Genomic DNA, 284,918 nt, shown 5'->3' with positions numbered 1-284,918 from the left:
CAAAAGTGCCATAGTATAGTATGTCGAAAAATGTCAAATTTTGACCCCTCGTAAAAATGGCTGAAAATGACATAGAATAGCTTGTAGAGATGCGTTATAGTATACTATGTGGAAATAAAGGCCAAAAAAGTCCCAAAACGTCAGATTTTAGCATGTCAAAAAATTGCCCAAAGTGCCATAGTATAGCAAGTCGAAAAATGTCAAATTTTGACCCTCGTAAAAATGGCTGAAAATGACATAGAATAGCTTGTAGAGATGCGTTATAGTATACTATGTGGAAATAAAGGCCAAAAAGTCCCAAAACGTCAGATTTTAGCATGTCAAAAATGGCCAAAAGTGCCATAGTATAGTATGTCGAAAATGTCAAATTTTGACCCTCGTAAAAATGGCTGAAAATGACATAGAATAGCTTGTAGAGATGCGTTATAGTATACTATGTGGAAATAAAGGCCAAAAAGTCCCAAAACGTCAGATTTTAGCATGTCAAAAAATGGCCAAAAGTGCCATAGTATAGTATGTCGAAAAATGTCAAATTTTGACCCCTCGTAAAAATGGCTGAAAATGACATAGAATAGCTTGTAGAGATGCGTTATAGTATACTATGTGGAAATAAAGGCCAAAAAAGTCCCAAAACGTCAGATTTTAGCATGTCAAAAAATGGCCAAAAGTGCCATAGTATAGTATGTCGAAAAATGTCAAATTTTGACCCCTCGTAAAAATGGCTGAAAATGACATAGAATAGCTTGTAGAGATGCGTTATAGTATACTATGTGGAAATAAAGGCCAAAAAAGTCCCAAAACGTCAGATTTTAGCATGTCAAAAAAATGGCCAAAAGTGCCATAGTATAGTATGTCGAAAAATGTCAAATTTTGACCCTCGTAAAAATGGCTGAAAATGACATAGAATAGCTTGTAGAGATGCGTTATAGTATACTATGTGGAAATAAAGGCCAAAAAGTCCCAAAACGTCAGATTTTAGCATGTCAAAAAATGGCCAAAAGTGCCATAGTATAGTATGTCGAAAAATGTCAAATTTTGACCCTCGTAAAAATGGCTGAAAATGACATAGAATAGCTTGTAGAGATGCGTTATAGTATACTATGTGGAAATAAAGGCCAAAAAGTCCCAAAACGTCAGATTTTAGCATGTCAAAAAATGGCCAAAAGTGCCATAGTATAGTATGTCGAAAAATGTCAAATTTTGACCCCTCGTAAAAATGGCTGAAAATGACATAGAATAGCTTGTAGAGATGCGTTATAGTATACTATGTGGAAATAAAGGCCAAAAAGTCCCAAAACGTCAGATTTTAGCATGTCAAAAAAATGGCCAAAAGTGCCATAGTATAGTATGTCGAAAATGTCAAATTTTGACCCCTCGTAAAATGGCTGAAAATGACATAGAATAGCTTGTAGAGATGCGTTATAGTATACTATGTGGAAATAAAGGCCAAAAAAGTCCCAAAACGTCAGATTTTAGCATGTCAAAAAATGGCCAAAAGTGCCATAGTATAGTATGTCGAAAAATGTCAAATTTTGACCCTCGTAAAAATGGCTGAAAATGACATAGAATAGCTTGTAGAGATGCGTTATAGTATACTATGTGGAAATAAAGGCCAAAAAGTCCCAAAAGCGTCAGATTTTAGCATGTCAAAAATGGCCAAAAGTGCCATAGTATAGTATGTCGAAAAATGTCAAATTTTGACCCCTCAGAAAATGGCTGAAAATGACATAGAATAGCTTGTAGAGATGCGTTATAGTATACTATGTGGAAATAAAGGCCAAAAAGTCCCAAAACGTCAGATTTTAGCATGTCAAAAAATGGCCAAAAGTGCCATAGTATAGTATGTCGAAAAATGTCAAATTTTGACCCTCGTAAAAATGGCTGAAAATGACATAGAATAGCTTGTAGAGATGCGTTATAGTATACTATGTGGAAATAAAGGCCAAAAAGTCCCAAAACGTCAGATTTTAGCATGTCAAAAAATGGCCAAAAGTGCCATAGTATAGTATGTCGAAAAATGTCAAATTTTGACCCCTCGTAAAAATGGCTGAAAATGACATAGAATAGCTTGTAGAGATGCGTTATAGTATACTATGTGGAAATAAAGGCCAAAAAAGTCCCAAAACGTCAGATTTTAGCATGTCAAAAAATGGCCCAAAGTGCCATAGTATAGTATGTCGAAAAATGTCAAATTTTGACCCCTCGTAAAAATGGCTGAAAATGACATAGAATAGCTTGTAGAGATGCGTTATAGTATACTATGTGGAAATAAAGGCCAAAAAGTCCCAAAACGTCAGATTTTAGCATGTCAAAAAATGGCCAAAAGTGCCATAGTATAGTATGTCGAAAAATGTCAAATTTTGACCCCTCGTAAAATGGCTGAAAATGACATAGAATAGCTTGTAGAGATGCGTTATAGTATACTATGTGGAAATAAAGGCCAAAAAAGTCCCAAAACGTCAGATTTTAGCATGTCAAAAAATGGCCAAAAGTGCCATAGTATAGTATGTCGAAAAATGTCAAATTTTGACCCTCGTAAAAATGGCTGAAAATGACATAGAATAGCTTGTAGAGATGCGTTATAGTATACTATGTGGAAATAAAGGCCAAAAAAGTCCCAAAACGTCAGATTTTAGCATGTCAAAAAATGGCCAAACGCGCCATAGTATAGTATGTCGAAAAATGTCAAATTTTGACCCCTCGTAAAAATGGCTGAAAATGACATAGAATAGCTTGTAGAGATGCGTTATAGTATACTATGTGGAAATAAAGGCCAAAAAAGTCCCAAAACGTCAGATTTTAGCATGTCAAAAAAATGGCCAAAAGTGCCATAGTATAGTATGTCGAAAAATGTCAAATTTTGACCCCTCGTAAAAATGGCTGAAAATGACATAGAATAGCTTGTAGAGATGCGTTATAGTATACTATGTGGAAATAAAGGCCAAAAAGTCCCAAAACGTCAGATTTTAGCATGTCAAAAAAATGGCCAAAAGTGCCATAGTATAGTATGTCGAAAAATGTCAAATTTTGACCCCTCGTAAAAATGGCTGAAAATGACATAGAATAGCTTGTAGAGATGCGTTATAGTATACTATGTGGAAATAAAGGCCACAAAGTCCCAAAACGTCAGATTTTAGCATGTCAAAAAATGGCCAAAAGTGCCATAGTATAGTATGTCGAAAAATGTCAAATTTTGACCCCTCGTAAAAATGGCTGAAAATGACATAGAATAGCTTGTAGAGATGCGTTATAGTATACTATGTGGAAATAAAGGCCAAAAAGTCCCAAAACGTCAGATTTTAGCATGTCAAAAAATGGCCAAAAGTGCCATAGTATAGTATGTCGAAAAATGTCAAATTTTGACCCCTCGTAAAAATGGCTGAAAATGACATAGAATAGCTTGTAGAGATGCGTTATAGTATACTATGTGGAAATAAAGGCCAAAAAGTCCCAAAACGTCAGATTTTAGCATGTCAAAAAATGGCCAAAAGTGCCATAGTATAGTATGTCGAAAAATGTCAAATTTTGACCCTCGTAAAAATGGCTGAAAATGACATAGAATAGCTTGTAGAGATGCGTTATAGTATACTATGTGGAAATAAAGGCCAAAAAAGTCCCAAAACGTCAGATTTTAGCATGTCAAAAAAATGGCCAAAAGTGCCATAGTATAGTATGTCGAAAAATGTCAAATTTTGACCCCTCGTAAAAATGGCTGAAAATGACATAGAATAGCTTGTAGAGATGCGTTATAGTATACTATGTGGAAATAAAGGCCAAAAAGTCCCAAAACGTCAGATTTTAGCATGTCAAAAAATGGCCAAAAGTGCCATAGTATAGTATGTCGAAAAATGTCAAATTTTGACCCTCAAAAAATGGCTGAAAATGACATAGAATAGCTTGTAGAGATGCGTTATAGTATACTATGTGGAAATAAAGGCCAAAAAGTCCCAAAACGTCAGATTTTAGCATGTCAAAAATGGCCAAAAGTGCCATAGTATAGTATGTCGAAAAATGTCAAATTTTGACCCCTCGTAAAATGGCTGAAAATGACATAGAATAGCTTGTAGAGATGCGTTATAGTATACTATGTGGAAATAAAGGCCAAAAAAGTCCCAAAACGTCAGATTTTAGCATGTCAAAAAAATGGCCAAAAGTGCCATAGTATAGTATGTCGAAAAATGTCAAATTTTGACCCCTCGTAAAAATGGCTGAAAATGACATAGAATAGCTTGTAGAGATGCGTTATAGTATACTATGTGGAAATAAAGGCCAAAAAAGTCCCAAAACGTCAGATTTTAGCATGTCAAAAAAATGGCCAAAAGTGCCATAGTATAGTATGTCGAAAAATGTCAAATTTTGACCCCTCGTAAAAATGGCTGAAAATGACATAGAATAGCTTGTAGAGATGCGTTATAGTATACTATGTGGAAATAAAGGCCAAAAAAGTCCCAAAACGATCAGATTTTAGCATGTCAAAAAATGGCCAAAAGTGCCATAGTATAGTATGTCGAAAAATGTCAAATTTTGACCCTCGTAAAAAATGGCTGAAAATGACATAGAATAGCTTGTAGAGATGCGTTATAGTATACTATGTGGAAATAAAGGCCAAAAAAGTCCCAAAACGTCAGATTTTAGCATGTCAAAAAAATGGCCAAAAGTGCCATAGTATAGTATGTCGAAAAATGTCAAATTTTGACCCCTCGTAAAAATGGCTGAAAATGACATAGAATAGCTTGTAGAGATGCGTTATAGTATACTATGTGGAAATAAAGGCCAAAAAAAGTCCCAAAACGTCAGATTTTAGCATGTCAAAAAAATGGCCAAAAGTGCCATAGTATAGTATGTCGAAAAATGTCAAATTTTGACCCCTCGTAAAAATGGCTGAAAATGACATAGAATAGCTTGTAGAGATGCGTTATAGTATACTATGTGGAAATAAAGGCCAAAAAGTCCCAAAACGTCAGATTTTAGCATGTCAAAAAATTGCCAAAAGTGCCATAGTATAGTATGTCGAAAAATGTCAAATTTTGACCCTCGTAAAAATGGCTGAAAATGACATAGAATAGCTTGTAGAGATGCGTTATAGTATACTATGTGGAAATAAAGGCCAAAAAGTCCCAAAACGTCAGATTTTAGCATGTCAAAAAATGGCCAAAAGTGCCATAGTATAGTATGTCGAAAAATGTCAAATTTTGACCCCTCGTAAAAATGGCTGAAAATGACATAGAATAGCTTGTAGAGATGCGTTATAGTATACTATGTGGAAATAAAGGCCAAAAAGTCCCAAAACGTCAGATTTTAGCATGTCAAAAAAATGGCCAAAAGTGCCATAGTATAGTATGTCGAAAAATGTCAAATTTTGACCCCTCGTAAAAATGGCTGAAAATGACATAGAATAGCTTGTAGAGATGCGTTATAGTATACTATGTGGAAATAAAGGCCAAAAAAGTCCCAAAACGTCAGATTTTAGCATGTCAAAAAAATGGCCAAAAGTGCCATAGTATAGTATGTCGAAAAATGTCAAATTTTGACCCTCGTAAAAATGGCTGAAAATGACATAGAATAGCTTGTAGAGATGCGTTATAGTATACTATGTGGAAATAAAGGCCAAAAAGTCCCAAAACGTCAGATTTTAGCATGTCAAAAAATGGCCAAAAGTGCCATAGTATAGTATGTCGAAAAATGTCAAATTTTGACCCCTCGTAAAAATGGCTGAAAATGACATAGAATAGCTTGTAGAGATGCGTTATAGTATACTATGTGGAAATAAAGGCCAAAAAGTCCCAAAACGTCAGATTTTAGCATGTCAAAAATGGCCAAAAGTGCCATAGTATAGTATGTCGAAAAATGTCAAATTTTGACCCCTCGTAAAAATGGCTGAAAATGACATAGAATAGCTTGTAGAGATGCGTTATAGTATACTATGTGGAAATAAAGGCCAAAAAAGTCCCAAAACGTCAGATTTTAGCATGTCAAAAAAATGGCCAAAAGTGCCATAGTATAGTATGTCGAAAAATGTCAAATTTTGACCCCTCGTAAAAATGGCTGAAAATGACATAGAATAGCTTGTAGAGATGCGTTATAGTATACTATGTGGAAATAAAGGCCAAAAAGTCCCAAAACGTCAGATTTTAGCATGTCAAAAAATGGCCAAAAGTGCCATAGTATAGTATGTCGAAAAATGTCAAATTTTGACCCCTCGTAAAAATGGCTGAAAATGACATAGAATAGCTTGTAGAGATGCGTTATAGTATACTATGTGAAATAAAGGCCAAAAAGTCCCAAAACGTCAGATTTTAGCATGTCAAAAAATGGCCAAAAGTGCCATAGTATAGTATGTCGAAAAATGTCAAATTTTGACCCCTCGTAAAATGGCTGAAAATGACATAGAATAGCTTGTAGAGATGCGTTATAGTATACTATGTGGAAATAAAGGCCAAAAAAGTCCCAAAACGTCAGATTTTAGAAGGTCAAAAAATGGCCAAAAGTGCCATAGTATAGTATGTCGAAAAATGTCAAATTTTGACCCCTCGTAAAAATGGCTGAAAATGACATAGAATAGCTTGTAGAGATGCGTTATAGTATACTATGTGGAAATAAAGGCCAAAAAGTCCCAAAACGTCAGATTTTAGCATGTCAAAAAAATGGCCAAAAGTGCCATAGTATAGTATGTCGAAAAATGTCAAATTTTGACCCCTGGTAAAAATGGCTGAAATTGACATAGAATAGCTTGTAGAGATGCGTTATAGTATACTATGTGGAAATAAAGGCCAAAAAGTCCCAAAACGTCAGATTTTAGCATGTCAAAAAATGGCCAAAAGTGCCATAGTATAGTATGTCGAAAAATGTCAAATTTTGACCCTAAATAAAATGGCTGAAAATGACATAGAATAGCTTGTAGAGATGCGTTATAGTATACTATGTGGAAATAAAGGCCAAAAAGTCCCAAAACGTCAGATTTTAGCATGTCAAAAAAATGGCCAAAAGTGCCATAGTATAGTATGTCGAAAAATGTCAAATTTTGACCCCTCGTAAAAATGGCTGAAAATGACATAGAATAGCTTGTAGAGATGCGTTATAGTATACTATGTGGAAATAAAGGCCAAAAAGTCCCAAAACGTCAGATTTTAGCATGTCAAAAAATGGCCAAAAGTGCCATAGTATAGTATGTCGAAAAATGTCAAATTTTGACCCCTCGTAAAATGGCTGAAAATGACATAGAATAGCTTGTAGAGATGCGTTATAGTATACTATGTGGAAATAAAGGCCAAAAAAGTCCCAAAACGTCAGATTTTAGCATGTCAAAAAATGGCCAAAAGTGCCATAGTATAGTATGTCGAAAAATGTCAAATTTTGACCCCTCGTAAAAATGGCTGAAAATGACATAGAATAGCTTGTAGAGATGCGTTATAGTATACTATGTGGAAATAAAGGCCAAAAAGTCCCAAAACGTCAGATTTTAGCATGTCAAAAAATGGCCAAAAGTGCCATAGTATAGTATGTCGAAAAATGTCAAATTTTGACCCCTCGTAAAATGGCTGAAAATGACATAGAATAGCTTGTAGAGATGCGTTATAGTATACTATGTGGAAATAAAGGCCAAAAAAGTCCCAAAACGTCAGATTTTAGCATGTCAAAAAAATGGCCAAAAGTGCCATAGTATAGTATGTCGAAAAATGTCAAATTTTGACCCCTCGTAAAAATGGCTGAAAATGACATAGAATAGCTTGTAGAGATGCGTTATAGTATACTATGTGGAAATAAAGGCCAAAAAAGTCCCAAAACGTCAGATTTTAGCATGTCAAAAAAATGGCCAAAAGTGCCATAGTATAGTATGTCGAAAAATGTCAAATTTTGACCCCTCGTAAAAATGGCTGAAAATGACATAGAATAGCTTGTAGAGATGCGTTATAGTATACTATGTGGAAATAAAGGCCAAAAAAGTCCCAAAACGTCAGATTTTAGCATGTCAAAAATGGCCAAAAGTGCCATAGTATAGTATGTCGAAAAATGTCAAATTTTGACCCCTCGTAAAAATGGCTGAAAATGACATAGAATAGCTTGTAGAGATGCGTTATAGTATACTATGTGGAAAATAAAGGCCAAAAAGTCCCAAAACGTCAGATTTTAGCATGTCAAAAATGGCCAAAAGTGCCATAGTATAGTATGTCGAAAAATGTCAAATTTTGACCCCTCGTAAAAATGGCTGAAAATGACATAGAATAGCTTGTAGAGATGCGTTATAGTATACTATGTGGAAATAAAGGCCAAAAAAGTCCCAAAACGTCAGATTTTAGCATGTCAAAAAAATGGCCAAAAGTGCCATAGTATAGTATGTCGAAAAATGTCAAATTTTGACCCCATCGTAAAAATGGCTGAAAATGACATAGAATAGCTTGTAGAGATGCGTTATAGTATACTATGTGGAAATAAAGGCCAAAAAAGTCCCAAAACGTCAGATTTTAGCATGTCAAAAAAAATGGCCAAAAGTGCCATAGTATAGTATGTCGAAAAATGTCAAATTTTGACCCCTCGTAAAAATGGCTGAAAATGACATAGAATAGCTTGTAGAGATGCGTTATAGTATACTATGTGGAAATAAAGGCCAAAAAAGTCCCAAAACGTCAGATTTTAGCATGTCAAAAAATGGCCAAAAGTGCCATAGTATAGTATGTCGAAAAATGTCAAATTTTGACCCCTCGTAAAAATGGCTGAAAATGACATAGAATAGCTTGTAGAGATGCGTTATAGTATACTATGTGGAAATAAAGGCCAAAAAAGTCCCAAAACGTCAGATTTTAGCATGTCAAAAAAATGGCCAAAAGTGCCATAGTATAGTATGTCGAAAAATGTCAAATTTTGACCCCTCGTAAAAATGGCTGAAAATGACATAGAATAGCTTGTAGAGATGCGTTATAGTATACTATGTGGAAATAAAGGCCAAAAAAGTCCCAAAACGTCAGATTTTAGCATGTCAAAAATGGCCAAAAGTGCCATAGTATAGTATGTCGAAAAATGTCAAATTTTGACCCCTCGTAAAAATGGCTGAAAATGACATAGAATAGCTTGTAGAGATGCGTTATAGTATACTATGTGGAAATAAAGGCCAAAAAAGTCCCAAAACGTCAGATTTTAGCATGTCAAAAAAATGGCCAAAAGTGCCATAGTATAGTATGTCGAAAAATGTCAAATTTTGACCCCTCGTAAAAATGGCTGAAAATGACATAGAATAGCTTGTAGAGATGCGTTATAGTATACTATGTGGAAATAAAGGCCAAAAAGTCCCAAAACGTCAGATTTTAGCATGTCAAAAAATGGCCAAAAGTGCCATAGTATAGTATGTCGAAAAATGTCAAATTTTGACCCTCGTAAAAATGGCTGAAAATGACATAGAATAGCTTGTAGAGATGCGTTATAGTATACTATGTGGAAATAAAGGCCAAAAAAGTCCCAAAACGTCAGATTTTAGCATGTCAAAAAAATGGCCAAAAGTGCCATAGTATAGTATGTCGAAAAATGTCAAATTTTGACCCCTCGTAAAAATGGCTGAAAATGACATAGAATAGCTTGTAGAGATGCGTTATAGTATACTATGTGGAAATAAAGGCCAAAAAGTCCCAAAACGTCAGATTTTAGCATGTCAAAAAATGGCCAAAAGTGCCATAGTATAGTATGTCGAAAAATGTCAAATTTTGACCCCTCGTAAAAATGGCTGAAAATGACATAGAATAGCTTGTAGAGATGCGTTATAGTATACTATGTGGAAATAAAGGCCAAAAAGTCCCAAAACGTCAGATTTTAGCATGTCAAAAATGGCCAAAAGTGCCATAGTATAGTATGTCGAAAAATGTCAAATTTTGACCCCTCGTAAAAATGGCTGAAAATGACATAGAATAGCTTGTAGAGATGCGTTATAGTATACTATGTGGAAATAAAGGCCAAAAAAGTCCCAAAACGTCAGATTTTAGCATGTCAAAAAAATGGCCAAAAGTGCCATAGTATAGTATGTCGAAAAATGTCAAATTTTGACCCCTCGTAAAAATGGCTGAAAATGACATAGAATAGCTTGTAGAGATGCGTTATAGTATACTATGTGGAAATAAAGGCCAAAAAAGTCCCAAAACGTCAGATTTTAGCATGTCAAAAAATGGCCAAAAGTGCCATAGTATAGTATGTCGAAAATGTCAAATTTTGACCCCTCGTAAAAATGGCTGAAAATGACATAGAATAGCTTGTAGAGATGCGTTATAGTATACTATGTGGAAATAAAGGCCAAAAAAGTCCCAAAACGTCAGATTTTAGCATGTCAAAAAATGGCCAAAAGTGCCATAGTATAGTATGTCGAAAAATGTCAAATTTTGACCCTCGTAAAAAATGGCTGAAAATGACATAGAATAGCTTGTAGAGATGCGTTATAGTATACTATGTGGAAATAAAGGCCAAAAAGTCCCAAAACGTCAGATTTTAGCATGTCAAAAATGGCCAAAAGTGCCATAGTATAGTATGTCGAAAAATGTCAAATTTTGACCCCTCGTAAAATGGCTGAAAATGACATAGAATAGCTTGTAGAGATGCGTTATAGTATACTATGTGGAAATAAAGGCCAAAAAGTCCCAAAGCGTCAGATTTTAGCATGTCAAAAAATGGCCAAAAGTGCCATAGTATAGTATGTCGAAAAATGTCAAATTTTGACCCTCGTAAAAATGGCTGAAAATGACATAGAATAGCTTGTAGAGATGCGTTATAGTATACTATGTGGAAATAAAGGCCAAAAAAGTCCCAAAACGTCAGATTTTAGCATGTCAAAAAATGGCCAAAAGTGCCATAGTATAGTATGTCGAAAAATGTCAAATTTTGACCCCTCGTAAAAATGGCTGAAAATGACATAGAATAGCTTGTAGAGATGCGTTATAGTATACTATGTGGAAATAAAGGCCAAAAAGTCCCAAAACGTCAGATTTTAGCATGTCAAAAAATGGCCAAAAGTGCCATAGTATAGTATGTCGAAAAATGTCAAATTTTGACCTCGTAAAATGGCTGAAAATGACATAGAATAGCTTGTAGAGATGCGTTATAGTATACTATGTGGAAATAAAGGCCAAAAAAGTCCCAAAACGTCAGATTTTAGCATGTCAAAAAATGGCCAAAAGTGCCATAGTATAGTATGTCGAAAAATGTCAAATTTTGACCCTCGTAAAAATGGCTGAAAATGACATAGAATAGCTTGTAGAGATGCGTTATAGTATACTATGTGGAAATAAAGGCCAAAAAGTCCCAAAACGTCAGATTTTAGCATGTCAAAAAATGGCCAAAAGTGCCATAGTATAGTATGTCGAAAAATGTCAAATTTTGACCCCTCGTAAAAATGGCTGAAAATGACATAGAATAGCTTGTAGAGATGCGTTATAGTATACTATGTGGAAATAAAGGCCAAAAAGTCCCAAAACGTCAGATTTTAGCATGTCAAAAAATGGCCAGAAGTGCCATAGTATAGTATGTCGAAAAATGTCAAATTTTGACCCCTCGTAAAAATGGCTGAAAATGACATAGAATAGCTTGTAGAGATGCGTTATAGTATACTATGTGGAAATAAAGGCCAAAAAGTCCCAAAACGTCAGATTTTAGCATGTCAAAAAAATGGCCAAAAGTGCCATAGTATAGTATGTCGAAAAATGTCAAATTTTGACCCCTCGTAAAATGGCTGAAAATGACATAGAATAGCTTGTAGAGATGCGTTATAGTATACTATGTGGAAATAAAGGCCAAAAAGTCCCAAAACGTCAGATTTTAGCATGTCAAAAAATGGCCAAAAGTGCCATAGTATAGTATGTCGAAAAATGTCAAATTTTGACCCCTCGTAAAAATGGCTGAAAATGACATAGAATAGCTTGTAGAGATGCGTTATAGTATACTATGTGGAAATAAAGGCCAAAAAGTCCCAAAAGCGTCAGATTTTAGCATGTCAAAAAAATGGCCAAAAGTGCCATAGTATAGTATGTCGAAAAATGTCAAATTTTGACCCTCGTAAAAATGGCTGAAAATGACATAGAATAGCTTGTAGAGATGCGTTATAGTATACTATGTGGAATTAAAGGCCAAAAAAGTCCCAAAACGTCAGATTTTAGCATGTCAAAAATGGCCAAAAGTGCCATAGTATAGTATGTCGAAAAATGTCAAATTTTGACCCCTCGTAAAAATGGCTGAAAATGACATAGAATAGCTTGTAGAGATGCGTTATAGTATACTATGTGGAAATAAAGGACAAAAAGTCCCAAAACGTCAGATTTTAGCATGTCAAAAAATGGCCAAAAGTGCCATAGTATAGTATGTCGAAAAATGTCAAATTTTGACCCCTCGTAAAAATGGCTGAAAATGACATAGAATAGCTTGTAGAGATGCGTTATAGTATACTATGTGGAAATAAAGGCCAAAAAGTCCCAAAACGTCAGATTTTAGCATGTCAAAAAATGGCCAAAAGTGCCATAGTATAGTATGTCGAAAATGTCAAATTTTGACCCCTCGTAAAAATGGCTGAAAATGACATAGAATAGCTTGTAGAGATGCGTTATAGTATACTATGTGGAAATAAAGGCCAAAAAAGTCCCAAAACGTCAGATTTTAGCATGTCAAAAAAATGGCCAAAAGTGCCATAGTATAGTATGTCGAAAAATGTCAAATTTTGACCCCTCGTAAAAATGGCTGAAAATGACATAGAATAGCTTGTAGAGATGCGTTATAGTATACTATGTGGAAATAAAGGCCAAAAAAGTCCCAAAACGTCAGATTTTAGCATGTCAAAAAAATGGCCAAAAGTGCCATAGTATAGTATGTCGAAAAATGTCAAATTTTGACCCCTCGTAAAAATGGCTGAAAATGACATAGAATAGCTTGTAGAGATGCGTTATAGTATACTATGTGGAAATAAAGGCCAAAAAGTCCCAAAACGTCAGATTTTAGCATGTCAAAAAATGGCCAAAAGTGCCATAGTATAGTATGTCGAAAAATGTCAAATTTTGACCCCTCGTAAAAATGGCTGAAAATGACATAGAATAGCTTGTAGAGATGCGTTATAGTATACTATGTGGAAATAAAGGCCAAAAAAGTCCCAAAACGTCAGATTTTAGCATGTCAAAAAAATGGCCAAAAGTGCCATAGTATAGTATGTCGAAAAATGTCAAATTTTGACCCCTCGTAAAAATGGCTGAAAATGACATAGAATAGCTTGTAGAGATGCGTTATAGTATACTATGTGGAAATAAAGGCCAAAAAAGTCCCAAAACGTCAGATTTTAGCATGTCAAAAAAATGGCCAAAAGTGCCATAGTATAGTATGTCGAAAAATGTCAAATTTTGACCCCTCGTAAAAATGGCTGAAAATGACATAGAATAGCTTGTAGAGATGCGTTATAGTATACTATGTGGAAATAAAGGCCAAAAAGTCCCAAAACGTCAGATTTTAGCATGTCAAAAAAATGGCCAAAAGTGCCATAGTATAGTATGTCGAAAAATGTCAAATTTTGACCCCTCGTAAAAATGGCTGAAAATGACATAGAATAGCTTGTAGAGATGCGTTATAGTATACTATGTGAAATAAAGGCCAAAAAGTCCCAAAACGTCAGATTTTAGCATGTCAAAAAATGGCCAAAAGTGCCATAGTATAGTATGTCGAAAAATGTCAAATTTTGACCCCTCGTAAAATGGCTGAAAATGACATAGAATAGCTTGTAGAGATGCGTTATAGTATACTATGTGGAAATAAAGGCCAAAAAGTCCCAAAACGTCAGATTTTAGCATGTCAAAAATGGCCAAAAGTGCCATAGTATAGTATGTCGAAAAATGTCAAATTTTGACCCCTCGTAAAAATGGCTGAAAATGACATAGAATAGCTTGTAGAGATGCGTTATAGTATACTATGTGGAAATAAAGGCCAAAAAGTCCCAAAACGTCAGATTTTAGCATGTCAAAAAAATGGCCAAAAGTGCCATAGTATAGTATGTCGAAAAATGTCAAATTTTGACCCCTCGTAAAAATGGCTGAAAATGACATAGAATAGCTTGTAGAGATGCGTTATAGTATACTATGTGGAAATAAAGGCCAAAAAAGTCCCAAAACGTCAGATTTTAGCATGTCAAAAAATGGCCAAAAGTGCCATAGTATAGTATGTCGAAAATGTCAAATTTTGACCCCTCGTAAAAATGGCTGAAAATGACATAGAATAGCTTGTAGAGATGCGTTATAGTATACTATGTGGAAATAAAGGCCAAAAAGTCCCAAAACGTCAGATTTTAGCATGTCAAAAAATGGCCAAAAGTGCCATAGTATAGTATGTCGAAAAATGTCAAATTTTGACCCTCGTAAAAATGGCTGAAAATGACATAGAATAGCTTGTAGAGATGCGTTATAGTATACTATGTGGAAATAAAGGCCAAAAAGTCCCAAAACGTCAGATTTTAGCATGTCAAAAAATGGCCATAAGTGCCATAGTATAGTATGTGGAAGAACGTCACAGATAGACCCCTCGTAAACATGGCTAAAAATGACATAGAATAGATTGTAGAGATGCGTTATAGTATACTATGTGGAAATAAAGGCCAAAAAGTCCCAAAACGTCAGATTTTAGCATGTCAAAAAATGGCCAAAAGTGCCATAGTATAGTATGTCGAAAAATGTCAAATTTTGACCCCTCGTAAAAATGGCTGAAAATGACATAGAATAGCTTGTAGAGATGCGTTATAGTATACTATGTGGAAATAAAGGCCAAAAAGTCCCAAAACGTCAGATTTTAGCATGTCAAAAAATGGCCAAAAGTGCCATAGTATAGTATGTCGAAAAATGTCATATTCTGATCCCTAGTAAATATGGCTGAAAATAAAATAGAATAGCTTGTAGAGATGCGTTATAGTATACTATGTGGAAATAAAGGCCAAAAAAGTCCCAAAAGCGTCAGATTTTAGCATGTCAAAAAATGGCCAAAAGTGCCATAGTATAGTATGTCGAAAAATGTCAAATTTTGACCCTCGTAAAATGGCTGAAAATGACATAGAATAGCTTGTAGAGATGCGTTATAGTATACTATGTGGAAATAAAGGCCAAAAAGTCCCAAAACGTCAGATTTTAGCATGTCAAAAAATGGCCAAAAGTGCCATAGTATAGTATGTCGAAAAATGTCAAATTTTGACCCTCGTAAAAATGGCTGAAAATGACATAGAATAGCTTGTAGAGATGCGTTATAGTATACTATGTGGAAATAAAGGCCAAAAAGTCCCAAAACGTCAGATTTTAGCATGTCAAAAAATGGCCAAAAGTGCCATAGTATAGTATGTCGAAAAATGTCAAATTTTGACCCCTCGTAAAAATGGCTGAAAATGACATCGAATAGATTGTAGAGATGCGTTATAGTATACTATGTGGAAATAAAGGCCAAAAAGTCCCAAACCGTCAGATTTTAGCATGTCAAAAAAATGGCCAAAAGTGCCATAGTATAGTATGTCGAAAAATGTCAAATTTTGACCCCTCGTAAAAAATGGCTGAAAATGACATAGAATAGCTTGTAGAGATGCGTTATAGTATACTATGTGGAAATAAAGGCCAAAAAGTCCCAAAACGTCAGATTTTAGCATGTCAAAAAATGGCCAAAAGTGCCATAGTATAGTATGTCGAAAAATGTCAAATTTTGACCCCTCGTAAAAATGGCTGAAAATGACATAGAATAGCTTGTAGAGATGCGTTATAGTATACTATGTGGAAATAAAGGCCAAAAGTCCCAAAACGTCAGATTTTAGCATGTCAAAAAAATGGCCAAAAGTGCCATAGTTTAGTATGTCGAAAAATGTCAAATTTTGACTCCTCGTAAAACTGGCTGAAAATGACATAGAATAGCTTGTAGAGATGCGTTATAGTATACTATGTGGAAATAAAGGCCAAAAAGTCCCAAAACGTCAGATTTTAGCATGTCAAAAAATGGCCAAAAGTGCCATAGTATAGTATGTCGAAAAATGTCAAATTTTGACCCTCGTAAAAATGGCTGAAAATGACATAGAATAGCTTGTAGAGATGCGTTATAGTATACTATGTGGAAATAAAGGCCAAAAAGTCCCAAAACGTCAGATTTTAGCATGTCAAAAAATGGCCAAAAGTGCCATAGTATAGTATGTCGAAAAATGTCAAATTTTGACCCCTCGTAAAAATGGCTGAAAATGACATAGAATAGCTTGTAGAGATGCGTTATAGTATACTATGTGGAAATAAAGGCCAAAAAGTCCCAAAACGTCAGATTTTAGCATGTCAAAAAATGGCCAAAAGTGCCATAGTATAGTATGTCGAAAAATGTCAAATTTTGACCCTCGTAAAAATGGCTGAAAATGACATAGAATAGCTTGTAGAGATGCGTTATAGTATACTATGTGGAAATAAAGGCCAAAAAAGTCCCAAAACGTCAGATTTTAGCATGTCAAAAAAATGGCCAAAAGTGCCATAGTATAGTATGTCGAAAAATGTCAAATTTTGACCACTAGTAAAAATGGCTGAAAATGACATAGAATAGCTTGTAGAGATGCGTTATAGTATACTATGTGGAAATAAAGGCAAAAAAATTCCCAAAACGTCAGATGTTAGCATGTGAAAAAATGGCCAAAAGTGCCATAGTATAGTATGTCGAAAATGTCAAATTTTGACCCCTCGTAAAAATGGCTGAAAATGACATAGAATAGCTTGTAGAGATGCGTTATAGTATACTATGTGGAAATAAAGGCCAAAAAGTCCCAAAACGTCAGATTTTAGCATGTCAAAAAATGGCCAAAAGTGCCATAGTATAGTATGTCGAAAAATGTCAAATTTTGACCCCTCAGAAAATGGCTGAAAATGACATAGAATAGCTTGTAGAGATGCGTTATAGTATACTATGTGGAAATAAAGGCCAAAAAGTCCCAAAACGTCAGATTTTAGCATGTCAAAAAATGGCCAAAAGTGCCATAGTATAGTATGTCGAAAAATGTCAAATTTTGACCCCTCGTAAAAATGGCTGAAAATGACATAGAATAGCTTGTAGAGATGCGTTATAGTATACTATGTGGAAATAAAGGCCAAAAAAGTCCCAAAACGTCAGATTTTAGCATGTCAAAAAAATGGCCAAAAGTGCCATAGTATAGTATGTCGAAAAATGTCAAATTTTGACCCCTCGTAAAAATGGCTGAAAATGACATAGAATAGCTTGTAGAGATGCGTTATAGTATACTATGTGGAAATAAAGGCCAAAAAAGTCCCAAAACGTCAGATTTTAGCATGTCAAAAAATGGCCCAAAGTTCCATAGTATAGTATGTCGAAAAATGTCAAATTTTGACCCTCGTAAAAATGGCTGAAAATGACATAGAATAGCTTGTAGAGATGCGTTATAGTATACTATGTGGAAATAAAGGCCAAAAAGTCCCAAAACGTCAGATTTTAGCATGTCAAAAAATGGCCAAAAGTGCCATAGTATAGTATGTCGAAAATGTCAAATTTTGACCCTCGTAAAAATGGCTGAAAATGACATAGAATAGCTTGTAGAGATGCGTTATAGTATACTATGTGGAAATAAAGGCCAAAAAGTCCCAAAACGTCAGATTTTAGCATGTCAAAAAATGGCCAAAAGTGCCATAGTATAGTATGTCGAAAAATGTCAAATTTTGACCCCTCGTAAAATGGCTGAAAATGACATAGAATAGCTTGTAGAGATGCGTTATAGTATACTATGTGGAAATAAAGGCCAAAAAAGTCCCAAAACGTCAGATTTTAGCATGTCAAAAAATGGCCAAAAGTGCCATAGTATAGTATGTCGAAAAATGTCAAATTTTGACCCCTCGTAAAAATGGCTGAAAATGACATAGAATAGCTTGTAGAGATGCGTTATAGTATACTATGTGGAAATAAAGGCCAAAAAAGTCCCAAAACGTCAGATTTTAGCATGTCAAAAAATGGCCAAAAGTGCCATAGTATAGTATGTCGAAAAATGTCAAATTTTGACCCTCGTAAAAATGGCTGAAAATGACATAGAATAGCTTGTAGAGATGCGTTATAGTATACTATGTGGAAATAAAGGCCAAAAAGTCCCAAAACGTCAGATTTTAGCATGTCAAAAAAATGGCCAAAAGTGCCATAGTATAGTATGTCGAAAAATGTCAAATTTTGACCCCTCGTAAAAATGGCTGAAAATGACATAGAATAGCTTGTAGAGATGCGTTATAGTATACTATGTGGAAATAAAGGCCAAAAAGTCCCAAAACGTCAGATTTTAGCATGTCAAAAAATGGCCAAAAGTGCCATAGTATAGTATGTCGAAAAATGTCAAATTTTGACCCTCGTAAAATGGCTGAAAATGACATAGAATAGCTTGTAGAGATGCGTTATAGTATACTATGTGGAAATAAAGGCCAAAAAGTCCCAAAACGTCAGATTTTAGCATGTCAAAAAATGGCCAAAAGAGCCATAGTATAGTATGTCGAAAAATGTCAAATTTTGACCCCTCGTAAAAATGGCTGAAAATGACATAGAATAGCTTGTAGAGATGCGTTATAGTATACTATGTGGAAATAAAGGCCAAAAAGTCCCAAAACGATCAGATTTTAGCATGTCAAAAAATGGCCAAAAGTGCCATAGTATAGTATGTCGAAAAATGTCAAATTTTGACCCCTCGTAAAAATGGCTGAAAATGACATAGAATAGCTTGTAGAGATGCGTTATAGTATACTATGTGGAAATAAAGGCCAAAAAAGTCCCAAAACGTCAGATTTTAGCATGTCAAAAAAATGGCCAAAAGTGCCATAGTATAGTATGTCGAAAAATGTCAAATTTTGACCCCTCGTAAAAATGGCTGAAAATGACATAGAATAGCTTGTAGAGATGCGTTATAGTATACTATGTGGAAATAAAGGCCAAAAAGTCCCAAAACGTCAGATTTTAGCATGTCAAAAAATGGCCAAAAGTGCCATAGTATAGTATGTCGAAAAATGTCAAATTTTGACCCCTCGTAAAATGGCTGAAAATGACATAGAATAGCTTGTAGAGATGCGTTATAGTATACTATGTGGAAATAAAGGCCAAAAAGTCCCAAAACGTCAGATTTTAGCATGTCAAAAAATGGCCAAAAGTGCCATAGTATAGTATGTCGAAAAATGTCAAATTTTGACCCCTCGTAAAAATGGCTGAAAATGACATAGAATAGCTTGTAGAGATCGTTATAGTATACTATGTGGAAATAAAGGCCAAAAAAGTCCCAAAACGTCAGATTTTAGCATGTCAAAAAATGGCCAAAAGTGCCATAGTATAGTATGTCGAAAAATGTCAAATTTTGACCCTCGTAAAAATGGCTGAAAATGACATAGAATAGCTTGTAGAGATGCGTTATAGTATACTATGTGGAAATAAAGGCCAAAAAGTCCCAAAACGTCAGATTTTAGCATGTCAAAAATGGCCAAAAGTGCCATAGTATAGTATGTCGAAAAATGTCAAATTTTGACCCCTCGTAAAAATGGCTGAAAATGACATAGAATAGCTTGTAGAGATGCGTTATAGTATACTATGTGGAAATAAAGGCCAAAAAAGTCCCAAAACGTCAGATTTTAGCATGTCAAAAAATGGCCAAAAGTGCCATAGTATAGTATGTCGAAAAATGTCAAATTTTGACCTCGTAAAAATGGCTGAAAATGACATAGAATAGCTTGTAGAGATGCGTTATAGTATACTATGTGGAAATAAAGGCCAAAAAGTCCCAAAACGTCAGATTTTAGCATGTCAAAAAATGGCCAAAAGTGCCATAGTATAGTATGTCGAAAAATGTCAAATTTTGACCCCTCAGAAAATGGCTGAAAATGACATAGAATAGCTTGTAGAGATGCGTTATAGTATACTATGTGGAAATAAAGGCCAAAAAGTCCCAAAACGCCAGATTTTAGCATGTCAAAAAATGGCCAAAAGTGCCATAGTATAGTATGTCGAAAAATGTCAAATTTTGACCCCTCGTAAAAATGGCTGAAAATGACATAGAATAGCTTGTAGAGATGCGTTATAGTATACTATGTGGAAATAAAGGCCAAAAAGTCCCAAAACGTCAGATTTTAGCATGTCAAAAAATGGCCAAAAGTGCCATAGTATAGTATGTCGAAAATGTCAAATTTTGACCCTCGTAAAATGGCTGAAAATGACATAGAATAGCTTGTAGAGATGCGTTATAGTATACTATGTGGAAATAAAGGCCAAAAAGTCCCAAAACGTCAGATTTTAGCATGTCAAAAATGGCCAAAAGTGCCATAGTATAGTATGTCGAAAAATGTCAAATTTTGACCCTCGTAAAATGGCTGAAAATGACATAGAATAGCTTGTAGAGATGCGTTATAGTATACTATGTGGAAATAAAGGCCAAAAAAGTCCCAAAACGTCAGATTTTAGCATGTCAAAAATGGCCAAAAGTGCCATAGTATAGTATGTCGAAAAATGTCAAATTTTGACCCCTCGTAAAAATGGCTGAAAATGACATAGAATAGCTTGTAGAGATGCGTTATAGTATACTATGTGGAAATAAAGGCCAAAAAGTCCCAAAACGTCAGATTTTAGCATGTCAAAAAATGGCCAAAAGTGCCATAGTATAGTATGTCGAAAAATGTCAAATTTTGACCTCGTAAAAATGGCTGAAAATGACATAGAATAGCTTGTAGAGATGCGTTATAGTATACTATGTGGAAATAAAGGCCAAAAAGTCCCAAAACGTCAGATTTTAGCATGTCAAAAAATGGCCAAAAGTGCCATAGTATAGTATGTCGAAAAATGTCAAATTTTGACCCCTCGTAAAAATGGCTGAAAATGACATAGAATAGCTTGTAGAGATGCGTTATAGTATACTATGTGGAAATAAAGGCCAAAAAAGTCCCAAAACGTCAGATTTAGCATGTCAAAAAATGGCCAAAAGTGCCATAGTATAGTATGTCGAAAAATGTCAAATTTTGACCCCTCGTAAAAATGGCTGAAAATGACATAGAATAGCTTGTAGAGATGCGTTATAGTATACTATGTGGAAATAAAGGCCAAAAAAGTCCCAAAACGTCAGATTTTAGCATGTCAAAAATGGCCAAAAGTGCCATAGTATAGTATGTCGAAAAATGTCAAATTTTGACCCCTCGTAAAAATGGCTGAAAATGACATAGAATAGCTTGTAGAGATGCGTTATAGTATACTATGTGGAAATAAAGGCCAAAAAGTCCCAAAACGTCAGATTTTAGCATGTCAAAAATGGCCAAAAGTGCCATAGTATAGTATGTCGAAAATGTCAAATTTTGACCCCTCGTAAAAATGGCTGAAAATGACATAGAATAGCTTGTAGAGATGCGTTATAGTATACTATGTGGAAATAAAGGCCAAAAAGTCCCAAAACGTCAGATTTTAGCATGTCAAAAAAATGGCCAAAAGTGCCATAGTATAGTATGTCGAAAAATGTCAAATTTTGACCCCTCGTAAAAATGGCTGAAAATGACATAGAATAGCTTGTAGAGATGCGTTATAGTATACAATGTGGAAATAAAGGCCAAAAAGTACCAAAACGTCAGATTTTAGCATGTCAAAAAAATGGCCAAAAGTGCCATAGTATAGTATGTCGAAAAATGTCAAATTTTGACCCCTCGTAAAAATGGCTGAAAATGACATAGAATAGCTTGTAGAGATGCGTTATAGTATACTATGTGGAAATAAAGGCCAAAAAGTCCCAAAACGTCAGATTTTAGCATGTCAAAAAATGGCCAAAAGTGCCATAGTATAGTATGTCGAAAAATGTCAAATTTTGACCCCTCGTAAAATGGCTGAAAATGACATAGAATAGCCTGTAGAGATGCGTTATAGTATACTATGTGGAAATAAAGGCCAAAAAAGTCCCAAAACGTCAGATTTTAGCATGTCAAAAAAATGGCCAAAAGTGCCATAGTATAGTATGTCGAAAAATGTCAAATTTTGACCCTCGTAAAAATGGCTGAAAATGACATAGAATAGCTTGTAGAGATGCGTTATAGTATACTATGTGGAAATAAAGGCCAAAAAGTCCCAAATCGTAAGATTTTAGCATGTCAAAAAAATGGCCAAAAGTGCCATAGTATAGTATGTCGAAAAATGTCAAATTTTGACCCCTCGTAAAAATGGCTGAAAATGACATAGAATAGCTTGTAGAGATGCGTTATAGTATACTATGTGGAAATAAAGGCCAAAAAGTCCCAAAACGTCAGATTTTAGCATGTCAAAAAATGGCCAAAAGTGCCATAGTATAGTATGTCGAAAATGTCAAATTTTGACCCTCGTAAAAATGGCTGAAAATGACATAGAATAGCTTGTAGAGATGCGTTATAGTATACTATGTGGAAATAAAGGCCAAAAAGTCCCAAAACGTCAGATTTTAGCATGTCAAAAAATGGCCAAAAGTGCCATAGTATAGTATGTCGAAAAATGTCAAATTTGACCCCTCGTAAAAATGGCTGAAAATGACATAGAATAGCTTGTAGAGATGCGTTATAGTATACTATGTGGAAATAAAGGCCAAAAAGTCCCAAAACGTCAGATTTTAGCATGTCAAAAAAATGGCCAAAAGTGCCATAGTATAGTATGTCGAAAAATGTCAAATTTTGACCCCTCGTAAAAATGGCTGAAAATGACATAGAATAGCTTGTAGAGATGCGTTATAGTATACTATGTGGAAATAAAGGCCAAAAAGTCCCAAAACGTCAGATTTTAGCATGTCAAAAAAATGGCCAAAAGTGCCATAGTATAGTATGTCGAAAAATGTCAAATTTTGACCCTCGTAAAATGGCTGAAAATGACATAGAATAGCTTGTAGAGATGCGTTATAGTATACTATGTGGAAATAAAGGCCAAAAAGTCCCAAAACGTCAGATTTTAGCATGTCAAAAAAATGGCCAAAAGTGCCATAGTATAGTATGTCGAAAAATGTCAAATTTTGACCCCTCGTAAAAATGGCTGAAAATGACATAGAATAGCTTGTAGAGATGCGTTATAGTATACTATGTGGAAATAAAGGCCAAAAAGTCCCAAAACGTCAGATTTTAGCATGTCAAAAAATGGCCAAAAGTGCCATAGTATAGTATGTCGAAAAATGTCAAATTTTGACCTCGTAAAAATGGCTGAAAATGACATAGAATAGCTTGTAGAGATGCGTTATAGTATACTATGTGGAAATAAAGGCCAAAAAGTCCCAAAACGTCAGATTTTAGCATGTCAAAAAAATGGCCAAAAGTGCCATAGTATAGTATGTCGAAAAATGTCAAATTTTGACCCCTCGTAAAAATGGCTGAAAATGACATAGAATAGCTTGTAGAGATGCGTTATAGTATACTATGTGGAAATAAAGGCCAAAAAGTCCCAAAACGTCAGATTTTAGCATGTCAAAAAATGGCCAAAAAGTGCCATAGTATAGTATGTCGAAAAATGTCAAATTTTGACCCCTCGTAAAAATGGCTGAAAATGACATAGAATAGCTTGTAGAGATGCGTTATAGTATACTATGTGGAAATAAAGGCCAAAAAAGTCCCAAAACGTCAGATTTTAGCATGTCAAAAATGGCCAAAAGTGCCATAGTATAGTATGTCGAAAAATGTCAAATTTTGACCCTCGTAAGACTGGCTGAAAATGACATAGAATAGCTTGTAGAGATGCGTTATAGTATACTATGTGGAAATAAAGGCCAAAAAAGTCCCAAAACGTCAGATTTTAGCATGTCAAAAAATGGCCAAAAGTGCCATAGTATAGTATGTCGAAAAATGTCAAATTTTGACCCTCGTAAAAATGGCTGAAAATGACATAGAATAGCTTGTAGAGATGCGTTATAGTATACTATGTGGAAATAAAAGGCCAAAAAGTCCCAAAACGTCAGATTTTAGCATGTCAAAAATGGCCAAAAGTGCCATAGTATAGTATGTCGAAAAATGTCAAATTTTGACCCTCGTAAAAATGGCTGAAAATGACATAGAATAGCTTGTAGAGATGCGTTATAGTATACTATGTGGAAATAAAGGCCAAAAAGTCCCAAAACGTCAGATTTTAGCATGTCAAAAATGGCCAAAAGTGCCATAGTATAGTATGTCGAAAATGTCAAATTTTGACCCTCGTAAAAATGGCTGAAAATGACATAGAATAGCTTGTAGAGATGCGTTATAGTATACTATGTGGAAATAAAGGCCAAAAAGTCCCAAAACGTCAGATTTTAGCATGTCAAAAAATGGCCAAAAGTGCCATAGTATAGTATGTCGAAAAATGTCAAATTTTGACCCCTCGTAAAAATGGCTGAAAATGACATAGAATAGCTTGTAGAGATGCGTTATAGTATACTATGTGGAAATAAAGGCCAAAAAGTCCCAAAACGTCAGATTTTAGCATGTCAAAAAATGGCCAAAAGTGCCATAGTATAGTATGTCGAAAAATGTCAAATTTTGACCCCTCGTAAAAATGGCTGAAAATGACATAGAATAGCTTGTAGAGATGCGTTATAGTATACTATGTGGAAATAAAGGCCAAAAAGTCCCAAAACGTCAGATTTTAGCATGTCAAAAATGGCCAAAAGTGCCATAGTATAGTATGTCGAAAAATGTCAAATTTTGACCCTCGTAAAAATGGCTGAAAATGACATAGAATAGCTTGTAGAGATGCGTTATAGTATACTATGTGGAAATAAAGGCCAAAAAGTCCCAAAACGTCAGATTTTAGCATGTCAAAAAATGGCCAAAAGTGCCATAGTATAGTATGTCGAAAAATGTCAAATTTTGACCCCTCGTAAAAATGGCTGAAAATGACATAGAATAGCTTGTAGAGATGCGTTATAGTATACTATGTGGAAATAAAGGCCAAAAAAGTCCCAAAACGTCAGATTTTAGCATGTCAAAAATGGCCAAAAGTGCCATAGTATAGCATGTCGAAAATGTCAAATTTTGACCCTCGTAAAAATGGCTGAAAATGACATAGAATAGCTTGTAGAGATGCGTTATAGTATACTATGTGGAAATAAAGGCCAAAAAGTCCCAAAACGTCAGATTTTAGCATGTCAAAAAATGGCCAAAAGTGCCATAGTATAGCATGTCGAAAAATGTCAAATTTTGACCCCTCGTAAAAATGGCTGAAAATGACATAGAATAGCTTGTAGAGATGCGTTATAGTATACTATGTGGAAATAAAGGCCAAAAAGTCCCAAAACGTCAGATTTTAGCATGTCAAAAATGGCCAAAAGTGCCATAGTATAGTATGTCGAAAATGTCAAATTTTGACCCTCGTAAAAATGGCTGAAAATGACATAGAATAGCTTGTAGAGATGCGTTATAGTATACTATGTGGAAATAAAGGCCAAAAAAGTCCCAAAACGTCAGATTTTAGCATGTCAAAAAAATGGCCAAAAGTGCCATAGTATAGCATGTCGAAAAATGTCAAATTTTGACCCCTCGTAAAAATGGCTGAAAATGACATAGAATAGCTTGTAGAGATGCGTTATAGTATACTATGTGGAAATAAAGGCCAAAAAAGTCCCAAAACGTCAGATTTTAGCATGTCAAAAAAATGGCCAAAAGTGCCATAGTATAGCATGTCGAAAAATGTCAAATTTTGACCCCTCGTAAAAATGGCTGAAAATGACATAGAATAGCTTGTAGAGATGCGTTATAGTATACTATGTGGAAATAAAGGCCAAAAAAGTCCCAAAACGTCAGATTTTAGCATGTCAAAAAAAAGGCCCAAAAGTGCCATAGTATAGTATGTCGAAAAATGTCAAATTTTGACCCCTCGTAAAAATGGCTGAAAATGACATAGAATAGCTTGTAGAGATGCGTTATAGTATACTATGTGGAAATAAAGGCCAAAAAAGTCCCAAAACGTCAGATTTTAGCATGTCAAAAAAATGGCCAAAAGTGCCATAGTATAGTATGTCGAAAAATGTCAAATTTTGACCCCTCGTAAAAATGGCTGAAAATGACATAGAATAGCTTGTAGAGATGCGTTATAGTATACTATGTGGAAATAAAGGCCAAAAAAGTCCCAAAACGTCAAAGTCCAAAAAGTTTAGCATGTCAAAAAAATGGCCAAAACACCATGGTATAGTGTGTCGAAAATTGTCAAATAATGACTGGTCATAAAATCTGAAAACGAATTGCTGTTTTTACAACATTTTATGCTATGCCGTGTGTCGGCATGCTCTTTTAGGTGGTTTTCAGCTGTTTTTGGAACATCATATTTTCATGTTTCGCCATACCTTGGTATGGCATTTCTGTTCGGTTTTAGACATGCTATATTTAAGCAATATCACACTCGCGGTTGTGTTGTACTGTATACCATCACAGCTGTGATTATGTTTGGCCCTCAACCTGCGGCCTTGAGCCTTTGACCAAATCACAGCCGTAATGATATACAAGTACAACATCACTCCCTGTCATGTTATAAATGTCAAACATGATATGTCCCAAAAACAGCATGCAAAATGGCGTGCCGAGATGCACCATAGCATAGAATGTTGCAACAACGGCCAAAAACACCATAATATAGCATGTCGAAAAAATTACCAAAAATGCCATACTACATATATACAAGAGATCTACAAGCGTCTTTTATGAGCGACAACAGATTATAATTTTGTTGTTTAATTAATGATTTCTTTGGCTCAGCAGATGCACATAGTTCCGCAACTGCTGGAAGTGACAGCCGTTGCCTAGCAACATATAAACATTTTCCTTCATGCTGCTTGCTAATCTGTGTGTCCCTATCTCACTGCACATCCTTGTAACATCTGTGCCAGCAGGTTTATGAATGGCAGTTTACCAAAACCCATCCGTCACAGCTGTCCCCCTCCTGGGCTGCAGGTAGAGGCCTTTTGCATTAGTTTTGCATCACTTTAGTGAAAATGGGATATGATACATGCATGACTTCTATATCAGCACTCATGGAATGCCTCTCAGCCTCTCAAATTGCTTGGTTTGAACTAACTGTTTCATAATATGATGTTTTTGTTTTTGATCTTTTGCTTTTGCCATAGTGGCAGTATCTAACCAGAGCTGAAAGGACTCCAAACGACAGTGAGTTAGCCTCATTTCTGCTTCACAGCTAAATTATTGCACTGTAATGCTGCAGGCTCTATGTTGTGTTACTGTGATTTTGCTGTGGAGCTAACGTTAGCTTGCTTTCAGTGCTAGGGCTGATTAGCATTGACTTACTGCAGGGTGGTTAAAAACTCCATTGAAGTGACCAAACAGTTTTGTAAGTTTGAGTTTATTTTATTTTATTTTTATCATATTTTAGCATATTATAGTCTTGTTTTAATATCTAACAAACTTTGTAGCAGGATGCAAATATTTGTAAATAATCTTACTTTCTATTTCATTTACTTTTATCGTAGCATAATGCACATATTTTTAAATATATTTTTTATTTAGATGTTTTATTCTCTGCTTATATATCGACTGAGAGCTAACTGTAAAATGTCACAATTTTACCCTGGGGACCAATAAGCATTTATGATTCTATTCCAATTGTATATTTGCTATTTACCCATGTATTCTACCCACCTACCTTGTATTTCAGTCATCTACCAAATAAAACTTGAAAATATGTAAATTGTCATTATTTGTTTTCATAAGCTTCTTCTCAGATATTACTTTTGAGACATTACATCCTAAGTATTGACTGTGAATCTCAAAGCTACAAATGCAGATTATTATACTGTTTAAATTTGCTTCAAAATGTATTGTGATAACATGATATGGTAATGTGCTGTTTGATTTATGCAAGTGGAAACAAGTTTCTTTGTAAAACAAATTTAATAATAGAATAATATAGTTGCATCCATTTTAATATAATTTAGAGATACAAGTTCTGGCTAAAACACAATCTATTTACAGTACAGTACAGCACTCGGAGTATTTACAAGACACATGGGTAAATGTATAAGTATTGTCCGTGAGAATCTGGTGATCAGTAAAGAACTGACTAGCTTCATTCACCTATGACCACTTGTGAAGATCCCATGCTACCATGAAACGTGACGGCACTGCTCGCTGTCCTCCCCTGCATCTGAAGGTTCGGCTACCAACCCCCCTGCAAGGCGCAAGGCTCCCTTCAGCAAAGGCCAAGGTCCTCGGGTGTTGGGTCCGCACAGTGCCCCGGAGCCCTCCTCTCCTTCCCGTCTGCTCGTAGTATCAGTTGCAGGGGTGATTTCTTCAGCGGAGGCCAGTGTCACACTCTCAAAATACCTGTATCAACACAGCAGCATGTCAACAAGCTTGTAAAATGACAAATGTAAATAGGCTAAGCTGCTAGCTTACAGGCCTGCCTGAAGATCATGCTGCCGTATGTTCAGAAACACTGTAACGCTACCGGCATCACACAGACTGCTTATTCTTGAATACACAGGTAAAGTAATGAAGACCACGTCTCTAGCTGAAATATAGTCGTAAACAATTATATTAAAACACGCTGTTTCTGGTTTTATTGCTGGTAATACGGTCTTACCGGCGTGTGCGATATGTCGTCTTCCTTGCTGCACCAGTTGCCATAGTAACGAGCCTGCACGTGTTTGAGGGTCTTCTCTGCAGGGGAAGGGCTGTAGAGGCAGTGTGGAGGCAGATCCACCCTGGCACACAACTGCATCTAGTCACAGAAAATTAAAAAAAAAAACATCAAAAAACATCATAATATAGCAAGTTGAAAAACAACCGAAAACACCATACTATATAGTATAGTATGGCAAAAAAATGTCTGCAGCTGAAAACCACATAGTATAGCACGTCAAGACATGTCATGCCAAAGACATCATACTATGACATTTTTTCATGATTTTGGACGACATGCTGAACTATGACGTTTTTTTTATGATTTTTGAAAAACATACTTTACTATGACATTTTTTCATGAATTTGGACATCATACTATATTATGATGTTTTTTCATGATTTTGGACGACATACTAAACTAGGACGTTTTTTCATGATTTTGGGTAACAAACTACAATATGACGTTTTTTTTTAATGATTTTGACCACAAACTGTACTATGCAGTTTTTTCTTAATGACTTGGGACGTCATACTATACTTTGACATTTTTTTAATGATTTTGGACGACATACTATACTATGACATTTTTTCATGATTTTGGACAATATACTATACTACGACCATTTTTCATGATTTTGGACAATATACCATCCTATGAGATTTTGTCGTGATTTAGGACGTTATACTGTACTATGATGTTTTTTTCATGATTTTGGACGACATACTGTACGATGACATTTTGTCATGATTTTGGACGACATACTATACTATAACGTTTTTTTCATGGCTTTGGACGTCATACTATACTATGACAGTTTCATGATTTTGGACGACATACTATACAATGACATTTTTTCACGATTTTGGACGACATACTGTTCTATGACTGTTTCTCATGATTTTGGACAATATACCATACTATGAGATTTTGTCATGATTTTGGACGACATACTATACTATTACGTTTTTTCCTGATTTTGACCACAAACTGTACTATGCAATTTTTTCATGATTTTGGACGACATACTACACCATGACGTTTTGTCATGATTTTGGAAGAGGTAGTATACTATAATGTTTTTTCATGATTTTGGACGACGTACTATACTATGGAGCTTTTTCATGATCTTGGATGACATTCTCTATGACTTTTTGTCATGATTTTTGACATCAAACTGTACTATGACTTTTTTTTAATGATCTTGGACAACATAGAATACTATGGGTGTTTTTCATGATCTTGGATGACATTCTTTACTATGACTTTTTCATGATTTTAGACGACATACTGTTCTGTGACTGTTTCTCATGATTTTGGACAATATACCATACTACGAGATTTTGTCATGATTTTGGACGACATACTATACTATGACGGTTTCATGATTTTGGACGACATACTAAACTATGACTTTTTTATTATTTAGGATGTCATACTATACTATGACGTTTTCTCATGATTTTGACCACAAACTGTTCTACGCAATTTTTTTAGTGATTTTGGACGTTATACTACACTATGACATTTTTTCATGATTTTGGACGACATACTGTTCTGTGACTGTTTCTCATGATTTTGGACAATATACCATACTACAAGATTTTGTCATGATTTTGGACGACATACTATACTATGACGGTTTCATGATTTTGGACGACATACTAAACTATGACATTTTTTCATGATTTTGGACGACATACTAAACTATGACTTTTTTATTATTTAGGATGTCATACTATACTATGACGTTTTCTCATGATTTTGACCACAAACTGTTCTACGCAATTTTTTTTGTGATTTTGGACGTTATACTACACTATGACATTTTTTCATGATTTTGGACAATATACTATACTATAACGTTTCTTTCATGGCTTTGGAAATTATACCATACTATGAGATTTTGTCATGATTTTGGACGACATACTATACTATGATGTTTTTTCATGATTTTGGACATTAAACTGTACTATGATGTTTTTCATGATTTCGGACAACATACTATACTGTGGAGCTTTTTCATGATCTTGGATAACGTTCTCTACTATGACTTTTTTTTCTCATGATTTTGGACGAAATACTATACTATGACGCTTTGTCATGATTACTTTACTACGAAGTTTCATCATGATTTTGAAAGACATACTATTCTATGACGATTTTTAATGATTTTGGACGACATACTGTGCTGTGACATTTTTTCATGATTTTGGACGTCATACTATACTATGACGTTTTCATGAGTTTCGACGTCAAACTATACAATTACGTTTTCATGATTTTGGACGACATACTATACTGTGACTTCTTTTTGATGATTTTGGACGTCATACTATAATATGATGTTTTTTCATGATTTTGGACGTCATACTATACAATGACGTTTTCATGATTTTGGACGACGTACTATACTGTGACATGATTGCATGAGTTTGGACGACATACTATACTGTGACATATTTTCATGATTTTGGATGACATATTACACTATGATGTTTTTTCATGATTTTGGACGACATACTATACTGTGATGTTTTTTCATTATTTTGGATGACATACTATACTATGGGGCTTTTTCATAATCTTGGGTGATATTCTTTTCTATTTTTTTCATGATTTTGGACAACATACTGTACTTTGATATTTTCTTGTGATTTTGGACAATATACCATACTATGAGATTTTGTCATGATTTTAAACGACGTTTTTTTCATGATTTTAGACAATATAGTAGGTAGTATAGTATGATTTTTTTCTTCATGGTTTTGAACCGCACACTATACTGTCCCTTTTTTTCAAGATTTTGGACAGGATAGTATAATATAACATTTTTTCATGATTTTGGACGACATTCTGTACTATGAATTTTTTCATGAGTTTGGAGGACATACTATACTATGATGTTTTTTTATGATTTTGGACGACATACTATACGATGGAGCTTTTTCATGATCCTGGATGACATTCTATACTGTGACTTTTTTCATGATTTTAGATGACATACTATACTATGATATTTTGTTATGATTTTGGACAAGGTAATACTATGATTTTTTTCATGGTTTACTATACTATGTCATTTTTTTAGGATTTTAGACAAATTCTATACTATGACATTTTTTCATGATTTTGACCATAAACTTTACTCTGCAATTTTTCCATCTTTTTGGATATCATGCTATACTATGACATTTTTTTCATGATTTTGGAGGACATACTATACTATGACGCTTTTTCATGATTTTGAGCACAAACTGTACTGTGCATTTTTTTCATGATTTTGGACGACATACTATACTACGATGTTTTTTTCATGATTTTGGACGACATACTATACAATGACGTTTTGTCATGATTCGGACGATGTAGTAAACTATGACGTTTTTTCATTATTTTGGTTGACATTCTTTTCTATTACGTTTTTTCATGATTTTGGACAACATACTGTGCTTTGACGTTTTCTCGTGATTTTGGACAATATACCATACTCTGAGATTTTGCCATGATTTTGAACGACATACTATACTATGACATTTTTTTTCATGATTTTGGACGTTATACTGTAGTACGATATTTTTTTCATGATTTTGGACGAGGTAGTATACTATGACGTTTTTTCATGATTGTGGAAGACATACTACACTATGGAAGACATACTATACTATGGAGCTTTTTTATGATTTTTTTTAGACGTCATACTATACTATTTAGTTTTTTCATGATTTTGGACAATATACTGTACTGTGACTTTTTTTATGATTTTGGTCATCATACTATACTATGACATTTTTTCATGATTTTGACCACAAACTGTACTATGCAATTTTTTCATGATTTTGGACGACATACTATACTATGGAATTTTTTCATGATTTTTGACGACATACTATACGATGGACGTATAGTCATGGTTTTGGACGTTAAACTGTACTATGATGTTCTTTTTCTGATTTTGGATTACAGTCTATACTGTGACGTTTTTCATTATTTTGGACATTAAACTGTACTATGATGTTTTTTCATGATTTTGGACAACAAACTATACTATGGAGCTATTTCATGATCTTGGATGACATTCTCTACCATGACTTTTTTCATGATTTTGCACAACATACTTTACTTTGAGGTTTTTTCATGATTTTGCAGGACAAAATCATCGTAGTACATATATGACATTTTTTCGTGATTTTGTACCACATTCTATACCATGACTTTTTTTTCATGATTTGGACAACATACTATGACGTTTTTTTCACGGCTTTGGACATTATACTATACTATGATGTCTTTTTCATGATTTTGGACATCATACTATACTATGACATTTTCATGATTTTGGACGACATACCACACTGTGACATTTTTAATGGTTTTTTGACGACATACTACACTGTGACATTTGTTCATGATTTTGGACGACATACTATACTATGACATTTTTTTATGATTTTGGATGATATTCTACATTTATGATGTTTTTCATGATTTTGGACGTCACACTGTACTATGACGTTGTTTCATGATTTTTGACCACATGGTAGGTAGTATACTATGATTTTTTTTTTTTTTTTTGATGGTTTTGAATCACACTCCATACTGTCACGTTTTCTCAGGGTTTGGACTAGATAGTCTAATATGATGTTTTTTCATGATTTTGGACAACATACTAAACCAGACACTTTTGCATGATTTTGGACGACATTCTGTACTATGACATTTTTTCATAATTTTTCATGAAAAAACGCATTTTTCATACTATTCTAAGATGTTTTTATCATGATTTTGCAGAGCATACTTTACTATGATTTTTCTCTCATGATTTTGGGCATCATACTATGATGTTTTTCATGATTTTGCACAACATACTTTACTGTGAAGTTTTTTTCATAATTTTATCGATATACTGTTCTATGACATTTTTTTCATGATTTTGGACAACATGACTTTTTTCATGAATTATTTCTTCTTATAGTATGTCCTACAAAGTCATGAAAAAACATCATAGCATTGTATGACATCACAAATTATAAAACATCATAGAACAGTGTGTTGCCAAAAATCATGAAAAACGTCATAATATAGTATGCTGCATTATATAGTATGTCACCCAAAATATGACATAAAAAAGTCAGCGTATAGTATGTTGTCCAAAATAGCATAAAACGTCATAGTACTAAATAACATAAAAAGTCATAGTTTAGTGAAATATAGCATAAAAAGAAAGTCATATTATAGTATGGCATCCAGATAAGCATAAAAAAAGTCATCCATACAGCAACAAAGTCAGAATATAGTATGTCGCCAAAAAGAAAGAGCTTAAAAGAGCTTAAAAAATGTGGTGTGTTGTATGTTGTCCACAATCGCCCCCTGTATAAAATGTGCAAAATTAAATGGCACAAACCAGGATTTGCAATTGAGTTTCAAAGCTAGGGGAATACGACAAACCAAAAGTAATAACTGAAAAATATGTTTCAACAACATTATAACAGGACATTAAGAAACCTCACAATTCATAGACATAAACGATTTTGAAAGCATAAAAAAATGTTTCATGGCAAATTTGGACCAGAGTCCAAGCTAAAGATTTATGAACTGGACTATACCACAAAATATATAGTAAGCAGACATAGATATTTAGATAGATACATATATACATAGAATTTGAAATTGAACACAAAACACTTTTCTTAAATCAATAAAAAAAATAAGCCATAGTGATGTCTGTGCTAAGTAAGGCACCATTTTAATGGTGTTGGGCAACCCTACAGGCTAGAAATGATGCAACTAACAAATAATATCAAATGTTAAACAACAAAATAGTCATCAAACCATACAAATTTAAGACAATATGAAGAAAATATTGCCGATGAAAAAAATGACTTTTGTAGCTCAAAAATGAAGACATCAGTTTGTCCCCTGGCAGGCAGAGAGGGATCATCTCATACTGTGTGCATGATGAGTTTCATAGTTCTCATTTTTGCTTGTTGCAATTTGAAATGTTACAATTGCCCCCGGTCTCCCCTAATGTTCTTGACAGTGTCTGGGGGGTAGATTTAGCTGTTTTACTATACAATCTTAATGCTTAAGTGATTTATTTTCCTTGGTGAGTAGGTCGGTCTAGTCCTGGCTGTAATCTAAACTGTAACTGTGACTGAAACTCTTTACACAAAACGTCGATGAGGCTGAGTCTGCGACTTTGTGTTCAGTGGATGAGATATTATCGCTCACCTCAGAGCCACAGGGGAGTCTGGAGGGTGAAGGAGAAGATGAATGTGAGGGTTGGCGGGGTCTCTTACTGTTGGAGTTGTTTGTTGTGTCCTGATCCATGATGAAGAGTTTATTGTGGTACTCGTCGATATATTTTTCCAGATGATCCAGCTCGTACGTTTTGTAACTCGGAATGTGATGTTCGATTGAAGAGATGAATCGGGAAAAGACGTGAAGAAAGAAGAAAAGTTTTGACGTTTGAAGAAAGTTTGTTTCCGCGGTCTAACTGGAATTCGCCATCTTGACTCTCGCGCTGTCTCGCGACACTTCGTCAGCAGCCCAGTTTAGCCATACTTTTTTTTTTTTTTTTAAAAAAAGTCATTGTGTAGTACATTGAAAAAATATAATAGTTTAGCATAGCACTCCTAAAAAAAGGTTTAAAAAAAGTCACGGTATAGCATGTTGAAAAAACATGATTTAGATTTAAACCAACTTGTACAGCAGTTGGTAACCCCTCGTAATATTCCCACTAATCCCAGAAGTTAAGAAGTAAATGAAGTAAAGGATACATTAGAAAATCAAAAGGAAAAATTAGAGTGAAAAGGAGCCACTTTTGCTTACTGAAGGTAATTTTTCCATCTTAAATTGTCATCTAAATATTTGTTTCCCATCATACATGCACTTTTTAGAGACACAAAGATAAAATTATTCTGAAGCAACTGTCGGGTGAAAGAGGGGTCCAGATATTGTAGTATAATGCAATTTTATCTCTATATGTTATAAACTTTTGTCAAAACCACATCTGTTTTTTATGTTTTGTTGTGGCTTTTTTGGGGGGGTGGGGGGTCCCTTGCTGATGTATTACAAACAGACAGTAAAACACCAGTTTAGTATGTGTTTTAGGGTTATACAGTTTTACTGTTTTACATTTAGGCCAAGATAACGCACAAAGATGCCATAATTTTATAGCCTGACCTTTTCTTTTCTTCTTTGATGAAGACTGGCTGTTTTGGTGCATTAATTATTTGAATCCACTAGATGGCTGTAAGTCATCATTTAGTGACAGAACATCAGAGGAAGTAAATGTAGTATAACAACGCCAGCATCAGAAGTCACATTGAGGAGTGGATCTAAAATGGCTGGAGACAAAGTGATCGCTGATTTTGTGCTATGTATTAAAAGACGTCAAGTTAAGGATTTTAACATACAGTGGCTTTGAAAATCAATGTTTTGTTCAGTAGGCTACATCTCTTGCAGTCACTGTTGTTATCTTGATGTCATCGCCCTCAGATGTTTATGAGCGGATTTTCCACCCTTCTATTAAAACAGCAGGTCACTTTTTTCGCTATTAATTTATCCCATAATCACAGGTATCCATCGTCGCCCACTGACAGTGCTGGATGAAATTTTTATTGATTCATCACACCGGATTTCCTCTGTGCCTCTCAAATGAAACTATGATTCATTCAGTGTTATGCCATTTGGTCTGGCTTTTGTTTGGAAATTGTTACATTACCCGAAAATGCAGAATTAAGCTAAAAACACTGCTGAACCCGTCCTATTTCCCTTTTCATTTCCATCCATTGTCATCACGGGCCAAGAAACACTCAAAATGTGCACACAGTACTGCTGAGTGTCAAAAATGTAATTGCTCTTCTGTTGTTTTATCTTTGCCATTATCTTACTAAAATACAATCCTACCATCCTGCGGTGCACATAAAGGCCAGCAGTCACTGTGGATTCATATGAGTAATGTCTGTGCATGTTGTTTGTTACTGTGCTACTTGACCACTGCTAGTCATAAAGGTACCCTATACCTAAGATGCCTGCTTTATTTAGTCTGATGACACATACCTGAACCAAAGCCCATCCTGTTTTGCTGCCATAAAAACTTTCCCCGTGCAAACTACAAACAGAGAAAGTGAAACCACGTTTACTGACCTCAATCAGAGGTTAAATGTAAGTGGAATTTTTCAAGAAGTGCATATAATGACAACATATCATAACAATTTGTGAATTTCACCATGAGTTTGACATTTTGTTTTTGACCATATCACCCACATAGTCTTGATTGAAAAGCTAAAAAAAGCACATTTTTTATAAGGTGTAGAATGTGAAAGTACATAAAGTGTCTGAAAAGTCCTCTAGAACTTTACAGGGGCTTAGTTACTCCGTGGTGAGAAATCCTGTTTATGTGGCATTTCTGTTCTGTTTCTTTTTCCACCCAAATATGCAGTAACCCAGATATTTGAATAGAAAAATGTACAGAGAAGAATGTATCCAAAAGCTAGCATTCCTGCTTGAAAGCTTTAATAATTCAGTGCTCAACTGATATTTTGGATTCTTGTTTAATTGTCATAATTGTAACTAAGCCCTGCTTACATCATGCACATTATCCCGCTCGTATGTTATTTTGCAATGTTTAATGGCACTTTGAAAAAAAGAGGAACAAAAACAGCAAAGCAATGACTTTCAGTGCTGGCCAAAAAAACTCTAAAAAAAAAAAAAAAAACAGGATGACATGCAGATCACCACCACACGAGCACACTTCATGAAGTCTCATCATAAACAGGGAACTGAATAATTCAGATTCTTTCAGTGTTCTTTGCCCCTTGTTGTAAGTTCCTCCTTTTTTGTGTGATTTGTGGTGAGTAGGACATGGTCAGCTCCAAGATGTAGATACAATCTGGGCCTTTTGTGTTTGTCTTCAGCAACATACAGGGGGAAGTACCGCCTGGATTTCTCATTGCTCTATAGATACTCAGGGCAGAACAGAGCAGAGTCACACATCAGAACGTCCTCTTCACATGCAAACAGTGAGCTCAGGAAGCACACACACTGCTTCAGTGCACAGCCACAGTCGTCAGCTCTTAACATCAGTCCTCCTGCGTTCCCAAAGCTCAGGCCACTAAGAGCTCTGCCGTCGGATTGACGATGCCACAGCACCACCAGCATTCTCTAATCCATGTCCTCCTGTTGTGGATCACCATCCTTTCCATTGTCCAGGTTGTCTTCATCGTCTTCTTCTTCACAGATGTCCTGGTGAGACTTCTTAGAATATCCAAAAATGTAATGTGTGGACTTTAATGATGAGATACAAACTCAACATTGTACACAGTTTACCACAGCTGCATCACATTTGAATGTCAGTATAACACCTGCACCATGCAGCTGTTTTTCTCATGTGGTTTTGTCAGTAGCACCGCTGGTGAAAAAGACACCCATGCCTGTGGTCTGCAGCTGGTTACAAAGACCCCTGTCATGTCTCCAAAACAGTGACATCTTAGAAATGTTTGTGTTAGTCATAGATGAAACAAAGTAACACTACATATACAAAAATAATGAAGCATAACTAGTATAATATAAAGAAAACGTATAAGCGTTATGGTTGACAACAAGCAAATGTGTTCACTTTTGGTGTTTGGAGTAAATATTTGAAAGGAGAGTGCTTTTAATGGATAACTTTTAAAATGTTGATTTAGTATTGTCTAATTTATTATTATTATTATTATTATTATGAGCATATTTTGTGCTTCTGTTTTCTTCTCCAGTCTCAGAACAGTAGCGCTGTAGCATCAGGGCGCAAAATGCCAATCCAGGCAAACAGTACAACTTTGGTAAGATAACCGCAGCTTCAGAGTTTGTTCCTGTTGACCTCACTGTGTTGTGTTATTCTCACAATTTCACACCTGTTCTTGGTTACTAAGATGCTATTGATACCATTTTTTAAATGGTGTTGCAATATTCTGGACACACAAGTTTTGTAGACCAGGCATTTCTTTCTCAAATGAATTTTCTCGTGAGTTACTTATGACAGTAACCGCTCTCCTCACTTCTTGGAGGAAGCACAGTGACGTCATTACCAGATTCGGGGAAATGCCACTTAACTAAACTTTCCTTTTTCCTTCTGTAGATAGTGTATGATTCTGTTCTCACATTTAAGATGGAGCACCTAGTCCTGTCACCACATCAAAAAGAAAATTTATGTTGCTGCTCTTTGTCACTGTGGGAGCCATGCAGGCACCACACTTGTGTGTGTTAATATTTTGAGATTAATGGATCTCTTCCTCTTTCCACAGCCCCCTTCTGATCGTGGGCATCTCTTGGGCAAAGGCAAAATGCTCAACTTTAAGGTTGGTGGAGGTAAGGCAAATCAAACCAAATAAAGTTTATAGCACATTTAAAAACAACTGCAGTTGACCAAAGTGCCGTACAAATGAAAATAAATATCACACAGATAAATAACATTTAATAGGCATAATAACAACAAGAACAAAAAATAGTAGTAGAAATTACAAAGCAGTATACCAGCCAGTGTACACAAATATAAAACAAAATAAGACTGTTAAGATCAATTACATATGTAAAAAGATTAGAAAGATGTTGTTTTTGAAATTCTATGAGCAACCAAAGGCCTGCATGTATCTACATTTTAAGATTAGTCTTGAAAGTGTCAGTGGTGAGAAAACATTTAATTGAGAGTGGAAGACTATTCCAAAGCTTTGGAGCATCTAAAGGTACCATCTCCCTTACCACCCACCAATTAAAGTATTTCTACATGCAGCTGTGTGACAAAAGCTGCACCATTTACAAGCTGTTGGAAAAAGAGATAATGCACTGGTCAGAGAGAATATATAAATCCAGCAAATAAAATGTCATTGATGCACATTGCTTTGTGTAAAATTGTTGCCCACAACAGGATACTCAGAGTACAGAAAACAAACTCACATTTAACAGCATCTTGTCTGTCGCCCACAGTTGAAAAAAACATTAAATGGATAGCAAAGAACCCAGATCCAGTCCTGATCGCAGAAGAAGAAGGAGGAACAGTTCTAAGAATAAAGAAGGATGGATATTTCTTCGTAAATCTCCAGGTGACACTGGATTCATGTAATGCAAACCGGGGATCACAGCAAAGTGTCCGTCTGATGATAAAGGACAAAGTTGCCCTGAACGGTTGGATCAACACAAACACGTGCAGCACAGGCTTCCTCGGCAAGGTGGAGGAGCTTCCTGCTAGAGCAACCCTGAGGGTTTCCGCCAACCTGACTCACGAAACCATTAAAAAAGCTGAATCTTACCTGGATATCATCTACATTAACAGGCCTTTGATGTAGCTCTGATACAGTGTTGTTACCAAATAGACTTCTGTCTCTGCCTTTGGATCACCAGATCACTTAACTGTCTTCCCGCAGTCAGAGAGGTGACTGAGTCACAGAGAATGCATGAAAGGGCTGGATTCAACATTGAGGAATGTATTTTACCCACAGGCTGGGTAAAAAAAAAAAACTCACCCCTTTAAATTCCAGTCTGCTCAAAAGAAAAATCCACCCTAAAACAGAACTTACATTGATCCATTGTCAAATATTTGGGCCTGTAAAGCAAATATGCTATATAAGAGATTCAGTCTAAGGTTGACACCAGCACTACAAATCTGCTTCTCCACTGTTGTCAGAAAATGAGATAGGATAGGATAAAATAGAATAACAAAACAGAAAGTTTTTTCTCAGATTTGAGATTTGAGGGGTTGAGGGATCATCATAAGGCAATTTTCTGTGATGAACAAGCTCTATTTGGATGCTTTTATGCAACTGTGGCACCGTATTTACTCTATAGAATAAAATACTTTTTTTCTTTCCAGAGTAATTTTTAATTTTGATGTTAATATATTATGTAATATAATATGAAATATATAATTATTAGTATTGAGTAAAAACAGTATACCTTCAACTGCAATCATAAAAAAATGTATTGAATAGACTTGAAAAAATAGTCAGTATTGATTTATTGATTTATTGATTTATGTAACCAGTGGTTGAATGAACTAAGTACATTTATTCAGGTACAAGTATGAACAGAATCACAGATTATTATATGCAGGGCTTTTTATTACTATTGTTAGGCCTAATCTTATTTTTGAAACATATATGTAGACTACATATTTAGATCCTGGGCTATTTGTAAAACAGGGACCGAAGCTTTGTCTACAAAGGCCCAACAGTGCAACTGACACATAGTTATAAGAAAAGTAGTATGAGCTAGAGGGAAATGTTTTCAAATGTATATCAAACTAAGCTTTAAAGTACTAAAGTAAGACACGGAGCACATAGTATTTTTGAGAAAGGTAAGAAAAGCTATATTCTAATTGCTTAAATGGGATCAAGAAGCACATATTTAGTCAGTGAAGCAGGTCTTCAGAGAAAACCAATTTTACTTGATTGTTCTCGTTTCCTTGTTGGAGTTTCTTACATTTAAAATGTGTATTAAACTGCAGGAATGTATCATTCTAAAGGGCCATATTTACTGGCAGCACTGTGTTTTTCTGCACCGCAGCTTCTATTTGATTTATTTCTTTATGTTTTGAACTATATAAATTACACATTTATTTGTATTTATTTATTGTTTGGACCTAAATATGTACCCTATACAGATACTGTATTTAAACACAATATCATTGTCAGATCAGCAAATGAATGTATGTCACTGTGTGACAATGTGTGTCATTGTGTGACATACATACAGTGTATTGTTAGTGAGTCACTGGAATGTATTTACGGTGTTTTCTTCATTAATTACTGTAATTATATAGAAAAGCATGGTTGGTGCATTTCTATTAACTTAATTTTAAAAAGTACTAAAAATGTGGAAGTGATTAATTATTTATTAGTATTATGGAATATTTTGGTCTTTTCTCAATCTGTAATGATTTTGAGAAATGTAATGCAAGTAAAGACCACATTACATACATTAGTATTCATGATATAAATTTAAAATGAAAAGTGAAAATACTTGATCACACATTATGTAACATGAAATCACAACTTGTGGTTTACGCAAAACGTTTCATGTGTTAAGAGAGTTGAAAGAAATATTTGGTTTCGTCAATGATTTTCAGTTGTTTTCAACTGCAACAAGACACCGTATACATTTGTGTGATTATGCTTTTAAAAATGTTTGTTGTAGATTTTTTTTAACACGTCTTTACACCTGACTACATCAACATACTGTAACTGCTGCCTCGAAAAAGTTCTTATTAAAAGCCACATTTTCCTCACATGGTTTATTATTGCTAATGTGTTTAAAAGGCCCAGTATGAAGATAAACAGAGCAAATGAAATTACAAAGAAGACTGTGAGTCATTTTGGAGGTCCTGAATATGAAGTGAAAGTGAGAGGTCACAAGTTAACAGTGGGACCCCGCAAATACTGAGTCACCAATAGTAAGATACAGGGCTACCCTCCATGCTGCATGCTCTCGAAGAATATCCCCTCCAGACTCTGACAGAGAAAAATAAAAAATCTACACAAACATCCAACATCCTATCTATCTATCCTATCTGACCTACATCTCAACAACAGACAGACAAAAAGGTCACTGGAACATGATATTCGTCATCATTGCCAAGACACATAATTTCCAAATTACTGCGGTTTCATTTGAAAACTGTTTTCCAAACCACAGCCAAAGAGTCCTATTAGCTGTTGCCACCACAGCCTTCAATTACCCCGGGGAGAGGTCCAACATGCTGAATTCAAAAGCACATAAGAGACGTATCCAATCACTACCCACTCTGTTTCATTTATTAGAGGTTTCTGCATGGGTTGGTTTGTTCCCACCTTTGCTTTCCACTGCCAGACTGCACTATATGAGCCTCTGTATCTGTTAAAACATGTGCGGCAGCTTCTGTGAAAACCCTCGTTTCTATCATTTCCACCCAAATGTCAAAGTGTGTGTAGTGTCAGACATGTTCTCAATGTACAATCATTTAATAACCTGCTCTGTCAAGCATTTCTCTAGCTGCTAAGAAAAATGTCACACAATATGCTAAAAGAGGGGAACTTCAATTAGAAATTCAAATATGTTTTTTTTTTTCTGTGGGCCAGGAACGTTCAGTCAATATTTGACAACATGAGCTAACCAGAAACCAGAGAAGTAAGCCCCAAAAATTGTGAAGTAATCGAGTTTAAAGTCTAGAGTTGCTCCATAAATTATAAATGGAAGCCTGATTTTATGGTTACACAGCATACTTGTTTTCTCTTTTATACCCCAAATAAGTTTTATTCTGTTATAGAATATGTTCTGAAACAGAAAATGTACCCAAGTAGGAAGTAAGTGATTATTGATGTCAGGCTTACATCAATAATCACATCCAGGTAGCCATCTGACAATCAATAGCGGAGATATGTGAAATTGAAAAACTAATTTATATTTGCTGTTATTTTCAGCTGAATCTGTAACATTTAAAAACCTGGAGGTCCAATCTGATATTTCTGCTTTGTTTATTATTTTTATATATTATATGCTCTAATATAACATCTTTTCCAATTTATTGTCTATGGAGCAGTTCCTGACTTTTTACCCTATTACATCACAAGTTTTAGTTTATGCTTTTGGATTTGGGACAGAGTTTTCATGTTTACTAATATTTTTGGACAGTCTTAAAGTATAGCAATAACATGTATGAATTTTGAAAATGTGCATAGTTTCCCTTTAAGATGTTTTCATTCACTGAGCAGTGAAGTAGACCCTCTGAATGCACTGTTAACAGATAACTTTACTGTCAATACTCCACTGTTCCCCACCTGATCTTAGAGACCAACACAAGGGGACAGCATTTAGCTGTGGACTGTGTGCTGTGACCACCTTTCATTTTTGCTTTATAGAAAATATGTTGCTGTCGGCCTCTCTCGTTGTTCACAGTAGATAAAAAAAATGCCTCTTACTGATAAATAGTGGTTTATTTCCAAAGAAGCGTATGAAATTGTTGACAGTGTCTCACCAGGTTGATGTCTGACAACACAGCCATGCTTTATCAGTGGAACATATCGTCTCATATATGGAAGTGTGAATAACCAGTTTGAAATCAAAGGCAAATATAGATTACTTTCACCCCACACAAATTCTCTGTAAAAGTCATGTCTAGCCAGCAGTTTAATTTGAATTAAACAAGGGCATGAATCCCAACCACAGCTGATACCGCTCGCCCTCGTTTGCTACTACTGTCTCACACACCTCTCAGTGACAGGCCAGCCAGCGCTGGAACATAATGACTCACACATGCATCAGGAAGTGCTCACAAAAGAAGACTGTATAAAACGTCTGAGCTGAGGCCTCGCATAAATGGACAGATAATATCTTTGCTAATGAATTCACAATGTATATGGCCAAAGCTTGAAATATAATAATGCTCAACTCAAAATAATTATAATAATAATAGTAGTAATAACAATAATAGAGTGAGAGCAGCATAAGAAAACATGCTGAAGGGAAAATGAATTTCAGGTTCACTTAAACTATGAAGATAGCTGACTCATAGTCACATAGACATCCCAGTCTCATTAAACATACGCACCCATGACTACTCATGCTTGTTGTATTGATGAATTTGACCAAATTGACAAAGACTAAAACTAGTGGCACCTCCAAGGGGGACTTAGGGGCCATGCCCCCCTGATAGAACTGCTGGCCTCCTCGGTGAAAATAATTTGACACAAACACTACTGGCTAGCGCGTTCATTTTTTAAGATAGGTGTTTTGCTCTCACAAACTGTGTGTTTTCCTACGAAAAGCAGCTGGGAGCAGTCTTGCCAGGATGCAGATTGGGGTGATGGATGGAAATATGGTCTTTCCCCTTTGGACTTTCTCCTTGAGACATGTGTTCAGTACTGTGTAAACTCTGAGTCATTTAAAGGTACATCCTCACTATGTTTCTTTTCCTAAATCTAACCTCAGTTTTTTTTACTTGCCTAGACCAAACCTCTGTAAGTTTAGGTTAATTACCTAATTGTATGCTAAGGACATGATACCATTCTATGAGGATACATTAAGGTGGCGGTAATATGTGAAATTAGTCAGCTGAAGCCGTCCATTTGTCCCAACCATGTTAGCATAGCTTGTCAGAAAGAAGGGTAAGATAAAGCCTCCAAGTTATGCTAAATTTTTGGGGAAGGCTCAACTGACACAGCCATTTTCAAAAGGGTCCCTTGAACTCTCACCTCAAGTTATCTGAATGAAAACAGGTTCTGAGGGTCCTCATGAGTCTCCCCTAAACTTCAGAAGGCTTGTTCCCAATAAATGTTTTGTTCCTTACAATTAATGTACTCAAATTAAAATCTGTATGAAAAAATACAACCAGCCTGCTTAAAGAATAATGAATTGCCTAATTATCATTAATCATCAATAATAATTCCTAAAACTCAGTTGTGTCTATTGGTTTCACACCGCAGGATTTCCAGGAGCCCCATCTGGCCATCCCTACAAAGAATTTCTGTGGGCACCACTGGCTAAAACTTGAGACATTATTTCCCGTTTTTTTTTTGTTTTTTTTTTAATATATTATTGTTTTATTTAAGTTGGTTTTGTAAGTGCACAATATTGTTTGTTTTTTAAGCCTAGTTTTTATTTTTATTTCAGTTAACTAAAATGTTTAATCACACCTAGTTTTAGTTTTTAGCCTACTTTTAGTTAGCTATAATAACTTTGCTACGCACCCATCTGCACCCACATACCTCCCCACACACACACAAACACATACGCAAGAAGTCCACACACAGTACGTTTACACCAGCCACAGCTTTCTCCAGGTCGGGGGTTGGAAAGTGAGTCAGCCAATCTCTGCTCCCCCCCACCACCACCACCACCACCACCACCAGTGGCCCCCACCACCACTTCCTCTCCAGTTTACAAATATACAACTCAGTAAATAATAATACTAATAATAGTAATGATAACAATAATAGAGTGAGAGCAGCATAAGAAAACATGCTGAAGGGAAAATGAATTTCAGGTTCACTTAAACTATGAAGATAGCTGACTCATAGTCACATAGACATCCCAGTCTCAATAAACATACGCACCCATGACTACTCATGCTTGTTGTGTTGGCAAATTTGACCAAATTGACAAAGACTAAAACTAGTGGCACCTCCAAGGGGGACTTAGGGGCCATGCCCCCTCGATACAACTGCTGGCCTCCTCGGCGAAAATAATTTGAGACGAACACTACTGGCTAGCGCGTTCATTTCTTAAGATAGGTGTTTGATATTACGGTGGCAAAGCTGCTCTCACAAACTGTATGTTTTCCTACGAAAAGCAGTTGGGAGCAGTCTTGCGAGGATGCAGATTGGGGTGATGGATGGAAATATGGTCTTTCCCCTTTGGACTTTCTCCTTGAGACATGTGTTCAGTACTGTGTAAACTCTGAGTCATTTAAAGGTACATCCTCACTATGTTTCTTTTCCTCAATCTAACCTCAGTTTTTTTTACTTGCCTAGACCAAACCTCTGTAAGTTTAGGTTAATTACCTAATTGTATGCTAAGGACATGATACCATTCTATGAGGATACATTAAGGTGGCGGTAATATGTGAAATTAGTCAGCTGAAGCCGTCCATTTGTCCCAACCATGTTAGCATAGCTTGTCAGAAAGAAGGGTAAGATAAAGCCTCCAAGTTATGCTAAATTTTTGGGGAAGGCTCAACTGACACAGCCATTTTCAAAAGGGTCCCTTGAACTCTCACCTCAAGTTATCTGAATGAAAACAGGTTCTGAGGGTCCTCATGAGTCTCCCCTAAACTTCAGAAGGCTTGTTCCCAATAAATGTTTTGTTCCTTACAATTGATGTACTCAAATTAAAATCTGTATGAAAAAATACAACCAGCCTGCTTGAAGAATAATGAATTGCCTAATTATCATTAATCATCAATAATAATTCCTAAAACTCAGTTGCGTCTATTGGTTTCACACCGCAGGATTTCCAGGAGCCCCATCTGGCTATCCCTACAAAGAATTTCTGTGGGCACCACTGGCTAAAACTTGAGACATTATTTCCCGTTTTTTTTTTTTTTTTTTTAATATATTATTGTTTTATTTAAGTTAGATTTGTCAGTGCGCAATATTGTTTGTTTTTTAAATCTAGTTTTTATTTTTATTTCAGTCTAAAGTTTTTAGCTTACTTTTAGTTAGCTAAAATAACTTGCTGCGTACACATCTGCACACACACACACAAAGTCCACACACAATACATTTTCACCAGCCACAGCTTTCTCCAGGTCTGGGGTTGGAAAGTGAGTCAGGCAATCTGCTGCTGACACCTCACCCCCCACAACAGCGGCCCCCACCACCACTTCCTCTCCAGTTTACAAATATACAACTCAGTGGGTGTTTTCGAGAGCAGCTTCTTCGAACAGACACGTCTGAAGGGAAAGCGCAACAGTGACAGCATGAGAGACGCAGAAGAGGGGAAAAAAGCCTCAGAGAGTGATGAAGCTGTTTTGTTTGTACAGGGTATGCTTGTCACCATGGTGATGCTTTTAAAACAATCATCTGTATTGTTCCAGTATATATATATACTAAAAGCACAGCACGTACATTCTGGTTAAAGGTGGTTGACATACTGAAAGGTTATGTGTCGCTGCACTATTTAAACAGTACTTTCTATACAGTGCGAGTCATGTGGTTGAACTGTGTGGGTGAAATGGCAGCTACTGAGACCACTTAGCTGAGAAAGCCTCAACTGACGCAGCATTGGGAGGTGACTCCATTGACATGACAGCCTTAGAAAAGGCTTAAAAAACAAAACATACATGACTTTGAAATCGTTATCTGTTTATTTCAATCTTTTGAATATATTATTGTACATAAATACAGTAAAATTAAAGCAATTATATGAATAATTCTGCAAATGAAATAATAAATAAAAAGTGTGCAGTGTGTGTTACAGCACAAAGAAATGTGTACGGTTTTGATGTTTTTTTTATTTAAGCAAAAACATGATGCTGCGTTCACATGAAGCACGTTCAATCTCAAAATGTGCAACGTTTTGCTAAAGTTTATGGTTTAACGTTGTTTCTTTGACACAATGTGATGTGGGCTTTGAGCTACGTCTTATCTCGTTTAATGGGTGTGTCAGAAGTGGTATCCAGTCATTGTGATTTGTGTATAAATAAATGTCTGGTAGAACTGTACTTGCGTACTTGAGCTTTTTGGTTACATTTTGAACTTGCTTTGGCAATATAAACATGTTTCCCCTGCTAATAAATCCCAGAAGAACTGAATTTAATTAAATCCAACCATACTAAAAGGCAGCGCACTTGCATAACACAACAGAGGGTTCAATGCACTATCACCTAAAATAATGTTTTGCTACGTTTTATTGGGGGCAGAATGCAGCCATGGACGGGAGACTGGATAATGTTTTAGTGAACGTGAGCAGGACAGTAAAACAGGTGAGACCAGCAGAGAAGACCAGCAATGGTAATGGTCAATATTGCCACCTAAAGTTAAAATATTTTAACTTTTTGCTGCACTTCAATAATACATTGCTACATCATACAAGCTGAAAAACACGGGCGATCTAGACAATTATGGAACATTACTAGAAAATATTATTATATTATATTACATTATATAAAAATATTTTTATTTTAAAATGTTTCATTTTATCCTTTCTAAACAACCTGATATTTTTATTGCAACACATCATCATGTATGTTTTACTTTACCGTGCTGCTATTCTGTCAGACTGTTTGTTACTTCTGTGCCATCCAGAAAATATTGTCAGTGTGCCGCCTACCTTCTGCCTGATCTCATGTGAGCGCAGCATGACATATACGTTTATACAGAGAGACAATATGAAGATCAGGAAGACTGAACAATTTATCACAGTTATAGAAAATATAAATGTTTAAAAAATACAAGCATGAGCATATAAAAAAATTCCCTGAGAAGAAAAGCTTTGTTACAAAGTGAAAACATACTAATTAAAGAGTTTCACCTCTCAAGAGCCATGAGGTTTTCACACCTGCCTGTATTTCTAGTTAAGGACCTTCTCTTTCTCTACGAAAAGAATCCGTAAGATTCTCTAACCTTCATTTCAACTTTTATTTACTGTTATTCCAAACTTTCGCATTCATGGGGAAATATCAATGTGATATTTATAGCATATAAGCGCCGAAGACGTTCTCAAAGGATTTGTGTTTCACAATGTTTGCGGTTTTGCTCACTTTCACAAAGAGGGCATCATCTTTTGTGAGATGAAACACTCCGCCCAGGTAACTGTTGGATTGCATTTTGCTTGACCTCTCTAAGGTCCTGGACATCAGGAGGGGAATACTTTTTCCAGGGTATCGTTGAGTGTCTCGATTAATAGAGTGATAAAAAAGCCCAGTGTGAGAGAAGGACACTTTGGAATAGATATAGTAATAGCCCTCCTTCTCAATGATAAGACTTTTGTTTTCGTACTTCATTTCATACAGGGGAGGATCTGCAATCTTACTCCATGCCATGATTTCATTTCCATGTTGTACATCATCTCCACCTGAAGGAAAAACAGCAACAACATGACATCTGATTCTTCATTTTATTCATATAATGCATTCATATGATGTTTTCATCATTTAAACAGGGGGTATAAAATGATACATTACAAAGAGCAACAATTTATGTAATTTAATTTCTGCATTTGTAATAAATTGAACACTATAGAGCATTACCGTACCTGTCAGATGTGCAAGCGGTTTGGAAGGAGGATCAAAAAGACTGGGACTTCTGGTTGGAGTAGTAATGACTTGATCTGTGCAAAGACCAGAAATAATGTCACTGATGTGGATTAGGTATCCAAAGTGGTATTAGTCAGGTGTCTAAAAAAGCACTCAGACACACCTGCAATGATCTTAGAAGATGTTTGTGATGTGTCCTGCAATGAAAAGAAAAATGGTTAACATTTTAGTTGTATGTGTAGCCTATATTTATGTTTTTGAGCGTACAAATATTGATGCAGGTGCAATCACCATTGCCTGATATGTAACCAACTAAAAACTATGATCTCAAATGACCCCTTTCTGTTTTTTTTTATCTTTCTGCAGAATAAAGTAGGACATGTCTTTATGGTAATGAGCAAAAGGTAGATCACAATCATGCAACGAAAAATAGACCACTTCCTTTGCTCCACTGTCCCTCGTTTGCTCGGCATGCATGTTACCAAACAGTGTCAAACCGAGAAAGCCTTGTCCCTCTCCTCTTACCTCGTGACTGCTGACTGCTCACAGAGCATCACAGGACAGGAAACTGAGTCACAGCAATATAAAAACACTGACCATCCACCATAATGGAACATCACGTCTGCATGCCCCTGCCATACGGGGACGTCATTGTAGTTCTCCATAATTGGGCTGCTCTTTATCATACTTCTCCATCTCTACTCTCTTCCCCATATAGTGAAATTATTTCAACGTCAGCATTTTTTTTTTTTTTTGTGAGAAAAACAATCATTCATATGACTGGAGTTAATGAGCATTTTGTTTCTATCACGAGGGCTTTTTACGAGACACACCACAACTCCACTGCGTCACTGAGTTCATAGATAATCACAAATGGACGGTGGAATTTTCAACTTCTGTTATGTTTGGCCAATGTATGAAAGCAAAGCAGACAGTTTCCTACACATAGTATGTGACTTTGTTATTTGCATATGTTAAAAAGTTTTATATTTATATATATTATTATATATTTATATTATGCAATTTTGCGTTACAAGGACGATAGTTTTTATATATTTCTATCTTTCTGTCAATATGCGTAAAAAAATAGTTTAAAGTTAAGTATAAATATGTTGAAGAATTTAGAAGAAAATCAGGATATTACTGCTTTCTTTTCTTTCTTCTTTCTTTTCTTCTTTTTTTTCATAATATCATTCAAGATTTTCCCAACTTTGGATCAATAACGAACATCTATCTATCTATCCATCCATTCATCCATCCATCCATCTATCCATCTACCAAGTAATTACATAGGTGTGTAAACATGAGTATAAAGCATAAAGTATAAATATATGACATAATGTTTTTCAATAATTTCCCATCTTTAGGTCAATAAAGTCCATCTGTCTGTCTGTCCGTCTGTCTGTCTGTCCATCAAGTAATTACATAGGTGTGTAAAAATTAGTAGAAATACATTGAAGAATTTAAAGAAAATCAAGATGTTGCAGCTTTCTTATTTTTTCAGGATAGCATTTTACGTTACAAGGTCACTAATTTTTGTGTTTTGCTTTCTTTGTCTGAAGATTTTTCCTTAATATGATGAATATTTTTTCAATTTACATCAAGTATTTTCATTAGTGTGTAAAAATTAGTAAAAGTGTAGTGAAGTATAAATACATTGGCAGATTTTTGCTGCAGAGAAAAGCAGAAGAATTCCTATGATAAATACTTTCAGAAAACTAACTAGTGTTTTAAAGAAAAGTAAAGGTATCTTCAACAAAAAAAACAAAAACAAAAAAAAAACAGTTTTGGGTTCAGGGAAACGGAAAACAAGTAACAGAAAACTGAAAGTGAGAATAAAGTGTTAAAGCTGAAAGCAATCTTTTGAGGTTAGCAAGATTCAGTGGGATTTGAAAAGAAATTCAAGTATCAAAAAAGCAATATGACATAATCACCAGGTTAAAAACTGTAAGGAGGTGGACACTCAGAGCTCATGTTGATACTCACAGATTTCTGATGGTAGAGACTGTAGATGAAGCAGGCTTCTATGGCCATGCCGCACAACGCCAGGCTCACCAGCAAGATCAGCACAGTCTGCGCTGCGCTGGCACGCCGTCGTTGCCCCTGGCTCAGCCTAGGTGGCAGTGGAGGCCGGGTAGCGTGTGTGTCCACCACATACACAGCAGGATATCCACATTCAGACATAACTGCAGAATTCACTCTGTGACTGAAAAACGATTCTGTGTGAAATATCCTCTTGTAGCTGTCAGAGGGTGTTGCTTCAAAGGGGTCACAGAGACAAATGGAGACTTGAGAGACAGAGGGGTGAAAAAAAATGGGTGGGCTCACTTGCGGTTGGTTCAAGTAGAGATGGCTTGTGAGTAGTCAGATATAGAAATCCTGAGATGTATCACCAAAGACCCTTTATTGGCTGGAAATGTGCCTTTCTGTACTCTGTATCTGCAAAACAATACTGAACTTGTTGCAAACTTTTCCAGTGCAGCTGCAGATCATTGCAGTCAATCTGTTAAGAAGCCTTAAGGTAGAATGTGACAATCACTTAGTGGGAGACCAAGCACAATGCTTTTTAACCTCCCCTTCACACCCTTTCACTTCACTGTTGTAACTATGTTGAAATCTGCATTCACACTTCCTCTCTCACATGCATTCTCTTATCCACAGCATTTAAACCTCATGATTTTTTTATGAAAGACAGCGTAGTTAAGAGGAATAAGCTTGTAAAAATAAATAAATAACTTAATACTGAAGTCACCAAGTACGATGAGGTGAATTGGCAAGTTTAGTACATGAATTAATTAACACAAATTAATTGAAAATGCATTTGAGGATGTAAATTCTATATATGTTCTTTTGGATCACACCTAAGTGACATTTTATCCAACGCCTAAAAGAATTGTGACTATGTGTCATAGATGAAGTGAACACGATGAGAAAAAATTGTAGCTAAAGACACAGCTCAGAAGCTATTTTGGTGTCTTAGCACAAGCACAGGCTTTGAAAAAGGTAAGAGTCTGCATGTAACTTTAGTAATGGAGTAATGTATGGCTTTACTATTTCTCATATGGACCAGTGAAAGTGCATGAGGGCACAGGGCCAGATAATCTGAACTGAAAACCTAAGAAGCATGATGTGATGTCAGGAGATGGAAAGCCATCCCAGCAGCAGGAGTGTGCATTGAGAAGGACTGCTCAATTCCTGACCTCTGATCTCTGGCACATTTTCCCTGCAAAAAAAAATACACATATATATTAAACCCTGTCTCTAGTACATCACTAACATGTCCCACAAATATGATCACTTTTTTTCCAACACCAAGTCTGTACCTGAGTCTGTTCCTACACTGAGGGTCCTGTTCTTACGTCTGATGCTACCTGCAGATGCCAAGTCTGTTCCTGCATTGAGAGTCATGGCCAAAATCATGTCTGTGCCCTCGTCCTGTCTGTTTTTGCATCAAGGGTCCCAGTTCAGGGGTCCCACACCAATGCCAAGTCTGTTCTTGAGTCTGTTCCTGCATTGAGTGTCCAGGCTGATGCCAAGTCTGTTCCTAAGTTGGCTCCTGACACCCAGTTGGCGGTCAGGCCAGCTCCTGTCCCTGCTAAACTGCACTGGTCAACAGTTCCTGTGTTGCTGCAGTCTCCTGCTTCCTTGTTGTCATTGGTCTCCTGCTTTGCTGTCCTGTTACTAACATCCTGTTAAGCTGTCAGGTCACTGGTCCCCGGCTCAGCCCTCCTTGGGTCCGATCACAGCTCGGTCATCAGTTGTCGTCTGCCTTGTCTGACCTCATGCCCCCAAACCATTCCCTAATGAGGTCCTGTCTCTTTGGCTTTCATCCAGTAGGGTTCTGTCTCCACTGCCTTTCTCAGTCCCATTTCTGTGTTCTAGTGAGGTCACGTCTCTGTGTTCCACTGGGTTTCCATCTCTGTGGCAATCCTCCAGAGGAGTCCAGTCTCTGGTTTCCAGTGGGGTCCCATCTACATCCTCAGGTGGGGTCGCGTCTCTGTAACTGTCCTCAGTGGAGTCCTGTCTCCATGTTCTGGTAGGGTGCCATCTCTGTGTTCCTGTCAGGTCCTGTCTCTGTGTCCAAGAGAGGTCCTAACTTTGTCACCAACCTCTAGAGCAGGCAGCTGACAATATCGACTTCCAGAGTGGTTCCATCCATCTATCCTGCGTTCTGGTAAACCTCCAGAGTTGCTCCACATGTCTGGTCGTCCTCCAGGTCACCCTCCAGAAATGCTCCACCCTTACCCTCATCAGCCCAGCCCTCAGGCTGTCCACATTATGTCTCTTGCTTTGCCCCCCGTTGAGACCCCAGGCTATGAGCTTGGGGTTTCCTGTTCCGTTTTTCTGTTCCCAGACCCTTTGAAGACATATTTGAGCTTGTATGTTTACAGGAGCTTCTTCATATTTGCTGTATGATCTGTATCAAAAATGTATCTGTTACTCACATGGTTTTAACATACTTATGAAGAAAAATATCATGATTTTCACATTTACAAAATAAGGAATTTAAGAACATGGAAGTTTCTGGAAACACTTGACAATACAGAGACAAAATACAAGCTTACCTAATGCATAACTAATGAATGAGTCATGATAACATTGCCTAAAATGATTCAGGACGGATCAGGAATCCCTGTCCCTCTCCACTGAGAAATTATTAAGTCATTATGACTTTCCATTAGTTATTACTTAATGGATCATGAAATAACAATTACTATTGCAGTTACTTCATGAAACAAATACATGTTGCTGCATACTGTTTCTAGTAATGTTAATATATATGTTAATGTTAATATCATAAAATCGGATTCCTGACACGACAAACAACGATCTGTCATGTGGCAACTGCTGTTGGTTTAAGCAGACCTAAAAAAAAAAAAATACAGTAATTACATTTTTTTTAAAACAAAAAAAATCATGTTTCACCCCATAGCTTGCAAAAACAAAATTTATGGTGACTACTGGGTAATGCAGCAACATGCAGATGCCTGCCATAATTAAATGGAGGAAAAAACTTTGCTTAAAACCATAAAGCATTAACAAACCAATGATTTGATCATTTTAGTGAGCGACAGGAATTAACTATTCTACTTCAACTCAGGCATTAAATCATAAAGAATTAGCATGTGTATTGTACCTAAACAAGTTTTCTGTAAGCTGTTTACCTACCCATATTGAGTTCTTCGTAATACACCCATCATATTAGGGCTGCATGGCCTGCTTTTTGTCTGCATTGACCATAGCACTCCCTACAGAGTGGAAGAGGACATGACAGGCACAACACGTTAGAAGGAATTCACAATGAAGAAGAAAATGCATATTTTTCACAAGTAAAAATCTGTAAAAAGTGCTTAAAAAGTGAATGAAAAATCAAAACCCTCTTACCTTCACTATCTGTACAGGGCTTCACACTCAAGGCATCGTCCTGCATCACAATACTCAGTGTGTAGTGTGTGCTGCACCTTGTCCTCCCCACCTCAGTTTTGCATAAAGCTGCAGTCCAGACTGCAGGGTGCTATTGGTCGACACAGATGGTTGCTCTACTCATTCAGCTTTTATCAAGGAACTATGCTGTGAGGCTGTTTCTTAACTGTGGGAGTATGAGAGTCAGCAACAGATATAGTGTGCTATAAGTGCTTTATTGTGCATGTGTCACATAAAACAAGTTGGTGAAAGTTGGTGAGAGAGGATTACATGGACTGCAAGCGGAAGATGAAGAGTGTGTCTGCAGAGCTCTTTTTGCTGATATGTTTGATTCTGAGTGTAGACTTGACTTTGGGTTTGGGGCCAAGGAAAGACATGGCATTTACATTTTTATTATCTGCTGGAAGCACAGAGTGTTTTTACCAAACTACTTCGAGGAATGACAGCATGGAAGTTGAATACCAGGTAAATATAATTTTCTTTCTGTCTTTGTCTGTCACACTGACAGTGAAATGTTGTGCTTAAAGTTTTGCTTTGTTAAAGTTTGTGAATAATGTCTAACTGAAAAACAAGCAATCAGGCTTTGGACTTTGGTCTTGCATGCAGAGAGATAAGAAAAACACTGCTGCTGTTGTTGAAGACATTTGTCCTGAGATAGGGTGAAGAGGTAAACTTAACTGATTCCTCTGCTTCACACACTGCAAACACACATTGTACTTGACATGCATCCAGCAAAAGCCCAAACATGCTTTTACAGGATGATGACATAATAAATATATAGTCACCATTATTTATTTCAAATGCAAAATACATATTTTAACCAGTTTTGAACTTTTTTTGAACATAGCACAATTCAAATGAAAAAGCACTTGCCATTTTATGGCCGTGACCTTTGCATTGCTTCACACCAAAGTCATCACACTACTGCTGCACCCTCTGGCAGCTGCTGGACTGTTAGTGTGAAGTCACAGCCCTGGCTGCCCTGCTGTGTGGTTTCTGAGCATTAAGTCAAAGAGGAGCCTGGCAGGATAACTGGAACATTTCACACACGGTGCTGCCAGCTTGATTGTGGAGGTCTGCTTTTTCCCAAACCTTTCCCCAACAGACGCACATGTGCCTACAATGGCCTGCGAGGTCGAGGCCTGCTTCATGATGTGGAACTGTACTTTCTAACACATTCTAAAACTATTGCAGTCAAAACCAAAATCTGGAGAAAGACACTGAGTTCCTGCTCAGGCTGTTGATCTGTGCCTGACACAGAGTTCTTCTTTTGCCAAAGGGCAAACAACTGGCAATAATGGGTAGCAAAAGAGAGAATTTTCCTACACAGATACCTAAACTGTCCAGTTATTATCACTGTGGTATGTTATGTGAGACAGGGTAAGCTCATTGTACTATCAGGGCTTCAATTTAAATTTCAGGTAGTAGGGTTAGAGCTCAACCTGCATGCAGGGAGGAAATACGAGAGCGAGTTTTTGGTGGGTGACAACCCTGTCTGTTTCTTTTTCAGGTGATAGCCGGTTCAGGTCTGGATGTCGGCTTTGCCCTCATCTCACCCAGCGGATACCGGCTGGTCTCTGACTTCAGGAGATCTGACGGCATTCACATGTGGGTCACTAAATGCTCTCCAGCAACCACCTGCTTTTAGTGTGATCCATATGATACTATTTGTTTTTACTGTAACTCATTAAATACAAACAAGCGTCAAGGCTGAGTTCATTCCAATAAATACATAAAACGCAAAGAAAGGGGACTTGATTTCACTTTCTCAGCACTTTCACTCCCTTCGGAAACAAAAACAGCAACAGCAAACCTACATTGTTCATATGCATTTTCACCCACAAGTTCTAACCCTAATCCTGCTGTTTTGTTGAGTCATTGTTTCTACTGTTGAGAGCAAATGTCACCTGTTTCAAAACGTTGACTCCTCAGTTTTCTCCTGCAGGGTGCATGCCACAGAGGATGGAGACTACCGGTTGTGTTTTGACAACAGCTTCAGTAAAATCTCTAAAAAGGTGGTATTCTTTGAGGTGACCATTAATAGTCAGAGCAGCACAGGCAGAGGACGAGACGAGTGGTTGGACGTGCCTTCGACAGAGAATATGCTGGAGTACAAACTGGAGGACATCAGGGTACGAGGGAAAAAACAAAGCACTATTGCATGTGTTGCAGCCACAACTCCCCTTCAGACTGCACATGAATAATCTGATGGCATTCTCTTTAATGTTTACGCACACTGCTGCTCTGTTCCTCCTCTTTCAGGTGAAGATGGACTCTATGAACGAGCATCTGGAGAGGAGCCGTCAGCTCTTGACTGTGATGCGGGTCCTTGAGGCAAGAGACCGTTACCTTCTGGAGGACAACCTGTGGCGGGTGTCCTTCTGGTCCTGTCTCAACCTGCTTGTGATGCTCACCGTTGCTGTCATTCAGATCTACACCCTGCGACGCCTCTTTGATGACACCAAGCGGGTCTGCACATAGTCACAACAAAACTCTTTCATTTCACCTTTGGCCAAAGGAACGAAGAACTTGCATGTGCTTACAATTTAAAGTTTGACCCAAAACCCTTGACTAACATGTTTCTTGTGAGCCGAACTTAAAGAAGTTCACACTGTTGGAAAGCTGAAATCATCAAAGACTAGATCAGACCAAAGATTCACAACGAGATGAAACCGTTTTAGGACATTGCAAAGAAAAGCTGCCGCGGTGTGAAGTGGCCTCGATTCAGCCCGGCTGACAGGATCACTTGCGACCCAGCTAGTTAAATCACCATTGGCTGGTTTAGGACGGAAAAGCGCAGACATGATGAACCAACATGAGAGATCTAAAGACGACATAAGCAACTGTGCATCTCCTCACGTTGCCTGTGTCTCAGCGGAAAAGTTGCACATAAAGACACAGTTAAGACTACAACTGAGCGCCAACCATCACATATGATCTGTGGCTGGGTGAGAGAAAATAACTCTCTATACCAGCAGACGGTGGCAGCAAAAAGGAAATAGGAAGACTGTCATGACGCCAGTTAGGCTGTTATCACATTAATAACACAATCTAATGTTAAGGGAAAAAGCTTATTTAATGTGCGCCAGTGAACAATAATACAAACCATCAGGAAATGTTTCTCCTAAAAAGCTCAAGGTTTATTTGTTTATTTGTTTTTTTTAAAAAAAACATCTTAGCTTATATAATACGTTTTTGGGGACCTCACTCCTTGTTGACATTGGCCGTTTGGTTACTTTTCTCAATTCGGTTTTATCTTCTTGTGCACTGAGCTCAGCTGCCAATCAGAGGGACTGCATTCAAAGATGACCCCCACCATCTCCGACGTCGATTCAACATGCTGAATCGGATTAAAAAAGGCAGCCAAGGGCTGATGACAGCCAATGGTGTGGGGCCCACCACAAACACTAGGGCAACTAGGGCCCGATATTGACTTAGTATAACAGGGCCTTACGGCACAACAACCGATCAGCCTGTAGCACAGTCAACTTGTTAAGTCAGATACAAGCAGTCTGCAGACAGTGTGTTCACTTTCTGTGTTCTCTGACAAAAGCGCGCTGTGTCCCTGCTGAGCCCTTTGTCTACGGCCTCATGGTGTGTTTTGTTGGATGGAGGGTCGCTGTTGTTTGCTATGTGTGCTCACACACATATAGTCGACTCATTGACGTGATTAATTGCAGTGTATTTTTCATGAGTACTGAAGCTCAAGCCGTTTTTATTACTACTAGAGCTATACCTGTAGTAAGTATCTCACTATTACTACCCTCATTTATACTTCTAGAGGCTAAAAATTATATTCAGCTACAAAATAAAACGGAAAAGCGGTAAGTTAAAGACAGAAGTACAGAGAGACATTGTTCTGGAGACAATCTCGTCTCATCAAATTAGTGTAAAATGGCAGGTTTTCAGAACTTTGCAGACCAGCCAATTGCAAGTTAGTAAAGAGTGTAGCTGTTGTTGTTTGGGTTTTTTTTGTGTGAATTTGGCAGTACATCCAACTGGCCTCACTACCACAGACCACATGCAGCCACACCAGCCCATGACCTCCAAATCAAGTATCTTCACCTGCAAGATCGATTGAGACCAGCAGCAGATCCTAGCAGCAGCCTAAGAATTTCTGCACAAACTGTCAGAAACCATCTACATGCCCATCACCCTCACCAGGGTCTTGACCTGACGGCAGTATCATGCAGACATTGTTGACATCTTTTGGTAGTGAAATGAACATTCAGTTCATGAGCAGAAGTTCTGGTGGACATTTCTGCAGTCAGCATGCCAATGGGAAGTTCTCACAAACATGGATTTTAACAATTTTTTTTCACCAAAATTCACAGAAATATATCTATTGAGTGCATTAAAAAGTCTTGGAACTTTAACCTAAACCTGTGAAAAATGGTAGCAAAAACAAGAGTGTTGAGTTTAAATATTTGTCCAGTGTAGTTGCAAGTTTTAACTCGTCTTGTTGCAAATGTTTGGTCTGAACTAGGCTTTTGGAGATGTTGAATCCCAGTACTGTAATATGCACACACAGTACCACATACTGTACTGTTCCAAAATAAAATATGCGCGCGCGCGCACACACACACACACACACACACACACACACACACACACACACACACACACACACACACACACACACGATTACTTAGGTCCCTTTTGGGGAAATTGCATAGACTTACATCCATTTCGTGGAGACTTACTCTAACCATAACCACTGACTCAGCCTAGGGAAACGGCTTTTGTCCCCAATTGGACAAGCCGTCCCCAATTAACTGGTCTTTAGACTGATATGTGTCCCTGAAGGTAGCCTTAATCACACATACACACAGATACACACACACATATATACTAAAAGCACTGAAATTTGTTAGTGTCACTGTGGACACTAGAAAACCACAGCTGTTTTCACTGGAATGTTGTTTTATTGAATTTCAAACTACATTTCATACGGATATTTATGACTCCAGACTATGTTTCATCAAACCAATAGCCAAAATAAACCAAAATATTAAAACCCCACCTGAGTGTTTTTTTTTTTTTTTGTGTGTGTTTTTTTTTACCCTAAGCCTCAGGCTGTTTACAAAGACCACACTATTTACTGTTTAAAAAGGCAAGAATTAGCACATTTTAAAAAAGGCAGTCAATCTCCCTGATCAGTTTCTCCATCTGGAGGTTAAATATAAAACAGCAAGGACATGCAGATGGCAAGTTAGTTTAGGCTCAAACTGTTATTTCTTTCCATTATTTGGATAGATAACAGTCATTTGGTTCATGCAGTGGCACTTAGTGGTAAAACATACATAAGGCAACACTTTAATTGCATTTCAATCACTATGAGTTGAAACTTTCTGGGACTGCTCAGCTTCATAATTATTATTTTATGTCATAAAACAAATTTAGTGGTCACACTCCACCACCTTATAGGCATTTTTCTTGACACACACTACTAAAAAAGTTACTATTTAAAAAAGAAAAAAACATTCTCATGTTTGACTGTCTTTATGACTTGGCACTATATCTGGTAATTCATCTGTTATAGAGCTCAGTTATATTGTATCATAATTTACAGTTTTTGCTCAAATAAGTATTTGGCAGTCTTCTAGTAGATTCTGTGGTATAGAGTAGGAGACAGAAAATACCTGCATTGGACTTATGTGTAAGACTTCCTACAGTTACAGCTTAGACCAACTGTGGAAATGGGAACATTTTTTGTGCTCAGAACTATTTTAGACAACGTTCACTATTAACAAAATAATTTAGTTTGATGTCTCAATAACTTATAATTTGGTATGTTTTGCTGTCTTTTTTAGAATTCTTATGTAGTCCTGTAACAGCAGTGACTGAACGTTTCTCCTTCGAGTGAAGTGAAAATAAAAAATGTACTTCTTGTGCGTTCCTATTGTTGTCATGGTATGACGTCATCTCATGTCCACGTCAGGCTGGTCAAGGTCACCACTGGTTTCGACGGGGAGCCGGGCGCCTGTGCAGGAACAATCAGCCAACGTTAATTTCTTAACCTTATCACATGCACTTTGGTATTACAGGATCCAGTCACTGGAACGGCATTTGAAATGAGGCAACCTCTGTTAATAAAAGGGGTTTAGAAAATTCATCCTCCACTCTCATTGGATGATAAAATTAGACACAATAGCCTAGATTTATTAGTTAATGCTGTAGCCCAAAGACAATTACATTTGATCCAACTATTCAAAATAATCCACAGACTTTGTTATGAGCAGTTTCATGTAGAAACCAGTTTCTTTCTACCGTACTACACCCGTCAACCACTTCACCATACAAAAGGAAGCGTGCATCTACTGCTGGCTCAACTAGCACTTCAAAGCTAACATCACAGCTCAGTCAAAGAAGATGCCATTAATGTTTACATCTGGAGCTGTCTTGGGCTACAATAATCATAGTGCAATAGCAATAAGTGAAAAAGCCTACCCAAATCACAGGAGCTGCAATTTTTTGATAAAGGTAAAATGCTTGATATGTAAATGAAGCATTGCGGTGCTACAGAGATATCCTGGCTTACAAATCATATTCCAGACATAAGGGGAACATGCTTTTTAGGGGAAGACTGCTAGCAAAAAATACTATATCATTTTCATGTGTCAAAAAGAAAAGCAGAAATTACCATTCCCACTGAAATGGATACTCAAATCACAATCATATTTGTCAAAATAACCGCAACATTTTTTTTTCTATGTTGTGCAGCCCTTACATTGTTGCAAGCATGAGTTGATGCACGCTTCCTTCTGTGCTGTGATACAGTTGGCAGGTGTACTTCAGTAGAAATAGTTCTCTGCTCACAAGGTATGTGGATCATCTTGACTAACCAGGTCATGATTTCTGGAAAGAGACATTTCTCTAAAGTTTTTTTTTTTTTTTTTAAATGTATTTGTTTATTTATTTAGGTGTTTTGAGCACTTAAGCCAAGTGCCATCACATTAAATTATACTCGAGAGAAGATATCTCTACGGACCATATCTAAAACACTCGGCAACTCACACCAGAACAATCTAGACTGATAAAGAGCTCTACAGGTGGGAGGAATGTGCTTTTGATTTTGGAGGTTATTGCTGGTTATTGCAAAGATTATTGCTGACAGTGTTTTATACTGGAGAGATCTGAGCGACTCTAGCACTAAATTATGAATGTTGTGCCTATAAAAATATTTCCTCACCCTTGGATGTTGTTTTATTGTCTTGCAACAGTAAATTAAAGTAAAGATGCTTTCACCTTGACATTAAAAGTTATTTTCTTGTTATAAGGGTTCCCTCACATATTCATGGACAAAATCTCGAAACTTTTCCATTATTTTTCCAGGAATTAAAATTATCATTTTTTTTCTTTCTCCACTTGCCCGGAAGCTTTTGAAACATTAGAAAACAACTCTGCACAAACAAAATTTCAGCTTGCTGATTTAAATGAAAGGGGAGATGGAACAAGGGGAGAAAATAAAGAAATGAGCGTGAATGTAAACAAAACGTCACACATTGACACGACAGTGCTACCTTACATCGACAGCTACAGAAAATAAATTTTCCGTTACATTACACAGACATTATTCTCTGAGGAATAACGTAACTGTTTCATCACTCACAATTCCATGACTTTTCCACAACTTTCAATGATTTTTTACTAATTCCATGACTTTTCTGGGTTTTTCATGACCCTTGGAACCCTGTGTTAATCAAAAAAAAAAGAAAAAGAAGCCTAATTATTTCTACTTTGATTCAAAGCTGCAGGACACATCATTAAGACTTACAAGATAAGTCATTTTACAGGCAGTGTAAATGTCGATTCATACACAACAGTCGGCTATTGCTATGACAAGGTATTGATTTTTTTGTGTTCTTCACTCAACATCTTGTGAAAAATGCATGTGCTGAGAGTAACGAACAGTGACTACTGTTTGAGCCTCTCTAAAACAGGTAGCCTGCCAGTACAGGGTTGCCATAGGAACATTTGCTGGCTTGTGTCAGTCTGCGCTGCTTTAGATGTAGAGAGGGAGGCAAGTGAGGAGAGGAAAATAAGGAGGGGTGCTACGCTCTCAGAAAGAGTGAGAGAAGAAAGAGAATGTGGACCACACAGGACACAAGGAGACACCAACCACCAGAGCCAGTCCCTTTATTGTACACAACACCTCTTTATTAACTCTCCATCCTAAATCAGTTCATGATGCTTATTCAAATCAATTAATTGCTACAGAGGCACTTGACAAGGGTTTGCAAAAACAAAAAGAAGAGGTTGGTTTCCAACCCCTTCCACCAGATCAAGACAGGGGAGGGAAAGAGGAAGGAGACAGGACACATCCATTAGGAGGAAAGGCAGTGTTGCCACAGCCTAATGTATTACAGGGCATTACAGTTTGGGCTTCTCAAAGGCAGGCTGAAGTGACAGGCACGACAGGATTTCAAAAAGCTTTGGCCAATAAGAAGTTTTATCACATGAACTAACTTTTGTGTACAGGGAGTTTAACTTGAAGGGTCTTCAATCAAAAAGATCCTGGGCTGTTTTATAAGCTTATTTTAATCCTACTGGCACTGTCACTGAAAGCCTGACCTGCAGGGGAAGAAAAAAAGCAAACTCTGTCTCAAGTGTCTGCGGTTTGAGATGGTTTTGAATTTTCTGCTGTTTATTTGTCTCGTCAGGTTGGCTAATTAAGTTTTCACTCTCTGCGCTAGGAACAGAGAAAAGTCTAGACAGGTTCTTTAGACAGAGTGTGCCTCCATACACCACAAATCCCACCACCTGCTCACCACAACTACTGATCAAACCTAAAACAGAAAACATCATAGTTGCCCAGCGTTGCTCCCTGCTTGACCAGTTTTCCCCTAAGATGTTTTTCTTTTAAATGTTCAAATACCCTAAAAGAGCAATCAAAAGATATTATTATCAAATAATCAAAGCTGTGTAGATGATATCCAGCCCCGGGTGCCCTCCCCACACATTTAGACAGCTAATCCCTGTAGCAGACGTCCAGTAGAAGCTGGGGAGCTGAGTTGTACAGAGCTGATACAATTCCAACCAAAAACATCAAAAAGAAATGACAAATGCCCAGGTTATAAATAATGCATCAGGAGATGACCGATCTCTTTTTCCCTACAACCAAGGCTAACCTATGACATTACAGTGTTAGTGCTTCCTTTAATATGACGACTACAGATGGATTTTAAATGTGGCGGGCTTTGATTAGAATATTTTTTATCATCAACCCTGCGATTAAATGAGCTAACTCCCCAGTATAGGCCAGCTATATACAATAGTTTTAATGCGTGGAAGCAGAACTGATAGCAGTAATAAATGTCCTTGACAACTAAGTCCAGAAAGAGATGTGCCAACTCCTAAATGCTTAATACCATCTTTATACTCTGAATCACGTCCTCGTCTATACACCCCGCCGCTTCACTGAGTTTTATCCTCTCTGAGAGGAAGCTGTGCTGTGCGCTCTGCTCTATATGAATCAGGTAATTTAGGAATGAACAAAGTCTACCTGAAGGCTGAGGTCTCACTGGGGTTCATCTGAGACTGAAGGGGATTATAATTCAAGTTGGTAAAAAATTTACAGGAGAGAAAGCATCCGACACAGTGCAGACGGCCTTCAGCCTGTCTCTCTCCATCTCCCGTTTTTTTTTTTTTTTGTGCATAGTGTTCTGCTAACGGACTCCAACATCCCTGTTTTGAGTGGCTTGCTGTAAGGCTACATGGCTAGAAGTGCTTGGATTATAATGGTCAATCTGGCTGACATCTTTTCATCGTGGAAGGATAATTTACAGACGTGGCGCTGAAGCTACTCTCTGAAGTCTCATGCAACTCCGCCTTGTGTCTTTTTGCTTTTTCTGCGATTAGGATTTCATTTTTAAAGCTACATTTATGACGGTCATTAAAAAGGACAAAGTCACTCAAATAAAATAACAAGGGAGAAAAAAAAATAATCGGCACCACCAAATAACAACAATGATAATAAGCTATTGTTTTCAGTATGAAATCAGTTAGGAAATGAAAACCCAGTAAAACATTAACAACAGGTTAAGTGTGTATATTACACTGAGATCTAGACTTGAGAGTCTCGGCCAATCTAAAAAGGTGGCGGGAGGGGAGAGGAAAGCCAGCCTGTTAAAGGTAATAAGTTATTTAATGAGCTGCTGCTGGGAACCTTGTCAGAGGAAATAAACCAGTTACATTAATAAAAAATTTGATGCATCATCTCCGACTGATAGAAGCTAAATACATCTCCCTGATCAGCTGGCTTTTATTTTGTATTACACAATTTCCACAGCAGTGAAATGTAATATTCAAGTGGTTAAGGGCTTTCAGTTGTTCATGTGCACTGATAAAGATGGTATTAGCAGCTTATTACATTGCTTGAAGAGACACTTTTAAATGGCTGGACGATGCACATTATGCACGGCTATCGGTCAGCCCCTCCCCTCGAGCCCCCGCCCCTGGCCTTTCAGTGTGCAGATACACACACCCACACACAAACACACACACTTAAGGTAGGCTTGGCCACAGGTCTAGTCTAGCAGGGAGGGCTCGGCGGGGCGGATAATGGTGGGCCGGTGAGAAGGAGCGCCAGGGGGTCTTCGGCTGCAACAGGGAGAGAAGATACAGAACAAGGGGTGAGATGTGCTCACAAAGAGAAGGTGGAGAAACCAAAACAACCCGACAGAGTGAAAGAGGACAGAGGGAGAGAGGAAAAACTGACAGTGAGAGGAGAATGAATGTCGAGAAATGATATATCTGTTGAGAGTAGGGCTGCCCCTTGAAAGTCGGAGATGTTTAGGTCCCCTGATTTTGCTGCGGAGTAAATGCTCTTGACTCACTCTACTCTTTGCAGCTGCGGACATGCAGGCAGCAGCACAGCTCATAGTATTAGAATACAGTCGCTGGCTTTGGTTGACCTCTAGTGGCAGCAAAAAATGCTGTTGCACATTGGCAATCCGTTGTTAGCGGCATTAGTTAATTTATTATATGATGTGAATTCCGCTGTCACACTGGACGTCCCACAGAGCCTGTTCATTTGTTCAATGTTGGCATTAAACTGCCAAATCTGACAGGACCGACATAATTCTGAGTCGGGTACAGCCCTAGTTGACAGTGACATTGACAAACCACGCCTGTAAATCTTGAAAGGCAGACAATGATGAGATGTTAGTGACATAACATCACAAATACAGTGTGACAAAAATGGCATAATACACACGGGGTATGATTGATCATGTCATTACAGCAAGTCATACCTGGGAACACCTGGTGGGACGCGAGCTGGCCGTGAGGGGATCTGTGGGGGAGCGCTGAAGGGATCCTGGTGGCTGTTGAAAGCGTTGATGGGTGGACCTGGGCGAGATGGGATTGGTGGTGCACCGAAGGCGGGTGATGGGTTGAGCGGAGTTCCAAAGGCAGGGGAGGGGTTCAGGGGTGGTCCTGGTGTTGGGCCCCGTACAGCAGGCGGACGGCTGGGGGCCGGGGCGGCTGCAGGAGGCGGCCTGCGCTGAGGGGTTGGGCTGAGAGGAACGATATGATTATGTTTGGATTTTCCAAAGATTTATTTGCAGGTGCAAACCGACAGAAATACGACAAAAAGAGAGGACACAGTTGTGCAGGTGAGACTGAGAAACCCCTTGTGGCTTTTAAGGAATGCTCAATAAAAGGCAATAAATACAAATGCAGTGTATTTAAGAAACCACCAAAGAAGAATATCTGAAGGCCTAAATTGAAAACCTACCCAATTAACGAATACCCCGAATATTTGGGGTCCTATCCTAGTTTTTAGTTTACAAAAATAATGCTTAATAGATGCTGTATTTTCCAGCCGTTATACCTAAAGCTCGACTAAATGCTAGTTAACCCTCATCTCACCTGGCTTCTTGGATCCAGGTGTCATTTACGGGTGGGGGTACTGGGGTGGAGATGGTGCTGGTGCTGATGTCACCTATAATGTGCAGTGCCTCCTTGAGTGCGTGATACATGCGCAACATTTCGTCTCTACGCTGGGCCTGGTCAGCTGATTCCTCCATGAGGCTGTTCTGGTCCCCAGATGAGTAGAGGTAGGCCAGCAGCTCTGAGTGGATGAAATCCTTTGCCTGAAAGCAAGTTAAGATTATGAAAACAGAGGTTGGAAACTTAGAACAAGAAACACTGAGAATTTTCAAATGTGGTAGAGCAGTAGCCAAAATGTAAATGATCAAAACGTTCATAAAAATGAAAACAAAAATGTGGTTGAAAGAAATTAAAAACTACAGCTATTCAAAGGGGGGGCTATTTAAATTTAAAAGTAGAAAAACTATTTATCGATTGCAGATACATTTGATTTGTAAAGAAAACCTTGGTAAAGAAGCTGCTCAGTGGACAAGTGTTAGTTTTGTGTGTGTGTGTGTGTGTGTGTGAGTGAGTGTAGCTGCTAGATTGCTGGAAGCAATCAAGTGAGCTCACCACAATAATAAAACCTTATAAATGGACAGTGGACAAGTCGCAGTGAGCATGCACCATAAATCCAGTTAATTAGTGTCTTCAAGTTTATGACCTTGTGTGAACATGAAATACATGACCACTGTTGCTACTAAAACGAACAAGAAACTTAACGCTGCTCTGCACAGCTCAACAGTGCGATGACATTTAGACCTAATTAAACAGCACTTTGTCTGATCTTAGCTCACATCTCTGGTGTATCAGGTGCCTTGATTGCTTTTCCGATGAACAGAGAAATGAAGAATGCTACATTTGCTGGATAATGGCAACATCACTGTCAGCACACATTGCTAAACGCATATTAACTCTCTCTATATACATACATACATATATTAGGCCACGCGGAGCCCTGCAGAGCTGGATGCTAACATTAACAGTGTTCAGATAAACATCCAGCTACTGCCAATATTTAGCATAGCACACAGCCTTAAATGTGGGAGGATACACTTACAGCTCAACAGCCTTATTTTCTCTGAATTATCAATATGTGAAATATAGTGCACAGTGTTAATGTAATTATTCTAATGCCCATTTCCATTTCTTATTTGTACCCCTTCACCTTGTTTTCGAGTGCCCCTTTGTCCCTCGTAACAGAACTACGAGAGGGTTGTGGTTGAAATCTTCCCCCAGGAAGCGGGACGATTTAAGACCCTGATAAGTCATTAGTAGTCATCTATGGCATTTGTGTGTGGAGACACAACCATGGCAATAATGCTTTTATTTCAACACTTACCACTGATCGTATGGACAGCATGAACGCGTTTTGTTCAAAACCTAAGTTTCACACTATCAATTGATCAAACCAGTCATCAAATTAAAAAATAATTAAAAAATAAAAAAACAACCTACAGAGCACCAGGCAACTAGCAGTGGGCTAATGTTAGCAACTTGTGCTCCTACCATGCTGGTCTACACTGATATTATAGGAGCGGTGAGTGCAGTAACTTTCTGCTGGATTTAAGTTCAATTTCAGACTAAATATGCTATTAAATATGGGGAATGCAACATGGAAATGTGTTAAAATGCAGGCCTACCATGATAAAATTTGCAATAACAATGCAACACTAGCTTGCTGGCTAGTGAGCTATTGAGACATCAACATAAAACCAGCAATTTTTTATCATTATGCTTGTTATAAAGACATAATACATTGAAATTACAGTAAACTAAGACAGTGTGATTATAATAATAAAAAAAAGTCTTAATCCTTGTTAATGGAGAGATTACATTTGTGGGTTGCTTTTGTTGCTTGTGCGTCTTGCTGCTTGCAACATTTACAGAGTGTACCTCTGAAAAATCCCCATTCTGAAGCCCTAACACTTCACCCCACCCCTCTATCCAAACAAGAATCAGTACAGCCTCCCCCTAGATATAAATGTGCATAACAGAGGGTTTAAGGGCTTAGTGGTAGGCCAAGGGGTGTATTTGGACTGAGCGTTGTTTCTGGATCTGCAGCCACTCTGTTAATGGCTTGTGTCTGCTGCTGAGGACTGTTGGACTCACACTGTTGATCATGAGATGCATGATGGTCTTGGGCACAAGGTCTCTGGTGGATTTGTTGATGATGCCGATGTAGGAATCCACCAGGTTGCGGATGGTTTCCACTTGTCGCTCCAACTGAGGGTCCATAGAGAATGTGTCTGCAGGGGCAGCCTCTTCATTCTCCGTCTAACAACAACACACAAAAATAAAGATTAAGTATAAACACACAGGAAATACATCTCTGTAGCTGCTCTGTGGAAATAGAAATTATGACGGCTGTCCAAAAAGCACACACAGAGACATACAGAGGTGCATGTTTCGATGACAAAATGTGACCAATTCATAGAAAGACAAAGAAGCAACCACAAACCTGGTCCTTCTCCGGATAAACTCCTGCCCTGAGGAAGGACGCTTTCCAGCTGTCCACATCCTCTTGAGAATCACACGCCAGTTCTACTTGGCGAAGATCCTTGTACACGTTCCTGTACAGATAAACAAAAGACAAACACAAGTGTTTGTGAGTTTGTAGGCTTAGCCAGTACACAATACAAATACATTTATTGTAATTGTAAGTGTATAACAACTCTCAGTGAGCTGTAATGAGCTACAAGGACATGTATGCACACAAACACAAAAGGCACATGTGCTTCACACGTTTTCACTAACATCAACCTGACCTCTGTTCTGTGTTGAAGATGGCAAAGATGTGCTTTGTGGACATAAAGCCTTTCTCCACATCTCTGATCTTTAGGTTATCCAGTGGCAGCATATACTTCTTTTCTTTCTCCTAGCAGGAGGCGAACAGAAGAAATGTGTGTTTACGGCAGAACTGAAGCCTGGAATATTCAGCACAAAGAAACTGAGTTCAAAAAGTGAGTAACTGTATATGTTTTGATGACAAGGATGAAAACACCAATGAACAGACATGATGGAATGCACTTCCTCAGTGTGGACCACCGCCAGGCTGGTGAGATGGAGAAATGCATGATGGGGAAGAAGAGGAAGAAGAGGAGGAGCATGAGGGAGTTCTGGGGGGGATGGGGTGCCAGCTTTCGCTGTTGAGCAGAGACATCTGGAAGCATTTACGTCTGCACTAACACAGAGAGCGGCGCAGGCCCAACAGTTACATCACTCGCAGTTCCACACAATCCCCCGCCCCCACCACATACACTCACACACATATACGCACACACACACACACACAGCCAAATACGTAAATGCACGTGCAAAGACAAACAAACACACATAAGCCTGAACAACTTGAACAAACGCACAATTTGGAATTTGGGTATGTGCAAAAACATAATTTCATACAGATATGACCCACCGGCCAAACACTAAACGATACGGGAACACTTATGTGGACAAGCGCCTACAACACATGCACATTTGTACACACAAAATCACCCCCCCTCCGCCCTCCCTCCCCTCCGGCCCCCGTAACCCAGTACGATTTCCTGCAAATTCCAAAGTCAGATCCCGGCTGGAACATTTCAGCCCGCCTGCCACGTCAGTTTGCCTCCACCATCCTCCCTCTCTCATTCTCATTCTTTCTCTTTGCTTTTTCGCAAAGGGCAAGCGACTTTCCCAGTTGGTGTTTGGACGCACTACAGCCACTGGACTGGAGTTCATCTGTAGCAGTGGTCTGTAGTGGTACCTTTTAGAGGTCTTTTTTTTTTTTTTAATTTTTCAGGAAGAACGGATACGACTGAGGCCTTGGGAGGAAGATCAAGCGGTGAGTAAATCAAGTATAATGCTATCTGCACTTACGGCAACTCAGTCTTTAAAAATAAGACTAAAATCAAACCATCAGTGAAACTAGATTTTTCAGTTTGAGATCATGTAAGCTTTTTTCATCAGTGCACATGAAGTTACTCTCCAAGTCCTTGAAAGCAACATTTAATAAGGTCTAATTTAAATAAACTTCAGAGCAGAGTTTGCTGAGTGTGCACATATTGTAATATTTAGCCAAGATGGAATTCAGACCAGCCGTGTCTGGATTTGTTTGCTTGAAAGCAATGTTTTAAAGGGTAGATATTTCATCTTAATCTCTATTGAAAATAACATGTTTAATCAAATAAAAAAACATAAGGGCTTTTCAGCAGTAATGTGTCCTAATATATCAGCCATTTCTCTGTACGTGGCTCTTCTCACGTGTGCAGTTGTTTCACTGTGGTAATGTTTGCTCTCTGTGCCCTCTGTCCTACTGTCCTAGGGTAGCGACCTGCAGCCGCAATGACCTCAGGGTCCTTCCTCCAATCAGAGTCCACCTCACCCCCCCGCCTGCCCAGTGTTCAGACTACCTGTTCATCAGGCTACAGCTGAACAGTAGTCTGCACATTGGTTAGGCTGGGCTGGGACGCTCACACCTCTAGCCATCAAGCTGATGACACCACTTTAGATGGTTTATCCGAGCAGCGCCCAACGCAGTGTCTCCATCTTTGTGCATTCCTGTGGTGCTGTGTCACCCTATCTTAGCAAGCCAGCTATATCTACAGTGTCCAGTGAAATACAGCATGGGAACAAAAACTCTTCTCACCTCCTCATCTTTGTACCAGGACAGGGATTCTGCAGTCAGGACAAACCAGTACTCCTTAGAGCCTCCCTTCATGATACTGATGTTGATGGTTAGCCAGCCTTTTCTGATCACCTGCACAGCAAGGAAAAGATGAGGGAGAGAGGAGGGGGTACCGGGAGGACGGAGGAAAATAGCTTTGTCAATGAGGCTCACGCAGTGGTGACATTAGGACCCCATAAGTGTGACTGACACTAATAAAAAACTTACCTGCTTACCTGCCAGGTCGCTATAAATTTGTCTTTTCCCTTTTTGCCTAAATATTTAACATGTTTCTAACAGGGGTGCACGATGTTTGTTTTGTGAGATTGGCAGAAACATGCGGGCCGAATCCAATATTTCATTTTAAAGCCAATATCTGCAGATGCCAATGAGGTGCCAATTTTATTGTGCATCTCTTGTGTCAAATCTGCACTACAACACAGAGGTATGGATTTAATGTGACACTTTTTAAGTAAACAGCATGGAGTGACCAAAAGAAAGTGACATATACTGTGTGTAGTATGCCAAATAAAAACACAAAAGCATTGGTTGGTTTAGGTAAAAATACTGAAAAGGGATGTAGTTTGTGTTCTTTTTCACTCATTAGAAAATAAAGCCTTAAACCAACAAACAGGACTAGGTGGCGAACAGACAATGACAGCGCTGACACATTAGTCAAAGCTCGACGGTGGTGTATTAGTGTCATTGGGTCAGTAAAATGTACTCGTGGTTCCAAAAAAAAGCAGTGTTAGCTGGGTTAACTGGACTTGCAACTGTTAAAGTAAAAGAAAGGAAGACGTGAGTTTAGATGACAAGGAGGTAAAGGAGGAGAGAAGAATTGCAATGACTAGCTAGCTGGTCTACCAGAGGGGTAGAAATCTAAACAGCAAAGTTAAAATTTTAAGTGGCGATGGAGAGGGAGGAAATACATCAGACTGAGAGGCTGATTTGAGTGATCACTCTGAGGAAATAAGTCATGCATTTTGGAGGAGCCCTCTTAGCTACTATGACTCTTCATTTTTTTCCTCATTGACCCTCATGCATTTCAAGCACAATGGGGAAAATTCTGTGAAAAGTGTGCTCTTGTGCCATCAGAAAAAACTCTGCTTTAGACCTCTCTTCTGCAGTCCCTCTCCATATAGTAGAGGAGTGAGTTATGGGGGGAAAAGGGTTCATTAGTCCAAAAGCGCCAACATAAACACGAGTGAGGAGGCAAATGCATAGAAGCTAAACTTTTAGTTTGCCTTGGCGAGGAAATACCTCCAACTCTTTGGAGACAAGGTTTCAAATCTCCTATATATAGTCAGTTGGAAATGTTATAACCAAGTTGACATTTAGAAAGAGGAAATGATGGGATGTGAGAATGTCCCACAAAATGCTTTTGTTTCTACACTATGCTAGTAAAAGACAACTGTCAAGAATGTTAAATGCTTTTCTGAAAATGTACATTCAGTGTTGCAAGTTGTTAATTAAAGACGTGAGATTAAATCTCAGATTGGAATGAAACATGCCTATTTAAATTTGATTAAACAAGGAACAAATGAGGAATTTTGATTAAATTGTTAGAATACATCCCAAAGCCATAATCAGTCACCAGACAAAATAACATAACTTTGATCAGCTCTGAATACAGAAATAACACTAAGAGACTTCGATTTCTTCGATTTTCTTTCTTTCTAAAAAAATAAAATAATTTTTTAAAAAAATGACTGCAAATGAATGCAAATATATCGTCAAGAAAATCAAACTGTTTAATGGTGTTCCTGATTTGATCACTACCCACTCCCTCCCCATTTAGTCCCCAGTGACATTTAGGATGATTCTCACAAGGCAAACTTTTAATTCACCACGCATGAGGCAGCAGCAGAGGTATAAACACAAAGACATGGGGACTGACGCCATCCGCGGTCAGTGGTGGAAGATTTCCCACTCTGTCTGTGGAACACAGAGCTTTGCAAATTGTGGACGTAAAAATAATTCACATCTTGTTTAAAATATTTGGTGGAGAAAAAAATAAAATGTTAGTAGAAATGTGCAATTAAAGACAATTACTGTCTTATTAAAATGAAACCAAGAATTACTAGGGCTAACCTGCCGTGTGTTACTGTTAAGTCAGTTCCAAATTACTGGCAACTGCGTGCTGATGCTAGAATTGAAATTGATAACAATTCAATCGGTCTAGAGACTCTACCTTCTCCTCGAGGACCTCTCCGAGTCCGCCAAGCTGCAGAGGGGTAGAACAACTCATTATGATGAGGTTTCCACTCCTGTATTTTCAGGACGCAGCTTATCCTGTTATCTCACAGCATTTTCTCTTTTCTACTCTGACCACATTGTCTGACCTGTGTGTGATGGCCTCAGTCCTTCTGCATGGCCTACCCCTGCTGCCCCCCTGGCAGGGTGCGGTTTAAATCTTTGGGGTACTTACCAGAATCTCACCCTGCAGTAACAGGAAGGGGAGGGAAATTAAAGCAAAGGAGGGTGCAGTATAAAATCAAAGCCAAGAGAAATGAGAAAGCAAGCAAGCAAGCAAAGATGAGAGAAAGGAGGAGAGGTAGCATGTGGAGAGTTGGGAGGAGATAATGGAGTAAGGACAGAAGAGAATAAAAGAAAAGGTTGAAATTCAAGAATGACAGGTTTGAAGGGAGCAAAAACAGGAGGGAAGTGGGAGCAATAATTCATGAGACATCCGGAGAAAGACAGTTGGAGAGAGACAGGACAGAGAGATAGAGGGGGAGAGCAAGAGAGTTACGTGCAATTAGAATTACTTCAAGTAAACCACAATCTGGTTATGTCATATTTGTTGCTCAGTTGAAAGGTGCGAGGTCCATGCACATTCTGAATTTCAATACAAAAGATGCTTGTGTGAGTTAATGGGGGAAGGCAACAAAACAACCAACAGAATTCTGTGATTAATTGTTTGCTTCGCTGTAGAGCGACATGCCTGGGTCACATGCAAACAGCAATTAATAATAGCCATGGAAACAAATGCTCATTTCAGGAAAGGGGGGCAAGCGGAGTCTTATTAGGGTTCATTAAGGCAACTCTCCCCTCGCTGAAAGTGCAATCTCTGACGCTGATTAGCAGTAATATCCTAATCATGCTTCAGGATCTTATAAACAAACACTGAACTTCAACAATTTTGGCTAAATATCAGTCTGAATAAAACAGAAAAGGAGAGGTACCAGTTTTACAACATTGTGGAAAAAGGTATCAAAATGAGGATTAGAAAACAATGGGACTGGGTACAGTTAGCAGGTAAATTATGTAAAAGGGAGCTATCATTAAAAGGTTGGATAGGTCAAGGTAGATTAATTGCTATTGGCAAAATCATTGCTGAAGTGAGATATATTTACATGTTGACTAACAGGCTGGTAATGGGACGCATCAGTCAAGGGTGATTAAATCTGGGATTGGTGAAAAGGCCAGAGCTGGGTGATAAAATGTACCTGGTTGGGTATGGCCCTCTTCTTGTTTGCAGCTGTGTTCCTCTGCTGGGCACTGTTTTTTTTACACAAAGACGGGACAGAAAAAGACAATAAATACCGAGGATGGCACACCAAACACAGCCTGTTTAAAATAAACACACTAAATAATAAGGTGTCACACAGTACACTTTTTTAGAAGTGTTGATGCACATCCCTAGTTTGGCAACTTTGAGATAAATGATCCTGCAAGTTAAATCACACTGTAACAAAATTATTATTTTTTCCTTTTATTCAAACATATCAGATTTAAACTCTATTTCAATTCAAGGTTCCTGCACATTTTTACAAATTAATTTTAAAAACTCTTCCATAATATTTTACCTCATTTTCATGACTTTAAGTAGTAAGTAGTTTAATATGGGTAGGCCTATATAGCAACGCAGCCCCTGCATTATTTAACACTTCACAAGTATTTGTAAACTGCTGGCATTTGCGAGCACCGCTTGCTCCTTGGACATTTGAGCCACCAACTTCCTACACATGCAAATAGACCAGACTGGCACATACTGGTATAAAACATCAAGGCTGCACCATTTTTGGGGATAAAAAAAAAACAAATATCAAGTAGCTGTCAATACAATTCTTACATGCTTCTTATCTCAGTGTGAAAGCCTCAGTTAACCCCTACACAACAGCTGTTTTGTTATTTTCCTGTTCCTCTCCTGATAAGACAAACTGTTTCTTACTTATTTCTCTGACAACATTGTAAAAAACAGCAAAAACAATGTTGATTCAAAACTTTGACAAAACGTTGTATCATTTCCAAACTATTTCAGGCCAGGGAAAAAGTTTTACTATTTTCATGACATTTTTTCATTTCTCGTGACAGTGGAAACCCTGATAATTTCAGCTAGCCATCATACATAGAGGGAGAGATGGGATGTGGGGACAAAAATGAAGAAATGTACATGATGGTCAACAAAATGTTGTCACAAATTGGCATGTATTAAAGCTACGTTATGTCAACAGCAGCGAGCCTTAAGACAATAAATTTGCTGTTGTGTTACACTACATGAAAAGTTATCCACGTAAGATTACTACAACAAGTAATTTCAATACACAACAAATTCCATGACTTTTCTAAAACTTTAAAAGGACTTTACTAACTCCATGACTTTCCCAGGTTTTCCATGATGCGAGGAACCCTGATGCATGAAGGGGAAAGTGGCTCGTGGAGAAACTGGGACAACATGGAGAGTCAAACATTCTCTCACACACATACTATACACACAACCCTACATCCTTTCTGTTCGCCCACCTGTTGTTGCCGTACCCTGGGGAGCTACCATCATCCAGCCTTCTGTAGTCAAGACTGAAAGTGACGTCATGAGAACTGTTAAACAGCCCTAGCTGACCTGCCGACACATTACAGCAATCCACTTGCCATGCAGAGTCTAGGCATAAACTCTCACACACACATACACAGGGGCTTGCTTTGTTACTCGGTCAACGGCACGACCCACACAGAGGAGGGGAGCTCCACTCAACTACATGCTACTGTAACAGCTCCACTTGGGACTACGTGAATTTAACCACAAACTGTAAACTGTTTAGAGATACACCACAAAAAAACTGAGTGCTTTGCAGTGTGCAAATAAGTTTCCAGTGCACAACAGCAGCTACAAGCGGATGCAGTAAAACATCAACACTGTTCTTCCCGTTGGTACAGTCAGTGTTCTTTACAGTGACAGTCAAACAGCCTGCAGCAGACAGGAAGTGTATCTGTCAAGCAATCAAGTAAGCCTGATTGACTTTGTTTGGAGGGGGGAGTGATGTTGTTGCATGCAGGGGGGAGAGGTGGGAAACTAATGCGACCTTGATCATCCACCTCCCCCGCAGGGAGACATGCTCAGATGTGGCTGGATCACTAATTGGCATGCTACATCACACACTGATGCACCACAGCTTATAAACAGGGCTAATTATAAGCAACACTTTGAATCAGTCGCATTGAAGTGGTGGTGATTCTGTTAAGTTTATGAAACGGCAGCTGGGTTCCACATGTACTGGTGGCTGGCAGTTGTGAATAACAAGTACATCTCAGACAACGGGCAGCATGTAGTTAATGAGAATCACAATGCCTGTGCTGAGACTACGCTGCAACAAGCTGTAAGTTGGGCTAAAAAGGTGGAGGGAGGAAGGGTACATACTTAGCAAAGCCAATGAAGTCCTCGTGATTGGTGTTGATGTAGGACAGCTCAATGTCAATCAGCAGCAGAACCTTGATTAGAGGCAGAAAATCATGATTAGGATGGAGACGTCTCATTTAAATACCACTTAAAGAAGTCACACATGAAGTGTCACATCTGACACTTCACACTTGAACAAAACAACCCAGAGACAAAGAGATTACATCATATCCGTAACTACACTAATAAAGTCTGCAAGACTGATATTATCAATGCTACAAAATGCAGACGAAGCAGAGTTGTGAATATGATGAATCAAAAGTTTCAGTTTACAACCACTGCATTTCATCTTGCCTCTTCCTGTGTGACAGAACTGCTACGAAAACCTAAAGCTCTCATTAGTCTGTTTTTAATACTCTTAATGTGGTTTTCAAAGCTTCGCTTTCCCGACAAGAATAGAGTTCTGAAAACAACATTTAACAGTTATTGAAAGATAGCAACAGCGTCTCATGAATTTCTTTTCTTGTGGTGTCCTAAAATCTTTAGCGATCTCTAATTTCAGTTTCTGCAAACTGCTGCTCTGTCATATAATCTATGACAGGGTTTTTCTGTGTTGATTTAAATATACTGGTACTAACTGAGAAATCGCTAACACTGTCATTTAAAACTGGAACAAAAAGAATTAACGACACAATGACAGATTTTCCATCATGATACACAATGATGTTTAGCTGCAATATAACTACAACAGTTACACTAAACAAGAAGTTGGAAAATATGTTGCATCTGTGATTGCTTAATATATTTTTTTCTAATGAAGGCAGATAAGAATCTAACCACAAGGGACTTGTTTTTATTTTCACTCATTTAATCAAATAACACCCACAGAAAGATCTGCAGAACTGACACCTAAAAAATAAACTTATGTTCTAGGAAAAATGCTCCCAATGCCAGCAGGTCTTTTTCAAATGCATTCACAGCATTATTTAAGCTTGTTTGGAGGGTCAGTAAAAAAATCTTAAAACATACACACAAACTAAAGCTTAAAATTCCAACAAAGGCTTATAAAATAATCTCTTTCATAGCTTCTAACATTCAATTTGTGCTTAATTTGTGTTCTATGCAACCAACTGCAGCTGGGTTTAAGGGACTGTGAACATAGCATGTTAGCATGTTAAGCAATGGAAGGGCTTTTTGAGTTTTTACTGTTCTCCATTAGACAAATACCGAAGCAAAACATATATGATACCTGGAAGGGTCATATAACACACATGCTTTTTTTGTCCTCATGCTGCAGCTGGTGGATCAGACAAGTGTCCAAACCCATAGGACCATAATAATGCGTACGTCCTCTAAATACAACCGCGAGGAGCATTTCCTACGGAAAACAGCATACTTTGTATGTTTGTTAATGGTAGAGGTTTTAAGCACGGGGGTAAGGTCATGAAATGGTCACAGTTACGCCAAAAGTACATTGTTAAATTTAGGAAAAAAAATGGTTTGGCTTAAAGTATGTTTGTTACTAATATAAAGTATCAAATCTCCCCTGGCATACCTTGTCATACTATGTGTACTATGTGGTGGACTTTCTCGCTCTTTATACCACCGTACATCGCCTGACTTCCTCCCTTGCTCTCGTAATAAAGGTAGTTGCTTAGAAAGGAGCTTAAATTCATCATTTATATATTCATTTTCATTAACTACTTATCTTGTTAAGGGCTGCGGGTTGTAATTTCTGCCTGTAATATAATTTGGAGGACAGTCTTGGAGAATCAGATAATCTGATAACACCAGATGACACAATGCTATCATGAGTTTTTCAGGCACATCCCCCTTTCAGCATTTCTACTTTGGTGGTGTTACTTTGTCCCTCCAGCATCTCAACATAACATTGGAGTGTGGCTACATATGAATTGTAGAGTGCAGTTCTAACTATAATTTTTCTGCAAATGAAAAAGGTAAACATCAAAGGTGGACCTGAGTGCACTTAGTGCCCTTGAGAGCCTCTAGTCTATTCAATCAACATCCTAGCAGCTCACCTGGTCCTTGGTCTTCCCTTCTCTTTCTCTGACGTGGGTGGTTACGATCCTCTCAGTCTCCTCTCTCAGCCTGGGGTAGGAATTTAGCTGAAAGGCAGCACAACACACAACTGCAGTACTGAACAGAGACACACACACACACAAACATGATGCACACACTTCCATGTGAGCTTGAGCTTAATAAGACTTACCAATAAGTATCAGAGAGAAACAGGAGTGAGAAGTGAGAATGAGTAGAGAACAAAGAAAAGGGAAAGAGATAATCAAGTGACATTTCAGTGTCACACATATCCAAACATCCACAAACCAACAGATATATAAAACAGACTCTGTTCTAAAAGGTGAAAAGGTATTTACTATCAGCCAGGGATGACTTCATCAATCAAGAACCAATATAGTATCAGTTTACCATTGCTATAGGGGGACAGTTCATCCCCAAATCAAAAAATATGTTTTTCCCCTGCTTGCTTTTCTATTTGTCAATCAATACATTGTTTTGGTGAGAGAGACAGGTTTGTGGTGCTCAAAGCAGAAAAAAGTGCTAGGTGAGCTAGCAAGAGATTCAGATGTGTCAATTTGCAAGGTGATTCTGTTAGTAGGCGTATTTTGGTAGAAAGAAAAAAGTCCCTACATGAAACTGCTCCAAACAAGTTCTGTGGATTTTTTAAGCAGCCAGATCACAATGTCTGGAAAGATACATTAATGCTGAGTTTTATCAAATTCATCTTTTTGGCGCTTTGAACACCCGGCAACTCACTCCAAAACAACGTAGACCGATAAACAGCACTACAGGCAAGAGGCAAACATGCAATATTGATTTGGGGGTCCCTTTAATCATGCAATTGTTTTTAAAGATTTAACAGAGTTACTTTTTATATTTTAAACAAACAGAGCAATATCCAAATTTGATGACCTGTAAATACATTAAACCTGTCATCTCTAGCTGATGGTGAAGTTGTGATAGAGTTAATATTAGTGAAGACTGGATGAGAAAGGAAAGTACAAGAATGGAGTGAGGCAGATGTAAACCCCAGAGACAGGATGGCTGGTTTACTGTATGTGTGTGTGTTTGTTGAATGATTTCACACTGGCCAGTGCCTTCCTCTGTCCACAAGATGGCAGTGGAGCATTGTTGCTATGGAAACACTCCATTCAAGCCGCAACAGCACCCACAGAGCCCACGGGCTATAAGTATCAACCCCCTCCCTCACATCACTCCCTTTCCATCCGGTTCAGCAGCTAGCAGAATATCAGTCTGCCATGTGGGTCAGCGAGGGAGCACAGCCGTGGCTCTGCTCTGCCCAGACAGACAGAGCGGGGTCTTAGGCAGAGAGACAGAGGGAGACAGCAATGTGGAGGTGGGGAAAAGAAAACTCTTTAATGAGCTGATGCTGAGGTCAAACAGCATGTGGGAGATGGCTGATGGAAATTCTAATTTGTACTTAAAATTTCAGACGTGGTTTGCAAGTCAATGCTCCATCTGCATGGTATGGAGACTTCCAGAGGTGGGAAGAGAGTAGGCATGTCACGATACCAATAATTTAGAAGTCGATACCAGTACCAGTGAAATTCCAGTATTCTTCGGCACACAGTTAGCACACAGTGCTAACAGTGTTACCGAGATTGGGTCGTTAATGTGCAGCATGTTTTTGCTGACATTAGATATCAAACAAAAGCCAGACTGTATTATTTTAAGCTGCTGTGAGATGCAAATTCACCACTTTCAAGCAGAAGGTTTCTCCTCTCTCCTCCTCTGTATCCTGCATGTCGACAACTCCAAGGAGTAAGTCTAGAGCGCTCACTCTGCAGCAAATTCTAGGGACCAAAAGGTCTCCTGAAGTACAATGCATAACATGCTGACTAGCAAAAAACAAAACAAAAAAAAAATCCCCTCGACTTGAAGCAAATTTTAGTCAGCTGCGGGTCTTTGACTAATTTTTGAAATCTCCAACTTTCAAGGGGCAGCTCTAGTAAAAAGTGACAAGTACAGCATTTTATCCAGAGTAAAAACACGGCATTCCCATTGCAAAAAACGAAAAAGGAAATGCTGGCCACAGGACAAAAAACAGTGTTGTTCTTCTGTGCTAGTAGGCATTCTTCTTCCTTTGACATTTCACAGCTGACTAGAACACTTTTTGTCATACATGCTGCCCCGCTAGATCATAGGAATTACATCCCGGGTACCTACAGTACTGGAGAAAAAAAAAAGTACCTTCACTTTTTAAGAATTTCGGCACTGACGTGGTGCCAAGGTATCGGTTCTCGTGACATTCCTAGAGAGAGAGCAGGGATGGGACAATATACACGTTTGATGCAGTGGGCACAGATGGCAGGGGTGGGGATGGGGCTGATTTCACTGGGGTGCCCATTTCACTGGGATGACAGATATATACATGTAGAGAAAGAAAGAATCCCTTCTTTTTTTCATGCTATCATCCCAGTGGGTGTGTCCCTGGTTACCTTGACAGCACACTTCATGACGAGCGCGGTGAGCTCGGACACCACAAGGTCCACACATTTGAGGCTGGGCTCTTTGAGTTTGAGGATCTGCTTTTTGACTATTGCCTCGAAAGCCAGGTCAGGGGTGAAGAGCCCCGTTCTGAAAGGTCATGGGTTCAGATTGCATGTTGTTGTGGTGGGAGAGAGAGAGAGAGAGAGAGAGAGAGAGAGAGAGAGAGAGAGAGAGAGAGAGAGAGAAAGAAAGAGAGAGGCAAAAAATAGGGGAAAAAAAAGAGAGGACAGCCAGAAAAGAGAGGAAACAAAAAGAGAACAAGTCTTTGTTCAGTTAGTTGTTTCTAGTTGTTGACAGAAAGAAATCAAGCTGTGGAGAAGGACAAGCCACAGGTCTTTCACATCCTCTTCCCTGACAAGCCAGTTCCTCTTAAACTAGGTCAATATGGTAGAGATGGACATGCCACCTCCTACTCAAGGCCTAATTAGAGCTTAAGACGACCCCATGTGTTGCTGGCTTTGTGTGCTTAGCTATAAGACCTGCAGCTTGTCCACAAGAGACCAGAGATGCTCAGACAGTCCCTGAAAAATCTCATATCCACGACGACACGTCACCCGTCACAACACTCCACAACACGACAGCGCTGCCTGCACACAGGGCTAATGGGGCTGGGCTAGGCTGAGGGCAAACCACACAGAACGTTTCATTTTTAAAATATGTAACAGATAATTTTCTGGACACTGTAGGAAGCGGTTAGCTTATGTTCTGTGTCAGCGTACCCTCTGCCACACCCATGGCTGCCCCTGCCCTGTGTCTCGGCTGGGTCGGGAGATGCTGGACACCTGCAGTACCTTGTTGGTGCACTGCCTGACTGTGTTGATGAGCTCCTGAATGACCAGATCGATACATTTGAGACAGGGCGTTTTCAGCTTAACGATCTGCTTTTTCACGATGGCCTCAAACGCCAGGTCTGGAGTGAACAGCCCCGTTCTGAGGATGCACAGAGAGACAGAGGCACAGCCGAAGACGGATGGGACAATTAACAGACATGTAAGGCCAACACAACCGATGAATAGACCGATGATTAGGTACACAAAAAGGTGATTGAAGAGATCTGAGGCTCTGGACAAAGAGAAAGAATCAGAAAATGAACACACAGACAGCAACAACACGAAGACGGATGATTAAGCGCCAAAGAAGGAGATGTAAATGTAATAAAGCACAAAAATGAGATATGACAGAGAGGAAATTATCACTGAGGAACACATGACAACATTAGTGCAGTGGATACATGTAACATAAAACCTCATAATAATTGAGTGCCTCAGCAGACAGAAACAGAAAAGGAGTGGGTGGTGTTGCAGTGGGGAGATAAGGGGATTGAAAGAACAGTGAGGGAAAAGTAGGAAATACATTTCACATACAACAGAAACACTTTTTCTTTGAATTGCTACTTTTAGTTTGTGATGGCAAGGCTTGATTATAAAAACCTGAATTATTGTACAATAACAGCTTGAAGGGAGAGAAGTAAAGTAAGTAGAGCAGTATTTGATGTAAAAACAGAGTCCAGCCGTTTATGGTGTTCTGTGGGCGGCTGCTGTGGAAGGTTTTTGGTTTTCGCTTCACTTGCCTGACACCATGGACGTTCTTGATTGCATGACTGATTTCTCGCCTTAGCTCCTTCTCGTCAAACACAATCTGGGAGACAGAAGGGAAGAAGATGCAAATTATATTTTACAAATCTTAAAATATTTTGATTTTTGCAGCAATAATTCACAACATTTAGAGCTGATTGATAAAAGGATAATTATCTGGATGTAATATTCTCAATAGAAATATAACAAAACTGTTTGATAAATATTTAACGCCAGCTGCTAGCCGCCATGAAGTGGAGAAAAAAGAAGACGACAACAACTCCCACTAAGCTAATGGGTATGATAACAAGGGCTGGAAATCACCAGCTTAATTCTGGTAAAATATGCAAGTGGCTGCTAAATTTGCTCCACTCACCAGCCAAAAAAACGACAGTAATCTACTGAGTCTTTGACCATGACTTCTGCCTGAACCATGTCAGAAAGATTTTTATCAAAAATGTATAAATAGACCCACATTTACTTCACAATGTCATTAAAACCTGTTTCTTTTGGATGTTTATTTTGTTGATATTGTAAACTATGTTGCTAAATCCATCACAAAATGTAATCTACAAAAACACTGCTGACCAGAATTAGGATTCCTTTCTCTATCTATTGTTTTTATTATTGACTTATTTTGACTGTAACTGTTTTGAAACTACCTCAGATTTGTGAAACTTCCAGTTGTTTGGCAAAGGTTTATCATATTCTGACAGTAAAAAAACAAGTTAAAACAACTTCAAGGAGCAAAAATCAACCTTTAAACTTGAAAATAATAATGAACTGACATTTACTGTTATAATTATTGATACAGACTGGTGAAACTGTTAACATGGTAACACCAGGGTTCCCACACATTTTTATGAAAAGAATGTAAAACTTTTCAATGACATCCAGAATCCATGATAAAAAAGCTGTTTTTTTCTTGTCCCAATTGCCTGGTGTTTTGTTTTTTTTAACATATTGGATTCAAAATCTATTAAAAACTTCAGCTAGTATGCATACATGAAGGAAGAGCATAAAAAAAATGTATGTGATGGTTATCAAATCGACACATATTAGAGCCATGTTACGTCGTCAGCAACAAAAAAAAAATTTGATGTCATGTTAAGTTATGTTGGAGGTTATCCCTAAAAGATTACTGTGACAACTTTTATTACACACAACAAAATTCCATGACTTTCCCAAAACTTTTTTATCAGTTCCAAGACTTTTCCAGGCCTGGAAATGTTATTGTGAATTTTCATGACCTACAGGTTTTCCATGACTGTGGGATAACACTTTGGGCTACATTGCTCAGCCCTACCAACATATCACTCCTGTTCATGGCACACTTACCTTGACCAGTTCAAAGGGGAAGCGTTCATGGAAGATGCGGTTGATCTTGGCGCCACCTGACAGCTCATTGGTGTCCACCTGGTCCCCAGAGCCCTCGATGCACTTCTCAAAGTCCACACCAAACTGCTGAACCATCCTGATAAGGGACAACCACAAGACATGTGTCCAGTGTTAGTTATCTCCTTGCAACTACAGCTACTGCCTTCCTGGAGATCTACTGCAAAAATTACTGCTCAAAGGAATCTTTTGTACAGCTCTTATCTTGGCAGCCCTTCCCTTTAATCTGAAACAGTGAATGTGAGATGTTTCAGTGCTGTTAACCTCAATACATTAATTTGTTTTAGCTTCATTAGTAGGCTAACTACACAGCAAGCTATGCAAGGCAATTAATATTAATATCTCACCCTATAAGCGCAAAAATTCATACTACTATGCTGGAGAAAGTGCTGGATACATGACCATATGGTCACACACATTCAAAAGCATACATTTTACCAGCATTGCCCTGCACTGTTAAAACTGTTGAGTCATAACTTGCAAATATCTGCTATTAGTGGAGTATCCCTGTGCAGCTGGCATCCAATATGGTTACCACAAGTAGCATTGCCAACTGTCAGTAAAACAAGTTTGCAGCATTGTTGTGAGCAGAAACATTCAGATAAACTCACTGCAACAACGCCTTGGTCTTGCGTGTCGGGTCATCTGGACGGAAGTTCTTGTACTCCTCCACCTCCTTCTCCAGTGAGAGGAGCTGACTCTGCAGCTTACTGCGCAGACCAGGCAGAGTGTCCCTGATGTGGTTGGTCAATTGCTGGAGACAGACAGATGTAATGCTGTTGTTTTAGAGAAACAATGGCATGGCAGTAAGGGAATTATATTTTACAATTTTTAGAAAAAAGTTAATAGCAGACCTGGTTCAGTGTCTTTTGTAGATGTGGTGTGCCCATACGCTCAGCTATATGTCTGTAGGCAGGATGGGACAGAAAGAACTTCCTCTCTGCAGCCAGAGCAGCACGGATGTCCTTCTTCCCATCAATGTCTTTCTGACTGCGGTTCACCACACCAATGTAGCCTGCGACCAGCAACAAAAACAGTCACTCTAGAGTCAAAAATAAATTCTGCAAATGTGTTTTGATGTTAATAATATTCACCTCTACGCAGTGGCAGGAGCTTATTTTCTAGAATGTCCTTTGCATCCGTCCCTTCGTCCATCAAGTCCAGTTTTGTTATAACACCAATGGTGCGCAAACCTGCATGAAATATAAAGCGTAACTTCATCAATACAAACTGATTTATTAAATATTATCTTGTTTCCTTCTACATATCTTATAGGATAATAGAGAAGAGAAGGACTGATACACACAATTATGTCAATAAACGAGATGAAAAGATTTGCCAAATACAGTTAATGGATATCAAAATTTTTCGTTCACCGGCTCTCTGACTTCTGAATTACTACACAGCTACATGCGTACCCTGTGGGTCCACCTCCTTGGCGATCTTCAGAGCATCGGAGTTGGCCAAGTCAGTGTTGGCGGGGGTGACGGCAAGGATCAGACAACTCTCCTTTGTGATGAACTGCAACAGCATGTCCCTGATCTGGTGCTCGATGTCTACGGGCTGGTCTCCAACAGCAACTTTAGTCATTCCAGGAAGGTCGATGAGCGTCAGGTTCAGCACTGATTCACATGTACAGAAGAAATTAAAAAAATAATTAAGTAAATAATCAGGCTTCCTGAGTCCAGAATGTCACTGTATAACAAAACAACCCTTCACATATCTTAACAAAACATCATCAATCATTTAAATAACATGTTTCCATAACCATTCATTTTCTTAAACAGCAGTTTATCTTGTTTAATTTGACACATCACTGACTTGATACTTTATTTAATTTGAAACCAAAGTACGAACAAATGTTTGATTGCTCAAAAGCATTTACAATAAAAGGTCACTGTGTTGAGAAAACACACAGCCTTTTCATAGTGCTGTTAATATGCTTTTACATGCCAAGACAAATACAGACCTGTGTTTTTAACCCATGTGTCAACTTCATTTTCTTCCATTAAATAAAATAAAAACATCAACAAACACCCACACCATCAGCCTCAATCTAACATGTTAATGGGTATATGTGGAGTCAGAGGAAGCCTTCATCTTGTGTACACAACACTTGAGTGGGCAGACATCTACTGCTGTAAAACTAAGTCTAATTTGTTTTCTTTACTTCATAAAAACAAAAATGCCCTCTGAGGTTTTACTTACAAGAGTTACATTTACTGAAAGAAATAAACATGAAAATGTCAAATTTGACAGTGAATTCCCGAGACGGCTCTCATAAGGAGATGAATAGATGTTTTTGGAAGACATTCAGTGATGGGAGTAAAAAACATTACAAAAGTGACTTTTTCTTTTTAATGTTTTACCAAAACCACACTGGTCCAAACCACAACAATCTACTTTTTTCTAAAATCTCACAAGGCTCTCTGGAAAACACATTTTGTAAACAGTGAGAAGCAGAAAACACACTGTGTTTACATTAGGGGTACACAACACTGATAAATCTTTTATCATTGTAAAAGTCATATGACATGCTGTATCTTATGATATATATAATTTTCTTAAGATTCAACTGATAAAATACGTATGGATGAAATCACCAGCTTTTTGGCTTATCGAGTGAATTAAATACCTGACAGATGAAGATACTTCACCATACTGTATTTCATACAATCCAGTTATTATAACCTAACACAGCTAAAGATATTAAAGACTGCCTTTAGCAAAACTCACATACACACGTGTGTACATATGCTACAAGACATATCAGGGATCTTACAGCTTAAGAAAAGTCTGATTTAAGGTCTCTTATGTCACCTGGAATTCAATGTAAGACCAATTTTACAATAACCAAAGTTGAAGGAAAAGAACTAATTTATCAATACACATTGATTCAGAAGATTTGAAACAGTTTCAATGCTCATTCTTCAAAGTACTGATACCATCAATACTACTTAATGCGGTCTCTTTTCTCCAACAGCACGTTGAAGAACACATCTCTGCAGTACCTTCATATCCTCACCTCCTGTCACTCACTCTCTGCAATCACCTCAACAAATTCATTCTCATTTGCTTTTGGTTGCATATGGTCTTTTAAGGCATGGTTTTGTGTTGTTCTTTCCTTGCACTTTATTGCTTTTTGTTATGTGATAATCTCAGAGGCTTTTGAACATCTGTACAACTGCAAGAAGAATGTTGTGTTCATTAATCTAAAATTTTTTAAATTATTGTCAATGTTTACTACAGTCATTCTACTGTTCTTTGCTACCAACCAAGAAAAGAAAACTTGCTGTTGTCATTTTAGCACTTTGTTGTATTTATGTTTTAATAAAAAAAACAAACTGTATTCCCTAAATGTCATTTCTTCCTGTGGTATCAAAAATGGTATTGAATGTCAATATTTTTAAGGTATTATATTCAAGTTAGAAATTCCAGTACTGTGACAACTGACATTAAGGGTTGGGAAACATTTGGCCCAAATGTTAATTGTGACATAACGCATCACTTTTTTCTGGTCATGTTAAAAAGTAAGATTATCTAATTCAAATGCTTAAAAAAATCATTCTAAAGTGGAACACATGAAAAACAAATTACATATTATATTTTCATGTAGGTATCCATTTGGTTTGCCTTGAAAAAACCTTGATTGGATATGGTAACTGTATATGAGTGTTGTTCCTCCATACTGATCTATGTGATATTAATGCGAGAGACATTCTGTAAATCATTTAAAAGATAGATACTACTGACTATTTTGTGATTATATAATACAGTATGAGAAAAAAAACTATTCATAGTATCATACTTTCAATGTGTTAGCATTTTTAAGACATATTTATGCAAATAAAGGCCTTGTTTTTGGTTTAATAAAATCAATGCTTCCTAAAACTTTAAGGCTTTGCAAGAACCCTGCATATAATGAGCGAAATAAGCACTCAACATCATGGCTGAGCATTTCTGCCTTGGAACTACAGAGTACCGACGCCAGCGTTAAAAAAAACATAGATTCATACAGCCAGAGTTTCATGTGTCAAATATTTTAGGAACCAAACCTGTAAACTCACACGGCAGGGTATCCAATATCATTAGTACAATACTACAGTGAAACGAGGGCTATCAGAGGAGAAGCCAGGTGTAGTTACAGATTGATATTTTGGGAGTTAAGTTTCATTTTCACTTCAGCTTCTCAGAGCTGGGCAAGAACAAGGTTTATCCAACATTACCAACACATTCTTAGCTGTAATGTAGTTAGGGCTGCACCTAACAATTTGTCATTGATTAATCTATTGATTATTTTTTCGATTAATTGATTAATCTATTGATTTTATTTCGATTAATCGACTAATCTATCAGCTACAGCTACTCTTTGTTACAGTAACAAACCTCAAATCTAGCAGTCCAACAAAACATCTTACAGTAAAATCAGAGCAATTTGAATAACACTATAACTTTTCTCTAACAGAAATTATGGTAACTAGCACATTCTTTCTGCATCAAAATAGTCCAGCCTTAACTAGGCCTTAAGGCACATCGCTGCCTGCTGATATGAGTGCTGTATTTTCATATTTATAAACACATATTCCAATCTTTTATGAAGTTATACAAGCTCCTGCACAGCTGACAACCCCATCCTGTAAATGTTTCAAAATAAAATGCATTGTGTCAGCAACTGATGGCATCCTGTCCACAAAGACACAGTCAGGGGGCTTTTGTTTTGAAAGGGAAGCAAGGAAGTTGAGGTAAACAAACATCTTTGTATTTCCTTATCTCTGTGGCAGAGTAGACTTTAAACTGCAGTATAAAGTGGTATAGAGTCAACAAATGCGAGCGTCACCCGTAAAAAAACAGCGTGCCACTGTTTCTCTAAATGTGCTGCAGCAGAGACGCAGCAGAGACGCGCCTGACAGGCGCTGCTCGGGAGAGCAGTGTTCGCGCTCTAACTTGACAACACGAGCGCCAAAACAAAAATAACATGATAGGCATTGCTCACGCTCTCATGGCGCGTGCTGTGTGAAATGGTGTGACGCGTCGACGTATTTACGTAATCGATAAAGTTGACGCGTTGCCCCAGCCCTAGATGTAGTCAAGCCTGAGGATAATGTTTCCTTTTAGAGTTTACAAGCAGAGGTTTGTGTGTTTAATCAGAAGAGTTGAAGGTGAGCTGTTACACTTGAGCTGCAGGCAAGCAGCTGATGACCAGGGCTAATTTGCATATTTCTAGACCTTGTATACTAAATCAGACAAAGATGTTGGGTTTCATACAGACTGTTTTATGGCATTAAGGGACTTTTCCATGAATAAAAACATATGAATATGTACTATTGATGAATAGAGGTGAGTTTTTACGGGTCAATCAATGCTCAGAAAGGAACTTTAAAAGGATAGAAATTACAGATAAACAGCATCATGGTGTGTTTTGGCATTTAACAAGCAAATGTACTTTAACACAAAGAGGCACAAGCCTTTACAGTGTGTGTGTGTGTGTGTGTGTGTGTGTGTGTGTGTGTGTTTCACAATAAGACTTGTGTCCATTACCGTGTGGGGAGTACACCCTCAGGTTAATTGGGATGGGAGAGATGCCTTTGTTGGAGCCTGTTATCCTGTCGGTCTCAGCCTCAATTTCCGCCCGCACTTCCTCAAAATCCACAAACTTCTTCCCTTTGCAGTGCAGGAATTCAGCATATTCTATAGACAGGGACAAAGTGACACACAAGGGGAGAGAAAAGGACAAAGAGAAAGACAGAGCATGGAAGAGAAAGAAAAAGAGAATATTAAATTAAAGAGATGAAGGCAGCAAATAGCAGACAGTGAGCTTAGCTTGAGGCACTGTGGCAGAGAGGCCATATGCAGGGCAGCGATGAAAGGTACACTCACCTGCTTTATTGTTGACCAGCTGCAAAATGAGAGGTCTGCGGGTAACAATGCCTGATCCACGAGGAAGAAAGTCCCTGAGGGCGAGAGACAGACAGAAAAAGAAACATAAAAACCAGAATTGGAGGATGAAAAGGAGGGAAATCAAAACAGGCAGGGGGCATGTTGGGTAAAATAAGGATGGCTCAGGACAGACAGAGACAGAGAAACAGAAAGAGAGAAAGGGACAGAAAGAGAAAGGGACAGAAAGAACATTCATTTATTCATTACACCCAATGTCCATTTCCTCACAGCATGGTCTCTGGTTAATTGATGGGCATGGTAAATTGATGGGCAATTTCACGCCTCCAACTTGTCTCACAACAAATCAAATGTGACAAAGTAATTTTCTCTCATCATTAGTGTTTAAGAGATCAATTCATTCACATTAACTCTCGCCGTTATGGGAAAAATCCACCTTAAAATAGAACTCACAGATGTTATATTGACAATAATCTACACTTCAGTTCACTTTTTATTAATGAATTTGAATAAGTCTCTCCTTATGCTGAACTAAACAGACTGTAATTATGTCATCTAACTGCGCAACTCCAAGAGTGAATAATGGAACAACTCCTACGGCACTATGACAGCATCCGGCGACTGGCGACTTTGCCAGGATACAAATACATACTTTGATTGACATTTGGATCATTTCGATGTAACATCTCAAACGAAACGTACAGGACCACACACTCAGAGAACGTCCACATTCAGACGCATCATTTTTTTGTCATGAAATTGGATTTATGTTGATTTTGTCCCAATCATAAAATAACCAGGTGTGCATGATATGATCAGCATGGCATTAATGTTGGCAGATAAAGGCTTTAAAATGAAATATTAGCATCGGCCTGAAATGCCGATAAGACAGGTTGATAACGTGACGCTTCAAGTACAACTTTAAATAGTCTTAATAGGTCAGATTTGCCCTGGTTGTGGCTGTTGTAATGATTGTCTCAGGAAGAACATCATCCAAAAAGTAGGATGAATTTTATACCTTTGTTTGAAAATTTTATGTTAAAAAATAAATATGGTATGATTTACAAGTAACCTAAATTAAGGTAGTTTTCATATTCTGCCCAGTGAATGTGTTAATATCGAAAAACATTGTGTTTTATGTCAGCATCTGTCAGTGGACCGTCACAATAAAGTAGGCATACTATATTAATTTCAAGGAGAAACTTGATGTTCTCTGCGATTACATGGGGAAAAAAAATATGTGCATATGTTGTTATGGGCACTGGCCAAAATGAGTTGGAAATGATCAGCATATTGCATAGCGTCTTCTGTTTCTGTCTAGTAACTTTTTCTGTAATCACATATATAAACGACAATACAACCAATCATACAGGTCAGCTGTTGTCATTACGTTGATTTTGCCTGACCATGAAATGAGGATTTTAGTTGGGCTGTCCCATTCTTTAGCAATTGTTGGCAGTGATGAGGAAATTTTGTTGTTAGCATTGGGAACATGAAATATAAATTATGTTTTAGGGTGGATTTACCCTGTGTGGTTGTGATAACATAATGTGGTGTTCTTTGATTGATGAACTTTTTCCCTGCTGCTAAATTTACTGCCTATTTAAAGGACAGGTGAGGCCCACGTTTTCAGTCGGCTACTATTAGCTTTTATGGCTAATAGGCTTTTAGGCTGTGTCAATACAAGATATATCGCCCATGATAACGGCTTAAACACACTAGCCCCACCCTGAGACTTGACATTGTCTTACTATGTCCACAATCACAACTACGATCTAGCATCACAGAATGTTTAATTGCACAAAGTAATGCATTACTTAAAGCATGAAATGGCAATAAACTACAAAGGGCAAATGTTTTTGGTGCAACACAGTGCATTGTTGAGACACTAACCTGTAGAAAACAATGACAACATTCACACAGTTGGCTTTTTTTGTTTCTCTTAAAGTGACAGTGTAACTAAATCATTTTTAACCACATGATTTAAGTTGCTTAGTCAGCCTTCTGCTTAAGCTCCTCCACCCAGTGTTGAGCACTTCCCTCCCAATTCTGAAGGCCCCTCTCCTGCTCTGCAAACACACTACATCTGGTGGTAATCACCCGCCCCAGTCCTGGAACAATCATAGCAGAGCTGAGCATGTCACTAACCCACATTCTCCTTTTTTTCCCTCCTGCCAGACCTACGCGCCTGAGGGGACTATGGCGGTGCTCAGCCCGCCTGCTGACTTCAGACTGTAAGCAATGTGTCAGCCACAGGACAGGAGGAGAGAGAGGAGCTGTAGTCCTGTGGCTAAACAGTGGGGAACGTTCTGGATGTTCCTTACATCAGCAAAAACCCACAGATCTGTGGTTCAGCACCGGTGCTGTGTCATGCATATAATGTGAAGCATGCAGGCATTTGTTCACACGGCAGACAGTATGGAAAGCGCTGGACGAGGAATGGGAGCAAGGGAGGGAGGGAGATAGAGACAAAGCTACTATAGACTGAGGGAAAGGATATAGTAAACTGACTGGACGTGGAGAGTGGCAGTAAGATGCTACTGAGAGGTCACAGCAAGAATGTGCTAGTGAACTGATGCATCTCTCAGTTACAGGCAACTCTCACTGGATTTCCAGCCGTCTCATTGGCTCAACAAGTGGCCACTGGTCAATGCTTCACAGCAACGAAATAAAGCATCGATAAAGTCAAGAAAACACAAACAAAGAGATTGTTTGTTAAAAAAGGCTCTTCTGAGAAGACATTACTTAAGTGCAGAATTAAACCAGTCAGTCTTCATAGACAGAATTGGATAAACAGCAGTGGCATATTGAAAAGAAGCAAGAGGCTCCATTATTAATGCGCTGTAAATGATAGACGAGGCCGAGCAGATTGTGTATCATTTCATGCATTATGGATGGCCAAGCAAAGAGCATCAGTCTGTGAGCCTCCCTGTACCACAAGAGAAAGCAAAAGAGAGAGTAGGGCAAGGGAGAGATCGGGAGAGCCAACTCCCCTCCCCCTGCCTGCCTGCCCCGATAGCCTCTGCTTCTTACAAACTGGCAGAGCAACTATGAGCAGCCATAGCCCACAGATGATCCTCTTTTTCCTCCAGTCTACAGAGGCCTGGCAGGGCTTGTTTTCAAACATGGAAACCGGTGTGTGAAACTCTGAGGTCATACTACACTCTCACGGGAGAATGAATTACACAAAAATGTGTTTGTGGTGTAGTGGGACTTATCCCATGGGCCTCTGGTACGGCGACGAACATATAATTATGGCTGCCCGCATTCTCGTGCCACAGTCTGTCACTGTGGGTACCAAGGAGCATCACAAATCCTTTTCAAGCACTACAAAAATCCAACTGCTTAGTGGAAAATCCCTTCACTCTCTGCCACTTGGCTGTCTGTTCTTCCCTCGGAGGGATGTCCACAAGCACCTAAACTGTTGGACATTTCTGTTTAAATTCCTTCATATATCTAGATCAATTATCCTGCTATAAATAGAGACATAGCAATGCATGGAGTAAAGGAAACAGGTTTTTTAATGAGAGACAGTAAATCGTGTTGTATGTGAACATGCAATAAAGGCATTCAAATTCAAATTTAACACTATACTAATCAAATAGCTTTTATTGATGCTAACATAATCAATTTTGGCACAGAATTAGAGAAAAGCTGCCACAATTCATTTTTATAGGGGCCAAAAACAGTTTTAATAAAGACCTTGTACATCTTTAAGAAAATTGTTCTAAAACTTTAAAACCCTCTGGTTGTTAAGTAATCTATTTGCCAAAGATCTGATAACAACCTCCACCCAGGCCAGCTTGCTGAGCTAGATATGACGTCTTTACTGGGACAATGACATCACAACAGCCAAAAAAGGAGATGCAGTACTGGTAATTAACTTAGAGTTCATTATTATCCAATAAAATGCATTAAACGGTAGATAAGCAAAAAAAAATACACTGAAAAGTAAATGTAATTCAGCATAAATGAGCAAGTACACTTACTGTATACAGTAACTGAGCCATAGGTCTAAGCCATGCTATTGAAACTGCATGTACAATACCAGGGCCATCTCACTGACATAGAAAGGCTAATTTCCTTGGACCTCATTCCAGAAAAAATATATGGTAGTTGACTGTGAGAGACAAGTCCTTATTTTGTCCTGTTGAATCATGCCATTAATTACACACATTTGTTAATGTAAAAGATAATTTTGCAAGTCAAGATAGTTACAGTTTGTTGTAAAACTGTAACTGAGTATAGGACTGTGAAAAGTTATTTTAAAGACTACACAAGTTGCATAGGTGACACCGTAACTTTCTCTCTCGCTGAAGCTACGTTGCCTGGGGGTTTTGTGATGGGACGTACTCACCCGAGTAACAGGTTTTGCTCATTCTTTCTCTTCCCAGATGATACCAAAAAAAAAAAAAACAAAGTTGCTGGAAAAAAGATGAGATAAGACAGGGTTTCCCACACACTCAGATTAAAAAAATCTGCTGCCCAAACTCCTTTCTTTGGAGCTGGATTGTTCATTTGGAGCGCTTTTGGAGTATCTAACAATCTATCTATCCATCTATCTAGTTCAGTTATTCATTGCACCTCTCTTAGCACAGAGCGTACTTTGGACACAGACAGAGCAGCAGAATGTCACTCACAAATGGACAGTCACAAAATAAAAAAGCGTTTGCTGACCCAAATGTGTGTACTTTATTGCACATATTTAACAGGATAAAAAAAATAGTCTTGTCTCACTGTAGACTACCGTTACACTTTTTTGAAATACGGTCCCATGGGGTACGCTAGAAAGGGCAGGATTTCACCTAGACCTGAACAGAAGGCAACCGTTATCATTGTTACATGTTATACCTGCACCTATCATGAGAAAGGTGTATTAGGTCTGAAAAGCTATGGCCATAATGCATGACTTATTTTATTTCATAAAATGTACTTAAAGTATGTTCAGTGAGTCAGTAAAACACAAGATCGCTCATTAGGTTGCCTTGATGCAAATTTAAACAAGGTAACAACATACACACAATACAAACCACAGGGCAAAAACACTAACAAGCACATGAGGCTCTTGAGCCAACATGATTTGATTAGTTTCTGCCTCGCAAAGTATGCAGACCAGCCAGCCAATGTGTTCTGGTCTCCCCCTAACAAACCCGGGGGGGAAAAGAGGCCCAAATCACATCAGCAAGATGGGTTACAAAACACAGGGAGCAACTTCACTCCCACCTGACCTGTCTGGGCTGAGCATCAAGACTACGACACAACTGAGAGACAGTAACAATGCAGGAAATATGGTCTAACTCCAATTTCTTCTTCTTCATTAGGACATGAAATCAGCATTAAGTTCAGGGAGGAGACAGAAAAAAGAGCATTTATGTTCCACATCTGAATCATACTGGTCTGAAATTTGTCCTGTAACAGCACTACCTGACCATTTTTATGATCGCTGGTTCCGCAGAAAGGGTAAGAGGGATTATTTTCATGCCTGGGGACACAGGAAGAACCCAGCCTTTCACACACACAACATGCACCTCACCAAAGAAAAAGACCTGAGTCACTGGGGACACCATGGAGCAATCATTAGTGACAGTAACAGCAGGTCATTGCTCATGGTTAGTCTGTTAACACAACAGAGAATTTGCAAGTCAATTAACCCACAACACTTAACACTTGTAGTTTTGTGCAGCAGATGAGAGAACATGGTACTGGTGTTAGGTATTGGCTGCTCCTGAGCTCAAACAAGCTCTTAGATCAACAATGAGTCACCTCTACATTAACGCGCCTGTTGCTATAGCAATATGCAGCACCTCCCAAGTGCTTCCAGGTTGAAGTAAGACTCGACCTTGTAGTTATGAGTTTGACTTCTACTGTTCCAGCTTGTCCACTCTCGAGCTCACCTGCACAGCAGCAACAGGCATACACAGTATAGCTGTTGCACTTTTTATCATTTGGAGAAAAGGTTGGTAAACACTACAAAAGGATGAGCATGTACAAGTGTGCATGCCAACCATATCTGCAAAGTACTTGTGTAACTCACACATGGGTGTATGTTAGCCCTGTCAACAGGAAGAAAGTGGAGGGCCTGCACACACAGGCAGTAAAATTGATGTCACGATGAAATGTTTCATGTTAATTACAGCTGATATGTGTCAAGTGCTCTCACAGTGCAAAGTCCCACTCATCTGAATTAATGTGCACTGAGTGGTAGTCTAATCTGTTTGCGTGTTCTTGCCTGAGAGCAGTTACGACATGCTCTCGCCCATGTGTTTATAACCAAAGGCCTGTCTGCATGCTATCTTAACAGCCAATGTGCTTCCTCTTCTCTGCCGGCTGGTCTGTGTGTGTGTTTGTGTGTGACTGCAATCTGTGCGTGTGGGTTGGGTTACACATGCACGCACTGAGTGTCTCTCAATGGGGTGAAAACCTGCTAAACAAGCTGCTTTAGAGCGAGCTTGTTTTGTTTCTTTATCTGCAGGGCGATCTCACTCACTGCTGATGAGGACAACAGGACCAGCCTGTTGGGGGGCACTGAAGCTCAACCTTCACACCGCAGAGACGTCAAGTGTATTTCCTTAATTTCTAAGGTTTTACCAAAAACAGTAACAAAAGAGGAAGATAGTAAGAGAAGTTGTGTCTGCTGCAGATGTGTACTTGTGTTGTTTGACAGAATTTTGACAAAAGGTTGTGCGCAGTGAGGTCAAAAGCTGTGCTTTATCAAACATTCACTGGTTATAAATTCAGCTGCAGAAATCCACATCCCTGAGGAATGGAGGTGGCTCACTGTGCCTCCATTGATCTTCCCAATAACATATTTGTACTTCCACACAAGAATTAACATAGCAATTTAACAACAAACTGTCATAATAAAACTCCAATCAACCGCTGTGAGCTACACACTTAGTCAAATTTACTGGAAAATGCAAATCGTAAAAGACTTTCTGGGTGTGGTATGGACTTAAAAATATGACCACAGTAAAGACTTCCCATTCAAAACAAAGGCTAAAGATACAGCTGGCAAAGCAATGTCTGCACTGTGATTTAATGTAAATGTGGTGCTACACGGCCCACTTTACATGCACAAACATAAATTTATGTAATTTTCATAAGGTTTAACTTTGTCATTTTCAAATTGTTAGGGTATTAAGAGGGAACAAAGTACAAAATTCATTAACTGACAGCTCTAGAGGGCATATACTGTAATGTATAAAAGCCTTGGGCCAAATCCAAACACACACACACACACACATTATATATATATAAAGATATATAGACAGATAGAGAGAGAGAGAGAGAGAGAGACCCAACATACACAATGCATCAAAACACAAAAAAAGTCTAAACAAAAGGGCTTTTTCAGACTAAAGTCAATATTCAGGGTGAAACTTAGAATCATACAACCATAATAAAAGGCAGTTAAAACAGTCATTAAGTTATAGACATGTCTTGAATGCAACCTGTTGTGAATACACCAGAAGATTTGTATGATCATTGTAACTTTACTAAAAGAACAAAGTTTAAGGTGGCCTGTGACTAATACACAGTACTGCAAAGTATTGGCAATGATAAGAGGAACAACTGAGAGCCGGCTGGAGCAAAAAGTATGTGTTATCATACTTTTATTTAAGGATTTTAATATTTAAGACCTAGATACACGACCCGTATTCTTTTCCAATCGGTTTGCCACGTAAATTACCTATTTACGTCAAGTTGTTGGACGTGCAGTCACTTTCAAGGCAGTTAAGTTACGACAAGTACGTAGGTTAACATTGACGTTACGTGCTACTAGAGTAGCTAACGCTAGCTTAGCTTAAAGGCAAATGACATTTTCAGACTATTCTGGACAATTAAAAACATTATTAGACAACACAAGAAGCCATGAAAACCTATTAAATTATTTTAAAATGAAAGTGCTAATTTAATTATCCACAGTCACTCACCTTCCAACAAAATTTTCCAAGACTGAGCTTTTTCCAGCGCTCTGTCCACCGACCACAGCAATCTGAGGAAGGTCTAAATTGCAACTCTGGCCGATGGAGCTGAAAGCGTCTTGAAGCTTGTTGATGAGGGGAATCAGGTCTTCCATGCCCCGGTTCCCCATGGCTTCGTTAGCTCAAAGAGAGCCCCTTCTGCACAACGCAAACCAGAGCCTGACGCTAGCCGCGCTAACTAGCTAGGAAACGTTAGCTTAGCAGGAAGGTGCTCTCGGATTACTCTGAAGTGTAGAGTTGCGCCGCTTCAAACAGCTTTTGTTTTCTCCTTGGACACTTAAGCGGTTACCGGCAATGCAATTCACGCTGATAACATTTCGTGTTCTTTTAAGAGCATTAACTAACCACCCAGTCAGTCGAGACGGACGGAAAACTCGCAAAACAAAACTTCCTCTACACAAACGCCATCCGGTCGGAGGGGACGACATCCGATCGAAACCGGCGCGCAAAGACCCGCCTCTTGTCTACGAAATAAGGCGTTCTATTGGTAGATTTCGCTGCCTTTCCATTAAACTCACATTCTGATTGGATACCGAAAGGGCGTGTTCCTAGCTCCGAACCAATTGCTCATTTCTGATTGGTCGCCGCGACTGTCAATTGCAGACGCTTCTGATGACACGTTCACTGCAACATGGCTGCTCCCATCGAGTGTGGTGCTGATAACAATACTTCAGAAAACAACATGTCCTTAAAGAAAGCTCTGTCCGCAGTTTCTCCCCTCACTCTGAGAATCGTTGCTGAATGCCCGGTGACAAAAGCGAGAGCGTGTGATCTCGTGCTGCCACACAGTCCCGTTAGCACCCCGGTTTTCATGCCTGTGGGTACTCAGGGAACTATGAAGGGGATCACTGTGGATCAGCTGGAGGGTCTTGACTGTCAGATCTGTCTTGGAAACACATACCACCTGGGCATGAGACCGGTAGGCAGCACAACAATAATAGCAGCTTTGTTATGATCCAGTCGACTTAAATAGCAGCTTTATGAATTCATAATAACTTTTATTTTGAAATGTTTTCTCTTTTTTTCCTCATTTAAACTCTTTCTCTACTTTCTGCAGGGGCCTGATTTGATCGAGAAAGCCAATGGTTTGCACGGGTTCATGAACTGGAAGAGAAATCTTCTGACTGTGAGTGCAGCTTTCCTAGCATAGATGATGATTATAATAAAACACCTTTAAAGACAGAGTTTACAAAGTGCTTTCATAAGCAAAGCAAAAGCATAAATGGGATGCGTAGAAGGCAAAACAACAGAAAGCAAATCATTCTTACTGACCACAAGCGAGACAGAACTAGTGTAGAGTTATGACAAAATTAAAAAATATGACTAATAATAGAATAATGAGAGATGCAGGATGCAAAATGTCAATGTAAATAACAAAATAAAAAGACCAAAAACGGTAGTAGCAATATAATGACAATTAAAATGAAATAAAATAAATATAACATAAATAAAACGGCATTATCACATGTAAGGAAGTCTATAAAAATGGATTTTAAGATGTGATTTATAAGAAGTCACTGCTTCTGTCAGCCTTATCTCCTTAGGCAGGTTGCTCTAAAGTTGAGGAGCCCCAATGGTAAAGGCACCTTTAGATTCAAGTATTGATTTGAACGGCCAGAAGGGCCCAACCTGAGATGTAAGGCCGTGAACTGGCTCATATGGGGTCAACATTTCTGTTATATATTAGTGGCGAGCTTTTAAAGTGATCAGTAAAATCTTGAAATTAAAACAATCGGGGAGCCTTGTGGAGAGAAACCAGGATTGGAGTGATGTGATGTTGTCTGTTAAAATCCCTTAAAATATGTGTCTGTTAAAATATTGTACATTCATATAGGCTTTAGATATTCACAAAACTGCAGTAGGTAATGATAAGCTTTGTGTTGACATCATGTTTTTGGCTTTGCTTACAGGACAGTGGTGGGTTTCAGATGGTGTCTCTTGTCGAGCTCTCAGAGGTCACCGAGGAAGGGGTGAAGTTCAAGTCCCCCTATGATGGCAAAGAGATCCTCCTGAGTCCTGAGAAATCCATCAGCATACAGAACAGTCTGGGTCTGTAAAAATAGTTGGAATCAGTATCACAATAACAAAGACGTCCTCTTAGTTTCCCACTGGCTAAAACACACCCTCGGCATGTTTCTCTGTGTTCGTCTTCCAGGATCAGACATCATGATGCAGCTGGACGATGTGGTCAGCAGTACTGTGACAGGACCCCGTGTGGAGGAGGCGATGCACAGATCCATTCGCTGGCTGGATCGATGCATTGCAGCCAACAAACATCCAGACAAACAAAATCTCTTTGCCATCATCCAGGGAGGGCTGAATGCAGAGCTACGCAAGACCTGTCTTGACGGTAAAAAAAAAAATCGACTATAGTGATCATTAGTCTACTTTTAATGACCTATCTCTGTCCTCTATCACTGGCAAGCATGCTGGAGAATTGGATCTTATCTGGATGGAGCCCAAGGACATTTTTAAATGCCTTGAAAATCCAATTATTACGTTAGTATTATTATTTTTTTAAAATCCTGCTTTTTATTGTTCCCTTTTGAAAGAATGTCTACAGCAACCTAATTATGAGAAATAGAGATACATGTGCATATAATACTTGAGAACAAGATTCTGAAAGTATGCTAAAGAGCAACTTATTAAAAAAAAATAAAAATTAAATTCTTGAAAATAATTTGGAAAGTAGTCATATTAGATAGAAAGTGTACAAATCACATTTCTCTCCAATCCATGTATCCATGAATTTAAATGAGCTTTATACAGATCTTATGAGGAAGTCTGTGTAAATCAAACAGGTGGCAGGCAGCTTGTGTAGTAACAAGTATCAGGATGTGAAGAGGAGTCAAGACATTTATGATAAAATTAAAATAGCATAAATATTGTGCAAAAGTGTTGGCAGCAATCTGCTATTTTGGCAAAGGAAACAGAAATGCATGCTCACACTAAAATGTCAGCTCTAGTCATAAACTCGCTAGTTCTCAACAGTTTAGCAGAGCTGATAAGGACTCAAACCATGGAAGCATAATGCATATTGCTTGAGAGAAAAACATTTGTGGTGATTCTCTGAGTGGGACTATTCACGTAGAATTCTGAGAAAAAAATCGAGGGAAGAAAATTCTGCTTGTTTTTCTGAATTAAAGAGATAACAATCTTGCAAATTTTTCATTACTGAATCATACTTTCCTTAACTCAGTAAATGAAAGACAGGAAGATTACTTTCCACATTATTATTATAATTTCTTTTTAGAATTTTGAGATATTATCTCATCGATTCAGAAAAATGGGTTGTTGTTTTTTTTGTGAAGTAGATGCATTACACTTCCATATCCCCTTTCTCTAGAAATGACTCGACGTGACGTTCCTGGTTTTGCAATTGGGGGCCTGAGTGGAGGAGAGGAGAAGGATGACTTCTGGAGAATGGTCACTCTGAGCACCGACCACCTGCCACGAGAGAAGCCTCGATACCTCATGGGCGTGGGGTACGTTTGCCTGTACACTAAATATATTCAATGAGAACTGTGGTGTTTACAGTTTTGTAAATGACCATGTGTGTAATCCTCATGTGCTGCAGGTATGCTGTGGATTTGGTGGTGTGTGTAGCTCTGGGTTGTGATATGTTTGACTGCGTGTTCCCCACCCGCACTGCCGTAAGCTCTCACACTGATAATTACTTTTAAACTGTCATGTAGCAGTTTTCATTACATCTGTGTTTCTGACTGTCATGCGTCTTTTCCCTCAGAGGTTTGGCTCAGCTCTGGTACCTTGGGGTTCTCTCCAGGTGAAACAGAAGCAGTATGCCAAGGACTTCCAGCCAATAGATCCAGACTGCCAGTGTCCCACCTGCAAGAGGTAAGATATGAACAAAAAGAAGATCATTGAAGTTTTTCAAAGCATTTTTCTTCATCAGAACAAATTGGGAGTTCATAAAGCACTAGTCTCCAAAAAGACTTTTTTTTGGTCTAAAGGAGGAATGTCTTTACGTCAATATAAGACTGTCTTTGCATTTGTTTTTAATTAAGGTTTCACACATTTTCATGATGTAATTTCTCATTACAAATCATTTCTCATTTTAAAAAATACCAGAATACACATACAGCTGCCTTAACTTTACTTTAATTCTGTTTCAGACATAGCCGGGCTTACCTCCATGCTCTGTTTAAGAGTGACACTGCAGCCATGCATCACATCACCATCCACAACATCGCCTACCAGGTCAGTATCGGAAAAGACTCTACACAGATAAAAAAAAAAAAAAAAAAATCATATCATAACTCAAAGTGGCACAAACTTGCTGTGCTGCTTTGGCATTATCAAAACCATGAAGAGTGTCCTTTTGTGACAGATGTGTCCCAAAACATAATGTTCATGTTTGGAGAGCAGAATGGATAATGTCTGATTATGCAAGTTTTTTTTTTTTAATGTTGCTTTGAAACATTTACATATTACTCTGAAATGTTGCCATGGTCAATAGTAGCATGTAAACATACTCTGATGATGCCGACCTGAAGATGACCCACACACAAGTTGCAGAAGAGAAGACGATGTCCCTTTGAGATCAATTATCTCGTCAATTTCCCTTCAACTCATCAAACATTTCTCTTTGCAGCTCACCCTGATGCGCTCTGTGAGACAGAGTATTGTGGAGGGCCGCTTCCCGGAGTTTATACGGACGTTCATGAAGCGAATGTTTCCCTCTCCTGAGCAGTACCCCGGCTGGGCTGTGGACGCTTTAGCCTCCGTCAACGTTACACTGGACTAGATCTTGGAGACGGGGATGTTAAACAGTGACTGAAAGATTTTATATCTTTTTAAATGACTCTTTTTATGTATGATTGTTTTCTACTTTTTCTTTATATTTGTATATGTATTTCCAGTTTTGTGGGCAATGAAGAAAATGGCTTTTGATCTGAAGGGATAAAGCCAGATCGTGTCTTGCTTTACTCAGCCTCTGCAAATTGTCCTCAGAGTACACATTATCATAATGTAAGACTGAATGGGGTTTAAATGAGGTTTGAAACACATGAACTATCTCCTCTGATATGCTCAGACACTTTTTGTTGTTACCATGGCTACAGAGCTAGGCGCACCCACTTGAACTGAAATGTTTTTGCTTTCCTCTCAACCCCGAGCGCAGTACAGAGGTATTTCCTTTTTTGCCAAAGACACGAGATTAATAAATGTATTCTGGTGTTTTATTCCTAACAGACTAGTAACAGTTTGAGCACATGAATGAATCCAGCTCACTACAGATAGTGTGCTTGTGTCATGATGACCACCAGAGGGCAAAATAAACAACATCAGAGCAAAGTGACTGTAAAACTGAATGATATGTAAGTTTGCTAAGAGACTAAAAAGCCGTTCAGCTGTCTCTTTTGGAAAAAAGCATACAATTTACAATGCGATCAAAAGGGCACAAAAGCATTTAAATTCAAATGACTCATAAACTAAAGTCAACATCCATCTTAATAGTATAAAATCATTCTTATTCACTGTTATTCTTTATTTCCCCCTCCATTTAATGGGCAATAATCCTTTTTGACCCTCTGCATAAAGGTTTTGTTTGGTGCTTACAGAGGCGCTGCTTTGTGACTGATTAATATTAATCACTGTAAGTTGATTTGAATAACACCTGTTGTCTGTGGCTTTGAGTCAACAGTTCTCTTGAGCACCACATTTGAATTTCATTAAGGCCTCTGTTATAACCACATTAAACCTGTGTCATGTAATGAGTGGCAGGCAAACTCATATCGAACACACTTCAAAAGAAATGATGGCTTTGGTGCATAACAAACAAAAAGTAGTAGTGTATGCAGTCAGTTTTCCTTCATTACGATAAGAATTACAACTGAAATATTCATAGGTGGAATTGTATTATGATAATGGCATAGGTGTATATTTCAGTCATGTCCATTTGTCCCCCACAATGAAAACACAAAAGTAGCAGGGCACTTTCATTTTGACAGAATTGCTTAGACTTTAAAGCAGGGTTTCCCACAAGTTCATTCATTTATGGTGGCTGCCATTATTAAAACATCTGCTACTACATGTTGATTTTTTTTATTTCTGGAGCTGGACAAATCATTAGTAGCGCCACTGGAAAATATATATCGTTCAGTTATTCTTTGTACCATATTGTCAGAGCACAGAGCGTACTCTGGGCACAGACGGACCAGCAGAATGACAGACAGTAAAAGTGAAACTAAGTCATATATTACACTAGATCATGATTTGATGCACAAAAGGCAACAATAGTGCACAAAACAGTCACGAGAATGCTGAAAATTGAGCTCTGATAGCTGCTCCAACAGGTGCTCCTTGGTGAGGCAAGTAAAAGTCCAAAAACAATTTGCTATACATTTAATTTTTTTTATAAATATATATATTAAATTAAATTCATAATATGCACCCCCTTCCCAATGTGGAAACGAAACATAGGCCCCTGGTTAACTGTGAATTCAGTCACCTTTAGTATTTGTATGTGCTCATAGCCCTCTTTCTGAATAATGTCTACTTTTGAACGTAATGTTTATTGTTTTTAAATATAATACAAAATGATGGTTCTTCTTCTTCTCATGAGAAGTGTTTTTTTTCCCTAAATATCTTCTGCCTCCACTGTGTGTTTGATTATATTTAGCACATGGATGCTTTAGTTAGAGCAACAGCGCTCAGTTGGCAAGCTTGCACTAAATTAATTGGATGTGTCCTGGTGCATATTTCAGCAAGACAATTCACGTCACACGCGCCTCCTTAATCCGACTCGAAAACAGCTACAACGCCGTAATTTTTAACAGCAGAGCATGAAATAAAAAGTACAGCTCTCCATGCACGAATAATAAATTTACGTAAGCGTCGTTTAGACTCACGACTGAGATGCGCGCAGGTCTCCACAGAAGTGTGATAGACGTTCATGGGGATCACGTGTGGCTGTATATGTGACAGTTTTATTATCAGAGAGTATTGTGCACATAATGTGTGCTTTTTGTACAATATTGACAGGGTTTTGTGAGTATCGCTTTTTATAATTGTTGGTTTTTTTTTTTTTTGTTATTCCTGACACGAAAAGTCGTCAGTAGTCCCCCAAGGCTGGTTACACATTTGCAGCCAGTGCGTCCATGCGGAGCTCAGGCTGGGAGGATGCTGCTGGTATTGAGAGAGACAACCAGTTGCTCTCCAGCTGTCACAGTCGAAGTGGAGCCTCCCCTACGCACCGACGGATAACCATCCTCGACCTGTTGCCTCGGCGGGGAGAAGAGTAGAGCTGCTTTGTGCAGGCGCCAAATAACAAAGAAGTTTGGGGTTTTTTCTCGTTAGGAAGGAAGTAGAAGACGATGCAATGAGATGTATCAATGTTTTCGTTATTAATCCACGTTTTGAATAACAGAAGGAAAAGGAGCGGAGTTGGTTTTGGGGGGTCCACCTCCTCCTCGGCGTGGAGGTGCGGTTTGCGGTGATATTTATCTCTATCTCTGGGCTCTAAGGAGGAGGACCATGGTCGAACTGGAAAAGGAGGTGCTCCCGCTGCCCCCGCGGTACCGGTTCCGAGACCTGTTGCTCGGGGACTGGCAGACCGACGACAGGTAAGGATGCAACTACTTGCATCGTTTACGCACGGCGCACTGAATCCGTTGCGCATCTGTGCGCCATGAGAGCATCACATCACATTGTCTATAAAGTACTCCTTTGTTTGCATTTCCTCCCTGTGATCTTGTTGATTCGGGAGTATGAATGTGTTGGAGTATTTACTGCCAGCTGTGCAGCTCTGTTGTTATGGATGCTGCAACAGGTTTACTCGTTCCACTGTGTGCGCGGAGGCGACTGTTGCTAATGCTGTTAATTCAATATTATCCCACCAAAAGCAACATACTAATTAAAAGACGCCTGAGAAAAAATAATCACAATGTTTATTCAGGAATGGGTTGGTGGTTTTTTTGGTGGTTTTTTTGGGTATTTTTATGTGGCGCATCTTGTTTGTGAAACATCAAAAGATTCCTTGGATGGCATCCACCAGAAGAGCAAGTGTAGGGTACAGCAAGTCACCATATTTATGCTCTCCTCCTGCCATAATTCCTGATATTTGCAGTGAACCATCTGCCACCTGGACAGGCGATTTGAGTGGGTGCTCTCAGTTACTGGCAATTAACCTTTGCTTACTCTCCATTTGCAGGGCAGAGGATTTGTCATGATATATGATATGCATTGCTTAATTTGGCCATTTCTTTATGCTCTCTAATGGAAAACCTTAACCTCAATTTCATGCTTGGTGTGTCTTGTTGTTAGGTGGAAATGAGGACCAAAACACTTGCTTGTGGGCTTGAGTGGGTGTTTAGAATCAGATAATTGGGTAAATTTGCGACTGAAAAAATGGAGATCAGCTATTGGCTTCTATACAGAGACCTTGCAGTGTAGGAGCTTTTCATTATCATATTATTGAAACTATCAATGCAAAACATCAAGTACTGTCCTTTTGTGACAAATCATGCCATTATTCTGCTTATGTGTATCCCTGACCTCTGACATGGTCTTATTTTGCACTGCTGAAGCCTAAACAGGCCTGCTCACTTTGGTCATGCTCTTCTGACCTTTTGTCATTTATCAGCTATTGCCCAGAGACTAATGTTTCCAAATCAGAGTGCAGTGTGACCTCAGTCACCCGATTAGAGGTTCAGTGAGAGGGGGGTTGGTGCTTGTTTCTTGGAAGTCCATGAGAAGGGCTTTTTATGGTCCAGGCTGCTCATCTTCTAAAAGAGGTACGGAAAAATAAAGACAATGACACCGATGATTTCACCAAGTGTATGTAACGGAAACAAAATGTAGTGACAGGTGCATATGAAAGATTTGGTTGGTTTGGAGGCTGCTGAGACAGTTTAAGAGGTCTCTGCATGTGTCGCTGCCACAGATGTGATGTAATGCCGTCTAAACACATGATGTGGATGAGTGTTTTCAGGGATATGCTGGTGTTTATCACTTTGCGAGCTCTAGAAGGTGCTGAGGTTTAAATTAGACTTGTCTGTTACATTTATTTGCCATATTGCAGAGCTGTAATGTCCAGTGCACACATCCTGCCTGTTTCATATAGTAGATTGATCTAGCATATGTATGTGGCAAAGTATAAATTTATGATGAAGACCTAGAGTTGATACACACTGGTCTGTTAGATTGCCTATATGCTCGACTAATAAATATGAGATTAGTTCCCCTAAAGACAAAGTGTCTTGTTTTTTCCATTGTTGTCTACATTAATTTAAGACCTACTGAATCTTGTTTTTTGTTCATTTGTACCTGTTACACTCTGATTTCTTGACATTATGCCTTGAGCAATAGCCAGGGGGGAGCACCTGTTGAACCAGCCATCAGAGCCAAGTAGCACATCCTTCTTCCATTGTAAACTGTGTCACTGTATGTGTTTGCCACCCTCTAAAGCTAAATCTCTCAAGGGTTTAGGTTTTGTTTCAAAATTAGGTGGATACAAATGAAACAGGAGATTTCTCTGTAGGAAATGTTAGAGCACCAAACACTTAATTTCCAGCATTCTGGTGAACACATGGTTAAGTTTCACTTTCACTGTGCCTTGCAATCTGCTGCTCCGTCTGTGGCCAGAGTACGCTTTGCACTCTGACAGTGAACGGTCAATCTCCAGAAATAAAAAATCAATTTGTGGCAACAGATGTTTAAATTGTGGAAGGCTGCCACAAATAAATGAATGTGTGGGAAACCCTGCTTAAATGTCTTTAATTTTGTCAAATGTTCGGCTACTTTCATGTTTTTTGGGGGGAGACAAATGCACTTTTTCTAAATATAGAGGGGGACGTGTCCTATTGCATCTTCTAAATAATTTTGAAATAAGCGCTCAAAGACGCCATGGGCTATGATCTACTCGCTGTATTTGGTTACTAAGTGTTTTTGCTTGATGATCTTGGGTTATTCGGGTGTTGATTGACTGCAGGATGTAAGGAGAGTTGCCCTGTGATGCTGAACTGATTATTCACATTCAAAGAAAATCAAATACCACAAAATAAAGTTAGCCTTTTGAAAACAAAGTTCAAAACAATGGGGCAAAAAGGATTTAAAACTGAGATTTGATCAAAAAACAATGAAACAAAAAAAAAAAGAAAAAACACTACTTCACACACCTGACTATAATGACCGGATCCTGAGATGCCAGATCAGATGATGCATTCAAGTGAAAATTATATATGCCTGCTAGAAATGGCTCTAACATGTCCCCTTCATCCCCCCCAAAATCTACATCTACCATCTGTATGCACACATGCTTTCATTTATAAACGCCACTTGTGTGAGCACAAGCAATTGACGGCGGGTCAAGCTGTTGATCCCAGTGCATGCTCAGGGAGTATTACCTGCTACAGAATGGACTGATTAAAAGGAAAGTGAGAGCTGTGATTGATAGTGACAGAAAGCTTAATTACAGCTGAATCACACAGAGTTTGTCTGCCGTGGTCCATTAATCCAGGAGTACCTTTAACTATCATCCCCAAAGAACCAGATGGTCCCAAATGGCTCAGGTGCACAGATTGCTCCGTACAGTATCAACGCATCCCAGCACAGAAACTCTCACAAATCAAAATGTCAACATATGTATGCATAACAAATCTCCTTGACACATATGTTTGCTCTCTGCTCCAGGAAAACATACATTACTGAGCCTTATAATAATCCCTCTTCTGTCAATCCCTGGGAGCCCATCACCCCCCATCCCTCTCCTCTAAATCTTATTTCTGATTGAAGTGCCGCCAATACCATCCATTTTCCCCTTTCAAGAGCTCTTCTGTAACTCAGTGGAATACATTTTGCTCTGTCCATTGAAGGGCTCTCAGGTTAAGCACAGACTTTTTAAGTAAATATTGGGAATTATTTTAATAACTGATTTAACACACGGGGATCTCCTATCTTCCTTATTTTACTATTTGTGCTATCAAGTGCGTCCTTTTTCTACGTCTGGACGGTGTTTCTGTTTTTTTAATGTGTCTGGTGTGTGGTGGTGGGTGGCGCTCAAGTGTATATTCATAAATATTTTATACATTAATTTCAGCTAATTTTTGCCTGAAAACAAGATTTGGCATAAATATTTAAAAGTGGAAGCTTGTTATAGTTTGTCTTGACAACCCAGCGTTTTATCTGTGTCAATTTGGAACAAACAGAAATTAAATTTGGCTCAGTTCACTCTGCACAGAAACAAGGCTTTGCTCCCAGACAGAATTCGAATAGGGCTCCACTGAAAGTTTAGTTACAACTGCCAATTATCTTTTTCTCTGTAGTCCTCATAACCTTCATCAAGGTTGCGCCTGATAATTGATCAGTAAGTGAACGCATGTCCTGCTGTTACAGAAAAGTGTCAAGGACAGAGAAGTATATGAACATTTTAGTAATACAGTTTTGGTTACAACGACACCATTTATATTTTCTGGCAGTGAGTCAGTGGCTTCTGTTTTCAGGAAATGTCAGATGACTAAACAATAAAATCTTTTGCAGGCTGGTGATTTGGATTTTGCCAGTCAGAGAATCAGTGTGGTTTTTGCCTATATTGATTATGATATCAAGCCCTGATATAAATGGTTATTGAAAGGGCTGCAGCTAATGTTTCTTTCGGTACTGGAGTATTACGCCCATTGCTCAACTGATTAATTGAGTAAACGGATGACAAATACTTTTGCTTTATTAAAGAGCAATAGTCAATATACACAAGAGAAAATAAGACAGATCTCAGCCACTTGGAGACTACTTCGCTGCGAGGAGAGCGGATGCCAGTTCAGTTGACAGACCTTTAGTTAGCAGCTCTAGCAACTCAAATTCAGCCAGCGCGAATCTCTGCACCAGGGGACCTTCATTTCAACTACTGATTAACATAAAATGCTAACATTATCTTGTTTCGTGTCTGCTCTGGACTGGATGCTTTCTGCTGAGATGCAAAAGTGCTGACATTGTGCGGTAGCCTAAAACTAGGCTAGTGCGACTAAAATTTAAACTTTCAGTATTAGTTTTAATTTTGTTTCAGCTTTGTTTTCTCTTGCCTGTCTCTTCTCTTCTTTTCACCCCTCACTCTATCCTCTTCCATTTTGCAATTCCATGCTATCAAATCGCATCAAATCATGCATGGTGTGACAGTAATAATTATCCATGCATGGTGTAAACCGCTGTGTTTTTATTGTGCATATGACAATAAACTTGCCGTATATAGTCACATAGATTAAATGCAACTTTGATGCAAATAATTTGCATTGCTTAGTTTCAGTTATAGTTTCTCAAGGACTCAGGTAAGCTTTATTAGCAGGAGTCTTTGACTTTGTCAGAATCATATCCATAGACTATAAAGTGTAAAGAATGGACATAGATTCAGTCGACTGGTTTGTGGACTGCTGTTTGAAGCCTCAAATTTAGCATTTCGGCTGTTGCTTTCTTTGTTTTTTTTTTGGAGTGACTTTATTTGGATGAAAGGTTAGAGCTGTTGAGGAGCAACGGGTGGATCTGACTCACAGACTGTGGACAGACAGCCTGTCACTCAATAGGACCAGCCCTTAATTAAGCATAATTTTAAACCTTAATAAAATGTAAACAGGTGAGTTATAAAAAAAAAAAATTCAACCCCCATTCAGTTGTCATGAATATTTAAATAAGCTGTGGAGACCAAAACCGTCTGTAAACATGTTTATCTCTGCTGTAAAGTTGGGCATTTTAACATTGGGTCTTTGGGAAATTACTCTGTTTTGGAGCCAGCTTCAAGTGGCCATTCGATGAACTGCAGTTTTTGGAACTTCCACATTGGCTTTATTTTTTAGCCTAAGAGGTTGCTGCTTGTCCTAAACACATGCAGTGTTTCACAAACATTACAATATTAAACACTTGTGCCCACGAGTAATGTGCCCTGAGCATGCCTGGCCAGCTAGTTCTCCGTCTTTAACCCAAAAGCTTCCATCCTCAGAGCTTACTACATATTAACCCTTTTCTACATAAAGAGAATTTTCAAATAATTAATTTTCTGGTTTTATGTAGGCTACAGCAATTACTGTGCTCCAGCATTGCAGAGCAATATACCATTCTTCTAAGAGCTGAAAGCATGTTCATTTAGGCCTATAAACTCCCAGCACAGCTGCGCCTGTATGTCTAGTTTGTTACAAGTGAAATGAAATACAACAGAGTCTCCATTGGTCTACAAGAGAAAAGCTCAGCGGGAGCTTTCCTCAGAGTCCAGGATTATCATACAAATGACAGCCTTTTGTCCTTAAGACAATCTCTCATTGGCTGTCGCCTCCACATCTTCCCTCGCTCAATCTCTGCCTCTGTCTGCTCAGCGCCATCCTTTCTCCCCAAGCTACTCCTACTCCCCTTGCCTCTTTCCTAATTCTTCCAGTCCAGCCTTAATCTACTAACGCCAATGTAAAACATGATCCATCAATACTGTCAGTATTCATACCAGCTGTACAATGCTTTGACCTGTATGTAAGGTGGATTGTGAAGTCCTTTAATGAGCCTTGTATGGCTCATGTAAGTTTGAGTCATGTCATTTATGGCAGTTTGGAAAGCTGATCTCTGTCAAATGTTTTGGAATCATGGATGGTTTGTGCATCATGCCTGCAGAGCCAGCACTGGCACAAAGGGAGGCTATTAGCAACACAAATGGCTTGTATGATGAAAAGAGTCACTCTGTGAAAAGGTGATTTTATCAGAATTGGAGCTGAATGAGAGACAGGGTGATGTGGGAGCATGCAGACCTCATAAACTTCTGCACACATGATTCTGCTGGTAAACATCTAGAGTGAAGTTAACTTAAAAACACCCAAATGGAAATCAATTGGGTGGGGGGGTCTTGGCATAGTCGATTGGAGGCTGGTGGTCTAGAGTCGTGTAAGCTAATAAAATAAAATGCATCAATCCTGACGAATGTCCTCTCCTATCAATTTTTAAAAAAGCGTCTGAAAACAACATCTTAATTAATACTGGCGGAGAGGAAAGCTTGCCATGGGCCTGAACATGAAAGATAGGTCTGTCTGAGAACAAATGAGAGGGCACGGTGGGAGGACGGAGGACTCATACAGAGTCTGAGCACAATCCTGCTGCAAAGAATATTGTGCACATAATGCCTAGTGAGCTGCTGCTCTCATTGTGAGAAGGCTGTGTACAGTACAGAGAGGACATTACCTGAAGGCAGCATAACAGACACTTCAGTTTGTCGTGCAATCAGAGTATATTACATTTTACTCTTTGTTCCTTGTACTCCAGCAACTGCTGCAGCCTGTGGCAACATGTAGAGTGTTTGAAATTAGAGGCATACTGGATACATGTTAAAGCTTTATCCTTTTTTATTGTTATTACTAAATACCAATAGCCCAATAAAGTCAGTGAAAGGTGTGTCCCTTGTGGTCATTTAAACACATGGTTCTTTTGTTTTTAGAGCTTCGTCTTTGGCTTTTATAGACACAATATTGAATTCCCTAAACAGCATTTCAGTGAGACGTGTGCTGTCAACACTTATGAGCCTTCCCGCTGTGGATACTAACACAGCCATGGGGCTGACTAACATGTGTCTGAGCACTTCAATGTTGCTGGAAGGCCTGGTGGCATCAGATTGGGGCCAGGGAGCTGCTGTGCCTCGGTGTTGCGGGGATCGCAAACACGGTTGTCCACTGATCGCAGCTCCCCTATTCCCAAACTGTGTTAGCTTAATACACCACAGGACTTTCAAATCCAAGCAGCCCCACAGACACCAGGGACAAGCAATAAAGACGATTTCCTCTCATGTTACACCCACTTGTGCTTTGCACATGTCATCCACAGAGCGGTGATTCGAGGATGACTTGGAAACAGACATCTCACGGTGATTTGATCAAATGTTGAATGTCTGTGCACATCAGAGAATAATGTAATCTGATGGTATTGAATGTCATTGGGTGGTTTTTAATAGAGTTGTGCATCACCGTAAGCCATATTTTGTTTCATGATAGAGGCGTGATAATGGCTTCTTTTTTTCCTTTTTTTTCCAAATCATGGATCCATGTCATGCTTTTCTGTGAATTCAACACTGAAGCCTCTGTTGTGTTTTGTTCGTCCTTCTGGTCAACAAAGAAGATGTATCAACAGGTCCTCCTCTACGCAATAAATAGTGAATTAACATTTCAGGAAAGGATGAGGCAAGGCTGGTTTACGTCAGGGAGCAGGAGGCGAGAAATAGCTGTAGCACTTCCACTGATGATGTATGGAGAGTTTGAATCCATGGGAACCCAGACGTTCAGGAAATGGCTCTGAACCAAGGCTGCGGTGCACACTTACTTACTGTCAAGATGCTGAGGAATACATCACACGTTTATTGTAAATGACAGCTGCTGTTTCCCTGCTGTGCTGTTCCAGGCTGGTGAGGTAGAGAGAATAATTGTTAGAGGCTGTAGACATGTGTATGTAAGCAGGGGCTTCGTGGTGGGAGAAGGGGACTGATTCGGTGTTTCCCACAGGATTAGAATCAATCTGTGGTGGTTGCTGATGTTGGGGACATTGTCCGTCTGTGCCCAGAGTGTAGTCTGCATGCCCAGTGCAACAAATGACAGAACGGTATATATTTTAGTGTAGGGTTGCAGTAGTAGACTGGTTTCAAAGGGTATCGTGGTATATAAATATGCAAATATGCATTTGGACAGAGAATCTTAACTGCACATCGCATCTCCACTGCCTGTCACTACCTACTAATACTTCCATTCCCCTTGCTGCTCCTAATAAAAGGTCAAGCTCCAAGGTCAAGCTTGGGAAACCCAGTGGGTCCCTGGGAAATCACAGTTGTGTTCGGTTTTAGTTTTGTTTGCATTTATTTTATTTTTAAGTAATTAGTGACATTAATTAATTAATTGGATGAATAAATTGGTATGAAGACTAAACGTTCATAAATTATTTTTTCAAAAAGTAGTAGGAGCTCTCAAAGAAAATAAAAGGAATGGAAAAGAAGGCTTTGACTTGACTTTGTAAAAAAAAAAAAAAAAAAAAAGGTGCGTGAGAGAGACATGGATCAAGGAAGGAAGGGCAGCGGGCCCATAGAGTCTGCTTAGGGCCCAGAATTTAGTGCTACACCCCTATACGTATAGATTAAATAATAGATAAACTGGCCATAACATAGGCTCTTAACTTTTTCCCTTAGCTATACAAAGACAAGGAGAGAAAAAGACTCTTTAAAGGTCTCAGTAATCATTAGGTTATTATAAAAGTACTTGCTAGTTTCATTGGAGTGTTAAAACCAATTTAGTGGCAGCAATGAGTGATATAAATGAAATTCGACATTCTCGTCAGTCAGTATGAACTTATGCAATGTCAGTGCTAAGAGAAAAATGGGCCTTTTATAACTGGAAAATGAAAGGGTTTTTTTAAGCAGGGGATGTGTTAGCATATTCGTATTTCTTTTTCTCCCTTTTATTCTTCTCCACCTGCACATTACCACAGTCTGATGTGTATGGCAGTTGTGTATCTGGGTCAGGGACAAGCTGTCCTGGTGACCCTTGGTTAGATGAAGCAGTGTACACTTTGCTCCTCTTAAGCTGTCAAAGTGGTCTTGTGGTGATGTTCAATTTGCTTGCCTCCATTGAATTTCTCCTGCCTTCATTTGTTGTCTGTGTATGTTATTATTGACTGTCTTTGTCTCCTTTTAGCAGTCACAGTGCCCTCCTTTCTCAAAGGATCCACATTCATCTCAAGCATTACAGACTATTCAGTAACAAACTGGTTTACAGCCATCAACATTTATCTACAGAACGGTTTTCCACGAGCTACATGTTTCGCCCAAACAACGGAAACAGCTTCTTTAAAAATAAGGTTTCCACCGTTGCTTTTACAGGTTACAGTCCTATCCTCATTTGTCAGTTTCCATATCACAACAGTGAAAGACTGGGCAAGCAGACCTCTACCTGAATTTGTGTCATTACATTAAAATTTGTCTTTTTCAATCATTCAGATTAATCCCTTTTTTTCCTTAATGCATGTTTCATTATTTATTCTGAATTTATTTGTTTTTCCCAAAAGACATGCGTCAAATATGAATTTCCATTTTTGCAATTAAATCTTGATATCATTGATCTCACTGGGAGGTCTACAGGGTAGAATTTTTCACTTCTTGCTTGTTTGTTTTTTTCCCATTTCATTGGTATGAATACTATTTCTGAGTTGTGTGTGGAGGTTGTGATGTGCCAACGCTGTGCTGTTGTGCACGCATAGTTTTGGGTTTCTTTAGTCTCTTCCACTGTGTCATTAGATGGCCAGTGCTGTGTCATTATAGAGCACAGGCATGGGTGGAAGCAGCAGGAGAACAAGGTTCAGCTTTCTCTCAAAGATCCTCCCCCGCATGTCCCCCTCTGTCCATCTGTCTGTGTGTATTTATCTGTCTGTTTTTTTTGTCTGCTCGCTCGCTCTCTCTCTCTCTTTATTTTTCTCTCTCTCTCTCACACACACACACACTTCGATTCCCAGTGTACATACAAATGCAGAAATGCAAATTCTCTCCCCTGGCTCAGGTTTGAAATGTTATGCCGTGCCCCTTTCTTCAAGTTCTCTTGTTTCCAGCTGTTAAAGCTGCTGCTCTTGCTTTAATAAAGCCCATGAGATAATCTTTGATGCCCAACTCAAAATTAATTAGTCCGATAAACCTATATTTTGAATGCGGAGCAGAGCAGGGGGAAAGAGAAGAACTCTTTGGGGGTTATTCTCTACTTGTGAATCTTGCAGACACACAAAACTGACATTGAAGAACGAGCGACAACGAGAGCCCTCAGCAGTGTCGCCTCACCTATGGAAAACCATACGACCATCTTGATGCCAGTTAGCCAGTTAGCACATTACGAACACAATCTAATGTTGACAGAACAAAGCATATTTACCTTGTGCCAGTGAACAACACCACAAATTATCAAGACACATTTCTGCTAAGGAGCTCAGTAGCTAAGGAAAAATAATCTTACCTCATATATCAAGTTTGTGTCAGTCTCACTGAATCTTGACTCAGCCATTTGTTTCATATTTCTTAACTTCCGTTTCTCTTTTGTGCACTGAGCTACACATCTAATAAGAGTGATTTCATTCACCAGTGGGCTCCATGGTTACCGCCATCGCCGACTCAACATGCTGAATTGGTAGAAAAAAAGCTGAGGGGTCGACAAAGGCCGACAGGGGGGGGCACACCGCGGCAACGGGAGTCGCAGACACTCACCAATGGCCTAACTTTGACCGACGGTAGATCATCAGCTTGATGTGTCATGGACTTAAAAACTAGTGGCAACAAAGGCTGACTGTGACATCGCCCCTAGTCATCTGTGTCTCTGTCAAAACGTTGCACTTGAATACACCGCAAAGACTACAGCCAACAACCAGCTAGCATGTACCTTTTACACCTGCATGAAAGGAAATAACTCTCCATACCAGCAGATGGTGGTCATCTACATTCAACTGGAAGATAAACGGGACAGATTGAAGGTGCTAGCCAGTTAGCACAACCGATGTTGAAAGAACAAAGGCTACTGACCGTGCCCTAGTGAACAATAACACCAAAAGTTGCAAATAGTTTCACCTTAAAAATTCAGTGGCTAAAAACATAATTTCGTCTGATATAAAAAGTTTGTTTTAATCTCACTTCAAATACATTTCCATTCACAGAGCTGAACTGCCAATCAAAGGGATTTTATCCCTGTTTATTTATATAGTTTATTGGATAGGAACAATGAAAAATAACAGAATACGACTTTTACCTGTTACAAACAAGCTGTAGTAACTGATGTTTGACATATAGAGATTGTAGCTATTGCTAGTTTCCAACTCCTGTCCCTTGTTAGGCTTTTAGTAAAGAAAAAAGCGAGAGAGAGAGAGAGAGAGAGAGAGACCGTACTCTAGCACACTCCACAACTGATTCAACATGCTGAATCAGCTGGTGCGTGAAACACCACTGGTCAGCCCTTGGTGGCTGAAAACTACAAACAAACCCTGACATTGGGTGTTGAGCACTGGCCAACTGCCAGCTTGTTGTGTCAGGGCTCTTACACGATACATGAAAATGTTTATTCCTTAATCTGGTGACGTGTTTTTATTCCTCATAACAGCGTCCCAAAGGAGTTTTTCTCAACCATTATCTAATCATTCTCCCAGTGCCCTCTGGGGGGCCTTGGGGGGCTCGTATGTGTCTATTGCCCAGAGGTGCCATCGTGATGTGTCTTTTGTTTTGATATAATTCTCTTTACGAGTTTTCAATGTGTTTTTCTCCCCAACTCTCCCCTTAGATTAAAGATCCCACCTTTCAATCTATCCCACAGCTCAACTCTTTATTGGGCTATATTTCCACTTTATTTTTCATCCTCTGTTGTACACTCAAGTGGAAAGCCCTTGCTTAGAGAAACACATCGAGGACAAAATGACCTCCGAAATGATCCTCTTCCCCTGGGAAGTTATCACAGCATCTTCTCAGAGTTTGAAGAAGCCTTAAGGACTCTGATGAATGAAGAGATGCACGGCTGAATTCAGGAACATATGTCACCTTAAGTGTCTTGTAAGGTGATAACAAACAGGCAGTAAGAAGCTGGAGATTTGGCAAAGAATAGAAAAACACTGCCATGACGAGACGTGGAGGTGCAGTGCCTGATGGATTTGGTCGTAGAAGACGACACTGGCTTGAGGGAAAGCAAACAAAGCTTTTATCATTTTGGTTTGTTATATGGATGAAAACCCGAAACTCAACACAGTGGAGCTTTTCAGAAGACAAACAATATGTGTACAATTATGTTATCTTGTATGAAAAGAAGCCATTATCACGCCTCTATCATGAAACAAAATATGGCTTACGGTGATGCACAACTCTATTAAAAACCACCCAATGATGTTTTAATTCTTTTCTAAATAAACACAAGAATACATGCCAAGCAGAAAAATGAAGGACAACTCAGAAGCGCTAAGCATTGCAGTTCCTCGAATGACCATATAAGGCTGGCTCCAAGAGTGAGTCAATCCCCATAGACACTCATGTTAAAACGTCCAACTTTACAGCAAAAATAAACATGTTAACAGCCTATTGCAAAAATGGTTTCGATCTCTATAGCTTATTTACCCATTCATGACAACTGTTCGTTTACATTTTATTTAGGTATAATTAAAGGCGTGGCTGCTTTGAGTGACAGGCTGTCTGTAAGTCAGATCCACCGCTCGCTCCTCCACAGCTCGACTCTCAAAATTTGATCTATTCTGGCTCAGAAAAAAAAGATGCGGAAATGCCGAACTTGAGGCTTCAACACAGTACGACCCAGTAGCTATGTCCACTCTTTATACAAAATATGGTGTATGCACAGTGTGGTTTACAACAGTAGCCTTTCTTGAATGTTTAAAATCAAAGTTAAAGGGATGCTCTGCCGATTTTCAACCAGCTTTGTAGTTGGGTAGGTTGTGTAAATGAACTGTGGTAAACTGCCCTCCATGTCACCAGCAGCCGGATCTCCCTGCTCATTTGCTAGCGAGAATTCACCAGATAATGTGTACAGATTATACTTTCTGATTTTTGTATAACCTGCATCACCACAGACACACAAAGTATAGAAGCAGATTGAGAGAAATCAAACACTAAAAATAGGCAAGCTGATCAAATATGAACCAAGATTCTGTCACTGGATAGCCTATTTGTAACCTAAAATGTCTTCAGAAATGTATTTTAGCGCACAGTTTAGCTATAATACAAGATAGTTTGTTAAATGGCCAGTGACCATATTGTTTTTGGACCCACACCACTCACCAGTGGGGGCTTTATTGGTCCGGTGGAGCACAGTGCATTCTGCTAGTTGCAGGTTTTCTCCCTCTTGAGAAAAAGCAAATGCCGCAGCCCTTTTTTTTTGGTTTTCTTTGATTACGTAGCACTATTTTCAAAAGTATTTGAGTCTTTCTCCTGCATAGACAGCCTATAGTTTTATAAAAAAAGACCATCTATCCAGCCATGCCAAACTCCTTTTGCTATCTGATTCCAGCATTGTCACTGGTAGTGCATTCTTGAATGTAAAGATTTGGCCACAGCATTTAAAGATGCTATTGTACATATTCTGTTCCTTCCCAACTGTTTAAACGTAAATTAATAATGATTTACTGTAGAAAACGGGTGATAATGGGTCCCTGTGTTTATTGCCACAGTGGTATTGACTATTCTATTGGTCTGTGCATGAAAGAACTCAGGCAGTCATATGGTCGATTAGCTCAGTACAGCTCACCTCTCACATAGACACAAAATCTTTCCTTACTCTCCACACTGCAAACACCGCAGGGTGTCCCATCTCTGCAGCAATTCATACAAAGTCATTTTCTAATTCAGAGGTGCAATTACACACCCCTGAGCTTTCACGAGCCTTGGGGGAGCTGTGCGTATCTGCATGTTCCTCTGTTTTCCATCATGTGTGCAAAAGCCTTATTGTCAGCAGGCTGCTCCAAGCGAAGAGAGCCGTCACCAAGTTGGAGCGCAGCTATCAGCTCCGATGACTGAACACACTTCACAAGTATGTGTTTGCTCACATATGCTCATTTGAGAGGGAGGGAAAAGACAACGCATTTTGTGTTGCTATAGCAACAAAGAGGAAAGTCAGCCCCCCTTCCACCCTCACCTCCAGATGTTGCTGGGAAAGTGGTGGTTTTGTGTGTATCGGACCATGTGCGTTGCTGGTCACAGAGTCACTCTGGAACCCTGGAAAGACCCCCCTCTCCTCCCCATCTCCTCTCCTTCCTGCAGACAGAATAGATTGCAGTTGTTCTACCACTCTTTCATCTGTCTGTGTGTTGTTTGGAGCCCACCGGCGTGCCGGGGTCTGGTGCTTTTTTCATCCTCGACCTGAGTCATCCCCTCTTCCTTCCATAGGATGAAAGGAAAGCTACTGAGAATTCTCCCCTGAGGTGGTCAGACAGGAAATACAGTCACCGCCGGTCTGTCTGATTACGTGTAAGAGCTCCATGTAAGAGAGATGTCTGAGGAGAGTCTCTTTGTCATTTTAAATCATGGCTCTCCAGGAGCGTCCATGTCAGATGGCCATGTGAATGGTATAATAATCCTAATGACCCGGCTACAGGTGTGTATTTCAGGCTTACACTGTAGATGTGTGCGTGTCCCTCGGTAACAGGAGGGTGCCAGAATGGAAAGGGAGAAAGAGCAGTAATTATGGCCTCCCATGTTCAGCAGAAACATCAGAGGGAAGTAATTTGTTGCTCTATATTTAATCAGTGGAGATAACGAGACTGACTGCAGCTGTCTGGGCCTTTGGGCAGCCGGACAAGCAGGAACACCATTTCCTCTAAAACCCATTAGTCTTTAATGCAGCCAGTCACAATTTCCATACTTTTCAGTGTTCAAATAATCATTATCGCCATTTCCATCGCCAATTTGCTCAATTGTACACTTTTTCTTCCTCACCTTTTATTCTATTCCCTTTTATCTCCCAGCCCTCTGCTTGTTTCTTCTCCTCTGTCTCTTGACTCCAACGAGAAGTATTTTATATCTTCACTCATCTTTTTTCTTCTCTTGCACCCTCCCCATCTCCGTCTCTGCCCATCTCTCTGTCCCTCCCTCAGGGTGCAGGTAGAGTTCTATGTGAACGAGAACACTTTCAAGGAGCGCCTGAAGCTGTTCTTCATCAAAAACCAAAGATCCAGTGAGTTACCTGTGACTGGGATCATAATTTCTGTGCATGCAATTAGCTGGATGATTTCACAGTTTTCCTCTCTTTTTACACGAGTTGCTGTTATTTTTTAATCACAGAGATGTGTTTTATTTTCGTTTTGTGTGTTAAGTGCTGTCCTTCTTGCTCTGCATTTCGTCACCAGTTGTTCACCTTGTCCACCTTTTGAGGATGTTTTATGTCTGTGTCATGATTTAGATTATCTGACATCGACATGTCATCGCTTTATTTTTATTGTTTCCTGTATGCATTAAGTCATTAAACATATATTTTCATAAAACCTTGACTCGAAGTAGAAACAGGTGTATATTGAGCCTTTGAGAACCAGAGGGGTGTAATAATCATTTAAGCAATTTTACAGGAGCCCAAACTAAAAAAAAAAGACCATTCTTTGTCCCGACCTTCCTTGATTTTAACTTTATCATTCTTTAACATGTGGATGACTATATACTTAATGAACAATATCTTGACATTTACTGAACAAATGATTTGTAACTATACACAAGTCAACAACAAATACTCCAACGTTAACCCTTTTAGTTTTTGTGTTGGTTGGTTAGCTGTTGGCTTGTTTTGGCATATTTTTCGGAAATGTGATGCGCCTTTGAGAAACCCCCATTTTATCTGCCTTGCTTTCAAACTTGCAACAAATTCGGCAACACAGAGCTGAGTTTCGCCTACATTCTTTAACGCCATCCAATTAAATGCTATTTCGAGGATCATTAAAAAGCTTGCTTGCACTTCAGCTCATAAACTTCAGCTTAATATGTGCAACTCTCAACAGAGATAAGGAGGAAGTGAGACGGCTTACTTTGCTACTTCCACCATCAGCTCTGACAAAAATTATGTGTTTAATGTTTTTAGGGGGTTTTATCACAGAAACTGCATTTTGGCCAATGTGTGCTGCCTCTCCACGTCAGCTCAAATGTGATTGGTCATTACTACTCAAACTATAAATAGTCTACAAACGGAAACCAGAATGCTTCAAAAAACAAAATTTTGTCCTCTGTCTGCAGCGGCCAATATTAACAATAAGTAACAAGCAGATGGCAGGTCAAGACTGCCTCTTCTGTGTGCTGCTCATTTCAGCTCATCTTTAAAAACAAATATCTGCATAAAAATGCAGATACATTTTGAAAAAGGAGATTGGAGAATTTACAAATACCCTTATGGCAGTAGAGAGAGCTAATCAAGAGCTTCAGCTGAAATATATAACTAATTTTTCCCAACAATGTCACTCACGCCCCTCTGGTTCTCATTTGTCGTCATGAATTTTGTACTTAATTAGTTCAACATTAAGAAATCATTTCAGTGTCATCCCTTTTTATTAACAGATAAACGCTGCTTAAATAACACACTGTAATAGTCATATGAACTGAGGTGTCGAGGATACAAGATTAACTTTCAATAGACAAGATAAAATACTTAATTAAGCCAACCATGACTGCACACGCTTTATTGAAAAGATGTTATGCATCGTGTTTTGGAGAATAATCCGAGGCACTGGTGAGCTTTTGGGTAGTAATGATAAATGGTTTATGAACAGCGGTTGGTTCCTCAGGGCTAATCTGTTTTTGTCTTTTACCTTAATTTGTGTCTAGAGCTAATAATCCCACAGACCTTTATTGAGTGTTTTCAAATCACACGTAGTGAATATTGGGGAAAAACATTTGAAATCATATTCAAAGCTAAAATAAAATGTGTTTCTATAAATTCAGCTTTTAATACTGATGTGTTTTTTCATTGCAGGTCTGCGAGTGCGAATGTTTAACTTTGCGCTGAAAGTGCTCAGCTGCCTCCTCTACATTGTCAGAGTCCTATTGGACAACCCGCAAGACGGAAGGCAGGACTGGTGAGAGAAATGGTGATAGCAGGGGCTTAATGAGGTGAAACAAAGTCTTTGTGAGTGTGGAGGCCTGATAGCAGGAACAAGTGCGCTGGGTCAATAGATGAGATAACAGTGTGTATAGAGTATCCTGTAGGAGGGCTGGGTGTGAGATTATGGTGGGAGAAGAGAGGGGGATGGAGATGCAATCAGAAGGTAAACTGATATTCGGACTGAGCTGAGAGTCCAGTTTTGGTGAGAAAAAGTCACTTTTATTGCTTTTTTTCTCTCCTGCTGCAGCGTGAGCGGGGTGAACTGCACCAAACAAAACACATCATCTCATCCCTGGAGTGAGTTTGACTGGTAAGCATGTGAGTCTCTTATTAGGAGCAATGCTTCAGCCTGTAGACATGGACCATTAAACCGCACACCCCTGGAGGACATGCTCCCCAACACAGAGCTGGTCGGAAACGTCTTATAACGCAATCAATGCAACTTCGCTTTATCGGTGCAACTCACAATCTTGATATTGAGCATAACAGATCCACATTCATTTGTCACAACCCAACTGTATGGATTAACTGTCAACATAATATGTATGAAGTGCTTGTGCAGCCTAATCAACAGCGATCTAGTGGAGATAAAGCATGTAATATACAGCAGCAGCAGAGAGTGGGGGAGAAACCAGGAAGTGTGCACGGACCTGAGGCTGTGCCATGTCTCCTGCTTTGGGGACCTATTGATCTAATTGGTGGCCGGTGACACTGGCTAAGCTCTGGCTCCAAATGAATAAGGAGGCTGACAGGGTGAGCTCAGGAAAGGGATGGGCCGCCTCCTGCTTCAGGCAGCAGACTTGCAGGAGAAAATCAGAGCGCAGGCAGGCAAACAGCCACGATAAGCCCCAGGGTGTCTTTGGTAGGGGAAAAAAAAGAAAAAAACGGCTTTCTCTCACACTAAGGCTGTAAATTTCCATTTGGCTGTGTGAATATTACTTTTCTTCAACAATATGAGCACACTTGCAGCTGGGCACTCCACTGCTGTTCAGTTGTAAACTGCATAATTAAATTGAACGTGGTGACATGAGTTGTGTTCATGGGTCTTGTTGAGTGTCATTGTGTTGGACGAAAAATTATTTCAATGTTTTGTCCTGCAGTATCTAATTTGTATCTATTTTTTGCCACGTCTCTCTCCTTTGCTCTCTATTTTCTTCCGCTCTGAAGGAAACTGATCATCTGGGTGGATAGACCTCTACCGCTGTGGGCACTGCAGGTTAGTTAGATCAATACACTCCTGTGTAAACAAAACCCCAGTCTGTGTACACACACATCACACATCACACACAGGTGCTCCTCGGAAACTGTGTTTCTTTATCAGCAATTCACATCACATGACTTCAGGGCATGTTTATGTTAAATCAGACAATTTTACGTTACACATAATTTGCACTTACGGTATGATTCCACGCGCATATATGTACACAATCAGACACCAGACCGTCTCTTGCTTCACTGAAATCAGTTCCCTCTGAAACTCAATCATCAGCACGCCTACTGATTCCACCCACGCTCTCCGCTTCCATCTCTGCGACTCCTAATTTCTCTCTGCTCTGGTCTCTCTCTGACTCCTCTCTGTGTCTGCTCTCCCTCTGTGTCTGCATCTCTCAATTTCTCTCTCATTTTGCAGGTGCTCGTGGCTTTCATCAGCTTCTCAGAAACTATGTTGCTCGTGTACCTCAGCTACAAGGTGAGTTACTCAAAGCGCCCTGCTCTAACAGCTAATCTGAAGCCCTTTGTGATGTCTTTGGCTATGATTTGTACACGCAATATGCTTCAAAGCGTCCACTTTGCACTCCTCCTGTGCATTCACTCAACTAAACTGAAGTTTTCCCTCTCTCCTCTGAGGCTCCTCCTTTGCTCTTGCGTTTGGAAAGCCTGTCGGCAGGCCTTGAGGCTTCTTGAGCATCACCCTGTTATTGGCACATCAGAAAAACATTAGGGGACGCCCCCGTGTTGCTGCAGTGGGGGGCCGATCAATCAACGGGTTGCCCTGCTTTTGATGTACCTGACACTATAAGCCTATAAAGGGCTCACTCTGCAGATTACTCTGGAGGCTAGAGGCCTTAGCATTTAGAGTTGACTGATTCCTGTGGACATGCCCCTGTGCCTGTCCACCTACACTAGTCAGATTCAGGTCAGCCTTATGCAGGTGGCAGACACATAAAAACAGCCACAGCTGACTACTTAATTGCACGGCAAAGCTTCGAAGAAACTTAGTAACGCCGCTTCTCCTCTCAAGGGGCTGCACAAGGGGCTGAATAGCCCTTTATACATCCCAATCAACTCTATAGTGCAAAAGCCGGTCAATTTTTTCCTCTTCCACTCTCTGCGATCGGGGCCTGTTATGCGGTAATTCCCAAAGGTCGCCATGACAATGGAGTTTCCTGACCCCTGTGTGTGGTTTGTGTTTCCAGGGCAACGTTTGGGAGCAGGTATTACGTGTCCCCTTCATTCTGGAGATGATCAGCGCTGTTCCCTTCATGATCACTGTGAGTGGAAGGCAGCACGCCACCTGTTTTTAAAAGCTGCTACTGTAATACAGAAATGACATCACGACAGGCAAACCCGAGAGATCCTGTGACTGTGTACAACATATGAAAAAAAGAAAAGAAAAAAACGTGATGAGGCAGCCAAACAGACTGACGCTTTCTCTTCTTGATAGGTGATTTTGCCCTCCTTCAGAAATCTCTTCATCCCTGTATTTCTCAATTGCTGGCTGGCCAAACACGCTTTGGAGAACATGATAGTGAGTGAAATGCAATCTCCCTATCCAATTTTTTCATTACTTTCATCTCAGCATCTCTGTTATGTGTTATTTTGTTGGCATGCTATTGCCCCTCTCTGTCTGTGCCATTTCAGCTCACCAACTCTCACTGCCACCAAGGTAAATCAGTCACAAAACGTATCAACTTTCCTCCTTGGAGCTTTTCACATTCCCTGCCTCCGTCTGTCCTTTGACATCCACGCTTGCCTCACATTTTTTAATAAGCTGTCTCTGTCTCAGCTCCATATATCCCAACACTTTCATTTTTATCTCCTTATTTAGTGCTTTTCTATATTTCATCCATTTTTTTTGTCTTTTTCTTACTTTCCCTTAACTACATTTTATTCTCTTTTCACACTTTAACAATGCAGCCATTGTGGTTTCCACACATTTAAGGGATAGTTTGGGTTTTTTTTAAAGTGGGGTTGTGTGGGGTACTTGTCCATAATAAGTGAATTACAGTAGATCAGTATGCCCCCAGTTTGAAGAAGCAGGCTGTAGTCCAACACAAAAGCTACGCAATGTACTGCTGTAGACTGGGGTACCAACAACACGTCTTTTAGCCACCTAAAAAGCCAATATCATTTTAAGTGTTCACTATAGTGCGAGTATTTTTATTGATCTGACAGGAAGTCATTAGATAATGAGAAAACACTTGGGGGCCAGATGCTTCTTGCATTATATGAGATACTACAAAAAATATTCACACACAAATGGACATGCCTGATCCAAACTAAAAAGTCCCACAGTAACACAAGCAAATAACTGAATAAGGCAGCAATAGATCTGCAGCTTAAATCAGTGTTTTCCTTAATGGAGTCTGGCTTTGAAAGAAACAATATAACAGCATCATTACCCAGTTGATATCCTTGTTTGATTATCACGTTAAAACAGGAAAAATGCTCTATTATTTGAAGGGGACACTATAAGTATCGATTTTTTCATGGTGGCTAAAATACATTTTGTTGCTGACCTCCATCCACAGCAGTATATTGGTTTCCTTACTTGTCAGACTCCAGCCTGCTTCTCCAAACTGACTGAATGACATCTACTGTAAAATAATGTCTATGCATAAGCACCACATACAACTCCACTTTAAAAAATCTGAACTATCCCTTTATCTCACATCAGTGTCTGTCTCTCTGCAGAATGATCTCCACAGGGCGATCCAGCGGACACACTCAGCCATGTTTAACCAGGTGGTGATACTCATCAGCACGCTGGTCTGCCTCATGTTTACATGGTGGGTACCCTCGCAGCTGACACAGAGTACAAAGGGGGTCAACCAAGACAGAAAAAAGGGAAAAGAGAGACATTAAATTGAGGTTTGACAAAAGAAAAATGTGTCCAAAGTGTGGACAGGGTGAGTAAAGGAACAGAGAGATGGTGAGATGGACATGAGAAGCAAAAGACAGTGTGATACATGAATAAAAAAGTTATACATGAGAATAAAAAATGCTGCCCCTCGAGCAAAAAGATAAAAAGACAGAGAGCAGAGAGGTAATTGGTGACTGTGAGAGTGAGATAGTGCTCTGAAATGACAACTGGCGATTTCTTCGGTGCAGTGGAGGATGTGTCAGCTCGCTCTCACTGCGTATCTGGTGTGAAAGCCTGTACTAATCCAGAAGATCCTACACACAGCATGAATTAAGCTCTCTGACCGTTTCAGGGTTGACATTTGCCTGTTGACTCATCTATCCCTTCAAAAACACAATAATACGCGCAGCTTGCACTCGCACACCTATATACAGAAACATACAGTGTCCTACAAAAGCGCTCAAGCATGCATTCACCCCCATCTCCACAGTCACACGTACACACGCAGGCAGGAACCACAGCTCTACATGTATAATGGCTCCCACAAGCATGTATACTTCACTCAAAGATGCTCACTCGCTTTTCTTACTCTCTCCATCTTTCCCACCCTGCCGACTTCCATCAGCATCTGCGGCATCCAACACCTCGAACGAGCAGGTAACAACCTGACCCTGTTCGACTCGCTCTACTTCTGCGTAGTCACCTTCTCTACGGTGGGTTTCGGAGATGTCACCCCCCAAATCTGGCCCTCGCAGCTCTTGGTGGTGATCATGATTTTTGTGGCACTCATCGTACTTCCCATCCAGGTAAGAGACAATGGTGATAACCTTAATACAATCATGGATGGATTACTGATTACTCTAATTCAACTAATTCAAACCAAACTATAAAAGAAAAATGAGCACTTGATAATATTGCGTGATAAGAACTACCTACATTGACGGAAACCATCTTTGAAAAAATTTCTTCTTTGAGTTTTTAATTTGGCCCATGTCGCATCTGCCGACAGGAAGTGGGGTTTATGACCTATTCTGCAGCCAGCCACCAGAGGGCATTTGAGATGTTTTGGCTTCACTTTTGGGGAGCTGTCATGTCATCCACCTTTATTGTACAGTCCATGAACGGGCCTACTGGGCACAGGCCCAGGGGCCAAAAGTGTCAGGGCCCCCCATGGCTATAACCTACAAAATGTCACTAAAATTAACATGTACTGACCAGTAAGAGACTCAAAATGACTACAAAGAGATAAAAAGAAACTGCAAAGAGACACAAGAGGACAACAAAAAGGGACAAAATAACTACAAAGAATCACAAAATGCCATAACCAACATAAAACTACCTCAAAGAGACACAAACGACGACACAGAGACGCAACATGAGACCCAAAAGCCCTAAAAGATCCATAATGTCTACAAAGAAAAACAAAAAAACGAAAAAAAAAAAGAGGCAAAACCATTATCAAGTCTGTGTGTTTTGCTTCTGGGTAGGAGAGGTGGTGGGGCATATCTGTGCCCAGGGGCCCACTCTCTCATAATCCACCCATGTATACAATCTCAAACAGTAGATTAAAAAAAAGTGATGTGATTGGTACTAAAGTTTTAATGTAATCCAATTCAACAAACAAGATATGACTTTATAACAGAAGGCTTTGAAGGTAAGTTTTAAAACCTTTATTGATTCGATGAGTCGAGGAGGCCTGAAGGCAAAAACCCATCTCACCCGTCTCATATTTTATTTTCAATTTGACATTTGTAGCAGCCGACAGGGCTCTGCCAGGCTGTCCTCCAGATGATACAAAGGTAGAAAAATCTCAAATGGACTGAGCACAGACGTGCCTTAAAAGTGATCAGAAAATCTTAAAATCACTCCTTAAAGTAACAGATGGGCTAGGTTTGCAATCCTCAAAAGCCAAATTGTTTTCTTTAGTAAGCTCATTACAGTAAAGTTGCTCTGTTAAGATCAAATATTCTTGTTCCCCCCCATGCACAATATGACTCATTGCATCCTACGTAGATTTGCAACACTATTTTTACTCAGAGAACAGCAGCAGTGTCTTCCTTACTCACTCAATTCCCCAAATCCCTCTCCTGTCATTTAGCCACTCCACAGAGGGAACTTCATGACAGAGAGAACTACAGGAAGCATTTGCACACTGTTTGTGCCGGGACCGATAAAAACCTTGACAAGCAGGTGCATTGTGGCAAAATGGTTGTTCATTCCTCTTTCTTGTGTAAACCTTTTTTCCCCGAGGTAGCTGGCGTACCTGTGTGCATCCCTAGAGATATAAAAGTGCTAATAGGATGAATTTCCTGCATGTGTGTCTACACTCAGATGAGGGCCTCACCAGGCAGGAAATCACATTCACACACTAATAATGAACAAATTCACAAATGATTTACTTTACCGGCATTCTTGTTTTGTTGCAAACTGGATTTCTTTTGTGATGACGCAACACGTTTTTGGTGGCTTTTCTTTTTTTGTCACATGAGCAGTAGGTGTAGGGCTGCATCCTACGCATGCATTATGGCTCCTGAACACGCTCTCAGTGTTTTTGTTTTTCTCATCCCCGGGTGGTAGCAAATATTGTCCCAAAAAAACCTCCACAAAACAAAAGAGCATGAAGATACTTTTGCTTAACTTGCACAAGCCGACTCATAAAGAAATGGCGATCTGCGCATCAACAACATGGATGCCAAGCCATCCTACCCACTCTCTCTCCCCATCTTTCATCCATAAATACCCCTTGACATTTAGAAACTGGCCCCCCTAAGCCCCAAACCCCACCCTGTGTGTGTGTGTGTGTGTGTGTGTGTGTGTGTGTCTGACTCTGAGTCCTGCCATGACCGGTCTCCAGGCTGCATCGGGGAGCCTCCGAGCACATCAGGATTCAGCTACTGTCTTTCTCTTATTGCTGCCTCTGTTAGTTTTCCTGTACCTGTCCAAAACACACCGCATGAAATGTACCTCTTGACAAGTCATTTGTTCTCATATTTTAGCCTTTAAAGAATATTGATTTGGAAATAAGCCAAAAAGCCTAAAACATTTAGATAATTTCTCTTGTTTACAATTTAGTTTCACCAGTTTGGAGACTTTCCCTTGAAATAAATCACTGTACTCTAATAGAGAGGCTTGATTGTTATTACTGCATGTCTGCCACAGTCTGTGCCATCCAGAACTGGCTGCACACAAATAATGGCTGAAAAAACACTAGTGTCATATGGATGTGTGTGGCCCTGATGGTGTTTTCCACCTCTAACGAGATGACATTATCTCAGCTCAGAATCAATTAGATATATTCGGGGCAAAACGATCACTTCCTGGAGAAAACCTGCACACAAATGAACTCAGTCTATCAATTTGTGTTGACGTGTCTGAGGTGAATGTTTCGAAAGATTATCTGCCGTTCATTAGGATTGTTTCTGCTCAAGAGCTGAGGACCTCCATTACAACTGGCAGAGGGTTCAATATCAGCTCGTCACCTCTTTAGTTTCGACTTCATGTCACTTAATAACAAGAAGTTTCTTGACAGGTGTACACAGAGCTGCATTAAAGGAATGCTTCACCTGCAAAATGACCATTTGTGTGTCAGTTACCCATCACGTGGTACTTTGAAGTCATGCACACCACCTGATTCTTCTTGCAAGCCTTCAGGGTGAATGAAAAATCCAAAAAAAGCAGAACATTCTTGATAAATGGAAGCAATCAGTGTCCGCATTTAACAACAGCAAAACAATATAAAAAATATTTTACACAAATTCACACACAACTCATGTGGTGTAATCCAAGTCTCATATATCAAGCCATAATCTTAGTTCTTTCTTAACATTCACTAAAACACTGTAATTTATAACATGTCTGTGAAACCAGCCTCACCATGCTTGAGCTCAAGCACTCTTAAGAAACACTACTTGTAGGTGTAAGTATTTCTATATTGCAACGCTTTAGCGTATGTATGTATTTGGGAGTTGCTGAGCATACGACTGGATAAATGAAACCTTGATTATACTGTAGGAGTTATGTAAGACTTTGTAAACAGATGTTTGGATATAGGTTTGCTGTTCTTAAATGTGGACCCTGATTTCATCAATTCATGAAGAAGGTTGGCCATTTTTTAAGCATTGTTCACCAGGGAGGCATGCAATAAGTCTTCAACCCTTAAAAAATGTTTTGGGTGACAAAAAAAGGGAATAAAACTTAAAACTTAGAACAAAAACTGATAACATTTTGAGCCATTTTGCCAACAAAAAGGGACAAAACAGTAAGCACAGAGATGGTAAAAATTGACCATTTAGGTAGGCTTGGCGCCATTCTGTCAGAAAATCAATCACTTTCTTTCCGTCTTGATTTAAACACATTTTTCCCTCTGTGTTAACCTACTATAAGAGAGAGTGTGTCAATGGCCAATGCCAATTGACACCAATAATGCAAAACAGCGGACATCCAGCTCCTCTGTTCACTCAACTCTAGAACATGTCAGCTTGAGTCTCTTACTCTCACACCTGTCCCCGTTACTCTTACTCTCAGTTGAAGCTTAGGGGACATTAAACAGCAAAGGTTTAAAGGTCATGAAAATATATTAAAAATAGTTCAAGTGCTATTAATGATAAAAAGAATAATTAATGTATGTAATGATACAAATAACTGAGATGAAGATACAATGTGCAAATATTCCGACAACAATGTTCATCTTTCCACAGTATCCTGAAACACATAAATTAGTACAGACTTAATTCACTAAAATAACATAAAAATATGTGTCAGTAACAATGGTTACACTATGCTAAGCGAACCAGATGCTGAATGTAGCTCCATACTTACTGCACAGACATGATGGTGGCACCAATCTTACTCTGTTGTTTAATCAATAGCTTCTAGGTCTTTCTGTAAATGTATTAATGCATTTTTAGGACTGTTGCAGTTGAACATTGTGTACTGCAAACTACGGTGATCACCAACTTTCTTGCATCTCTTTGTCTTTAAAATTTTACCACCCTGGACCCACCTGGTCCTCCACACACACACACACACAATCTGTGTAATTTGCTCAGGCTTATTGTTATTACCATATCCAACCTTCTTCTATTATTGTCTGCCATCATGTTCCATTCATCGACCATCCTGAATCACATGTCCACTTTCCTTAACTCCCCAAACACTCTCCTTAATCAGACGGAAACTCGGCTCAGTGCAAAGCATTGTTTTCCTGTCTTATGCCACCTGGCTCCTCCCTGTAGTCCAGCTAACTTAATCCAGTTTCCATCTGTTGAATGTGATGGATGTCACCCTGAATGTAGTTCGAGCAGCTGGCCTTTCTGTGGATGGAGCGGCAGAAGTCCGGGGGGAACTACAGTCGCTACAGGGCACAGACGGAGAAACACGTGGTGCTGTGTGTCAGCTGTCTTAAGATCGATCTCCTCATGGATTTCCTCAATGAGTTCTTCGCTCACCCCAGACTACAGGTCTGTCTAATGGTTTTAAGTAAAAAGAGGGTGGGGAGGGCCTTGTGTTTGTTTACATTTGTTGTCTGTAATCCTCTTCAGGAGCCCGAACAGCTGAGGTTAAAGCAGAGGATTAATTCAGTACAAGCAAGACTCATACTGCTGTCTTATTCATGGTGGAGCAGATGTGTGTGTGTTTGCTTTCAGCTGCCTCCATGTGTGCATCTCTCTTTGTTCAATAATAGTGTGTGATGTGGTCCTCTCCACTTCAAAGGACTCGTGTATAGGGCTATAGTGTCTAGTTATGAGGAGAAGCAGGTTCAGGTAATGGTTAAAGCTCAAGTCTGCCACCACTCAAAAATGTGTTTGCATATTGTTACTTCACTTGACCTCCACTGTGCACACATGGTGAATGTGCAGAGAACACCAGAAGACTGCTTTCATTTTAATTTGTTGAAATCTCAGTTAAAAGGGACAGTTCACCCACAAATCCAAAAATACATATTTTTTGCTCTTACCTGTAGTGTTTTTTTTCCAGTCCAGTCTCTAGGTGTAAGTTGCCAAGTGTCTGAGATATCAGTTGTAGTGATGTCTTTCTTCTCTACTATTCAATGGGACAAGATAGTACTCTGCTTGAAACACAATAGCAATGTGTCTTTAAAGAAATAATGACCTGGTTACTCAAGATAATCTACAGACCTTGTTGTGAGGAGTTTCATGTAGGAAATATTTTGTTTTATACCAAACAATACAAGCCAAACATATCACTGTGCTGCACTCAAAAGGAAGTGTGCATCAAGATAATATCGGCATGTCATCGATATCAGCAGATATCAGCTTTCAAATGACATCGGTATCAATCAACATGCTGATTCCTGCCAATATTCCAAACCAATACTTTATTTTTATTGACAAGATGTACATGTACAAAACATCAACCCTAAGTTGAAGCATTTTTCCTATTTTGACTAAATATGACATATATTGAAAAGCACTGTATTTTATGTGGTGGTGGGCCATCACGATAACAGAATGCATAATATGATGTTAATTCTACCACAAAAGAGACATGATGATCACTAAAATTTGGTGGGGAAAAAAACTGGATAAATTGATATTGGTCATCAGCCAAATGAGTTCTTACATATCATATAAGCATATATCTGCAAAAAATCCAATATCGTGTATCCTTGGACAGTGCAAGATGAAAACTTTAATGGCATCCTTGTTGGAAGGTGTAACATTAGCGATCTCAGTGGTGCTATAGTGGATGCAATCTCGACTCTGTGTGGTGATAGTCAGTGGGTGTAATTCGGTAGAGAGAGATTGGATTATCTTGAGTAACCGCATCATGATTTCTGGAAAGAGACATTGCTGTGGAGTTTTTCAAATGTATTTTTTTATCTGCTTTGAACACCACAAGCCGAGTGCTGTCGAGTTCTATTATATTGGAGAGAAGGCGGACGTCTCTGCGGCCGATATCTCTGCAACTAACACCAAAACAATCTAGATAAATAAACAGCACTACAGGTAAGAGGAAAAATATAGGGGTGCCCAGTAGCTCATCTGGTAGAGTGGCTGCCACATGTACCAAGATTGTGTCCTTGCTGCAGCGGCTGCAGGTTCAATTCCATCCTTGGCCCTTTGCTGCATGTCAGCCCCTCTCTCTTTCTCCCTTTCACGCTATAGATGTCCTATTTAAAGCCTAAGAAAGCCCAAAAAATATATATTTAAAAAGGAAAATATATTTTACTTTAATTTTGGGTTTGGGATTATTAAATCAGGATTTGTGATAAACAACTAGTTTGGAAGCCAATCATGGTTAAGTATGCAACTTCAAAAAGCATGATGTTGAACTTCCAGCGCATATATACTCAGAACAGACTTATCTCTTTTCTCTTTGCTATCTTCAGCAGTATTCACTCAAGCGTCCCCGTCTCTGCTTTGCCCCCTCTAGTATCTATCTTCAGGCTCATATTCGTTGGCACCCTTTCTATTAAGAGATTGGCAACGAAACAAAAATAATTGAAAACCTGTGACCATGTCTTTTTACAAAACCTTCTGCAGCCACAATACAAATCACATGTGTATATTTGTGTTTGTGTGTAGGACTACTATGTGGTGATCCTTTGCCCAGCAGAGATGGATGTCCAGGTTAGGAGGGTCCTACATGTCCCACTTTGGGCCCAAAGAGTCATCTACCTGCAGGGTTCTGCCCTCAAAGACCAAGACCTGATGAGGGCCAAGTGAGTCTCTGTTAACAAAAACCATCTGATTTTTAGATGTATTTACTTAAATATCTAATTATTATTGTCACAAAGTAATTCAGTCACAATGGAGCTCTGACAAAGCGCAGAATAGGCCCAAGATCTAAAAAGAAAGCTTGAGCTTACAATTAATGCACCTCCAGCCTCAAAGTAACAGCAGTAATTTCAGTTTGAGTCATATTCCTTATTGTTTACCCCCTGGCTTCTGATAATACAGCACCTAAGACTGGCTTTGTTACAGGAAAAGAAAAGGAGCAAAAGCCTGTTTTTCCTTTTTTTAATCTCTGTCTCCTCGCCTCTTAGTATCTCAACCATAAATAGCGTGGGCTTGAAAGACACATTGGTTGTTCTATTGTCCTGCTTTTTTCTCTTTTGTCCTCTTCCCTCAATAACATGACAACACCCTCCTTCCCATGTCTTCTCTCCTCATCGCTCCCGATTCTCTCTCTCTCTCTTTTTATCCATGTCTTTCACTCCCCTGGCCACATACTCTACTAACTGCCTGCAGGATGGATGATGCTGAGGCCTGCTTTATCCTAAGTAACCGGTTTGAAGTGGACCGCATTGCTGCTGTACGTTCCTCACTGCTTCCCCGTTATCGCCATGACTCTTCACACTAAAATACATTTGATTAGTTAAGCTGTAGTTTGTAACTTAAAAAAAAAAACAACTTTTTTTGTGTTTTCGTATTTGCAGAAAATGTCTCTATATTCACACAGACAGGTAATCTCTGCCGACTCTAATACCGTGCCGCGGCTCTAATGGCCTCACCACAAGTGAATGAAAACCAATCGGAATCGAGGAGTCTCTAAGATAGCTGTCAATAATGTCAATCACTGTTTTTGAACTGCGATCAAATGCATTGCCTATTTCTCACCTTAAATGTTTCAGTGTACTGTTTTGCTGTAAAATGAGAAAATTGGTCAAGCTGGTGGGCTGTGCTTCGTACTTTGGACAAACGTTTGCATCATGGCAGCTGGGTAACAAACTTTCTGATTTTACAGCTAAACACTACAGTAAAATATGTTTGTGAAAACATTTAACATGAGAAACAGGCACCGCAGTGACAGAATCTCGGTTTACATTTGATCAGTGCTGCCTAGTTTGACAGTTTGACCGCACTTTAAAAGCATGACTGACATGACTGACGGCTGCGTTAGAGATTTCTCAGCTCTGACTGGTTGTTACTGCCACACGGCCTGATTCTAGCGAATGCCATTATGCTGTGTTCACACTACAAGCAAAAAAAAACAATGGACTATGAGTGATTTTAAATGGCTGATGTTCAGTTAAGGTGCTTTTTTCAAGTAGCAGACACACACAAGCCTGTGACAACTTAACTACATTACTGAGTCCTTGAGCAGCACTTCTTTTATTCTCTCTCATTTTCTTTTTTTTATGATAATGTTTTTGGTGTTTCTGCCTGAGAGAGAAGCGGGTTGACATGCAGCATAGGACCGCAGTTTGAAATTGAACCCAACACTTCAACGACAACACAACAATAATGTTGCTGGTCGTGTTGTTGCGTTGTTGCTGGTGGTGTGAGCGAGGCATTACAAACAGCAGGAAGAGGAGGAGTGACTTTTTTTTTTTTACAAATGATCTGTCTCATTTACTTCTTTTTGAATAAAGTGACAGTTTGAGCAAATATGACACAAATTTATTTTCATAAATGTTCCCTACTGTAGCTCTGAGACTAATTGACTGCAAATAAATCTTAAAATTTAGTTTTTCATAAATAAAAATATAAATGTCTTGTAAATTTCTTTCAATATTTTTATTCTGGAGTGAAGCTGTGTCATAAAAATGCATTCAAGCAGTGGATTTAGATCACTGCATTGGCTGAAGTTTTGTTTTTTTTATGGGTGGTGATTTTTATATTTTTCCACCAAAGCATTAATCTCACAGTAAAATCAACTGAAGTTGAGACTAAAAGACACACAGGCTTGACATTAAAACTGTCTGTTTACAAAGACATATGTGCAAAACAAAATAACTGTGTAAGGTGTTACACAGCACTGACTGACAGTGAGTCGATAACACTGTCTAATCAACACCTCAAGTTTCACGCTGAATGATTTGGCAGCTGAATCGTTACCTCTGTGATCCATCAACATTGTCTCTAATGCCATCATCAGGTCAAAATTTAAATTTGTTCAAAAATCTGCAAACTTTGTACTAAGTGCTATCAAATGATAAACACTGTGAAACATCAGTGTGTTGCTGTTGTTCCTGTGTGCATGAGGAAGTATTCAGGTCCTTTACTTAAGCAAAAGTACTAATACCACACTATAAAAACGCTCTGTTACAAGTAAAAGTTCTGCATTGAAAATGTTACTTCAGTAAATGTAAGTACATTCAGGAACATGTAATTCTAATTATTAAAAGTAAAAATTACTTATGCAGAACATTTTAAATCAATTAAAACAAATGAAAACAGTTAAAAATAATTACAAGGAAAAGCAGCAAGTCTTCATATTTGAGGATGTAAAACCATTACATTTTTTTCATAAAAAATGATTTTAGCAATTATCAAAATAGCTGCTGACTTATCAGCTGGCTAATGGTTTTAGCTATGTTTATATTTTTATATGGTTTGTGTGCAAAAATCCGAATTTGTAAGGTAACTAAATAAAAAAGAAATAGCAGAGGAGTAATCTGTAAATTTACAGTATCTCCCTCTGAATTGCAGTGTCACTGAAATACAAGTAGAAAGTGGCATTACATTAAATTGCTTAATTGCACTCAAGCAAATTTACTTAATTACATTTCACGACTGATGTTAGCATGTAGATGTTAGCTTTTTAGCTTTGGTGGTCCATTGGTGCAGCCTGGCCAGTTTTACGCGTTTCACTCTTTGTGGCCTCGCAAAGTGTTCAGCCCAGCCCTGAATACTCCTTTGTTTCAAAGAAGTCAGAATGGCATTACTCCAAAATGTTGCAAGGCCCACTAGATTGCTCTGTGCAGTCAGCGGTTTAAGAGGATTATTAGAGAGGAGCTATGATCTGATGCTCCTAATGACGGGTTACCTCTCTGTCTCTCTCTTGTGCACTCTTCCTGTCTCTCTCCCTCGTTTTCACTCTATCCATCTCACTCCCCTCCGTCTCCAATTTTCTCAGGATCACCAGACCATCCTCCGAGCCTGGGCTGTGAAAGACTTCGCTCCAAATTGCCCCCTGTACGTCCAGATTCTCAAGCCGGAGAACAAGTTCCACGTCAAATTTGCAGGTGGGCAAAGGAGTGTGAAATCACACTGAGTTGAAGTGTCAGCTCAAGACGTGTGAGTGTATTTTTGTTTGGATGCAGCTACTGTGACACTAAAAAATTTCCTGGCCCAAATTGACAGGTGATTTTGCTCAGTTTGTGACTAGAGCTGTGTGCTGTAACAGATGGGTCATTAGGTAAGCAGTTTCACTCCGCTACTGCAGGGTTGCATTGTGGTGACATCGGATATTGAGCTGTCCTGTCTGCGCTTTATTTTGTCAGGTCCCATTTTCCACCTGAGTTTGTCAGCTTGATTTGTAAGCCTGAAAACTGTCTTTTCTATCAGCATGGCTTCGCAGCAGCACAGCTCTCCTTCCTCCCAGATCTGAAAAAGTGCTGGACAGATTGGCTCGTCTTGGCTGTAAGCCGTCTGAGGGTTTTCTGTGAGTTTTTTCATTGCCTTTTGGAGAGCGTCCCTTCTTCTCCTGCTCAACAGAAAACGCCAGTCAATCATCTGCCGAGTGAACGAAGAGGAACCAAACTCTCTCTCACCCTTTCCTCTCTCTCACACATCTCTGCCTACAGCTCTGAAGAACGTCAAACTCAATTTCTAGCTTGCCGCCCTCATCCCAGCTGTCTCTATCAATGATTAACGTTTTACTTCGCTACCTTGGCAAAGAAAATCCCCTTCTTTTGATGAGTTCTGCTGTTGTGCTAACCTGGCAGACGAGCTCTCCTCGTAGGCAATCCACCCTTGCCCCTCCAGTGCTGTTTAAACACCTGAAAGCCAGACTGAGGTCTTTGCTATTAGTCTGGCAGGCTGGTAGAAAGATGAATTTATGTTCATTTGTGATAACACCCGTTTTCGATATTAAGTGGTTGTCAGTTGGCTCTGTGGGGTGGGAGTCCCACTCCTGTTGTGGGAGTCAGACATCTGTAACATGCATGTTAATTGCTCTGATGTGTTATCTTACATTGACAAAGTGTTTGACATAGTTCAAATATGCTCTTCATGCATTTTACACATTATATTGCAATACATTATATTAACATTATATTGTTTCTTATGGAATAAGCAACAGCTGTGCTCTTGTTAACACAACAGTCATTCAGTGCTAAGTAATAATTTCCCCATAGGACTATCAGTGAAAAGTAAGGTACACGATGCAGAAATTCCCAGGAAGCGTGCCACACTTTGAAACCAATCTGATGGAAGTATAAAGAAATCTGGATACAGCGTTAGAAGCACAACCTAGGGCTGGGCAATATAGCTTTAAAATAATATTGCAATATGTTAAGGCTATTGCTGTTCACAATTTATATGTCAATATTTTCAAATGTCCTTTAAACTAATGTTAACTACTGAAATACAAAATTATTGAACGAACTGCAGTTACAATCAAGTTGAAAAAAGTAGCTACTGTCATATAATAAAGATGAATTCACTACTGTTCTAATAACATTTAATAATATATGATAATAAGGAAGTTAAATGAAGTAATTTCATATTGAAATTTTAAAAAGCATTGTTATAATTAAATAAAACAGAGCTGGACCTATGGTGCTTTTATTTTGAAGGACCTGGCTCGTCTCAGGCCCGGAAGTGTTTTTGCTGTGGACTTGAAGCTTCCGGTAAGCAGTTGGATGTTAAAGTTGACAGTTAAACAGATACCACTTTCACCATGAGGATTCATTCACTGTGAGCGGGTAACAGACTAGCAGCTCTCAGTTTCAAATATTATTAATATTTGCAAGTCACAATGGTGTTCCATGGTCACTAAAAGTGACTAAAAAGTCGTGATCGGTGCTCTGCAGATGCAAACACACGCCTTACCTGCTTACACTACCACCACTACCACTCATTAAATTTGACTTTTACTCTAGTGCCATGTGACACAAACTAACAGCTCTCTGGTTCATATATTAATAGTATTTGCAAATCGCAGTAGCGCTCCATGGTTGCAAAATGTGACTGAATAGTTACATCTGGAGCTCTGCAAAAGCCCTACTTTTTGTGTGTGTGTGTGTGTGTGTGTGTGTGTGTGTGTGTCTATTAGAGAGAGTGAGCTGTAGGAGAGAGCAAGGGAGTCCAAAATCTGACAGCTTATAAAAACAACGTGACAATTTATATTCGATATAGTCATTTTATATATTGCATGTGGAACAAGCCACGATACATCAAGTTTAGACTTTATAGCTTCATGCACCACAGAGCAACTTTCATAGGAATGAACGAGGCCCTGCCTTCAACCCTGTATGCAGTTCTCTTTATACATCCATGTTGTAGCTACACTGCAAGATACTATTTGTAGGAAAAGCCAGTACTTTACCAAGCTAAATAAGCTAACTGCTGACACTTTCCAACAGAAAACAGGCCAACTCTGCCTCATCCTCTCCTTCAGTGCGAAAGTGAAAGTAAACCAACCCGAGCTTTATGCGCTTGTCATTTTATCTCGCTATACTATCCTGATGGGCATCTTTTTAGAAAATCCCAACATCACCTGGGCACTGTTACTGACTGGGGACTACACATCCGTAAACATCCCCAAAACAAAAAAACAGGAGAATGAGAAAATACAGGCAGAGGCAAGAGTCTCTGCAGATAAATACACCACCACATACTTCTAGTGGGTCAAAAATGATGCTTGAGAGGGATTACTTTTGTATTAGTTCATCCATTATTTTTTGTTTTTTAGGAAAATCCTGCATAGCATACCTCTTAAGAGCACATAACACTATGTACATAATCAACTGACTATAATACGACTCTATAGACTCAGGGGGCAAATCAGTGGGCTATGCAGTCACATGGACATTACTGTAAGTACAGATGCCATGTTTTGACACCACTTGGAAAATATCCACTAAGTGCTCATGTAGGAGGCATTAATGAGCAAGAGATACAGGATTTGATTCGATCTGCAGGAATAGCTTAATAACAGCTCAGCGTTCAACACAAAAGATCTGTCGGTACGACGCTGCAGCAGGCAGGACACCCTGAGGGGTCCGAGCAACCACATAGACTTGGGTGCAGAGTGTCGATTGATTATCTCCCCACTTTGTGTTTTGAACGACAATAGCCAATCACCCTCCTGAGCTCGGCTCATTGTAGCAGCACCATGTTGATCGCAGCTCACTCATACAAACAATAAGAGCCTGCTGATTTAATTAGCTTAACCGGTGGACCTGTGGTAAGGTCATAATTGCGCTCCTGCAGAGGATGCAAATAACCACGTCTGCACACACATACACACATGGATCTGCACACACCTTAATACCAACCCGGGACAGAAAACAGTCTGGAGAGATGGGTACAAAGAGCCCGATCCGCTAAGTGAGGGCGACAGAAAGCGCCTGTGTGTGTGTGTGTGTGTGTGTGTGTGTGTGTGTGTGTGTGTGTGTGTGTGTGGATGTGTGGTGTGTCAAGGTCTGTAATTGGTTTCTCTCCTGGTCTAGGTCCAGGCACCTGAAGGAGAGAGAGCTGGATGGGGAGCTGTGGTGAACAGGAAAGACAGAAAAAGATGGGAAGAGATCACAGTGGTGAAGAGAGAAGCAAGAGGGGCATTGGAAATTGGATATTGGACAAAAATGACGCTATTTGGTGTGTGACTACTTTGGGGGTCAGAGATGCCTTTATAAAAGAACACTATAGTATTACTAATATGAATTACTGCAGAAATAACGCAAAAAAATATCAGTATTATCGTAGCTCTATGGTTTTGCAACACACTGTAGAGAATTACTATAATCATACTTTTGAGTTGACTATAGTGATCTTATTTTGAAGTTTCTATTTCTTTGGGTTTTTTTGGGCACTATGGGCACGATAGGCACTATAGATGTTTTCATTTGCCTCTCCGTCTATATTTGTGCTAAATTTAGGCTCTCTTCTCTACTTTGCAAGTCTTGGTGGTGCTTTTGTGGTTAGATTTAGACGGTGGTGGCGCATGGCTGCAGGTCATGATCAAGATGTGTAAATCAACACACCAGTCTGCAATCTCTGACTTCTGGGTCGAGGTATGCAAATGTAAACATCAGTAAACATCAAGGAAAAGATGTGGAATAATGAGCATCAGCTAAACTGGCATCCTGCTAGCCAATGTACAGTTGTTGGAAATTTAGTGGATGACCTTTGTGCTGCATCAGTTTCCATCAAGATATCAGAAACTGCAATATCCTTTGATTAACCAAGACCTGGATAAATCCTGAACAGCGCCATTCAACCAGGGAGCTAATTTTTTTATTGATTTTATCAATTTATTGTTTTATTAATTTTTGAGCTGACAGAGCAGAGGACTCTGGTGAGAGAGGGAGGCGTGCGCTTTATAGTGAATCAGTGTGAGGTGCTGTTTTTAATCTGCACTGCTAATTTTTACCATTTGATCACGTGTGTTTCCAGCCTCCGTTTTCACGATGCATTCACCTTTGTTTCTGAAAACACTTTAGGAGAGAGATAAGCAATGCAGTAGCATAATCTTGATCAATATTCGATCAGCACCGCCTAGTTTTACCGTCTGATCGGCTTTCGGTCTGAGTTTGGGAGAAAGAAAGAGAAGGGTAGGTAACTCTCTTGATCAGCTCTACAGTCTTTGTCTGCGCTGTTGGTGGCACAGGTGGCGGTAATATGAAAATGCAAAAGTACAGCCTGTTCGCCAGGAGGATCTTTGCCATGGGTTGAGAAGCAATATCTAGGCACTAGTTAAATGGAGGGAAGTTTACCACAGTTCATTCACACACACTATCCAAATTGTTTTTGATTCAAAACTGGTTGAAAATTGGCAAAATCCCTTTATTGAAATGGCACTACAGAAAAAAAATCTATATTATCCCCATATTGGAAAACTATAGAACACAACACAATTACAATTCTCATAGCATATTATTGTCATACTAGAGTTGATTTTTGTAAAGGTGCGTGGTGGTGTCTAAGACACACACGGAGACAGTATAATGGGTGTGTAACAGTACACACGTTACCATCTATAGATGCAACATTTGTGTTAGACTCTGCGGGCTCTCAGATGCCCATTGCTCTGTAAAAGCTTCCACTTGAACAGAAATTCAAAGGCTGAATAGCGAGAGGCTTCCCTGTGTGTCAGCGTGTGAGCTGCATTATGATGTACTGTTCAGAGGGGAAAGAACATTGCTGCTGCTGTAATAGAAGAGTCACAATCAGCTTTTTTAATTGTTGTGTGTTTCACCTGCTTGGCTCCAGGCACACACACAGACTAATTTATTAAAAGCTGCATTTACAGCAGCTGGCTCTCCTGCTACTCAGACTGGCAGCTGATTGAGTCTGACGCTTCATGTCAGGCTCTGACGTTCGTCACCAATTATTTCCTAATACAAAGCACATATTGTGCTTTTAAGACCTAGCTTGACATTGTTGGTAAACAAGGCAGCCCTAATATGTTTGTGTGCTCATCACTGAAGATAATGCAATCAAGAATTATACAGCAGGGGAAATGGATGCTCCCTGCGCCTTATTCACTGATTGGCTTACTATAAACATTAATCGCTCTATTGGTTTTCCCTTTCAAAGAGGAGGCTGTGTGGCAACAGGTAAACGAGAGGAGCATCATCTGTGTTTGCTCAGTTTGGTTTGGTTGGCTCGCAGGCAGGGCTGCCCTTAAGTCTTGGATGATTTGAGTGAAAGGCGGTTTAATAAGGTTGACACTGACTCTGCCTTGCTGCCTGGTCTTCACATCATCCCCCCAAAAAACTGAGTGGTGACATTAAATTGAACCCATGGGAGTAAAACAGGGAGCTGGTGCAAGAGGATGATGGAGGATTTTTGACGCGGCTGTCTGTTTGACTCATTTGCGTTAGACAAACATCAAGTGACATATTTTCGGACATTAAATAGTGACGCATTTGTGCGAGCGCTTGTGTCTTTTGGTGGAAAGCTGCAGACATATTAACACAATCTAGTAACTGAAATGATTCATTATGTTTTTATCGAGAACATTTCTTCAGCAGAGAGTAATTCCAATTAAAAGTGTTGTGGATTAAGTTGGATATTGTTTACAGAAACATGTGCTGCTTTTGAGTTTATCACTTTTTTTTTTTTTTTAGTTTTTTGAGCAAGTGATTAAACATTTAGTCTGTGTCAACACAGTGTGGGTAGATTGTGCAGATGCTGCTACCTGCCACTTTGTTGGTGGACCAACACATGTAAATACGACATGCTAGATTAGCTGCCTTTTTTCCTCAATCAAAGCACACACCAACATATTGCATTTACGTTAAAAGTATTGCAAGCCCTGTCAATTGATTAAATTTCACATGTTAAATTTCTGATCAACCCGACTGTTTGATGGTGGATTAACTGTGATCATCCCAAACATTCACTAAACTCAGGTAGGGAAAAAGTGGATGTATCGACATTTGAATCTGTTATCAGCCAAATGAGTTGTTATATTTTGTAGGGGTCCACAGATTATTAGCCTGACCAACTATTGGGGACAATATTTGGCATTTTGCCTATTATCTGTAACAGCATCAGCAATTTATTTTAATGATTGCTAATTAAATTGATTGATTTAAAGGTGCAAAGAAACTGTCAACAAGTGCAGCTATTTTTATTTCTTCATTGTTTTATTTAAATTCTCCCTTTACTTTATAAAATAGTAAGTTGCTAGGAACTTGCAGAATATTGTGTTTAACGTTTCAGTTTTGATTAAACATTTACTAAAGACATTTAAACAAAGTTTAGAGTTGGAATTTGTTATACTTTACTTTTTTGACAAAAAGATTTTTTTATATTTTTATTGTAAATGCTTATTGATTCCTAATATTGATTATTGGTCTCATTGACTACTAATAATCTGTATTGGTATCGGCCCTGAAAAGCCATTATCAGGCAACCCCGAATATACTGGCATATAAAAAATTGGCACAAAAAAATCCCATATTATGCACTCAATTCAAACACTTTTTAAACCTGTCCATTAACTTTTTAAAAAAGATTTGAGAGCGTGGAAATACACATAAAACACTGCTGTGCCCACACTTAAACGAAAACGACAAAAAGCATTCATATTAACGTGATCTAATTCCCAGATCGTAGTTACTCACCCACCAGGAGTTCAGTCATTACGGACAGAGATCCGCGGAAACCGCGGCTCTACTCACCGGTTTGTCTGCGGTAGATGAGAAAGTTTCTCGTCCCTCGTCGCCAGAGGTGCAGCTGAGTTTTACCTGGTCACCCAGTGCGCTGTCTGGTCTCCTGTAATCGGCCCGTCCATTGCAGACGATGTCCATGAAGGTGCTAGGTTAGCTAGCTGGAAGTTAGCACGGAGGCTTAGCTTTGCAGCAGCTCGTCTGTTAGCTGGAAACTCTTACTAAACTAAAAAAAAATCATTCGCCTACAAGTAGCACACACTGCGACTTACTTTGTAGCATCAATACTACCCCTCTACAAACACATTAATAGCAATACATTTCCGGAGCTTAGCGAGACATCCAATGAGCTAGTGCCTACCTGCCATCACACACCTTCACTTGTTGTCCTCCCGCCCTCCAGCCAATCAGCAGCTGAGGAACTTGAGGTTGCCTCGTGACTGACTAATAAGAGCTAGGATACTATATGAAAATAAGCATGTTAGGTCGTCACGTGTAGTCAACAGTATCTGTCAAACAAACTTGTTGCATTGGCTGTCTTCAGGAAATGACATGACTCCCCCTGTGAATGGTTACAGACATTAAAACAGCGTGTTATATGCGATTTCACTATAATACATCCATGGTTAAATGAGGATATTCAGAATACATGGAACATGGAAGGATACTCAACTTGCATTGCTCGGGGGCCACTTTTGCAAAATGAAAGGAGGCCAGGGGCCAGCTGTAGCAGCCATGTTTCTAGGATTTCAAGACATTAGGTTTTTAGGACATTTATCTGATTTTAGGACATTTTTATTTCAGGACATGTCTGGGATTTTAGGATGTTTCTGTGTTTTTAAGATGTTTCTTGGATTTTAGGACATTTCTAGAGTTTTAGGACATTTCTAGGATTTTAGGATGTTTCTCAGATTTAAGGTCTTTTAAGAATTTAGGTCTTTCTATGTTTAGGACATTTCTATGATTTTAGGATGCACCTTGGATTTTAGAACATTTCAGGGATTTTGGGATGTTTCTTGGATTGGACATTTCTAGGACTTAAGGACAATTCTAGGAATTTAGGATGTTTGTAGGTTTCTAGGATGTTCCTTGGATTTTGGGACATTTCTAGGATTTTAGGATGTTTCTAGCTTTTTAGGACATTTCTAGGGTTTAAGGACATTTGTGGTATTTTAGGACGTTTCTAGAATTCAAGGACATTTCTAGGATTTTGAGACTTTTCTAGGATTTCAGGATATTTCTTGGATTTTTGGACATTTCTAGGATTTTAGAACTTTTCTAGGATTTAAGGACATAGGAATTTAGGACGTGTCTAGGATTTCGGGACATTTTCAGGATTTCAGGATGTAAAAACATAACATTAATCAAAAAACAAGAGATTAGCTTCTGTTTTAGGGCTACAATTGAAATTTGATTCACTCTCTTTTGTTGGGTGGAAGCATAAACTTCAGAAACGCATATCTCCAAACCTCAGCGGATAAACTTTAATCTGCATGACTAAATATCACAAGGCAAAGCACAGCGAGTTTATTTATACAGCACATTTAAGCAACAAGGCAATTCAAATTGCTCTACATAAAACATCAAAAGCATCAAGACAAAGTGCCAAAGGGGGAAAAAAAGACATTCAAAATACAATTAAAAACAGCACTGAAGATCTAGAAAATAAAAAATAAGTTAAAATATACTGAAACAGGAATAAAATACAAGAATACGTTACAGTGCACAAAATGAATAAATATTTGATTTAATAAAAGGCAGCGGCAAACAGAAAAGTCTATAGAGAGTTACAGCGGACCTGCAGGTTTCTGGGAGTTTGTTCCAGATATGTGGTGCACAAAAACTGAATGCTGCTTCCCCATGTTTAGGTTTAACCTGGCATTAAAGGTGCTCTATAAGACATTCAGAGCATTGATATGGTAGAAAAGTAGCAGACTAGGATATTGTGGAGTAATGGCATCCTGAGAAGAGCATTAAACAGAATGATTTTTGTACATCAGGGGAGTAAAAATGAGCCCTTAGCTGCTAGGTGGGACTCAGCCACCTCCACGTTAAGAGCCATGTGGAGACAATCTAAATCAGACTTTAAGATATGCTCTGAATGGCAGCTTCTTTAAGTGAGGATATGTGTGACCTCTTTGTGTTACACCTGGAATAATCCAACATTTGCTGTCACTCAAACACAAAAACACATGGTGAAAGGCCAGGGGAGCCTTTTCCGCAGCACATCTATATTCACTGCAGCGCTCTTAGGCTCAGAGTTGAAACTGTTATAGAGCACAATGTGAGTGTTTTGCTAACCTCGGTCACTTTGCCCTTCTTGTTTCCTGTGTCTGCAGATCATGTGGTGTGTGAAGAGGAGTTTAAGTACGCCATGCTGGCTTTAAACTGCGTGTGCCCTGGTACCTCGACACTCATCACTCTATTGATCCACTCCTCGAGAGGACAGTGAGTTCACTTGCCTTCTTCCTCCCCGTCCCTCTTTTGATGTGATTGTTCACAATGCAGTTTTGACAGTCAAATATACAGTAGTGAAAAGTAGTGAGCTGCTCCTAGTCTCCTCACTGTCACCCAACTTTGTTTTATTCAGAACGGCACCCCAAGAGGCCTTCAAGCAACGTGTAGGAGCCTTTCAAGCCCTCAACAGGTAAACGCCATCTAATCTGTATTCATACAGTTGAATTTCTGTGCTCAATATTCACCAAAATCTTCTCTCAACTTGCATGGTTTGCATGCTGTGCTGTGTGATTCTGTAAGATTTGGTTGAAGAAGGGATATAATATTATCAGTATTGAGAAACTCACCAGAGTGAAATGTTCTTGCCAAAATGTCTTTGGAGATCCAACTTCTTATTGTTGTTGTTGATGACGGTAGATGTTTTTCCAAAAATAATACTTCTATTGTTGCCTGTGAGGTTTTTTTTGGGTTACATTGTTGTATTCGTGGCACTGCATCATCTTATCATTTCAAACCACAATTTTTGATCTTAACATAAACAAAAGGGTATCATCCACACTATTATAAAAAGGCAAGAAACACAAAAACTTTTTGGTTTTACGTGAAAAAACATGTATTCATATGTTAAACCAATGCTGATCTAAATACTCTATAGCTTGTGTGTGAGCAGGATGTTTCATAAGTACGCTTCTATATCTGGACTTGAGGCCATTTGGTTTATTGGCTGTGACGATGCAACACGGTGCGTCCTCCTCCTCTCCTGCCTTACACTTAGTTCCTGTAAACTGAAAATTCGCTATAACACTTGTTTATATAATGCAGTCTTTGTCGCAGGCCACCCACATTCACACTGCCCCCACACCCTTGCTTCTTGCTGTCACCTCTTTAGCCTCCGCGTCTAAAGCCATATCCCCCAGAGAAAAATGTTGTCCTCTTAACTGTGTGAACGCGTGCATCTATTGTTAAGACATGCTGAGTGTCCTTGTATACAGCCGCATGCTGATTGAAGTATTGATCAGTGGCTCTGACAGAGATGTAAAATGTTACCCTGCAACCTTGAGAGGAAAATCTTCTGGTGTGGTCGTGGTGCTGAGCCGGGTGCTTTGTGTTACATGTTTTAAAGGTCAGTCTTTCCCCATGTGGCCAATCAATCCTTTTTTTCTGTCTCAGGGAGGGTGCCGCATGTTCAGCTGACCAATGGCACAGAACGTACCGGCGCTGCTCTGCCAATGAGGTGCATCACATACGCCTGGAGGAAAGTAAATTCTTTGGGGAATACCAGGGCAAGAGTTTCACCTTTGCCTCCTTTCATGCTCACAAAAAGTAAGTCATGTGGTGAAAAAGCCAAGAAACGAGAACACGCTGTAACCTGCACGGTTCAGAGCTGACCTTCTCTCTGCGGCTGCAGGTATGGAGTATGTTTGATCGGAGTACGCAGATTGGACACCACTAACATCCTGCTGAACCCTGGTCCCTGCCACATCATGGGGGCCTCTGACATGTGCTTTTACATCAATATCTCCAAAGAGGAGAACTCAGCATTTGTCAGGGGCCACAGGGAGCCATCGTGGGGTGGCACGGGAGGAAATACCAGGGGAGTGCACCAAACCATCTACCATGGACTCACCCGCCTGCCAGTTCACAGTATCATCGCCAGCATGGGTCAGTCGGATGGGCACGGCACAAAGACTGTAACATTTACACACTGACCTTCTGTTTGCAGTGTCTGTGTTAGTCAAACATGCAAAGCTGTCATCACACTGTCTGGGGCAGCGGCACAGTCACAGCTGTTAGATTTATGCAGTTCTCACATTTCAAACCTATCTGGGTGATTTAAAAATATGCATAGCTTCCCCGAGGATTTAACATGTATCTGATTGTAAGTCACACTTGATAAGAGCTACTGCCAAATGAGCTGAAATGTCACATACTGTTATTTTACAAACACACCACCTAGTGGACAACAGGGAAACTGTAAAGCCTGCTGCTTTTCAGTTTTCTCAATGCGGTTTGTGTTATCAGAACTGTGCAAAGACATCATCAGTCAGAGTGACTAAGTACATTTACTCAAGTTCTTAAGTTAAAGGACACTTCACCCGCAAAATGACAATTTATCTATTACTACTCACCTTGTGTTGCGTCGAATTTGTGAAGAAACTTGTTTTTCTCACGTGCCTCCATGCTGAGTGAAGAATCTAAAAGTTGAGAAAATTCTTGATGAACTGAAGCAAAGGTGGTCGTTTTTACCAACAGCAAAACTATAGCAGAACATTTGTTTACTCCCACACAACTCACATAGTACTGCCAAGTCTCATTTATCCAGTCATATGCTCAGTACCCCTCAAACACATGCATTTTCACTAAAATGTTATGATTTCAAACACGTCAGAATAAAACAGACTCATGCACAGCCAAGTTACACACCTGGACAAGCACCTGCGTCGGAAAGCGGAGCTCATGTGCATGCATGTGCTCAAGTGTGCTTTATATATTGTCAGGTTTTAGTAAAAATGCATATGTTTGGGAAGTACTGAGCGTATGAATGTATAAATGAGACTTGATATAAATCTGCATGACTTGTGTCAGAGTTTGTAAACAGATAATTTGACATAGTTTTGCTCTTATTAAACGTGAACACCGTTAATGTCAATTCACTGAAATCGCATACAACAAGCGGTTTAAATGTTCACTTTTTTCTCCATTCACCACGCATGCATGAAAAACAAAACTGACACGCAGTGAGTAATTGATATACAAATGGTCATTATGGGACTAAAATATTCCTTTAAGTACAATTTTGGTATATTTGTACTATTGAAGTGTTATTCTACTTTATATCTATAATCAACTACAACTGATAGGGTAATGTACTTTTAACCTGACACTATAGTTATAATATATAATCAAAAGATTACATGATATGCTTATATAATATAATGCAATACTATATGTACAAAGTGTCTAAAACTGGCTTCACATTGACAAACATTAAAATACTCTTACAGGTATTTGTTAGTGATAAAAATAGAATGAGAACGATATAATAATATGAAACCAGCCATTCAGCACTATGACTCAATTTACTTTTGATAGGTACAATTTTCTGATAATACTTGCATAGTTTTTATTTAAGTAATGTTTTGAATTCAGGACTTTTACTTCTAATTTATTATTTTATTTTAGACTGTAGAACCTGGGGGTGCGTAACCCTGGGGGTCCTCAGAGTAGCTGCAAGGAGGCTGCCAAATTGTTACTTGATTTTTTTAAAAACTAAAAATCTGTCTAAAAATACGCATACATAAATCCTGAATATTTTTTCCTTTTCCAACAATTTATCTTTGTGAAAGAAGACTTTCCTCCCTCACCTACATGAAAAGCGAGGTCGAGATTGAAGCCTGAGGCTGATATGGCCTCTATCAGTCCCTTTGATATGCAACTCAATTTTATTCAGTATATGAGATCCCCGCTCTGTCTCTCTTTCAGCTAAGGGGTCCTTGGCCTGAAAAACATTGAAAACGTGGTTTCGAGTATTTATAGGTGTTATTTCTGTTTTTATTTAAGTAAAGGATCTGTGTAGTTCTTCCACCACTGCACATCCTGTATAATGATCTCTGCCTTCATGATGACTATTGCTGGGTGTGTTTCAGGCACAGTGGCCATCGACCTGCAGGACTCCAGTGACAGCAGTCCAGAAGGCCAGGATGCAGGGAATACCGTGCTGGGCAGCAGCCGAGGAAGCAGGAGCAGCTCCAGGACAGAGATGAGTGGCGCTAACACTCTGGCCCTGCCTGCTATGGGAGAGTCGGCAGAGGAGAGGCGGCACAGCATCGCCCCAGTCCTGGAACTGGTGGACGGTGTCAACAACCCCACCTTTGACCTGCTCGGAGACCAGTCTGAGGACGAGGTGGGAGAAGAGGGCAAGGAGGACAGTGACAGAGATGAGAGCGCCCACTGGTGGGGTCGACACTGCGAGTAAGTCATAAAGATGCTGTCCATGGGTATCAGTGTGGACTGGTTCAGAGGTAACTGTGGGTTTGTGCTACAGGTGGGTGAAGGGATACCCGCTGAACTCTCCATACATCGGCAGCTCGCCCGCGCTGTGCCACCTTCTTCAAGAAAAGATGCCTTTCTGCTGCCTGCGTATGGACAAGGTATGGGATTGAAAGGGATAGTTTAGATACCTTTAGGTGGAGTTGTATGGAGTACTTGACCATAGTCAGAATATAGTACCTGCAATAGGGGTCAGTCAGCATGCCTTGAGTTTGGAGGAGTAGGCTGGAGTCTTGATGTGGAGATTAACTCTTTAAAACCTGAGAAAATTAGTTTGATTTTGCTCAGGTGAGAAGGCAATGAGGAACTTAAGACATGGCTGAAAAATTAGCAAAACACTGGTAAAGAAGTTCGGAGGGAATAGAGAGTCACAGGCCTGAAGGGTGGAGTTATATAATCTTGGGGGGAGTGGTCTTATCATGACATGACTTGTGACAGTCTATGCAGTGATGCAGGTAAAGTCGTGAGTTGTGGTTTAATAATAACACTTACTAACTCACTGAACAAGGCAGCATCTACTGTATATTATACGCTGACTATGGAAAAGTACCCCACACAACCCCACTTAAAAAGTACAAACTATCCCATTAAATAGCTTGCTATCTTTATTTTACAAGTTCACACAGCAGTCATTCTTCATGGTCACTCTGCTTCTCTCCCAGGCTTGTCACCACACCCTTTTCGAGGATGCTCGCTCCTATGGCTTCAAAAACAAATTGATCATTGTGTCTGCAGAGAGCGCAGGAAACGGTCTGTACAACTTCATTGTGCCTCTACGGGCCTACTATCGACCCAGGAAGGAGCTCAACCCCATTGTGCTGCTGCTAGAGAGCATGTAAGAACATTGTTTGTTGTGATGCACTGGCCATGCTTCTAAACGCAACTTCAAACTAAAATATAGGTTAGGTTATTGTTGCCGAAGATTGTTGCTGTGAGCACAACAGCTCTGCTACAAATCTAGTTTGCACTGGATGCTAAAATGGGCTCCTCCTTAAATAGCCTATGGAGGAGAAAAACGGAGCTATTTAAGGTCACCGTAAACATGATTTGTGAAACGCTGAATGCTTTCAGGACAATGCGCCCCACAATCCTGCGTCGTGTATTGTGGCTGGTACACAAACGCAGTCAGCCAAATGAGAGTGGAATCCAATAAAAAGGCAATAAAATGCTGAGTCACTCCAGTGTAGTGCTGTTATTTTCAGCTTTCTCTGCAGGCAGTTTGGCTGTGTTGTATTTCTCAGGTCGAGTGAGGGGGGCCTGTCTCTGTGGGGACGTTCGCTCTTCATCATGCCACATATAAATCTCTCTAGTGGTGGGAATCTAAAGTCTGTTTGTGTTTTGGTCGGTGCAGACCTGAAGCAGACTTCCTGGAGGCAATTTGTTGGTTCCCCATGGTGTTCTACACAGTTGGCTCCATTGACAAGTAAGACAGACCAAAGCCCCACGCTGATATTTTTATGCATCTCCTCATTTTTCTCCCCATAATCTTTATTCATACATGTGCTCTTGACAGATTGCTCTTTGATTTTTTTGCACTGCGCTTCATCACTGATCTTATTCCTCTTCATCACACCCCACTTGTCCCTCTCCATCATGCTCCCTGCAGTCTGGACAGTTTGCTGCGATGTGGAGTGACTTTCGCCGACACCATGGTGGTGGTTGACAAGGAGAGCTCCATGATTGCAGAGGAGGACTACATGGCTGACGCAAAGACAATCGTCAATGTCCAGACACTCTTCAGGTCTGCTTTGTCTAAACCTGCTCGGCCATCTAACACACTATCATAGAGTGTTCTTTAGTCCATTATTTTTTCTCTGTGTCTCTGTGCTTTTTCCTCTCAGACTGTTCCCAGCTCTCAGTATCATCACGGAGCTCACACACCCAGCCAACATGCGCTTTATGCAATTCAAAGTCAAAGATCACTACTCCCTGGCTCTGTCCAAACTGGAAAAGGTAAAAACTCCCTCAAACCCCCACATTCTCTAATTTTCTGAAGAGGTCATCATGAAACGAGAGCAAATGCAGTAGTTTTGCATTATGAAAGCCATCTTTTGTTTGGAATTCTCAGTGATTTTAGAAAGGCACCCACTATAAAGTTTTGCAATGAACATTTGTAAGTGATTATAGCCTTTTTAAAACTTCTATTGTTAATGTTGCTCGCTGTGTGGCAGCTAATGGATTTCCCCCTCAGGCATCAATTACATTTATCAACATATAAGTAAATTTCTCACTGCTTGACAGTGAAATGGATTTCAATATGAGATTAACAACATTATGAGATAACTGTTACTGTTAATGTGTAGCACAGCAGGAGGGGCCTCCTGTAGATTTCCAGCATTTGTTTTGCATGTTCGTGTGTTTTCTTCAAATTTTCTTGTTTTATCCCACTTTACAAAAAACAGACTGAATGCTTGACTCTGTATATAAGTAAGAAAATAATAAAACATACGAATTTGATGGTTACAGCTCCAACAATGATGCTTACAAACCATCTGGAACTGAGAAATGCCCATCACATTATTTCATGGTAATCAAATCTACAAAAATGTGTGTGTGTGTGTGTGTGTGTGTGTGTGTGTGTGTGTGTGTGTGTGTGTGTGTGTGTGTTTTATCTGTAGAAAGAAAGGGAGAAGGGGTCCAACCTGGTGTTTATGTTCCGCCTGCCCTTTTCTGCAGGGAAAGTGTTCAGCGTCAGCATGCTGGACACTCTCCTCTACCAGGTATCTGAAACACAAACACTCTGACTGAAAAACAAAAATCCTGTTTCTCAAAATGCCAAAGATGATTTTTGTTTTATTCTGACATGTCTGCCGTGCTCTCCTGACAGTCATTTGTGAAGGACTACATGATCTCCATCACCAGGCTGCTGCTGGGTTTAGACTCCATGCCTGGCTCAGGTTTCCTTTGTGCTGTAAGTGTGTGAACACAAACGGCTTGAAAATGAGTTTGTTGGACCGTGATGTGCCACTGATGCTAATTATTGTGATTGTTTTCTAGATGAAAATCACAGAGGAAGATTTATGGATCCGCACCTACGGCAGGCTCTACCAGAAACTGTGCTCCTCCACAGGAGACATTCCCATCGGCATCTACCGGACAGAAGCACACAAGCTTCCAGTCTCTGAGGTCTCTGCTGCTACTAGTTTTATGGCCTAAAGACACAGTTACACTCACTGGACTAACTGGGAGAATTGAGCAAGACGCTTAAATGAGCAAGCTTCAGCTCTGAAATCGTGCTAGCACCCTCTAGAGGCTACCATGTCTGCTACACCTCACAATACAAAAAAGTTGGTGGAAAAACAAAATACAGATGATTTGGTTTTAAACTCTACCTGTAGGGTATCTAAACAATCTAATGAGAGGGAAGGTCACAGGGTGCATTTAGCGGCCCAGAATCAAATAACGTGGATTATAAGTATGGAAGTCCATTTTTGCTAATGTGGTGGGAAAAACAAAACAAAAAAACAAGATAGGGTAACTCATTATAATCAGAAATGTTCTCAAACTAATGGTTTTAATCTCAAAATAACAACTGACTTATTTCAAAAGAAGGACATTTATGTCAAAAATAATTACTTTTATCTCATAATAATAACTGACTTATTTCAAAATAATGACTTTTTCAAAATAATGACATTTCTCAAAATAATGAGACTTTCTGAAAATAGCTATATCGTATCATTCCTTATTTTTCGAGATACCAATCATTATTGTGAGATACTAAATCACTGTGCCCTGTCTTATACCCAATGCGCAGTGCAGTGCATGCCATTGATATTTTCTGATCAATTCACGTTATTTTCATGCCCACATAGTAGAGAAAATGTTTTTGCGCCCATCTTTGCTCCCATAGGCATCTAGATCTTTTAATGGGGTGTGGACTAAAATCAAAGGGCGCATCATTCAGATATTAAGATGCATCTACATAGATGGGTTCACATTGCCTGTTACACACACACAGAAGCGCATATGGGTTGTGGATGGTTGAAATGATACATCATTAATGAGATAAATACTAAAATGTGAAGAAAATGTGAAGATAGCAGAGAACAGAGCAAAGCTGCTCTCCACTGCTGCATTTTTGCCTCTTAAATGTCCCATGATATTTGCTACAGGGACATTACCGCTCTAACCACATTACTCTCTGCAGAAAACTGCTTATTTCTCAAATTTACTGAATCCACCATATTAATTGCAGCACGCTAGGTGCAGGCACACCTGGCTTTTAAAGGGAATGGGAGATGAATTCATAATTCACTCAAAACACACTTATGATTTATTGAGGGACTAAATACAACCCTTTACCCCATGAACCTCACTTTGTGCCAAGAATGAACCCCATTTAACTGACAAAAATGGAGTGCGACACCTTTAAAATGCACTTTAGATCATGCGCTATTAATAATTTAAATAGGGCCAATAATTTTGAGAAAGTTTCTCATTGTGTTGTGAAACCAAATCATTATTTTAAGATACTAAGTCGTTATTTCATTTCATTATAATGACTTACAGAATCATTTTTTCCCCATCACATTGACCCACATGGACGTCCCTATTTGATATATTACGCATTAATCTTTGTTTTTTTTTTTACTCCGGACTGTAAAAACTCACTCTTTTGCTGTCAGTTTCTGCACTGTCACCATTTCTTTCATTAACTACAATAATACAGCAGAATACAAAACCATGAAGCATTTGCCTTTAAGGTTCATTTAAATAGATCTATTCAGATGCTAATTCAGTTTGTACATGTTTTGCCAACAAGTGGATTTGGAGTTATAGAGATATCAAGACAGCCAGATCTTAATTTTGACATGTGTATTCATCCTGTGAGACAGACACATAAAAGTATCAGAGAAATACCAGGATATCATTTTTTTTAAAAGAAAAACTAGCAAAAAAATTGTTATATTGGTTAAATAAAAGATGGGAAAGAATATTGGACTATTCATCATATGCAGCAGAGTGTATCTTGTTCATCATTCATTTTTAAAATGATAACACAGTAATAATTCCTCTTCATTTTGAGAAATCGGAGACAGCACTGGTGAAGAACTGACTTAATAAAACCAGTGTGATAGCAAGGAAATTAAATATTTCTGTGTGTGAATATGTGGTTGTGTGTGTGTGTGTGTGTGTGTGTGTGTGTGTGTGTGTGTGTGTGTGTGTGTGTGTGTGTGTGTGTGTGTGTGTGTCAGTCCCAGGTTTCCATCACAGTCGAGGACTACGAGGACACCAGAGAACCCAGAGAGCCGCTGCTGTCCCGGGCTGGAGTTCACCGCAACTCTACCTCCTCGGAGCCCATCTCCACCTCCTCCCACTCCTCAGACCACCCGCTGCTCAGGAGGAAGAGCATGCAGTGGGCAAGGCGACTGAGCAGGAAGGGCGGTCGGAGCTCCAGCGGGGCCAAGGGCGGTCCAGGCAGCGCGGCAGAGAGGATCAACCAGCAGAGACTGACCCTGTTCAGGCGCTCTGAGAGGCAGGAACTCAACGCCCTGGTGCGAACGAGGATGAAACACTTGGGCCTTTCTCCAACTGGATTCAGTAAGTCTACATTTAGTGTATGAAAGAATTCTGCCCCTGAACTTTGATAGTGGTTGAATGTAAGTCAGTAATTGAAATGGGGTAGTATGGGCTACTTTTATATTGTCAGTGTATTACCTACAGTAAAAAGCAGTCAGCACACCCCAAGTTTAAAGAAGCAGACAGAAGTACCGCCACAAAGATGACCAATGTATTACAATGGACAGGGGTAACTGCTAAACTTAATTTAGCCACCTTAAAGAAAGTCTCATAAAAAAAATACTAGGTGCACACTATGCTGAGAGCGTTGTCACTGCTTTACCTTCCATTCAGACCGTCCGTACTGATGGAGAAGCTCTTAACATCTTGAGTTCCCCATCTGTGCTCTTGTCAAAGTCTCTAGACTTCATTGAGAAAAACAATAATTTTAGTTTGCTGAGCACAGGAGCTTGTAATGGACTGCTGCTTTGATCAATTTGTGCTATTGTGTAGTTCAAGTGAATCCAAACTAACCGTTTTAACGCCAAAGTCACACAATAACACACACTAACTGATCGAGGCATCAGTAGCCCAGCAGCTCCCATGTTTAGTGATGTTAAAGCAACGTTTTGCAACTTTTAGTTGATTGTCGAGTCTCATTCCCAGGTTGTCAAATACTGATGCATTTGGTTGATGGTCGGACCCGAAACACCAACCCAAAATGACAGTATTTGACGATTTGGAAATGACACTCAACAATCAATTGAAGTTGCATAATGCTGCTTTAAATCACTGTTTTCCTCTGGCTTTAAAGAGTGATATAAGGGCTTCATTTCCCCATCAGAAATCACTGTCTGATATTAGAGTAAAGCAGTGAAAATATTCTAAATATAATGTACACCCAAACTGATTTTTGAAGGCGCAACTTTTTATTAGGTGGCTTAAATATAGCTTATGATGCCTGGGGTGGTTCTCAGGCCTGCTTCTCCAAAATGGGGGCTAAGTGACATCTAGGCAATTCACTGGCTATGGTTACGTACCTGATAAAACAGCATTTTAAAAGATCCAAACCAACCCTTTCATTAAATCAGGTTTGACGTTCTTTACTGTAATTTTGTGCTGCATATCTGATTGATTATTTCTATTTAATTCTTTACTTCTACAATACAGACGTATATATTGTGCTTTTTATCCCACTACATTTTTTTTAGAGTTGTAGTTTACAAATAAAGACTTACATAAAAAAAAGCACATATCAGCTTTTAAAATACAACACATTAAGATTAAACTCACCCTTTTTAACTTGTGACTCCTTACAGCACTTAAATATTGCTCAGCCAGCCTATAAAATGCTACATGCACATTAATAAATCATTAAAAACCCAACAATGTCATACACTTACATGTAATTTATATGGGACCTTTTTTGCATTATAAGTACTTTGATTCTTTGCTGATAATTCCTGCTCCACTGTCATTTTACTGTGCTCTTAGTGTACTATTAATTATAGTTAGAAGTATTTTTACGTTGTTGTATTGGCACTTTTACTTAAGGAAATGGTCCGAGTACTGTTATTGTTATTGTTACTGTTGTGTCCATTTTTATCTAAATGTGTCTTCCTGTCTTGTATCTCACAGTAACGAAGCCTTTATTCAGTACGGATGTTGAACAGCCTGCTGCATTTCCTGCGCCTGTTTTATTTCCTGCATCACTCACACCTCTTTTCTTCCTGCATCAGATGGGATGACAGACCAAGGGAACAGACTGTCTTATATCCTCATCAACCCTTCTCCAGACACCAGGCTGGAGCTGCATGATGTCGTGTGAGTACACTGCACCAAATGAAATTGATAGCACTGTAAACTGAGCACGGCATGAAAACTATTACAGGATTGTATGTCTGTGCCCCATCTGTAGGTACCTGATCAGACCAGACCCCCTCTCTCTGGTGCCCAATCAGGGTAGCAGCAGGAAGTGCAGCGCCGGGATCTCGGAGAGCCACAGGTTTGATACGCAGGACAGCACCCATCTGTGAGAGACAAAAAAAAAAAAAGACAAATATACTGTCAGAACACTGCCAGGGTGAGGAGACACAACAACACACCTTTGAGAAAGAAACAGTAGGATGGAAAGGGACACAACCAGATGGGACACGGCCCCAATATCTCCTCTTCTCTCAGAACTGACTGTGCCGGTCTTGCATGGACCTTTTCTATAATGATGGGAATGTTTTATTTATGCACCTTTCTATTTTCAAAGCGGAGAGCTGCGGACACAGAAGTGCATTTATTGAAAAACTGTATGTATTTATATCTGTGTATGTGCATGTTATGTACTGCATTGCGTTTGTGCAGTGTGTGTGTGTGTGTGTGTGTGTGTGTGTGTGTTTGTGTGCGAATGAATGTGTATGTATGCTTATGGATCAAGAGCAAGACACTGCCAGTTTTATCAGGACAGCAAAAGGAATCTGCTGCCAAATGAAGGTCAAAGGAAGGTGTTTTTTGTGTCCTCTGTGTCGTAGGTGTGTTTTGTCACACTTCATGTTGTTTGACGTATTGGAAAGTGATCCTACAGTGCACACACACCTCTTTTTTTTTCGTCTTCATAAAGCCTTTTTGAAACTTTTAACTTGTTGCTTACACAGTCAAACACACACATTCGTTTTACGCTCACCAGCAGCGGAGGAATCCAAAGAGCACCGGTCTCATTAATTGACCTAAGTTATCCGAGAGGATGCATCATCAGCGCAGGGCATTCAGTCACATTACTGTCTTGAGTATGTTGATGTCTTTAGTTAATGCAAGCTTTCTTAAATCAACCTGTTTCTGAGTTTACTGTTGGCCTGTTGTCAGCGTGAGCCGTCCAGCCATCATCTGGCTTTTCTGACATGTATGTAGAGATGCAGAGGATGGACAAAATTAGTGGAACATATACCATCAAATAATGCCATCTAGTACAATAGCCCTGCAATAAATACTGCCTTTGTGAAGCTTATAGTGTAACGTTTTTGAGACGGTGTCAGAGAGGTGTTCAGCTCTCCGTTTTGAAGCCGATTTATAAGCTTTACAATTAAATAGTTGCTGTATTTATTGAATAATAAATATCCACTTTAACAAGTCATTCGTTTGCTAATTAAGAATTAAAAACTATGATATAATTAGATTTTTTAGCCTGGAAAAAAATCTCTAAAAACAAGTGAAAAAATGTGCAATTAGAGTTCAGTCACTCTGCTTGTTTATCAGCCTAGTCTACCTTATTTTGTAGATTTTCAGTTGTGTTAAGAAGTCTGAGATTTTAATCTGCTATATTAAAGTCCTTGTTAGGGTGGACATTTATACTGTTTATTTACTGAGGATTTGCAAGCCTCTGTAAATTTTTTGTCAGAAATTCTGAATGTGCTGTTTCACACAGAAACGGTGCAATCATGTGGTGGGAATGCTAACCTGCATCCCTGCAAACAACACTGCTGTAGCTTTAGTGCCATTATGACAGATGAAAATATGTATATATTAAAGTCAGTCAATATAGCTTGCCATTGCTTTATTGCTGTTCTGGTGTCAGTTTGTGCAGCTTTAACCGTATTCTCTTTGGACGATTTCACTCCTCACCTAGTAGATTCATAACTGTAGCTGTATATAAAATGATTACAATGGTTTACAAGTACATCTTAAAACTGCTTTTCATCAGTCCTCATATTATTATTATTTCTAAATTATTCACTTGATTGTCTGACACAGAATGTCTTTTATGTGGCTCACATTTCTGAACTATTTTTGCTGTCAGTGCATCAACGCTGTAACTCACACTAAATGGCTCTAATTCATCTAATATAATGTCCCCTGGCTCATGAGATACCACATAACACTGCAACATAATCATGCACAGGATAAACTAAAGAGAAAGAAACTCTGCTTACCAGCACTGATGCCCCATGTGATAATCAAGAAAGAGTAAGTGAAAAGGTGTGCAGGGCTTGGACAGGTGAACTCAGTCAGGTTAATGAGCAGTGAACAAAGAATCAAAGGAACCAATCAGTGCTGAGGAAGGTGAAGGAGAGGAAGTGAGATAAGTGAGGAAAAGAAGTGTCAAAATAAAGGGGGAAAAGGAATCTTTACTACATCCATGCTTTGCAGAAATGTACAATGCTAAAATTTTATTTTGGCAACTGAGCTGTGAGAGGGGTTTTGTCATTGCAATTTTGTCATCACTGTCATCCCACATCCCACTGACAATGAGGAACAAGACAAAAAATCTCTACAGTATTGTCACAAATGCACACCGATGGTTTGCTATTTTTTCTTTTTATACCTTGGCTTGGTCCTCCCCTTCTTTGTTCATCTGGATCTTTTGATGACCCTCAGGTGGGCAGCAATGCTTTGGTTTTATACAACCAGGCCAGTTGAAGGTTACATCATAAAGGATTCAGCATGATCAAATATGAGGGAATTTAACATGATTACACCAGTCAGTAGTTACATACAGGCTACAGGATTCAGCATTATCAAACAGAATTTTCCCTTACAGCTACCCAGGATGGTTTTGCTCTTGTCCTTCATCATCCTCTCCAGCCTGACCACAGAGTCCGCCTTTCTTACCAGCATGTTAAGTCTGCTGGCCTCACTAGCCTTAATGGTAGCACCCCAACAAAACCACAACCGGCATCAGTGCCCAGCCCATTTTTTTTAATTGATTTACTTGTATGAGTCCCCCCCCCTCAGATGATAACAGGAACAGGGGGGGGGCTTCATTTCCTCTCTCATCAGCTTCTTGGTTTTGCTTTTACTGAGCTTAAAGGGGATGTTGTTGCACCATGTTACAACACTCTCTATCAGTCCTCTGTACTGCTCATTGTCTTTGTTGATGCATCCAACCATAATGGAGTCATTGCAAAAAACTATTCTAGATGCCACAAACCTGAGTTAAACTGGAAGAGTAAAATAAATGGCCCCAGGACAGTTCCTTGAGGTGCACTGCCAGTGTTAGTTATCATAATCTCAGAGACACTGCCATCTGCTCTGACACGCTGTGGCCAGCCAGTGAGGTAGTTGTGACCAATGACACAGTGTCAGAACCTTTTCTACTAGGAGGCTGGTGCTGAAATATCCATAGGCGTTTCCAGTCACCTCTTTTTCAGCTCCGCTAAATTTGTATTAATTTAAGCCTTGTCTATTTTGCATGTCTTGGTGATGGCATGTGGCTGCAGGTCATCACCAAGATGAGGGAATCAACTCAGCCATCTGTAAGCTGTCCTGCTGCAGAATTTTAGCTAGCTAGATGCTAGCTAGCAAGGTCGAGGACTTAAAATGAAAACATCAGTAAACGTCAATGAACATATGGAGAAGAATGAACTTTACTAGTATCCTGCTAGCCATAGTACAGGTGTTGGAAATTAAACCAGATGACCGCCATGCTGCATCATTTTCCAACAGGGTATCAGATGTCCTGGACAGCACTGTTCACCCAGGCTCTTTTTCTATTTGCTGATCTGACAGATTAGAGAACTCTGGTGAGAGGAGTGAAAAAGTGTGCTTTATGGTGAATAAGGACTGGTGGGACGGAGGGAATATGAGGTGCTGTCCTGTTCCTGCTGTGGATCACTGATGACGTTCAGAAGTGGCTGCAGAGCAGAGGAGGACTGACCATGCTGCAGTCTTTTTGGGGTCTGGATGTGTGGACATTTATATTATCCTACAACCAGAAACCATCAATTACCAGAACCAACATTAACACCTATAAAGCAGCAGACAATAATTAAAGGAGGAGTACATTACAGTGCACAAGTTGAAGGAGCTGAGGGCATCACATTGCAATGGAGTTGTATCTTGTCAATATTTAGCTAAGTTGTGTTACATCGGCTAGGTTGCATCAATAATCAAAGTCTAACATGACTCATCACTAGACAAGGTAGTGCAGACAAAATGGAGAGAGTGTGTCTTTGACTTTAAGTCAGTTCATTGGAAACTTCCTTTATGTTTGTCATCTGGATGTCCCTTGTTTGAGTTGCTTTGCTCTTTGTTTTCAGAGTTTTGAAAAGCAAACACAACCTAAACTCCTACTCTTCATCTAGCATATTTGAAAATTATCACCCTGGTTATATTTGCCTGCTAGAAGTTTGTTTTATTTTATCCATGGCAAGACATAGCTCTCTCAGTATGTGTGCCAAACACTGCACATGCCTGACTTGTCACAGTGACTGGAGGTGGAGTGGAGGACGGGAAATCTCAAACACACTGCCATATGAGAACATGGGAGTGGCCAGGCTAAAACCATTCAACCGGGGCTTATATAACAGCTCAGACAGGGAATTGTGCAAGTTGAGTCAGAGGAAATGGCAGCTCAACCAGTCAGCGTGCTTATCACAGGGGCCAACAGAGGCCTGGGCTTGGAGATGGTTAAGCAAATGTTGGAGTCTCCCCGTCCAGTGCGAAAGCTGTTTGCCTGTTGCAGAGACCCAGATGGACCCAGGGCTGAGGTGAGATTCTTTACTTAGTCTGTGGTTCATTGAACTCCTCAGCAAATAACAGAACAGATAGCAAACATAAAAATAAAAAGATCATGTTTCAAACTAAAAAGTTGCAGTCACTGACAAGAAGCAAGAATCCTGCATTTATAGTTTTCTTTGCAAAGTAGCAATACTTGAGTTAATCTTTGCTCACCAGCAAAGTCAAATTATTAGCCAACCCCAGATTCACTCTTGTTTGGCGTTATGCATGTGTTTCTTGGTTGTCAGCTTGCTTACAGTATGGCACCTGGCCGCTTCCTTTTTATAAAGCCCCGACCTCACCTTAGCACTATGGAGGTACTAGCCCATAAACATCCCAAACACAGAAAATGAAAAAGGCAGAGAACAGACAGACATCAGGGGTTTCAAACTTATGCAATGGTGGTGATATTTTGTTAAACTAGACATCTTCAGGCATCCATTCGCACCAACTATGTCCATATAGCTTCTTGGTTGTCCCCTGAACCCTCATCTAAAGAGAATCTTTATTGAACTGGGTCCAAACGAGTCACTCCTTAACTTGAGAAATCTCAAAGTAAATGTTTTACAATTACTGTACTCCTTAAAATGAATGAGAAACCTTGACTTTCATATTGACACTTTTCAACTAGTCTATTTACTTCAACTACATAACAGAATTTCTGAACCTCAGTCATGATTTTGCAGTGCCTCCCAAAGATACTCGGTGGCCCCATCTGACCACCCCTATGAAAAAAATCTTTAGGATGCCATTGATTTAGAGGGACTACTATTGTTTGAGTCTATACATTCTTATTTATTTAATTTTTTATAGTAAAGTCCTGCAAAGAACATCTTTAATAAAAGTAATGCTTAGACTTTTGGTCAGCTAAAACTTGAGAAAAACAAAACAAAACAAAAAAACAGGATGAGGTTGACTAAACATGGTAAAAACTAATAAAGACATCACTCAGGACTAGGATTACATTTTAAAAATAACCGACAAAATTTACAACAGTGTACATGACAGAGGAAAGGCCATGGACATGTAAAGACAAAGGCAGTGATTAAGAGAGGCACTGTGAATCTGGCACATGCTAACGCCCTTACGGGAGGTGTGTATTTGTTCAGGTGTGGACTTCAATTATGAGTAATCTCTCTCCAGAATCTGTCATTCCACATTTAATGTACCAAAAGTGAAGTACCTAAAATGCAGAATGGCCCATTTGAAATGATTATTAGGCATGCATTAATGTGTCCAATGTGTTTTAATGTTAGAGTTGATAAAGGAGGGGCTTTATACACTGCTGAGTAGCTTGACCTTCTATGATATATATCACAATTCATTGGTTGATTTAGCTTTTATATCAATAATCTTCAGCTGCAGTGTAGTTAGAATATTTACTTACAAAATGCAGCGAAGCATAAAAATGAAAATACTCAAAGAAAGTGTGAATATTGCAAAATGATACCAACTTGAGTAAATGTTCTTAGTTACTTTCCACCACTGCTTAAAAGTGAGTACAAGTGATCAACAATGTGTGGCAATTACAAACATGTCTTTTCTGTATAATTACAGGCCTTGCAAACGCTCGCAAAGAAGCATCCAAACATCATCTCCATCATCCGTCTCGGTACAAGCTGTTCCATATCCAGGCCTCCATGAATAGTCTACAGCTCTGATATTTATTTGACAGTCTGCTATTGACCCAAAATAATGCTCCACTTTCTTTCTCTCTGTCAGATGCCAATGACCTTTGTAGCATCAAACAGAGCGCGCAGAAGGTGGGATCTGTGGTGGGGACGGGGGGTCTGAACCTGCTGATAAACAACGCAGGCATCCTGGCCAGTGGCACCCTGCAGGAGACCAGTCCCGAGGACATGCAAAATTCCTTCAACACTAATGTCATGGGGCCTATGAACATGATTAAAGTAAGGGAGAGGAGAACCTGAAACCAAGAGCTCTAATGATGTTTCCTCTCATTGACTTTCCTGCTGGTTGTCATTATCAGGAGTTCCTGCCTCATCTTCGCTCCGCAGTGAAGGCTAGTGGGATGTCAGGGATGTCCAGTAGCAAAGCAGCTGTCGTCAACATCTCCTCAGTTTTGGGTTCAATGGAAATGATAAAACAGTCATATGCCGCCTTCCCTGTCATCTCCTACCGCATCAGCAAGGTGAGTGACATTCTGCTAACACCGTGATCGGCTACTCAAAGGTTTCCTCTTACATTTGTTAACTAGAGCTGTTAAATCATCCGTCACCTCAACTGCCCTGTCCGTCCGCTCCTTTTCCTCCCTCTCTTGTCCTCTCAGGCAGGTTTGAACATGCTGGCACTGTGTGCTGCAGAGGAGCTGAAGAAGGATGAGATCCTGTTTTCTCTGCTGCACCCTGGCTGGGTGCGCACTGACATGGGTGGAGAGGAGGTGAGTCAGCAGTTTTCATACAGGAAACAATGGAACAGTGTAGAGTAACTAGTCAGCTCTGAATCATGGTTTACTTTATTTAAGATGCCCTCCAATGAAAAATCAAGTTTTGAAACTAGTTAATAATCCCCTTCGGGGTTTTGTTGATGCAAGACAAGTGAAATCAGCAGTAATGGCTGAACTTAGTTGTTTTTAAACTCAGATTTAGATCAAGCTCCCATAGACATGACAATTTGACACAGTGGCCCAATATGGAATAACAACACTGGGGTCCATCACACAATGTCATGGAGCCAAACAAATTCCTCCAATAGAGTCCATGAAACAACAATCCGACATCGGAGAACTAGCGGTGACGAAATCTCCCCGCTGTGTAGCCCTCACATTGCTGTCTCTAGTCCAAAAAGTTGCACAGGAACAAAAACAAAACAGTTCTGTGTCACATTTGTAGAGAAAGAGAGAAGAGCACTGACCTCATGTGTGAGCCTTCATGTTAATGGTGTATTTCCGACCACCAGGGGGAGATTGATGCTCCGGAGAGTGTGCAGGGGATGTTACGTGTGATGGCCTCCCTGACTGAGAAGCAGAACGGAGCCTTCCTGGATTATAAGGGCAACACTGTCCCCTGGTAGCTTTAATTTCATTAATTGCAGTCAAACACAAAATGAACTGAAGTGAAATAAACAAATATTAGTTCTTGTTACTTTGCTTGTATCTGATTTTACACACACACACGACACTTAGACGATTTAATACACACTCTGTAATTTCTTAAATTTGAAATATATCCTCTGTGAGGTGTTGTCCAATCACCATGTGGCACTGTTCCATACAGCCACCTTTGCAGGGCAGATCTTAAGCGGGCTGGGGTTGTTGCCATTGATGTTGGCTCCTGGGCAGAGAAAGGGGTACATCTTCTCAGTGAAGAAGTCGGAAAAGGTGTAGATGGGCGTCATGCTGACAGGGTTGGAGAAGGTCACCTCTCCGGATTCATAGTCCAGCTGCACCCGGACTCGGGTCAGCTCTCCCTCTAGATGCAGTGGGGTGCTGGGCCTTGTCATGGCCGAGTACTCGCCCTCGTAGTGTGAGATCATCCAAAAGCCGCCCTCGGGACAGCCCGAAATTCGGCCTTTCCTGTCAATGGACTCCTTGACCACCCCGAGCATCCAGTCTGACTTGTCGCCCACTTCCACCTCCCAGGCGTGGCGGCCTGAAGTGAAGCCCTCGGAGCCCAGTAGGAACACAAAGTGACCGAAACGTTCAGGATTGTCTGGGAGCTTCTGGAGACATCCGCTGTTGGCGACACAGGTCAGGTCTGTGGACAGGGACAACCAGGAGTAGGCAGTGTTGGGGTCCAGGGTGATGGGTGCTGAAAAGGAACAACAATGAATGAATTACTCATAATATAAAAGACAGACAGCTTTGTTAAAGAACAACAAATTTTACTACCTACACTCCTAGAAATAAGGGTTCCAAAAGGGTTCTCCCTTAAGGGCTAAGGTTCTACCCAGAGCAATTTCCTGCTGAGGAACCCTTTCTTGAAGTTCTTTAAGGGTTTTTTGCATACAGTCGCATAACATAACCTCCTAAAATTACAAAAATAATCAATGTATTTGACCTGTACTTCAACAAAATTCAATTCACAAAATTGTACATGTTGCCAAACATCACACACACAGTCATGTGAGTGCTTACTGTACTGAACCAGCTCCGCCATCTTCTCCCATACATGGTACTTGAGGGAACCGACATGCTTGGCCACATTTATAAGAGCACCCGACACTTTTTCTGGATTATTCTGTGGAATTTCTGCTCTGTGAGAAGAAAAACACACATGAATCCACCAATACTAAACAGGTACAATGTAAACTGAATCTGGTAAACAGAACAGATGCAGAAAATTAGAAAACTGTTACCTTTTCTTTGTGTTGGCATAATTCTGAAATCAAAAGAGTAAAAGAGTGTTACAAACTGTTTACGTGGTCCTATGAATTCAGAGAGAAAAAATGTACTAACACTTACCTTCAGGAAGAGAGCATCGCTGGAAGCAATCTCATTCTCAATGGCAATGACGGCATGTGAGAAGGTGAGGATACCTCTAGTGATGCTTTCTGACTTCTTCTTCACCAGCTCTTTCTTCTCCTCATCCTCCTGCCGCAGGGCAGCCAAGCGAGCCGTCTCCTCCCTCTGAAGAAACTCGCGCAGCTGCTCAAACTCCTCCTTGATCTGCTTTTCTGTGGCTTGAGTCTGGTTCTGGCACACATGGAGATAAGGCGTAACGCAGGAATACCGTGAATGTATAATGTGACTGAATTGCCTGTTGTTGTAGTCTACTTATCTAGTCATCCTCTGTTTATCCACATCTCTCAGGAATAATTATCATTACTTACCTTAACTCACCGGTGGTAATCTTGAAAAGTAAAGGTCACGGCTATTTTGCACGTTAAGTGTTTTTTGTGACCATAAAAAAAAACAAAATAACCACAACATCCTATTATGAGCCTGCAGTTCTCTCATTTTCTCTTCGTTATCTCTTAAAACTCCTTTTCCTAGTTTTTTTTCCCCACAGTATCCCTCTGAAACATACCAGCCCAGTCACCAGAAAAACATGTTGGCGTTGTATGTTTCTACAAACCATAGATATGTGATAGTCATACATTTCATACATATCATATCAACGTTTCTAAGATGACGCAGTGTATGAGTGGAAATTGTCAGCAGGAGGTGGAAGTGAAGGTGGATAGCCTATAAAGAGGTGAGACGCCTACACACCACAGTCTGAGACCAGCAAACGATAAAACCAGCTGTTCTTTCAGTGAACCATCTGCGCGTTTCCAGCAGCCTTTTAGCCACGAAATGTAGGATTTTAAAAAAACATTTTTTCTTGGCTTTGTTTTCAAGCTTTTTTTTCCAATTGCATTTTCTGCTGCAATAGCGACAAGAAAAATGTTTTTCTTTTTCTTTTATTTTTAACTGAGACGTGCCTGTGACTTGAGCAAAGATAGTGTCATGAAATGTTTTTTTTTTTTTTTTTAACCAAGACATTACTGTGTTTCCTGCTGGGCCAGATCATGGATGTATTATAAGGAAGTCCAGATTAGTCACATGAAAAGCGTTACTTTTATTTTCTCTTTTCTTTCTTTTTTTTTTGTTGTTTGTTAAAAAAAGAGATATGGCTGCGTTTCTAACCAGAACTTCCCCTTGAAAAGCTTTTTTTTGTTTGTTTTTTGGTTTGTTTTCCTAAATCATGGTTGCATTTCCAGTCGGGATTGTGCAAAATTGTGTACTTCAAGACAAAACATAATCTTTTCCTAACCATAAGCAAGTGTTTTTAGTACTTAAACAAAACCACATTAACCACAGTGTTGTTGAAACATTTAAATAAAAACGTAAAGTTACATGGTATCTTCTTTATAACCACATACAAATGTAACATATACATGGTTTGCAGGAATATCAATGCAGACATTTATTCTGCGAGTGGGTTAAGTATGATATATCATATGGTCTCTAATCCTGACTTCAGCTAACAATCCTGAATCAAAAACCTTTTTCTAAAAGGCTCAAAATTGGTAACTTTGTGTTCTTGTTTTTGAAAAAAAAAACAAAAAACAAACAAAACAAATACAAATAATATAGCTCTGACTGCTCAGTCCAAAACATCATTCAGGCCCAATCTGAAAATTTAAGAAGCCAACTAGGTGGCTTTTTGTGACGCCATGGCTGAAATGTTTACACACTAACAACACATGGCTCAACTTTAGTCACAGTCACACCAGCGGTCATGCTGGGCCTCTCATGTTTCATGGAAATGTGTGCTTATTGATACCTTGATGTGCACAGTTGTGTCATCACACTCCTGCTTGGCTTCATACAGGCACCGCAAGTTTTTCTTCAGAGGAACCAGATCCTTCTTCATCTCAGCCTAAAGGGTGAGGGTAGAGAAAGTGCCAGAATGTCAGACAACATGCAGCATACAGTCACATTCAGTAGCTGAAATGATCAGTTTGACACAGATTCAAATATTTCTGGTGTTCCTGCCTTCCACTAATGACTGAAAACATGTTTTTAAGCAGGACAAACTGCAGCTAAGCAAGAACGCATTACCTTTAGGTCCTGTGCTCCCTCTTCTAAGGGGCACACTCTGTGTCCCTGGTGCTTCTTGGAGGTGTGACACACACAGCAGAGGGCTTCAAAGTCATCCAGACAGAAGAGCTTGAGAACTTCCCCATGTGTGGCGCACTCCACCTCCACCATCACTTCTTGCATCCCTGTCCCATCGGCCCCTTCACCTGCTCCAGCCGCAGCCGTCCTGCGATCCTGCTCCCTCAGGAAGGTGTCGGCCACATTCTTCAGCGCCAGGCTCACCGTGGGCTCCGTCAGGGAGCACTTCCTCCTGCAGACGGGACACTCACGCCTGGCCTTCTTCTTGTTCCAGAACTGCTGCAGACAGTCTCTGCAGAAGCTGTGGCTGCACTTGAGCACCACGGGGTCCTTGAAGATCTCACAGCAGACGGGACAAGACAGCTCGTCTTCCAGCATGGAGCCCGAGCGCGAGGAAACAGCCCGCGGTCGAAGGGCTGAAGCCACCTTCGGACTCTGGAAAAAGGAAAGTTTTCCAGGCTGAGAGGAAGCACGTGGGCGCAGCGCCATGGCAGGTTCCTGTTAGCGCGGGAAGCTGCTTTTATAGCTGCGGTTGTTTGTTGCAGAAAAGGCAGTTAGGAAGAAGAAGTGCTCCTCGCTGACTGCAGAGTCCACAGAGTAATCTGGACACAGTTTATGAGCAACCAGGGTTATAGATCAACAGGGACTTGAAGAACAGGTTTACTTCACTTGTAGTAAATAAAGGACATGTAACCACCCCTCGTCTGTCTGCCACCATAGCTCTGTGGAACAGGGCTCCAAGCTGAGTCAAAAAAAAGCATATTTTTCTTCTTTGGAGAAAAAAAACATAGCTGTAAGTGCTCAGGCAACTTTTGGTCTATTTTTTAGTGAAAAGGACAACAAAGCCAGGAGATACTGTAGGAAGACACACAAACAAAACTCAAAACAGCTACATAAACTTTCCTGCAACATGTCTTATCTAAACATACTCCAAAGGGTATTTAGTGTTGAACTGGGACACAGGCCTGGAGGTGACCCCGCTGAGCTTGACCAGCACTATCAACTTTACTGAGGTGTATCTTCTTACGTTACCACTGCTGGCCTGCCGACACTCAAAGTGATTTCTGGTTAGATGTCATATATATTTCAGGAGGACACAGGAGTGAGAAGACACACAAACACAACTCGGGGAGGTGTCTGTAAATGTTGGAAAACACTCCAACGGATTGCAGTATTTTCTCTCCTTTTTAAAGGTCCATTGTGCAGGATTTACGGGAATATATTGGCAGAATGAAATGAAATATAATAAGTTTTATTCTTCAGTGTATAAAATCATTTAAGAATCGCCATGTTTTCAGTTCATTAGAATAAGCTGTTGATATGTTTATATGGAGAGGGTCCTCGGCAATGGAAAAGGCTATGATGCGCCACCACGTTTCTATAGTAGCCCAGAATGGACAAACAAAACACTGGCTCTAGATGGGGACATTTGCTTTCCCATTTTTGCCTCATAAGTAGCAGCCCTTCTGTTAGCGCCAGAAAAAAAAATTAACCTAAAACTGCTTTACTCAATCTTTTTACCACTTTAAAGGCCTATTTTCTTTCACTGTTTTTGTGTCCACAAACGTCACAAAATAACCTCACAGTTTGTCAATCAAGTTTGCGCACTGACTCCAATTTTCTGCTTTTTATGCATATGTCAAAAGCCCTCCGAAAGTTGTTTGACCAAGACGCGCACTCTGTTTCCAAAGACCTTAAATTAACTGGTCTGTTTGTTTTGGAGAGGTAAACAATTTGGCTCCCTGTAAAAACCCCTTAAACAATGAGCACTAAAGGAATTCTAACTGGGAGAAGTTTCAGCTGGTTGCAATCCTCACAGCTGGATGTCACTAAATCTCCCTTAATCTTACAATGAAACTTTCAACAGTGTTAAATAATCTGATATATAGAAAACATTTTTACAGACCCGACCAGTCTAAAAGGGCTCCCAGCTTAAAGCGGCAGTGTTTTAGGAAAGAGCCAACAGAAGGAGAACTGCCATGTCGATGTTATTATTGCATTATAATTGGACATTGACAACAGTGTAATACAAAGCCATCAAAATAATGTGTTCTTCTCAGTGTTACAGTGTTCTAGCATCAGCTCCATTACATTTAGAGATTCATTAACTCTGAAGAATGAAACAAAACTACAAAATAGCTTCATACATTTGGATATACTGAAAAGGTTAACACCAATTTTTTTTTAAGCAGTTTACCTACGCTGAGTAGTTGGTGCAGCATTGCCTCTTTTTCCTCTCAATGAACAAGACAAGTCACTGCGACACGTGAAGGAAGTAGTTTGGTATCATTCTGTTCCAATGATGGGATACTTGACTTTTTTCAGCACCATGCACCAGAACGCATACTTCTAACAAAAACGTATAAAATGCATGACATGAGAAGAAATGAAGGCATTTTGTCCGTAACAGATTCCTTTTCTCTCTCTTTTTTTTTTTACACACAACTTTTTCTTCTTTAATACTGCCTTCTGTAATGCTTCAAAATAAAGTAGTTGCAACACAAGATCAAATTCATCATCCATTTCACAAACTCTGTTTTAAAATAGACATCACATCACTTTATATAAAAACACTAGCTATAAAAAAATAAGTCAAGACAACCCCACAAACCTGGAACCAATCTGCTTCTCATCCCTACCTTCAATAAAAGGTCAATAACACTGATTTTCTGTAACACTGTCAAATGTATGAAAGTGGAATGTGCTGTAGTTAACGTCATTACAGCGTGGAGTGTGTTAATGGTAAACAAATACCACTGGTCTTTTAGTCAGCGAGCTACATGTAGCTATGACCTTTTTGCAACTACACTTTTTTCTTATACCAAAAAAAAACAAAAACAAAAACATAAAACCAGCAGAATCCATTACAAAGATAAAAATATGCCAGCACATGCTTGTAAAACTGATCCATGACAGTAACAGCGAGTGGTTCAGGACAACACTGTAGCTCAGGGAGGCCTTGTACTGTGCAATAACTGCTCACCAGGTGAGGTACAGTGCAATCTCTGTTCCCGTCTGTTGTTGGTTTACAGCGCAGTGCAACACAGTGCAATGTGGGAAAAAAAAAAAATCACATTTCTTTTTTTGCTAAGTATCAAAGATCTACTTTGTGTTAGCGGTTCATTTCTCCCATATTAGAGATTTCTGCTGTACTTGTTCCACTGCCAGCAACTACAACAATGACATGCAGGTTCATGTGATGCGGTCAAAGGGAATGCTCATCGGCGTGCTTGTAGTTTTTGGAAAAAAGCCGGAAGACAAATAAAAGCACTTGGGAAGTCATCGCAGTCGCCTTCTTCTCCCATTAACTGCCATTATCCTCCTCGTCGAGGCAGAGTCTCCCAGAATGGTACACTCTAAATCAAAAATAGTAGGAGTATACACTGGAATAAAAACAAACTCATGACGGTAGTGTTGTGTTTCCTAGTAGTGCTGAATGTTGTGGGTGTCGCGAACACACAGGTTGTTCTGCTCCGTTAGTTTCTGTGGTTACACTCGCCCGACCTTAGCATCGCCGATGGCACCCCAGACATCGAAAACAAATTCGTCTGGGAAGGCAAAGTCCCCGAGGGTTTCATCTAAAGCCTCTGCAAATTCATCAGGGTTCTTTTTGTCCTTTCCCAGCTCCACCATGGTAGCCGCTGAGGAGACGGAGAGAGGGCAGAGAACGTTTGGTGAAAAACGCGAGTGACACTAACTCATTCTGACACCTGTAGAGCCAACAAATACACACTCACCCAGCTCGCTGTCTCTGATGCCCATGTAGCTCTCAAGCAGGTCGTCCACTTTCTCAATGGCTTTTTCCTCAAACGCAGAGGGCTGGAGTGAAAAAAATACAACAGACTCAACCAATGCAACAGGATTGTTTTCAAAACAATTGGGCGGTTACGAGTTTATTGTAAGAATACTCACCAGCTCCTCCACGGTAGCAGGACCTTTAGATCGCAGACGCAACGTTCCTCTGCCGGTCCCCAGCTGAACACCTGATGCCGACCTGGACCCTCCAGACCGCTGGCTGATCATATCTACACGCAATGATTAAACAGTGATCCTTAAAGACCTGGTACAGTCCAAAAGAAAATACTTCCTCCCATTATTCTCCAGCTTTGAGGGTCCAGTGTGTAAGATTAAGGGGGGATATATTGGCAGGAAATACCAAGTATGTTTTCTTTAGTGTATAATCACCTGAAAATAAGAATCACTGTGTTTTTATTATCTTACAATGAGCCATTTATATCCACATCAGAAGCGGGTTCTTGTCTACGGAGATCGCCGTGTTGCAGCCCGCCATGTTTCAACACTAGCCCACAAAGTACAAACCAAACGCTGGCTTCAGAAAGGGACATTTGCGTTTTCATGTTTTTGCATCGAGCACTACAGTTAGAAGCCCATCTGCGATGAGCAGCATCCGGAAAAACACTGATCTGTGACATGACCTTCTGAACCTCTTGATCTCAAGTTATCAGAAGAAAAAGGTGAGCAGACATTAGCAGGTAGCGGGCGAGCTGCCCATCTCCGACATGCCAAAAAGCATTGGAGAAAATGATTTTTTAGGTGAAACTGTTTTATTTACTGTTTACACCATTTTTAATCATTTGGTCAGTTTGTTTTGGAGACTTCAAGACCTTTGGGGATAACTCGGCTCCCTGTAAAAACTTCCTGAACAATCAACACTGAAGGAATCCTAACCGGAAGAAGAGTCAGCTGTTTGCAATGCACAGTCCTCCCCACCATATGCCACTAAATCCCCTTAAATCTTACACACTAAACCTTTAACAGCGCTGAACATCATACATTCACACCTCCTACCCGCTGATTCCTCCTTAGTAGACAAACTCAATCTGATTTTGCTCCCACTGTACATCTCTGATTATTAGTGCAGCTATGAGTCAGTACTTTTTGTATGATCTTTTTAAACTTGACCCAAAGGACACCTAAATTACTTGTATCCTATATTGTGTTTTATATGTGCAGCAAGAGCACTGGGCCTTAGTCAAGAGATGTATACACATTGTTTAGTAACTATGGGTTTGATGAGGTATTTCTTAATAATGAAAAAATTTACAAAATGAACATTTGTATGTTCAGAGAATTTATGCTTACTAAGTATAAAGAGCAATGGACAGGTGATATATGGACTAAACCAAAACTGAGAACATTTAGGACAATAAAATACAAATATGGAACTGAGAATTATGTTTTATATAATTTAGAAATCTAAAAAGCAAGTTTCATTTTGTTTTTCTACTGCCCTTTTTATGTGGAAGTGCACACATTTTTATTTAGTAACATAAAAATAGATATTTATTTAGTATATATGGATGATGCACACTGATTTAGGTGGTTATTTACGTATGAAACATTTAGATTAGCTTATTATCTGGACAAAGCATGGAAGATGAGAAAACAAGCTCTTTCTCAAGATAAACTGTAGATTTGTAAAATTTGCTAAATTTATTTTTTACTGCACAATTCTTTTTTTTTTTCAAGACTATTGGTCATATATTATTATGTAACTGCATTTATTTTACATACCTACTTTTTGTTTTTTGCTGATATCTGTAAAACTGGATGACACATGCTTTGAATTGTGATGGTGTCTAACTAACTAAATAAATGAATGAATAAATATTTCATAAAGTCGGCTTGTGTTTCTTAATTTGATGTTATTACATTTTAGATTCTCAACTATAAATCTGGAAGCAGCACTGAGAACCAAAATAAGGGGAAAAAAAACAGCAAGTATGGCAACTAAAGAGCTAGACTTAAATACCGCTTCCATAGCCAAATGTGACAGTGTTGTTTGCAATCAGTGATTGTTTGACAACATCAATAAGTTAAGTACAGTTTTTAAGAGAGAGCAACATATTGTGCTGTCACACTGCATCTGAGATTGAGTAGCTGAACAGACAAAAAGCCTGTCTCCCAGATGACTGCGCAGTATCCTCCTCCCACACTTACCAAAGGCCTTGAGAGGCTCCGTCAGCTTGATGGTGAACTCCTTCCCTTTGGGCAGCTCCTTCAGCATCTTGGCCACCTCATAGTGTCGACACCCAATCAGGCGTTGGCCATTGATTGACTCGATCATGTCACCCACGTTAATGACCTGGATCTGGTGGATGATGCTCCCCTCGCGGATTCTCTGAAAATGGCAAAACTCAAATAATTAATACACTATTCAGCTCATCAGTCCCTTTCTGCCAAATGTAATTTATTCACAATTCATTTTCTTTGCAGAAATTATTCTAAAATATAGTCCAGGGTCGTGACATCCCCTGGGGATCCTTGAGTCAAAAGGAAATCAATTTCCTGGGCTATTTTAACATTTCTCACCTTGATGAAAGCGTAGCCAGCTCCATTATCAGTGATCGTCAACCCTAATGCATCCTCTCCTTTGTAGACCTCGATTTCTTTTCGCTGTCCTTTAATGTGGGCAAAAATAAAGTCCTCAAGCCCAATCTGACCTCCCAACAGTTTGTCCATGTCCACCTTATGGGTGTTCAGTGTGCAAAACATAACCTGCGGAGGGACATGACAAACAAGCAAGATTAAATAAAATGCTCTCTGAGGCGTACCTAATTATCCTCACACCCATCCCAATCAGCAGAGTGACTCACCTCAGATGGTGGTATCCCAAAGGCCTCACCAATCTTAGCATAGAGCTCCCGCACATTACTGAAGCCCTCGATGCGGCCTGTGGGGCTGCCGTGAGCGAGCTGAGTGTGGAAGATGAGGCGAGGCCGCATGCTGCTGGGTGGAGGAGGCAGACCCTCGGAGGTGGCGCCTTCTCCCAGCCCGACAACACCTCCATCTAGGCCATCCATCCCAGGCACATTGAGACCTGCGCGGATGGGCTCCGCTTCCTCATTCTCCACCAACGGGGACGCCTTCTTCCTTCTTCCCAAACCCAGAGGCATAGTAGTGCTACAGGGGGAGCAGAGGAAGGGGAGGGGAGGAGGCTGCTCTGGGGAGTTATGCTACAATCCAGACCAACATACACCTGTTCAGCCAAATCAGCTGCAGGGCTGCTGGAGGTTTACGTCACAGAAATAGTGTGGTCCTCCAGACCAGCTTGAAAGCTGCGTCAACCAGGCGATGAATGAATTTATAGGTCTACACATCAGAGCAGCTCACATAGCTGGATCTGTCATGTCCAGCAGCCTGCAGCGGGAGATTCAGCTGTGAAACAGAAACAGAAACACCTTAATATTGACATATTTATCAAAAACAGTGACATCTTGCTTTTAACAGCTGTTTAAACATGCTTTTTCAGTACATTTCCTCTAAACTGTGAGTACTGCTGGTAACATTTAAGACATACATCTCTGTACAAAAGTCTTAAGCCAACTTAGATTTGCTGTTCTAGCAAAGGTGTAATGAGGATATTTGTCTATATATATATTCCTCAGTCTCTTTGTTAAGATACAAACAAATAATACAGGAAATGTGTTCAGTATATTAAAATACCAAAAAAGTCAGACTGAAGTCAATACTTGGTATGACCTACATGTTCAGGGTTACATGTAGCACCTCTTGAGCAGATTATCTTTAATTTTTCTTAAATAATCTTCTGGTATATTATACCAAACTTGCTTCAGTACTTCCCAGAGCTCATCTTTAGATGTGGGCTGTTTTTTGTTTCTCTATCTGTTCAGGTCATCCCAAATTGCTTTGATGATATTCAGATCTGGACTCTGTGGAGGCCACTCCATCACTGTCAGTACTTTAACAGCTGTTTTTATTTTTCTCCAAATATGATTTCACAGCATTAGCAGTATGCTTAGGATCATTATCATGCAGAAAATTAAACCCACTTCCAATCAGATATTTTCCAGATGGAATGGCATGGTGCATTCATTTTTGTCAGTACTTTGAGCATTTATAGCTATAGCTAGCATTTGTAGCTCAACTATCACTATTGAGCTTTGGACATGTGTTGAATGCAACCTGGTGATAATACACCAGAAGATGAGTATTTCAAATTTCATATATTATCTTCCCAAAAGACCTTACTAAGTTGAAAAGGAGGTCACACTAAATACTTGCAACTCTAGCCTGTTGACATTGTTTTACTCTACAATATTTGCGTTTTTAAAACTGTATATCATTGTTGTTTCCTGTATGTCATGGCTGCATTTTAATAAAGACACTACTGAGAAATAAATATGTATAATCATTCTAACTTTGGTAAAATAACCAAGTTTAAGATGGCCTACGACTTTTGCACAGTGCTATATTTCAAATGGAAAACCCAACATATCTTTTCTTTTACGTTTTACCTCAGCTTGGACAGAGTGGACATCAGACAAAGCTAATGTTAGCTGCTAACTGTCAGGCACATTTCCCACATAGCTTCCATTTCTAGCAACACGCACACTGACAGGTAGCTAGCAACTTAGCACGCAGCTAGCTTCTACAAACGGAAGATTAAATTAGTGACTGTTAATGCCAAAAATTTTAAGCGTGACTATTCCTGAAGTAGCTCAAACAGCTGCGGTTAGCTAGTTAGCTTGACAATGGTCGCTAAATGTGAGCAGAAAGGAGTAAACATGGCAGGCCAAGTCATTCTCACCGGAGCAGGAGTTTTAGCCAACTGTCGTTAGCTCTTCCTGATAGCTCAGCCCGCTAACGGTGCTGCTGGGAGTTGTCAGAAAATAAGGTTACGCTCGCAGAGAAGGTCCAGTGTGTGTTGCTGCTCAACTCCTGACAGATTGAGTCAAACTGGACAGATTGAGAAGTAAATACCGGATCTGTGTGTCGGTATGCTGCTGTAGATTTAGCTCTCTGCCAGCAGTAGCAGGGCTGGAACAACGACGCCTTCAGGTCCCCACGTAATTTCCCCAATCCAAGTGAAGTGATTTTTTATAAAGACGCGTAAGCCTTTAGGGGAAAAAAGTTATAACAAATAACTCTGACTTTGAATTGGAGCAGCTTTTCCTGGATGCTTTAAAATTTTAGATTACATCTGTACTTCGTGCTTCAGCAAAAGATTGAAGAAAGGGTAAATATGAGACATGAGTGTGTTGTTTTACGGTATGACATTAAACTAGCTCGGGTGTTGTGTCAAAGTAAAAACTATTATTACTTAATTAGAGGCATAAAAAAGTCTTGCATGCAACTATGTCTACCTAAGCGCTTGATAAAGTTAATGTTTGCCACATTTGCTTTGACAGTTGTGAGTGCACACTGCCCTCTGGTAGTCTCGGTGCATAACTACACCACTGTCTATTGTAAAAGTTTTATTTTGAAGGATGTAACCGGAAGTCTTCGTACGCTGTTGTTTCTCACTTAATTGTGGACATAGTTTGTTACATAAACTGCTAACATTGTAGATACAGACTAGCTGGTTGCATTGTATCACTTGTACTGCAAAAAGATACTTTCTTTATTACAGAAAAAAAATGCTGGGAGGTTTGTGACCTTTGTGACCCTGGATGGCTTACGGAAGGGGTCTACCGGGCACCGAGCCCAGGCCCCCGCCCCCCGGTCTTCACCTGCAAAATGTCAATCAAAGAGACATGTACCAGCCAGGAATACACTCAAAGTTACCACAACAAGACACAAAACAACTACAAACAGACAGAGAGCAACTACAAAGGGACACAATAAACTACAAAGACATTCAAAGCTATAGAACTGAAAAGTCTGTCTGTCTTGCTGTTATGTAGCAGTGGTGTGGACCCCTCTGCATGTCTTTGCCTTAGACTTTAATAATACCTAAACAGCTGACCCAAAACGGCACCCACTCATTCTTAAGGAGTTGCTGGTCATATGCTGAAAAAGTTTTCCGAGCTTCTGGGTGTACTTCCTTGGTATGCGGCCCACTGACTATGTGCAGCGGCGTTCCTCCTGCTGGGCCTGCCTGTGAGTTCCCGTACCATGACTCAAAAATTCAAAATAAAAATATTCATAATTGACATTGTTTGCAATTGGAGGTGTGCTGTCAACGGTTGTATAGAAGTCTCTTTTAAAATAGTGGTCTATGGGGAAAACACTTTCTGGGTCACAGAGGGATTTTTTCGCAACAATATTGTGAGTGACCATTGGGAAAATTTGCTGCAAGGCTGAAGGGCTTTCCAGGGGGCCCAGTCTTTGCCCAGGGGCCATTGTTTCATGATCCACCCATGTTGTAACTATAACCTGCTGTATTTCTCTCACGAGTTCTCCTGCCCTCTGGTGGTCACAGCGAGTGATAATTGCAGTGGCACCAGTGGCAGATGCAATAGCAGAGCATGCTTCTGGTTAAAACCTTCAAAATAAAACTAATCAAAATGTATTATCAAGTGTATTAACATGGCAGAATCAATTTGCATGCATACATTGAAAAGTTAAAAACTCCATTTTGTTGTTGCTGTAATTTGGAAATATCATAAGTGCTTGTTTTTTAGCATAAAAGTGTTGTTTTTTAGCCTACAACACAAGAATGTTGGGATTTTTTTTTAAAATTATAAATCAATAAATCAATAAATGTTAATCTTAGACCACAGCAAGTGGGTGGAAGTTGTGCAAAAACAGTCCTTTAAATTTGAAAACGCCACATAAAACACAGTTAGACTTTGATTCACCTTAAATCTCACCTCTTGTTGCAACTTTAATTTTGTAAAAATACTGCAGAAATATTCTGAAAAACTAAAAACTTTTCTTAAATCTTGTCAAATATTTTCACAAAACATTAAAGGCAACCATGAAATTTGCTTGCAATGCTTTAATTGATAAAATGTCCTCAATAACTAAAACACGTAGGCCATAACTGATTAGATATTTGCCAGTCTCTTTCGTGTGTAAATGCAAATCATCACAGCATAGTAAGGATCTGTTAAAAATGTCCATCCTATTATCAAGTCGGTAAGAGTTAACCCCTATCCCTAACCCTGGTTAATAATCAAAAAAATCTTAAATTGCAACCTGAGGAATTTCAAAACATTAACAGGAGGTAAAACAAAATAATGCTTACACTTTTTTCCCCTTTAAAAAGGAAAATGCCATAAAAACAAATGTCCTATTTTAAAACAAAAAAAGTTACACATTACAGAGATTACACATCTCTACATTCATGTTAAACCACATGTTAGGAACTTAAAACTCCAGCAGGAGCAGTAAACACCAAAAATAACTCAAATGTGAAAATGAACCAACTGATTCACAAACATCAGTCAAAGGTGCACAGAGCTGAATGTGAAACATTATTCCAGATGCTGTACATCTTGAAGTGAGAACTTTCACGTACAAACTTGAACACAAAACAAAAATATATTCTGCAGGCCTTATGTCGGGAAGTTAAAACTTCTTTTAACATTATATGCAATATTTAGCCGGGACCAAACTAATACCAAGTTTGGTAAAAAAAAAAAAAAACAGAAAAGACTCACTGGCTTTAAGACTTTAAGAGCCTTAAAGAGTGATAAAGAACTGAAATATCACACATACTGTATGTTTAGCATCTTCAAATGGTACAATTGCAGTAAATACTTTTTGGGAGTTTGTTCACACGTGACAGGATACACACATGCTCTCAACGTACTTATAGACACACACACATTTTATAATTACATAGGGACAATTATTTGGCACAAAAGTCTTCCAAAAGATATTTTACATACAATAAGCGGTGCACTCCCAGACAAATAAGGTATTGGAAAGGTAAACATTTTGCAAGGTGTGGTGCGTTAAACACCAATACTTTTTATTCTCTCCCAATATAAATTTGATATCTAAACTTAGAAATCTGACAATGCAAAGTACTGATCAGTGCTCTCTCTTTCCTAAATTAAAAATCTGGAGGTTACATAACTGTAACTTCATATCTCTGCTAAATCATAACTGGAGATATCCCTACATCATAATTTTTTTTAAGGCATGTGCATGTTTTAATTATATTCTCCTAGTCCGTTATTGGAGTGCGGCCCAAAAAACTGGCGGCCTGCTGTGACTATTACTGTTGACAACTGACATATTGACATAGACACAAAAAGTGTATTTTATAACATTGATCTGTAACATCTGGCCGTCTGCTTCATACAGTCAGTACTGGTGCTAATAACGAGGATCACATCCGATGTTTTCACCTCTCATGATTCACACTGTATTTAAGCCTAAACCAAAAATCATGTCCTGTTGAGAAATGTAGGTAAAACCGCACCGTAGAATGAGAAATAAATAAAACACTGTGTGTTCATTGTAGATTGACCGTATATGTATGTGGCCGTGTCGCCTGTGCTCTCTCTTATGTCCACGACAAATTTCTGCTGGGGGAGACAATAAACACTAATCGTAACACTTTTAAGTGTCAACTGATAAACACTCTAGCTCTCTTTTTTGTAGCCAAACCAAAACCTATCACCTGACACCTTTCATTATCTACAGCGTATACAAACGATATACTTCCACCTATTTGCTTTTCCTTCTTGAAGCCTGTTACTTAACACTGTTACTCAGCTTAATGTGCACATAAAACATAAAGTCAGCTGCTCTGTCTCCCTTCATTAAACTGACTAGATGCTGGGTAAGAATATGGATTTGGTGATCTGCCCTGAGCCTCATTCGTCCAGGCTTAAACGCACAGGAGAGTGTGTGGCTGGAAATGTTAACTTGTTAGATTTTTCAGGGAACACATTTCAAGTCATGGTGGCAGGATCTGCTTGAGTGCATCTCGTGTGCTTTGGCTCAGTTTGTCAGGGAACTTCACTGTAAAGTCCAGGATCATGTCGCCCCTCTTCTCAGGGCACTTGGATAGAGGGAGCCCCTCTCCTGCAATGCGCTTTTTCATTCCAGGCTTGACAATGTCTCTCGAGGTCACAGTGATGGTCCGGCCGTCTAATGTCGGGGCGTTGACTGTGCATCCACACAGCGCCTGGAGAGACAAAATTGGAGAAAGAATGATAATTAGCATTTTAATCAAAGTATTATTGGAACAAGCAATCATTTCTTGCTTATTAAAATGAAAAATATAGGGGTATCCCGTCCGGATTGGAGGAATCAGTTTCAGGCCTGATTAATGCAGTTTTTTAATGAACTGGATCAGTTATTTTGAGCATGAACCCCGCCCAGTCCTTTGTTTACATCTGCAGTCACACAGTTGTCGTAAACAGAGAAAACGATTTTCAGTGGAAATTCTGGTTTAATTGTAATGCTGTTACTCCAATGAGTAGAAATTGAATTTTTTCTTGTTTAACTTAAGTAACTACACCACTTTAGGTGGAACTGAAATTTTTGTTCATTTTCAGTGAATTAGTTTTACTATAATGCTTTAATAAAAAGGCATTGTGACAAAATTGTATTAGTTGTGACTGGGAATGTTAAAATTAAGCAATAAGACTACTGTGTAAATGCTGCACTAAGTGGATTTGTGAATAAGAGTCATGTAAAGAATCTCTTTAATTTGTTATTTTTGTAAAAATAAAATAAATTAAAAAAAACTTAAGGACTGTTTGAATGCAGATATTTTTTCTTCCATTGCGAGCTATTAAACTTTTAATCATATACAATGGACTGATTTGAACAACTTAAAAGTACTTGAAGTTTGCATTGTGCAGCTGTATTATTCAGGTTAATACAATCAGAATGGGATTTGGTATCAGCAGATACTCATTATTAACTGACTCGGATAGGGGGCAAAAAAAAAAACTTGATCAGGACATCCCTAGAAAAATAAAATCAGTCTTAACTTACTTCTCTCAGGGATATTTTTGCAGGGTAGATTATATCTGAGCCCTCTCTTTTGAACACCGGGTGGGGTTTATCTTTAACTATAAACACCATGTCCGCAGGAATGTTGCTCGGAGTTTCATCCCCCTCCTTAGGAAAGGTGATTTTCGTCCCTTCTTTCCAGCCACGCTTGATGTCGACTGTTAAAATCTTGTCTTCGTTACGCATGGTGCAGCCGTCCGGGTTCAGTCTCTTGCGGGAAATCTTCATCTTTTTGGTGCAGCCTGTGAAGACCTCCTCGAGGCTCACCTTCAGCTCGTGCATCACCGGCGGGTCCTTCTTTTTCTCATGCGGTCTGTGGGGGACTCCCAGGTGGGATTTAAAGGACCTGTGAAACCCACCCATTCCACCCAGTCTTCCCATGCCAAATGGCGCAAAGGGATCATTGATGTCCATGTCATCCTCCCCGTTTTGGGAGAAGAAATGATCAAAAGGGCTGCGGCCACCGAAGAACTCGGCGAACATTGCGTGAGGGTCTCCATGGAAGGTGTAGTTGTAGGTTTGACCGCTGTGTCCTCCTCCTCCACCTCCACCACCACCTGCTGAACCCTTCAGTCCTAAAGAGGAAGAAGAAGTGGAAATTGGTTTTAAATTGCTGAATGTCCAGTGTGTCAGATTTAGAGATGTCTAGCAATGACGTCTACGGTGGCTGGCATTAAAATGCAAGAGCACGAAATAACTGTATTAAGATTCAGAATTTGATTTGTCTGTTCTGAGCTACAGTAAAAACAACATGGCAGACTCCACGATGAGGACCCGCTCATTATGTAGATACAGCTCATTCTAAGATCACTACAACACAGCGATTATTATACTCATGTGATTATAAACAAGCATTGCAACAGTGAGAGATTTTTACAGAATGATAACATCTCAGAAAATAACAGCAATGATGGTATACAGAATTACACAATTATTATTATTATTATCTGTAACAATGACCCTTAAAATAATGAAAACCGAAGGTTGCTGCAAGTGCTTTATAACTATAATTGAAACTTTAAACTATTTTTAAAAATGTAAGTATGTGTAAATAGGCCCCACTCTTTTGAAAATAATTTAAATACATAAGAGATTCTCTGTGCGATTGCATTTTTCCCCAAAAAACTGTAGATGAGCAAAAGAGGACTGTTTGTTCAACGTTAATTTGCGTACTATGATATTTATCGAAACCTGTGCATCGCTGCAACCCTATTATATACTAATAAAAACACAGCTGTGGATTAAGCCAGTTCTGCTGATAGATGCCCCTAAATCATACATATTGACCGTCAAAAACACAGTATCGGTCAGAAAAGTGTCTGCAAAAAGAGAATTATCATCACTACTGAAGCCTTTGCAAATATACCAATCAAAGCGTACTTTGTAAGTACCATTGCAAAAATGAGCTGACAGTGGAGAAAAGTGAATTGTGTCACAACAGTTAGGTTATATAATTGACATTAATTCAACTGATTGTAATTTTTATATTCAGTTTGTCTTCATTTGAGTAAAAATACCAAAATATTGTTGGTTTCATGTTAGAACTCAACAAATGTAATATTACTGTGCTCACCTATTAGGGGAAAAATAATCAATCCAGTATAGTATTGCGATATTCTGTTTGGCAACATCACATTGATGCACAGATGCCAATAATCGATTTTCTTCTATTATATAAATTATCAATATTGCAAATACAAATTAAACTTTTAGTAGCCTACTGGAATAGTAAAAAATATTTCTTTTTCAGTCCACTGGATACAATTTTCTGCATTAAAAATGACTGAAGTGAGACACTTTGGTGTGTTAAATACAACAGATGCTGATAATGTTTTACCTTGGAACATCAGTTATAGTTTACTGTGAATCCCAATATATTGAAAATGATGTTAGCACAATAATTAGCACATCGCAAAATGTTTAAAATTACAACTATGTTGTATTGTAACAACAGTCAATAGACTACAGAAAATAGTCTTCAATTGTCTGACGAGTAATGATCATGCCGCTGGGAATAAAATAAAAAAAAATCTTGTATACCTTTAGTCAGTGTGTTTTAGTTTACCATCTAAAGGTCAGATCTCTGTCTCTGCCTAAAGCACAAACTTACTACACTTTTGAGCTGGTTAAACCAGAATTATCATTCCAGTGAAAGGCAGGAGGACAGGACAGGCAAAAACTCGTTGTTTCCAGCAGGTTCTCCAGCTATTGTACACGCACACACCACTTCATTGTCTAGTTACCGATGTAGAAATATGCCAGAAACAGCAATGAGCGATTAGGAGGATGCATCAATGCACCACTTACATCTGACAGACTCAGAAAGTGCAAATGCATGGTTTGCTAAAGATTATAGCATCACCAATTTTATGATAAAGTAGTTGCTGCTACAAAACCACATGCGTCTTGTGGGGAGTTACCTTCTTCTCCAAAGCGATCATATATGTCCCTTTTCTTGGCATCACTGAGGACATCATACGCTTCAGCAATCTCCTTGAATTTGTCTTCAGCTCCGGGAGACTTGTTCTTGTCGGGATGGTAGCGCAGGGCCTGTTTTCTGTACGCCTTCTTTATCTCATCTTCGGTGGCACCTTTGGCTATTCCGAGCACGTTATAGTAATCTTTACCCATGACAATAACCGATCACTTCTTCTCCCACTTCATAAAAACATTGTAAGCGCAAGTAATTCAGTTTCTTGATAGTGTAAACAACACACCCAGCGTGTACGGTGGTTGGTGGGCCGCCGGTTTAACGGGCACGGTCGCCGCCGCAGCTGTCACTGCTGCGGAGGATAGCTGGCTAGCTAACTGTCAAGGTTAGCTTCCCTCAGTTGTCGCAGTGTGTGGACAACTTTCTACTCTTCACGGAGACAAGGTGACAAATGTCACTTAACTTCAACTGAACGACACAAAACAAGGTGTTTTCACGATAGTGTCCGTCTGTGGCCGCCGTGCTGTAAACCCGCTGCGAGGAAACTTCTGGAAAAAGCTGCTGCTGATGTGTATCATCAGAGCATCACAGCCAAGCCAAGAGCACTCACTGCCAACAACTTCCGCTTCCGCTCGAACCGCTGTAGACGTCAAGAAGCGGACACATCTGGCTTTAATTTAATACACTAAAGCACAAACATTTAGCAGCAGCACGTCAGAATGAAACTGGTCTTGTTTGTTTGATTAGTGAAATAAAATATTTGCTTTTTGCATTAGCCGTTGCCTCCCCCTAGTCATTTTAGTACGCATGCGCAGGTGCTGCCTTTGCTGTCCGAATGACCAGGGGCGTCACTCAGCAAACTGGAGGCCAGAGGTGTCCAAACTTTTCTGAGTCAATGTCCGAATAGATACTGTGGAAAATACCTGGGGACCTACTGCTTTTCACATCATAACAGTAATTCCAAAAAGGATATTTTTGGTGTGACCTGTTGGTAAGCTTGGTTACCGTCTCTTTATGAAAAGACAGTATATATTTAAGCAATATCACTTGTGCTCGTATATCACCATGGCTGTGATTCAGAGCAAAGAGCCCTTGTAGCAAAAACCGTTGTCTCTGGTGCACAAAACTCTGACATTTTCTGCAGTTTTTGGGACAACATCAGACTGGAGCTCCATCACAGTCCTGCCTGCTGGCTTCCCCACCGATAGAAATGTCAGGAGTGCCTACGACTGAATCACAGCCATGATGATATACGAGCACAACATAAATCCCTCTCGTGTGATAATGCTTAAAGATATATATTTACACAGAAAAAGACAACACTCATACAGTGTTTATAAGCCTGTGAAGTGGTGCATGTACACAATTACACAAGAGTGCATGCAGTTCAAGTTGAACTGGAATAAATATTGCATGGCTCATACACAGGTCGATCATGCAAACCTGCTAATGGAAATGAACAATCTGCTGAGTAAAGAGATTTCATGCGCATGTAAATGTCAGTGTGTATTAATAATTTGAAAGTGCAGTGAGGTGGCTGCAATTAACTGTACATGGGTGTGTTGGTTTACAGGAGGAAACTCCTTGTCTTGTTGTTGTCTGGTTGTACTGGTTGTTAAGTGGTCTGTAGCGCCCACCAGAGGGGGCTAGTCAAATTCAAGTTAGAGTGTGAGGGGTTTGCTGTGATTTACCCAGCCTGGAGTACTGGAGGGTTGGCAGTTTGGCATCAGTTATCCTCTCTTTAATCTGAACAGACTCCACAGTGTGCATATAGTAAAATGGTTCAAAAGCCTTGTGACTCAGTTTAGATAGAAATCAAAAAGCTTACTATTGTAATTTTAACTTTTGCAGGACTATTGAGAACTGTTGCTGTTCCTGTACATTAGCTGCAGATCATAGAAGGGAAAACCAATGCTTGGTTAAAATGAAGTTGTTTTATCCTCATTGAATGCCACAAAAACAAACAAACAAATTAAATAGATCATATCATTAATTTGCAAACATTAATCCAAACTTTCATACATTAGGGGATATCGAAGTAGGTTGGCACACCCTTCACTTCGCTGTTCTTTGTTATATATTATATTTTAATATTCAAACCAGCAGCAAATGAAATAATAAAGTCTCCGCTATAAATAAATATGTTTTAACATACACAAATGTTTTCTTAAGTCAGATGATTTGTGATGAAAGTCATGGTGTGCATTTGTATGGGTTTGGTTGACACATGCTACACGGTTATTATTACCGTGTTATATACCAGTTATTTATTTTATAAAGGGTAATAATTGCCAACCAGTCTACCCATCTTCTTCCAATATCGAATCTTCAATTACATTGGGAATAAGGGGCTGTATTTGAAGAACATGAATGTGGCAATGTATCTACAAGAGAGTAAAAATGACTGACACCCAGGGGATAAGTGATCCTGTGGAGTCCCATGTCACAGCATTCCTCCCACGTCAGATACAAGTGTCACCACTTTTTAAATAGAAGTGCTCAGCATTATGATTGAGATTATTTTTTCCCTTACATTCTTATCTTTCAGATCATCAGTGTAAATAAAGGAACAGGGATTTTTTCAATACAAAACTCAAAATGATCTTGGAATGCAAACAGTGATACCACCGCTTGCTGCTGGCTTTGACTGCTCCTGCTGGTTATAAATAGACAACAGAATATAGATATGCAGTTGGCTGTGTTTGATGATCGGTTGACCCTGCGCAACGAAAGGCATCTTTGATCTTCTCCCAATCAGCGTTTTCTTCGCCCTCTCCTCCCACCACAAACTTCCTTGAAGTATTTTAGAAAACGATGTTCCGCACACAAACCTTGAACCACACTGAAATAAACCTGTCTGTCGTTGTCACAGAGGTCAGAAAGAATAAGAATACCAGCCACACAGGTGGTCCTGGGGGGGAAGGGGTGAGTGTTGGCATGTGGAGGTCTTCCATCCCATGGATCAGGCTTTTAATGGGACCCGTCACTGTGTAACTAAGCAAGGAGCAGAGCAGACAGGAGATGCGTCTTATAGGACTAATGAGAGCACATTGGCATCTGTCACTGGCTGTATGTGGCTGCCCAAGGTTACCAAGCTAGTGCAGAGCAAATCAGGAGACTTATATTTAGCCTTGCAAATGGCGCACTATGGATTATGTCTTCGGGCTCTCCGGTTTCGTCTTCAGTGCGTTTTGTAGCATGAAGGGGGGCTGTGGATCATGAAGAGGCTGCTATTCAGGTGAGGAGCAAGTCAACTTCATGTTATCGGAACCAGCTCTCTTTCCACTTATCTCACTCTTTTCCCTGCTTGCTTTGCCTCCACTCTCTCATACTCCATCTGGGAGAAGAGTTTATGGTCTCACATACTTCCTCTGGAGGTGGAGGGCTATTCAGAGAGTCCAAAAGACACCAAAGAAGACACACTTGAGCTGGATTGACAGTTACGTTACAGGGAGCTGCTTCCCATAGCAGCAGAAGAGTGTAATTGGACAGATTACTTGACCAAACTACTGAGATTTTGGATTAAAAAGTATCATGGATGTACTCGCTTTAGAGGCAAAGAAAGAGCCCGGAGCCGAAGTTGAAAAAAAGACTACAGCAAGGCCAAAACCGAAACCCCCCAAAAAGGCCAAAAGGATTGTTTACTTTGAGGTGGAGATCGTAGATTTGAAGACTAAAGAGAAACTGCTGCTGCTGGACAAGGTGAGTGTTTGGATGGTGAAGGGTTTCTGATTACAGTCGCCCTTTATACTGACCATAATGATTTTCGAGAACGGAAAGCACTTGCTCTTGCTAGTGCATGACAAACACAGACACTTAAAGCTATAGTGGGTAACTTCTTTTAGCAAATATGACAGAAAAAGTTGTTTTATATCAGTGGTTCCAAACTGGTCCAGCCACAGGGGTCCAGATTTTGACCATAGTCATTAGTTCATGGTCCACACATGAGATAAATTACCATATATTTACTTTAATTTTATAAAATGTATACAACACGTCAGCTTAGGACATAATGGAATAAAACATGTATAAAGAATAAAAATGCAATTGATTAAAACTTGGAAAATATATTGCAGTGCTACCCAAAAAGAGCATATAACTGCTTCAAGACCAGTGACATAAAAACACTGCAAAGAAACAGCATGTCAACCTGCCAAATAACACCAAGAACAAGGCAATCAAATAGTTGTTGAACAGGAGGACACAACACTTCAAAATAAAAGCCCTGCGACAGATATTCAAAAGGGGTTTGTTTTTACAAACATGTTCGGCAATGACCATTTCAGAATGGACCTACGACCTACTTTTGGATCGCGACCCACCAGTTAGGAACCACGGTTTTATATAAGGTTATATGTTCTTCTGCCTCCTCATTGTGCTTCTAAGGCATTTGCAAGAATCACAGAACAACCAATCAGAACATACATACAGACAGAGACAGACAAATATAATGAAAGTCCCACATACCCAAAAAGTTATCAGTAGGCATACATAAAGATAACAGACATACTCATTCATATGCTCATTCAAATACTAGGTGGCGAGGAACAGACCAGAGCAGGTGGACATCTTTTCTAGTTATTCCACAACTCAAAGCACTTTCACACTACATGTCACATTCACCCATAAACACACACATTCACACACTGGTGGCTGAGGCTGCTATACAAGGTGTCGCCTGCCACTGAGAATTAAACATGCAAACACACTCATGCACTGATGGAACAACCATAGGGAGCAATTTGGGGTTCAGTATCTTGCCCAAGGATATTTTGACATGCAGACTGAAGGAGAGAGGGATGAACTGCCAACCTTTTGATTAGTGAAGACTTGCTCTACCACTTACCGCCCCAGTACAGCTAAACAGTACACTAAAATATGTTTCTGAAAACATTTGAGGTGAGAACTAGGCAATGCAGTAACAGTGTTTGATTCATATGCAATCAGAGCTACCTAGCTTGACAGTTTTTCTGCAGTTCATAAGCTGTGATTGACAGCTGTTCTCTCTGAATGATTGGCCAAAGTCGGCTGTCATGAGCGAGATTTTCGAAAGCCTGAAAAAACAGCCAAGCTGAGGTGCATAAGTCTAGTGTTCTCTTATACCCCTTGTATTACAATATGCTCAAAGGTTATAATGGAATTTTTGCCCAACAACACCAAAATTAAACTACCTATCACGGCTTTAAGTCGTATACAAAAAACGCAAAGAGTGCTTAAGAATTTGCATGCCATAGATTTTATTATCAATACGTCCCTTATATAGATTCATAATTAAAACATGTCTGTCCTAAAATTAGCACAGAGGCTGAGATCACTTTGCAGTGAAGTCAAAGAAAACATGTTTGTTTTTGCTCAAGAACCACAGGGTCATTACTGTGAACAGACGGGTAATTTTACAGATAATCATCTACTTCACAGGAGGCCCAGTCAAGTGCAGCCATTACATTTCTATTGAGCGAGGGCTGCAGTTAGGAGGTGAGAATTCCCTCTTCGGCTGACAGGAATTTTCTGTTCCAGCTACAGCGCATGCCTGTGCTGCACTGGGCCAACAGGCAGGCAGGCACATATGATTAGAAGCTTGTATAAATGTGCAGGGTCATGTCACTAAACATGAAGGGTCATATTTGTTATGAAAATGGCAAAATACAAGTCTGACAAATTCCTAAACAAATGTAAACTTCTTCAGTAAAAACATCAACGCAGACAGTTTTGTATTTTTAGTACACAATGTCTTGTGAACTGACCAGCAGTCTGCACACTAATGTTGCCGATAATGTCTTAAATATGTTTTTTTTCACATTTTGATTGCAGGTGGAGCCAACTGCCACTATTTTGGATATTAAAGCTTTGTTTCACAAATCATGTGAGAAAGTTTAAGAAAAACAAATTTTTATTTTCTGTTCATTCCTATCCTAATTTTTAATAATTTCTCAAGCATGCTAAATGTAAAGTTCCTCTCCATGTCAACAGATCCAAAGTGGTATCCAGCCAGACAATCCTTGCGTTTGGATCCAAGTACATTCTGCTTTTTACAATAAATTCAGCATATACCCAACTCAGTTTGTTGACAGGTGTTGTGAAAAGATTAATGTTGTCGGCTGTCATGTTTCTCAGAGGCCAAGTGTCTCAGGGATGAGGATGTTCTGCAGACACTTCCCGTGGGAACCACGGCCAGCTTTTACTTCACTGACCTAGGACCCCAGCTCACATGGGGAACCGTGAGTCCACACGTGCACAGACACACAGTCTGTAGGATCATACAGAGGTGTTGCATGTTTTAGCTGATTATTGGAAGGCATGCTTTGTGTTACTATGTATAAGCTATTTTAAGTAAATTTCCACCTTCTATTTCCAGTAATAAAAATGAAGGTGTCAAGATTGAAGTAGGGTTGTAAATTAACACAAGCCATCAGCCAAAATATGGTAAAATATGCAAGTAGCTGCTAGATTTGGTTAATGTATACCAGCCAAACAACAATGGTACTCTTTTAAATGGTTGGTAAATTTTCGAATTCACCAGCCACAGAGGCAGGGGGACAAAAAGGTCATTTTTAACCTAGCTTTGAAAAAGTCTCGGGTGTTGCTGTCTTCAAGGATGCTCCAGCATGAATGCAAGTAATGATGGAATTAACATGGTCTTTATGAAGTCTAATGTTGCGCGCTTGTCCTCTGGATATGATTATTTACGTGTCGCTCATGACTGCACCGTCGTTCATCAGCTGACTATCAGGAAAAGAGGCTTTGCTATTCATAACGGCCTACAAACTACACACCATTTATACTTAATAGGCTGAAACATGCAAAACTGCTGGTATGGCCTTTTAAGATTCTTGTCCTTTAAATATAAACACACACTCTCTCACCCACTCAGTAACTCTTGAATATAAATATCAGCCCCACAGTGACAGATAGAGGTGCTTTGCCGTGGTTCGTTTTTCTCTCACCTCCTCCTGCGCTGCCTGTCCTCTGTCCGAGGACATTTAATCTCACGGCCCAATTTCTCCCAAGGGTGTTTATCCCCCTGACCTCTCACTTGCCTTTCACTGCGCCTCTTTACTCACCCATGCCTACCCCGTCTCAAAATTCCCTGTCCTTACCAGCCCTGACACATCCCCCCTGCGCCCTGCCAGGCTGCGGAGCGATGCCACTGTGGGTGCAGTGCCCCAGCAGAGATCACCAGTAGCTTTTGGTCAGGCCTGCTGAGCCAGGGCTCTGCTGAAGGTGCTGATTCAGGGATCAGTTTCACCGTCAGCTGTGCTGCTGTGCTTGATCATATCATTTGTGGAAAGCTGGTATTACAACCTGCCTTAGCGTCTCATTTGCTCCATGGGCACATGTTGAATACTATTATTGCTACGCTGGATGGTTGTACGATGAGATAGTCTGTTTTGTTTTAAGATGGCTTTAATATATGGATTGTCAGAGAAACTAGAGTCGTACTGATGTGGTTTAGACTGACAAAGTGCTGATCTAGCAGGGAGAAAATATTTTAATTCCACTTCCATAAGAGGAGTTAATTGTTCAAGCTGTTAATTGTAAAGTTGCTCATGGATTTATTCATGACTGGTGTGTTTTATGCTGGTTTTTTAAAATGTTTTGCACTTGTGGTTGCAGGACAAAAACATGGTGTTTCAAGATATCAGAAACTTACTTTTTACTTACTTTTTAAGATAAGTTTCTTAGTCTTCCTTTAAATGCATTGCAGGTAACTATGAAAGTAAGTTTTGATGTGGCCCCATGCAGAGGTAGGTTTGACGCAGATATATGGATATTAGAGTGAGTGATGTTATTTTTGCTGAAAAAGGTATGTGCAACAATAAAATAAAAAGACTTCTTGTATATTGGTGGTAGGCTTTAAGTTTTATGACATCAGAAACATACACAAAAATGAGCTTAAAGGTGCAGTGTGTAGGATTTAGGGGGATATACTGGAATAAATTGAATGTAATGTGAGAAATATTTTTTCTTTAGCGTATAATCACATGAAAATAAGAATCAAAGTGCTTTTGTTACCTCAGAATGAGCCCTTTACATCAGGGGAGCGGGTCGTCATCCACAGAGTCTACCATGTTGCACTGCCATGCTTCTGTAGTAGTCTGAAATGGACAAACCAAACACTGGCTCTAGAAATGGCCATTTGAGTTTTTGTGTTTTGCCATCAGCTACTGCACTTAGCAGCTCCTGAGCAGTGTCCGAAAAACAAGACTCTGGCAGCTTGCTCTCACTGATCCAATGTTACTTTACCTTAGCACTCATTTGTAGAAATTAAACACACAGACAACAACAGAAACAAAACTTAATGGGGAGAAAAAGGAAACTCCACCATTCCTCTTCCTTTGAGCATTCAGTAAAACATCTCTTCTCAACTGGGAGCTCCACACCTGGTCTGAATTGTCTCTCTTAATTATTTCCGCCCGCCCTCTTTCAGACTCACAGGTCCTAACCGTGGGTCAACCCAACCCACCATGCCTGACAGCCACGAAGGACAGCCAAAAAAGATAGTGTGCTGTGACATGAAACTGCTGTATTGAGTGTTTTTGCCATTTTTAATCACCAGTTCTGTTTATTTTGGAGAGAAAGAGACCTCTGCTGATAATTGGGCTCCTGGTAAAAACTCCTTAACAATGAAGAACCTCTAACGAGGAGTTCACACTTGGTACTTGGGAAAAGTTTCTGCTTGCAATCTGTAATTCTCCCCGTTGGATGTCATTAAATCATTTACACTGTTCCTTTAGCTAAATTTCACAGAAAAAAACTAAAAGATGCATAAAATAAATAAAGTTGAAATGGCAAGGTTTTAATTGCCACAAACATTTTATCTGTCTAATGACTTCTAAGGCATATTATTGAATTTAAGACATTTTAAGAAACTGTGTTTTTCTTTGCTCACTTCAGGTGTTCCTGTCAGAGTGTGTCGGCCCACTGATCATCTACTTAATGTTCTACTTCCACCTTCCCTTCATCTACTCTCCAAAATACGACTTCACCAGCAGCAAACACTGGGTCGTACAGTGAGTGTCAGCTATGTTTTCGGGGATCTGTCGCGATGTTGCTGCAGTGTAATCAAATAATCCCAGGCTTTGCACAGATGCCCCCTCTCAACATGACAAACATGAGTGAAGCATATTGCTATGGTGACATTGAGTCAGGGCCAAGTGTAATGGACCACAGTGAGCCAATGGATTAATCGCAGCTAAACGTGTAAACGTTTGTGTATGTGTTTGTGTGTGTCTGTGTGTCCTGTTGAAGCTTGGCATGCATGTGTCACTCCTTCCACTACATCAAGAGGATTCTGGAGACAATGTTTGTCCATCGTATCTCCCACGGCACCATGCCTCTCAGAAACATATTTAAGGTGCGTGAGCTGCATAATTTTGACTGTGATATTGGGTTTATTATTATTTTGTGCTGTGTTTTTTTTCCTCTTTCAGTAATCTGAACCAAACGTACGTGGAGCCTTATCTTGACAGTATGACTTATTATAGTCTCTCCCTCTATTCCAGAACTGTGGCTATTACTGGTGCACTGCAGCTTGGATGGCGTACTACATTAACCACCCTCTGTACACCACACCCTGTAAGTGCTGACCACTGCAGTTCTTACTTAACTCATCAGTCGAGGTTGACTGCCACTTTAATCTTTTTTTCTGTGACACATCGACAGATTACGGGCAACAGCAGATTAACACAGGACTTTACATTTTCTTGGTAAGTTTGAAATCTGTCTGTCTTGGAGAACAATTCTTCTAGACATTAAACACAACATCTATTGTTTTTTTACGCAATCATCTTTACATGTTTTTGTTCCTGTAGTTCTGTCAGGTGGGGAATTTTTCCATCCACGTTGCCCTTCGTAACCTTAAACAACCAGGTGAGCATTTTTCGACAAGGCATTAAGTTGTCTAATTTTTTTTAATAAAAGCAGTCAACAGTACAGGGCAACACAATGTTCAATTTGTTTTGACCTCTCATCTTAGGTTCAAAAACCAAGAAGATTCCTTACCCGACAAAAAATCCCTTCACATGGATGTTTTGGCTGGTCTCTTGTCCAAACTACACATATGAGGTAAGCAGTAAGTCCATTACTATTGTTAGAAATAGAAAGAAAACACAAAATGGACATGCTATATTGAAAAGGCTGTAACGTTGGCACTTGATTAGACTCATTCAGACTGCTGAAGTCTCACACCAAATACATTTTTTCACAAAATGTGATGTGGATTGTGGATTTTGTCCCCCTTCACTGGCTTGGAAGCGCATTAGGAAAGGGGCTTTTAATGGCCAATATGAACCAGACTTGTGGACTCTGGTCACATGACTTGAACTTGAGTCAGAGTCAGGTCACAAAATTTGATTATGTTGTGCAATAAGTAATGCTCCACATGTCAGCACTAAAACAGTCAAGGCAATTGATGTGTGCATATCTGTGCCACCCAGCAGCAACAGTACACAGTGCTTGCACAGTATTTCATCCTTGCAAAATTAGATGTGTTATTGCTGCCATCTACTGGTTACATCCTATACACGTATCATCAATGCACCGTGTGTGTTTGTGTGTGTTGTATGCATTTGTGTGTGTGTAAACTTCTTGCTCACAGCTGGGCTCCTGGATCGGCTTCACAGTGATGACCCAGTGTGTGCCTGTGGCTTTCTTTACTCTCGTGGCCTTCATCCAGATGGCTGTGTGGGCCAAAGGCAAACACCGCAGCTACTTAAAGGAGTTCAGAGATTATCCGACACTGCGCTCCTCCATTCTCCCCTTCATCCTGTAGAGCCCCACAGAAAAAAACAAGTCCCTACCCACACCCACCCCCTCACTGATTGGCGCCCTCTTAAGGGCCCCTCCATCCACTGGATGTCAGGAAGTGTGTGCTGAGGTCAACAGCATGGATGGATTTTGGTCATATGGACTACACAAAACACCCATGTAACATTATTTCAAAACAAGGAGTGGTTGGACTGATGAACGCAGGACTGGCAAAGGAAGCCATCAGAGTTAAATGCAGCAAAGTCTTAATTTTATGTTGTATGTTATTTTGAAGAGCAAGAAGAGGAAAATGTATTTTGCTACTTTGGTAAGTTAATATATGTGTTTTAGAGTGCTGTTTAGATTACAAAAAAACAAAAACAAAAAAAATCTGTAGCTTTTGGCAACCTGAACAGGGAAGTTTCCCACAGCGCTGAAAAACTAAGAGGATCATCTGCATTATTTAAGTAGTATGCAGCCTGGCGCTGACAACTTTGTGGCCTCATGCAGTTCTCTACTGATTTGACTGATCCCAGTGACCTTTACACTGTAACACTGGTGTAGAGATACTCAACTTGCTTTGCCACTTTTGCAAAAATGACAGAAGGCCCAGGGCCAGACAAACATTAATAATATGTATCATTAAATGAATTGCCTGTTCTCAACCTTTCAACATTTGCTGTCCTCACTCATCTTTGCCAAGAGGCAAATCCATTCACAGCAGCCCCACAAAGGTCAGAGGTACATTCAATCTGCAACGGTGTGCATGGTCTTGCTACGGTTTGAACATGTTTTCTTGAAACACTGTGAAACGATGTGTGACGGGCTTTGAGGTTATGTTTTCTCCTGTTTGGTGGGTGCATCAGAGGCGTACCCAATCAGCACGGATGTGCATGTAAGCCAAATATAGGTATATTTTTATTTATTGTACATTCAGTTTTTGTTTTTATGTCACACTTGCTGTGGCAATGTAAACATAACTTTTCCCAAGCCAGTAAAGGCCCTTTGAATTGAATTAAATGAAACTTTACTGTACTGAAAGGCAGCACGCCTCTGTCACACAATAGGGTGTTCAACACACCACCATTTCTGTTTAAATGTTTTACTATGTTTTGTCAGGGCTGAGCGCAGCCCAGGTTTAGGTGTTTCTACAATTTGAGAACATCTGGGGGTCTGTCAAGGGGTCAGAGGGATCCTCCCTGGCACTTTTTTTTTTAATCGAATAAGCTCTATTTTTATGCTTTTTAAAAAGCACTCTGACAAATTTTTTACATTCAAAGTACAAAAGAAAATCCCAGTTTAAAAAATTGGTTTTCACTGTAAAGTTGAACAAGGTCAGCAGGCCACACAGCACCCTATCGTGGGCCATAAATTGAGTATCACTGCACCTGTGGATTAGAAATTATATGCTGATACCCATGTTTTCCACCCTGGGTTAGGAAAGTCTTTTTTTTCGGCACATAGATCAAATGTAGTTCTAGTATAGGAAAAATAATGGAGAGAAAAGAAACACTGCATGTACAGAGTCAAAAACAGCAAACCTCAGTCATCAAACCATCATTAGTATATAACATGTCTAGAGTAAGATTTCTGTGTTGTGGAGATCTTTTCCCACTGTTTTTGGACTGATATGAATAGTTGTGGAGATACAAATACAGAATAAAACTCCCTCTGACTGTGCTTTCCAATATTGGAAGAGGACATTAGAAAACCACATCCAAAACACCAAAGACAAGCTTGATATTCTATTTTAACTGAATGTGCATTTCACACAGCGGTGCATCGACTGAACCCTCAAATTAAATGATGTTATTTTTTAAAAAATGTCCTGCTGCAATTTTTCTGTAACATCGTTCAGTGTTGAACAGCTTTTTTTTTGTGCCTGAAGTGGAATGTTTGTTCACAATATCTGATTGAGACTGAAGAGAGGCCGTCACTCATCCTCACACATTACTGATTTGAGTGTAATAAATGACCAGAAAACAAGTGACTGAACAGAGAGACACGAGCTTTATTTGTGACTCTGGAAGAAGAAGTGTAAATGTTACAGATAAAAAGGGGGGGAGATACATTGGAGATGTAGACTACATCATGTGGAATGTTACAATTCAAGAGGCTGGTTTACATTAAAACACAAAGAGACACAGGACAAATTATAAATGGGTGATAACATGAAATATTGCATTTGATCAAGATATCTGCTCTGTAAACAGGCACTGAGCAGCGGTATTAAATTTAAAACAATATATTCAGTATTACAATGACATTTCACAAAGTTTATTACTTTATTTTATTTGTGCATGAAAGCAAATTCCATTAGGCTGCACATTTGCCTGGTTACATCTATCTGCAATTGTTCCCCAAAATGCAACTGTATTAAGTTGGACCACAGTCACATCTAATAGAAAAAGAAAAAAAAAACACATATTGCCTTGCCAGCAGGTAGTAGTATATCATATTGGTTATATCTCTGTGAGACACTGAAGACATAATCCAACATCAGCAGCTATTGGTGGCATGATGAGTCAGGAATCAGACGTGCGATGCAGATATGTAGATCGTCTGACTTCCCCAGCACTTTGATGACATTTAATGTAACGGAATAAAAGGAAAACTCACAACAGATGTGCTTTATCTGTGTTTTACAAACTGGCTCTGGACAAACAGAAGGTGGCACAACAGGTTGAGCGAGGATGCAGGGAGGACTTTTAGAGCAAAATGCAACATTTTCTCGTGGACCCGAAACAGTTTGCTCCCAGCGCTATGCAGTCATGTCTCAGTGGGTACATTAGCCCAGAGGTGGTCCACTTTGTAAAAGGCTCAGTCCCCTCCAATGGCTGCATCATCGGTGTTTTGCTCTTGCAGGAAGGTCATCCGCTTTAAAACACGCTCTGAACGTACCAGGCTTCTCCCTTGATTATGCAATCCAACAGCCACATGGGTGAAATGAAAACCATTTGACAAACAAAGATCATAATGAGAGGTAGGATGACTTGTCTTTCAGTTTCTGGTCATTCTCACAGTGAAAGTCAATTCCACCGCAGCCATCCCCACCCCACTCACCCTCTACATACTCTGTATATGAAGGTGGGTGGAAGGATCTAGATGGGAGAGGGCACTGCATGCACGTTTGGGTCAATGCAGCATTAGTCTGTCATGTGATTTACCACTTCAGAGGTCCTCATATTCCAAGAAGTGGGTCCTCTGCAGCACCTTTACGTGACGCTCGTAGATTTTGAGGGCGGGGCCGAGTCGGATTGACAAACCGGTCAACACGTCACTGCGCTGCATTAGAAGGAGGGACTTCCCATCTATTTCCTGTTGGAAATAGATCATGTTGTTAGCATCACCCGCATGGTATTTTCTTTTATTTTATATGATTTTTAAATGAGCACCAGGACGCATTGTGTAGAAAGTTAAATAACAAAAAACAAGAAGAAAAATGTAATGAAATTTGGCAACCTTTTATAGATCACTTCAGTTATTTGAAACCTTCTGAGCATTAAGCATTAAGATTGCATCCATCAGCTTTTTTAGAAAAAAAATATTTATTGTCTCTTTTAAGCCTCCTCTTTTTTCCTTCTTCTTGAATCAGTTTATGCTGTGTGCCATTACTATTATTACACGTTGTACACATGCATGCGTATATTTTTATAGAGGTTTGTTTGCTTTGTGCATTATTATTGAAAAACAATAAAAACAGTTTTAAAAAAAAAGTTAAATTAACTATTGAAACGCTAACATCATGTTTTAAACTAGAGTAAAAACATGAATGACTTACACACAACAACCCGCCACAGTTTCAAGGTGGCCACCCAAAATTAGTGTCACCTATTCCATATCAGACCAAATGTCTCCCCTTCTGCTCCTGAGATATGACGTTGAGTAATGGCCAGAGAAGAGCTTTTGCAGAACATTATGATGTCACAGTGAAGCTGACCTTTGACCTTTTGGACATCTAATATTATCACTTCATTTTAGCCTATTACACATGGAGTAACTTTGTCATAATTACATGTGAATTCTTGAGTTATAGGCCTTCTTGAGATTCTTCTCAAGGCCTCCTTAAGATTTCGTGTTTACAAAAGAGGCGGACGCAAGGTCACAGTGATCTTGACCTTCGACCACCAAATTCTAATCAGTTCACCCTTGACTCAAAGTTCAATTTTGTGCCAAAATGAAAAAAGTTCCCTCAAGGTGTTCTTGAGATATCATGTTCATGAGAAAGGGACGGACAGACGGCCAACCTGAAGCTGTGTTGCATTGCTAGAACAGAGGTATTTAAAATGCCTTATTTTTTTTTTCCCTTGTCACCTCAACACAGGTTTCTTTTCCTGCAGCCTCTACTATGCAGCTTGGTGTACAAAAACAAATTGATACTGGACACAGCATACACTTCTCTTGAATTTTGCAACACACTTTAAATGAACTGCCTCTAAAATGCACTGTGCTGTGGGGTTTGTGTGGTTTTCAGTGTGCATATAGTGCCCTCTGTGGCAGTTTTGTGGCGGTGCACTGACCTGCGTTCGAAATGCCACAGCCTGCTCTGGGAAGCCTGCAGCCGAGAAGTAACTGGCCACATCTGCCACCGTCCACTGCATCAAGTTCTGGCTCATCTTCTCTTTCTTCACAGAGCTAGAGGAAGATCAGGTAGACGAGAGTCAGAGACATTTCAAGCCTTGGCGACCCTTTGTGTGGTCAGTAATTATACAAACGTGAGATTGTGCCTCAGAAATATGTAGATTTATTATTCAAGACGAGACTGAATAACAAAAGTCAAGAGTGTGTAAAACCTTTGCAGAGAGGGAAGGGACGAGAAGAATTTACTAAAATGCATTTTTAGTGGAGAATGTAATGACTAGTTTGATAACAGAATACTCACACTTCATCGACTTTACCACCGTTCAGAAGACTGTCTTCGGCTGCTGTGAAGGAAGTTATGTCTATCTTGTTCTTTAATGTACCTGTGAACAAAATGGAGCACACTTACTACAAAAGTCCTGTAAATATTTACCACAACGAAAATATGAATAAATGGATATCATGACGTTCTCTGGGAGAAACATTAACTGCATGTTGCTGTCTGCAATATTAGTCAGTTTTAGTGGTTTCTATTAAAGTGAGAGTTTGACAGTATGAGGGAGAAACACTGCAGTATTCTGTCCCGGAAAGTAAGAACACATTGCCAAACAACTTTAACATTTTCTTGGAGTCAAAATCACCTGCACTTGTAAATTTCACATCACCTTGTTTCTGAGTCCTTTTCAAGCCATAAAAACACCCCAAAATGTGTTTGTTTTAAAGAAAAGTCCTTCACTTCTGCGCAGCTTTCCTGACTATATTTCTGGGTTGTCAGATAAGGTTGGTGGAGCACACGTTTTGGTCTCTGTACAAACACTGTAATACCAAACCAGACAACCTCACTGTGATGGCAAGATTTCACACAGTAACTGTGTACAATCACATTTGATTGGCGTTCGCCAAGAAATAGTTCCAGCATGCAACTTCCCCTAAAAACCACAAATTGATGTTTTTATTATTTTTTTGCCTTTGTGTACAGGGTAAACATCCAAGACACAACATGACGATAATGATAATCAGCTTTTCTGAACTTTGGATAGAGCCAGACTAGATTTCATGCTAAGCTAGGCTAACCACATCCTGACATGTGTTTTCTACTCATCACACACACACACACACACACACACACACACGTAAAAAAAAATATCCATCTTGCCATCTCATTTTTGGAAGGAGGGCCAACAATTAACCACAATGAAACACTCTGCTATATCTGTCGGTATATATCTTATGCATTATGAAAAGTTGTGTTTTCTCCCTCCGTAAATCTATATTTTCTGGTGTGAAAGCTGCAGTATGTGTGAATGGAAGGGCAGAATACCAGCAAAAGATGTGTTTTGGATTTGGCAAGCATATAGTAGACATAAATGTAGTCATTATGTATTGTTACAATTGTTTCCATTGTCCAATGCGCCCTCACTTGCATTTACACTCATATGCTTTGGTATTGTGTGAGGATAAAAAGAAGCCATCCCTATACATTGTTAATTTCATTTAATTAGATTTTGTTGATTTATTGATTGATTTATTACAGAGTTAAAGGAATGGTTCAGATTTTTTGAAGTAGAGTTATATGGGGCTCTCATTCATAGACAGCACGCCCCCGATTTGGAAAAACAGGCTGGAGTCTGACACGAAAGCTAGGGGTGAAGGGGTTAGCAACAGAACGTATTTAACCACCAAAAAAGACCCACACTTTAAGTATCAAAATCATTTTAAGTGTATGTTTAAGTGTACTCTTACAAAAACAGTCATTTACCATCACTGAACACAGGAGCTGCTGATCTACTGATTCCTTAATGAGATAGTTTGTTTGTGTTATTTTGTGACTTTGACATTTACAAGGGTTAGTTCAGAGTCACCAAAATCACACAATAACCCAAACAAACTGACTGATCGAGGCAGCGGGACACCAGCAGCTCCTGTGTTCAGCGAGCTAAAATGACTGTTCTGGTGGCTTTGAAGAGAGCATAGATGGGGAACTGGAAAAGTAAAGTGGTGCAATACTCTCGGTACAGCATACACGTCAACTAATACTGATTTTTTTTTTTTGGTGGGACTTTTTAGGTGGCTTAAATTAAAAAAATTGCTCACATCCATTCACAGCAGCGCATTGCCAAACTTCCAAGTCAGACTCCAGCCTGCTTCTCTATGCTAGGGGTGTGCAAACTGACATCTGTATCTGTAATATACTGTCTATGGATAAATACTCCATACAACCCACAGGGTTACTGGAGTTTAAGGCAAGGTAGATTTTAGAAGTCTTTTTAAGGCTTTTTTTTTTTAAATGCCACTTGAAGTTGAGTTTAAGACCAATTTTCTACAAACCAAAATTGAAGGACAGTTTCATTTTGCACAAATGTTTATTGGAACATAAACATTACTTTTTTTGTCCAGTGGCAACTTTAGATTATCTACATCAAATGTTGAAAAAGCACCCCTTTTTAGAGTGAAACACATGGAAGACAATAAACATATTACATTATCATGAAAGTATATATTTGGTTTACCAAAAGGAGTGGGAAATATCTGGCATTTGTGGCCGGTTTTCTTGGCGATTTTGTGTTTTTCACTCTGCATGTGAGGTTCTGCTGCTTGGATTCCCATCGAGAAGACTTTAAGAAGAGGAATTTATTACTATCAGAAACTATCAGAAAAAAACTATTCATAAAATCCAATCTCCCATGTCTGAGCATTTTTTAAGACTGCAAGATAAAGTCAATTTAATACCAATTACTACCTTATTTTTTAGATAAATCAATTCAATGCCTTTTAGGAATTTTTAAGAATCCGCGACTATCCTTCCGATGTTCAGAGGTTATAATGTACCATTTACTAAAGCAGGTATTACTTATGTTGTGGTTTTAGTTAACAAAATAGTCACTGTGCTCTAGCAGTTTCCTGCACACCCATTTAGTAAATGTAATGCTGTATCAATGTGCAACATGCAATTAAATGGGAGCTCAGTTCATATGACTCAGTATGGGAACAAACAGAAGGGATCACATGAGAACGAGGGTTCTAACTTTATCCAATTCTGCAACAATGTGCAAAATAAAAATCCAATAAAAATGTAGTTAACAATAATCATTTTTACTGGTATTTTAAATGTGCAGCTTCACAAGTCTGACATGCAGAGGTGTGATGTTGAACCAGCAGCAGCAGAGTTGTGATGAAATGGAAGTGAGGCTTTCTCCATGGTTCTAGTATTCCACACGGAGGCCTCCACTGTCACGGTACAGTATGCTTTTCTATTAGAGTTGGTTCACGGTTCAGTACAGTGTGGGTACAGAGTTGATACAGCAGCCTTGCTATACAGTACCAGCCCACTGTCACAAGATGCTGGCAGGACTGCCTTCAAGCATGTGATGCATAACAGGGATGAAACCCTCATTTTTAGGTAAGTACTGCTCCTTTTAGCTAAAACATATTCAAGCACAGTATACTTTGGCGTGGTACTTATGCCTTTTTTCTTATTTTGCCATGTTAGTAATTTGCTTGGAGGTCTCTCGGCAATGTCTCACTAAGGAGGGAAAAATCCATAACCACTTCTCTTGCATTAAAAACAGACAAGCCACATTTTCAACAAATAAACTCTGAGGGCTTACCACTGCAAACACAACAAATTGTGCTTGTTGGTATACAAAAGCAAGTTCTACTGGGGAAAAAAACGTGTGTCCGAAGTGAGGGATGAAACGTTACCCCTAGCAACTTGAGTCCATACAAAAATCTTTATGTTGCCTTGTTTATCGGCAAACACATAAATACCATCAAATATGAACTAGACCTTTTCTGAGTTATTCAGATCCATCTGTAAGCAGGCGTTATCTACCAAAAGGCACTTAAACGCATTTTTTATGGACAGTTTTACGAAACCCTCTGCAGCTGTATGTTCATCACATATAGTCATGGCGTGAGTTTTCTTGACTGAAAAATCATGATGCGTCAACTTCAGAATTGAGTCAAACTGTAGTCAGCCGACAGATTTCAACCTCGACAAGCCAACCTGTTACTAGTGCAGTTTACAGAAGGGCAGAATGTTTTGAGCAACAACTCTGCACAGTCACCACCTGGATTGGAGGGGAGCGGAACAAGCTTGTGAGGCATTCAAAACATCTTGAGAAAGCCTCGAGGCGAGCACTAGTCAAACAGGCCAAATTGCCACACAGCCAGAATGGCACAAGAAACATAAGCTGTCAAAGAGTGCTTCAGGGATGATGTTTTTTTGTGAGCCAACATGGAAGCCAATGGGATTTTTCCATTGGATAATGGATAATTGCAGAGAATAAGATCTGTGGCAAACAAATGTTTATGATACTTGCATGTTATTTTCAGCAAGATTATCCTAACAAATGAACACCGCTTTTAAGAATTTTCTGGCTTTTCTCCTTTAATCGATGGGACAGCTTTTTAGAGTAAAAAGGGGTGAGAGAGGGGATGACATACAGCAGAGGGCTGGAGCTGGAATCCAACCTCTCCACTTTTATGATTTTTGAACCATAAATGCAATACTCAGAAATAAAAAGCTAACGTTAAGCTATGATTACATTTCATGTCCTAGCACAAAACGTGAAAGTCTCTTGAGTTTGTATTAAGCCAGGTATACACCGTGCGATTTTGGGCTATCCCAGACAAAAGATGACCAGCGTGAAAGAAACGTGGGGATATCTTTGGCAGTGGCTGTAAACGGTGGTCCTACGTCACACAGTGAGAGAGGTTCAAGGATGGCCGTTGTCACAGTCTTGCGATCAAAGACAGCCTGGGATAAAATTCTGACAGTGTCAGAAATTTCGGATGACCGTCTCACTGTGTGACTGCTGTTATGACCTAAGTAAACTAACCAACCGACAGAAATGCAGCATGAAATGATCACGCACTTATCAGCGCGACACTGCTAAATGCAAATCGATGCTTATAAATTACTTAGTTTGAGCTCTAGTTGTAAAATTGGCATGCCACGTTGGCCTCTTTTCCCCAGCTGCGACCGCGTCCACATTCTCCTCCTCCTCTTTCTAAGTCTTTTTTTCGATGCCACAATAGCGATGGCTTGATTCATGTGTTTTCATTTTCCCTCCTAACACTACAGCAGTGCAGATGGATACTGCACGCTGGCAACGTTTTGTTCCCGCGTATCGACGCTGATGGACGTACGTCGTAGCCTGTGATTCAGCGGGTGTCGTCATTGTACAGTCTGCATACATCAAACTTGATGTCATACCGAAGTGTATTAGATCCATGTAACACAGTGCAGCTTGCACTAGACTTATAGGATTGCTAAAAGTCTGTAGGGGGCTTTAACCACAGACCTTATTTCAGGCATCAAACCAAAAACCAATTCAAAAAACCCATTGACTTCAAGATGAGGGAAGTGGAAGTGCAGAAATGCTAACTCATTTCCACATTTTAGGATTCATTTCTGGAGCACTCTATTACATAACTCCCATAACATGTGTATGATTGCTTAGAAACCATTTCCCGAAATGCGGGAGCGGACTAGTTGTTTGCTGACAATTTGTTCTCTGCAAAACAGATACATACTACACAGCAGCTTCAAAAACAAAGAAATGAGACAGTTACTCACAATTGTCAGGTGGCAAAGACAGTGTTTGTGGTCTTCCATCAGATACATTCTTGGTCTCATTCTGCGGGTGACACCAAGCAGAATAAAAGAAATTAAATATGAAAATGTCAGGTGAGAAGCAAAGAGATCAAAGAAGCAGGAGATATTCAGGTGGTGTCGTTTGACACAAAAGGATTCGAGGACAATTACCAGCCCTGCTGCATAGTCTGGTACCAACTGGTCAGACGAAAGGCCACTATCCACCGCCTTGCCTCCATCTTCTTTCTTCACGTTGTTCTTTAAAGCACAGGGGCTGCTTGTTGGAGAGGGGATTGCTGGCTTTGTGGCTGCTGCTAACAGAGAGTGAACGATTAACATTATGTGCTGATATAATGCACACTGTCACACCTGACTTTATTCTTGGCAAATTCAAGTGCTAATAAGAAACTAATGCGGCTGAAAATTATTTTATGTGTGCTTTTTAACACTGTTCATTAGAATTGGAATAACTGGTACAAAGCAAGAGGATGGATGACTGAACTTCTTACTGCAGGAAGACATTGCTAAGCCATGCAATTATGTTATTTTCTTTTGCAATCTAGCTTACATTAACGGAGGCATTTCTACTGTCACACATCCAGCAACTCCCATACCTATTTCATACCCAAAACTAAGCATAAATCTTGCACATGAAACAATATTATTGTGCTCCATAATACCAGGAGTGCATATTAGACTGTGTCTAGCAGTGTGAATACCTTTGTCTCTCTGCATTCCTGGGTGCTGGCGCTCCGCTGGGCAGACAGCAGAATGATAGGCCCAGTCATTGTGTGTGAGGGCCCTGGGGCTGGAGGGGGGCAAGGAGCTGGGCCTCTCACCAGCCTTCTGGAAAGAGGCACAGTCCAGACCCGAGCCAGGGCTGCAGCCAGGGCCGGGGCCAGGCCGCGTGCCAGAGGGAGAGCAAGGGGCAGAGACGGCTCGCACAGAGGCACAGTGTACGGCAGCATCTTCATACGTGCGGCCGAGAGAGGGTCCGTCCTGCCCATCCCGGCTCTCATCGGCCCCCTCCTCGTCTGCATTACTGTCTGTGTCCATCGCCATAGAGGTGTCAGCCTGCAAAACAGAAGCATAGGTGCAACATGTAATATACATCCAACTGTATTCCTGGAAGGATCTTTTAAACAAAATATATGGACAGGATATGCAATGGAAAAAATAACTATGAGCATTAGAAAGCAAGTGCATGTCTTTGAAGAAATTTGGGAAAAGTGGGGGACATTAACAACTTGCAATAGTCCCAATGACTCTTGTCAGATATGATAACAAAGATAAATGCATTGATGTCTTTGTGTATGCACTTGGACGCACACTCACGTGTTGGTGTGTGCTTGAATGTGTGTATGCCTGTGTTTTTGGTACCCATTGTCATGTCCTATATTGGCCAAATGTAATCCTCTTACTGAAATTACTTTTTAGTAAATGAAATCCTATGAAATTAAAGTCATATAACCAGTTTTGTTTTCCATATGAGCTTACATACAGGGAACAATTATTATTATTTATTTATGTGTTTATTTTTTTTAATTTATATATTATATGTGTTATTTTGCATTTTTAGCTTTCTGTCTCTTTTTAACTTTCTGTTTTTTTCTCTTTTATGACTGGAAACCCCAGTGTTAACATGTCATGCAATTTCTTAAAATGCAAAATACATAAGTAAGCAAATAAATAACAAATAATATAAATAAATAATCTAAAGTGGTTTCAGAATTAAACCCATCAGGTGTGTCATAATCTTTGCTTGGCTCAATGGGGACAGTATACTTGAGGGTATTTGAATCATTTAACTGAGTGGGAGGAAAAGCTACTATCAGCGATTAAGTTCATTATTTGTCAACAACTCAAAAAGCAGGGAAGTCCAGCCAGGTTACACGGGACTGTTGCCACGACTGAGTACTAATTGCAGGCTGAGCGTGTCACATGAAAACACGCTCATACAGATGTCGCAATGTGACCGCTGTGGTGGTAAATTATTGCCTTTGAATGCTTTCGGCCCTTTCCGCGGTGCAGTGTTCACTCCGCAGACTGACTGAGCCCTTCAACCCACAAACGCGTTTCCACGCAATTAAACAACTGAATGTGATGTTATGTGATGGCATACAAGTAGTTATACGCACTCATTCCTGTCGTTGGAGGGGGTTTTGTCGACGGCGCTCTGAGTAAAAAAAAAAAAAAAAAAAAACGTGTGTGCGACTGCGTGTGCAAGACCCAGCAGTGGAGCACAAGAGCGCACTAAAGCCCGCCCCGCTCCTGAGAAAAGAGCCGCTTGTATGGCACTCACCCATCGCACTGCATTTCACACAACTTTCACCGACACACAAAAACAACATACCCCCGAGGATTACAATCGTGCACGATGTTCACCTCGGCTCACATTTAAAAAAAAAACAATCGATGTGCTCGGTGCGTCTTTAGAGGCCTTCTTGATTGGTAATTCTAACACACGGGAGTACAGAAAGGGCCGATGGGAGGCGTTTTTGGTTTTGCTCAAATTTCCTCCAAAGTGCGCATGGAGTTGGGAGCCGCGGTAAAGACCTCGCCATTGTGTCTATGGTCTTTAACGCACGGCACACAACACGACAGACCGGAGATTTAAAAAAAAAAAAAGAGCTTTAACTCGACGGCAAGATCAACGCAGCACTCCGATTACAAAGAGCATCAGTCGCCTCGTTTACCACTTTGACTTTGCACCGGGTCACCGATTTACAGTAAAAGCGACACAACCGAAAGAGTAACGCAAATGAGTCCGTTATCGGACACGTCACTGTCTACATTTGACCCTCGTATTCAGGTAAAACCCGGATAACATGCACAGAGAATCAGCCAGTGCAAAGTAATGAAATGCATTCGTTTTTTGTAGCGACGCACACGCCTTTCAGAGAACAAAGTCAATTTGATCTCAGCTTAACCCATATCGGATAGGGCATCCGCCAGCTATAGCGCTGCATGGACGAACAGTTTGCGGTCGCTTCACGTTAGTTCAGGTCTCACAGTGCAACCGGCTGCATATTTCTTTACTTTGCATCTTTAAATACTCGAAACAAACAGTTGTAAGACACGGTGAAGTGATGCCGTCGCTGCACGGGACGAGAGAGGCCATAACAGCCAAGCCGACGTGACCGGGCTCGGCTGCGTGTCCGACAATGGATCTAGGGGTTCGACTTATGCACTGCGTCGTCAATCGTGCATCGCTCGAAAAATAGACGCAGTTTGCACAAATAAACTGAATATGTCGTTATTTGGAGTACTTTCGCACCGATGTCAATCGGTTGGTTGCTGTTTCACGGGGCAAAACATAGTGATGTGCATATTTTAAAGTGCAAAGGGAAGGGGTTCGTTGTCGTCATGTGCAGACAAAATATGTGTCATGATATGATTCTGGTGACATTTGGTTTTTTGCCTCTTCGTCAACAACCGAACAATGTCCCAACGTCCCCCATCAGGCTCCAACATCCGCGGTGTTTAAGACTTTTTTTTCCTTCACCCACTCCCACATATACAAGCCGGTGTGAATGAACACTTGCATTTCCAGCACAGGCTTTCAAAATAAAAGGAAAGGCAAATTTATTATTATTGCACCTCATACACAAATGTTATTCAAAGTGTTTCACAATTAAAAAATAAGGGAAAATCCATAAATAGTATTAAAAGACAATTAAAGACTAAAATAGTAAATAATAACAGGGTCGGCAGGTTTTGGGATAGTTGTGTCTGTTTCACCACATTTGGTTTTAACACGAGCACTACTATTTGAGCAGTCCCTGCAGATCTGAGGGCGCTATGCAACTCAGCAAACACATCTCAAACACATTTTTTGGCCCAGGCCATTGAATGACCTGTAGACAATAAGTAAGACCTAAAAGTCAATTCTATGTTTAACTGGAAGCCAATGCAAGGCTCTATGAATTGGTGAAATGGTCTTCTCTCTTCTTGGTATTGGCCAGTATTCTGGCAGAAGCATTTTGAATGAGTTGTAGTTGTCTATGGACTTGTTGTCCAGGTTAAGCACTAAAGGTGATCAGGCCTTAGCAGTACTGGTCTCCTCTGCTCTGGAACTACCTCCCACTGAGCATCCGATCAGCTGATTCTGTTCACACTTTTAAATCATGTCTGAAAACTTACTTTACAGTAAGTCTTTTCTAAACAGCTTACATTATAATACTATTCTATTTCACTTTACTTATTTAGTCTTCTAGTTCAGTTTTGTGTGTGTGTGTGTGTGTGCGTATGCATTGGCAGATATGTGTATATGTAAGTATGCATATATTAGGTACGTTTTAATACACATACATGTCGGTATATGTATGTACATATATTTTATTATTATTGCTTTTGATTTGTATTCTCCTCATACTGAAAAGCACTTTGTGCTTCTGCTTAATAAGTTTACTATTATTAATATCATAGGGCAGGCCAGTGAAGAGTGCATTACACTAGTGAGCCCTTCTGGAAATAAAAGCATGAATGAGCTATACTAAATTTTGTCAGACAGAAATTGCCAAAAAGGGCTTTTGGGTATTCTGCATCCTCAGTCTGGAATAATAATAAGAATGACTTTAAACTCAAGGAGCTGGTGTAGTTCAACATTTTTAAATCTGGAATGAAAGATCTGCATGTCAAAAGATGTTGATGTTATTAGCCTGCCTGGTTGTACAACTGACTCCTGGAAAGCTCTCTTCTGACTCAGAGATAGTTCTCTTTTCATGCAAATTCTGGTACTTGTGAAGCGTATTTTGTCTCCCCTTGTGTCTCTGTTTACAACTTTATTTTCTCCCTGATGACTGTCTTGGCCAGGCCTCCCTTGGAAAATTCTTAATCTCTATGGGGCCACCCTGGATAAATAAAGATCAAATACAATTAATTAAATAAAAAATATTAATAATAATTTAGCTATGTTTGTGAGACGCCAGAACACGGCTTTGACGTGCCCTCACTAACCAGCGCATATTAAGATGCTTTTATTTTGAAAGCAAATCTGTTCAACATCCGGGCTACGATTAGTCTGCTCTTGCTAGCTTAGCAGAGTCCTCCTCCCCTTCGCTCAACGCCGAGTTTGGGGCTTGAAAAGCGCTTTCTGCTGCCGATAATGGTGGCTCGGATTGTTGCGGACGGGCAAGACGGTGCAACTTTTGCTGTCTCGTATTTGTGCCCTTGAATCGCTCGCTAAAAGTGCTTATCGACCCCAAAATGTGCCTCACTCTGAGTACACGCGCACCTTCTGTTGGTTTTTTTTCTTGTCTCCACCTCGGCAGCGCTCGAGCGAGGTCCAACCGCCGCTCCCCGTCTGCGGCAGTTTTGGGTGCACTTGCAAATCACTCCCCTCACCACTCCCCGTGTTCAGACAAAAAGACGCCTTTTCTTTCACAAACCGCACACTACCCGTGCCTAGCTTTCACCTCCACCTGTTAATTTAGTGAGACAATGTGATGTGAGCTCGTGCCCCCAAGCATCAACCTCCACATAGCCTACCTCCAAATCCTCCTCGTCCTGGTCAACAGGACCGAAAGCAGCGCTGTCCCCGTTGCTCAAGTCAGAATGACTGGCTTCTTCCACCGCGCTCCTTCTCGCTGCCGTCGTTAACGTTACATCGTCTTTTTTTCTGCTTCTCCGCTGAACCTTGGCGGCGTTTCGGTATGAAATAGAGCCCTTGTAGTTAACTTTCAGCACGGTTTGCTCCTGGATCAGTTTCTCCAGTTCTGCGCAGGTTCGGTCAGGCTCGGACCCGTGTCGTCTCCGGACCATTCGGCAAATCCTTTCCAAGTCCGGCCGGGCTTTACGCGACCGCAGCGAGTCGATAGTGTCCAGGATCCACTCGCGGTACTTGGGTTCAGACATTTTTTTTTTCTTTTTTTTTGCTCGGTCGGTTCGCTTCTCTTCTTGCTTTTTTTCTTACCTTAGTGCGTCAACCTTGTACGTTACACACGGTGTTTTTCGTGAGCCGCGGTCCGAGCCCAACTGAGAAGCGGAAACCTCGCTGTACGCCTCCTGCGTTTGCGTGTGCGCTTAAGGTGGACCGACGGAGTTGCAGCCAAAAGTTTCACTCGAGAGGGGTTTTAAGGTGGAATCTGCAGTCCTGCACGGGAGCGAGCGCGCGCACTCGGGCCCATGTGCGCCATGTAGGGCGTCATGGGTGCAAAAGGTGGTCATATATTTCAAGAGTAACAAAGTGTGATGCCAACAACTGCAAAGAATCCGCTTTTGATGTAGTGACTGAAGATATGTGGTCTATAGTTTCACCAGATCAACGCAGAGAACCGGAGATGCAGCTGGTAATTTTTGGCTCCATGTGTTGCCCTATCAGAAGATCAAACCACGAAATGAAAGAGTGGACAATAAAACGTGTTGCTAAAAGTCAACATGGTAATTAGAAAATCAATTTAAAAAAATAAAAAATAAAAGCAGTCAGTGATTTAATCCAATAAAAAGGGAGTGATTAAAATCAACCCCTTTGAATTAACAGTCCGAGCCTTTGTAAGGGGGTCCGGGGATCATCCTGTTTTTTTTTTTTTGTTTTTTTTCATGAAAAAGCTCATTTTAGATGCCATTTTTAATGCACTCTGGTACTTTGTTTGACCATGAAAACTTTTTCTGTCGGGAATAATTCTGAATTTCAATGTTAAAAATATTGGTAGTCGTTCGTAGTCAGTGTTGAAAAAAAAAACCAAATACTTAACAAATGCTATCATAAAAAAAAATATATAAAAAATATATTGATTAAAGTTGGAGAATAGTTTCAATTTATCACTTCATGTTAACAGTGGTGGAATGTAACTAAGTACATTTATTTAAGTACAAGTACATGGGTGGAATGACCGATTACTGGATTCAAGGAACATATATATATAAACATTTAAATCTGGGGCTATTTATAAAATTTTCCAGGCAGACACCTTGAATGCTAAGGCCTAACAACACCACTGCAAAATGGTCATCCAAAACACTGAAATGGAACCTGCTGTATCTCCCAAATATACTGACTTTTAATACAGTTGCACTCAAAATTATTCATCCCCATCGCAAATCAGGTTTATTGGCAAAATTTACAAACTTTCAGCGGTTTGCAATATTCAAATCAAACAAGAACAATTTAAATAGCTCAACATAACTACAGTAATATTATAGGTGGTTTCTTCAAAATCCACACAAAATGCCACTTTTAGTGACTACTGCAGTCTCAAAATTATTCAACCCCCTGAACAGAATCTCTCTTTAGAGCACACATTTGCAAATCAGGTGTTGTCTCAAGCACACCTGATGCAACTAATCAAGGGCTTCATTAGTTGCGTCAGGTGTGCTCGAGGTAGAACACATCAAATACCTGGACAGGATAGGGGTTTGTTTGACATTTGATTGCATGTCAGAAATATGGCTGCGTCAAGAGAATTGTCCAAAAAGTCGAGAGAAGAAATTACTGACTTGCACAAACAAGGAAAACACACAATATCTGTAAACCCAGTATATAGATTTCTATTGTAAAATATAATCACACAAGACATTTACAAAATGACTTATATTGCTAAATCAGCATTTTTTAATTGTGTTTGCAAACATACCTGCAATTATTTTTTTTAAATTTGGCTTAAGGAGGGATATTCACCTTGTAATTGTTGTATTTATTTTAAATACCGCCAGAACACCAAAACCAGCAAGAGGGTTTCAAAGGCAAGTTTTCTTGTAAAAACTCCAAAATCACAACATTTATCATAGTCAGAATCTGTGAAATATGGTTATTTATGGTGGAGGGGGGCTCAAGCATTTTCCAAGTCACACAAGGAAAAAAATATTTGTAGATTTGAGGAGGGTCATGATTAAAAAATATCAAGTGGAGTTTTGTTTTAATATATTTTAAAACGTGTATCTCTACATTTTATTGTGTCTCTTTAGATTGATTCACTAATTTGTATCCCTTCACGGCTGTCCAATTATCAATTACTTTAAGAACTTTTCATTCTTTAATGAGTTTATAAATGATGGTCTCTTTCTTAATCTTAATTGCTTTCCAACCATCTGGAAGGCTCTGTGGGCCCTTCAAATATAACTGATGCAGATAGATGCAGTCCTGAAAAGGAGCACACTGAGGGTGGGAATATATTTGGAGAGGGTTGCTGAAAGCTGGCTGGTAATTGATCCCGTACTGTGACAGGATGAACACAATACTGCATTATTCAATTGCACCTGTCAGCCTCTTGAAACATGCACAATAATAGACAGGACAGTTAAAATACAGCATCTGCCTCCTCACCTACCAACAAGTACGTTCCTCTGATCCACCCCTGAGAGACGTGAAGATGCAAATGCCTTCATTGAGATTTGCATGTCATAAAAACATTATTTTTAAATGCCTCGTTCAGTGTGAGATTGTGCATGGTGAAGAGAGAGCTTACATATAACCCAGACATATTAGTCTTAACAAGTAAAAGTTTATTGGAATGATACATTTTGCAAAATATTACTTTATGTATATATTTTTTTAACATACTCATTGTGTTCTAAGGGTATCTGTCAAGTTCTCCAGAGGGTAAGATAGTTAAGACTGTCAAAGGCAAAGGATATACAGTATTGTTTCCCAAAAGGTACAATAGACTACACAATCACTGTACCCAGGTCATGAGGAAAAGATTAATGTTGTTTTTGCTTTTTTACTTTTTTTTTTTGAAAATACAATTAGAAAATATGAACGCAAAACTTCTCAGATGTAAAAACTGTTATGTCTGAATGAAGGGTGTGTGAAAACTTGATGAAAGTAGAAGGAAAACACAGGAGAAAAACCCAGAAGTAGCACAGAGCCGTTGATAGTGTTCAGCTGATAGAAGAGAATTAAAGAGTTTTTTATGTGGAACAAAAGTGCAGCGGTGGCGTCAGTGTCTGAAGTGGATCAAGTGGCGTTGCCTTCCACCCACCGACTCTGATTTAGTCATTTGTCAGAAAATAAAGATATTACATGTGCTCTCTTCAAAGCATTACATAGTGTCTAAAAAGTTTCAAATAATTAGCACAAATCAGTTAAATAAGAGATTTGAAAGGGTGTGGCAATGTGCTTCAGTATTTGCAAAAAACTGGAAAAGTTGGTTGGTGTTCCACTGCATTGTTCAACGTGATGCTCAAATAAAATAAGAGCGATGAGACTGTCGGCTGTCGAAAACAATGATTTCTCAAACATGTCTCAGGTCCCGGAGATGTCTTGCCGTTGGGTTGCTTTACCTCATGCAAGAAAAACCCAAAGCTCGCCAGAGAAACATGTATTATAAAAAATACACATCATGTGTCCAAACAGCATTGAAACATCTCCATCAGACAACATTCAAAAGGTATCCTGTGTTTGATCTCATTTACATTAAGAGACAGCCAAAATAATCACTCGAGCCTACTGAAATCATTTATAGTCGAAAAAACATTCTCAAAAATGTCATGTTACAAGACTTTATGACAAATCGATGCACACCTAACAAATCACAGAAGCTTTTTCAGTGAGATGAACAAAGTCTAGCACCTAGGGCCTATGGAGGAGAGGGGGGGCGAAAGCAAACATCCTTCATCAAACCAGGTGTTCAGTCAACAAACCAGCAATAAGATTTGGTCTGCGATTGTCTTGCATCCACAGAAATAAACTTGGCAAAAGGGGACAGCTTTAGGATCGCTTCCTTAGTTTAATTTGTTACATAGAAAGCTGGAAAACGGAAACAAAAACACTCCAATCTCAACAGTCCCAAAAAATTTGGTTGGACTGCAAATCTGTCTGAAGGTGTTACATGTACAGTATATACAAGAGAAAAGGGGAAAGGAAAAAAAAAAACAATTATCAAGGTGAGAAGCACAAGTTCAGTGACAATTATCATCAAACTTTTGCCCTACAACTGAATCACGAACAAAGCCCAGAAAAACACACTGACCTGGGTCTTGTTTCGTCTTCAAAATAGAGCAGCCGAGTGTCCGTTTTAATAGTTAAGCATGTTATCCACGATCTCAGGTACCTCAGCACAAATAAAGCATAATGCTCTGCCATCTTTCTTTAAAAGTGATATTGTACAAAAATAACATGCACATTTTGTTTTGCTACTTTTTTTGCGTATTAAAATCCACCACCATCATAGTTACATACAGAAAACTTTGCAATGTTCTCAGTTTGCAAATTTGGCAGAATTTATATTCATTTATTTATGAAATCTTAATTATTTCAGTTTCACAGCTATGAGACAAAAAAAATGGATATTTCATGTTCTCTATCATATATATCTATATACACATACAAATATATATGTATATGATATATATGTATGTATATAAATGTACTATGAATTAAATAAACAATAGTCAGGAGTGTGACCACAATGTTAGTTTGCTGCTAAATCGCAGCTTTTTAACCCACCCTTGAGCACTAAATAACACACAAGCACAGAGTTTGACATAAAAGGACAAAATGATCACCAATAGGATTCTTAAAATGCTCTAATAAATTCAGCTAAGAGAAAGACAGACTTAAATGCAAATCTCATGTTTACCATTTCTCACAGGTCCCCAAAAGGAGTAAGACCTAGATGAAGTTTACTGTGATAAATCATTTTCGCTCTGATCAAAGAGGTCGCCGCTGCTTCGACAGCGAGCAGTGAGCGCATCATCTACCCAATAATCATGCCACACCGAGCAGACAAAGGCAGGTGCAGAGAGTTGTTTTTTTTTTTTTTTTCAAGCTTTAAACCAAACGGGCACAAGGGCTGTGACGCCACCATAGCCAAAGCTCTGCACCAATGCTCTCGACACAGTTTTCCAACCAGTTGGCATTATGATAGGCACATCTGTTGGACTTGGTATTGCTTGGACAGATTCAGGATGGAGAGATGGAGGATAGGGGGACCAGGGTGACAAGATACAACAATCACTTTTTTGAGAAGCTTGTAAGAGAGAGCTCGTTCGAAAAGAAAAAAAAAAAAAAGGAGCCTAGCAGATTCAGTACCTTTACAGAAAATCAATGCCTCAACCTGCAAAGACTGAAAACATGTCATTACACCATCAGAAAGATACAAGTATAGCTGGAGAGCCACAAACTATGCCTGTTCTCCTCGAGCCCCTGTCACAAACACAAGAGGGATAAATAAAATGAATAGGTAACAGTTGAGAAACTATCAGAAAAGGCAACACTGCTGGTTCTGTTGGATTTTTCTTCGCTTTGCCTACCTTTCCACTGTGGGGAGGGGGTGGGGCGGGCGGGGAGGGGGGGTGTTTACATTGTTGTCGTCATTACAAATAAGCAAGTTAGCAGTCCACCCTAGCGCTTCCTTCCTTCCGACCCCCTTTTACACTCTAAATCTCTCTCTCGCTCTCTCTCCGCTACTCATGGTGGCAAACTAGAACTCTGCAAACTCCTTTGCACACTTCTCTGTGAAGGAGACTCTGATTTCCTCTTCCTCGTAGTCGTCAAAGTTGCTTGTGTCCCCGGGGCCTTTGCACTTAGGAATAAAGGGAGCTTCCACCTGAAACAGACGGGACAATCAAATCATCAGAATGATACATTTAAGTCCAATAGAGAGCAGCAAAGTCATGGAGACAAAGTGCATTTAAGTCCCGCCCCCCAACGAAAACGCCGATCACTAACGTCTGCTAGCAAACAACACAAAAATACCTAAAAGCTGATTTGTGTCTGGACACACTACTAACAGGATTAAGAATCCATAACTATGTTTTCACAATCTGTCGAACAGAAAAAATAAACTTTTAAGCAATAAGATGTGAGACATCGGCAGGAAGATAACGTGGGATCAGTTCGTATGGAGCAAGCATTTTGCTCTTTTGACCACGCTGACTGCAGAGTTTAAAGCTAACTAAGCTATGTGATGCCCAGTTTGGATCTGTGTGAGCTTAAATGATGATCTTACCTGGTGATTCCATCAAATAGTTGAAAATATTAAAGAATATCACAACTGACCGTTCATTGGGATCGTTTCTCACATATAAGCAGGTAATGAGAAGATAACACTGAGATATACTGACAATAAGGAGTCTGACAGCGTAACTTTTCCTCTCTGGTAGCCATAAGTTGCTAAAATAATCCTTTGACATGATGATATTTAATGTTTTTAGCTAGCTACAGATGCTTCGTCAGTGCTTCAGCCCTCAGTTACATATTGTGGTGCCTGGAGCCCACCATATTGTGGTGCCAGTAGGCGTGTTTTTCTGAGTATTATGCTTTTCAGGGACCATAAACTACTGGATGACATTGGATAAGGTCCCGAGAAATAAAGAGAAAATTAAAAACAGATTTTTATTCCCTTATAGTTTTGCATAGTAACTTAATCTTGTTATAATGGGAGTAAAATGTATTATGCAATCAAGAACTCATGCTCAAATACTTGGAAGACACTGCCCGGACTAATTCTGTGATCATGTGTTGTCATTTGCTTTCCCCGGAGCCAACTCATCTATTTCTAATACAGCTTCCTAGATTCCCTAGAATGAATTCCAACAACTGCATGAGAAAATAGGAACTTGCTGGATTCATTTGTATTATGTGCAGGCAGAGAAAGCAAAAATTGTTACCAAAAGTTTTTCTGTCAAAATAAATCAAGACAAAAACAATGAGATTTGTGTGTTTGGAATCACATGTCCTCAGTGTTTATTCTGTGCACTGTGTGTCTGTACTGTTATCAACATTTAACCTTTGTTTGGCCACTGTCAGCACTCATTACATGCCTGACTGCCCCGGTGGTGGGGGAGATCCCTCTCTGTGAATCATTTTCCCCAGCTTTTCGTGATGAGTCCAAGGTTAGGGAGGGGTCATTTCACCGTATTGCTTTTTTAGGATTCTGTAAACTCCCTTGACAACCGATATTGAGACATAAGAGGGTAGTTATATGCACATCATGTTGGTGCAAGGTTATCAAATGACTGCGTACTTGAGGAAAAAAGTAATGCCTGCGTACTTACTCCATGCCACATAAGTTTAATGAAGACCTGGATCTTCTAACTGATCTTTGTCAGACGAAGATAGAAAAGTTCTTTATATTTGGAGTTCTTTAAAAGTTCTTTAAACTTGTGTGGCATGGTGTAACTGATATTGAGACCAAATAAACCTGAGCTTATGTAAACCAAAACATGTGGTTCTGTGTGTATACATTGTGATGTGAAATGGAGAAGGACTTGGTTCCACTTCTGGTTTGTTGCAATGCTGCTGTAATCCTACTGAATCCACAAGCTTTTATTTTAAAAGAAAAAAAAAAAACAGGAACACGTTTTGTGCGTTTTTAACATTTTCCCATTTGTCTTCATTGTAATATCATCTGTGCAGAGGAAGCACAGATGGTGTGAAATTATCCGGAGCTGCAGATGTAGACTAAAGACACTTCCACTGACCAAAGGCTCATTAAAGCCATCTTCCTTTGTCAGCAACACTTTTCTTCTGCTCTACCGATCTCAAAATGGGAAGTGGGCTCCATTTGTACACGTTACAACTGACTAAGTGCTGACCCTCTCACCTTCCTCTGGTAGATGGCGATCCAGTCGGTGGTGGCAAACCACTTGTGGCCCTTGATATCATTGACTCCATTCCTGAGGTTGCCAAAGCGCTTGGTCAGGTCCACCTGCAGCAAATTTCTCAACAGATCTCTTAGGTCTGAGCTGAAATGGGAGGGAAAGCGAACCTGCGAACAATGAGAGCAGTGTGAGTGTGAAGCCCAGCATTTTATACCTCATGCTATTGTTTCTAGCGCTGCCCCCTGAGAGTCGAAGATTCGATTCATCAGTCTGAGACCCCTGAGTCAACTGAAATTCTTTAGGTTGAGCAGACTTTTTTTTTTTTTGTTTTTTAGTTTAGTTTAGTTTAGTTTTTATTCAGTCATGACAACACCAAATATTGTACACAGTATTGACATTTCACACAAAATCACAAAATCATTTTATTTATTTATATTTTAAGTTTTGTCAGTGTATTTTTTTGGGACGTCTCGGTCCTTAGATGTAGCTGCAGAGTGCGCACCCCTCGCTTTCACACTGCCTCAGAGTACAGGAAGCTGCAGACCCATGGAGGCAGCTGCTCTGACAAAGAGAGGCTTTGCCTGGTCAGTCTTTGGGATAAAGTGATCTTGTGCCTTCTGCTGAAAAGTTGCACATTTTCAACATACAGCAACTTAATAGGAGACAGTCTGGCTTTTGTTTGATATGGTGTTGGCAAAAAATGCTGTTGCACATTTCTGATCTGTCGTTAGTGTAGCAAGCAAACATCAGCTTGGAGGGCTGACTTGGTTTGGGTACTATATTATTTCAATGCCACCGTCTTCCTGAATGTCCCCCTGAGCCCCACTCAAACTCTTACATTCTCAATGGAAAAAAAGAGGTAAGAATAGTCAAATATTTGCCTTAAAAAGCCAAATCCAATGTCCCTGACACAATTCTCTCTCAGGTACAGCCATACTGCAGAACTCAGCCTACAGCTGTATGTTGGTGCAAGCCTATGAGTGGTCTGAAATGACACTGTGTTCACTAATGCTAAATTTGGCTGTGATTTGTCAGGTTGTGACACATCTGCTTGTTTGTACTTTTCACTCTCCTTTCACCCCTCTTATGCATTAGCCTTTTTTTTTTTGTCTGCAAGGTCTCTTACCGCTGAAGTTTTTGCTTTTCTCACCACTGCTGAGTTACGACCATGCACAAAAGCCAGGCATGACAGCCATTTCAGAGATGCTAAATCTGGCCTACCTAACGTAATAAACTATGATGCCACGTTAAAGTCACCGAGGGCACTTGTTGTTTAGTTCCAGTGCTCTGATGAACACTAACTGATGCTAGGAACACTGTTGGCCTGATGTAAACCATTTATACTGATTTAATACCATGTGTACCAAGTGCATACCAAGTGTAGTCCCATAAATCATTGGTGTTTGTAGCTAATGAACAAACAAATGTGTGACTACATGCAGTTATACACATGCTGTGAGATCACCAGGACACACGCCACAAGTTATTTCCATGGTAATGTCCCCCAAGACAAACATTCAGGTACTTTGTAAATAAAGAAATCTTAATCAGAAATGCATGAAGCTTTATCATACTGAGGTTTGAGCATCCTTACTCAAAATGTTATCTTCCAAATATAAAACAAATTCACATAAAACAAGCCAGAAATCACATAAAAGACTAAATATCTTTATAACAAAATAAAAAAATAGTTGCATTTATGGGACAGTTCACCCTAAAATCAAAAATACATATCTTTCCTTATCCCTATCTTTCCAACACTGCCGTGTTGTTTATGAATCTAAATTGTTTTGAGATATCAGCTGTAGAGATGTCTGCCTTCTCTCCAGTATAATAGAACTAGATGGCACTCGGCTTGTGGTGTTGAAAGTGCCAAAGAAATTCCTTTGAGAAAGTCAACAGCAATGTCTCTTTCCAGAAATCATGACCCGGTTAGTCAAGATAATCCACAGAGCTTGTTGTGAGCGGTTTCATGTAGGAAAGCTGTCAACAGCACAAGCCTTTTGTCCATGAGCTAGATGCACGCCTCCTTCTGCGCCGTGACACGGCTGGCAGTTGTAGTTTGGTAGAAATTGAGTAGTAACTGCTCACAGCAAGGTCCATGAATTATCTGAGTAACCAGGTCATGAATATTTGGAAAGAGACATTGCTGTTCAGTTTTTCAAATGTATGTTTTTTGTGCTTTGAGCACCACAAGTTGAGTGCCATCGAGTTTCATTATATTTAAGAGAAAGCACACATCACTATGGCCAATATCTCAAACACTCTGCAATCACAATAAAACAGTCTACACTGGTAAACAGCACTACAGGTACAAGGAAAAATATTCATTTTTTTTTTTTTTATTTGGGGGTGAACTGTCCCTTTAACTTTTAATCGTTGCACTTTAGCTGCACACCGCAATTCTCTTCATATAATTAAGCGTTAATTATGGACGTTTAAATGCATTTCAGTTTGCAAACCACCAACTCTGTTAAATAACAATGTAGAATTGTGCTCTTTGTTGAGCTACCAACAGAAATTTAAAAAAAAAAAGAATCATTTAGGCAGGCTTCTCTAAACTCACCTTCCCTGATACAATCTTCTCGTAAATCTGAATAGGCTGGTCGGCGAAGAAGGGAGGGTAACCAGCGGCCATCTCATATATCAGCACTCCCAGAGCCCACCAGTCCACTGCTTTATTGTAACCCTGGAAAACACAAAGGAAATATAGGGCGGTCAGATGTGTCCTCAAACAAAAACTCCCACACATTCGAGTGTCAACATTAGACAGTCAGCGGTAAATTGAACCGGAGCTCTAAAGTTAATGTCCAGTGACAATGAAATGGTTTCCTAAATGATGAGAGCTCCCCTGCCCTTATGACATAAAGAGCAGAGCCGTTCACTCTGGGTTTGAACTGAGCTTACCTTACTGAGGATGATCTCTGGTGCCAGGTACTCTGGGGTCCCGCAAAGCGTCCAGGTCCGGCCCTTCACCCTTTTTGCGAATCCAAAATCTGTTACCTGAACAGAGTACAGCTCTCAGCACTGACCAAAAACTTGCAAAGAGCGCAGATACAAATCAAACATATTGCTGGTGATTAAGAGAACAAACGTGTAATGCTTGCCTGTATGTAACCTTGCTGGTCGATGAGCAGGTTCTCTGGTTTAAGGTCCCGGTAGATGAGATCCAGTGAGTGAAGGTATTCAAAGGTCAGTACAATCTGGGCTGCGTAGAAGCGGGCGTGTGGTTCACTGCAAAACACATCAGGGACAATATTTACAGTCAACCAGCGGTGCACGGATATACTTAGAAGTTACCTCGACGTTAACTCACCTGAATCTACCGATTCTCCTTAAGTGTGAGAACATTTCGCCGCCGGGTACATACTCCATTATCATATACAGATTACTGTTGTCCTGCGGAGAAATGAGCAAGGTCTTACTTTAACAAGCAAAACACACACACACAAAAATGAGGTGAATGTGCTTAGAGGATAAGCAGATTAACTGTTTAATGCTTACCTTAAAAGAATGCTCCAGTCGCACCAGAAAGGGAAAGCTGACAGCTTGAAGGATGCGTTTCTCGTTCAGTGTGTGCTCTATCTGCTTCAGCTTCACTACCTAGGAGGAGACAAGATGGAGGCTGATTAAAGGCAAAATGGGGTGTCAAAATGACACAAAACATAAATCATACATCATCACTCCGACAAACTCGGATAATCACATTCAAATTTCATTCTTTGTTATTTGTAATACTCAGATATGTAATTATATTAATATTTACAATGTATCTAACAATGACACTATGAGCATGTGGTTGTTTCATGTTCTGTCCACTAGAGGGCATCACCAATATACAGTTAGACTCAAAAAGCTCTCAGCTTTTGAGATCAGAGCTGCCTGCAGGTACATGGAAAAGCTAGCCTGTAATCTTTCATTTTAACCCCGAGCAAGTGCTAATCTCAAGCGCTGCACGCACTTCGCTTCTGAAATGGTCTGTAGTTATCTCCGTAAGTGCACTGCTTTCCAATATTTTTGATATTGTAACATAGGGATGCATGATATGCTTTTATTTCAGCTGATACGATTACCAATTATCTGCTTTCCATGGCCGGTACTGATAAGATGTTACATTTTACATATTTGTCATTTTAACCTGTAGTTTATCCACGACTGAGGACTAAAAAGGCTAAGATTTAGGAAGAAAATATGGATGAATTAATATTCCATCACCCAAAAATAAGCTCTGACTCTACAAATGGGTGTTTATTTTCTTCTTGTCTAGTATGTCAAAAAACTTCCCAAACATACTTTGGTTTTTTTATTAAGCATTTTGCCTGAGAATTGAAATAAAATGCTTCTACAGAATCTGTCAAAACAGACATGTCAACGGGTTATTTAAAGGTAAGTCCCTCTGCCACCACACGGAGACACTAGGAGACGATTGCTGCAGGTGTGTGAGCTCTACACTGGGTAAGTGGGTGCGAGTCCGTCCGCACACGTAGTGACACGGCTAACCGTGGCATGATGGGCCTAGTGCTAGCTAACAGTTATTAATGTAATGATAAATTTGAGCCTTTTTGGAGTGAGTTTACTGGTACCGCTTAAAGGCTCTGTATTGGATGTGAGCTGCTGCTGCTGTGTTAGCTCGTGCTAACTCTCTGGAGCAGGCATGTCAAACCGGTCCACAGGGGGGCCGGTGTGGCTGCAGGTTTTGTTTCCAACCAAGTAGCAGCACACCAGACTTGACTCATTTAATCAACTGATCTCCGTCTTCAGACAGTTGATTGGTCAAACTGTGTGCTCTTGGTTGGTTGACACAAAAACCTGCAGCCACACCGGCCCCCCTGTGGACCAGTTTGACATGCCTGCTCTGGAGACAGCTCTTCAGCGCTCTCGCGTTGCATTCGTTCTCCTTTTTCTCTATATTTATTGGTATCTTGCAAACTAACTTAAAAAGTGTAGCGCCACCCACTGTATCGGGGTGTGTAGGTGCCGCCTTTGTTCAGTCAATGAAAGCAGTCTGGCTTTGAATTATTTGTGCCGTTTACTATATATTCATTAAAACAACCTTAGCATGTTGTAAAGCCAGGAACTCTTTCACAGAAAATAAACTGAGAGGTAGGTTTGTGGCGCTGCAGGACATTTTAACTTTTAAAACAAAGTGATCTTTATGCGAGCGAGCCGGTGAGGCGTCATAGATTTAAGATAACTGTGAAATAACACTTGTGATAACTTACAATTTGTCAAATCAGAAGGTTAAATCACTGAACAATTTTCCTAAAAACATCTGACTACAAAGTCTCCACTTTGTGGTCAACTCCAGACTGTATACTTGTTTTCTTGTTGTTCTCTGGTTTAAAGTTTAAACGGGAAAGTGTTCTGATAAACACTCATTAAGAGTCTTGATCCAAGTCTTGGTATATTTACTAATATAATTTCTATGAAAGAGACATAAAAGTTGTAGCGTTCACGTCAGGCATTCACATTTACCAAGTAGCATTTTTCTTAAAAGCATTGTCTAAAAGCACCGTACCTTCTGTTTATCGAGTATTTTCATGGCAAAATGTTGGCCCGACTCTTTGTGTTTAACCAGCATGACTCGACCAAACGAACCAGTGCCTAAGGTCTTCAAACGCTCAAAGTGGTCCAATGCCGCAGTTTGCTGAGGGGCAGAGGAGGGTGTCAGTAATGGGAAACATGACAATTTGCAAGCAACAAACCATGAAAAACCATACTGAAGTTCAGAGTTTTTCCTCAACAATACCTCCACTAAAATGTACTGTCATGAAAACAAGTATTTCTAACAGAATTCATGCTATTTTCATTTGAATTAGATGTCATCATTTTATTTAAGTCCTACATTAGAGGTGCTGTCATGCTAAAAATATATAATGTGTTTCAAATTAGCCCAGCAGAGGGTGCACTGCCCCTCTAAAATAAATGGGACTAAATTTGTTCATGGGCGGGACTTTTTCCATGAGTTTGCCCGAGAGAGTGAATGAACATGTGAAACCGGGGGTCAGACTGATTCAAGATGTATTATAGGACATATCACACGACGATGCCTCAACACAGAAAAATTATTAAAAGTCCAATAACACTGTGCAATAATAAGAATGGCAGATTCATAAAACAATGATTAAAAAGAGAAATTCTCGTTCTCACCTGTGCTGGATTCTCCCATTTCTTCAGGAAATCTTCTTTGGCTTTGGCAAGAAACTCCTTCACTGTAATCAGAATCAGAGTGCATATTCATTACAGAAAGCTTTCAGAATTCCGGACATATAGGATTTTGTTTAAGTCACCTCACATAATGAGCAAGGCCCAGAGAAAACCACAGTATTGTTGTTTTAAAATAAAAACAGAAGGCTATAGTAAGATATTCCAGCAAATGAGCTTGATACACATCATGTGTTACATTATATGCTGATGTGTGCATGAGCATAAATACTGCCTGTGTGATATTATTATAATTTTTTGGCTGTAGTTGATAGGATAGCTCCAGAGTTAAAGTAGGAGTGAGGGGATGACATGCAGCACAGGGGACGTAATCAAGCCTGAAGCCACCACAGTGCACAAGACAAGTAAGAAATACCTTGATGAATTTATGAATTGAACCAATGCTAACTTATATCTAAACACTAAACTGCTCAAAGCAATCGTGCACTAGTTCACCCACAGAGTAGGGGTGGGTGACATGGCCAAAATCCTCAATCACAGTATGTTTTTTTATCACACTAATGGTAAATATCACAACACAGTAAAAGCCTGTTTACACCTGGTATTAACATGTGTCTAGGGTGATCAGATCTCAAGTGGACACCGAGACCACCAAGACGCACTGTGATCCGATCACTCAAACCACTTGCCGAGTTGGTCTGGGACACATTTGACCACATATCTTTTCTACAGTAAGTGCTAATGCTACCTGATGCATCAGCGCCAACGACTGCATCATCAGTTCAGAGTGTAGTGGTTGTTTTGATGACAGTGCACAAGCATTCTGTAACTTCATCATTTTTTGACTAGTTGGATAAAGAGCTGTGTGACCGTCCATCGTTTCGGCCTATGGAAAGAGACGTGCTGATTTCTTTTGACAGTGATACCTCCATTGTACTGACGTAAGCACTAATGTGATTAGTGAGTATGCTAGTGAGCAGCCACCCAGAGTGTGGATGTAATGACCATGCGCGGGGCCCCTTGACCTTCCACTGTAAGTGACGTAGGTAGTAACAAAATCTGAACACAAGTGGTAAGCTGGAGACGCATGATTAACTCATGATGTGTCTTGGCTGTCCACTTGTATTCATATCACCAAAATGCACATTATTACCAGGTGTAAACAGGCTTTTCTCATTTCTGTAAAATTAATTAAGAAGTGGTTTAAAATAACCATACCGTTCTTTATCACATTTGATAGTTTAATTCTTTTATCTCAATATAAACAAAAAAGGCACTGCCTCGTGAGATAACACCTGCATTAAACAAAAATCTCAAAACAGTTCAACTAAAATTCTTCTAAAATGAAAGCTTTAAAGTTCCTTCGTGTCAGTCCAAATCATGTGAGGCAGCTAGATTTGCAAGGTCCTGTGAGAATAATGAGATATCACAAGACCCCAGGCCTGATTTGGTACATAGCCATTGCATTGCTAAAATCTCTACCAGTGGACACATTTCTCCCGCAGCACGGTGTGCACCATCATATCACCCAACCCTGCCACAGAGTAGAAAAAAGCGCCACAAAGAAAGTATGAATGAAGACAATCGACTTAAGGCAGGGTCACTGAAAAGTACAAAAAAACTTTAAGGCACTAAAATATGCCTCAGAGTACAGCAAGGTCAATAATTAAAATAATGGATTAAGAGTCTGCAGGACAGGTACTGGTGATGGAGGCCACCAAGAGGCCTGCAACAACTCTAAAGAAGGAATAGAGTTTCAAGGCTGAGATCGGAGACATTTTCCAAATAACATTTAACTATGTGCTTCACGAGTCACGCCGTAACGGGAGAGTGTCAAAGAGAGAGCCACGCATGTGACATCTCAGCTAGTGTTTGCCAGAAGGCATGTGGGAGAGTCAGAAACAAACACTGAGCATCACCTCATCATCCCCAATATGATTTATGATGGTGACAGCGTCGTATGTGGGGATGCTTCTCTGCTGCAGGACCGAGAAGGCTTGTGAAATAACAGGCTAAAGTGTACGCGGCAATTTACACAGAAATCCCTCTGGAGATGGAGGCTTATTCTTCGGCATGACCCAAAACCCCAAAAGCCAAAGCTCTACAGGAACGACTAAAACAACCTGGAGTGGTCAAGCCAGAGTCAAAACCTCAATCCTATCTCATATTTGAGACACAACTTGAATATTGCTGTTCCATCAGTTCTGGAAAAAGGACATTAGGAGCCCACGTGCCTGTGGTAGCCACACCACAAAACCAATGCTACTGCATCACGGTCAAAGGGTTTTGCACACTGAGTGACCTCTTTCTTTTTTTTTTTTCTATTTAGAAAAACATGATTTTGAGTCTTTTTCTTTTTTTTTTTTTTTTTACACATAAGGTGATGAGAGAATCCTCACTCATATGTTAATCTTAAGCAGGGGTTGGTTTCTGTAATATTAAACTAATCTATACTGAGAGTGCAGTTTAACATGAAGCCAAAATGATTTTAGAGGAAACCCGCACCTAGTCTTTGTGAACACAGTTTACAAATGCATAAATACACATGCAATACCACGCATTCACACACATACATGCAACTATACACCAACAGGCAGAGGCCTGTGGACAGCGTCTGACAGCTTAGCACACATACTGTCAGATGCAGTCATTCATTTTTTCGTGCCCTTATCTTTATGGGGCCGATCACAGTGCTCTGTGGGAACATGTAGATAACTGGCCGTTCCTCATTCCTCCTCACTATCTGTGTACTGGTTTTGAGGACACTAGCTGCAGATGAGAGAGGACAGCTTTTCTACTGGAACACAAAATGGTCGAGGCTGTGAATGTACATCTACTATTTAAACCTACTAATCACAGGCTTAAAATTCTAAGCTTAACATTTTGGACAAGATTTATTTATGCAGAAATAATGGACAATTGAATTGATATAAAAAATATCTATATTTATTTTTAAAAAAAACCCGAAAAATAGCAGATATGCAACATATGTTGCCCTTTAAAGATAATGTGGAATGTCAATCTGCCTCAGTAATCGATGCAAAATAACAGCCAGTGGCACAGTTTGAATACGGCCAGCTGTCAATAGTGAAGCGCATACTGCAGTTATGCAGTCACTAACTTTTGGCTATTAGTATTTAAACTAATGGGCTTTTAGATATGCTCAAATTAGAAAACATAAATATTATGAAGGCATTACAAATAGCTACGTCCCACACTGAAATTTCTCACGAAAACATGTGTGCATCTCTCACACACATCCACTTGAAAACTACACAAAGGCTTAATCCTCATCTAGCTAATGTGATTTCCTGCAAATTCTCAAAAGACCAGCAGCTCCAACAATAGGATGGGAGAAAGCCAACAAGAACAGCAAAGACCAAAGTTCGCATAAACATGTCGAGAGCACTGCTGCTCCCACAGAGAGCACTGGAGGCAGACATTTCCCGTGAAAATTGCTCAACTCCCACTTCCAAAAAGAGAAGAGCCACAAATGGGGCCATTACTGTCATAACTTGGAGCTGCTCGGTGGAAAAGATGCGGATGCTGCTGCACACATAGCTGGGAGCTTAATGGCCAAATCAACAGCTGTCTGTGAGGAATTCTCTTGAGCTTGATAGAGTCTCCCTTTCCATTTAGGAGGCTTGGCTGCCTTAATAGTAATTGCAGGTGATCAACAAAAGCTCAACACCTCAACTCTCCTAGAACCCCAAATTCCTTACCATCTGGGATGACTATGGGTACCTCTGGTACTGCAGCATCTGCCGAGCGCGACCCTGATTCACTTGAGCGCGAGGATGACTCCCTCTTTCCTGCATGCCTTCTGGAGCTCTTCCTGTCACACATTAGCTCTGCTAAGTCTCCCCTGTTCGTCTTCCTTGGCCTCTTCCTCACAGTCACTGATTCATGACCTATCCTCCCCCTCTGAGAGCACCGTGGTCAGATCAGCGGCCCCACTCATCCACAGAGAAAACGGTCAAGTGTCCTTGCCAGCAGGGTGTCTTCAGCCTTTCCTGTGACGGTCACTTTGCTAGAAACCCAGTTCAGAGAGTAGCATCCACATCCAGTGCGCAGTCACACATAGCGTGGAGACCAGCGCTGCTCCCGTTACACTCACACGGATCAATTGGACCTTTGCTTTGGTTTGTATCAATATTTATTCTGTACACAAAGTACTCTCTGCCGTTCCCTCCCATGTCAAACACACACACACACACACATGCACACAGGGGCTATATATTGATCTAAACAGGGGCATAATCACCAGGGGGAGGGGCCTAAAACACTAGTTGGTAAATTTATCCAAACCGGAAAGGGAGTCCTATGGAAAACTAGGCCTAAGTGAAGACCCTTGAGATGAACTAGACACATCTAGTCAAGAAACTTTCCCTAATTAGCAGAGCCAATCAGATGTCACATCTGCAGCAAAAAACAAACTCATGAGTTGATCTGAATGTTTTCAAAACATAAAAGTGGCTCTCTCAGGAGACACTAGCAAAGCAGGGACGCACAAGCCACAGTGAAACTTTTCCTCCCTGCCCAAATGCACCAGAGAGTCTGTGTAGTGCCAGTGCTGAATCGATCCTCCAAAAATCAATCCTACATCTCTCCCCTGGGCCTAACTGGCCCACTCTGACGCAGGAACAGAGGGGTTATATTAGGGCGAGATGACCGACATTTAACTGCGAGGCGCGCCAAATCGAGTCCCAGGCTACACCAGGCCTTGTTCAGATAGCACACATCCGCGTGTGGTGAATAAAAAAATCAGTCAGGGGGTAAACCAGGATGCTGTTTGCATGTGTGTAAAGGTGAGATATCAACTGAAGTCATCAGCTCGATACTGGCAGTGGATGTTTTGCTGTGACTGGTGAGCAAGCAGCTACTCACAGGGACATTACGGTACATCCTACTGTATGAATTGAATTGGCTAGTCAAATTAATGACCTATTAAGAAGCAGAGGAACTGACATTGGACTTACGGTTACATCCCACCTACCCACGTCTACTCCATTCAAATACATGTTGAGAATAATATGCATCACTCTGTCCCAGAAACATGTAACATTAAGAGTCTTGATTTGTGTTTTATTCCCTTCATTCTTTCCCTGAACTTCCGCATTGTGTGATTTTATGCTCTTACTTTTGTTTCGAGCAGAAGTGCAGTTACCTTGTTAAGCGTCACCAGCTTTATTGTCCATTACCTGCCAAAATCTGTTTTTTAGCTTTAAAAAAAGCTATTGTTAAGTTAAAATTAAAATTTTCCTAGTGATGCTAGCCGCTGTAACTAATGCAAAAGCAGATTTGGTAGTGATGTGCTCGCAGTTACAGATTGGCAACAGGTTAACAGGTGAGCAAAAGTTAGCTGTTTGGGAACAGTAACAGCAGGGTTTTCCACACATTCATTTATTTGTGGCTGCCTGCCACTGTATAAAATCAGCATATTTTTGGAGCTGTACCATTCATTAGGACACTACCGGAATATACATACTGTTGGGTTATTCATTCATCACGCTCTGGGCACAAACTGTGACACTGAGCAGTCACATATAACACTTTTCCTTCACTCTTAGGGCAAAGAAATCAGCATTTTGTACACAACATGGAAAAGTTAACGCCTGGCAGCTGGTTGGTTAGCTTAGTCTGTGGACAGTTAAATTCACCAAGTCCTCTTAGGAGTTATGCTGAGATTTTGCTTTTGGTTCCTTATGATGCAGCCGTCTACAAGAAGAGACACTGCGAAGTGATTAAAAATGTCCTTATATATGATTTCAAGCCATTTCTTGTATGTCGTCTTTCCAGTCACTGATGACTTTGATGCTTTAACCCCTAATTTCCACCAGAGCCTTGTGTGGTCTAGCTCGGATCCGTCACGGCAGACGGAGCAAATAGATTACACTCTAGTCTATGTGTTGTCTTCCGCTGACTCTGCTGCGTTGTGAATCGACTCCGTCCCAGCTCCGGCAGTCCAGACACTTGTGGTCAGATACGCAAGGCTCCTATTTTTTTCCGGATGCCAGAGCACAACATTAACGTCAACAAAACATCACACTGAGAGGATCCAGGCCTGGATTCAGCAGGTCAGAGGTTTTCAGAGGTCACTACCAACAACACAGACGAGGAGAAGCTCATTTTAGAGGTGGAAAACCACAAAGTTATCCGTTTTATAAGGACAACCGTAGAAAGGAAATGGTGTGGAACGCCATATTGGGAGTTATGGGAGTGAATGGATTTATTACTTCTTCTTCTGTACTGATATAATGCACGTGATTCTGTAAGTGCCGCGGGAAATCCTCAGCCTCGCCACTCCAGCTGATCCGGCAGTGCTGCACCGTGCCAGACCCAAACCGCAACCGGTGGGAGTTAATGAGGAAGCACGGAGCAGAACTGCAGCGGAGCCGTTCCACCACACACATGCAAGCGGTGGAAATCCTGGGTAAAGCCACCCAGCTGCTGCACTGTAGGTGCTGACTGTTACCAAATTCATTCACTGTTTACAAGAGTGGTTCTCAGCCAACGGTCCTCGAGGGAGTCCCTTGGTGTCCCCAGTAAAATGGGAAATATTTTATTTTCACATTTTAATTCACTACCAAAGTGATTTGGATGTGAGTAAGAGCCATAAGAGTGACCATTCTGATCACAGGGTTCACTTCCTATATAAAATATGGGAAATACAATAATAAAGTCTGATATAAAATAAAATAAAATATAACTAAATATTTATTTTATAGTTAACTGCTTAACTACAGTTGACAACTGCAGAATTCTGGTCAATCAGATCAACAACCAAAGTCTTTTCAGATGGAGGTCCCTGAGGGGAAATCTCACCAAATGGGGGTCCGTGACCTACTGTGTATCAATTCAGGGGTCCATGACATGAAAAAGGTTGAGAACCATTGTTTTACAACACCAACTAGTGCAGCTAGCACTGAACCAGAAGGAAAAAAACAACTGCATTATAACCGGAAGATGAAACAATGCGTGGGGCAGTATAAGGTAAAAAGGTCACAGTGTATTTAATATATGTGATACAAAAAAAGCTGCATGGATGTGCCAAACTACACTTAGTGATTAGATTTAGTGTTCAGTGTACAGCCTATTATAGCATTGTTATTTGAGCTTTACAAATCTTGTTGGCCTTATTTAAAAAAAACTTTCTACCAATAAGTTTAAATTGTGAAAAGGTAAAAGTCAATCTGGTAGCTAACAAACATTTCTCTTTATGCCCAGCTTTGTAATATTAGGTGGTTTCCATGTCAAAAAAATTAGGTATATGGCCTGAGGGATGTCTTCTGGCAGTCCTAATATCTATGGCATGACATTATAGTATGTAGTAGCTTTATTTGTTGCAGAAAACAAATGTTTTCAGTATCACTGTCTGTAAAAATGCCTGCAGCTTTACAAGGCCGACAGACAGAGGAGCCACCACTACGCCCATCGGAGCTGTGAGAATCCAAAAGGAAACTACAGTTCCTCCTCTGAACACTGAACTCTGAGTTTTGCTTTCCTTGCTGTTGGATTTTGCTTCTCAGGATCGCTCCCTGGCAGTATGTCAGCTTGCCAACTTGCCAGTTCAGTGCTATAAGCTTATCTGAGGTTGCTGATTGGCATTTCAACAGCAAGGTCCACTGGTAATCAGCGTAAGCTTATAACAAAGCCCCTTTAACTGGAGACAGGAAGTGATGAGCGATCCAAACACAAACCTGCCCCTGTTACACAAACTGGCTGCGTGCAGAGCAGGGGCAGGACATGAACCACACGGTTATTTATAGAAAGAGGGAGTTGTACTTTGACAGGGTGCCACCTCATTATATGAGGTTCAATTCAAAATGATTCAAGATTCAATACAACAATCACTTGTGTCACAACTGGCTGACAGCATGGTGCTCAGATGCTTCTTTAGAAGTGTGAGAAGTACAGGAAAATATTTCCAAGCTATCAAACACTCAGACAATCAAGCAGACTTCCAGGAGCCCAAACAGTGAGAGGACAATCACACAAGCACTTTATAACAAAAAAATAGTTCCTGATTACACTGCGTAACAGTTTAAGGCTAATAGTGTTATGCTGTGAAGCTTGGCGCCTGACAGACACTTCCACAGTCACTGAGAAATGCCTTCCTTTGAACTGTAACTGGAAAACAATAGGCAACAGAGCAGAGACAAACAACAGGCTGCTCTTTGTGTCCGTTTGTATATACAAGATCACTCCACCGAGGGGATAGACACTCAAATCCCCAGGTCATATTATGAATTTAGCAAAAAACCACTATCAAGAAAAAAATACCTTCATTATCTCTGTTAAACATATTGGTTTGAACACAGCTAAAGCTGCCAAAGCTAGTGCGACATAGCATGGACTACAGTCCCATCCCTAACCCATGCTCCTGCCCAGCTCCAGAAAACTCACACCAGCAGCGAGCCTCTAGCTCCTCCTGTGGTTGGTAATGTCTGCCTCCTCCACTGCCTGTGTCCACTACGCAGGGCCCGGCTCGGTGAAGCAGCCTTCCTGCCAGCCTGTGAATAACAGACATCATACAAGGCAGGGGGAAGCCAGCTGATCGCCCGTGCGGAGTCTCAAAAACTGCAGTATTTCCGGAGGGTCTAACAAGCAGGAAATCCAAAGTGTGTGATACTAAAAGCGTCTTAATGGCTAAAACTTCAAGCTATCCTCATGGCTAGCTGTAGTTGGTTTATAGAGCAGTGACCAACTGAGAAAAGCCTGGGCTGGACCTTCCTTGCTCCTTCACTTCCTGCTGCAGCTCACAGAGTGTCTATCCCCCCTGCTTCCTCCTTCGGGCCAGAAATCAGCTTTAGTGCAGCAGCTCTGCGCTTTTCTTCCACAGCCTGGAAACTTCAGGGGAAAGAGACCCTGCGCGCTGGAACAAGCTCCCAACACTCTCTTTCCATTTTCTGTAGGAACCACAACAGGCAGCCATGTTCCCCTTAATCTATAGCTGTCCTGTGGAAAATTGCACTCCTGGGTGTGGGCTCTGGACCTCTGGTCTGCAGCCGTCTCTGGGGATCAGGGTGGGTCCTCAGCAATTAGGCTGATAAGGACGTGAAGCATGACATGTGAGCAAAACTTCCACCAGCAATGCCTCTTCTGATCCCCCAAATTACGTTAATTCTTGAGTTTTAGAAACAGACCTCTGTGCTGTAACACCTGAAAGTCACAGCGGTGTGACAGGAGTGGATGGGTTAATGTTACAAAGGGACTAGAGGCCATTCTTCACACATACTCTCTACCAGCAACAAGGAGCTGACACTCATTTTGCAGATACCTGTTCAGACTTTGCACACTTGAGCGTTATTTATGATGGCGTGGATAAAAAACAGAAAACGCTATCATCACACATCATCTCTTGGACTAGTGATCCTTCCTCGGAAAAGGAGTTAACTATTTATTAGGGAATACTGTGACATTTTCCCCTCTTTTAGAAGTTAACCACTGAGTGAGTTTACTGTCAAAGACACTCATCAAAAAGTTGACAGGAGTAGCGTCGCAACGGTATGAGATTTTCACGGTATGATAACTGTCTCAGAAAATATTGCAGTTTCACAGGATCATGGCATTACAAATAATTATTATTAGTAGTCAAAATGATTGAAAATGTAAGGGTTAGTTTTGATTAAACAAATGTTTTATTACGAGAACTGAAACTTGAAACCTTCATTTTAAAAATAACAAAAATAAAAGTGAGATTCTCCAACCATTTTTTTCCAGTATCGTAGATGCAGAAGCAAATGTACATGATAACTGTCAACTTTCACATCACTGAATACGTTAATACCGGTATGCAGCTGCAACAGCCCACAAAACAACTTGCAAGAGGGGAGCATCTCTCCGTCTTTGCACACACACACATGCAGTGTGCACACATACTCAGTGACACATACAAGTGCCCTTGTTCTAAATGCTGCTCATCACATGATGTTCAAGAGACTCCTCAACTCCTAAGTTTCTGCCTGGAGAGGATCACCCTCATGCATCATATGACCCCGTCCTGGTGGCTTCTTCTTCCTTCTCCGGTAACAGCCAACTCCCATCTACTCACTTTCTGTCAAATGCAGTCTGTGGCACTCAATGCACTATCAACACAAACTTTCTGAACTATGTGCATTCCCACTCTTGCTTCAAAACTCTGCATTTCTTTAAACATACCCTTTTTCAAAAACACAGAAGAATGTAATTAGATTATTAAAAGTGCACAAGAAAACTTCACACCACAGTTTAGGCTTGTTATTGTCTTTCATAACCTTGTGAGGAGAGAAATAAAAACTTCTGAAAACACGTGAACCACAAAGAAACCTATGACTGTTGTATAAGGCTTTTTGTTGCCATCCTCACTGGTTCCTCTGAATATAACCAGGGGCTTTTAATCACGAGCTTTGCCACAAAATCGGTGGAGATAATGAATAACATCCTCTACTGTTCAGCTGAGATCAACATGGTGTGACACTAACAGACTGTGTGGATATCAGTGGCCATGGTGTCTTTCATCGGGTTTGATCTTAAGTTGACAACCTTGCAAAGTTAAGCATAGTCTGCTCAATCAGTTTTCCATATTGGATTAGGGTGTCAAATGTAATGTAATATGGTGTCACTGTGTAGGGTCTCTGGCAGATGTGTGGACTTGACTCACATGGCTTGGACGTGCACCTTTTAACTTAAAAATACTTCATACCTTCCTTCAAATCCAAATATTAAAAAGTATGTTATTTTAAAAAATGCACACAGATCACTTAGTTTTAACTAACAATGCTTTTCATTCCCAGCAAGTTGACCCTTAATTCTCCAGACGCACACTGTTTTGACAACAATCAAGTTGCAGGAGAAAACCATGACGAACTAACTTTGTTGCTGGGCACCAGTTGTAAAAAAGTGATACCAAAGACATGTTGTTTGCTACCAAAACTATGAGGTGGTCAACAAAAAACGAATTGAATTATGCAAAATGTGCAAACTGAAAACTGCAGACAGAGACACAAAAAAATCCAACAAAATTATTAAAGATAAAAAAGCAGCAAAAATTTTCAATATCTAAAAACTGTATATATTGTGACATTCCATTTGATGAAGAGTGCGTTGTTTCCTGCAGCTTAAGGCAAGGTAGATTTAAGACTTTTTATTGCCATTCGGAATTAACTTTAATTTTTTTTACTAACCAAAATTGAAGATTATCTATGTCAAATGCTGAAAAAAAACCCCAACCCTTTATGAAGTGAAACACATGGAGGACAATGAACACAATACATTGTCATAATAATAAGTATTTATACTCTTTATAACAAGAATGGGGGAAAATCTGGCGTTTCTGGCCGTTTTTTTTCTCTCTCGATTTTATGTTTTTCACTCTGCATGTGAGATTCCACTGCTTTGATTCCCATTTGGACAGTCTAAGAAGAAGAATGTATTAAATTATTTAATGAATAAATAGAAATTACCAAATATGTCGAGATTTCACTATGCAACATTAGGAATTTTTTTTTTTAAATCCTATTTCCTATGTCAGAGCAATTTTAAGACTTTTGAGAGATCAATGTAAGTTAATTTAATACTTATCAAGGCCTTCTTGTTAGAATAATACATTCAACGCCTTTAAAGATTTGAGTTTTGAGTGCTGTGTCCAGGACTCAAAACTCACAGTTCAGGACTTGGGACTTGAGTGTAAAGACTTGTAGCTTTCTTGTGACTTGCAAAACATTGACTTGCTCCCACCTCTAGTCTCTGGGCCTTGATGCATTACACAGGTTGTTATTTCTCTGCCGTTATGGGAAACAGGAATTAACAACACAGCAAAACGATGATACTGGATGATATAGCTAGCTGCTGCAGCCACGGGTGAAGGGTACTCACCGCTCTCCATCTCATTGCCCTTCTTCGCGGTGGGCGTGTTGCCCATGATGGCAGGCTGATGGTGGAGTCCCTGGGCTCGGACTGATTTTCCTTTACAAGTCGTTGAGTGATGCTACACCACTAAGGCAGTCCCTTGGCTCAATGATGCTGACAGCTAGCTACTAGCTAACAGCTATCATTATTGACAACCGTATGTAAATATATTACCCCTAATACTTCTCTTCAGTGAGTTCAGAAAACTCCCACCGAGCGGGTATATCCAAGTCTGCAGCTAACGCTCTGAGTTAGCTGGGCTAGGCTAACTAGCACAGATGGTCAGTTAGCTTTGCAGTGTTTGCTCCTCAATTTCCAGGCAAGCACCGGCAAGTCAAGATGTCACTTGGCTGTCATTTATTTCCAGAGACGGGCTTGGTGTATCCAAAATCCAGTCGGTACCATCTGACAGATCGTCGAAAGCCGTTTCCGTCTATCTATCTAGCGAGCAATTTAGCGTTAGCTATTAGCTCGCAGTCGTATCCTGGCCTGAGCTAACCAGGTGCTATCTCTGTGTAGGCAGGCCGTTTCAGTTGAGACCTGGATAACAAAAGTGGTGTCCAGGTTATTCGTTTTTCCTGTTGTTGCTTATTTCAAATGGATCTCTCTCCATTCGCTTCCAAATCCAGGCGTAAAGTGCAATGGTTTCCTGGGACCGACCATCTGATAGTCGATTCCTAAGATCAACAGACCCCTTCCATTAATCTTCAGACCGCAAGGGAAACTCCAGTCATCCATCCATCGAGTTCCGCCTCCGACTGGCTCTGATTGGCTACATTTACAGACTGAAGTCTCAATTCAGGTGCTGATTGGTTATAAGTCAATACATCCAATCATTGCATTGATGCGATTCGTCTGTCAAACACTTTTGTCCCGCCTCCCTGACTTGCTAGTAGCCGATACGCCCATAACTGTAACTGTGTTTTTTTCTCTTTTTGCTTTTAAATAATCAGCTGTTTGTATTTCTCAGACTAAGTTTCACGCAGGACACTTATAAAACGTTGTTGCAATTTACAATAATAATCCTGCTTGCAGGGCAGTATTTTCCAAAGCCAGTTGTATAGCCTAGCCACCCCTTTTAGCCGACCGCTCTGTGATTGGGCGTGACGTTAACACAGGCTATTTTTAGTAAAATGTGAAAATATAAGGGGATACTCACACTGATATTTGTGTTACAGCTTTGGCACTCTCGTGTTTAACTTTATGATGAAAAAAAGAAAATACCGATTTTGTGTAAGGTCAAGACTGAAAACATTTGTTGTTGTTTTTTGCACAGATGCATTTTAAAGTTTGACACTATTGTCAAACTTCCTTGGCTTTTTTCAAACATATCACATCCAGACCCCAGACTGTTTAAGCATCATTTCAGTTTGCTTACACATAAAGGGAGATAAGACACAGGACGGGGGGAGAAGATGAAGACGTATTTGTGATGGTAAACAAAATGTCACATCGACGCATGTTAGAACCACATCACGTCAAAAGCTACAGCAAATACATTTGCTGTTATTTTACATAAAATTGAAGGTTATCAATGAAAGATTTCACAGAATAATTTCATTACACACAACAAAATTCCACAAATCTTCAAAACCTTTCAAAGATTTTCTACAAATTCCATGACTTTTACAGGCCTGAAAAATCTGATTATAAAATTCTATGACTTTTCCAGGTTTTTCATGACCGCAGGAACCCTGGAATTAAACTAAGAAAAAATAAAGACAAAATAAAATTAGGAGGAACATCACATTATCAAACAGAAATCCATACACCAATATGTAACAAATACAATGTTATTTTATTTGGAAAACAAAGTTGCAAATAAACAAACAAACAAACATGGAGAAGTGATGAAATGCATCAAAAACTTAAAATCGAAGTGGGAAAAGGTTTAAGTGCAAAGGAATTTGAACACAAATATAAATGCAGATTATCAAAGTCCTGTACAGCAACATGTAACAATTTATTTACCTATTGCTTCAGTGCTGAAATCCTCATAAATGGGTACAAATGCACCAACAAAATGAAGGTGAATCACACATCAGCTTTCTGTGGTGTTTCAGTTCAGCTGTGTCAATTCATGGGTACCCTTTCCCTTCCATGAGTTTAACTACTTCGATATTGCTTTTAACATCATAGCAAGAAACTCCCCACCTCTAAGTGATGATTATACCGGTAAGATGTTCATAATCTTCCTTGGAGCAAACACTCATCTTAAGCCCAAGATGAGAGTTTGTATTTGACAAGCTTCTGGTAAATAAGGGCAGCTGTAAGGCAAAGATGTCTGTACATCCACACAAGAATGTCCACAGGCAATCTCCAAAAATAAGGTCTCGCGCTGAGAGTTAATCTTTGGGGCCGCCTCTATAAGCAGTCCATTGAGTTATCCGGTAGTATACCTAAGGGCGGGGCCTTGCCTGGGAGACAGGATGGCGGGAGCATGGAGTTTGACGTGGGATCCACATTTTCAGAGTCTTCCATTCGTTCTGCACAGCCTTCCCAGTTTATATGAAACCTGGTTACCCGTGGGTTTGATGCCAGAATATTTCTCTGGAGCTGAAAATTGAAGACAGACATATAGATGAATTCTTTGTACAGGTATTTCCATTAACTCTGAATTTAAATGTGGTTTCTAAGTTTATTTGATATGAGACTTTGGACAATACAATCATTATCTGAACTCATCAGCAAGAGTACAGTAATTACAAGTCTTCATACACAATTTACAACCTAAATGGAAACACTGACAGCATTTTTCCACAAAAGACTGATACATTTCCTATTAGTTGCAGATATTTGCTGATATCCAGATAGCAATGCATCCTATTTTGTTTGGCATCTCGACTCAGTTAATGTGAACCCTGTAGATAAGAGTGGTACAAAGGTGCCAAATGGTATTCTTCCAGCAACGAGTAATCAGTTATAAAGCCTACATAATCTACAACTTTGCACTTGTTATCACAAAATATTTTCTTTCGCACATGTGAGTGAAACCTTACAAAGATAACCCTTTGTCACAGTGGCTGATTATTGAAGTTACTACCAGAATCAAGAGCATTGGTTATAGAGTAGTAACATTTCTACTTCATTAATTATATAACTGAGGGATTTTGATAGGATTATTAGTCATTTATACAGGATCAGACAATCTGTTTCAAAGTGCAGGCTCACAAAAAAGAAAAGCTACAATTCTGCAAAGTATTAGTGCCCCATGCTGCAAAATGACCCTCCTCCTTGGTATTTTTTTTACAGTTAATACAAAAAAAAAGATGTTCTTAGGCTTCTACAGTTGAGTGAGTAGTGGATTAGGTCCTTAGTCTAATGTTTGTATGGGGTATTTTTCTGGCTTGATTTTTCAATTAGAAAAAAAACTTCAAAACTCTTCTTCAATCAGACAGAACACCACACATTCAATCTCATGAAATAGCATAATCCAAATTATTATTTAAAACCAGTGAAATAAGCATGAAGCAGTCACACTGGAAACAGAGCACAGATTATTTAGAAATCAACCAACCTGTGTGTAGTCTGGTTTGATCGGTGGATTTTCACGTAGCTCGGGTTCTGTGTATTCATTGTTCACATAGTAACCGATGCGAATGAACTCCTGGCCGCGGTATGTGCAGGTAATTAGCACAACAGTCACACCAACAGCATCACTTTCAGGAATCAATCCAGTGTTTGGGGCATCGGCCTGTTCAAGAGAAACACAACAACAAAATAGGCAAAAAATATAGAGCAATATTTTGTCTACTCGCATTTTAGAAATTTAAACTGTCTACTTGTCAAATGGGGACTATGGCATCAGAGCTGTGATACGATTAATAAAAATCTCTCGGTATCAGGGACAGGCTTGTAAATATTGAGTCACATTTTATTTTGATCAGTTGTCTGTAAGTGGATTATAACATGGGTCATTTAATGGGCTTTATTACTGATCCTGTATCACAAAAGATTTGGAAGACTTGAGACTTGAACAATACTTGACATGATCCTGCAGACCAAGTACAACAAGAGGCTGCTGGAGCCATTATGTGTTACTAATAAATAATTAAAAATCAAATAATGATGTATCAGCCAATATTAATTTTCTTTACACAAAACTCAACATAAACATTTTTCATAAGCTTTACAGTTGTAACAGCTGCAACCAAGCCAAGTACTATGCAGGACATTGTGCTTGAGAAATAAACTTGTTATTACTCTATGATCGACAAACTATAGAATATATGCCAATGTATCCGCAGTGAGCTAATATTATATACATATATATATATATATATATATATATATATACACACACACACACACACACACACACACACATATATATATATACATATATATATATATACTGTATATCAGTCTGACTGTACACATTATCTCATCCAATTTTATTGCTGGAAAAACTACTCACAGTGTGACACGATTTATAGCAACTGTGAGGTTGCATTATTAACACATGACCAGATGAACAAGTGGTGAAAATGAGACATGTAGAATAGTTTCTGTTGTTTCAAAGATGTAAAGTGTTTGTCCCTAATTCCTGATCTTTCAAACTGATCTGTGAACAATTAGAAAATTATGTAGTGGAGAAGAAGAGCTGTCCAAAATTCTAAATGCAAGAGAATTACCGATTTAAAAGGTGTACTGGTATATAACATGTTGTTACTGGTCCTAGTATATATTATATAGCTAAATCAACACAAGGCAATGCTTAAGTTTTTTGTCTCAACCAAACACACCTGAAACACAAACATATGTCTCCCAGCAGGTACTGGACCGACCAAGACTGAGTCGAGGATTTGGTCATACTCTTCACTCTCTGCTGAGCCAACGTAGATGATCTTCCATTCAAGGTCTATAAAAACACACACAAAAAAAGAAAATAAGGCTATGCTCCACTGTAAACCCCAACGTTATAGTAGTGTGTAGTGAATATAGTGTAGAGGCAATTAGTTCACTAACTGGTTGCGTGACAAACAGAAAAATTGCCAATTAATATTGATAACTGATTGATAATCATATTTGTGACTTATCTAGTAAAAACGACTACACACAACCTGGATAAATATTGTCTAATACGACCAATTAGTAAATGTTTCCTTGTTTTCACAGTTAATAACCATTTTTTATGTGAATTTGCTTTCAGTTTCCCAAGCTTGATCTACATAAATGTGTCTTAAATGCAGTCATATCTCCAAAGATAGATCAAAAAGTCAATGTATTACCCGTATGGAAGTGTTGTGTCTTGACAATACCCATTACAGGCTTAAATGATAACACTCCTCATGCTTCTATGATCAAAAGAGAACATTGCATAATTGTTTGTACACCATAATCCGTGTAAATATCCAGTATATTGAAGCACCAAACTAACCAAAACTGACACCCATTTTTGGACTACGTGCTGTAAAAGTACATTAAAGTTGACACACTGAACTCTGCTGTGTGCATATTTACAGCCTATTAATGTTAATAAGTCAGCGATTGTTATACTTACAGTGCAACCCATGAAAAATACTTTTTGAGGAGTAACAAATACTTGGACTACCACGAAAGGAATGAGATGGATATACTTTAAGCTGCGTTAATGTGATTCTAAACAGTCTGCAATGGCATATTTAGCTCCGGATCTGACCTGAATATGTGTCCACCACAGGGGACCGAGCTGTGTAAGCTAAAATTAGCTAATGTGGCTAACCTAGCGTTAGCTGATAGCAATCTATTAACGGGACTAGAAGCAGGCTGAGTCTATGGCCTCAGATAAACAACGACAGCTTTTTAGCGAGGGTACCTACCTTCGGGAAGGTCCTCCATACACTCAAACGTTATTTCAAACTGAAAAGGATTTCCAAATGGACTCGGGTTATCTAGGACTGCTACATTCAGCACCTGTACCTTCGCCATTGTTGCCGGGGCGCTAAAAACGGTTAACTAAAAACAAACCAGATTCCTGGGGATTGCTTTAAAAGCAACACTAACGTACAACAACACGAACTGTTTACAGACTCAACAGTAATAATTGATAAACACGTTTGATTTCACAAATTTTAAGCCTTATTTGTGCAAATAAATAAACACTTATCACTCAATTACTATCAAGTATGACTCGCTATTAATAAATTTGAGGATAAATGTGCTACTCTCCCGCCGCTTTCACCGTCGTACTATGATGGCGAAAATATGACCCGCCCTACTCTACCTCTGATTGGCTACTACTCTTTGCTTTCGTTTGTTGGATTGGTCAGGTTCAGAGTCGTGACATAGGATTGGTTAGAAGGATGTCAGGGTAAGTCAATCAGAGGCAGACCAGGGCGGGTCATACCTTTGCGATCCTAGGAAAAAAACCTCATTACCCGGGCTACACCGCGCCTACGGCAAGCAAGAGGTGGCGAATACGTGTAAGGAAAGGCGAATGGTCTCAAATGCCCCCTTGTAACACGGGCTCACCAAAAAAAAAAAAGAAAAAAAAAGCACCTGGCCTACATTAATGACTGCAATTATTATAACTAGATACTACTACTACTACTACTACTACTACTAATAATAATAATAATAATGATAATAATAATAATGATAAGAAGAAGAAGAATTATTATGCTTATTATTATTGTTATAAAATAAAATCAAAATTCCTTGCAGACCAAAGAGCTTTATAAAGTGGATGGCTCTTTATAACGTGATACAAACCTGTTATCTATCACCTCTCATGTAGGTCCATATGTTACAGGTATTTTGCCACTGTGTTGGTAACAGTCAAACATATTTATCGTGGGTTGGGAGGTACAGTAAATAAACTTTGTGGTGTCCCAACCTAGGTAGGATGGACAACAGGCATATTTCTCAATAAAGGTCAATCGATAAAATACAACACACAACATTGAAAATTCTCAATTAAAAAATTCTCTGCTGAACTAAAATTGATGTGTATATTCATGGTTTATGGATTTATTGCAAGACAACTACTCCATTGTCAGGCACATGTCATTGAGCATGTGATGTTTCCACACCCTGTGTAAACCACCTACCTGATGTCATAGTATATGGGACAAATATGGGCGTCCTCTAATAAAATATCCATATTGCTCAAAGCAACAGAGAGGACAGCTGTAGCCTATGTAGGGAAAAGAATGACAAACAGACTTACAATAATGTAATGTTTCTACATGGATAATGGTCAATATAGACATAATAAGACAGAGACCTTCAAGTTGCTCATAGCTTTTTCTCAATTTAAACAGTTAAAACTTCTCATGTGTGTCAGGTCTAATTTGCAAGGGTGAAGGTTTGTTGTTTCTTTCCTTTTCCTTTTTAAGGAGACAAATGCAGACGTTATGCCCCACAAAATATATACCTATGGGTATTTGCAATTAAATAGCATTTCTGTGTTTTAATTGAATGAATCTTCATCAAACTTGGCGACAACCAAAATATTCTATGATATTACTGAATATAACACAATTTAACTTTTTAATTTAACTTTTTTTGTACTTTTTTGACAAGTCTACTCACACAATCACTCAGAATACAGTGTCACTAATATACAGTTTATAAAATAGATAAATAGATAAATGATATGGCATTTCCCCAGACTGACTCCCTGTTGTCCCATATGAGTAATTTTCCACAGCAGTTCTCTGCTCTTTAAAAAACGCCTCAGTGCTCTCACACACTGTCTCAATGAAAACTATCTGAGCACCACAGATTAGGCCTGACGCTGCCTACATTTTCTTTGCCCCTCTGAGTCTGCGGAGGGGAGATTAGGTGAGGATTAGAGCCCACTGGACCAGCTGGCCGCCGAATTCATCCTTAAAATATCTCAGGAATGTTGATATCCTTTCTCATGTTGGGTAACATGAAACCTGATGGAGGCGCTATTTCATGGCACCGCCAGCAGACAGGTTGCTAGGTAAGAGCTGGGGAGGGAGTACAGTTAAACATTGTACTCAAACAGCAGGTTGGAGAGACAGAGAGCATAATGACAAAAAGTTCAGTTTAAAACAAGTATCAGAGGGTGAGGAGGCATAATGTGACACGGATGTGCTCAAAGTTATCTTTTAGATAATATAGGCTAGTGTATTTTCAGGATTTTTTTTTTAAATTGCAACAGGAGGCATCGGGTCTGCTCTGCTTCAGTAAACTGCGTTTTTCCTCGACTTTATACAAAGGAGTGTCTGTCCGCGCTGCTGCAGGTGGATAACTGCGCGCAGGTAATGTAACACGAAACTCAACCATGTGACCAATGGCGATTTGAAGAGTAGACGAAAAGAAAAAAACTGCTTTACATAAACTGGCGGTGCAGAGGAGGATGTAGTCCGCTTCGGGATCCTTTCATGTAAGCACAGTCTGTGTCTCCAGATGTTACCTTTTCATTGAAGCATTTGTTGCGGTTTCATTTTTATCAAGGTGAGGCGGAAGAGGGGAATCAACCTGCTGCTCGATGTTTCCCGTTTTGCTTCGATCACCTGAAAACAGCAGGATCAGTGGTATGTATCTAAAGCAGCTTGTGGGAAATTAACTTTAAAACATATTGTTAGAGATGGAAGAACCATAAGATGCTTTACTTAAGTAAAAGTAGGCCTACTAATATCCTACCGCCGTCTGAAAATACTGTTACAAGAAAAAGTCGTGCATTGAAAATGGAATTCAAGTAAAATTACGTAAATATGACAGTTACATGTAATTACAATTTTAACAATAAAAGTATGCAATGAAGAAAAAAAACACACCTAAAAATATTATATTATATATATAATATATATATTTTAAACACCTAAAAGTAATTTAAAAATAAAAATACAAAAAACACACTGAACCTCAAAATTATATGAAAAAGAAAAAAAGCACGCAAAACCTCAAAACTGACAAGAAAAAAAGGTTAAAAAACCTCAACATTTTATTGTTATTATTAATATAATAATAATAGAAAAAACACCCCCTAAGACTCAATAAAAAATACATAGAAAAAGACTGAAATGTTTATGAAAATCAATGGCGATTGACAAAACATCATATTTTTTAAACCCTCCTTATGTTTTTATGCAAAACCTTAATTTGTTAAGTAAGTAAAGCTGTCAGATAAATGTAGTGAGGTAAAATGTATAATATTTCCCTCTGTCATGTGGTAGAGTAAAAGTAAAAAGTAGCATGAAAAGGAAAAACTCAAGTAAAATACAAGTACCTGAAATTCAAACTTTAGTACAGCACTTGAGTAAATGTACTTAGTTACATTCCAGCACTGCATATTGTCTTCTTTAGTAGTAGTAAACATAATAATTTAGTTGCAGGTCAAAGACGGTTGAACATTAAAGCTGTATTCAGTGTGTAATGCTATTAATAGTCTATTATTTTCCTGTGGTGCGAGCAGGTTTAATGGTGATTCAACATCAGGCTGAATGTGACTCAGTGGTTACATGGTGTCCTTGACTCAGATTAAAGGAGTCTACAAGAGTGACAAAAAAAATGACGTTTGTCTATTCATCACAAACAATAATGTGTCTTCAGCTGTTCAAGATGAGCGATAAAACCACACTGTGAGTGCTGAACATAAAGACATGGACCCAAGTTGACGTTGTCGGAGTCCCAGTCTGCCCTCACTTGGCCCCTGCTGGTCACGGGGAGAAGATGGCAGTGTGTCCGGATGTGCCTGGAGTTGTGGTCGGGAGTGTTTCGCTGCTAGTGCTGAGCAGTAACCCTGTGTGGGGTGAGTCAGTAACCATTGGTACATCCTCCCACACAAATAAGACATCCTTATGACCGCACCTACACACACACACACACGCCATTATTGTATTCTGCAATGACAAATAAACAAAAAAAAAGATATGGGTCATTCCAGAGCTGAACCATGCACAGACTTGTCAGCAAGTTGTAAGAACATTGGACTAAGGATTAAGAAACACACTCTGCCATGCCTGACATAAGTGCATTTACATCTGTTTTTTTATCTTATCAATAATTACACATACAAAAGAATTTCACAGTACATTGGGTTTTGTCTTTTGAGCATGGCTGCCCCCTCCTGCAATCCCCACTTCTTGTTATCAAGTTGCACTTATGTCCTTGCAAAGTTTACTATTTGCCCCGGTGAATGATTGACTCAGCAAATGGCGGGGGAGGGTTTAAGTCTCCAAAACAAAACCTTAATTTGATGTGATTTTTAGTTCTGTTGTGATGTTTAACACAAACAACAAACAATAGATTAAAGTTTTTTTTGTCTTCATATCTCAAACATGTTTGACTCAGCTGACTATATACTGTAGCTGCTGTACACTCTGCATTCCTGAACTTCTTCTCCTCTGCTGGTCAAGTAGTTACAATGTAGTTTCGTGATGTCACTGAGTGATCACATGGCTGCTCATGGATGAAATGGCTGGGAACAGCAACAGGCTGGCAGAATATCTGGCAAAGTATGCTGCGTTTTTTATTTGATGAGTGTGTGCATAAAGCTAAAGCAACTTCTGCAGTGCTTTTGTTTCCTCTTTTTTTTCCACTTACGTAAAATGTTTCCACGGTATAAAAAAATAAGAAATTAAACTCTGATGTGAATTATGGCTGCAACTAATGATTATTTTCATTGGTGGTTAATTTAAAGATTATTTCCTTGCTTAATCAGTTAGTCATTTGGCCAATAAAACTTCAGACAATGGTTAAAAAATGTCAATCAGTGTCTCTTAAAGCCCAAGATAACAAATGCCTTGTTTTGTTTAAAGAGTTTCAGTTTGCTGTCAAAGAGGAGTAAAGAAAAATATAAAAATACTTTGAAATATGTCTCTTTTTCTATCGTATCTGGATCTATCGGGCTTTGTTTTATGTTTGTGTTCTGTTGAAAAAAAAACATACAGTGACAAACTGTTCAGAAATACCGACTACCAGTGCTGGAAGGGTTACTTTTTAAAAGTATTCTCCTACAGATTACTGAATGCATACCCAAAAATGTAATTGGTCACATATTCTATTCTATTACTCAAATTAAGTAACATATTCTAAATACTTTGGATTACGTGTGGAATACTTTGTCTGGTTCTTATATTTCCATGCCAAAAACACATTCCTGACGGTGTCCTGGCTGTGTGTCTCCTCTGCGCTTGTCGTTCGGTGGGTGCACAGGATATGTACGAACTTTTACACATTTTATTTATAAATCTGTTCATGGGGAATGTGTGCCTTATATGAATTTTAAAGCAAATAAAACTAAAACAAAGGAAGTATCCCTTCAAGTAATCTTTTTTTTTTTAAGACAGCAAATGTATTTTGGATACCAGCAATTTGATAAACTATCTTTTTATTTAATGGGCTTCCCCAATAGGTTACTAGCAGTTAGGGTGCACATACTCAATTGTATGTTCATAGGTAACTGGTGACAATTAGCATGAAAAGAGTTTGCCTTGTTTTTAACAATTTTTGCTCTTTTCACAGGGAATTATACATTACCTGCAAGTGAGAACCGTTCTAACAACAGTACCGTGAGTCAGAAATCTTCATCTTGACTACTAAATGACATAAAAAGTATCCATTGTTACTGATTGATTTATTACTGTTCTGTATTTTTACATTTGCAGGGTCCAAACATTGCCGCTATTGTGGCCCCGACGGTCACGCTGGGTGTTCTGGCCATAGTGTTGGCTGTGCTCGGCTGGCTCCTCTGCGTGGTGAAAAAGAGGAGACAGACAGAAGGGACGTATAGACCCAGCGCTGAGGAACAGTCTGGTGCACGTGGCGTTGCGGCACCAGATGCACTAAAGTTACCAAAGGAGGAAAGACTCATTTGAGACTTTTTACTTTTACAAAATCCTGCGAGGACACTGTGACACCGTGATGAGGCTCTCCGCATGAGCTTATCAGTGAAAGAGACGTCTCTCCAGGTTTGAGAGAGGACGGGTTGCCAAGTTTTCGGCACCCTAACAAGATGGATTTACTTCCTGCTTTCATTTCAACCTGCACTGAATGGTTCCTGCATGGCACCACGAAGGAAGGCACCTGGATGTATAAATGCGGCTGATTTCAAGAACAATTGAACATTTCAAGGAGGTTTTGGACGTTTTTTCTGCACAAATGAAACAAGAGGTTCAGTATTTTATCACCACTAATACCTTTAGTTTAGACAGGTTTTTATCATTTCAGTTGCCTAAATGTAATATTTAATGATGTACCTTAATTTCATTCATTCTAATATGAAATACTGTCACTAAGAAAATCAACTCCAATCTTTTACCTCAAACTCTTTTCTTTTGCTTTTCGTTGAGTCCACTGCATTTTAAATCGAGTCAGATATTTTTATTACGGTTCAAAAACTCACTTTTAGAGAGGCCCTTAAAAATTAGGTAATAAGAATGATTCTGGGGAAAAGCAAATGATTGTTTACACTTTAATTTAAAGTCACATTATTTAAAGTTTTTCATTTCATCAGATCAACCATGCAGTACACAATGCATCGTAATCAAGAATATATGTTTTACAGTGTTGCATGTTTATTTAAGCTTTTGTCAAATAAATAAATTGTTTGTAAAATAGTTGAATAATTAAACTTTACAAAGCTTTTCAGCAGTTTAAAGCCTCTCCGAGGATGACTGTCCTGTTCTAATGTATGAGTTTTCTGAAAACTACATTATGTTTCTAATGTAATGATTATTCTCACTATTCAATCCCAGTCAAAATAATATCTGGGGGATGAAATTGTAAATGTGACAAATCTATAAAAAGATCTAAGCAACACTGGGAAATGTAAACAAGCCCATACCTTTGCATGCCGAGTCTTTGGGTGATAAAACAGCTTCGCAGATAAGGCAGTCAGAGTGAAAAGTTCAGCTCCTGCAACAACCTGTCAGACTGTACCTGAGAAACACTGAAGCTATTGTTAGTCTATGATGTAATGAAAAATTGTAGAGAGTCAAATCTTTTATATACAGGTATTTTTTTATAATTTGGTAGAGGAAATGTGGTCAAAATAGTTTAATAATGATGTATACACCACACACACATTCTCTATGTTGTTCTTAATGGTTCCAGAATGCAAATAAATTCAGTCGTTTTTACTGAAGGTCATTTCAATATTTCAGGGGACACATATGAAAGGGGAGGTTTTGGAGTCTTCTAAGAAGATTTTAAGTGTCAAATACTTAGTTCATGCTTTCTAGTTATTTTAATGCAGCAGTTTTTGCCTTTTCTGTGTCAATTTAGAGTGTAAACACCTGTAATTATGTAAAAATCCTCTACTACTTCATTGTTTCTCTTGGGGCAAAATGCATGTTCTTAATATTAAGGGGGTCATAAAAAAAGACATATATGAAAATCTGAGTAGATTTTTGTCCCTTCCAGACACAGATTATATTGGACTAACTCAGACTAAAAAGACAGCAAGACCATTTTAATATTCACTAGAAGATAAGAAAGCTTGGTTTCTTACTGACTACAAATGTCATTGTTTTCATCATATTTTTATCATGCTTTTGTTTACAGGCCGTATTTAGAGTTCATCTGCCAAACCAATATATGATTTTTTCCCCCCTTGTTTAGATTAAATGCCATACAAAAAAAGAGATGTATCAGTCACTCACATGAGGTGCCGTCATGTAAGATCACACAATAATCGAATCAATAAAAACTCAAGAGGCAGTAAAAGTGGCCTTTTAATTCGATTTTATTCACCCTACAATTTCAAGGCTTCACAGTTAAAATCACTTGCTTTTGAATTCCGCAAGGCAATGAGAGGACAAATGTAAGGGTAATTCAGTGCATTTACAACATACAAAAACCAAAAAGCTTTACTAGCATCAGTACACATCGATGTCTAACACTAGAGCAACAGTGATCTAGATGGTGACAGTTTGTCAGTGTGGTGGGTCATTCAAGTCATGATGGAGGGGGGTGAAATGGATGGAGTCAGGGGATGAGTGTGTTGGAATGAGGTTTGGCAGCTGGGTAGGTGGAGATTTTAGGCGACTTCTTCCTCTCCCTCTTCCTCAAACTCGCCCTCCTCGGCGGTGGCGTCCTGGTACTGCTGGTACTCGGACACCAGGTCGTTCATGTTGCTCTCAGCCTCAGTGAACTCCATCTCATCCATGCCCTCACCAGTGTACCAGTGGAGGAAAGCCTTACGGCGGAACATGGCGGTGAACTGCTCGGAGATGCGCTTGAACAGCTCCTGGATGGCCGTGCTGTTGCCGATGAAAGTGGCAGCCATTTTGAGGCCGCGGGGTGGGATGTCGCAGACGGCCGTCTTCACATTATTCGGGATCCATTCGACGAAGTAGCTGCTATTCTTGTTCTGCACATTCAACATCTGCTCATCCACCTCCTTCATGGACATGCGGCCCCTGAACACGGCAGCCACGGTGAGGTACCGGCCGTGACGTGGGTCGCAGGCCGCCATCATGTTCTTGGCATCGAACATCTGCTGGGTGAGCTCGGGCACGGACAGGGCGCGGTACTGCTGGCTGCCCCTGCTGGTGAGGGGGGCAAAGCCCGGCATAAAGAAGTGCAGACGGGGGAAGGGCACCATGTTGACAGCTAGTTTACGGAGGTCAGCGTTGAGCTGGCCAGGGAAACGCAGACATGTGGTCACTCCGCTCATGGTGGCGGACACCAAGTGGTTGAGATCTCCGTAGGTGGGCGTGGTGAGTTTAAGTGTGCGGAAGCAGATATCATACAGGGCTTCATTGTCAATGCAGTAGGTCTCGTCTGTGTTCTCCACCAGCTGGTGGACAGACAGAGTGGCGTTGTAGGGCTCCACCACGGTGTCAGACACTTTGGGAGAAGGCACCACGCTGAAGGTGTTCATGATGCGGTCAGGGTACTCCTCGCGGATCTTGCTGATGAGCAGGGTGCCCATGCCAGAGCCAGTGCCGCCACCCAGGGAGTGAGTAAGCTGGAAGCCCTGGAGGCAATCGCAGCTCTCAGCCTCTTTCCTCACCACATCCAGGACGGAGTCTACAAGTTCGGCTCCCTCAGTGTAGTGGCCTTTGGCCCAGTTGTTTCCGGCTCCGCTCTGACCTGCAGTCAAAAGTTTCACAGTTCACTGGTGTAGCAAACGGGCTGCAGCAAGAACAGCACATATAATTGGATGTGATAGGTGGGTAGATTGTCACTAAATTCTCAGCTTACCAAAGACAAAGTTGTCGGGTCTGAAGATCTGTCCAAAGGGACCAGACCTGACCGAGTCCATCGTACCAGGCTCCAGATCCACCAGGATGGCACGGGGAACATACTTTCCACCTGGTACCAGATTAAGAAAACATCATTCCCAGTAAATCTTACAAGCATGTCGAGCATGATAAAATGCAGACATGTATGGAAATCATTTTGCATAGCAGGAGAGCTGGATAGGTGCAGGAAGAAAACATATTGTTCACTTTGACCTGCTGTGCTTTACAGCTGAATCTGTAACTTACCTGTGGCCTCATTATAGTAGACGCTGATTCTGTCTAGCTGCAGATCGCTGTCTCCATGATAGGTACCAGTGGGATCAATGCCGTGCTCATCACTGATCACCTCCCAGAACTGAGAAAAAAGGGCGTGGAAGGAGAGGAGGGAGAGCCAGATATACATTTAGATTTTTAAAAAATGATACAATAATTTAAAATGCTCAAAACAGGTAACAGCACCCACCTCGGTTTCCTAAAAAAGCTACTTCATAGGATGCTATTTTTAAGGATGCAAAGCTGCAATGACTGTTTAATTATCTAATTGATTGCAAGTCAAAGGAGCAGTCTATTAGTCTGAAATGCAGGCTGTCTCAGGGGTAATCGAGCAGATGGCAATAATCTGATAAGTAACAGTGTCTTTGATGAGAACACACTGTACAATTGAGGTCATCAAGCTTAAAGCTTCTAAATATGCAGTCGTGCAAAAGTTAACATCACAAACTAACAGTGATTTGGTGTAAAATCAGACATTTTCTTACTGGAATTGGATTGAAAGGTATTGGCAAAAATAGGTCATATAGGTGGAGGAGAAGGGGGAGGGGAGGCTGCTACCACACCAACAGCAAGGATTCATTACTACTATAGTGAATCCTGCAAATAATTGCATGCAGCACTCGACAAAAAGCTAGAAAATTCAAATGTCAATTTTACATGCAAATATTCAAGAAAAATATTGTTTTTTTCTGTTGCATAAATTACCGCGATTTAATCCGTGCCCGAAAGTACGCCCAATGTAAGCCGTGCAGAGATTATAAATTAGCAAATCGTCGATGCTTTTTAATTTTTATTCACTGCACGACGTTTTAGTCGAGAGACACCGCCTTGGGTTTATTCTAGAGGATTCTCGGAGGATAGATTAGGTGCAGACTCCCCTCGCCTCCACAATGACACACCAAACAGGGAAAAGAAAAGCAGAAAAATACCTTGGCTCCGATCTGGTTTCCGCACTGACCGGCTTGCAAATGCACAATTTCGCGCATTTTGGACAGATGGGTGCAAGGATGATGATATACTTAAGAGAGATGGGAGTCTGAATAACGGAGATTCACAGGATGATGACTCCTGCGGTTGATCGTCCGGGATTTTGTTGCACCGCCTCTGAGACCGTCTACTGGGCTGAATCGGTGGTGCAACTTGACGTCATCGCCATGGCAACCAAAGACCGGAGGAGAAAGGGAGGGACCGAGACTCGTGGAAATGGCGGATAGGGCGCGAGGAGCTGCATCAGTCATCAATAAGGATTCTCATTATTCTCACGAACCGAGTGCACTCACACACCCCTCCGCGCGCACACATCCTTGTTATAGCTACACACTATGATAAGTCATCAAGGTTATTGATGTGCAGTTTTAACAGTGTATCTCCTTGTAAGGCATGAGTTCATTATTGTGACGTTTCACACACAATATCAATAAACCATGGCTTGAAATGACAAGGGCAGTAACGTATAAAGTGTATCCACTTGTGTTCTTGATATTTATATAAAAGTATCAACTTTTATGTTATCCCATGGTAGCTGTTATGAATGTTTTGATGCCATGAGGTCCGCACATTCACACGGGAAAAATTAGAGAAAAAAATCCCCAGGATGTGCAAATTATGTAGGGCCAAAAGGCTGAAGGTTTGACTCTCTGTTTGCCCATTTCTTTTCATTAAAGGTGTGCTTTAATGCCTTTAAAAATACTTTTAATTTCAGTAGACTGTTTTTAACAATCGCAATGTGACAAAGAAAAAAAATGTTAACCTGTAGGCCTACTTATGAGGCAAATATAGGTTGGCCATGTGCTTCCAATGTCAGTGATGGAGGTCAAAATCCAAGGCCTCATTTTGTGTAAAAAATTTTTCCAAAGTTTACCTGACACTAACGCCATGTTCACGCTGGATTCACCCCAAATTCATGTCGGCGGCAGAATGGCCGCTTAATGGTTGCAAAGCACGCCGATTTTCCATGGAGCATCAGCTGCTTGCTTTCAGCATGCATGTTGAGCAATCAGACCGTTCACATCGGATGTACCGTGGCCCCAAGCTTGATGAGAGGCTCACTACCTGCAGCAATAGTTTTGGCCCCTGGTCTATTTTTTCTGCAAGCAAATCTGGCAGAAAAACACCACCACATGAACACCATAAATGCTATATTAGATATGATACGTGTGATCTAATCATGCTAAATGGTAAAATATTCATTCAGTGTTTCCACAATCCGTGTCAGTTATGTCTAAACAAAGGCGGAGAGTGAGAGTAGACAGAGACAGACAGGCGCACACAAATGCAGAGACACAAAAGCAAGCAGGGACAGAGGGACAGGGACTTTCCATGTGATTAGAATGGACCAGAGAAGGATCGCTGCTGACCAGAGCAGAGATATGCACTCCTGGTGTGAACGGCAAGGCAACTGCTGACAGGTGGCAGTGCTGCAAATAACATATCAGGGCACTTCTGGATCCAGTGTGAACCCAGTGTCAGCTGTCCGAGTTAGACAAATCAAGCAGATCTTGCAAAGTTACAGGCCATTCAATACAAAATGTATTGTTTTTGACACAGTTCCTCCACTGCAGCTCATCAGGGAAACTCAAATTGTGTTTTGAGACACCCTTTCACAATGGTGATATTGTCTTTTAAGTCCTCCAGCAAGTTTTCAGAGTTAAAGTTAATTGGTTTTTAATATTCTGATTTCAACTTATTGAACTGAAAGCTGCATTTAATCCACGTCACCACTGCCTGAACCATAGGTCATGGTTGTGCTGCTGCTGTGGTACTGCCTGATGCCCACTACTACTGCTACTATTACTCATACTTATACTATTATTATACACTTATGATTAGTAATGTTATGCACATTTACTGTCACATATTCATATATGCATACTTTCATATGCTACAATTATTATTCACATTTTTTATTCTAATTGTTATATTATTGATAATATGTTGTTGCTGTGCATCTTTCTCTCTCTTTCTGTCTTATGTAGAACATAAGAACAGTAGAACATAACATAAACAATAAGTTTTAATAGGTGACTTGTTGGTTAGTCTTTCTGAGTGCTCTGAGCTGGTTTAGCCAGTCTGGGTCAAAACTCACTGGGTTAAAGACAAAAAACACACTGTGAACACAGCTGTGCAACAATGGCACATTCATTAAATTCACTGATGTATGAAAATAGTTGCAGTATGCTGTTTTTAAATGACTGTCCCCTGTTTACATGGACAATTGCTAACTACAGCATGAATAAATAAGTAGGTTAAATATGTTTGCTTGTGTGCTGACTTTGGCTGTAAACATGGATTTCAACACTGAAAGATTCTCCTTCATATCCTGAATGATGACATTCCAAACACGCAGTCACCAACCAGTTTTAAGCTATCCAACAATGAGCCAATAGGGCTTTATTTCCTGTTTCCCAGCACGGCTACATACAGTGTTGTTACACTGTGCTGCATGAAATGAGTTACTCCCACAGAAGTCATGCACAGGAAAACCAAGAGCACTTGCTACTTCATGGCAAGAACAATAGAGAGGCTGTTAGTGTGCTCTGAGGCTTTCTGGAGACGAGTTTAACTCGGAAAGCTAAATTATTGCTGACAGAGGAATTATTAAGGACGTAAACCCTAGGACATACTCTATATAACTATTAACTGTGCATTTACTGTATTGCACATGAAAAGCTCATGATCATGTCTCTGCCAGAGGAGGATCTCACATGTCCAATATGCTGTGACATCTTTATGGACCCGGTTTTGCTGTCATGTAGCCACAGCTTCTGCAGGAGCTGTCTGAAACGCTGCTGGGAAACAGGGATACGTGAGTGTCCAGTATGCAGGAAGAAAGCCTCCAAGGCCAGTCCTCCCACCAATTTGGCTCTGAAAAATGTCTGTGAAGCTCTTGTGGAGGCCAGGAGGAGTTCATTGGTGGTGGAGGAGAAGATGAACTGTAATCAGCATGGGGAGAAGTTAAAACTTTTCTGTCTGGTTGACAAACAGCCTATCTGCGTCGTGTGTCAGTCCTCCAAACTGCACAAGAATCATGACTGCTCGCCTATAGAAGAAGCAGTGCTGGACTGCAAGGTAAGTAAATACATAATAAATACATGTGCTTTCCAACTAAATTGTAAAAGCAACCTGCAACACAGACTGCTGTTTTTGTCAAGGCAAATTAAAGGTTTGGACTCAAGTCACATGACTTAGACTCAAGTCAGATTCCAGTTACACATTTGATGACTTTAGACTTGACTTGACAGACAAAAAAACAACAAAAAAACCCAACCTGCACTCGACTTAACTTTAACATCAACGACCCATGACTTCACCTGGACTTCAGTTTTTTGACTTGAAAATACTTGATACTTTCCCCAATCCTAAAGGTTGGAGCCTAATAAATTAAAATGTGTGCAACACATCAAATAATTTCTCCAGATTTGCTATATCAACTAATGTTAAGGCTATTCACTTAACACTTGATTTGACACTTAACTCCCCAGATCCACGTAGTATGAACCAATCTCATGGCGTCGAATCAAGTTACAGGTGAGAACCATGAACCATTACATTACTGAGGACCAGGTGGAAAAAAATGATACCAAAGATGATTTTCTTTGCATAGAAAAACTATGCAGTGGTCAATGAAAAAGAAATTGCCGTATGCAAAACGTGGGGGTTGAAAATAACAGACGGAGATGCAACAGTTTCCAAATTTGTTCAACATCTGAGGTTGCTCATGATTTTTGTAAATTTATTTTTTATTGCTCTGTTGTTAAAATGGCATTACATTCGGTGAGGGGCACATACTGACTTGTTCAAGACTCAAAACTCAGTTTAGGACTTTGGGACTTGGGACTTGTCATACCTGACTTGAGACTTGACTGCAAAGACCTGAAACTTACCTGAGATTTGCAAAACAATCATTTGGTTCCGCCTCTGGACTAAAGTATTCAAGGTAACACCTAAAGGTAGAATGCTGTCCCACAAGTCTGTCCTGATTGTGACCTTTCACTGATGAATCTAGACTTCAAATATTCAAAGCACTTTACATACTGAATGTTTTATTACACAATTTGATCTCCGCTGACCAAGATCTGCTTGATTTTTTAAGGATGAACTTGCTGTATCCCTCAAGAACCTTCAAGATAAAGTGGACAGCCTCAAAAGAATTCACACGACCTCTGCAGACATATTCAAGTACATTAAGGTAACCTGTAATGAGACAGATGTTTTAAATTGAAACAAAAAAAGAAAGAAAAGAAAATGTCGTTCAAATAAACCAAAATTTTCTATAATTTCTCACAGACTCAGTCATTGGAAACGCAAAAAATGATCAAGAGCCAGTTTGAGCAGCTCCATCAGATCCTCCGCCAAGAACAGTCAGCCAGAATAGCAGCAGTGAAGAAAGAAGAAGAAGAAAAGATTGCAGGAATGAAGGACAGGATTAAAGAGCTTTCAGCAGAAGTGCTGTCGATCGCAGAGACCATCTCAGTCATACAAGAGCAGCTGAAGGAAGAGGATATGGTCTTATTGAAGGTCTGTATACGTATGTCACGTATAATTACTTTTAATAATGACTTTTAATTAATTTTTAATCATTGTGTCCCAAAACCTCCCACCTTGACCATGATTTTTTATTTTCCAGAATTTCAAAGACACACAGGATAGGTAGGTTAAAAAGGATTATGGATTTTCACTTTTTTTTTTTTTTTTACTATTTCTTCTTTTGAATATAATCACACTGTAAGATGTTGATCTGTTTTCATCACAGAGAAAAAAACACAGTGCTTGGTTCAGACAACATGTCTGGGTTTCTGATCGATGTGACAGTGCATCTCTGCAATCTTCAGTATAATGTCTGGGAGAAAATGCTGGACCATATTGACTACAGTAAGTACACAGACTAAATGTTATTTTCTTCAGGTTCTGAGAAGAATTGTACAACAAAATGCTTTAGCCAACCCAATCACCGGAGAAAATTTTGGCATTGTACTTGTATGCAAACTACAGATACAGATACAGTTGTATACACATACGACTTCAGTTGTTTTATATATTTCAACCACAGTGGCTAACTTGTGGTTACATTTAGGCACAAAAACCACCTGGTTCTGATTAGGATAAGATCTTGTTAGGCTTAAAAAACACAGTTCGATGGCACAATCCCGGCCGGAGAAGCTGTGATTTCAGTAACAAAACATCAGCTTTTCATGACACTATCCGGGAAGGAGAAGCAGTGCTGTCTCATAAGAGATTTTTCTGGCACAATCCTGGCAAGAAAAGCAGCAATGCCTTTACCAACCAACCGTTTGTGGTCGCACTTGTGTGATAGGAAAAGCAGCAATGCTTTTTGTTGCACTAGCCCCGCTTAAAACGCAGTGATGTCTCAGTGAAAAAACACCAAATTTTATGGCACAATTCCATTGGAACAAACAACATGGTTTTGTTGAAAAACACTCACATTTAGTTGCTAAAAAAGTGCTGCTAACGCAGTGGTGACAACCATCCCCTCCTCCTCCAAGTTACAATGTCAGCTTATATAACATGTAACTTTAAAAATGTGGATATTATATATTTGAAATGTGGTGTGCAGAAACACCCAATGCTGACATTTTCTTCTGGTGACTGGACTGGTTTAACACACAAATCTCTTTACTAATATCCTGTCTTTTAGTCCCTGTGACTTTGGACCCAAACACAGCGCACCCCTGCCTCATCCTGTCTGACGACCTCACTTCCCTCCACTACTCAAAACAGCACAGCTGTTGTCCTGACAACCCAGAGCGCTTTCATATCAGTGCTGAAGTTGTAGGCATGACCGCGCTGGGTTCAGGAAGCCACCATTGGGTCGTGGAAACAGGAAGTAATCAGGACTGGCTGCTGGGCGTGGCCTCTTTGTCTGTACCACGGAACTCTGAAATCTCTGCTCGGCCTGAGAATGGCTTCTGGACTTTGTGTTTCCGGGACGGAGAGTTCAGGGCAATGACCTCTCCACCCACACCACTGACAGTTACAAAAGTGCCAAAAAAAGTCAAAGTGTTGCTGAATTACAACAAAGGGACGGTGTCTTTCTTTGATGCTGCTGGTGAAACACCCATTTATTCATTCACAGACACGTTCACAGAAACTTTACTTCCATATTTTTATACACAGAGCAGTCATCCATTGAGAATATTACCTGAGAAGGTACTTGTCACCATGTTACGTCAATAAGTGGATGAAGGTTTTACTAATTATGCAAGAAATATGATCACAGCCCTGTTTTGATGGATGACATCAATGTCAAAAAGTTAAAAGTTAGGATTATTGGAATGACCAGCTGTAATGGTAATTTCTCTCACATATTTTGTGCAAAGTATGATTCATTCAAGTCATTTAACAGCTTCAAAAACTCCTACACTTAAATGTCTGTATGAAAAATATGGAAATACAAGCTTAGCATAGCATAAAGACTGGAAACAGGAGCAAGCAGTGATCCTGGCATCCTCGCCTTCCAACACCCATAAAGACCAGCATTTAAAACCTTCAGAAATAGCCAGGCTAGATGTTTCCCCCTATTTCCAGTCTTTGTGCTAAGCTAACTGGCAGCTGACTCCAGCTACCTTTACTGGAAGAAAGAATCAATATGGTTCAAAGTTTCTGTATGTAACATTCAGTAATACTGCAGCAAACCATTAGCTATGAATATATATAGTGGAGTAATGCCTTATTGAGCAGAGAATGAAGTCATGCTACCTCTGTTTTTGTTGTAATCTGAGCTTCTCTGTTGTTTGTTGTGGTAGATCTGCTGTGTGTGCTTGTTAATGCATGAACGTACCCCACTGGCTAGCTCTTTGTCGCTGCTTTGCACTTATCCAGCAGGTGTCTGATATCAGGGTAGTGTCATTGCAGAAGTGTTGTGCCCACCCTCAGGTTTCCCTCTGCTTAAATCTGAAAGCTCTTTTGGTACTGTTGCCATTATTTAGGGCTGTTTAAGGAGTTAGCACAGCTAGCTGCTAGCCACAAGCTCTACCACCTCCAGGTTGGGAACCACATCCAGACAACTGTGCTGAATGTCACATAGAGCCCCTTTCACCATTCTTGGTAGTGTAAGTGGCCAAAAATGACATGTAAATGATATTTGAGTAAAGTTGATCTTGAGTTAAATTGGCATATAATTTGGGGATGATTGCTAAATTGCAAATATAATATAAATCTTCATTGTTGTTTGTGGTTGAAGAGGGGAGTGCACAATTGCATGTGATGAAAATGATTAGATAAATATCAAGTTTCATAGATGGGTGTTAGTGTGCTGCAAGCCCTTTTGTAATTTTGCATTTTCTTTATTTGCCTGAGACTTAAATCAAAATCACTGATATCCAAATCACTACTGTAAAAAGAATCCTCTTTTGATAATGACCATTTTATGTTGCATGCAGATGAGGGAGGTATTTTTGACCCATTCAGCACCATGCACTTTAAGAAATACACACCTCACTCACACGGGTCAGGCCTATGTCACATTATGAGACACATGGAGGGATTAGACACACTTTTGTTTATTGTTCTCTTGTGCACACATGATGGCGCCAAAGTCAAACAAATATTTTTGAAGGATTTCATAACAGTGGAGAGTGCAATGAACACAAAAACCTCATGCTGCTTTTTGGAATTATACATCTGGAAAATGATCAGTTTATGAAAGATAAAATAAAAACTCTGACTTTCCACTTATTGACTCTGTATTGATGGTTTGTTTTGTTTTGTCAGGATTGCTTTCCCTCACTACATACAAATTTATTTAATAAAACATACATTTGGAAATAAATAAAATGAAGCAGAATCTAAATCAATCATAAATGTACAGCTGTATTGTACTCATTGTCCTCAGCTCCTTCTCTCACAGCTCTTCTTCAGGGACAAATGTTTAACCCTTTGAAAGCTGAATTGACATCACTTTTCTTGTGCTGCATTCAGACACCTTTTACAAATGTTTAAATCTGTGAACCCTGAGCAAATTGGTTAGATATCTTTCAAAAATATGGGAATAAGGCAATGAGCAGGTTTGTAAGAAATTTTCCATAAATTGCAAGAAATTACTATATTTAGAAAATTATTTTTAAAAGGCTAGAGGAAAAATGTCTAGGAAAAAAATATTAGTTCTGAAGTTGCTCTTTGCTTTCTTCCCATGTTTTAAAGATAAATCAAGCCAATTGCCTCAGGTTTCAAAGGGTTAACTGAGCCATCATAGGGTTCAATATGTACATTAGATCTTCTTAAACCTAAGCAGGTGTTTGTTTTGCAGGTGAGGGGGTGTTGTTCTCTGCAGAGGCACAGGGGCAGCACTTTTTAACGCAGGCGTCTGGGAGGAAAGGCACCTTCTCCAGACGAGACAGATAGACAAGCGGTTGGATGGTGCTGCTGATGTTGAGAAAAGCGAAGCCAATGGGCTGCACGTAGCAGCGAAACACATCAGGGGAGTAGTGATCCTCAAAAGGGAACAGTGCAACAGGTGGCAGGTAGTTAAACACAATGATACAGAGGATGGAGAGCACCATCTTGAAGGCCTTCTTCTTCATGGGGTGCATCTCGTCTTTCCCTGCGCTGCGGGACTTCTTCAGGGCCCACAGGATGCTCACATTGCACACAACCATCCAGGTAAATGCTGCCAGGATCTCACCAGTAAACACCTTCTCAAAGTTTGGGAGCCCTCCTATGACCTTGGCTGCAGAGTAGGCGAAGGTGAGGCAGAACACCAGCAATGTGAGGCTTAACCTGTACTTGATATGTTTAAGCTGCCCAAACTTCACTGGAAAGAGCACGGCCACAAAGCGATCGAGGCAGATGCAGGAGAGAAACAAGGGACCGCTCGTGTCTTTTACACCAAAGGAGAATTTCAGGGCGGACCACACCTCTTTGCTCTGCCAGTGGTAAAGGTTAAGGAAGCTGAGAGGGGTCATGGCACTGAAGTAGGCATCCATAGAAGCCAGGCAGCCCAAGAATATGTCCGAAGTGGTCGGTTCTTTGCGATTGCGGATGAGGATTGCGATGACAAGTAAGTTGGCCGGGATTCCCACGATTACGTTGATGCTCTGCAGGGCCAGGTCAAAGAGAATGCCCTCTACCTGATAATCGCACCCATCAAACACGCTGAAGGGTTTGGCTGTGGCGTTGATGTCAGCCGTGGAATTGAGTGGAAGAGTGGTCGAGTTGAGTGGTGATGATACATTTCTTTCCATGATTCTGCAAATGCAAAAGAATAAGAAATGGGATTCTGATGGGAGAGGAGTACAAATTAATGAGAGCCAACCCCATTGCCACAAAAGTGCTTGTTTCTGCAAAGCATGATACATTTGCACAAAGATTTGCATTGCATTTGCAAAGATCATGTATTGGCTGAAAACAAACAGTTTTTCCGGAAAAGGAAAAGCAGGCATGTCTCAATAAACCCCCCCAACTTCTTTTCATGCCACTATCCTGGCAGAAAACACACATACCGTATGTTTCTGTAAAAGTAACTGCTTTTCATGGCACTAAACTCGTAGATGGGTCGCTGCAAAACACCCACATTTGGAGCCTAAAGAGCCAACTGGAACACACCGATGGGTCGCTACAAACACCCACATCTTGAGCCTAAAACGCTGACGGAAACACTCTGGTGGGTTGTTGCAAAACACTCATGTTTGGAGCCTAAAAAGCCAAGTAAAACACATGATGGGTCACTGGAAAACACCCACCTTTGCAGCCTTGAAAGCTGATAGAAACACAGCAATGTTTTGTGAACAAACAACAGCGTTTGGAGCCTATAAAAACCAATGAAAACAAAGCAATGACTCGTTAAAACATTGGTCAAACAGTGGTCTACAGCTTCCAGCCGTCTAGTCCAGGTGGCACCTCCACCATCCTCTCCACCTCATAATGACAAAGTCAGCTAATATACCACTTCAGTTTAGAGACATGGATTTGATAAGTATGAAATGTGCATATCTAATTATATTTGTGGTTTGCAGAGAGGTGTCAATGCCAACATTTTCTTTTAACAACTGGGCTGTGAAATAGCACTCACTTACTGAATACACTCACTTGATACAATTTCCCATTAAAGCCAGGTTCTCATAAGGGGACTCATGCCTCATCGTGTTTTCTAGTGCAGCACAAATGATTCAGTATTTGTCATGTCAAACAAACTATTGTTCATTAGAATCCTTGTCTCTAATCTGCTGAGAGGTTTATTCTCAGTAGAGTTAAGCGAGCCGCAGAGTTAAGCGAGACAGTTCCCAGAGAGCAACAAAAACATGTTACAAACACCGTCCGGGCTTCACCTCAGGCTGTTATCATGTTATCGTGTCTGCGTGGACCTTCCTCTGGGAAGTGTGACTCCCTATATCGAGGGACATCTAACTCACTTAAGGGACTCACACTAAAAGCACCACCCCCTCACAGCAGAATAAAAAGGGCAGCTATTCCCAAATTAAAATGGCAAGCTTCATATTCATTGTAGACCATTGCTTACGACTATTGTTAGTGAGGACAGTGGAAATTCGGTAATATTCTGGAGCTCTTAAAAGCCTGGTTTTGACATTTAGCTATTCCTAAAACTAATTTCTGACCAGAGGAGGACAATAACCTGGAAAATAAATGCAATAATGGCTGGATTGATGGAATAATAACTGGAATCAGACATGAAGTAAACCATCATAGATGTACTGGGTCTTGATCTCTGTGTCTCTGTCTTTAGACCCTATAAACCACAAATGGATGACAAATGATAGGTTTTTGCATGTTCTATGTGATGCTTTGTTTTGTTTGGGCTCCAGGATTATTTACAACAATTATTTAAAACTCTGAGTCGGGCTAATTTGCATGAGTCTTCTCATGCACTACACCTGAGCTCCCATGAACGGACCATTGAAACCAGAGGCTGTGATTGTTCCTTGCACAGCCATCAAGGGCCTCTTGCTCCCTCAGCGGACAGTGTTTCTCACCTCCCTCTGCTGCAGTCGTTACCTCAGGCCACACACACTCCTGTGGGGCTAATCACTCTGATAAAGGAGTGAAGCTCTTTGCCAAGATGTTTGTCCCAGGAGATGTCAGACTTAATCAATTGTGTTTTTCTTTAGGCGTGTATTCTGAAAAAGAAATAAACAAAACAGAATATTAAAGAGACGACTATTCTGGAGCATTTAATTAGGGGCCGAATACCCTACAATGATCTGTTTTATATGTTATTCATTAAAATTTTCAGTTTATACTGTTTATACTGGAAAAAGTGACTTGTTTTGTTGAAAAAAATTAAAAGCATGTGTCAATAATACTTGAAAGCTGTTTGTCATTGTTAACACTAATTGATCATAGTAAAACAAACGTAACTAAATTTAAGTCTATATTGCTTTCATATTATTATTATTTTGTCTTGTTCTTATGTTTTATCTATGTTTTTTATTTTTATTTTATTTTTTAAAATAATTTTGATTATTTCCTATTGCCCTGTCACTTTTTTCCCCCGTGTTTTTATTGTATTTTTCATTTCATGCATTTGCATTCAGCAGTCTGGGTAAAAACAACAAGAATACATTCAAAGTAACTATCTTTGCAGATTTTGTGAATTATTTCAGTGAATCTACAGAGATGTTCTCACTCAAGATTTAGGTTGAAAACACCATTGACAGTTGAAGACAGCCAAATACACGTTACATACTCTAATTTGCTAAGTCATGCAAAAATAGTCATTAGATATTGCAAGGAAGGTGGGATGAGGGGAATATACTCAAAGTCAGTTTGTTGATATTGTTCATCCACATTTGCAAAATGTGTGAACCATTTCTTTAGGTTGACATTATAAATTAATTCTTATGATCTCAAAAAAGTCCTGTCTATCTCTCTTAGTTGACTGAAATACCTGGATTAGACACAAACCAATGTACAAAATGTAATTGTCCTGAGGAGCTTTTATAGATCAAATTCTATTGTTTTTACTCACCAGTGTGGAGTATTCTTCTGTGCGGTGTTGTGTGATGCAGGTGCGTGTGTCAAACATCAGTGTGTGTTTCAGGGGTTCATTTATAACTTCTCTGGAGTGTCGTGGTTTTGGATGGGAGGATCTCCTGGAGTTTCTGATTTCATAAGGGAATAGTGACGCTCCCAGTCAGCCTCTTTAATCCTCTTTAATATGATGCCTCTAAGTGCTCTCATAAGCAAAGTATTTAAACAAACAAACAAACAAAACAAAAACAAAACAGAGAGTGTGTCTAAGAACCTGATCCCAAAGATCTGGTATTGAAATTTAGAGGTATTTACTCTTTGCTCGAGTCTTTCATTTTCTTCTGCTTTATACTTGTACTGCTACATTTCAGAGGCAAATTATTGTATGTTTTAATGTACATTTAAGTATTCCAAGTCCAAACAATAGAGAAAAGTAATAAATTAATATAAAATTGTGTAGCACAGTTGTTTTTTCTCTCTCCTACCATATTTATAATCACATCACCCCTAGAATTTATACTCTGATCCACTGAAGGGGCCCCAGACCTTTGGTTGGAAACTTTACATATACTAGTTTTACAGTTACAATAAAATGCTGCTTACAAACTGATACATCAGTAAAACTATCTAATGTACAGGATCTGTTTTTCAGCTTTAACTTTTGATACTTTGAGTATATTTTCATCATCCTCTGTTTAACTAAAGCATGCTTTTTAATGTAGGACTTTTACTTGTAGTGTATCGTTGCTATATTCTTTATGTCTGCCACTCATTCATTCTTTGTCTGGTCTCCTGGGTTGTCGGACTGGACTTGATATATGGTTTCAGGGAGCATCCCGGGACTGCTGTCGGCTGATCACAGGTGCACAAGAACAATATCAACAACCCCTAAGCAAATGTATGTCCATTTTGTTTAAGATTTTTTTTTAATTTTATCATCACTATGACCTAAAATAAAAGCACTGAGTTCAGATAAGCGTCTCTTTAAAGCGTTCACTTAATAAGTGAAGGTGAGCACAGACAGTGTTAGTAAGGCCTGTGTGTGAGTATGTGTCACTGTTTATCGGGATTGATTGTTTCACAGGGTAGTTAATTGCATTTTCACCTCTGCTAAGGTGAACAGAACCCAATGTTCTGTTCCCATGTGGACACAAAGACAAAACCCACATTGATCTATCGTCTAATTGATGTCTGAATTACCAAAGAGAGAGAGAGAGAGACTCAAAGAGAAGGATAGAGTCAGTTGGTTGCTACACCTAATTTTGGTCTAGGGGGGCAGTATTAGTCTGCACTTGATGCTAGATATTGGATGTTAACAGCAGGGTTTCACAAGCAGAACTTAAAGCTTTAGCAGACATGACATGCGTGGATGAATTACTGAGCAGGCCTACTGGACACAGGACCATGGGCCCAAAGTGTCAGAAAGAGACTCAAATTTACCACTAGGAGACAGAAAATGAGTAAAAACAGAAGTAAAACAGCTGCAAAGGGACTCAAAGAGACTTATGAAAACCAGGAAAAGGGCAAAACGGCTGTCACAGACACAAACTATATAAAGACTGAAAATGATTACAAAGAGACACAAAACCTAAAGAGAAACTTAAAATGCATACAAAGAGACCACAAGCAACTTAAAGAGACTCAAAATGACCATTAAGAGACAAAAAACAACTACAAACAGATGCAAAACAGTTGAAAGGAGACCCAGAGAGATTCACAAAGTTTTAAAGAAAGGGGCAAATCAGCCACAAAGAAACACAAAACCACACAGAGATGCATTGCAACAACAAAAAGATATAGGCTATAAAGTCTGTGTGTCTTGTTCCTATGTAGAAGGGCTGTTGGGACTTTCTGCATGTCTGTGCCCACAAGCCCATATTGTTTCACAATATGCCCATGATGACGTATGATAATGACATGATGTTAACATTATATGAAATTTCCCAGGACAGTCTGAGATCCATCAGGGCCAGTCTCTTCCTGCCAGTAAACATTTTGTTTAATCCTAGAAGTTCTGCCAACCGGATCTCATTTTGTTTCACATAGGAAGTATTATTCGATTAGTTCTCAACAGGTATTGAACTGCAGGACTCATGGTACCAGCTTCAGTTTAATATATACTGCACTCTTTTCTAATCTCTTATTTTAGATTCTGTTCTGTATTTCGGGCATTTTCCTAAGATTGTTTCTGCATTCCTTGTGTGTTTGTATTAACCTCTGCCTCTTTCGAATTAAAATAACAACTCAACATGATCTTCTGGCATCACAAGTAGTGTTAGTTGCTAGGGCAAGTACGAACAAGCAACAACTTCAAACACAGTTTGAAGTAAAATAATTACATATCCAGTGGGGAATGTGTTTACAACAAATCAAATAAATAAGACAAAACGCTCAAAGCATATGAAATGCAATCTTGGCTAAATCTACCTCAATTTAATTTTTTTTTTAGGATTCAATCAAGACCAATTTTTTTTGTATAAAAAAGGCCAAGGAACACAGGATATATTCTGGCCTGCTCCAACGGTTCATATAATTGTAACAGAGTTGAGTCACATCTTACATAAACACAATGTAAAATCATGTTGTTAGGAAACCTGTCCCTCTTTCTCTTATTTCCTGTCTCAGATGTATTAATGTTAGCAAAAGGGCACTGCTGCAGGCATCAGACAGTATATGGCATCAGTCATGATCAGGTATTTGCATATATTTCCCTGCTGGGAACATAGAAAAGAACATGATGAAAAAGCATCCTCTATTGTCAAGCTATTCAAATAATGGTAAAAATGTTTTCAAATATGCTTCACAAGCTGCTCTGGTGAATGTTTTAAACCCTGCTGGTATCAATACTTTGATAACTGATTGTACATGTTCATATTAAGCCTTCTACTGTGCCAAGACATGAAATAATTTTTCCACTGTACAGGTTGAACAGAGTTTAGGTTTGCAGTCTCATCAGCATCAACCAGGTGAAGGTTATTTCACTGTGCATATACCACCCACACTGAACAGAAGGGATTTTTTGCCACCCTAGTGGCGTGGCTCTAGATGGCACCATCTTCTAGCACCACCGTGAGGTTGACATTTGTGGTTTTGAATGAAATTTCTTGACAACTAAGGGAGAGATTGCCATTTATTTTGTTTAACATATTCATGCCTCCTCCCTCAGGATGAACTATAATAACTCAAAGATTCTTTAAATGGTTTTTTTTCCCCACTTTCATTCCCACCAGTGGCTGTATTCTGTGTTTGGTGCTAATAAACTAATTTTAGCATGCTAACGTGCTAAACTAAGATGATGTCTGTAAACATTTATGCCTGCATGTTAACACTCATGTTGAAGTTGCCCAGGGGCCACTTATGCAATATGACAGGAGACAAGGGGCCAGTTAGTTGGATAATCAAGCTCTATTTCCATGGATTTTATGGACTCTGGCTGCTTATTTAGCCTACATTGAAAGTTAAAAAAAATCCCAGTGTGAATCAATTCAGTTTTATTGTGTTAGAAAATGTTTGGCAGGACACCCAGCAGCCTGTAATGAACCAGATTTGGCCCACGTAAATTCATTATCACTGCACTAGCATGTGTTGAGTATAACATTTTATCAGACCCAAAGACAAACTCACAACCACTGTAAAAGAGAAATAAAATAGAGAGTTTTCTTGAATGATAAGGAGGGGTGACAGTGCCAGGTAAGAGTGTTGGAGAATGGCAGCAGATGAACAGGTGAGCTGGCTGGGTACCATGCAGGAAGCTGGCAGGATAAAATGTGGCTGGTGCAGGGTTGTACTGGCTGGATTTTGAGAGGCAGAAGGAAATACTTCACTTAGGAAGAGATCACACAACAAGGAAGCAAAGTAAGAAACAAGACTAACATGGGAACAAACTGAACAGTCTGGGAAAGAGTGAAGTGTTGAATCAGGCTTGATATACTGCAGGGCTGATTGGTGGATGAGATCCAGGTGCAGGCAGGATGATTACTTGCAGGTGGAGCAGGTACCCAGCAGGAATGGGAGGCCACGCCCAGACAGACTCACAGGGACACACAAGGACACACAGGGAGGGAAAGAGAGATGTGTTTATTCTTAATTTCTCCTGCACGTCTTACTTTAAATTTGTTTTTTGTTATTTATATACAGTAGACATAACACACACACAGACACACGCAAAACAAAAAGTTCTTGCTTTTCATTTACGCATCTATTTTTTTACCCAATGGATTGAATATCATTATTGATTTTGTTCCCTTGTATTTATTTATATCATCATTTAATTGTATCTGAGGCTTTGGCAATATCGTTTTACAAACATTCATGCCAATAAAGCAAATTTAATTTCATTGAGAGAGGGGGGCAGTGACTCATGACAGCATGTCTTGTTGTTTTTAAGATGTGTACAACCATTGCCCTTTTCATTGGTAGAAATTTGGGATTTTATAGTTTTCCTCTCAAGCATTGTTACAGTGAGTTCAGCCTGAAAACATAGAAGACTGAAGTTGTTCAACATGTGTCTCGTCCTTGGAGCTGAAATCTGTTGTCCAGTGTTTATTGAACTCATATGTCAGGAAGTGAAAAGGAATTCAAAGACAGAACAACAGAAAGATGGAAGACAAATGATCTCGTATGGTCAGATAGAAACACGAAACACACCTCTGTTGTCTGTTTTTTTTAGCCCCTTTTCTGACGTTCTCTGTAATGGTTGTGAGAGGCGAAATTGGCTGTAACAGAAACTTTCATGCGTCATGGCAGCTGGGAGAAAGAGAGCTGGAATTACAAACAGGACTGAGAATTTTCTCTAAAAGCACACACCCTGCAAAAACTGCCATCAATCAAAAACCCAGCTGCCTCAGATGTGTGAAAGTAAAAAGCTGAAGCAGAGAGAGAAATAAACAAAGGAAAGGACAAAATAATACATGTTAATATTGATCACACGAGGCAGCATTTAGAACTCTAAAATCAGGTCCATATTTTGTCATATTTTCACAGCATGTTGTCTCAGTATCAGTGTGGTTGTTTATTTTCTGCACTTACATAAATGTCAGCATTAAGTGCGCTCCAGAGCTCCAGAGGATGAATAGTTATTTGTGTGGGAGAGCAGCTACTGAGCCGACTCCTTTTAATTGGAATTGGCGGGGAAAAATACAGTGAAACTTACTGAATGGCCTGTAGCCAAAATAGGAAAAATGGGCGTCCCGCCAGCTCTCCACTCATTATTACAATTATGCCACAAAAATATGCAGTAATCACCATAATTATGGCCCTTTTAGTCTTTGGGCGGCTAACGAACAAACAAACAAGACAGAGTTTCATTTAGCAATCACGTTTTAATGGAGTTAATTATAGAATCCCACAATAGGCTGTGATTACACATTTTTCAGTTTTTAAAATGCATGAAGAGCAATAAGACAGGACAAGCCTCTGATTTAACTCAGTGTGTCATAACAACCGATTATTTTTGAAAATGAATCCAGTTAATCCAGATTTACATTAGAAAAATACAGACAAGCACAGTTTTCTCTTCCAAAAGAAGCACAATTTTAAAAAGCGCTTGACAAAGACAGGCCTTTGTCAAGATGATTTTCAGCTTTGAGCTGCCAGCACTCACTCTGAAGAATTCAGAGACCACAGCAAATGTTTTACACAAAAATAAAATTGCCATTGGAGAGTAGAATTTCGCAGATACCTTAAAGGTATTATTTGAGCTGTAAGACATCAAATTACAGTCAGATCATAGACTATATAAAAATAATAGACACAGTCATGGTGGCATCACCCATCAGTTTGTGGACCTGTGTTTTGAAGCCTCAAGGTTTGCATTTTGGCTTTTACCATCTTGGAGTTTTGGAGCCTGAAGTGATTGCATTGGAGGAAGGGTGGAGCTATGGAGGAACAAGGGGTGGATCCAACAAAATAGGCTGACATTTTGTAGACAGCATGTCAGTCATACCCTAAATGATGCCCTTGATTATGCCTCTTAATAAAATGTAAAAAAAGGTGAGTCATACCGATGTCATGAATCTTTGTACAAGGCTGAACTGGCCCCTTGCCTCCTGTCATTTTGCAAAAGTGGCCCAGAGGCAAAACAAGTTGAGTATCCCTGGTGTAAGATTTAGGGGGCTGTACTGGAAGTATTGGAATATAATATCCATAATTATGTTTTCTTTAGTGAAACTAAGGATAGTTCTGTTTTTGTTAGCTTAGAATGAGCCCTTCGTATTTACACAGGGAGTGAATCTTCTTCCACGGAGCCACTATTTTGCACCACCATATTTCTACAGTAGCCCAGAATGGACAAACCAAACAGTAGCTCTGGATAAGGCCTTTCCATGTTTTTATGTTACCTGAGGGCCACTGTATATTGGAGTGAGGGAAAGAGTTTTTGGTTTGCTGCAACCTTACCACTAGATGTTACCAAAACCTACACAATGGTCCTTAAATTCTATATCTCTTTTTTCCAGCATGGACTTTTTTGAAGGACACTGTTAATCGGTTCATTATGTAACTAATCATCTATATTGTAAATTTCAGTGTGTTTGTGCCTTTATCTGCTCTATCCACTTTTTCACACATAATTGCATGCTTAGTAATTCCATTTACACAGAGCCTGTTAGGTTAAGCACTAGCTCAATTAAGCTAAGCTGCGTTTCAGTGAGTGAGGAATTTAAGGTCAATTGCCACTTAGAATATCAGAGTAGACGTTGATGATTTGAGTTTATACAGCAGTTATGAATTAATTTTGAATGCTGCTGTATAAAATTAAATCTGACAAAGAATTTCCAGTGCTAATGGAGCATTTGATTGTTTTCTTTTTGGCGTAATGACAGAATACAAAATAGCTGTTTGCAACTGGTAGGAGTGGCTCCCTGTCATAAACACAAATGTGCTCATCCATCTGAGACTCTAATTAATCTGTACAATAGATCCATTTCTGCAGACAGGCAGAAAATTTGTTTGAGTCAGAAATGTTTGAAAATGCTGACAAGAGAAATGTTTTGCTATTTTTCAGTGGCATGCCGTGTGTCTGAGGTTAATCAGTCCAACTCTCTATTGCTCGATGTTGAATTTGCTCCAGTCCAGTGGCTTTCTGGAGTAACAAGACATCAAGTCTAGATGTGTTTTGAGGATGATTTAAATGCATCTTTGAACTGTATTCAGATCGAAGTGTGTGGAAAACAAAACACTTCCATAATGCTATGATAGAGTTATAATTTATGTCAAAATGTCACAAACTCACTAAAGAAACGTCAGTATTAGATGACATGGAAATGAGAACGGGTTAAAATATCATGCATGGTTCACAAACTTCATTCTTCAATGCATCATTTTTTTGGTTTTCATCAGCCCACTGCAACAGATACAAGTTTGAACTCTAACCTCCAAGATTTTTTTTTAAATAACATTCATGAACATCAGTAAAGATCAATATAATACAAACCCTTCATGAATACAACAGATCAGATTTGTCCAACAGGGTTTCACACATATTAACAGACAAAGTGCATTTTAAAACTGTATATGGCTGTCATTGTTTAATATTGTCAAAAGTTACCAAACCAACTCATTTCTACATAATATGTAACCATAGTCATGGTCATGCTTTACTGCTTGTCTGCAATGGACTGTAAGATGCTTTGGGAATAATTTAATAATGGGAGCTTTTGATTCATTTACTGTATTTAAAGAGAAATTGTTGTTGTTGCCTGAAAGAGCTTTGGGGATTAATTTGAGAGGCTGCTCTTTTGTCTGTGTTTATATGATTTACTGTCGAGCAATAAACCACTTAACCACTATTCCAGTTTTGGGAGAACGCTGGCATGACTTTAAGGTTAAAACATAAAGGAGGACCAAGGGGGAGTAAAAGATAGGAATAGGGAGATAACGCCATCCGCCAAATGGCTATTTTTACACTGGGGGACATGGTCTAACTCTGTGACAGGAGCTGCTGGGCTCTATTGTACCTCTGTAGTCCACAGGAATAAACACCTGCCGCTTTTCTCAGAGTAATTATACACACTGTTTGAGCTGCCCTGTCAGAGTATAGAGCTCACCATCCAGACAAGAAACCACATTTTTTTTTTAGCTCTCATGGTTCAGGAATAAGTATGAGATATTCCCAAAGAGATGCTCTGCAGTGCAGCAAAATGGACACAGAGAGGTGAAAACCTTTAACAGTTACTGAAAAGTGGTTTAAATTATATATAAAAGCCCCAATGAGAACAATGTGACCCTACATGAACAGAACATTCTCTGCCAAAGTTAGAACAATCCCTTGATTGCTGTTTATTTAACCATTAATATTAAATGCTAAAGATAAAATTGTTAGATTTAAAAGCAAGATTTTAGGGGCTTTTAACTTGTCTGGAGCTTTTGTTGGTCCCAACAGACACCATTACAAAGTACTGAGGTCTGTGTGTTCTCTACAATAAAGCCACTGAGTACTGTTGTTATAGCCGAAACATGACAATAATGCCAAGACCCAGGTTGTTGTTGATGCTTTAATTATAGAGTGAAAAGCTCCTTTCCCCACTCAGCCTTCAGACTTTAGGCATCAGACAGTTGAGATAAAGTGAAAAATGCAGCATGAAGTGATTTTTCTTAAAAGTTAACATTTTGGAGAAACTTTGACAAAGCCGTTATGCATTCTGACCCCTATGCGGCATTTATTATTAGCAGTATATAAACACACAATAACTAACTCACGCCAGAGGAGGGGCCACTCGAGTCCCTCCACATGACTTAGACTTGGAATCCATGAGTTCAAACTTGACTTCAACTTGAGACAGATGACTTGGAAGGACTTTTTAAAATTAAATATTAGTATATTTCTTGATATTGAGACTTTTTTTTTTTTAAACATGACTTCCGGAGCAACATGTATGCAAACTTCCCAATCCACGACACTGCAGACCAGCAGAGGACAATGCACAAGGTAGCTATGATGGACAGGGCATGTCCAAAAATAATAAAAATTTGATTCAAGGATGATGATGTTGATGCCTTCATATGAAAAGGTATAAATGTCCTTTTGTCTGCTTACAACTACACTATAATGTGTAAATTATTCTGTTTAAATATTGCTTATCAATTATAAATAGGGGGCTTAAGTGCACCAGCATACTACTGTACATACCAGCACATATGTACAACTACATGATGGGTAGGTGAAAATCTAAAAGATACCATCAAATAATAATGGTTCATTAAAGCCTCTCTATCATTTTTATAAAGCACTTGCAGGTGCCATGAACATTCAAAGGAGGTCACTTCACCCCCTGGAAGTAGAGCTGTGATAAGAAGTGGGAGGGGATCATGTCCAGCTGGCTGTCAGAGGTAGCAGGGTGAGAATAGAGTTGATATTCTTTCAGCATGACTGTACATCTATCAGCTCCTCTCTGAACACTCTGCCATTACTGCTGATGGAGATCTGGCTGCAGAACATTCAGGCCGTTACACATAAACGCTTCAATGGAAACATACACAGATTGGCTGTTCCTATGTTGCCTGGTCTGGGAAAGTGTTGTTCCACTACATGTTGCTCCAGCACTCATTTAGCTTACGCCATCACAATAGCTCAGTTACTTCCACTATGTACTCTCTTTCTTTTCACAGTCATACTGGTCAAAGTTAATTAACCTATTTATCCTCTGAATCGAAACTGTTAAAGAGTGAAAAAGATACATTTATGCAAAAGAGGTCGAAGTCAGCTTGAGCTGTATGTTGAAAAAAAGTGTGGACCTGAACTGAACTTTTATTGGATTGAAAGCAAAGATATCAGCCAAGCTGCCAGAGGAAAAATGTTAGCATTGTATGTTTCTGCAAATCACAAATATTTTACATTTGTATGTTTCATAAGTATTACATCGATGTTTCTAAAGTATGAGCTAACATTTTAATGAGGAGACAAAGAGGATGGTGGATGGCATGTCACCTGCCAAAGTGCAGACCAATCTTTAAAAAATACAGTGGTCTGAAACCATCGATGTTCATCGATGTTTTTTCAGTGGCTTTTTAGCACCCAAACATAGGTGCTTTTTAGAAACCTGTCACTGTTTTTCCAACAGGGATAGTGTCATAAAAAGCAATTATTTATTTATCGAGGCATTGCTGCATTTACAAATGGAAAAAGCAAGTATTTAAAGTCAAAATGTAATCTTAAGTTTTTTGTGCCTAAAACTAACCAACCAAACATGAAACACAGCATTGCTGAAACATAAAGCAATATATAGTTCAAATGTATCAATGTACAAATGTACAGAAAATTACAATGCCAACATATTTTCTGGCTGTTGGACACGTATCTTGTCTAAAAAAAAATCTGCAAAGCATCTGTCTTCCCAATATTGCCCTACACACAGTGCGACATGTACCATTGTTTCCTTTCAATGAACTGGAATGTAAACCCATTTTCTGTTGAATAACTTTATATTATGAATAAAATAAGCCATAATATAAAAAAGGCCTTGAATCAAATTCAGTCTGAAAGAATTTTTTGTATGCCACAGTGCACTGATCTCATTGTCTGGCATGGAAAATACAATGCTGCCAAATGCCAGTTGAATAGCCAGACTCAAAGAGCGGGACCAGACTCTGAAAACAAGCTTGTCTCCGAGGGACCGGCAGGATTAGAGGCCAGGCACAGCTGACCCAAACACACTGCTATGTACTACTACACTCTCACCTGTCTATTCCCACTGCCAGCTTGCCTTTTTAGACCTTTTTCACGTCAGTGCTGATGGTTTTCCCAACATATCATTGTTGTAAATAATAAATAGCAGGACTTTTCTTTAACATTGTTGTCTGCACACAATTTTTTCTCTGCAGCAGTGTGTCCCAGTGGTGGAATTTGCATAAAATGTTTATTCTGGTGTAAACAAACACCTTGATAATATGTGAAGTTATATTTTTTTAAGTGAGTCAAACAGCAACGACATAAAACCTGCTCTGGGTAGAAAACATTATAATTATCTCGAAAATACATCCAGTGTTTACATTCCCCTTTACAGCGGTACTAATCTCTCTTTAAATATTAACCTTGCATATATTTGCTGGCAGTTGTGTGTGCTGTGATGTGATAGCAGCCCGCAGTGACATCAGAGACAGAGAAATGGAGAGAATTATGTTTGTGTATGTCTTTTTAGGCACCAGAAAGCATGTTTCAATATTTCATAGCAGTCTCATCAATCACATTTATTCAGTTGTATGACTCTGTATTATCTCCCTCTGTTGGATGGTCTTGGGACTGCTCTTCACACACACACACACACACACACACACACACACACACACACACACACACACACACACACACACAAACACACACACACACACACTCACACACGCACACACACGATCGCTTTTTGCTATTTTGAGGCAGACCACTTTTGCATAAGTGAATAGACTTAATGTGTTTTCCATTTTATGCCCTGAGGGTCTGTTTTAAAGAATGAGGAATATGTCTCAGCTATTGCTATTCAATTATCAGACATTTCTATTTCTATAGCTTTTGTATTGCCTCCAGTGAAAAAGATACAGATGGTGCCATGATCAAATAGCTGTTAAGCAAAAGACCATTGTTATTAAGAGTCAAATATAAATGTGCCAGTAGGCTAATTCAGATGCTGTTATTTATAATGTCTCAGGGGACAGATGGGGGAAGACATACATCCGGCTGCCAGCTGAACTTTTCATTATTTCCTACTCATTTAAAAGCACTAATACAGAGGCAGTGACGCCTGCCCTGTAGATGCTTTTGTGGCATTTTGTGTGACACTGTAGCCACAGATTGCTCCAGGCTGTTTGAACATCAGTGCTCGGTCAAGGCGTATTCTTGCATATTTTCCATCAAGAGGACAAAAACTCACAGAAGCTGCTTGCCATCTTGTGCTCCGTTAAAAGCTGGGCTTCTTCAACAATAGCTGTCACAGCATACAAGTGAAAAAAGCAAATGTGTAGGTGGAGGAATTTGATCTGCTGACAGTGACCACTGCTTTTGGGAATTTATAGCATTTCCTATTAATGGATTACTGAATTGGCCTAGTGGGCACAGGCTTAGGGTCCCAAAGTGCCAGGGTGTCATGGACCTGCTGTCTGTTTCCTCCTACCTGCTGCCAGTACTTTTCCACACACACACACACCCTCCCTCTGCTCCACTCTACCTGCTGACCACGCCCTGCTGCAGCCTGCTCTCCCTCAGCTGCAGCTCATCACCAATCAATGCAGTATTTAAGACACTCCAGGACACACACACATTGCCAGATTGTTCCTCTGCGTTATGCATGTCTTTCCAGCGTTTCTCCGTCAGATCACCCGTTGCCGACTCTGCCTGTTCCTGACCTGCCCTCCTCGCCTGACTCCCCCCGGACCTACCTGCTCTTTGTTCTCGACCACGTTTCCAGTTTGGCGTTCGGAAATCTGGCAGCTCCACTGGTAAAGAACTCGCCGGGCTAAGACGATCCTCCTGCCTGATCCCTGTCGGTACTGTTGCTCCCTGGACGGACTTCCCAGTTACGAACCCCTGCTTGTTCCAGACCATCCCTCAGCTCGATCCCAGTGGCTGCTCCAGCACGTGGAGACGGTTTTCAGGAGCCTACGGGGTTTCCTCCCCGCCAGCCACTGTGGGTACAAGCTTCGTTTCTTCACTCAGTGACAATCCCAGAGACACTGCTAGTGCTTCCGGCACGAAGAACCAACTCTTTGTCTGTAAGCTGAGCTATTTCTGTGTTGGTGACAATAAAAGTTATTACCAACTGCAAGAGGCTTTTGTTGTACTGCATCTGGGTCCTACCACCATCCGTTTCAGTACAATCTGGCCAGACATGGACCCAGCAGACTCCAATGTCTGCAATCCCGCCTAACCCGCGTGGAGGGAATGCTCCAGCAACTGCAGGCTAGCTAACCTCCAGCAGCGGCAGAGCGCGTCAGTCCGTGATCAGCCCTGGAGCGAAGCGCTAACTACTAGCCAACCAGGTCCAACAGATGGCTACGCCACTGACCCAGCACGCCGCCTGTTCCTCCTCCGACTCCACCACCCAGCATGGCATCAGAACCGCGTGTGGGAGCGCCAGAACGCTATGCCGGGGATCCGGAGGGGTGCAATCCATTTCTCACAAACCGGCTGATCCTGTTTGCCCTGCAGCCTCGCACGCTCGCTTAAGCCACCGGAGGGGCTCGGGTCGCCATAAATCACCTCACGGGCAGAGCACGCTTGTGGGGAACGGCGGAGTGGGAGAGGGGCACGCAGCCTGTGCGTCGTTTCAAGCCTTTTTCTGAGGAGCTTCAAGGTGTTTGGTCCCGTCTCCTTGGGCCCCGATGTTACTGGGGCCTTCTGAATCAACGGCAGGGGACAGGACAGTGGCAGACTCAGCGATCGAATTCAGAACTCAAGCTCGACAGAGCGATTGGAATCGATTGCGCGAATGTGCCGCTTTTCTTAACGGTCTAGCCCCGTATATAAAAGACGAACTGGTGTCGTTTGATCTACCTCATTCCTGGATGGGCTCATTGAGATCACCACGAGGCTTGACAAACGATTCAAGCGAGGAAAAGGGAGGCGCCTTGGGAGGAGGGGCTCATCGTGTTCGTTCGTCAACCCGGATTTCCAATGAGTCCAGTCATCTCAGTGTCAGCTCCAGGGGCCCAGAGCCCATGCAGGTGGGGGCAGACCCGGCTTTCGGAGGAGGCGGGAGAGACGCGCAGAAATCTCTGCCTGTATTAGTCAGGCCGGCCATTTTGTCACCAAATGTCCGGTAAAGGCAGGGCTCAGCAGTCGAGAGGGCATCCTGCAGCCGATCCCAGAACTCTGTCCCACGTCCCTCGTCCGCTGTTCCGCGTTCAGCTCCTGGTTAACGAGGTCCTACACTCGCCACCTTTCGTTGACTCCGGGCCGACGCCAACCTCATCGACCAAGAATCGCCGCCAGCTGGGGATCGAGCAGGTTCCCTTCCACGTCCCGTTCCGGCACACGCATTAGATGGACATCTTCTGGGAACGGTCATCCACCAGACCGTTCCTGTCTCCATGATCCTGGCTGGAGAACATCGTGAGACCATCCAGTTTCACGTTATGGATTCTCCCAAAGTCCCTCTGATTCTTGGATATCCATGGTTGAGGCGCCACAATCCACATATAGACTGGGCCACAGGGGTGATTCTGTCATGGAGTCCTTCCTGTCAGCACATCTGCCTCCATCAACAGATCACGCCCACACCGCCTGCCAGTGCCGGTTCCCCTCCAGACCTCTCCGGGGTGCCATCGGATTACCACGACTTTCGGGAGGTCTTCAACAAGTCCAGGGCCACATCTCTGCCACCCCACAGACCATATGACTGCGCCATCGATCTCCTGCCTGGTTCTGCTCCTCCCAAGGGCCGTCTTTCTCGCTATCTGCACCGGAGAGGGAGGCCATGGAGACCTACATCTCCGAGTCCCTGGCGTCTGGAATCATCCGACCCTCCTCGTCTCCTGCGGGGCGGATTCTTCTTCGTGGGGAAGAAAGATGGACTACTCAGGCCATGCATTGACTACAGAGGCCTGAATGACATTACGGTAAAGAACCGATATCCTCTTCCCTCATCGCCTCTGCTTTCCGAAAGCTATTGCAAGGTTCTACCAGATTCACGTAAACTTGATCTCCGCATAGCGCCTACCACCTGGTCCGCATCCGAGAGGGGGATGAATGGAAAACGGCGTTTAATACCCCCACAGGACATTACGAGTATCTGGTGATGCCTTTTGGACTGACTAACGCTCCCGCCGTGTTTCAGGCTCTCATCAACGACGTGCTCAGAGACATGCTGAATAAATTCGTCTTCGTCTATCTTGACGATATTTTGATCTTCTCCCGATCCATGCCTGAACATATTCACCATGTACAGAGGGTTCTGCAGCGCCTTCTTGAAAACTCTCTGTTCGTGAAGGCTGAAAAATGTGACTTCCACACCTCTTCCGTCGCCTTCCTGGGTTACATCATCAGCCACAACCACATGGAGATGGACCCCACCAAGGTTTCCGCTGTCCTCCTGGTCTGCTCCGACTCCCGTAAGCAGTTGCAGCGGTTCCTGGGTTCGCCAACTTTTACAGGCGTTTCATCAGAGGCTACAGCACGATAGGCCGCTCCTCTCACCATCCCTCACCTCTTCCAAGATCCAGTTCCACTGGACCACAGCTATGCGGCGCAGGCCTTCCAGCACCTGAAGGACCGATTCAGTTCGGCTCCGATCCTGCTCATCCCTGATCCAGACCGGCAGTTCGTGGTGGAGGTGGATGCTTCTGATGTGGGAGTGGGGCGGTGCTTTCCCAACGCTCTGCTGAGGACGGAAACTACACCCTTGTGCCTTCTTCTCCGGGCGTCTGTCTCCAGCAGAGAGGAATTACGACATCGGGAACCGAACTGTTGGCTGTCAAGCTACGTTGGAGGAGTGGCGACACTGGCTGGAGGGAACCAGGATCCTTCCTCGTCTGGACTGATCATAAGAATCTCGAATACATCCGCTCAGCCAAACGAATGAACTCTCGCCAAGCCCGGTGGGCCCTCTTCTTCGCCCGCTTCAACTTCACGCTCTCCTATCGCCCCGGTTCCCGTAATGTCAAGCCAGACGCCTTGTCTCGACAGTTTCTGGTGGGAGAAGAAGACTCTCCTCACACGGACAATATCCTCCCTCATCTCGCCTCCTAGCTACACTCACTTGGGAGATCGAGAGAGGATCAAGGCAGCTCTGGAGGATCAGCCGGGGCCCAGCTCATGTCCTCCGGATCGCCTGTTCGTCCCTCGAGGGTTCCGGTCGGAGGTTTTGCAGTGGGCCCACAACTCTCGACTTACCTGTCACCCGGGTATAGCTCGGACCAAGGAGGTCCTACAACGACGGTTCTGGTGGGCCACCCTGGATGAGGATACCAGGGATTTCACAACGCTTGTCCAGTCTGCAGTAGGAACAAGACCCTGCCAAGCCCGGCCGGCTTCCTGAGACCCCTTCCTGTTCCTCACCGTCCTTGGTCCCATATTGCCCTGGACTTTGTCACCGGTCTGCCACTGTCAGGAGGGAACACCGCCATCCTGACAGTGGTAGATCGCTTTCAGTAAAATGGCACATTTGGTGCCTCTGTCAAAACTCCCTCCGCCAAAGAGACTGCCAGTTTATTGCTCGACCATGTTTTCAGACTCCACGGACTCCCCACCGTGGTGTCTGATCGTGGCCCCAATTCACGCGTCGGCGTTTTTGGAGGGAGTTTTGCGTCTCCTGGGAGCCTCCACCAGTCTGTCCTCGGGTTATCATCCCCAATCCAACGGTCAAGCCGAGAAGATGAATCAGGAGATGGAGACGGCTCTCCGGTGTATGGCCTCCTCTCATCCGGCCTCCTGGTCCTCCCAGCTCATGTGGGTGGAATATGCGCATAACACCCTGGTCAGCTCTGCCACAGGACTCTCCCCTTTCCAGTGCGCTTATGGCTTCCAGCCCCCTCTGTTTCCTGAACAGGAGAAAGACACAGCGTACCCGTCAGTGGAGGGCATTCATCCGGCGATGCCGCCAAACCTGGTCACAGGCCAGAACCGCTCTGCTCGGGCCACCGATAAGCTATGCTGCTGCTGCCAACGCCGCCGCCCCAAGCTCCATCCTACCGGGTGGGGCAGAAGGTATAGCTCTCCACCAAGGACCTCCCCTTCAGGGTGGACTCCGGAAATTGGCCCCCAAATATGTGGGTCCATTTCCGGTCGATCGCATCGTGAACCCATGGCGTTCGGCTCCAGTTACCCTGCTCATGCGGATTCACCCCACATTCCACGTCTCCCGGATCAAGCCGGTTAGGACAGTCCTCTCCAGCCCGCTTTCCCAGCCACCTCCCCTCCTCGTATCATCGACTGGGCTCCAGCATACACCGTTGCGTCGTCTCCGTTCCGACGCCGAGGGAGGGGCCTCAGTACCTGGTGGACTGGGAGGGTATGCAGTCCTGAGGAGAGGTCGTGGAGTGCCGGCTCGTCAGATCCTGGACGACCAGCTGGTGAGGGATTTCCACCGCCTGCATCCTGATCAGCCCACTCGTGCCGTCCGGGGGCGGCGTTCCTCGGCTTCTGTTCCGGTTCCTTCCTCTCCTGTTCCCGGGACGTCGGGGCTGAGATCCTGCTCGGGGGTTCCTGCTTCTCGGCCGCTGGCCGTTCCTTCCTCCGACGATGACGGCGTGGGTTCCGTGTTTGGGGGACTTGGTCCCTCCTCCTGACCCCCTCCTCCCGCCCGGGGGTGTTCCCTGTTTTGGGGCGTGGGGCCGTCCCTTGAGGGGGGTTCTGTCATGGACCTGCTGTCTGTTTCCTCCTACCTGCTGCCAGTACTTTTCCACACACACACACACACCCTCCCTCTGCTCCACTCTACCTGCTGACCACGCCCACTGCTGCAGCCTGCTCTCCCCTCAGCTGCAGCTCATCACCAATCAATGCAGTATTTAAGACACTCCAGGACACACACACATTGCCAGATTGTTCCTCTGCGTTATGCATGTCTTTCCAGCGTTTCTCCGTCAGATCACCCGTTGCCGACTCTGCCTGTTCCTGACCTGCCCTCCTCGCCTGACTCACCCCGAACCTACCTGCTCTTTGTTCTCGACCACGTGCTTCCAGTTTAGGCGTTCCGGAAATCTGCGGCTCCACTAGTAAAGACTCCTTCGCCGCTTCGGCAAGACGATCCTCCTGCCTGATCCCCTGTCGGTACTGTTGTTCTCAGCAGACGGACTTCCCAGTTACCGAACCCCTGCTTGTTCCAGACCATCCCTCAGCTCGATCCCAGTCGGCGTTCCAGCACGTGGAGACGGCTCGTGGAGCTACGGGGTTTCCTCCCCGCCAGCCACTGTGGGTACAAGCTTCGTTTCTTCACTCAGTGACAATCCCAGAGACACTGCTAGTGCTTCCGGCACGAAGAACCAACTCTTTGTCTGTAAGCTGAGCTATTTCTGTGTTGGTGACAATAAAAGTTATTACCAACTGCAAGAGGCTTTTGTTGTACTGCATCTGGGTCCTACCACCACCCGTTTCACAGGGGACCTCGGGCCTGGCTTTCAC

General features: G+C 39.9%; 18 protein-coding genes and 3 long non-coding RNA genes across 35 annotated transcripts; 9 read left to right on the top strand and 12 right to left on the bottom strand.

Annotated features, from left to right (window-relative positions):
- Positions 1–27,793: 27,793 nt before the first annotated feature.
- On the bottom strand, positions 27,794–35,083 carry LOC148186460 (uncharacterized). 2 transcript variants are annotated; one of them, XR_015779646.1, is made up of 3 exons: positions 34,774–35,083; positions 28,504–28,641; positions 27,794–28,244 (listed from the first exon to the last, which is right to left on the bottom strand). It is a non-coding gene; the product is annotated as an uncharacterized LOC148186460 (long non-coding RNA). The 2 variants fall into 2 exon arrangements; XR_015779647.1 differs by having other exon boundaries at positions 34,842–35,078.
- Positions 35,084–37,077: 1,994 nt separating this feature from the next.
- On the top strand, positions 37,078–41,811 carry tnfsf18 (TNF superfamily member 18). 2 transcript variants are annotated; one of them, XM_088069438.1, is made up of 4 exons: positions 37,087–37,794; positions 38,304–38,369; positions 38,832–38,895; positions 39,511–41,811. In XM_088069438.1, the coding sequence occupies exons 1-4, from the start codon at positions 37,687–37,689 to the stop codon at positions 39,867–39,869; spliced, it is 597 nt and encodes a 198-aa protein (XP_087925564.1). In that variant the 5' UTR covers positions 37,087–37,686; the 3' UTR covers positions 39,870–41,811. The 2 variants fall into 2 exon arrangements, with proteins under 2 accessions (XP_087925565.1, XP_087925564.1); XM_088069439.1 differs by lacking the exon at positions 38,304–38,369 and having other exon boundaries at positions 37,078–37,794.
- A 5,529-nt stretch (positions 41,812–47,340) lies between these two features.
- tnfsf14a (TNF superfamily member 14a) lies at positions 47,341–51,844 on the bottom strand. Its single transcript, XM_042505133.2, has 4 exons — positions 51,236–51,844; positions 49,413–49,446; positions 49,249–49,323; positions 47,341–49,068 (listed from the first exon to the last, which is right to left on the bottom strand). Exons 1-4 carry the CDS (start codon positions 51,431–51,433, stop codon positions 48,686–48,688), a joined length of 690 nt encoding a protein of 229 aa, XP_042361067.2. The 5' UTR covers positions 51,434–51,844; the 3' UTR covers positions 47,341–48,685.
- A 2,880-nt stretch (positions 51,845–54,724) lies between these two features.
- Positions 54,725–59,695, top strand: tmed1a (transmembrane p24 trafficking protein 1a). Its single transcript, XM_042505846.2, has 4 exons — positions 54,725–55,138; positions 56,184–56,281; positions 56,619–56,805; positions 56,936–59,695. Exons 1-4 carry the CDS (start codon positions 54,944–54,946, stop codon positions 57,152–57,154), a joined length of 699 nt encoding a protein of 232 aa, XP_042361780.1. The 5' UTR covers positions 54,725–54,943; the 3' UTR covers positions 57,155–59,695.
- On the bottom strand, positions 59,579–98,639 carry dnm2a (dynamin 2a). 8 transcript variants are annotated; one of them, XM_088090950.1, is made up of 22 exons: positions 98,162–98,639; positions 90,210–90,283; positions 89,871–90,020; positions 85,751–85,954; positions 85,427–85,525; positions 85,187–85,347; positions 84,944–85,086; positions 84,276–84,411; positions 82,934–83,001; positions 82,155–82,293; positions 78,852–78,938; positions 76,834–76,904; positions 75,942–75,995; positions 74,645–74,696; positions 73,387–73,419; positions 71,178–71,288; positions 69,316–69,425; positions 69,009–69,120; positions 68,660–68,824; positions 66,548–66,771; positions 65,929–66,192; positions 59,579–60,656 (listed from the first exon to the last, which is right to left on the bottom strand). In XM_088090950.1, exons 1-22 carry the CDS (start codon positions 98,320–98,322, stop codon positions 60,626–60,628), a joined length of 2,649 nt encoding a protein of 882 aa, XP_087947076.1. In that variant the 5' UTR covers positions 98,323–98,639; the 3' UTR covers positions 59,579–60,625. The 8 variants fall into 8 exon arrangements, with proteins under 8 accessions (XP_087947076.1, XP_087947074.1, XP_087947073.1 ...); XM_088090948.1 differs by lacking the exons at positions 59,579–60,656; positions 73,387–73,419 and adding exons at positions 62,796–65,275; positions 73,624–73,635 and having other exon boundaries at positions 98,162–98,638; XM_088090947.1 differs by lacking the exon at positions 59,579–60,656 and adding an exon at positions 62,796–65,275 and having other exon boundaries at positions 98,162–98,638.
- Positions 69,894–71,449, top strand: LOC148186458 (uncharacterized). Its single transcript, XR_015779604.1, has 2 exons — positions 69,894–70,373; positions 70,854–71,449. It is a non-coding gene; the product is annotated as an uncharacterized LOC148186458 (long non-coding RNA).
- Positions 98,640–98,799: 160 nt separating the features above from the next.
- qtrt1 (queuine tRNA-ribosyltransferase 1) lies at positions 98,800–103,525 on the top strand. The gene is made up of 9 exons (XM_042505362.2): positions 98,800–99,131; positions 99,270–99,338; positions 100,123–100,261; positions 100,368–100,562; positions 101,559–101,697; positions 101,790–101,865; positions 101,958–102,067; positions 102,346–102,430; positions 102,825–103,525. The coding sequence occupies exons 1-9, from the start codon at positions 98,844–98,846 to the stop codon at positions 102,975–102,977; spliced, it is 1,254 nt and encodes a 417-aa protein (XP_042361296.2). The 5' UTR covers positions 98,800–98,843; the 3' UTR covers positions 102,978–103,525.
- A 1,713-nt stretch (positions 103,526–105,238) lies between these two features.
- Positions 105,239–160,413, top strand: kcnt2b (potassium sodium-activated channel subfamily T member 2b). The gene is made up of 30 exons (XM_042504618.2): positions 105,239–105,795; positions 120,776–120,855; positions 122,632–122,734; positions 123,008–123,070; positions 123,928–123,976; positions 124,391–124,450; positions 125,178–125,252; positions 125,426–125,509; positions 126,676–126,770; positions 127,470–127,650; positions 132,139–132,303; positions 134,392–134,528; positions 135,058–135,121; positions 137,669–137,777; positions 147,215–147,323; positions 147,466–147,522; positions 148,503–148,655; positions 148,741–148,994; positions 150,980–151,304; positions 151,378–151,483; positions 152,045–152,217; positions 152,734–152,805; positions 152,989–153,123; positions 153,224–153,335; positions 154,001–154,102; positions 154,210–154,293; positions 154,380–154,508; positions 156,581–156,926; positions 158,624–158,708; positions 158,803–160,413. The coding sequence occupies exons 1-30, from the start codon at positions 105,707–105,709 to the stop codon at positions 158,918–158,920; spliced, it is 3,714 nt and encodes a 1,237-aa protein (XP_042360552.1). The 5' UTR covers positions 105,239–105,706; the 3' UTR covers positions 158,921–160,413.
- On the bottom strand, positions 151,276–160,872 carry LOC148186457 (uncharacterized). Its single transcript, XR_015779603.1, has 5 exons — positions 160,802–160,872; positions 158,807–158,914; positions 154,025–154,106; positions 151,563–151,642; positions 151,276–151,468 (listed from the first exon to the last, which is right to left on the bottom strand). It is a non-coding gene; the product is annotated as an uncharacterized LOC148186457 (long non-coding RNA).
- Positions 160,873–163,174: 2,302 nt separating this feature from the next.
- On the top strand, positions 163,175–166,471 carry LOC121956434 (uncharacterized). Its single transcript, XM_042504642.2, has 6 exons — positions 163,175–163,357; positions 164,925–164,979; positions 165,090–165,277; positions 165,358–165,519; positions 165,658–165,768; positions 166,287–166,471. The coding sequence occupies exons 1-6, from the start codon at positions 163,214–163,216 to the stop codon at positions 166,398–166,400; spliced, it is 774 nt and encodes a 257-aa protein (XP_042360576.2). The 5' UTR covers positions 163,175–163,213; the 3' UTR covers positions 166,401–166,471.
- LOC121956423 (E3 ubiquitin-protein ligase TRIM35) lies at positions 165,821–171,767 on the bottom strand. Its single transcript, XM_042504625.2, has 6 exons — positions 169,876–171,767; positions 169,598–169,693; positions 167,791–168,021; positions 167,685–167,707; positions 167,464–167,582; positions 165,821–167,137 (listed from the first exon to the last, which is right to left on the bottom strand). The coding sequence occupies exons 1-6, from the start codon at positions 170,419–170,421 to the stop codon at positions 166,578–166,580; spliced, it is 1,575 nt and encodes a 524-aa protein (XP_042360559.2). The 5' UTR covers positions 170,422–171,767; the 3' UTR covers positions 165,821–166,577.
- Positions 171,768–171,907: 140 nt separating this feature from the next.
- Positions 171,908–178,730, bottom strand: gipc1 (GIPC PDZ domain containing family, member 1). The gene is made up of 7 exons (XM_042504638.2): positions 178,505–178,730; positions 176,550–177,111; positions 176,266–176,451; positions 175,894–176,074; positions 173,845–173,957; positions 173,670–173,751; positions 171,908–173,573 (listed from the first exon to the last, which is right to left on the bottom strand). Exons 2-7 carry the CDS (start codon positions 176,847–176,849, stop codon positions 173,422–173,424), a joined length of 1,014 nt encoding a protein of 337 aa, XP_042360572.1. The 5' UTR covers positions 176,850–177,111; positions 178,505–178,730; the 3' UTR covers positions 171,908–173,421.
- Positions 178,731–180,622: 1,892 nt separating this feature from the next.
- Positions 180,623–186,674, bottom strand: dnajb1a (DnaJ heat shock protein family (Hsp40) member B1a). The gene is made up of 3 exons (XM_042504634.2): positions 186,039–186,674; positions 183,601–184,193; positions 180,623–182,782 (listed from the first exon to the last, which is right to left on the bottom strand). Exons 1-3 carry the CDS (start codon positions 186,247–186,249, stop codon positions 182,552–182,554), a joined length of 1,035 nt encoding a protein of 344 aa, XP_042360568.1. The 5' UTR covers positions 186,250–186,674; the 3' UTR covers positions 180,623–182,551.
- A 2,246-nt stretch (positions 186,675–188,920) lies between these two features.
- Positions 188,921–198,785, top strand: tecra (trans-2,3-enoyl-CoA reductase a). 2 transcript variants are annotated; one of them, XM_088069081.1, is made up of 12 exons: positions 188,921–189,287; positions 189,397–189,751; positions 191,861–191,912; positions 192,020–192,064; positions 192,164–192,267; positions 194,945–195,060; positions 195,299–195,404; positions 195,553–195,625; positions 195,713–195,756; positions 195,862–195,919; positions 196,026–196,114; positions 196,647–198,785. In XM_088069081.1, exons 2-12 carry the CDS (start codon positions 189,584–189,586, stop codon positions 196,818–196,820), a joined length of 1,029 nt encoding a protein of 342 aa, XP_087925207.1. In that variant the 5' UTR covers positions 188,921–189,287; positions 189,397–189,583; the 3' UTR covers positions 196,821–198,785. The 2 variants fall into 2 exon arrangements, with proteins under 2 accessions (XP_087925207.1, XP_042360569.1); XM_042504635.2 differs by having other exon boundaries at positions 188,921–189,751.
- A 1-nt stretch (position 198,786) lies between these two features.
- Positions 198,787–213,187, bottom strand: samd1a (sterile alpha motif domain containing 1a). 2 transcript variants are annotated; one of them, XM_042504629.2, is made up of 7 exons: positions 212,466–213,187; positions 207,695–208,049; positions 207,147–207,289; positions 206,958–207,018; positions 201,678–201,759; positions 201,316–201,430; positions 198,787–200,113 (listed from the first exon to the last, which is right to left on the bottom strand). In XM_042504629.2, exons 1-7 carry the CDS (start codon positions 212,829–212,831, stop codon positions 199,967–199,969), a joined length of 1,269 nt encoding a protein of 422 aa, XP_042360563.1. In that variant the 5' UTR covers positions 212,832–213,187; the 3' UTR covers positions 198,787–199,966. The 2 variants fall into 2 exon arrangements, with proteins under 2 accessions (XP_042360563.1, XP_042360564.1); XM_042504630.2 differs by having other exon boundaries at positions 207,147–207,286; positions 212,466–213,184.
- Positions 213,188–216,619: 3,432 nt separating this feature from the next.
- On the bottom strand, positions 216,620–239,266 carry prkacaa (protein kinase, cAMP-dependent, catalytic, alpha, genome duplicate a). Of its 3 annotated transcripts, none has more exons than XM_042504633.2 (10): positions 238,482–239,266; positions 226,611–226,672; positions 225,979–226,107; positions 223,965–224,063; positions 223,777–223,859; positions 223,568–223,694; positions 223,368–223,463; positions 223,027–223,149; positions 220,463–220,627; positions 216,620–218,464 (listed from the first exon to the last, which is right to left on the bottom strand). In XM_042504633.2, the coding sequence occupies exons 1-10, from the start codon at positions 238,525–238,527 to the stop codon at positions 218,339–218,341; spliced, it is 1,056 nt and encodes a 351-aa protein (XP_042360567.1). In that variant the 5' UTR covers positions 238,528–239,266; the 3' UTR covers positions 216,620–218,338. The 3 variants fall into 3 exon arrangements, with proteins under 3 accessions (XP_042360567.1, XP_042360565.1, XP_042360566.1); XM_042504631.2 differs by lacking the exon at positions 238,482–239,266 and adding an exon at positions 235,032–235,336; XM_042504632.2 differs by lacking the exon at positions 238,482–239,266 and adding an exon at positions 230,348–230,757.
- Positions 239,267–240,288: 1,022 nt separating this feature from the next.
- On the bottom strand, positions 240,289–244,695 carry asf1ba (anti-silencing function 1B histone chaperone a). 2 transcript variants are annotated; one of them, XM_088069373.1, is made up of 5 exons: positions 244,316–244,695; positions 243,746–243,811; positions 243,260–243,375; positions 242,032–242,208; positions 240,289–241,070 (listed from the first exon to the last, which is right to left on the bottom strand). In XM_088069373.1, the coding sequence occupies exons 2-5, from the start codon at positions 243,777–243,779 to the stop codon at positions 240,879–240,881; spliced, it is 519 nt and encodes a 172-aa protein (XP_087925499.1). In that variant the 5' UTR covers positions 243,780–243,811; positions 244,316–244,695; the 3' UTR covers positions 240,289–240,878. The 2 variants fall into 2 exon arrangements, with proteins under 2 accessions (XP_087925499.1, XP_042360577.1); XM_042504643.2 differs by lacking the exon at positions 243,746–243,811 and having other exon boundaries at positions 244,316–244,694.
- A 1,729-nt stretch (positions 244,696–246,424) lies between these two features.
- crb3a (crumbs homolog 3a) lies at positions 246,425–251,556 on the top strand. Its single transcript, XM_042504647.2, has 5 exons — positions 246,425–246,727; positions 246,924–247,003; positions 248,022–248,220; positions 249,936–249,982; positions 250,079–251,556. Exons 3-5 carry the CDS (start codon positions 248,142–248,144, stop codon positions 250,286–250,288), a joined length of 336 nt encoding a protein of 111 aa, XP_042360581.1. The 5' UTR covers positions 246,425–246,727; positions 246,924–247,003; positions 248,022–248,141; the 3' UTR covers positions 250,289–251,556.
- A 582-nt stretch (positions 251,557–252,138) lies between these two features.
- Positions 252,139–255,044, bottom strand: tubb4bl (tubulin, beta 4B class IVb-like). The gene is made up of 4 exons (XM_042504628.2): positions 254,863–255,044; positions 253,907–254,015; positions 253,620–253,730; positions 252,139–253,508 (listed from the first exon to the last, which is right to left on the bottom strand). Exons 1-4 carry the CDS (start codon positions 254,917–254,919, stop codon positions 252,451–252,453), a joined length of 1,335 nt encoding a protein of 444 aa, XP_042360562.2. The 5' UTR covers positions 254,920–255,044; the 3' UTR covers positions 252,139–252,450.
- A 2,330-nt stretch (positions 255,045–257,374) lies between these two features.
- LOC121956425 (zinc-binding protein A33) lies at positions 257,375–262,628 on the top strand. Its single transcript, XM_042504627.2, has 6 exons — positions 257,375–258,001; positions 259,026–259,121; positions 259,220–259,450; positions 259,560–259,582; positions 259,686–259,804; positions 260,589–262,628. The coding sequence occupies exons 1-6, from the start codon at positions 257,606–257,608 to the stop codon at positions 261,125–261,127; spliced, it is 1,404 nt and encodes a 467-aa protein (XP_042360561.2). The 5' UTR covers positions 257,375–257,605; the 3' UTR covers positions 261,128–262,628.
- A 418-nt stretch (positions 262,629–263,046) lies between these two features.
- Positions 263,047–264,132, bottom strand: LOC121956233 (G protein-coupled receptor 183-like). The gene has a single exon (XM_042504364.2). It carries the CDS (start codon positions 264,130–264,132, stop codon positions 263,176–263,178), a length of 957 nt encoding a protein of 318 aa, XP_042360298.2. The 3' UTR covers positions 263,047–263,175.
- Positions 264,133–284,918: the final 20,786 nt, after the last annotated feature.

This window comes from Plectropomus leopardus, chromosome 18, assembly GCF_026936395.1.
Source record: "Plectropomus leopardus strain MGB_pleo_1.0 chromosome 18, ASM2693639v1, whole genome shotgun sequence".
NCBI lineage: Eukaryota > Metazoa > Chordata > Actinopteri > Perciformes > Serranidae > Plectropomus > Plectropomus leopardus.
The sequence above is the reverse complement of the archived record's forward strand: the minus strand, read 5'-3'. Positions and strand labels throughout refer to the sequence as shown.

What these genes read in the sequence shown, in the direction of transcription:
- kcnt2b (XM_042504618.2), top strand. Translation starts at nt 105,707, where the DNA reads ATGGTCGAACTGGAAAAGGAGGTGCTCCCGCTGCCCCCGCGGTACCGG. An exon ending in GTTCCACGTCAAATTTGCAG is followed by an intron (nt 137,778 to 147,214) that starts GTGGGCAAAGGA and finishes CTGTGTCTGCAG; the next exon opens with ATCATGTGGTGTGTGAAGAG. An exon ending in CTCTGTCCAAACTGGAAAAG is followed by an intron (nt 153,336 to 154,000) that starts GTAAAAACTCCC and finishes TTTTATCTGTAG; the next exon opens with AAAGAAAGGGAGAAGGGGTC.
- prkacaa (XM_042504631.2), bottom strand. Translation starts at nt 235,158, where the DNA reads ATGATGTCTGTTATTCACAGGCTGGCAGGAAGGCTGCTTCACCGAGCC. An exon ending in CAGAGATCATCCTCAGTAAG is followed by an intron (nt 223,150 to 223,367) that starts GTAAGCTCAGTT and finishes TGTGTTTTCCAG; the next exon opens with GGTTACAATAAAGCAGTGGA. An exon ending in AGAAGATTGTATCAGGGAAG is followed by an intron (nt 220,628 to 223,026) that starts GTGAGTTTAGAG and finishes CATTGTTCGCAG; the next exon opens with GTTCGCTTTCCCTCCCATTT.
- gipc1 (XM_042504638.2), bottom strand. Translation starts at nt 176,849, where the DNA reads ATGCCTCTGGGTTTGGGAAGAAGGAAGAAGGCGTCCCCGTTGGTGGAG. An exon ending in CTGGCTACGCTTTCATCAAG is followed by an intron (nt 176,075 to 176,265) that starts GTGAGAAATGTT and finishes TGCCATTTTCAG; the next exon opens with AGAATCCGCGAGGGGAGCAT. An exon ending in CATCAGAGACAGCGAGCTGG is followed by an intron (nt 173,574 to 173,669) that starts GTGAGTGTGTAT and finishes CCGTCTCCTCAG; the next exon opens with CGGCTACCATGGTGGAGCTG.
- tnfsf18 (XM_088069438.1), top strand. Translation starts at nt 37,687, where the DNA reads ATGCCACAGCACCACCAGCATTCTCTAATCCATGTCCTCCTGTTGTGG. An exon ending in TCTTCTTCACAGATGTCCTG is followed by an intron (nt 37,795 to 38,303) that starts GTGAGACTTCTT and finishes TTTCTTCTCCAG; the next exon opens with TCTCAGAACAGTAGCGCTGT. An exon ending in CAACTTTAAGGTTGGTGGAG is followed by an intron (nt 38,896 to 39,510) that starts GTAAGGCAAATC and finishes TGTCGCCCACAG; the next exon opens with TTGAAAAAAACATTAAATGG.
- LOC121956425 (XM_042504627.2), top strand. Translation starts at nt 257,606, where the DNA reads ATGATCATGTCTCTGCCAGAGGAGGATCTCACATGTCCAATATGCTGT. An exon ending in ACATATTCAAGTACATTAAG is followed by an intron (nt 259,122 to 259,219) that starts GTAACCTGTAAT and finishes AATTTCTCACAG; the next exon opens with ACTCAGTCATTGGAAACGCA. An exon ending in AGGATATGGTCTTATTGAAG is followed by an intron (nt 259,451 to 259,559) that starts GTCTGTATACGT and finishes TTTATTTTCCAG; the next exon opens with AATTTCAAAGACACACAGGA.
- qtrt1 (XM_042505362.2), top strand. Translation starts at nt 98,844, where the DNA reads ATGGCTGCTCCCATCGAGTGTGGTGCTGATAACAATACTTCAGAAAAC. An exon ending in GGAAGAGAAATCTTCTGACT is followed by an intron (nt 99,339 to 100,122) that starts GTGAGTGCAGCT and finishes CTTTGCTTACAG; the next exon opens with GACAGTGGTGGGTTTCAGAT. An exon ending in TGTTCCCCACCCGCACTGCC is followed by an intron (nt 101,866 to 101,957) that starts GTAAGCTCTCAC and finishes CTTTTCCCTCAG; the next exon opens with AGGTTTGGCTCAGCTCTGGT.
- samd1a (XM_042504629.2), bottom strand. Translation starts at nt 212,831, where the DNA reads ATGTCTGAACCCAAGTACCGCGAGTGGATCCTGGACACTATCGACTCG. An exon ending in GTCTTTGCCACCTGACAATT is followed by an intron (nt 201,760 to 206,957) that starts GTGAGTAACTGT and finishes TTTTGTTCACAG; the next exon opens with GTACATTAAAGAACAAGATA. An exon ending in CTGTGGCATTTCGAACGCAG is followed by an intron (nt 200,114 to 201,315) that starts GTCAGTGCACCG and finishes TATTTCCAACAG; the next exon opens with GAAATAGATGGGAAGTCCCT.
- dnajb1a (XM_042504634.2), bottom strand. Translation starts at nt 186,249, where the DNA reads ATGGGTAAAGATTACTATAACGTGCTCGGAATAGCCAAAGGTGCCACC. An exon ending in TGATCGCTTTGGAGAAGAAG is followed by an intron (nt 184,194 to 186,038) that starts GTAACTCCCCAC and finishes CTTCCTCTTTAG; the next exon opens with GACTGAAGGGTTCAGCAGGT. An exon ending in CAAAAATATCCCTGAGAGAA is followed by an intron (nt 182,783 to 183,600) that starts GTAAGTTAAGAC and finishes TTGTCTCTCCAG; the next exon opens with GCGCTGTGTGGATGCACAGT.
- dnm2a (XM_088090947.1), bottom strand. Translation starts at nt 98,322, where the DNA reads ATGGGGAACCGGGGCATGGAAGACCTGATTCCCCTCATCAACAAGCTT. An exon ending in TACAAAAGACACTGAACCAG is followed by an intron (nt 85,087 to 85,186) that starts GTCTGCTATTAA and finishes GTCTGTCTCCAG; the next exon opens with CAATTGACCAACCACATCAG. An exon ending in GTCCCACCAGGTGTTCCCAG is followed by an intron (nt 65,276 to 65,928) that starts GTATGACTTGCT and finishes TCCCTGTTGCAG; the next exon opens with CCGAAGACCCCCTGGCGCTC.
- asf1ba (XM_042504643.2), bottom strand. Translation starts at nt 244,424, where the DNA reads ATGGCGAAGGTACAGGTGCTGAATGTAGCAGTCCTAGATAACCCGAGT. An exon ending in GACATATGTTTGTGTTTCAG is followed by an intron (nt 242,209 to 243,259) that starts GTGTGTTTGGTT and finishes TCTCTTGAACAG; the next exon opens with GCCGATGCCCCAAACACTGG. An exon ending in TCAAACCAGACTACACACAG is followed by an intron (nt 241,071 to 242,031) that starts GTTGGTTGATTT and finishes TTCAATTTTCAG; the next exon opens with CTCCAGAGAAATATTCTGGC.
- tubb4bl (XM_042504628.2), bottom strand. Translation starts at nt 254,919, where the DNA reads ATGCGCGAAATTGTGCATTTGCAAGCCGGTCAGTGCGGAAACCAGATC. An exon ending in GAAACCAGATCGGAGCCAAG is followed by an intron (nt 254,016 to 254,862) that starts GTATTTTTCTGC and finishes CTTTTTTCTCAG; the next exon opens with TTCTGGGAGGTGATCAGTGA. An exon ending in ACCCGACAACTTTGTCTTTG is followed by an intron (nt 253,509 to 253,619) that starts GTAAGCTGAGAA and finishes TTTTGACTGCAG; the next exon opens with GTCAGAGCGGAGCCGGAAAC.
- crb3a (XM_042504647.2), top strand. Translation starts at nt 248,142, where the DNA reads ATGGCAGTGTGTCCGGATGTGCCTGGAGTTGTGGTCGGGAGTGTTTCG. An exon ending in GAGCAGTAACCCTGTGTGGG is followed by an intron (nt 248,221 to 249,935) that starts GTGAGTCAGTAA and finishes CTCTTTTCACAG; the next exon opens with GGAATTATACATTACCTGCA. An exon ending in ACCGTTCTAACAACAGTACC is followed by an intron (nt 249,983 to 250,078) that starts GTGAGTCAGAAA and finishes TTACATTTGCAG; the next exon opens with GGTCCAAACATTGCCGCTAT.
- LOC121956423 (XM_042504625.2), bottom strand. Translation starts at nt 170,421, where the DNA reads ATGGCGCTGCGCCCACGTGCTTCCTCTCAGCCTGGAAAACTTTCCTTT. An exon ending in GCGATGCTCTCTTCCTGAAG is followed by an intron (nt 167,708 to 167,790) that starts GTAAGTGTTAGT and finishes TTTTGATTTCAG; the next exon opens with AATTATGCCAACACAAAGAA. An exon ending in TATGCCAACACAAAGAAAAG is followed by an intron (nt 167,583 to 167,684) that starts GTAACAGTTTTC and finishes TTCTTCTCACAG; the next exon opens with AGCAGAAATTCCACAGAATA.
- tecra (XM_088069081.1), top strand. Translation starts at nt 189,584, where the DNA reads ATGGATGTACTCGCTTTAGAGGCAAAGAAAGAGCCCGGAGCCGAAGTT. An exon ending in CCCAGCTCACATGGGGAACC is followed by an intron (nt 192,268 to 194,944) that starts GTGAGTCCACAC and finishes TGCTCACTTCAG; the next exon opens with GTGTTCCTGTCAGAGTGTGT. An exon ending in CTCTCAGAAACATATTTAAG is followed by an intron (nt 195,405 to 195,552) that starts GTGCGTGAGCTG and finishes CCTCTATTCCAG; the next exon opens with AACTGTGGCTATTACTGGTG.
- LOC121956434 (XM_042504642.2), top strand. Translation starts at nt 163,214, where the DNA reads ATGGCAGCTCAACCAGTCAGCGTGCTTATCACAGGGGCCAACAGAGGC. An exon ending in GGCCTATGAACATGATTAAA is followed by an intron (nt 165,278 to 165,357) that starts GTAAGGGAGAGG and finishes TGTCATTATCAG; the next exon opens with GAGTTCCTGCCTCATCTTCG. An exon ending in CTGACATGGGTGGAGAGGAG is followed by an intron (nt 165,769 to 166,286) that starts GTGAGTCAGCAG and finishes TCCGACCACCAG; the next exon opens with GGGGAGATTGATGCTCCGGA.
- tnfsf14a (XM_042505133.2), bottom strand. Translation starts at nt 51,433, where the DNA reads ATGTCTGAATGTGGATATCCTGCTGTGTATGTGGTGGACACACACGCT. An exon ending in GTCTCTACCATCAGAAATCT is followed by an intron (nt 49,447 to 51,235) that starts GTGAGTATCAAC and finishes TTTTCATTGCAG; the next exon opens with GACACATCACAAACATCTTC. An exon ending in ACCGCTTGCACATCTGACAG is followed by an intron (nt 49,069 to 49,248) that starts GTACGGTAATGC and finishes TTTTTCCTTCAG; the next exon opens with GTGGAGATGATGTACAACAT.
- LOC121956233 (XM_042504364.2), bottom strand. Translation starts at nt 264,132, where the DNA reads ATGGAAAGAAATGTATCATCACCACTCAACTCGACCACTCTTCCACTC.
- tmed1a (XM_042505846.2), top strand. Translation starts at nt 54,944, where the DNA reads ATGGACTGCAAGCGGAAGATGAAGAGTGTGTCTGCAGAGCTCTTTTTG. An exon ending in GCATGGAAGTTGAATACCAG is followed by an intron (nt 55,139 to 56,183) that starts GTAAATATAATT and finishes TTTCTTTTTCAG; the next exon opens with GTGATAGCCGGTTCAGGTCT. An exon ending in AGATCTGACGGCATTCACAT is followed by an intron (nt 56,282 to 56,618) that starts GTGGGTCACTAA and finishes TTTCTCCTGCAG; the next exon opens with GGTGCATGCCACAGAGGATG.